Source organism: Ochotona princeps, chromosome 20 (genome assembly GCF_030435755.1).
Source record: "Ochotona princeps isolate mOchPri1 chromosome 20, mOchPri1.hap1, whole genome shotgun sequence".
Classification (NCBI taxonomy): Eukaryota; Metazoa; Chordata; class Mammalia; order Lagomorpha; family Ochotonidae; genus Ochotona; species Ochotona princeps.
In genome coordinates, this window is record NC_080851.1 from 2,706,275 (window position 1) to 2,984,962 (window position 278,688).

The 278,688-nt window shown below is 58.6% G+C and overlaps 2 protein-coding genes across 5 annotated transcripts; both read left to right on the forward strand.

Moving 5' to 3' along the window:
- The first annotated feature begins 3,555 nt into the window (after positions 1-3,555).
- Positions 3,556-63,001, forward strand: PKD1L1 (polycystin 1 like 1, transient receptor potential channel interacting). The gene is made up of 49 exons (XM_058677952.1): positions 3,556-3,842; positions 5,263-5,433; positions 7,531-7,650; positions 8,030-8,198; positions 8,512-8,751; positions 10,876-11,008; positions 12,326-12,532; positions 13,253-13,434; positions 14,272-14,493; positions 15,925-16,085; positions 17,430-17,774; positions 18,157-18,216; positions 19,413-19,586; positions 20,104-20,181; positions 22,673-22,815; positions 23,550-23,670; positions 26,426-26,537; positions 28,443-28,638; positions 29,993-30,049; positions 31,928-32,143; positions 32,921-33,166; positions 34,714-34,824; positions 34,937-35,097; positions 36,022-36,122; positions 37,052-37,244; positions 37,646-37,729; positions 38,948-39,155; positions 39,519-39,625; positions 40,826-41,042; positions 42,654-42,827; positions 44,225-44,338; positions 44,424-44,490; positions 45,302-45,339; positions 45,960-46,068; positions 46,886-46,982; positions 47,729-47,813; positions 48,644-48,820; positions 51,024-51,142; positions 51,649-51,759; positions 55,445-55,556; positions 56,463-56,546; positions 57,055-57,185; positions 57,798-58,032; positions 58,463-58,567; positions 58,669-58,809; positions 59,376-59,516; positions 60,375-60,632; positions 62,149-62,319; positions 62,717-63,001. Exons 1-49 carry the CDS (start codon positions 3,590-3,592, stop codon positions 62,732-62,734), a joined length of 7,275 nt encoding a protein of 2,424 aa, XP_058533935.1. The 5' UTR covers positions 3,556-3,589; the 3' UTR covers positions 62,735-63,001.
- A 41,306-nt stretch (positions 63,002-104,307) lies between these two features.
- TNS3 (tensin 3) lies at positions 104,308-234,626 on the forward strand. 4 transcript variants are annotated; one of them, XM_058678365.1, is made up of 31 exons: positions 104,308-104,437; positions 129,845-129,956; positions 138,023-138,060; positions 145,941-145,979; positions 163,863-163,915; positions 164,871-165,042; positions 166,515-166,565; positions 168,753-168,875; positions 173,211-173,275; positions 175,326-175,409; positions 176,431-176,543; positions 177,037-177,097; positions 177,571-177,646; positions 180,224-180,353; positions 180,554-180,619; positions 181,498-181,602; positions 189,672-190,859; positions 195,513-195,682; positions 198,588-198,699; positions 198,932-199,015; positions 219,963-220,128; positions 222,772-223,412; positions 224,320-224,406; positions 225,555-225,686; positions 227,144-227,239; positions 228,086-228,163; positions 228,761-228,838; positions 231,286-231,454; positions 233,141-233,209; positions 233,302-233,328; positions 234,425-234,626. In XM_058678365.1, exons 6-31 carry the CDS (start codon positions 164,893-164,895, stop codon positions 234,567-234,569), a joined length of 4,266 nt encoding a protein of 1,421 aa, XP_058534348.1. In that variant the 5' UTR covers positions 104,308-104,437; positions 129,845-129,956; positions 138,023-138,060; positions 145,941-145,979; positions 163,863-163,915; positions 164,871-164,892; the 3' UTR covers positions 234,570-234,626. The 4 variants fall into 4 exon arrangements, with proteins under 4 accessions (XP_058534348.1, XP_058534349.1, XP_058534351.1 ...); XM_058678366.1 differs by lacking the exons at positions 104,308-104,437; positions 129,845-129,956; positions 138,023-138,060; positions 145,941-145,979 and adding an exon at positions 155,738-156,128; XM_058678368.1 differs by lacking the exons at positions 104,308-104,437; positions 129,845-129,956; positions 138,023-138,060; positions 145,941-145,979 and adding an exon at positions 159,828-159,971.
- Positions 234,627-278,688: the final 44,062 nt, after the last annotated feature.

Below are 278,688 nucleotides of genomic sequence, written 5' to 3' on the forward strand. Positions count from 1 at the left end.
GCCTCTGCCAGGCTGCTGCAACAGAGCACAGCGCCTGCCTTCCGCTCTGCTGCCAGTGCCCCTTGGGTGCAGAGGCCAGGCAATGGTGCCCAGACACAGGTCACACAGGGCCGTGTGTGCTCAGACACCCTGTGCGGAGCGAGGCCGCAGGGCCTGGCCTCCACTGAATCCCTGGGCCACCCGGCCTCTCCAGGCTGCTGGCCCAGTCCCGGGTCCTCTTCCTCAGATCTGCTCCTGCGTCTCCATTTCCAAGCCACCTGCTAGTGCCCTGAACAGAAACCCCCCACGCCCAGCCCTGCTCCCTGGCACCGGGCCTGCCTCGGGAATGTGAGGTTCTGGGGATTGGGGCCACACTGCCCAGGACATTGTGTCAGCAGGCCCAGCTGTGCCCGGCTGCGGCAACAGCTCCTCCAGTGCCCTGTTTTCCTTGCAGGACGTTTGGAAGACCAAGAGCCCAGCGGCATCTGCCACTGGCAACGGGGGAGTGCCCTCTCTGTGGCCCTGGGACACTGGCTCCGACAGGTGTGTTGGGCACAGCCGGGTCCTGGGTGCTTGAGTGTGGAAGTCAAGGCTTGTTTTTGCGTTGCCCGGGGTGTGGTGTCAGAAAATGCAGCGTCTCGTGGGATTCGGACAAAGAAAGCACATTGCGGAACTGGAGCAGGGAAGGTGACGTCACAGCCACACGACCCTGCCTCCGTGTGCTGGAGTCTGGGAGGGCGGAGCCGGGCCGCAGGTGCCGTGATGAGGTGAGAGGCCTGCAGACAGAGCCCAGCTCTCAGGGTCGTCGGTGCAGTAGGCCAGTCACAGAGAGAAGACTGTGGGGCCTTCGTTCACTTGTTTTAAATGTTCTCCAGGAAGCAGTAGCTACTTATTTAATCACAGTTGCAAAAATATCAAAAGGCAAATACAAACAGCTCCATAGCTGGAGGAGAAAAACTCCCTAGGTCCTGTAAACAGTTTCTCGAAGCACTAGGAGTGGTTATGATATGCCCAAGCCTTCTCGGGGCGTCAGCACAGCAGCAGAGGGGTAGCGGTGGGGGCGCGTGGGGGAAGGGGACTCAGCAACACCAAATGCTGTGGTGGAAGGCTTCCATGGGGGAGTTCTTTCAAAACCCTAGTTAAGACTGGGAAATGTGTGGGTGTGACTCAGAGCTGCCTGGCTGGCTGGGCCAGAGGCCTGTGGTCACACCCCTCCCGCTGGAAGTCAAGTATTGGGACACATACACCCCATAGCGAGCATGGCTTTCTTCAAGGTCAGCAGGCTGGGCACAGGCAGTGCCTTTGCTCTTTCTGGTCATTGGTGTGGTCTCCTCACTCTCCCTGGGAGGGCTCAGTCATCCCTCCTGGTCGCTGCTCACAGTTCCTCACCACTGGCTGTCCCAGCAGTGCCCAGCACTGCCCAGCACTGCCCAGCACAGCGGTGTTGGCTGTGGCGCTCTCTGGTAGGAACAGGGCCAGATTCACACACCCCGCCAGGACCACTTTGACAGCAAACCAGAATTCTCAGTAGACCCTCAGGTCCTTGTGCCCCTTGTAACCTGGCCCCTGGGACCCTGCTTCTCCTTACCTCCTAGGGTGCCCAGCACAGGGGGCGATGGTGCGCTGGTAGATGAGGCACCCCCCGGCGTGGGGTGGGGGCGAGGGGATTTGCATCTAGGAAGAGTCACTGAGGGTTAGGACTTGGCGGTGGCAGTGAGCAGCGTGTGCTGGCTGGCTGGCCAGCAAAGAGCACCGAGAAGGGATGTGGGGGTCAGGTGGAGAACCCCGTCCTTGCCCACAGTGGTCATGTTGCCAGGCTATGCCGCGGAAACAGGCCACTCCCTGTGGGCAGGTTAAGAGCTGCACCGCTGGTTGTCCTGTGGGCCCTGGGCAGCCCCTTCCCGGGCAGAGGCCGCAGCAGCACTGGCCAGAAGCCCTGTACCATATGTGGCAGCAGGGCGGGGCGGGACCTGGGGGTCTTCCGAGACTCCGTCTTGTTTGCTGTCAAAGTGGTCCTGGCGGGTGTGTGAATCTGGCCCTGCTCCCAGGAACTGGCCTCCGTGCACGCGCCGGGACGGTGACAATGGACTGGGACCACGGTGTTCTCTTCTTTCCTTTAGGAGCCCCCACCCGTCTCCTGTGCCGATCACCAGCACCTGGAGCAAAGGCGGCCTTGGCTCCTGCCGCAGGCAGCCGTGCGCCGCTGGGAATGAGGCAGGGGGCTACTTCTCAGGACTCCTCAAGGTGGGTCCTTGCAACTGAGTCCCACATAAATGCTGCAGAAGAGCCTGGGTGTTGGAGCCCCCGTGTTGCTGCCTGGCTGAGTCCTGCGACCCCGTGTAAGGTGCTTGGCTGAGTCCTCTGACCATTGCTTGGCCAGTCTGTCCCAGCAACACGGCCACGTAGGCTCTACTGACTTCAGCCTGGAGTTGCGGAAGCCACGGGAAGTAGCTGACTCCCGTGAGCCTTAGCCAGGTGGGCAGCGGGAGTCTCTGATAGTGGGCAGTTCCTGGGATGAGTGTGCCCATAGCAGTTCTCTGGGGGCAAGCCCGTATTGCAAGGTCTGAACCTCCTCATCTCAGCGGTACACCGTCGCATAGGCTGAGTTGCTACGGCAGCAGCAGAGACCCCAGCCACCCCAGGTCCTTGCCCACAGACAGCAGCAAGTGGCGGGGCGAGGCCAGGCCCCTCAGCTGTGCCCGCTCTCTTTCCAGGGCACCGCTTGTGAGGAGGCACACTGTGGACCGAATGTGACTGCATCCTGCCTTGCTCCAGGAGGCCAGAGTCCCGTAGGGGACATAGCCAAGGGGACCCCAGTGGCTGGGTTCACGGGAGCACCATTGGGGTGAGTGGAGCCCAGACCTGCAGCTGCCCAGCCAAAAGCTGGCCCTGAAAGCTGCGGCTCACAGGCCAGTGCTCCTCAGGTCCCCACGCTCTGTGTGCTCACCATCCACTCTGTGCTGTGCCCACCTGTGGCACTGGGTTTCCTTTGCTTTCAGGCTGGTCTGTGTGAGCGGGGCTGGGGGAGCCGCCTCCCTGCCTGTGCAGGGCTCTCGTGTGCAGGTACAGCCTGTCGCTCACAAGCCAAGCCCCCGCCTCCCTGATCCTGTGCCTTACTTGTGGTCAGCAAAGGACCCTGTAGTCCCAGACCTGGGGGTCCAGTTGACCCGATGGACCCCAGCTTGCAGCATGTTTGTGGCATGAGGAGCCACAGGGGGGACTTAGAATGATGGCTTGCATGGAGCATTTTCACAAAAGTGTGGGAGGCTGTAAGTGTGGGGAACCTGTTTTTACATTATGCAGTTGGTGACTGACGAAAGTCCTGGCTCAAGGCTGTGGCTCCTGTGACTGGAGTTGGGCGCTCGAGTCCCTGCTGACCTCCTAGTGCCCTGAAGCCTGCCGACCCCACCCCGGAGTTTCCGATTCCATGGGGTGGGGATGGGCCCAAGTACTGAGTGCTGAGCTCTGCTTCCTAGGGCACCCTACTTTGCGACCCTAGAAAACTGAACCTTTAACCTGGAATTGTGGTGTGTGATGGCCGCTTCTCTCCCGCAGCTCGCCTGGTGCTCCCAGCACCCCTGGCCTCTCCGTGTCCTGGGCTGGACCCCAGATGCTCTGTTCCCTCACGTGTCCTGCTGGTACCGTTCCCACACGGGGCACTGGTGAGGCCATGAACTCCTCCACCTGTTGTTTCCTGGAAACAGACGCTCCAGCCTCTCCAGTTCTGGGGCTTCGTGTCCACACACCATCTGGAGCAGCTCTGTGCCTGCTGGTGGCTTTCGGGGCTGCTGCTGGCTGTGGCACGAGGCCCCACAAAGTGACAGAGGCAGCCTCGGTGACTGCTCACCACCAAGATGCCAGAGGTAGGCCAGTGCCCCCAGGAGCCACAGAAGGAGTCTGGGCTTGGGATGCCGGGCATAGGGAAGCCATCTGTGTGCCCTTGGACCCTGGGATGTCTGAGCTCAGATGCCAGGCATAGGGAAACCAGCTGTGTGCCCCTGGACCCTAGGCTGTCTGAGCTCGGGATGCCAGGCAGGAGGGAAACCAGCTGTGTGCCCCTGGACTCTGGGCTGTCTGAGCTCGGGATGCCAGGCATAGGGAAACCAGCTATGTGCCCCTGGACCCTGGGTTGTCTGAACTCAGGATGCCAGGCAGGAGGGAAGCTAGCTGTGTGCTCCTGGACCCTGGGCTGTCTGAGCTCAGGATGCCATGCAGGAGGGAAACCAGCTGTGTGCCCCTGGACCCTGGGATGTCTGAGCTCAGGATGCCATGCAGGAGGGAAAACAGCTGTGTGCCCCTGGACCCTGGACTGACTATGTTTGCATCACCTCCTGTGACCAGGCACATTCTTCTGTTGCGTTCCCAGCAGCCCCGGGCCTGGGCAGGAGCAAATTAGTCCCTGGTCACCCGCCATTGGCCAGGGACTCTTGCCTGCACAGGGTGGACCTCTGGGAACAGTGGCTGTCACATACGTATTGTGTTGCTCACCCTTTTTCTGTACCAACATTTGCAACACCGTGTTTTCTCTGAAGTAAAAAAGAAAAGGTCTCCAGCCATGGCAGGGATGGGCACTGTCTCCTCAGTCAGCCGCTGAGTTGCTGATCTGACCAGGCAGAGCTGAGTGGGGAAGCCGGACAGCTGCCTGTTCAGCAGCGCCTAACTTCTTCCCTCCCTTCAGGTTAGTTTTTGAACATTCTCATGGCACAAACACCTATATCCTAAGAAGATGGGTGGTGAGCATGCTTGGGCAACAGCTGTCCCTCTGCCCTCGGCATGGGCACCCAGGCTGCCTTGCCTGTGGCAGTGACCGTGTCCCCAGACAAGCCAGAGAGAACAAAGCCAAACACACTCATACACCCTGCAGAGCCATTGGTGCAAAGAGCAGCACCGAGTCCTGGGCTGAAGAAATACACGGCCACACTCAACGAGGGGCCAGAGGCTGTGGTGGGGGCACTGTGGGGGGAAGGGGCCACCGGGGTGACTGCCGGACAGTCCCTTGCAGCTGCTGCTGAGCGCCGCTTTCCTGCCCAGCTGCAGGTGACCCAAATGTCCCTGACTGCACACAGGCCGCTGGCTCACAGCAAGGAATCAGAATTTCTCTGCTGCAGAGCCTGAAGCCACAGAGCATGGGCTCAGTGGAGGTGTGACCCAGCTACCGTGGAAGAGGGCAAACTTGTCTGCTGACGGTGCCCATTCCTGCACCAGCCACCCCCGCGTGGCCCAGCTGTAGGTGTTAGCCGTTCTGCCTGCCTTAGGAGCTCACCACACCCCTTCTCTTCCCAGGAGTCTACTCGCTCAGGGCTCTTGTTGCCAATGACTTCCGGGGAGCAGAGGTGGCGTTTGGACCTTATTTCGTGGAAGTTGGCAGTGAGGCTGTGACTGTGTTTGTGAATGCCAGCAGCGTCCGTGCGGAGGAGGCTCTGGCCTCTGCTGGCTCATACATGGACAGAGAGGGTAAGCACTGGTCCAGAGACCGAGCAGGAGAGCGGCAGGTGTCCTGCACCGCTGGCACAGCCCAGTGGCAACAGCCCTGGCTCTGCGCTGACCTGCCATCTGCCAGCCCCTGTCCAGAGAGTGCTGTGGCCGAGTGCCTGCTCTGGGGACATGAAGATGCGGTCAGACGGGCCTGCGTCCTGGTGAAGGCAATTACAAAGGGTTGTTTTTATCTTGTGTTTGAGGCAGAGTGCTCTGCTGTCCAGGTCACTCCGCAGACGCCAGCAGCAGCCAAAGCTGGGAGCTGGGGGTTCAGTCCTGGCTCCCAGGAGGGACCCAGGGGGCCAACACTTGGACCAGCATGTACCTTGGCAGGAAGCTGAAGCTCAGAGTCCAGGTGTCCTTGGAGGAGCAGCACCCCAGGAAAGGCATGGAGCTGCTGCGTAGAAAGACAGGAAGGGGCAGTGCCCTGGAAAGGGCTACAGTCTTTGCAGTGGGGACGCCTGAGGTGGGCGTGGCCCCGTGAGGAGGGAGGGAAGGCACTAAGGACAGACGGGGGCTCCCAGGGCAGCACTGAGGGTGTAAGGGCCTCCCTGTGTCACTCGCGAGGCCACCTTCTCAACCACCCTCCAAAGGATGGGTCTGTGATCCCCACAGGAGAGGTCCAAAGCTTGCAGGGATTCAGGGACCCCAGCTGAGTCCCATAGAGGAAGAGCCCCAGCCCGTGGGGGCAGAGCAGAGTCGGGGTGTGGACTGTGGTGTGGCCTCACCTGTCAAGGAGGCCCCTGGAAGGTGTGTCCCAGGGAGCCTGCTCTCGCAGGAGGCCGTATGACTGTCCCATGTGGTCAGCCAAGGGGGATGCTCCCCAGCAGAACTGAGCCTGTGCGTGGGATATTCGGACTCATCACGTTGAGCCACTGGCTGCCCGTGTCCACCTTCCTGCTCAACCCTGTGGGAGCGCAGCCCTTGGAAGCCTTGGACTCGATGCCGGGATGAGCGGCAGGCGCCTGAATTTGACCCCAGCCCCTAGGCCACACTGTGTCACGTGGCCATGCGGTGTCTTTCCATCTGTGCTTTGTGCTGCTGGTTTGTTGTTTTAAGGAAGGATTTTATTCATTCAGAAGAGAGAGAGATCTTGCGTGTACCCGCCCATTCCCCAGCAGGCTGTGATGGCTGGGGCTGGACTGGGTGGAAGTCGGGAGTTGGAACTTCTTCCACGTCTCCCATGTGGGTGCAGGGCCAGGCAGGTGGTCCATCTCCACTGTTTTCCCAGCTGCTTTAGCACGGAGCTGGATGGGAAGTGGAGCATCCGAGAGAGAGGAACCAGCGTCTACATTGATACTGGTGTTGCAGTGGTGGTTTCCTTGCTACGCCATGGATTGTTGCCCAGAACTGTGCCCGTAACTGCCAGGCTATGGTCAGATTGGCTGCAGATCCTGTTAGTACCATCATGTCCTTATTTTACAAACATCTGAATGTTTTGTGGAGGACAAAATATCTACTTTGCATTTTCTTTCTTATAAGAGAGAATCCCTTCCGGCACAGACGTGGTAACAGTCCTTATTGCCTTGCTTAACACCGCATTGTGGCACGTGGCTCACTCCAGGTCTCCCCAGCTGGCACAGGCCTCGGCAAGGACCCAGCATGGCAAGGTGGCTGCCTGCCGGTACACGTGTGCATCTGCACATTATTGCATGCACACGTGTAACACACATGACACACACATGTGTGGTGTCTCCTGTGTACATGTGTGCATATTTCCAGAACCCTGCTGCACATCTGAGAGGGTTGAGATGCATGGGGCTTGTCCTTGAACCCCACTGAGAACACACTTGAGCCAGCTTGGTGCGACAGGCCGTGCGGCCAGCTGTCACTGTCCCAAGGGAGCTGATGTGTTTCCTGTGCTGTAGGGAGCTCTCCCAGCAAGGAGAAAACACGCGGGGAAAATGTTCATGGGCGGGATCCTTGCCTCATGTTCCCCAGGTCTGTATGAACTCAGAGCCAGAGCTCTGAGTTGGAAGTGTGTGGAGTTCTGGGAGGGAAAGCAGAAAGTGCCTAGAGCACGTGGTGGTCCTCGCGTGGGCTGGTCTAAGACCTCCTGCTCTCCCCTTCGCCTAGGCGCCGGCGTGACGCACCGTCTGCCATTTGCCTCTGCCTACAGTGTGTCCTTCGTCTCCTGGGCACGGACAGGGGGTTGCCTGGCATGGCACAGCATTCCTGTGGGCTACAGGATAGCATGTAGGTCCTACCAGAGCACCTGGCTGGGCTGGGCGGTTGAGTTTGGAAAGCCACAGAGGGGATGGTGCTGCTGTCCACTCTGGCCCGAGCCCCACTGCCCTCAGTGGGGGCTCTGTTCTCTGCTGTCTTAGCTGGGCCTTCTCAAAGAGTGTAGACACAGAGCTGGGCCTCCAGGTGCCCAGGAGATCAGCCACGCGTGTTCCCACTCTCTCCAGCAGTCCCCAAAGCAGCCAAGCAGCTGTGGTCTTTGCCTTGGCATGACTGCCAGGCCCTGCACACACCCTGCGACTCATGCCCTTGCTCCCAGCCCTAGAGTGAAGAGGTTAAGAGGCTGGTCTCTGCCTTCCCACGCTGATGTGTCTGCCCCCTGTCACCCTAGCCGTCTCTGTCCACACAAATGGAACTGTATTTGCCACGGACATGGAAGTCACCTTTGAGGCTGTTACCACAGAGCCCACACCCCTGGAGTTTATGTGGCTTTTTGGCAATGACCCACCAGTGCGGACAGCTTCCAGAAGCATCAAGAGGCGGCTGCGCAAGCCCCAGGGGTCGGTAAAGTTGGTCACGGGATATTGGCAGCTTGCAAGGCTATGTTGAGCCGTTGTGGTCGTGCGCGACAAGCCACTGGACACTCAGTGGACACTCAGTGAATGTACTTGTAGCTTTAGAGAAAGAGAGTTCTCCTCCCCAGTGTGCGTGGACAGCACGTGCAGGCTCTGACTGCGCAGTGCTGGCTTCCCTGTGGCTGTGAGAGGGACCCAGGTCACGTTGGGACCCTGTGGTAGGGGCCCTGGGTGCCAGCCCACCTCTCTGTGGGAGCAAGCTTGCTCCATGCTCTGACCTTGCTGCCCACCCCGGCAGGTACCAGGTGACAGTCGAGGCTTCCAGCAGGTTTGGCAGTGTGGTTTCTGAGGCCCACCTCATCAAGGTGCAGGAGAGAATTGTGGCCAATCGGCTCCTGTCCACCACCTCGGCTCTGGTCAACACCAGTGTGGCCTTTGAGTGCAGAATCAGCTTTGGCACAGAGGTGAGCTACCACTGGGACTTCGGCGATGGCACCGTCAGCCTGGGGAGCAGCAGCTGCAGCCACGTCTACCACAGGTGAGCTGCAGGCTGCATGCCAAACGTCACCCCTCGGGTGCCCACAGCCATAGCCTTGCAGTCAGTCCAGGTGTTGGCTAGGTCAGCAGTCACGGGTTAAACCCGCAAGCTTGAGGAGGTCACAGTTCTGGGGAAAGAGAAGCAGGAGGTGTGGGGGAGATATCACCTTGTGCCCTGGAAGCTGCTAAGCGGCACACGGGGGCCTTGCCCAGAGCTGGAGGAGTCCTGAACAGGGGAAGGGCCTCCAGCAGGGCAAGGAGGGAATTCCAGGCAAGGGCTGGGCTGGTGCCAGCAGGACAGAGGCAGAGGCCAGGGGGTGGAAGTGGAGTCCTCAACATCAGGCCAGGGGCCGTGAGAGCTTTGCTCTGTTCGTGTGCTGAGCCTGGAGCCAGGTGCCGTGGTAGGATTGTGGCGGTTCAGAGAACTGCAGAGTCAGGCGACTTTGTGGTCAGATGAGCATTCCAGAGGCATGGGCCTGGACACTGAGGGTCAGTCTCAGCGTGGCCTCCAGCTGCCCCCAGGTGGCATGGCAACCCCGAGGTGCAGGGGCTGCTGCCAGCCTCCACAACAGGGTTTCTGAGGAACCTTCCTTCCTCAGTGGATGGAGTCAGATCTGAATGCTGACCAGAGTACCGTGCAGGGACTTGTGAGCCCGTCCAAGGCTGCTTGGCATCCCGATCGAGCACTGGGTGGCACATGCTACTGTAGCTGCCATGCTTCCATGCCTCAGGCAGCACCTGGGCACACAGCCATTGCATGCAGCACACAGGAGAGACGTGATGTGCTGTGAAGTCACTGTGACTGAGGCTTCCCTGGGCTGTAGGGCTTCCCAGCCCTGTGGTGTAGACACTCCCATGGTTGACCAGAACTTTACATGGCATATGGCTTCATAGGAAAAGAAGGTGACTGCCTCTGTCCAGCCTAAATGTGACCTTTCTGGACAAGGCACACACCATGGACCTGCACCCCTCGAGGTCAGGCCACAAAGCATGGAGTGTCCATCCAGTGTGAGTCTAGGACACGGGTGTGGATGCCTGAGTTGAGCCCATGCTGAGAGTCAGGGCCGCAGAGCTGCAGGTGGGCAGGAGCTGCAGGGGAGTATGGGAACAGGCCCAGGCTCAAGAAAACAAGCCATGTGGGAGCCATTTGGACATTCCAGTAAGCAGAGTGTCTGAGAGCCTGCCCCCAAGGCCACCACACTTGGGACTCCTCGTTAGCACTGCTAGCTGTGAAGGAGGGCCGTCTGTGTTGGGGTGGAGCCTCGCAGGAGGAGGAATTGAGCAGCAGGGTGGTGGCCTGGGTGCCCGTGTCCTGTGCGGTTACCAGGAACTGGGTGCCTGTGTCCTGTGTGTCCCCAGTGGCTTGTGGGCACTGGGTGTCTCATGTCCCCTACCCTCCTGGGACCCTCTCTTTCCTGTGGAAATGGTGGGGCATGCTCAGTGCCGTGCCCAGCACTTGCCCTGGACTTACCACAGGCTGAAATGACCAGGAAGCCTTCCCCCTCCCCGGAGCCCCAGGAACCATGGCCATGCCACCTTCTCTGGGGGCCCAAGAACCATAGCTGTGCCACCTTCTCTGGGGGCCCAGGAACCATGGCCTTGCCATCTTCTACTCCAGAGGCCCAGGAACCATGGTCTGTGGTTTAGCAGCTGTCAACTCCCACGTTCCAGGCCTGGGAACCTCCACCTCCCCAGGCTGGACACGGATCCATGACTGAGTTCTCTCCTAGGTCTGAGTCCCTCCTGAGAGATCAGCCTCCAGGCAGCGATGAGCACAGGAAGTGGGTGCCCAGGGATGCCCAGAAATGGGACCGGGGTGCTGGTCCCACCCCTTGGGTCATGGAAGGGCGTGCTTGGCCGGGCCTGGGCCATGGATGCTTAGAGCAGTGAGGCCCTCACCCGCTGTGTGTGACGTGGCACCAGCTTGGTACAGCTACCCCACGCTGAGGGGCAGTCGGCCTGAGTGGGACTGTGAACAGGGTCTGGACTCAGCCCTCGCCCAGTCTCTTCCACCCTTGCCCGTACTGCCCGTCTTGCTGTGGAAGCCACAGTTCCACGTGATCCGCCTGGTTATGGGAACTGGGCGAGGCCCGAGGCACAGCAGCTCGTGCCCTTGCCTCTCCAGGGAGGGGGAGTTCACCGTGGAGGTCCTCGCCGTCAACATGGTCAGCACAGCCACCCTGCGGAAGCAGCTTTTCATCGTGCGCCGGCCCTGCCGGCCACCCCCCGTGAAGAACCTGGGGCCCCCGAAGGTGCAGGTAGGGCTGGGCCTCGCCTCTGGGGGCTCAGGGCAGGCCTGGGAGGCCTCCAGCCGGGAGGGAGGAGGGCTGCAGAGCCAGCTTGGCTCACTGTGACAGCTGCAGGCTCTGGCTGGGAGAGCCTTGGTCGTGTGAGGAGGAGTGGCGGAGAGATGGCTGTTCACAGGACACTTCCTGTGGTTAGGGAAACAGCAGCTTTTTATTTCTCTCATTGTTTTGAAGTCCTGATTGGAGCAAGTCTCCCTGTCCTGGACATGGGTGCCCACATGACACTCGGGACTGAGCTGCGCTGGCATGGTGCCCACCTCTGCGGTCTAGGTCCCAGCTGTGGTCTAAGCCCCCTTGCTGGGCCCCAAGAGGCACAGGCCTGGGCACTCCCCCAGGTCGGTGACATCGGTTGGGGGGCAGCCTCTCTGAGCCCACGGCGTCCAGCCAGGGCCCTGCTCAGGCCGGCTGCATGGTCAGGTCCAGATTCTTCTACCTAAATGTCTTTGGTTTTGTGTTTTCTCATCTGTGGGCTGAACAGAGCAGCACAGATCACTCTGTTGTTTCTCTTTCCCTTGATGCTTGTACAGCTCCTAAAAGTATCAAGCAGTGAGTGCAGTCACCGGGAGAGAGCCTCCGTCAGCCAGGTGCCAGGTCTGTGTTCAGTGTCCGGCACCTGTCACTGGAGTGATCGCTGCCTTGTGCGGCTGCTCCTGGAAGTCACACAGCACGTGCGACATTCGCACTGCCACACGCATGTGCCCATCTTGTATCACGTCAACGCTGTGGCAGTGACTGCCAGGTTGCAGGTCTCCCTGTGCCCCCAAGACCAGTTCCTCCACACTGTCTCCCTGGGACTGAGCCAAGCCTGGCCAATCCTGCCATGAACCCCAGGGAGCAGTCCCCCCACTGCACACTGTATTGCCAACATCCGTGACCGCTGGTGGGCTCCAGATGGGCATCTCTTGGTGCAGTTGTGGCAGCCCTGGGGAGTCTGGGTGGCTTTGTGACAAATCCCAGAAGGGCAGCACTCAGAGCAGAGGTGATAAAGTGGATTTCCATCGAGGCCAAGCCACTGTAAGGATGGCTCTGCTGTCTCCTGCTGGAGTGTCAGCACCAGGATGCAGTCATTCTTCATTCTGTGCTTCTCTGCCCTCGGTTCCTTCTGTGATGCAGATGCGGTCTCTGGCGGCTCCAGGCCCGGGGGCCTCCTGCAGCAATCATGTGGGGACCTCAGGGTGGCCGTGAGGGTCAAGGCAGGTTGTTTTTTCCTAAGTTGAGCTGTTTAGGGCTGACTGTAAAGACGAGGCGTCTTCTCTCTCCGTCACCTAGGTTTGGCGGTCCCAGCCCCTGCGACTGGGAGTCACCTTTGAAGCTGCCGTCCTCTGTGACATTTCCCGAGGCCTCGCCTATACCTGGATCTTCCTGGACGCTGAGGGCTCGCGTGTGCGGCTCCCAGCTGCTGTCGACACCCACAGACAGACGATTGAGCTGCCAGGCTACACGCTCCTCAGTGGGAACTACACGGCCTTGGCCAAGGTCTGCTCCTGCACCATGCTCCTCTGGGTCTGTCCTCGCTGAGGGAAGGGTCTATGTTAAGAAAAAACTTGATTGTTCCTGGAGAACAGCTGACGTCGCAAGGCTGGCCACGCGTTCAGCGGGCAGCTCCTCCCAGCATGCTGGTCTCAGGATGTGGACATGCTTGCTGTGCTGTGCAGGAGGCAGCCGTGTAGAATGCCACGTGCCCATCAGGGGTGGGCATGCGCAGGGTGCTCGGCGTGCTTGGGTTAGGTTGTGATGAGAACACAGGGGAAACTTCTGGAGAGTGGGCTTCATGAAGGAGGGTCCGAAGGAGTTAACTCATAGGCCAATGAAGGGGTGTGGGAGGCGAAAGCAAGGAGGAGCTGGACCAGTGGACCCCACCTGGAGGGTGTGGGCTCTGACGGCCACAGCAGCTGGGAGCCGCACGCGAGCCCTCGGCGTCCAGGCTGAGAGCAGACGGGATGCCCAGGGTGTGTGCCGTAAGGGCTGGTTTCCCTGTACTCTGGGCCATGTGCTCACACTCTCCTAGGCCCCTCCACTGGGCGCGTGATATGCAATGGGTCAGTCAGAGCCAGATGGTGCGTTCGGATTCGCCATTTCCATTCTAGTTGGGTGGAGTGTGCATTTCTGACAGGTGCCAATTCATCTGTGTGACGCCCATGCCCTTGGCCTGGGCTCCAGCTCATCCGTGTGACACCTGTGTCTTTGGCCTGCCAGGTGCAGATCCAGGGCAGTGTGGTGTACAGCAACTACTGTGTGGGTGTGGAGGTGCGGCCCCGGGCACCCGTCAGTGTCATCGCAGAGGGCACACACCTGTTCGTCCCCAGGGCTGCCTCAGCCCCCCTCGTCCTCAGGGGGTCCCAGTCCTATGACCCTGACCATCCTGGGGCCGTTCTCAGGTGAGGATCACAGAAAGGTCCAGGGCCCAGATCTGCCTTCCAAGCTTGGCCTTGGGTTGTTTTTTCCTAAGTTGAGCTTTTTAGGGCTGACTGTAAAGGAAGTTTGGGAAGGGCTAGAAGCAAAGATGGCACTGGGAGTATGGTTTTGGAACGTGAGCTTTGCACATGTAACATTGAAATCCCTGGTTGGCAAGCTGCCCCGGGCCCACTGAGGGTTACCCGTCCCTTTGGGCGAATCTCGTGTTGCTGGGGGCCAGGCTCAAGCCACATCCTTCGTAGGCGCCTCTCTTGGACTGACATGGATACACTCATGTCCCAGCCTAGCCTCTTTGGCAAGGCAGCAGCAGCAGCCTCTTGCCTTGGCCTCTTCCTGGCTCTCTCCTTTGTTGCAATCAGGCAGCTCCCCGATGCCCAGCCCTGCCTCAGGGTTGAGGGGGGTTATCACATGCCTTTGTGGGTGCTCCGTGCTGGCTCTGGGGACAGAGCTCTAGAGCGAGGCACCTGCACACCTTCAGGGCCACACACCTCTCTAAGCTCAAGAGCAGTGCTGACCTAGGTTAGCACCTGCAGGCAAAGCTTGTTTCGGGGGCCCTGCCCTTGCCTTTGATCCTGAGAGCTGAGCTCCCACAGCCTGGCTGACTGTGCTGGCCCAAGCCGTGTCTCAAGGCTGGAAGGAGTGCACTGTGTGCCTGGGTGGGGCAGAGAGGGAAGCAGGGGCCGTGGTCCTGCCCTGTGTCTGCTGTCACCGTGTCGCTCAGCCTCCTCTACCATGTGTCCCTGGACACAGGTTGATCCTGGCCCCGACCGTGCTCAGCCCTGCCGTGACTTCCTCTGCAGGTTCCACTGGTCGTGCACTGCCGCCAGCTCCCCTGGGCAGCCCTGCTTGGAGGACTCTGCCCGCAGCCAAGTGGACATGGCATCTCCCACCCTTGCTTTCTCAGCAAGGTGGCTCAGCACCTGCTGTGACCAGTTCCTTGTGACACTGGTGGTCTCCAGCGGTGGCCAGAACTCTTTGAAGGCCCAGGTGTTCCTGTCTACCCGCCAGGACCCCAGCTTCAGGTATGTGTGTCCCGGCCCCCGCACATCCCAGCTCCACTGTGAGCAGCCAGGGCAGGAAGCCACCGTGCAGTGCAGGGTGTGCTCCTTGCACTCGGCACCAAACGGGATGGGGCACTACACGTAGCCTGCTCTAGGACTCAACTCTGGGCTGTCTCACACTGCCAGCACCTTCCTCAGAGGGGGCTCCCATAGGGCCTGCCCCAGGCCCACCAGGAGGCAAAGCCATTTGGCATCTCAGCCAGGTACTTGGGGAATGTATCTGGGAGATGGGGCATGGCAGGGCTACAGGGACACCCAAGTGGGACTCGTGTGGCACCTAGTCTTCTAGGTGTGGCAGGAGCTGGGACATGCTGGACCCAAGTCCAAAGCCCTGTGGCTCCGAGGCTGGAGCAGCATCCATGGGCCCCAGGCGGCCTCAGGCTGCTGGAGCTGGCAAGCGACAGGCCGGGTGGAGCTGTGCCTGGAGCACGGAGAGGGGCAAGTGAACAGAAGGAGGGAGCCACTTCCTCCATGGGTGTGGAAAGCTGGCAGTCCCCGGTGGACGGTGCTGGCCCTGACCATGCCCACAGCTCTGTGGCAGTCAGGGGGACTCTGGGCAGTAGGGCTGCTTCCCCCACATGTCTGGGTGAGTTCCAAGGCTTTCTGGAGGACCTGCTGACCTCGCAGGGCAGGAAGGCTCTGCCCACCTCCAAAGACCCTACACCTCACAGTTTTGGGATGGAGGCAGTGGGAATGAGCTCCGCAGGAAAGGCCACTCTGCCGTCAGCATCCCTGGATGTGCTTTAGAAGTGCAGAGATGCCAGCACAGAGATGCCACCACGATAGCCTTTAAATGGAGCAGATTTGGTATTTGGCCCAAACATGCAGTGCACAGTCTAAAGCAAGAACAGTATTTAACTAAAAACATTCACCACCACTGAAATGGCCAGGTGTGAATTTCTCAGGCCTGAGTGAATCACATCCCTGGTTGGTGTGGAGCCAGGGGACCTCTCCTTGTCTCAGACCATCTCTACGCCCCCGCCACTCACACCCGCACGCATATGATGTGTACACACAGTGTCACGGTCACAGGCCGTGAGCAGAGAGGATGGGCACACACACAGATGCACTCACACACCGATATGCACTTCCACATCATCCAGACACACGGATGCATGCTCTTACTCTCCCCTGCCATGCACTGGATGGAGGCTGCTGGCTACTGTGTTGGAAAGCTCGGCTGGTGCCCAGGCTGGGGCCCAAAACTGTGCACCTGCAGGCAGTCACATAGCCAGCCTGTTTGCCTGTATGTTAGCTCTGATCACGTGGGGCTAAGCGTGGTGCACATGGGAGCTGTACACAACACTGACCCAAGGTGGGCATTGCCACACTCCCGACACCCTTGCCCAAAGGCTTGATACGCTTTTGCTAAAATCCGTCGTCATGTCCCAGGTTTGTGCACCTCTCCTGGGTCAGCTTCAAGGCCTCTGCTGTCAACCAGAACACAGAGCTGTCTCTGCAGGCTGCGTGCGAAGGCTGCGGGGACCTGCAGGACCTCACCTTCTCTTGGGAGCTCTTTCTGGTCAACGCCACGGAGGACCGCAGGCTGGCAGGTGAAGCCACAGGTCCTCTTGTTGCCACCGAGGGGAGCAGTCGGGGTGAGGTTGCTTGGGGTCAGTACTGTGTGGTTGGTCTGCCCCGTGTGTCCATCAGCAGCTGGTGGCGTGCACCCACCCTACCTGTTCCTCTCATGCTGGTGCGGACAGTAGTGATACAGCCGGGGGAGACAGGAAGCCCTCAGTGTCACCCTCACCCCGGGCAGCTTGTAGGGATTGTATCCTGGTCTGAAGCCACGATGGGTGTGACGAAAGCACTGCGTGGTGACTCGCTGTCCATACGCTGTGTCCTTGGGGTGCACGGACTGCGTACTTGGTGTCATTGGGGTTCCCCATCCTGCAGCTTCTGAAACTCTTGCCCAGCTGGAAGGCCACACGGTTGGGGGAGTTGGGACCCTGCGCGTTGGCCTCAGGGCAGGCAGTGAGTGGGTCCCTAGTGTCTCACAGTGTTGTCAGGAGCTTCAGTCTGTCCTGCCTGCAAGACAGAGCCCACGTGATGGAGCCACACAACAAAACCTATGTGATAGAGCCCACGGGATGGAGCCCATGTGAAACCCCAGAAGAGTGGGGTCCAGGAAGCTTCCCCTAGCCACGTGATAGGGGTTCCTAAGGGTGGCAGCTGTGGCAGCTCTGTGTCCTCCCCATGCTTCACTCTGGGCTCACCCGTGCCCTCTGCACTGTCCTTCAGAACAAGCTTATTCATTGAGTCTTTCCTGAGTCCATGAGTACTTGAGCTGACTGGTCAGCCCTGAAGTTGGGGTGATAGGGACCCCAATCCTAGAGCCTCAGTCCAGGCAGTGTGTGTGCTGGGGGAGCTTGTAAGGAAGACACCTACGATGCACACGGTGCCCCTTGTGTGGCCCCAAGACGCTGAGACTGTTGCACCTGAAAGGCCAGCCTGCTGTCAGGTGGCTTGTCTATGCACGCTGCTTTCTCTTTGCTGCTGACCCTCTGTCACTGACTCTGAATGGCTCTTAGAACGGTGGTCCTGTGCGATGGACAGGGAGTGGCGATAAGGAAAAACACAGTGTGCCCCAGGATGTTGGAGAGGACACAGGGGAGACCCTAGGCGTTGCCTAGGGTTCTGCAGACTCCCACTCAAGTCTGCAGGGCTGGGGCAGGCAGTTGGTGGAGTGGCCATGAACACAGGCCTCACCACAGACACTGGGTCCCTCCTGCATGTTACCCCTTGCTGCTGGCCAGCATGGCTGCAGGTGAGAGCCGGCTCCCACGGGCAGGGTTTTGAACACATGTGGGATCTGTCTGGAGCTGAGTGCGTGGGCTGTGGGCTGTTTGGTGGTCCTAGTGCAGACGGTCGGTACTGCCTCGCATGTCTTGTAGTGCCCGCCTGCAGCGCTGTGGGGATGCTTGGTGTCTCAGCACTCGGGGCCTCCTGGGAGTCATCAGAGCCCAGCTCGCTGTCCACAGAGCCCAGTGCGGCAGGTCCTGATTCAGGGACATCAGTGCATCTGCCGTGGGCACCTTCACCCCTGCCCCAGGGCCCGCCTGCCCTCTCTGCAACGTGGAGCACCTCCCTGGAGTCCACAGTGGGGACCCACCAGACTCCAGCTGCTGTCCCTGGGGAGGATCTGGACGAGGGGCCACTAGGCCTTGAGGTGGACTCCTGGGATGGGGGAATCCCGACAAGGAGCCCCGACGAGAGAAGCTGGTCCTCTCCCTATCCTGGTAAGCGCCACCATTCCTGGGCACATCCCTGTCTATGTCCCTCTCTTCTGGACCCCTAAGTTGCTTTGGGAAGGAGTGAGTCAGGGGTCAGGTGTGAGATCCCCTGCCTTGGGACTTTAGCTGGGTGTGTGCCCACTGCCCACAGGCTGCTGTGCCCATTACCTGTCCGCCACTGTGCCATGCAGCCAGGGTCACTCTTAGAGAGCCTGCACCTGCTCAGAGCTCTGGTTTCTCCCATCTGCCATGTGGGGGGAGGACGGATGCCACTGGTAACATGCAGGCTCACAGAGACTAGGGCCATGGGGCCTCCCATGGAGTTGGTACTGGCTCGCGGGGAGCATCTGGCTGGGAGGCCGACATCTGACTTTGGCCCCTGCTGTAGATTTTGAAGCCTATTACGGAGACATTGAAGAAGCAGAGCCATCCCGAGGAAGACAGCCAGGTGGGTGGCTTGGGGCTGGCATCTGGCGCCTGTCTCCGAGCCTGCTTGTCTCCCAGCCCTCCCTCCTTGAGGTCCAGACCCTCCTAGCTGCCCTTCCAGCATGCCCGATGGTGGCACCTGGGGTGGGGGTTGAGGGCAGAAGCAAGTGTAGACACCTCTGTGTGCTACTACCTTGCCCCCACCTCCTGTCCCCTCGACCCCTGTGCACACACCTTGAGAGGAGCCCCAGGCCCCGCTGGGGGCGTTCTGGCTGCTTGGTGCCTGGTGCTGAGGGTGTCTGCTGGGAACTCCGCCCTCAGCCCTGCACGGCTGGCTCCCTGGGCCCCCTCTGGCTTCCCCTCACCTGTGTGTAAAGCAGTCGGCTTCTGGTGCCCAGTAGTGCCTGCCTGCTCTGTGCCGAGGCTCCACGGGGCTTTTGTGGCCAGGTCAGTACCCCCAGAGCAGTCATCTGGTGACCCTGTTGCTGAGTGATGGCTGCCTGGGGCATGACTTATCAATCAGATGGACAGATGATGGACGATGACCAGTAGGCTGCTTATGCATCTAGTGAATAAACAGCCGGCTGACAAACTTGTCGAGTGGACAGGTGGACACTGAGCAGGGAGCGCTGGGCTCCCTAGGGCATCACAGACGAGCGGCCATCCTATGCCTCCGGCTTGCCACGCTTGCCCTGTCGGCTTCCTTCCCACTTGTCCCTCTTCCTGGGATCAACATGGGGGACAGGATGCATGGAAGTCCCAGGTCCTTGAAATACAGGCTAGGAGGCCACACAGGGAGTCTCAGGGTGGCCAGGAGACAAGACCCAACCAGGGGCCTGCGTGGGCGTCTCTGAACCGTACTTGTAGTCCCCAGTCCCCTGGGGTTAACCAGCAGAACGTGGCCTGCTGGGGCCCTGTCCCAGGTGAGCGCCCGCCACCACCTGCACCTGCCACAAGCCCTGCTTCGCTTGCCCTGCTGGGACGCGCTTCTGGCCTTCTTGTTCAGTTCCTACTCCAAGTCTGGGCACTCCTGGGTCTGGGCCTGGGGTCTGGAGACCACAGCAACGGATGGACCATGGGGAGGGCTTCAAGGGAGGCTCTCCCACCCGGGGGGAGTAGAGACCCCTATGGATACTTGTCCCGAGTGGGAGTAGAGACCCCTGTGGATTCTTGCCCCGAGTGGGTTTCTTTTCCACCTGAGCATGTCTGTCTTCGCAGGAAGCGCCAGCCCCCCGGAATCAGGAGCTAGCCTGGATGAAGAGGGGAGCCCCGGCGAGGGGGACAGCCTTGTGGACCCCTTCCTCTCTTCCAGCCGAGCGCAGCCTACCCTCCTGGTTGACTGGCCCAAGACCCCGGTCAGCAGAGCTGTCTTCCAAGGCTACACCTCGTCAGGTGTGGACGATGAACTGCCATTCTGGGGGTCGAGCCTTGGCCCCAGGTTCCTCCTGGGATCTTGCCCTGCAGTCACGGCTGCTTTGACCACTTGTCCTTGTCCCCCTTGGGGACCTAGCCTTTGACAGACTGAGGTCGGAGCCGTGCAGGTCAGCTGCCTGCAGAGGGAGCAAGGTGGTGCCCTAGCCCCAGACGTCCTCCTCCGGGTGGGAGCCAGCCACGGCCACATCCTGCGAGGACGTGTTGCATTAGTGTGTTCTCATTACTTGGGCACTTGACCTTCATGAGCTGAGGTGCCAGGGCCACTCCTGGCCCTGCTCCTGCATGGTGAGGCCCGTGAGCACTCTGTCCTGGAGAGCTGCGAGCCTGGGTGTGTCCCAGGAGAAGGCATGTGTGACGAGCACCTGTTTCACCTTCTCCCTGGAGTGAGGGTGGAACCTGCTCCCAGGACCCCATCTGCCCTCCTACCTGGCACCCACTGACCGTCCCTTGTCCACGGCCACCTCCTCCTCTGCAGGGATCACAGGCCCAGCCGTGACCATCAAGCCATACTCACTCAGCAGTGGGGAGACCTACGTGCTACAGGCCTCCGTGGGTAAGTGGCTGTTTGCCAAGTTTGGTACAGGGAGAACCACAGGGTGGTGGGCCTATTCCGCCGTGTCCCTGGGCTTTTGCTCCTGGTTCTAGCTCCTCTCAAGCGTGATGCTTCAGGCAGAGGTGTTGTCCTGTTCGTGCAGCTGATCCCCCTTCTGCTTGGGCCAGTGCTGGCTGAGCCAGGAGCCTTTTCCCTGTGTGTTCATGGTAGGGGTTGGTGGGGTGACGGTGGGGGTAGGGGCCATGGGTTCTGCACAACGAAGGGTCAAAAGGAATGGTTTAACTGCATCTGCTCTGAGCACATACAGACTTCTTTTGCTCACAATGATTTGCATAGTGTTTACATCTCAGCAGGAGCTGAGACTGCACAGCTGCTGTGCGGGCTCAGTGCAAACGCCACCCTGTAGACTGGAAGGGACTCTAGCAGCAAAGAGGCGCTCTTGAATGTGGCTTCTCTCATGGGAGTTTTCCTGGTCTGGACGAAACTCACCACCTTTGCCCTCTTGGGTTTTGTGTCATGCCGTGGGATCTGTCCCCCAGGGCTGGTGTGGCTGCGGTGGGCAGCAGGACAGGTCTGGCAGAGGTTTTGGCAATAGCAGTGACCGTTGTCATCAAGTCTTCACAGTGTAGCACAGGAATCTCCTATAATTCATCTCAAGGGAAATGTAATTTATTTATTTATGTATTTATTAGTTAACTATTTTTTTTAAAGATTTATTGATTTTATTACAAAGTCAGATATACATAGAGGAGGAGAGACAGAGAGGAAGATCTTCCATCCGATGATTCACTCCCCAAGTGAGCCACAACGGCCGGTGCGCGCCGATCCGAAGCCGGGAACCTGGAACCTCCTCCAAGTCTCCCACACGGGTGCAGGGTCCCAATGCATTGGGCCGTCCTCGACTGCTTTCCCAGGCCACAAGCAGGGAGCTGGACGGGAAGTGGAGCTGCCGGGATTAGAACCGGCGCCCATATGGGATCCCGGCATGTTCAAGGCGAGGACTTTAGCCGCTAGGCCATGCCGCCGGGCCCTTAGTTAACTATTTTAATATGTAATTTAACATTCTTATTTTAATCTCTTCAATTAATTTTCAATCACGGCACTTTTTAAAATTTTTATTATTATCATTTTATGCTACAGTTCCATAGGCTGCTGGTTTTTCCCTTATCCCAGCCCCAATTTCTCCCCAAAACCTAGTTCCTCTATATCATTACTAAAGTATAATTCTCCATTCACAGTCATATGTCCATCATTGCGGGCATGGACAATGGCAGAGAGTCCAGAATCCTATTGTCAAGATATAGTAAACAGTTTCATTGTAAGTCCATCTTTGGAAGTAGAAATGCATACTGCATTGAATCCTCACATCTGGATATGTTAGTCTCCATTTCACAGCTACTGTACATCCCCTCAAATGAAAAGTCATAATACAAAATCAACAATAGAAAGAAAAATAGGAATTTACAATGCCATGAATTTAAATTACATGTTACTAGATATGATAGTCTCCATTACACAGCTACTAAACATCCAAATGCAATTTAAACGTCTTAGAACTTTGAGTCACTTTGAAGTTATTGGTAGTAGCAGAAGGTAGAAAAGAGACACGTGGATCCCTGTGGAAGACTCTGTGCCTGGGAGGGCATTTCCGCTCAGCAGGGTCTTACACGGCTGCTCACCGGGAGCTTCGCACCCGGTGCCGTGACACGGGGAGCGTTTCCGGTGCTGATGCCGTGTGCACACGCAATCCAGAGAGACCTGTCAGTGCTGGAGGTGCAGCCCAGCTGTCCCGGGTGGGGTCTTCAGAAACTCCGGGGACAAACTGCATGGATTTCAAAGTTATTTTCGCACCCAAATAAACTGATGTTTGAAAAATTATTTATTCAGTAAGAGGTGGAGGGGAGGAGTAATGGGTCGAGAGAGCAATGTAGAGCACCTGAGGTAGAGGGTTGGAACCAGGAGCCAGCAACTCAATCCAGGTCCCTGCACAGGTGGCAGGCATGCAGTGCTGCCTCCCGGGGCCACAGTAGCATCAGGAGTTGGCACCAAGGAGACCTGGGTTCTCCGAGATAGAACACGGGCATCCTGACTGGCACCTTAGCTCGAGGCTCAGTGCCTGCCCCAGAGTGAGCTTACTTGGGAATTCCTCTTTCCCACTAACGTTTGGAAGTCCGCTTGTGTGGCTGAGGCACTTAGAGAGTCCAGGTAGCCAGGGAGGTATGTTGGTAGGCCATGCGCCTGCCTGTCTTCTCTCATTGCTACTGTGCGGGGGTGTCCTCTGTCTTTCAGCGCCTGGGACTGAACCCCACAATGTGCCTGAGGTTCCCCAGGCACGGCAGAGGGCCAGGAGAACCAGGAAGTCACTGGGGGCCCAGCAGTGCTGCCACTGCTGGTCCAGGAGTGCAGGTCTGAGGACCCTGCCGTGTGGTCTTGGCCCTCCATCCAGTGGTCTTCCATCATGCGTGAGGTACCTCTCTCTCCACTTCTTTAGCCACCAAGCACGGCCTCCTCGGCAAAGCCCAGCTGTACTTGACGGTGAACCAAGCTCCCCAGCACGTGACCTGCCAGGTGCAGCCACACCAAGGTCTGGAAGCCCACACCCTCTTCAGTGTATTCTGCATGTCAGGAGAGCCGGTACGTGGCGGCCCCGCAAGCCTGAGGGAGGCAGCTGCATTGGCTCCGACTGCAGTGCCCTTCCCTGGCCATGGAAGGACTTTGGCCTACGGTGGCATGTTGGGGTCCCCCAGAGTAGTCCCCAGTTCAGAGGAGTCCGGGACCTGCTCAGCAGGAGCCATGCAGGGTACTGAGGGCCTCTGGCCAGGGCAGGACACTGTGGTTGAGCCTGCTCTGAGAAGCTGGCAGGTGATGGAGAGAGGGGTGCACCCAGTTGTTGTATGGGTGTGTGGAAGGTCACTGTGGGGCTGACACAACAGTGCATCATGAGGGTTACACTGCTTCCTCCAGGGCAGGTGGCAGGCAGCTAGTGGCCCTGGGCTTCCTCCAGACCTAGCTGTGATGGCCTCTGCTCCTGACACCCAGCATTGTATCCCTGTAACCACTCCTGCCCTGCCCCTCTGCACTGTGCCCAGTTGGGGGCCATGACAACTGGATGGGTGGTGTCAGGAGGGGCAAGGAGAGCCAGCAGCTCCCGAGGAGAGACCCCAGTGCACTGGGGAGGCCATGGGAACTCAGGAGAGAATGCCCACAGGCTGGGAGGCCACACCCCTGGGCTAGGCTGCTGGAGTTGTTCACCCATCCTGCCAGAGAGTACGGCCTTGGGGTCCACGCTGGTGGCAAGTGCTCCTCAGGGCTGCCACTCACGGTCCGTTCATCTCCCTGGCCCTTTGCTCCCCACAATTGGTTCCCAGGACTTTGAATACGAGTTCAGCTACCAGATAGGTGACACGCCGAGACACATTCTGTACCATGGGAGGGACACCCAGTACTACTTTGCACTGCCAGCTGGAGAGCCCATGGACAGTTACCAAGGTGGGTCACGGTGCCAGCTGGAGAGCCCATGGACGGTTACCAAGGTGGGTCACAGTACCTGTCGGGGTCACCAGCTGTGCAGTTACCAAGGTGGGTCACAGTACCTGTCGGGGTCACTGACTGTGCAGTTACCAAGGTGGGTCACGGTGCCTGTCGGGGTCACCAGCGTGCAGTTACCAAGGTGGGTCACAGTACCTGTCGGGGTCACTGACTGTGCAGTTACCAAGGTGGGTCACGGTGCCTGTCGGGGTCACCAGCTGTGCAGTTACCAAGGTGGGTCACAGTACCTGTCGGGGTCACTGACTGTGCAGTTACCAAGGTGGGTCACGGTACCTGTCGGGGTCACCAGCTGTGCAGTTACCAAGGTGGGTCACGGTGCCTGTCGGGGTCACTGACTGTGCAGTTACCAAGGTGGGTCACGGTGCCTGTCGGGGTCACCAGCTGTGCAGTCACCAAGGTGGGTCACGGTACCTGTCGGGGTCACTGACTGTGTAGTTACCAAGGTGGGTCACGGTGCCTGTCGGGGTCACTGACTGTGTAGTTACCAAGGTGGGTCACGGTACCTGTCGGGGTCACTGACTGTGCAGTTACCAAGGTGGGTCACGGTGCCTGTCGGGGTCACCAGCTGTGCAGTCACCAAGGTGGGTCACGGTACCTGTCGGGGTCACCAGCTGTGCAGTTACCAAGGTGGGTCACAGTACCTGTCGGGGTCACCAGCTGTGCAGTTACCAAGGTGGGTCACGGTACCTGTCGGGGTCACTGACTGTGTAGTTACCAAGGTGGGTCACAGTACCTGTCGGGGTCACTGACTGTGCAGTTACCAAGGTGGGTCCTTTGGGTTCTGAACATTTTCTTCTTGGTTTCCAAAGACTAGAGATTGTCAAAATGATGTGTGTAGAAATCAAAATCTTTCATTTACCATTGCTCATTTCTTCTACTATTTAGTCAATTAAGAACATTCATAATCATTAAGCTAGCTTTTTATACTTTGAATATTAATTTCGTTATCATGTAAGTGATCAAATGTTGGAGGAAATCTTTTAATGTATGAGTTCAACGTTTAGACCACCCAGTCGCTGACTTACCAGTGAGGGATGCCATATGCAGTAGAGGGGACAGCCGAGGCACCTGCCGTGGGGAGCATGCAGTGCTGGCCTGCTGAGTGGGAGCCTCGTGACCCCAGACCAAGTGAGGTTAGCAGTGGCAGCAGCTTTGTGACCTGGCCCCTGTCTCCAGGGTCCTGGGCTGCCCTGGGCAGTGGCATCCGCTGGGCCATCTGACTGGTGTGCAGAAGCAGAGGCCCAAGAATGGACTTGGACAGACATGCCCTTACCCTGCGGAGGCCCAGAGGCTATGGCCACTGGGGTGTGAGTATTCGGAAGTCGTCCCCGCAGTAAGTCCCCGGATGCCAGCACTGGGGCCTTCTCCGGGAGGACTGCCTTGTGCTCATGTCAAGGATACACCCGTGTGTGATCACAAGACCGAACCTGTGACTCTTGCCATGTGACCACCTGCAGGTCTCCTAGCCTCACCCGGGCCCTGGTCACAGGAGGGACTCCTTGGGTCCCCCGGGTTGCCATTTCCTGCTGCACTCCCCGGAGTTCCTGCAAACCTGCCCTAAGCGCTCTTGGCCTGTAGCTGCCAGAGCTGCACACATCATTCAGGACTCACTTCAAAGACTGCTCAGCCCTTGTGGAGGTCACGCTGTGTCCCCCAGACACTCCCCTGGCCTGAACTCCACGGAGAAGTGAGTTCTGGAGCTTGGGGAGATCTCTTGGGGAATGGGAGCCCTGTTCCCATGCCCTGCTGTGCTGTGCCGCCCCAGCAGCGCCCACTGGTCCCTGGGCACATGCCCTGCTGTGCTGTGCCACTCCAGCAGCGCCCACTGGTCCTGGGCACATGCCCTGCTGTGCTGTGCCGCCCCTGCAGCGCCCACTGGTCCCTGTTCCCATGCCCTCCTGTGCTGTGCCGCCCCAGCAGCGCCCACTAGTCCTGGGCACATGCCCTGCTGTGCTGTGCCACCCCAGCAGCGCCCACTGGTCCCTGGGCACATGCCCTGCTGTGCTGTGCCGCCCCTGCAGCGCCCACTGGTCCCTGGGCACATGCCCTGCTGTGCTGTGCCGCCCCAGCAGCGCCCACTGGTCCCTGGGCACATGCCCTGCTGTGCTGTGCCGCCCCAGCAGCGCCCACTGGTCCCTGGGCACATGCCCTGCTGTGCTGTGCCGCCCCTGCAGCGCCCACTGGTCCCTGGGCACATGCCCTGCTGTGCTGTGCCGCCCCAGCAGCGCCCACTGGTCCCTGGGCACATACCCTGCTGTGCTGTGCCACCCCAGCAGCGCCCACTAGTCCCTGGGCACATGCCCTGCTGTGCTGTGCCGCCCCTGCAGCGCCCACTGGTCCCTGGGCACATGCCCTGCTGTGCTGTGCCGCCCCAGCAGCGCCCACTGGTCCCTGGGCACATACCCTGCTGTGCTGTGCCACCCCAGCAGCGCCCACTAGTCCCTGGGCACATGCCCTGCTGTGCTGTGCCGCCCCAGCAGCGCCCACTGGTCCCTGGGCACATGCCCTGCTGTGCTGTGCCGCCCCTGCAGCGCCCACTGGTCCCTGGGCACATGCCCTGCTCTGCCGAGGTGCCCCTGTAGCTGTTGACGTCCTTGGCACAGGCCTGGGGAAGGGTTGGTGTCCCCGTTCTATCCCCACACGCCTCGGTGGCTGGCCACATGTGCAGAATACATGTCTCCTGTGTTCCCTATAGTCATGGTTTCTGCTGAGATCACAGATGGCCGAGGCTCCAAGGCACAGCCATGTGCTGTGGCCGTCACCGTGCTGCCCCAGTACCGAGGGATGGACTGCCCTGGCGAGGACCTGTGAGTATCAAAGCCTGCATCACACACGTGTCCCAGAGCAGGGCAGCCGGGCGGTGTGGGCATGGCAGGAGAGACCAGCCAAAGTGCAGCAGCCTGTGTGCTCCTCTGCCATGGTGTCTGTACACACACTTCAGGCCCTCCAACACTTGCTGTTTCACAGTAGCCTCAGCAGTCCTAAGTCCCTCATTCCTTTAAGTCTACCATGGCATTGTATGTGTAGACATCGATAGAAAGTCCAGCATCCTATTGTCAGGACATAGTTCACAGTTCCACTTGGAGTGGAAATGCGTACTGCAATGTATCTTCACTTCACAGTACGCCAATCTCTTTAAAATATTCCTCTAGATGAATAATGGGTAAATGTGTTTATATATCTATTGATCTTGTATTTTGCATGAAGGCTGCCTTATATCAAAGAACAGATTATATTTGTCCTTTTGAGATTGATATTTCACCGAGCTTCATGGTCTCTAGTTGGGACCTTTTGTTGCAAATGGTAGAATTTCATTCTTATTAATGGCTGAGTAATATTCCATGGAGTAGATGTACCACAGTTTCTTTAACCACTCTTCTTTTGATGGGTATTTGTTTATTTTTTTTCTTTTATTGGTCATCTGGGTTGTTTCCATGTCTTTGCTATTGTAGATTTTATTGCTGTAAATATGGGATTACAGGTCACTTTCTCATATGCAGAGTTCATTTCCTTTGGATATATCCCTACAAGTGTGCCCTGTTTTTAATTGGGCTGCAAGTTCTTCAGATGTCCTGATTGAAGTCTGTAGGGTTTGTAGATAGTTCTCCCGAGGTTCTGGGTTTTCTTCCCACACTCGTCTGCTGAAGAAAAGCTTCTGGTTTCGGTTCAGTATGATGTGTTTGTCCTCTACGCTTTGTGTTTTTGGCATCTTTAAAGAAACTGCTGCCTATGCCCAGATCACGTGCGCTCAGGAAGCGTGTGGGCGCGGCTCTTGCTGTTGAAGGAGGCCTGGCAGGTCCACCCTCGGTTACTGGTTCCGTTATTGACAGCGTCTTATTTTAAGGAAAGGTATGCATGCGAAAGGCGGAGTCTCACACATGTGTACAGAGAGATTGTTTACTCCCCAAGTGCCCACGACAGCAAGGGCTGGGCCGAGCGGGAGCCTGGCACTGCCAAGCGGGGTCCGCCTGGCTCAGCAGGCGCTGCAGTGAGGGACAGGTTACTCCCCAAGTGCCCACGACAGCAAGGGCTGGGCCGAGCGGGAGCCTGGCACTGCCAAGCGGGGTCCGCCTGGCTCAGCAGGCGCTGCAGTGAGGGACAGGTTACTCCCCAAGTGCCCACGACAGCAAGGGCTGGGCCGAGCGGGAGCCTGGCACTGCCAAGCGGGGTCCGCTTGGCTCAGCAGGCGCTGCAGTGAGGGACAGGATGTCCGAGAGCCGACTTCTCCGATGTGTCTGTGCTGCTACCGTGACTTTTGAATTCTCTGTTCCTTTAATTCCAGCCAGTTTTGCTTCACACACGGGACCTTGATTAGATCCCTCTGTGCTGGTAATTATTTTGTCTTCCTCCTGCACAGACCTGTTTCATCGCCAGGTATTGTTGCCTGAATGGGCTGTCATTGGCATCTAAAGGTATGGACTTGTGAGGTGAGGTGACTTGCCAGCACAGGGCACAGCCACATCCCTTCACTTGTCATGGCGCCTCTGTGGAGTGGCGGTGTGGCTTCCTGCACCTGTCCCCATCCTGCTCTCGGGGCTCCCGAGGATCAGGGATAGTGCCTTGCTTTGCCTCGTCAGCATCTGCTCTGCCAAGGTCTTCCTGTGCCGATTCACCAACAGGCAGTTACAACATCGCTCCCCTTCTGCTCTGGCGGGCAGGCTGAAAGGTTTTGAGTGTGAGGGAACACTCACGCCATGCACTGTCCCCTTCAGGTACAATTCCAGCCTGAAAAGCCTGTCCACTCTCCAGCTGATGGGGAGCCACATGGAAGCCAGGAACTACATCACCATGTTCACCCGGATCCTGAGCCGTCTGACCACGGAAGACAGAAATGCCTCGTGCGGCCAGTGGTCATTGATACAGGATGCGCTTATCTCCTCGCTGTGTGCCTTCACCTCTTCAGACCAGGTGCGGCCCGGGTCGGGCAGCTGCACTGGCTGGAGGCATGTGCCAGGCAGCAGGCCCAACAAGTGGTTGTATGCACACGGCACAGGCAAGTGAGAGCCCGTGGGGCCGGCTTGGCTCCATGCCCGGCTATGGTTGCTCTCACCTGCCAATGTTTCAGACAGATGAGTGGTACTCGTTTATTATCTTTTTTTTTTTTTAAGATTTATTTTTATTGGGAAGTCAGATTTACAGAGAGGAGGAGAGACAGAGAGGAAGATCTTCCATCCATTGATTCACTCCCCAACTGCCAGCAATGGCCGGAGCTGTGCTGATCTGAAGCCAGGAGCCTGGAGCATCTTCCAGATCTCCCACTCAGGTGCAAGGTCCCAAGGCCTTGGGCTGTCCTCGACTGCTTTCCCAGGCCACAGGCAGGGAGCTGGATGGGAAGTGGAGCTGCCGGGATAAGAACCGGTGCCCATATGGGATCCTAGCGCATTCAAGGCGAGGACTTTAGCCACTGGGCCAGGCCCCGTTTATTATCTTTTAAAGATTCATTTTTTTTTTTTAAAGTTGAAAGTCAGAGTTACAGAGAGAGGGGAGAGACAGGGAGAAATTGATCTTCTGTTTGCTAGTTCACTCCTCAAACAGCCAGAATTGAGCTCGTCCAAAGCCAGGAGCCAGGAGCCTCTTCCAGGTCTCCCACATGGGTGCAGGGGTCGAAGGGCATGGGCTGTTCTCTGCTGCTTGTCCAGGTGCATAGACAGGGAACTGGATGAGAAGTGGAGCAACGGGGACCCAACAGGATATCCATACGGCATGCCGGCACCACAGGTGAAGGCTTAGCTTGCTGCGCCATGGCCCCGGCCCTGGTGCTGCTGGTTCATGGAGAGTGGTCCAAGTCGGTGCCCACCGCAGCTAGTTATACACTAACACTTCAGGAAGCAAAAGCTCCCTAAATCCAGCTTGGTTTCTTCTGTGGCCGGGCTGCAGGCTCCAGTTCTGTGCCCACTCTTAAGGACTGGTGACTGGTTGCTGAGGCCCCTCCCGGCTGTGCCTGGTACCGGCACCGGGGCACACTCACAGCTCCCAAAGCAGCTCGTGTCGTCACCATCGTCGGACGCCACCCTGGAGCTCTGCCCCTCCCCACCTGTGTCCCTCTCTGACTGTCCGCAAGTCTGTCTCCTGATGGGGTTCTGTGGGGCTGGGCAGGGGGATGTAGGAGGAGCAAGACTGGGAGGAAAGCTTGAGCCAAGGTCATGGTCCCGTAAGAGATCTGGCCTCTCGGCCAGAAGGCAAGGGGCCGGCTCTGCTCCCGTGTAAGCTGAGGTCTGAGACTAACGCATGCTGTCCCTTCCTGCCTGGTCTGCTGCTTCAGGAGGAGTTGATGGCTTCAGTCCTGATGCTGAGGGACCTCGTGGGCCTCCCCAGAAGGGTGAGTGGCCTTTCTTCCCAAGGGCGTTTGCCTGCCTGTCGCGTAATAGGAGGATCATAGTCGGATGCTTTGGGGTTTACACACAGTGAAAAGCAGGGCTTATTCCTAAGAATTGCCCTCTGGCTGGGTGGCCCAGCTCGGCTCTCAGGTGAAGAACTAACTGCCCACTGGCTGGGTGGCCCAGCTCGGCTCTGGGGTGAAGAACTAACTGCCCGCTGGCTGGGTGGCCCAGCTCGGCTCTGGGGTGAAGAACTAACTGCCCACTGGCTGGGTGGCCCAGCTCGGCTCTCAGGTGAAGAACTAACTGCCCGCTGGCTGGGTGGCCCAGCTCAGCTCTCAGGTGAAGAACTAACTGCCCGCTGGCTGGGTGGCCCAGCTCGGCTCTGGGGTGAAGAACTAACTGCCCGCTGGCTGGGTGGCCCAGCTCGGCTCTCAGGTGAAGAACTAACTGCCCGCTGGCTGGGTGGCCCAGCTCGGCTCTCAGGTGAAGAACTAACTGCCCGCTGGCTGGGTGGCCCAGCTCGGCTCTGGGGTGAAGAACTAACTGCCCGCTGGCTGGGTGGCCCAGCTCAGCTCTGGGGTGAAGAACTAACTGCCCGCTGGCTGGGTGGCCCAGCTCGGCTCTCAGGTGAAGAACTAACTGCCCGCTGGCTGGGTGGCCCAGCTCGGCTCTGGGGTGAAGAACTAACTGCCCGCTGGCTGGGTGGCCCAGCTCGGCTCTCAGGTGAAGAACTAACTGCCCGCTGGCTGGGTGGCCCAGCTCGGCTCTGGGGTGAAGAACTAACTGCCCGCTGGCTGGGTGGCCCAGCTCGGCTCTGGGGTGAAGAACTAACTGCCCGCTGGCTGGGTGGCCCAGCTCGGCTCTGGGGTGAAGAACTAACTGCCCGCTGGCTGGGTGGCCCAGCTCGGCTCTGGGGTGAAGAACTAACTGCCCGCTGGCTGGGTGGCCCAGCTCGGCTCTCAGGTGAAGAACTAACTGCCCGCTGGCTGGGTGGCCCAGCTCAGCTCTGGGGTGAAGAACTAACTGCCCGCTGGCTGGGTGGCCCAGCTCGGCTCTGGGGTGAAGAACTAACTGCCCGCTGGCTGGGTGGCCCAGCTCGGCTCTCAGGTGAAGAACTAACTGCCCGCTGGCTGGGTGGCCCAGCTCGGCTCTCAGGTGAAGAACTAACTGCCCGCTGGCTGGGTGGCCCAGCTCGGCTCTGGGGTGAAGAACTAACTGCCCGCTGGCTGGGTGGCCCAGCTCGGCTCTCAGGTGAAGAACTAACTGCCCGCTGGCTGGGTGGCCCAGCTCGGCTCTGGGGTGAAGAACTAACTGCCCGCTGGCTGGGTGGCCCAGCTCGGCTCTGGGGTGAAGAACTAACTGCCCGCTGGCTGGGTGGCCCAGCTCGGCTCTGGGGTGAAGAACTAACTGCCCGCTGGCTGGGTGGCCCAGCTCAGCTCTCAGGTGAAGAACTAACTGCCCGCTGGCTGGGTGGCCCAGCTCGGCTCTGGGGTGAATATCTTCCCTTAGTGCAGGAAGAACAAGTCAAGGCCAGTGCTGACAGTGCTGTATACCTCGGGCACAGCCCTGGACTCTCCCATCACACTGCTTCCTTCTCTTCAGCTCTCTGACCCCCAGCTGAACCCTGACATGGTGCGGGAGGAGGCAGGGCCTGGCAAGAAGGGGTTTTCATGCCAGTGGGCAGTCCCAATCACCTGTTAGCACCTAAAGGGCTGGAGACACCTCTGTTTCTCCTGGTGAGACTGGGTGGGTGAAACTCCCCTGGAGCCTGCTCCTGCACCTGGGCACAGTCACTCAGTTCCTCATCATGAGGAATAGTGGCTGTGTGCCCGCTGTGTGCCAGCAGCCCCCGACCCACGTCTCCTTTCCCCCGGCAGCTGAGCTCCACCAGCATGCTGCTCATCCTCAGGTACGCCCAAGGGCTCCTAGCTCGCAGCCGGCTTCCCGCGGGGCTGGTGGTCAGCCGAGGCCTACGGCTGGAGCTCGTCCAGCTCCTGTCCACAGTCTGGGATGCCTCGGGGCAAGAAGGAGCAATGGTGGCCCAGGCACACGTCCAGGAGGAGGGAATGGAGTTGGCGTCAGCCTTGTTGCTGGTGAGTCCTCATCCTCTCATGCAACGTGGACACCCCATTTGGGAGGGCCGGGGCTGGAGTCGCCTCACAGAGCCCAGCCCTATGATTCTGGGGGACACCTGGGGGGCCAGTGTTTCCTGTTTGGGAGGATTTCCATTTGGCACATGCGTAGGAGTCCGTGGAAACTGATAGGAAGTGATGCCAGCGGTCCCACGTGTGTGCTACGAAAAGGTGATTGTGCCGCCATGCTGTTGCTGGAAAACCCACAGAGCCACACTTCGCTTTCGTCTGCGGAACACTGGGAAGTTCTCGGAGATGCCAGCTTCTGTCTGTCCTTGCACTACTCTCCTCCCACCTGCCCAGACCTGCTGCTTTTATTTCACGGGTGGGAAGTTAGAACACGAGTTAATGTCCACGTGAGTCGAGCAGCAGCAAACCTGCTGAGCTAAGGACATGTAGAAGCCTTGCCTGCACACCTGCCTGGAGCACACTCGGATGCGGTCTCCCCTGCTTTAAGAACCACACTGCTATTGAACTCCACTCTGCTGAGCTAAGACTTGCAAGAAGCACAGCTGGTGTTCAGGAAAGAAGCAAAGCCTCACAGACAGATGTGGCACAGCCGAAGACCCCCGTTTGTGCTCTGCTGTTGCCTGTCACCCACATGTCCATGTGGGAGCCTTTCTCGGCACCCAGACTAGAGACGAGCTGACGTTGTAGCTTCCCGCTCTGCCCTGCTTTGCCCCTGGCAGGGTCTGCTGGCTGTGTCACCAACACGGGGCACCCCTCTTTGTGTTTCAGGGCTGCCTCTCTCTGCCACAAGAGCGTGAGCTCCGGGTCAGTGCCAGGCAGGTGGAGTTCCTGACCATGCTACATTACAGCCTGCAGCGCTCTGTCCACAGCCTGGGCCCCATCCGGGTGTACCTGCCTGGTGACCTTGCCGGGCCCAGAGCCACCTGGGAGGAAACGCGGAGCCCATGCTACATCAGCCAGCTTGTGCTGTTCAGGAAGAACCCACACCCATGGGGAGGACACGCTCCAGGGCAGGTACAAGCATTGCGGGAACTTGGCTGTCTCCAAGCTCTGGGCCCCAGGCTCTGAGGGTGAGAGGAAACAGGTGTCGGGTCTTCACCTGTGTGTTGGTTTTAGGAGAGGACTGGCTTGGGACGTGTTGCTATCACCACAGGTGTTGCTACTCCTTGATGGCTGGGCCCCTCCTTTCATTGTTTGCTGTTGGGGTTGGTGCGTGTGGGACCATGATGGTGCCTGGCCTGGGGCTCAGCCTGAGTGATGCTATCAAGGGGGCTGTGAGGTCCTCCTGGTTGTCCTGCATCCCCCTATACCCTGCAACAAGCACAGTTCAGCCAAAACAGCAGTGTGCTCCCTGGGTCCCGGGGGGAAGACCAGAGAGGAAGTGTTGAGGTGGGGACAGCAGCGTGGGTGGTCCCAGTCACTTGGTGGTTTTGTGAACATCCACCTCACTTCTGTACCCAGAACTGCACACAGGACATCCTGGGCCCCCGTGGCTTTGGCAGGTTGAACAGAGTGAGACCTCTGGCTGCTGTGCCCCAGCCCCTCAGTCCTGGCTCACACTCCAGGCTCCACTGGGCGCTGGGGAAATGAATATGCAAGAGAGTGATGAATGCTTGTTTTGTTCAAAGATAAATGATTTTAGAATGTACTTAGTTTTTTTTTAAGATTTATCCTATTTTTATTGGAAAGTCAGATATACAGAGAGACGGTAGACAGAGAGGAAGATCTTGCATTTGATGGTTCATTCCCCAAGTGGCCACAACAGCTGGAGCTGAGCTGATCCAAAGCCAGGAGCCAGGAGCTTCTTCCGGGTTTCCCACTGGGGTACAGGGTCCCAAAGCTTTGGGCCAGCCTCTACTGCTTTCCCAGGCCACAAGCAGGGAGCTGGATGGGAAGTGGAGCAGCCAGGTCCTGAGCATGTATCCATATGGGATGCCGGCACTGCAAGCAGAGCCCCAGACTACTATACCACAGTGTTGGGTAGTGTGATACTTTTAATTATGCAGGAGTTGGAATGTAGTGAGTCTGCTAAGATGTCTGTTGCAAGGCAACAGGGCCTTCGGGCCCCTGGACCTCAGCCACGCTTCTAGGAATGCATGCTGCGGAAGGAAGGGGAGATTGCTGGAGGAAAAACTGCTGGTTGTGATCACCCAAGTGGAAATATACGCAAATGTGCAAATGGGGTGCAGTTCACTCATCATTTCAATGAATTAAAATCCTTCCTCAAGAGCCAGTTAAAATGACACCAGTCAGGGAAAGTTACTGATTCAGGAAGTTTCAGCAACAGTGCTGAGGGCCGAGTTGTCTACATGACGTTGTAGTGAGTGTGTGCACACCCCAGCCCGCCCGCTCTGAGGAGAGATTGGGAGTGAGAGCCACTGCACGCCGTCACCTTCCTGAGCGGAGACGTGACGCCCATGAGCTCTTCCAGGGGTGGATGGAAAGCGCCCTGGATGCTTGGAGTGTCCACCTTTCAGCACACAGCAGCGAGTACACCCGGCTGCTGCCCGTCCAGCCTCCGGGGGCTGCCGCCTTGACGCCAGGCTGGCCTTTCCCCCCAGGTCGGTGAAGCTGTGGGCCTGACCCTGCATGCCTGCTCTGGCAGAAGGCCCATCCGCCGCCATCGGCTGGCGAGCCCTGTGACTGTAGAGTTTGGGGAGGACGGCGGCTCGGTAAGGGGTGCCCCTTGTGGTCTGCGCCTCCGTGGGCCTTGCAAGCAGTTCGGTCCCACGCTGCCTGTCCCAGGGGCAGGCCGTACTTTGCTGTTTTCTGTTGTGGCGGCAGGATGGCCAGGGAAACAGAATGCCCTTTGTGTTGCTTCGGGATGAAGTGAACGTCCATGAGTTTGCCTTGGGGCTTTCTGGAGACGCCCGGGAGACCCTGCAGATGCGTGTGGAGTTCTCCAAGCCGGCGTCACGGGCCTTTCCGGTCCTCCTGCTTGTGAGGTGGGCATGGTGGGGAGATTGGGGTCCTGAGAACCTTGGCCGAGGAGCCTCATTTTATAACTATGGCACACACAAAGGATAGACACGTGACATCAGAGCCTGGCAGTCGCACCACACGGATGCTGCCAGCCTGTGGGGCTGGAGGGACCTCCGCTTCCCCAAGGGATGTTGCCCCACTCACTCTGCCCTCTGAGCTCTTGCCTCTGGTGCAGGTGTTGCCCACACAGCCCTTAGCACAAACCCATTGTCCCTCCTGGCTCAACTTGCAATCGACCGAATGACCTGAGCCACTAGACTTAGAGCCTCTTGCTTACAGAGTTTGGAGTTTGGATGGAAATCTGTTCTGGAAGTCTCATTCTCAGGGTGCTTGCCGTTGGTCAGCACCAGCCACCTGCTGCCCACAGAGGGCACCATGCCAAGGCCACCATGTGTCTGTACGCAGGGCAGCTGTGCCCTCCCACCATCGGCAGCCATGCCCTCTCTGCTCCAAGCAGTCATACCCTCCCCATCCCTGGCAGCTGTGCCCTCCGCACTCTAAGCAGTCATGCCCTCCCCACCCCAGGCAGCTGTGCCCTCCGCACTCTAAGCAGTCATGCCCTCCCCACCCCAGGCAGCTGTGCCCTCTCTGCTCCAAGCAGTCATGCCCTCCCCACCCCGGGCAGCTGTGCCCTCTCTGCTCCGAGCAGTCATGCCCTTCCCGCCCCGGGCAGCTGTGCCCTCTCTGTGCTCATTCTGAAGTGTGCAGATTCTAAGTGAAGTTCAGGGCGACCGGGTTATGTAGACAGCTTTATGTAGACCGATGGGGCTGGGGCAGGCCTGGTGGCCTGTGTGTCGTCCCGGGGAGAAGGGACGTGTGGTGCCAATGTCAGGGTGAACGGCTTTGGGGGAGGGAACCTGGACGCCCGAGTACACACTGTCTCCTAGGTTCTCCGAGAGACCCACACCCTCGGCTTTCCTTGTGAAACAGACCCACCTCTGGGAGGAGCGAACACTGCAGATTTACATCCCAGCTGCTGCCTGGAAAGGTCAGAGGGCAGCATGGCCGGGGTTGCAGCTCCTGGGATGTGAGGAAGCCTGCACTTGTGTGTGTGTGTGTGTGTGTGTGTGGCCCTGGTCTCGGCCCTGGTGTGGCCCACTGTCCCATGTGAATGCTTGGCATCCATGCGTGCGGTGGGCAGTACAGCCTAAGTGCCTGGGCCCCTGCACCTGCGTGGGAGACCTGGCTGAAGTTCCTGGCTTCAGCCTGGTCCAGCCCTGGCTCTTGTGGCCATGTGGGGAGTGGGCCAGCAGCCAGGCCCTCCCTCCAGAGGTCTCCTCACCCCTCTCTGTCTCTTTCAAGTAAACAAACAAAAAGTGTATGTATTTTAAGTGGGTAAATCTGCCAGCCTTTCCTCATACATTTTGAGGTGTATTGGTAAGGCATTCCTCACCCCGGGAAGCCTTGCACGGGCTCTGTGGGTGCCCGGCCACCTGCTGTCTGAGCTCTGGCCTGTGCCTGTTTATTGCTGTGAATGCTAAGAAGAATGGATCTGATCCTGTATTTTTATAATTGGCTGATATGCAGTTATCCCAAAAAATGATTTTATTGAAAAGAGATCTTAGAACATTAAGTGCTTCTGCTTTTAAATATGAAAATTACCCCAAAATGGTGAGCCAAGACCACATTGGGCCCCCAGGCAAGTTGGGACAGGGACATGCTGGTGGCTGGCCAGTGGCGCTGAGCAGGCAGGGGTGGGTGTAGACGGTGGCAGGCCAGCAGGAAGTCTGTCCCCTGGGCTGAGGGTAACCCCTTCTGGCAGGCGGGTGTGGATGTTGTCAGCCCTGGGGACACTGCACTTCCGCCCATTCTCAAATGAAAGGCCTCATCCCGGGGGCCCTCAGCCTTCCCTGCCTGTGTAGGGAGCGGGGTCTCCTGCAGACCCCAGCATGTGTCCTTGCTGGTCTTTCTCTGTAGAGTCCCAAGTGGGCTTCTTGTCCTTGCTGGATGCTGACTATGACAAAAGAACCCCGAACAAGCATCTGGCTGAGGCGGTGCACTACACGGTCCGCTTCCAGTGGCTCCGATGCCTGCTTTGGGATGAAGGAGAGTGGGAGTCGTCCCGTTCCTCCCCAGAGCCAGGGACTTCTCCAGACACAGTGAGCTGCAGGTACAGGAGTTGTGTTACCAGCTGACTTCGCCATCATTTCCGTCCTGGGTCCGGGCCCCGGAGCCTCTCCTGGGACAAGCTGGAACCGTCTCCGTGGGACAGCCCCAGCCCTACTAGCCCATGTTGCCACATCTACCTGCCAGCCACAGGCCTCCCACTTGCATGGCACCAGAGGGGTGGGGGTCTAAGGCTGCGGCTACCCTGGCCCATCACTGGGGATGGGCACGTGGGGGCCGCACTGGGATCTGGATGCGCGTCTGGCGCAGGCCTCAGTCCCAGGGCAGCTCTGTGGTACCCTGTGTCCTTCATCCCTGTGGGCTTCGGCCCTCACCCCATGTCTGTGTGTCTGTGCACGTCTGTGTACATCCGTGCTGCCTCCTAACCCTGTGGTTTTCTCCCAGCTATGACCGCCTCGCTCTCTTCTCTCTCCTGAGACGGACATTGAGCGCCAGCCTGGGAGTGAGCCGTGTTTCCGAGTTACGAAGGTCGGCTCTCGGTTCTCCATCCTGACTTGGTTCCATTCATGCCTCTGCCTGCTCTGCCTTCTGTTCTGTTCTGTATGTTGGAGGGGAATTGGCTGTCAACAGTTGCAGGTGTGACACTCGCCCATCTGCGCATTCCCGAGAGCGGGAAGGCACACTCACTGGCGCTGGTACCATGTGCATTTGGTCACCTCACACCAGTTGGTTTGAAGCCTGTGGTGAGAGCAGTGCCTGGCTTGCTTGTCCTGGCCTACACCACGGGCATAGCCTAATTTCACCTCTTGCTCTCGCAAAAGTGTCCTGTTTCGGATAATGATGTAAGAGCCACGCTGTTTTTGCGGCCGGTGTTTGATATGGACCCCTGACATTCACTGTGGAATATGGGTGGGTGGACGTGTGGACGGGAGCTTCCCTGTCTGCCATCAGCGTCACGCATTGCCATCATCAGTGCAGTGCCCGGCCTGCAGGTGCCTGGGGTGTCTGCTGAGTGTCCAGGGCAGATGTCTCCTAGTGTCTGTGTGCTCAGAAGCTCTGCCCGGCTTGGTTGTTTACTCGCCCACATCAGATACCTAGGAAATAGGAATCGCTACTGAAGAAGCAGGTGGTGGCCGTAGTGGTCACGGTCATCCCAGCAACCAGGGCCCGAGCACAGTGGCCACAGCCAAGGCTTCTGTGGCACCGACAGTGCTGGGGAACCAGCATGGGGAACAGCCCGGAGACAGGTGCAGCCCCACAGGCAGGTGGGGTGTCAAGAATTCGTGCCCAGGATCTGGGAGGCTCAGGCCTCCCAGCCGGGCGAGCGGGGGACACCTGCCAGCCAATGGCCTGTGACGCAGAACAGGCTTCCCCAGACAGGTGGAAGAGGAGAGACAGAGCCCAGAGCTGAGGCCAGTCCTCAGATGGGTACCTCCCCACGGCCTGGGCTTCGGGGCCGGCCCAGCAGAGTCCCCCCCCCCCCCCCCCCCGAGCTAGAGGAGCCTAGTGCAGGCAGAGCACCTTGTCAGGGCAAGGCTCCCAGTGGAGTGGTGCCAGGTGCCTGGGGACAGATAAGCAACACCTATAGGACTGGGGGTGGGACAGGGGTTGGGTGGCGAGCAGAAAATGTGACTCACCTACGAGGGCCCTCGGGGGCCCCTGGCCAACGTGGGAAGGGCTGGGGCCAGGGCTGTGGGTCGTTGCCTGGCCGTCTGTGAGTGAATACCAGGCTTCCTCTCCTTGCAGTCATCCACAGAACTTGGTACCCGGGGTGTGCGTGGCAGTGCTTGTGGTCTTGTACGGACTTCTGGCTGTGAAAAGCCGGCTAGTGGACTGCCGCGAGAAGAAGAAAGCGGGCTGTGTTTTCCTGCAGGGAAGTGTCCCTCCTGGCCACCAGCTCTATGCCATCGTCGTGGACACAGGCTTCCGCTCACCCGCAAGGTTTTCTTCAAAGGTAGCAGGAAGCTCCACGGCTGGCATGGGAGGGCACTAAGGGCTTTAGAGGCAACCAGGCAGCAGCCAAGCGGGCAACTATGCACCTGCCGCCTGTCTCAGCTGCTCCTTCCTAGTCAGCACAGCCCCTCCCCTCTTGCTGTCTTCGCTGAGGCAAGCTGCCTGGGAGATGCTTGTTGTCCCCAGTGTTGGGGAATCCCTCTGGAGGCCGAGACTGGGGCTGTGCTCCTGGGAGCCTCGACGACTCCGCTGCCCACCATCAGGGGCCCTCTCGTCCCCTCAGTCCACACTGATCCCGGCCTGTGGCAGGAGTACTGGTGGCAGGTGTTGGCTGTCCCGAGCTGTCCTCCGTGTCTGTCTCAAGGTCTACATCATCCTGTGCTTTGAGGACGGCTGCTCACCGACCAGAGAGCTGCACTGTCCCGAGAGGCCCCTGTTTGAGAGGAATTCCAGACACACCTTCATGCTGAGGTATGCAGAGGCACCAGAACCCTAAAACAGCAGCTGACAGCCATGGGTGTCCACTGTGCACCTCTGGGTCTGGGGCGGTGGCTCAGAGGGGTGCTCTGAGCAGCATCTGACAGCCATGGGTGTCCACTGTGCGCCTGCAGGTCTGGGGCGGTGGCTCAGAGGGGTGCTCTGAGCAGCATCTGACAGCCATGGGTGTCCACTGTGCGCCTGCAGGTCTGGGGTGGTGGCTCAGAGGGGTGCTCTGAGCAGCATCTGACAGCCATGGGTGTCCACTGTGCACCTCTGGGTCTGGGGCGGTGGCTCAGAGGGGTGCTCTGAGCAGCATCTGACAGCCATGGGTGTCCACTGTGCACCTGCGGGTCTGGGGCGGTGGCTCAGAGGGGTGCTCTGAGCAGTTTACTGCTTGGAAGTAAGCAGCACGTGTATGTAGTGGGGGGAGGGGAGAGGAAGGCCTGTGTGCTACTGAAGTTCAAGTTCATGGTCCCTGGGGTCCCGGGCAGACCAAATATGTAAGAGCCAGGCTGCAACTCTCGGAGACCACGGGGCTGGAGAGCAGGTGGGAGCACAGAGGCCCCATTCCGCGGAGGTGGAACGTGCTGGGGCTTTCTCCTGGGAAACTTGATTTATAGCAGTTGCTGGGTTGGAGTATCGGTGGCTTTGTAAAGGGAAAAACTGCTAGCTTGAGACTAACTCAGGACAAACACCAAGATGTGGAGATTCGAGTGACTGATTTAGGGACGCCTCCTCAGTCCCCCATATCCACGGGGTATGGAGTCGATTCCCAGCCCCCCAGGTGGGTAGCTCACACCAGGGCTGCCCTGGGCATGCCAGGATCTTTATTTTATGTGCACCCATCCATACCAAAGATAAAAAGTTCTACTTATCAGTTAGGCACAGCAAGAGATGAACAGTGTAGTAATAGACCAGTGTAACAACAGACTGAAAGAAAAGTCATGGAAAACTAAGGAATCATTTCTGGAACTTTCCAACCGGAACCGTGGAAAGCGGAGCCTGGATGGGGAAGGGCAGTGTGGCTGTCCTGATGAGCTGCGGGCAGGGTCCCTGCTCACGGCACCCACTTGCCTGCCCCTCTACCTGCTGGCAGCAGCTGGCATGCCTGCCCGCCCCTGGGGGCCACGGGCCCCTGAGGCCGGACGCTGGCATGGGCAGGGGCTGAGGAGATGTTGCCTGTGTCACCAGTGCCCCTGCCCGGCTGGGCACACTCCAGAGGGTCCGCCTGTGGCACGACAGCCGGGGGCCTGCCCCAAGCTGGTTTCTCAGCCACATGATGGTGAAGGAGCTGCAATCTGGACGGGCCTGGTTCTTCCCTGCCCAGTGCTGGCTGGCTGCAGACCGGGGCAATGGCCGTGTGGACCGGGAGCTCACCTGCCTGCACCAGGGGTTTGGCGTCTGCAAGGTGGGTCCTGGGCCGTGACACAGGGAGGGGGTCCTGGGGACATGACACAGAGAGGGGGTCCCGGGGCCGGGACACAGGGAGGGGATCCTGGGCCATGACACAGGGAGGGGGTCCTGGGCCGTGACACAGGGAGGGGGTCCTGGGCCGTGACACAGGGAGGGGGTCCTGGGCCGTGACACAGGGAGGGGGTCCTGGGCTGTGACACAGGGAGGGGGTCCTGGGCTGTGACACAGGGAGGGAGTCCTGGGCTGTGATGCAGGGAGGGGGTCCTGGGCTGTGACACAGGGAGGGGGTCCTGGGCTGTGACACAGGTAGGGGAGGTGGTAGAATGGGACAAAGCCTCCCACCATCTCACGAGCTGCTGGGAAGATCATTCATTCATTTGAAGAGTTGCAGAGAAGGGACATTCAGAATCGCACCGTTGCCTCACTCCCCACAACAGCCAGGCTGGGGCAGGCTGCCGTCAGGAGCTTCACCTGGGTCTCCCGTGTGGGCGCAGGGGCCAAGCACTAGGGCGGTCTCTGCTGCTCCCCCAGGTGTGTTGGCAGGGAGCTGGATCAGAAGAACAGCTGGGGCAAGATGTGGGGTGCTGGCATGGCGGGAGGTGTCGTAAGCAGCATGCTGGGAAAGTTTGATTTTTTCTTACATAGTTTATGCAGTGCACTAAGAACATGCATTTAATGCTCGTGTGCCTTTGGTGCCCACCTCTGTTTTGGGGTGCTGACTCCCGGCTGGGTCTCAGACAGACCCAGCAGCTCTGTGAACACTGATGCCCACTGCTTGTCCCTGGGACACCCCAGTTCACAGGCGTTCTTCCTGACCCATCCTGTTGCTACATGCCCCTCGGCCGCTGCATGTGCAGGCCTGATGCTGCCAAGATAGTAAGTTGGAAACCAGAGTCCCAGCACCTGCACCCACGGCATCAGGCTGGATGCTGCGGGTACCAGGATGCTGCGGGCAGAGCGGGCGGGGTTGCCAGCTGTGGCTGCACGTGGCTGATTTCAAACCCTGATGACTTAGCTATGCGAGTGTGGCCTCGGAAGTCTCCCCCTGCGGCCCAGCCTCACCTGGGGGTCCATTCACAGAGGAGGTGCTTCTCATTCTGCCACTCCCATGAAAGCACAAAGCATTAGCTGATGCAATTGCACCAACGGATGGCCTGTGGCAGTGGAGCCTGTGTGGCTCCTGTGTGGCTCCTGTGTGGCTCTCAGAGCCCAGTAAAGACACACAGTGTGCCGTGGGAGAGAGCACTGTGCACACGGCATAGGGCAGCAGGCCAAGGCCCTGGAGAGGGGAGGGCGCCACCAGGGCTGCTGTGAGGCAGGGAGCCAGAGGGTGACGCGGGGCAATTCACGCTAAGTCTTCAGAGGCCCCGCAGAGGCTGGGTCAGAGTGTAGGTTGAGGAGAGTGACAGGATAAAGCAAGGTGCCATGCGGGGCATCTGCCTGCCCCCAAATCCCTTGCAGTGTCTGGGGAAGGAGCTGCGGGAGATAAGCCGTGACCCCATGAGCCCTCACCAGTAGGCAGTGCAGCTGCCAGCAGGATTTCACCTTGCTCCCAGGATGTGTGCTCCAAGCTGCATTTCCCCAACCCCCATGTTCCCTGTTGCAGCTTTTCTATGCCACGTGCACGGAGTACCTGGAAGACTTCCATGTGTGGCTCTCCGTGTACAGCCGGCCCTCCAGCAGTGGCCTCCTGCACACGCCACGACTGGCCGTCTGCTTCTGCCTGTTGTGTATGCACATGTGCCTCACTGCCCTGGCCACTACCCACGGAGGCTCACAGGTGGGCATAGACTCATGTCCTCGGGGAACAGTGTGTAGCTGTGACCTGTGCATCTTGAGGGGCCCGCAGGAACTGCTAGCCCAGATGGTGTGGGCAGAGTCTGCAGGGGGATATGCTGCATGGCTTCCCTGGAGGCGCTGACTGCTTGGGGTGCCGGAAAGGGGTGCTCCTGTATCTATTTAAAAGACCGACAGATCTCTGTCTGCTGGTTCCCTCCAGTGCCATGCCACAGCTAGGGTTTCCTTCCACTCTCCTCTCAAGAGAGTCCAGCAGAAGTGGAAGAGCCGGGACTTGAACCTGGAGTCCCGAGTGGTGGCTTAGTCCACCACGCCACAGTACACGCCCCGCTCCCTGATGTTTCTGAGGTTGCCCACATATTTGGACAGTAACACAAATTGTCCCAGGTTAAGCAACAGAGAGTGGCTCTGATGGCCACTCCTGCCCCAGGTGACCTAGAGAGTGTGCCTGGAGAAGACGGGCACCTGGCTTTCCCAGGCTTCGGGGAGCGAGGGACACAGCACATGGCCACTCAGGGGCATGGCTCATGGGGCACAGGGCGGCTGCAGGGTCTCTCTGCAGGCTCAGTGAACCGGCCACAGGACGGTGGTCCTGGCAGCTGCTGTACGATATGCGGCGAGGGGGCTGCGGAAGAGTGCCTGGGGTAGGTTTGTTAGAGGATCAGGACACGCCACCTAGTGGCAGGAAGGGAACAGCAGCATCCACCTGGGAAAGCTCAGGGCTGCTGTGGGAGTTTGAAGGTCATCTGGGGCAGACAGGCTGTCACCGGGCCCTGACCTCAACAGTGGCCTTGTGGCTCCTGGCCCTGGCGGAACCTGCTCAGTGCGTGCTTATTGCCACTTGCCTGGCCACAGAGCCTGTGGTTTGCGGGGAGTTCTTGTGCAGGGGTGGAAGCACAGAGACACGCAGGGAGAGCACACTCCCCCGAGCTCACGTACTGTCCGACCTCAGACGTCGTGGGCTCAGGGCCCACAGTGCCAGCGGGTGATGTCACTGCTGTGGGTTCTTTTTTTTTTTTTAAGATTTATTCATTTTATTACAAAGTCAGATATACAGAGAGGAGGAGAGACAGAGAGGAACATCTTCCATCTGATGATTCACTCCCCAAGTGAGCCGCAATGGCCAGTGCACGCCGATCCGAAGCCGGGAACCAGGAACCTCCTCCAGGTCTCCCATGCAGGTTGCAGGATCCCAAAGCATTGGGCCGTCCTCGACTGCTTTCCCAGGCCACAAGCAGGGAGCTGGATGGAAAGTGGAGCTGCCGGGATTAGAACCGGCGCCCATGTGGGATCCTGGGGCGTTCAAGGCGAGGACTTTAGCCGCTAGGCCACGCCGCCGGGCCCAACTGCTGTGGGTCCAACTGCTGTGGGTTCTTGCAGCTGTCTGCTGGCCCCACCGACCTCACCTTCCGAGCCTTTCGGCTGGGTCTCCTGTGCAGCCTGCTTGCCTCCCCCGGGGCGCAGCTCTTGTCTCTGCTCTTCAGGCTGAGCAAGGTACGGCACCTGTCCGAGTGGTTCTGCCCCTCCGGGGCAACCCCCCGCTCTGGAAGCCCTCATAGCCTTCCCTTCACCTCTGCAGGAGCCCCTGGGGCCGCCCGAGGCTGCAGCACACACCCCCCTGGGAGCGCAGATGGAGGGAGCACAGGGTAAATGCACTTGGAAAGGCTGAAACCCACCGCCCTCTCCCCTGGCTCCAGGCTGCTGCTTTGGGGCCAGCTTCCGGGTGCCGGGCTGCTGGGAGCAGGTCAGGCGTCAGGTGGGCTCCACCCGCTCTGCTTCCTCTGTCCGTGTTGAGCTCCACCGTGCGAGGTGTTCCTCACCCATCAGGTGGCTGCATCAGACCCCTGCATCCCCACCCCCATGGCTTTGGTAGTTTGGTTTTTATTTTTTATAAGACGTGTTCATTGGAAAGTCAGAGTTGCAGAGAGAGGCAAAGCAGAGCTCTCCCACCCACTGCTTCAGATGGCTGCAACAGCCAGGGCTGGGCCAGGCTGGAGCCAGGTCTTCCACGTGGGTGTGGGCCCAAGCACTTGGCTCACCTCTGCCTACCCAGCTGCGCCAGCAAGCAGCTGAATGGGAAGTGGAGCAGCTGTGACACAAACTGGCACTCAGATGGCATGTTGGCGCTATAATCCATGTCACAATACCAGCCATGCATCCATTACTTTCAGGAAAATTGTACCTGCCCCATTTATAGTCATGTTCTCCTTTTTGCTTTTCCCATGAGCTGTTTTTCTCAGCTGCTGTCTCCCCAGGGTGGCCCCTGGTGGGTGCAATGGTGTCTGAGGCCATGGCGACCCAGCCAAGCCCCCAGGCTCTGAGCCAGCCTGGTCCTGCCCTCAACAAGGCTGCTGCCTGAGGAGGGAGGACCAGGGTGGTCCCAGGGCGATCCCAGAGCGATCCCAGGGGACTGCAGGATGCTTGGCCTCAGTCTGGCTTGACTTTTCTTCAACTCAGGCCCTGGAGAGACGCCTGGCGACCCAGAGCTGCACCAGGTAAGCAGGCAGACCACAGGCGGGGGCTCGTGCCTGACTCGGCCACTGGCTGTCTCTGGCGCTCCCCAGGCTAGGTTCTGGCCATGAGAGAAAGCAAAGACCACAGGGCCTAGCCATTCCCCAGGGCACCCGGGCAGGGGGCGGTGAAGGAGTCCCTGTGGGCGCTGCTGGGAGCGGAAGTCCTGACCAAGCTCACACGAGGCACTGAGACCTGCTCAGGCAGCCGTGGTCCTTCAAAAGGCGCAGGAGTGGGGAGCGGCTGCCCAGCAGGGCCCATCCCATGTCCCAGGTGTGTCTGGAGCGAGTGGGGGCTGAGTGTAGGATCCCAGCAGCAGCCCCTGGCCCTTGGCTCCCCGGATGGCTCCGAGGGCTCTCTGGTCTCCGGCACCTGCTCCTGGGTGCCCTGCCCAGAGCACAGGACATTGCATTTATCACCACCTGCGGGCCCAGCCAGCCTCCCACGCTGCTGGCTGAATGACCGGTGCTGGAGGCAGGGCCTGATCACCTTCACCCTGACCCCACACTCCCCTTCTGCCCCTCACCCACCCGTGCCACACCTGCGGGGGTCACCACTGTCGAGGGCACAGCCCTCCGTAGTGACTCTGCCCTTGCCATTGCAGCATCCTGCCTCGGCCATTCTTGAGAGGGATGGGGCCCGGAGGAAGGCCACGAGCAGACCTGGCACAGCCCGTCCACCGTGGGAGCCGGAGGCCTTGGGGGCTGCCCAGGGTGAGCCAGTCCTGAGGGAGCAGAGCCACCGCTGCCCTTCCCATCCTCCAGGTGACAGCATGTGCCATCCAGTTGGCCCAGTGTGGCCTGCAGCCCAGGGGAGAGGCCCGGCCGGGGTCCTCAGTTGGGTCACAGTTGGGTCCAATGGGTCTCATGTGAAACCAGACTTGGGCCCATCTAAAGCTGAGATGTCATTTGAGCTACACTGGCTGGGGAGCCCGGGCTGCAGGGTGTTGTGCCCCCTGAGACACTGGCCCCTAGGGCGTGTCGGAGCATGGCTCAGGAGGACCTGACCATCCTGGCCAGGGCTGTGTGGTCCTTGCTCCATGCTGGCCCTGGCTGCACTTCAGGGCAAGCACATTCCATATCTGCTGAAGCCTTGGGTCGCTGCTGCTTCAGCCTGTGGGCTGCACGGGGCGCAGGGCAGTCGCTGGGCAGCAGGCAGGCACAGAAACCCTGCAGACCATGGAGACCTGATGCAGCCAGGTAGGTGCCGCCCCTCAGGCCAGCCTGCTCTGTCAGGCGTGAGCTGGACGCTGCTCCCTCCGCCTCTCGGGGAACTTTCAGTTCAGGAGCAGAGTTCTCCAAGGGCCCACTGGCCGGGGCCCTCAGTCCCAGCTCTCAGGCCACCTGGCAGGGGCAATGCCCAGCCCTGCTGGTCTGCAGCCCACCTGTGTGGTCCCTAAGCAACACCAGGCCTGACGTGGACACCCCAGGGCCCTGCTGGGGGCCACACAGCATGCTGTCCTGTCTGCTGGGGAGCACGGGGCCTACTCACCACTCCTTGTCGGCCTGTCCTCCCCGGCTCCCATTCCAGGTCCAGGAGGATCCTGGAGGCCAAGTTGGACTGCATGGGCCATCTGCAGTGTGGCTTCCCTGGCCTGTGCTCTGGCGACAGCGATCCTGGGCTACAGGTAAGCCATGGGCCCTTAGTGGGCAGGCCAATGCATGGTGACCTCTGCAGCCCAGGGTCACAAACACGGATGCCCGTGGCCGTGTGTGGTGGTTTTCTCCTTCCTCCCCTTGACCTCCTGGGGGTGAGCATGGCCACAGCCTCACCTGGCCTGCACCTGTTCTGTGGGCTGTGGCTGGCTCTGGATGCGCTCCCAGGTGCTGCAGGAGAGGCCTCAGGGCTCCTCCAGGAAGTCAGGGCAGGCCCCAGGCCAGGCGCACCTGCCATTCAGGAGCGAGGGACCAGGCCTTGCAGGCCAGGCGCACCTGCCATTCAGGAGCGAGGGCCCAGGCCTTGCAGGCTCCAGCCATACTCAACGTGTGCTGCTGGGCTCTGGTTCCATGCTGCTCGGCAGCCGTGAGACAGCTGGGCTGACACAGGGCCCTGTTGTCCCCTGCATGGCCAGGTGTTCTGCATAGCTGTGGTTGCGGCATCTCTGTGGATAGGAGTGGGGGTATTAGGGCAGCCGGTGCAGTGTTAACTGTGGGCCTGGTGCACCTGCATGCGTGCGCCCACCCATGGGCGTGGCTGTGGCTGTTATTGATGCTTGTCCTCTCCCTTCTCCTCCCTGTCGCTGGCCCTGGGCCCCCCACGTGTCAGGCTTTCCTTTCTCTCCCCAGTGGGTGGTCCCTCTGGTCAGGACAGGACTCCCGGCCCTCCCCTCCCTGTGCCCCTGTCCAGCAGCCCCTGCCCGGCTGTCTCTGCCAGGTTCGAGCCTGCCCAGTGTGTGTGGTGGCTGCACCTGCTGTTCCTCTCCGTGGTCTGCTGCTGCTTTATCACGCAGCCACTCATGGTGAGAAGTCCCCCACCTCATCAGGGTACTTGGGAGGAGTGGGAGTCAGGGGCTTTGCTCCACAGCCTGGCCTGGCCGTCATCCTAGCGGTACTCCCAACCCCCCGTTCACATGAGGGTGCTGAGACTCAGGGACCACCCCAGGCACTTACAGCATTTGAGGAAAGTAGAATTAAAAGGCATCTCCCCCCTGAAACCCACCATGTGAAAGGCCATCAAAAGCTTCTGGGGGCCTGGCATGATAGCACAGCGGTTAAAGTCCTCACCTTGAACGCACTGGAATCTGACATGGGCGCCAGTTCTAGTCCCAGCGGCCCCACTTCCCATCCAGCTCCCTGCTTGTAGCCTGGGAAAAAGCAGTCGAGGATGGCCCAAACCCTTGGGATCCTGCAGCCACGTGGGAGACCTAGAAGAGCTCCTGGCTCCTGGCTCCTGGCTTCGGATTGGCTCAGCTCCAGCTGTTGTGGCCACTTGGGGAGTAAACTATCAGATGGAAGATCTTCCTCTCTGTCTCTCCTCTATATCTGCCTTCCAATTAAAATAAATAAATCTTTAAAAAAAATAATAAAGGCTTCTGGGACCTGCATGTTATAAAAACCATACATGGGCTTCAAAATTGTTTGACCTCAAAATAAACCCAAACCTTTTCACTCCATTTCTTCAGGAGTTTGAAGCTCACCTGTGGCTTGGGTAGGGCCACACCTGGGGAGCAGGTGGCCGGGGTCAGGAGGCAGTGGTTCCTCATGACTGTTCGGAAAGTGGGGACACAGGCCCACAGGAGACACAGACACACCCCGTCAGCTGCCCTGACCACTGTGTCCTTCCTTCTAGATCTGCGTGGTTGCGCTGAGTCATGCTTGGAAAAGAAGAGACGACAGCCACTTCTTTGCTGAGTCATTACACAAGGCCACTAGGAACCTAGACTCGGGACTCAAGGGGTGTTCCAGGACCCACGACTCACTTCCCGGCAGCCCCTGCTGCGCTGGCAGTGCAGGGCACATTGCAGAGGTGAGGAAGAACTGACCCCTCGTCTCCTGTCGTGCTAAGCACCATGCAGCCCCCACAGCACATGGGGCAGCTCCCCGGGGTCCCCAGGACACACCCCGGGTTCCTGTGCCTCTGTGTCCACCCGTGGGCTCTGACCAGGACACACCCCGGGTTCCTGTGCCTCTGTATCCACCCGTGGGCTCTGACCAGGACACACCCCGGGTTCCTGTGCCTCTGTATCCACCCGTGGGCTCTGACCAGGACACACCCTGGGTTCCCGTGCCTCTGTATCCACCCGTGGGCTCTGACCAGGACACGCCCTGGGTTCCCGTGCCTCTGTATCCACCCGTGGGCTCTGACCAGGACACGCCTGGGTTCCCATGCCTCTGTATCCACCCGTGGGCTCTGACCAGGACACGCCTGGGTTCCCATGCCTCTGCATCCACCCGTGGGCTCTGACCAGGACACGCCTGGGTTCCCATGCCTCTGTATCCACCCGTGGGCTCTGACCAGGACACGCCTGGGTTCCCATGCCTCTGTATCCACCCGTGGGCTCTGACCAGGACACGCCTGGGTTCCCATGCCTCTGTATCCACCCGTGGGCTCTGACCAGGACACGCCTGGGTTCCCATGCCTCTGTATCCACCCGTGGGCTCTGACCAGGACACACCTGGGCTCCCATGCCTCTGTATCCACCCGTGGGCACTGATGTCTCGGTCACTGCCTTGCATTTACGCCAAGCCCAGCACACAGCAGCACCTCAAGAAAAAGGAATTTGTCTTAAGATAGGAAGCAAATGAAAAAGTCTTTCTTGGCCGTGACCTTGGCCATTCACTTTTAGTGGGCCTGCTAACTTACAGCCTTCCTTCTGTCTCGCACCACCCCTTCGCCACAGTCAGTTCTGAGGGTTGTGTGTGTGAAAGGCGCTGCCAGCAGCCGGGTGTGCTCACAGCTGCCACGAATGGCTGAGCCTGGGTCAGTGTAGCCGTCACTTAGGGCCTGGGAAGCAGCTGCTCGCATGGTTAGAGCCTGTCCTTGCCTCCGCTGCTCCCTTGGGGCCCCGTGAGGGCTCCCTGCCCTTCCCCCACCTCTCGGCTGTGCTCGGGTCGTAGCTCTGCGGGAGGCAACGTGCTGTGCCACCCCATGCCATGCTGCACTCATCGTGCCATGTCACTGCATGTCACATGACACAGTGGCACACTGGCTACGTTTGTCATATAATTTGTTCTTGATAACTTAGGGAGCAGGCTGCCTTGCTGTGTCCTCTAGGAAGAGATGGGAGCTGAGAGGGACAGCAGGACCCGGGCCACACAGCACAGAGGGCCGGCTGCCCAGAGCAGCTCCCGTAGTCCGGCCCTGTAGCCCCAGGCTCCCCTGGCCCTTCTCCCACCTGGGGTGTCTGCTTTCCCCTTCGCCCCCGTGGCCACTGGCGCCTCCCATCCCTGTAGGCAGTGTGTTCACCTGGGTGCCAGTCTTTTTTCTGTTGTGGTCTTGGCCTCCAGTGGGCAGGGGGGAGGGGAGTCTTTCAGATTGCGCAGGTGCGTTGCTGCAGCCTTGGCTGGCAACTCCCGCCTGGGCAGGGCCCATGGGCAGCTGCAGTGGGGGCATCTCAGCCGCCACATGGCAGTCAGCCCCAGCTTTGCACCCATCCCTGCCTTCTGCTTCCTAGAAGCCCCGAGGTCTGGGACAAGGGCTGCCTCTGAGCTCTCAGGTCCCTGAGCCCGAGCCGGGTTTTGCCCAGTGTGTGTAAGAGAGAGAGAGAGAGAAATCAACGAAGGATACTGCCAGTGAATGGCTCATTGGCTACCATTGTGCCCTGGCTATGAACAGACACATGAGAAAGAAAATGCTTTATAAACCACAGAGCAAAAGCGGGGCATTTCTTACCAAAACTGTTCCTGGCAGCAGCATCTGTGGGCTTGCCCTGTCTGCAGGAGAAGCCCTGGGCCGAGGCCAGAGCTGATGGCTGCTCACAGAAAGCAGCCCTTTGTGGTGGCTCAGCAGCAGCCCTGCCACGAACACCGTCCTGGCCGGGAGCTCAGGGTGTCAGCTGCGGCTGCATGCCCCCTGCCAGCCCACACTGGCAGCCTGGTGCCCCTGGTCCACACAAAGCACCTCTTTGTTCCCAAACACCCACTGCAGTGCACGTCACGGCAATGCTGTGGGCGCCTCGGGCTTGGCAGGAGCCCCGGGGCAGCCTGCTTATGCACTCTGGCCCCAACAGGTCCTGGCTGCCCGGCAACGAGCCCGCCGCCTGCGCTGGGTCCGGCCCCCATCCCGGGCCCAGCTCAAGGTCACCAGGGAGAGGACGAAGAGGGAGAGTCGCACCTGGGCAGCCCTGAGGTGTGTGCAGTGTCCATGGCGAGGGGCTCTCTGCTCCAGGGTCCGCGTCCTCATCACGAGTGGGGAGACCTCGTCCATGTCACAGCCCATGTCCCCAGCACAGAATGCCAAGAAGCTAAGTGGTAGAGAACACGATTTTGCAGCCGATCCACGATGGCAGCCTGGCTCTGGTGCCCTCTGCCCACACCTGGCCTCACACCTTGAGCGCATGCCATCCCCCCAGATCTTCATTAGCCCTGTCCTAGAACTTCTGTCACTATGGGGACATCTTGGAAAAAGCACAGCAGGGCATCAAGTTAGCCCGGTGACTTGGGCTCAATATGGCAGTGTATGCCCCGGGTTATGGTGCGCAACAGGAAGGCCACTCGAGATCGTTTAGGGGTGGGCGCTGTAGGTAAAGCCTGTGAGGTCTGGGATGGAATCCTGGGTGCAGACATGGGGGCTGAGGGTGGAACCAACTGGCCACACAATGTCCAGGGGCAGCTGACCTCCCATCTCCCCCGCAGGGATGTCACTGTGCTTGCCCTCAGGCTGCTGCTGCTTCTGTGTGTGATGAGTGGACGGTCCTCCTGGGATGCAGGCTCTCTCAATCAAGCTGTGCGGAAGTGGTTCACCAGGTTGGAGGTTTGGGGAACTGCTCAAAGCCCAGTAGTCACTGGCCACATCCAGGGCCCAGAGAGCCCAGGGCAGGGGAGTAGGGGGGCAGGGGGCAGGGAGGGCTTCCGTTTGTTCGCCCTCCCCTGCCATGCAGGCCCTGGGTGAGTGCACCGTGGGGATCAGAAAAGGCTCTCCATAGAGCCTGCATGCAGCCCTGGGTGGGGCTGTGCAGTGGGCACAGGAGCCACAGGCTCTGGGCCCCTTGCCCAGGGCCTCTCCATGGGGTGAATGGACAGACAAGGACGGTGCAGGCCACTCCTGGGCTCGGGTCGGAGGCAGGGTCTTGCTGCTGAGAGATGCCCGGTTCTACAGCCACGGGCGATGGGAGCGTCTCCCGGCGCACCGCGCTCACCTCCACCCCTTCGGTGCCTTCCACTGCAGCCTCCACCTCCCGCCCCCACCACAGAGCAGGGACCAGCAAAGCAGCAGTGCTAGCCAGCTGCTCCGGGGTCTGCTGTTGCTCCTGACCCAGGGGCCATGACCAAGATGTCCATCCCAGCATAAGCAGCTTTCCCTTTGCTGCTGAAAGTCTCTGCTAGGGCCATGGCCAGACTTCCTCCCACCCGGGTCAGGCTGACACTTCTCCCCAAGTTGGCTGGTCTTGAAGTCTAACGTGCACGGCTGAGACCATGTGGGTTCTTCACCAGGGTGTCAGTGACCACCTGTGGACTAGCCCGTGTTTCCGGGGTTGGTTGAAGGCGACGTCTGTGCAGCCCCTTTCCTCGAACCCGCAGCCTCCGACCAGCTGGTTCAGGTTGACACGAATTACCTGTTCCTTGAATAGCCTAGCCAGGAATGAGCAGCTTGAAATCCGAACAGAATGTCCTGCTTTAAAGCACATTTTCTCTTCTTTCCTTTTGAAGATGATTTGTTACTGAGAGAAGGGGCTGTGGATATGAAGTGACCTTCCATTGTCCACTCCCCACGATGGCCACAGTGGGCAGGGCTGGGCCTGGAGAAGTCAGGCGCTTCTTCCAGGTCTCCCCCATGGGTGCACATTATCAGGGAGCTGGATGAGAAATAGAGTAACGAGGACTCGAACTGGCACCCATGTGGGAGGCTTTGTCAGCTGCACCACAGTGCTAGCCTACAGAAGAATTTAGTGATGCCAGCCAGATGCTGGGCAGTGAACGGCATCGTGCTAGCTTGGTCACACCTGAAAGTTTCGGGTTGCTGAGTCTGGGGTCCAGCAGTGAGGCTGTTTGCCTTCTGTCCTGCCAGGCACGAAGCAGCCATCACTGCCATCACTGCCCCTTCTCCTAGACGTGTACAGTGCACACACTGTGCCAGGAGGGGGCGCTGCCGGCAAAGCAAAGTGAGAATTTGGATCTTTATGGACCAGAAATCTAAAAACAGTCTTAGCTTTTTGTTGTTGTTTTGTTTTGTTTGCTTCCCATTTCATAAGTCGGCAGGTCTGGAATACTTGCTATGTGGATTTTTGCCCCTTGCTTTCAGATCCACAGTATCTGTGCTAACACCTGCCACCGTGGAGCTTGTGGCAGGCTGTCAGTCCTGTGGGTCCACAAGACCTCTGTGCTCCTGCCACTAGACGGCCACGCTGTGTGAGTTCACAGGACCTCTGTGTGCTCCTGCCACTAGACAGCCATGCTGTGTGGGTCCCAGTTGGCCGTGGAAGATTCAAAGTGCCTAAGCGTCCCCCCATCACCTGGTCCTTCCAGCCCAAACCCTATCCCCCACCTAACCCAGAAGGAGCGACAGCTCCCCAGGGATTGGCGTTGTGGGCAGAGGAGCTACTGGGCAGTCAGGGAAACAAAGAGGGTTCAGGAGCCCGGATGAGCTGGGCGACAACACCAGCCAGGGCAGCAGGTGCCCGAGAGAACCAAGCACTGATCTTCGGTGTGCTGAGCTAGCATGTGGGCCTGTGCATGGAACTGCTCCAATTAGCACGGACAGAGCCTGGTGCTCCTTGGCGGTTGGGAGCACGGCCCGCAGGTCAGGGTGGCAGGAAGGAGGCAGAGACATGCCCAGCCTGGGTATGGGAACTGGCCGTGCTGGGTCACGCTGGGTCCCGGTTGACGTCGTTGAGACATACTTTCTTTACTGCTAGCCCAACAGTGAGCAGGTGGCAGGAAGGGAAATGATGCTTGTGCCAACTCAGCAAGACAATAAAACCAACACTGCTGATTTTAAATACACAGAACATGGGGCCTCTGGGTCTGTCCGTGTGGCTTGTTCACAGAGAAACCTCATTTCCCCAGCAGGTGATCAACACCTCACCTCCTCACACACCGCCCCCGGTGCCTCTCCCGGCACGTGCACCCAGGCCAGCCCTGGCTGCCGAGTCCATGGTGCCTGCCTCCCCTCTGTGCTCCTGCACACTGCTGCTTGCTCTGCACGTGGTGGCCACGTTGACAGAGGGTTCTGAGCTGTGTGAGTTGAGAGCGAGCACACAGGAAAAGCCTGCCAACAGGAGGCTCCAAGATGTGTAAGCTAACCGAGGTCAGGTGCTTACCTGGCCAGCACGGAACCCTCCAAAGGGAAAGCGAACAAGCCAGGGGCAGGAACGCTACTTCTCAGCTGCCATGGCCAGGGCCGGACGCGCCGCTGGGTCCCAGACAGCTGCTGGAGGCCGTGTGTGAATCCATAGCGCGTGCCTCCTCTGCACTGGGGACTGTCCTCACACGTGACCCGGCATTGCTTGACTCTCAGGTCTCCAACATGTTTTCTAAGCTTGGCAGGGTGGACAGTGTGCCCCATGCCTGGGCTGCAGCACTGTCTCCTCGGGGGTGGACGGCTCTACAGCTCACAGCGACCCAGCTCAGGCCTCTGCCTGCCCGTTCCCAAGGTGTGGATGCTCGCGTGGGGTCTGTGTCAAGCCGCCAGTGTTGGCTGCAGGACCCCACTACCCAGGGGCCACTATCTGCATTCAGGTCTCTCTTTTCACTGCCTCAGTCACAACGTGAAGCCACGTGGTCAGGCTCATCTGGGCGGAGCAGGGTGGTTAGAATTGCATGGCCAGGGTGACCCAAGCTCGTGTCCCTTCTGACTTCTCATCACTTTGCAACACCAAAGTGTTGGTCTCTCTGGTCTCTTTCCACGCCACGAAACACGAGTGAAGCCGCCACCCCAGGCACAGTTTTGTTTGCCAGGGAACCTACATTTGCTTGGTCAGAAGTGTACTTGATTCCCCTGTACTGCCAAACAGCACGACCTCCAAGTGCTCAGAACGCTTGCCAGAGCTCACGCTGGGCGGCATCGCCTCACCCTGGAGTCCAGTTTACTGCAGACGCTGGGTATCTCCTGTCCAACGCTGCCTGCTACCCCGAGCATGCGGGCACGGTGGCTGTGTGCTGTGAATAGGGTGGTCCCGGCGCGGGGTGACTCCTGACTCGGCTGTTGCTGCTTAGCTGCGAGTGCATGGGGGCAGGATCAGTTCTGTGTTTCTGAGACTGAGCAGAGTGCCGGACACACCTGGCTGCTCTGTAACGCTGAGCGCATGAGTATGTGAGCGGGTGTTCGTCTCCTGCGACTGGGGGCCAGTGGTTGCCACGTTCCCATGCCCTGTGCCGTGTGTGGCTTTGAGTGCCTAGTGAGAGAGAAGCAGGTGGGGAAAATCCCTTTAGTCCTTGCCCTGCACGGTCACTGTGGCTGCAGAGCACTGTTCATGTCTGTCTTCCCACACAGAAGCCCGGTGCATGCCTGGGACAGCCTGCAGAGCGTTGACGGCTGGTGGGACTGGAGCCTGGCCGTGCTGCTGGATGGCCTGCACACGGCGGGGCCCTCGATGGCAGCTCAGGTGCGTCCCTCTTCCCGTGGCAACCCTGCTCTCGGGCATGCCTCGTGGCAGTGGCCATGCTTGCAGGCTGAGGCAGGTGTGCAGCCCCTGGCTCTCTACTGCTTTCCCTGGTCAGAGCCCAGTGCCAGGACGCCCTCCTTGCCCAGGAGTCTCCGAGCCATCTGCTTCCCAGCCTAGAGCACGGCAGGTCCCAGGAGGGTGTGCAAGGCGGGCAGGGGGCAGGGGCAGTTTAGTGTGCCAAGTTCCCCAACCCAAGGGGCACTCAAGCTGATAAGAGGAGCAGCTGGGAAGCTTCTAGAAACAGGACAGGCTGCTTCCATGTTCAGAAGAAAAAGTAAAGCGCATTTTCAAATATTTGTTACTTCAAAAGCAGTGTGTCGGAGTGAGGGGGAGATCAAATGAGCACTCTGCCATCTATGGCCTACTCCCCAGAGGCCACAACACCTGGGGCTGGTCCAGACAGAAAGCAGGAGCCTGGACTTCGGCCAGGGCACAAGTGGGTGCAGGGGCCCCATTGCTTTGCCAGGCACTTTAGCAGGGAGCTGGGTGGGACTGCAGGCAGGGTGCCCCAAGATGTGGGAGTCCCCTGCTGTACCCCCACACCAGCCCGTGCGCACGGTGTGTGATCCCAGCTCTTCCCACCACACTCCTCCGTGCACCTGGAGTCTCGTGGGTGGCAGTCCTTGGGGCAGAAGTGGAAAGGGATCGTTCCCAGTGGCGCAGATGAGGCAGATGTCACAGGCATGGGGGTCTTGTTTCTGGTCTAGGCCGCCTTTCCTGCTGGGTTCCATCCCTGGAGTGGTTCTGGAATTGGCATCCAATTCCACAGGTGAACTGCCCCATCCACCGTGCCACTGTGGCACCAGTTCGTGGCATTGTTCCTTCTGAGTCTGCTCTCTTCTCCAGCCTGGTGCTCTGGGAGGGACATGCCACCTGCTGGGCACTCCGGTCATCAGGCAGCGGTCAGCCGCTCCTCATGGTCTCTGCAAGGTAGGACACTCTCGTTTCTTTTACGAATAAATGGAATCTGACAGATGGGGGAGCCACTGGGCAGGTGGTGGTGTCTCTTCATCTCCTGGGGACCAGACTAGGATGGTGGGCACTGTCAGCTGCCCCCTGGGCAGGCCTGCGCCATGCCCTCCTGGCCCCTCCCAGCCCAGGTGGGCTTGCTGAACTGTCGCGGGGGTAAGTGGAAGCCAGGACCTTGTCTAGGAGCCCTGCGCATGCTCGCTCCCAAGCGCTGCTCGTGGGTACAAGGTCAGTCAGCACCTGCTTCCTGGGTTGGGAGACACCTCCCCTCTGCCTCCTCACTCCCAGGCCACAGGGCACACCTGCCCGATGTGGGGCTGGGTGCCAAGCTTTCCTCACATCGTGGAAGCCTGCAGAGTGCATGCTGCAGAGCAGGGGACGCTGTGGCTGGAGGCCACGGGCCGGGCAACAGGGGTCAGGAGCACTACGGACAGGGCTACGCCTCTGCTAAGCAGAGTTTGTGCTGCAGCCTCTGAGACTATCAGCAGCCATGTTTGAAGACACTCCATCTACTCAGAACCCTCAAGTTGAAGGCCCGCAGAGTGGAAATGGGAGCCACGGTGGTCTTGTGGGCTGCGTGCACAGCCTGGGCAGAACAAGGTCAGTGAGAACCCAGAGCCAGCGGCCAGCGGGGTCTGCTGCTTGCTGCTCCCGCTTAGGGGGCCGCTCAACACCCCAGGGCTGGCACTCCTGTCGGGTGTGCTGTGAAACCACGGAAGGGCAGTGCAGGAGGGATGATGGCAGGAAACACACAAGGCCCCAGTCCCAGCTGGGCCTGTGCTGAGCAGCCCGCCCTGTCCAACTAGCGCACACTGGACAGCACTCCTGTGAACACTGGCCTGGGCGTGCTGACCCAGGCAGTGACGTGGAGGGGTTGCCAGGCAACTGTTGTGGATGCCAGGGAGGAGCAGGAGGAGGAAGTGTGCGGTTATGTGGAACCACATATCAAAGGCCATCAGTGTGGAACCAGGCTGTCCACTGCAAAGACAGGGAGCCCTGAATCCCTGGGCGAGGGCCTGTGACCCTTACCCCTGCCTACACCAGCACAAGGATATGGCCTCCTTCTCCAGCATCCCAGGCCCCTGCGCCCCACCCCCTTCCACTGCCCATCTTCCACAGGCCAGGTGAAGGCGTGTATGAGGCGTTTGGGTCGGGGGAGCTGGCCGAGGGCCTTCCCCGCCGCTCCCAGCCCTGCCCTGTGCTGTTCCACAGGGGAGAAGTCCAGGCAGCCCTCAGCGGCCTCAGAGCCAGCAGGTGGATCGACCACAGCACACGCTCCGTGTCTGTGTGCTTCACCCTCTTCCACACCCCCAGCCGCCTCTTCACCAGCGTCTCCCTGGGCGTGGAGATCCTGCCCTCAGGGGCTCTGGTCCCCTCATCTCAGGTGGACTCGGTCAGCATCCTCCGCGGTGACTCAGTGTTGGGTCACTGCCTCATGCTGTCCGAGGTGAGTGTCCTGTGGCTCAGGCCTCCTGGGGTCCCTGGGGCTCGGGGTCCTGCATATGCCTAGACCTCTGCTTGTAGCCTCTCCGTGCCACCTTCACACAGCAGGCCAAGAGCGTGGGTGGCACTCTCCCCGCGTGACTGGGCTCTGCAGCTAGAGTCCCTGTGGGTCTCCATGGGCTTTGCCTCCAAAGCCAAGTTCAGCTGTCCACCCTTACATGGGGGCTCAAGGCTCCCCCCGGGCTCAGGCCCAGCCACAGCGGGGTTTCTGTCAGTGTCCTGGGTGGCTGTCAAGGTGACATTCTTGATCAAACTGTAGAGCCAGCCTGTGGCTCACACTGTACATGCTGGGAAGGTGACCAATGGCCGCTCAGCTGCGTGGCGGGAGTACAGAGGGCATCTTCATGGCCTCCTGTCCGTGTTTTTGTCCTCAGCTGGCCTCCCTGGCGCTCAGCCTGGCCCATCTCTGCTTCCAACTCTGTGCTATGGTGGACAAGGGTGTCCTCAACTACTGGCGCAAACCAAGAAACTGGCTAGAGGTAGGTAGGCATCCCTGCCTCCTGTCTATGACAAATGGTAGCGTGTATCTTTGTCTAAAAGAAGACATCTTTTCAATGAGAAAGTAGTTGTGTCCTTGCAGCTCGCTGTGACTGGGACGGGCTTTGCCTGCCACCTGGCCACTGGCCACCTCGCCACCCTTGCTGGGGAGGCCGCCGACCAGTTCCATAAAGGATTTTACCGGGAGTTCGTGGACCTTGGCTCCGTGGTGTGGTGGGATCAGGTATGGCTGAGGGCTCTGGGTGAGGAGCAATGGTGGCTTCGTTCCATGTCGACCCACGCAAGCACTCTGTGGTCACGGGTGGGGCTGGCTGGCCAGGGCCTGCTGCCTCCCGGGGGTGAGCTTCACCAGCCACGCACGTGGGTTCAGGGCTTCAGGTGTGGCTGAGCTGTGGGAATGCGACACTGGGAGGCCAGGCCACACCCACTCGCTGCTGACAGCCTCTGTGGGGCACCTGTGGGTCTGAGCCGAGGGTCCCCAAGCTGCCAGACGTGAGGACTTGTAGTTTTAGAAGCATTGTAAACAGGTGTCAGCCACCCCGTGCATTCTGCACGTGGACGTGGAGGGGAGGCTGGCCTGGGCATGGGCTTCCCTTGTACTAACCACCCCCGAGGGGACACTGGCAGAGGGAGGCTCAGGCAAGAAATGGCCAAAGCTACTTCTGAAGATGTGTCCTTGGGCCCCAGTGCCAACCCCTCATCCTCAGGGGACCCTGAGCCTCGTGCACACTGGCCGCACGCAGGTGCAGCCCCTGCAGTGACATCTCCCCACCTGCCCTTCTGTCCCAGAGGGTGCGGTGGATGCAGGGGGCCCTCTCCTTCCTGCTGCTGTGGACAAGCCTGGCTCTCCTGGGTCGTCTCGTCCTGCCGGCCTCCCTCTCCCTCGTGCTGGGCCACACCCTCTCCCGCGCCCGTGCCCACGCCCCATTGGTAAGAATCCCCTCTCCCCAGGGATTTCCCAGTTGGCCTCAAGTCAGCATACATCAGTCAAGGAGAAGCACCGCCCACCAGTCCTGTCCTGGCGTGGTTCTGTTTTGGTCCCGCCCACTGGCTCAGTCGCTAAGTGGCTGCCGGCCAGGCTGGGCCAGGCTGAAGCCAGGAGCTGGGAATCCGATCAGGGTCTCCCGTGTGTTGGAGCTGTCCCATGGCATTCCCGGGGTGATGTTAGCAGGAAGCTGGCCCTGGGACTCAGAAGCAAGTGCTCTGCTGTGGGCTGTGCATGTACCATGGGGCATCCGGCCTGCCACTCCAGACACCTGTCTGGTGGTGTGGTTTCAGGTAGTGTCAGTAGTCACGTGTAATTACAGTCTGAGACCTTCAGTTAGTTCTGTCCCCAACCCAGCTCCTTGTCACGCTTCCCCACAGCTGGTGTCATTTTATTGCTCTGATCTAAGTAGTTATGCGTGGTAGCAAGGTTCTCCACGTGCCAGCAAGGATATCGGGGGAGGGGGACTCGTAGAATTACCATAACTAAGCTGTGGGCAGAAGCAGGACCAGGGATCAAAGGAGGGGGCAGGGCTTCCCTTGGGGACCAGTGTGACAGTCACATACCTCATCCCACACAGACTCCGACACTGGGCTCTCTTTCCTTTAACTGCTAACCTGCTCCAAAAATCTCTCTCAGGCACTGGAACTCAGGGGAAGGGTCGGACAGGGAGCACAAGGTGCAGTGGAGACCTTGGGAGGGTGGAGGGGCCAGAGGTGGCCCTGTGTTCACTCAGAACACTCCTTCTGATTTGAGTAGCTAGAGCGTCCCTCCTAAGAAAACCCTCAATTCTCTCCCGACAGCTGGCAGGGATCCTGCTGCTGGCTGCCCATGCTGGCATCACACGCCGATGGCAGCTGCTCTCCACCTGGGCACCGGCCTCCAGCGCCTGGGCAGGGGCTTTGCCCGGCCTGCTCTTCCGCTTCCCGGGGAGAAGCCGAGCACACTTGCCCCCTGCTCTTTCCCAGTCCAACCCACAGGCCACAGCTTGTTCCTGCCTGGTTCTTTTCACGGTGCTGGCCACGCTGTGCTTTGGGGTGGTAAGTACACATCCCCACACCGTGAGGTTCAAGTTTAAGAGTTCTGTCCACTGACTGGGGGAATGTTCCAGGCTGCACTGGCCGGATCAGGCCAGTCATCCCCAAGGCCCATCTTACCGGCCTGAGCTGGTCTGATCCAGCCAGACCACAGCCCCACCAGGTGCGGCTTGCTCTGAGAAGCCTAGCCAGCCCGCATTGCCTCGCACTTGTCTTTGGTCTGGGCTTCACTTCTCGCCTGCCCTGTTATCTCAGTAACAATCTGCCAGCCCGTGTATGAGATAGTCTCCACTGCTAACGTCCTCTCCCGTCGTTAGCCCTTCAGCACACACATTGGCTTGATAGTTTTCTACCACGCGATGCCCGTCTTGCTGAGTGGTCGTGAACAGTACCGTCAGATGGGCTCTGCAGTTCATGAGTTCTCGGATGAAGCTGGCTTTCCATTTGCTCACGGGAAGCTTCTCCTCTTCCCCAGCTGAGGGGAGCCCTCTTGATCGCCCCCCGAAGAAGAGCCTCTCCTCGGCGTCAGGCTCTCAGGAGGCTTGAGCATGGCCGTGCGTGCACCTGGAGGAAGGCCCTGGTCTGGCTGGGCCTGGGAACGCCGCAGTCAGAGGAGACGGAGGTGGCTGAGGACCACGTGAGCTGTGGACTGTGGGATCTGGGCACAAGAGCAGGTTCAGCAGCTGCTCTTAGTTCTAGAGCAGGATGGACTCCTGCCCCAAGTGTCGCCACACTGAGTCTGTTCTTACTCCTCAGTGAACCCGGAATGCTCCCTGGACTCCCCAAGTACCTCCTCCCCCACTGACTCACCGTGGCCTTGGCCCAGCCCTGTCTGCCTGGAAAGAGCAAGCTTGCGGTCCTGGCCGGGCACACGCACGCTGTACTCTGTCCCCTTTAGAACTGGTCACTCCATTTCTGCCCAGAGCACGGAGTCCTGGGTGCGTGCTTTGAGATCTGGCACTGGCAGCACTGCTCACCGAGCTCCCAGACGACTCCCCTGCCAGACCAGGGCCTCCCCGGGGCAGTTCCACAGGAAGTCACAGGGAGCGGTGCTGGTGTGGGCGTCACTGTGTATCCTCTGCTCCCCCCACACCTGTCACAGCCCTCAGGTCTGCCCAGCAACCTGCATGCTGCATTACAGTCCAAGTATGTGTGTGTCTGCGTGGATGCATTCTAGCAGGGCGTGAAGCACAGCCCGTGTGTGTCCGTGTAAGCACTGTAACAGGGCACAAACCACTGCCCTAGTGTGTCTCCCTGTACACACTGGGATGGTGTTAAGCCTCTGTGTGTGTGTCTGCAGCGTGTTGCACACTACAGGGAGCTGACGGTCAACTCTGGTTGTGTGTCTGCATGTGCCCATTACAATGGCCTGAATCGCGGTGAGGAGTCTGTAAGAGGCCCTTCATTCGGGTCTTGTGGCAGCAAATCCAGCACATCTCCATTATGGCTCAAAGCCGTTGAGAGCAGCGCCCCCGTGTGTCAGAGAGTGAAGAGAGCCGTCAGATGCTGACTGCATTCACTGATCTGCTCCTCCCTTCAGCGTTACCACCTGGACGAGTTTGCGAATCTGGTAGATGAACTTCTGATGAAGGTTGAAGGTTTGTCCAGCAGCCTCCACCTCCCTCCTCTAGAACGACCCAGGCCTTCAGCAGAGTCAAGGGCAGAAGACAGGCCCCTGGGCGGGGGCCCATCCCCTTACCAGATGGCTGGGGTAAGACTAGGAGACATTGCTTGGTCACTTTTCTGTAGTAAATGTCTCCAACTCTAAAGTCGGGCTGATGTAATGTTTGGTTTTTTTTTTTTATTAATTATTTTGCATTGTGTGACAGTTTCATAGGCTCTGGGAATCCCCCCACCCCTCCCCACGCCCCTCCCCCCTGGTGGATTCCTCCACCGTGATGCAGTATTACAGTTCAAATTCCATCAAGATTCTTTCCTTGCAAACATATACCAAGCATAGAGTCCAGCTACTTATTGTCCAGATGGGTTGGACAGTTTCTTGGGGAGACCATTTCTGGTCCAAAGTTAGAGCTGGTAGAATATCATCCCAGTCAATTAAGAGTCCCAATATAACATCAACAGCAATTTGTAATGTTTTAAATCATCAGGCCCATTTGCGTCAGTGATCTCTGAGCATCGTTGGAGCGAGACGCACTCCAGCCATGCCTGAAGAAGCGTCCTGCTGACTCAGAAGATGCGACTCGCAGCTTAACCTGCCGACAAAGTGCCCTGCCCCCTGCTAGCCTCTGAGGACACTGGACTCCACCAAGAGCCTGAGAAGCAAGAATGGAAGCTAGGAAGCGCCTGGCACCTGGAGAGGGCGAGGGATGCCTGGTGGCTCATAGGCATCCCGAGAGCAGCTGCCAACAACCCTGAGCACCAGGTTAAGAGTTAGAGTTAGAGTTGCTGCCCCACTTCCCATCCAGCTCCCTGCTTGTGGCCTGGGAATGCAGTTGAGAATGGCCCAAAGCTTTGGGACCCTGCACTCCTATGAGCAACCTGGAAGAAGCTCCTGGCTCCTGGCTTCGGATCAGCTCAGCTCTAGCCCTTGCAGCCACTTGAGGAGTGAACCAGTGGATGGAAGACCTTTCTCTCTGTGTCTCTTTCTCTCTGTAGATTTGCCTTTCCAGTGCATAAATTAAAATAAATAAATAAATAAATTTTTAAAATGATGCTCTGTTTTCCTAGTTTGAAACCAAATTAATCTCCATAAACTCTCCCTGAGTAGAACCCAGCAGCACACTGAAACAGCGCTGTTCCTGATTCGTGAGTTTTAAATCAGGAACAGAAAGGTTTAATAACAGAAACACTTGCACCCTTCACTGGAAGGGAGAGCTGTTTTCTCCCTGGCTGCCCCGGATCTGTTTGAACATGCATTTCTGATTTTTAAAACATGTGAAGGGTTTTGCTAAGGGTCAGAGAGTGTCGTGAACAGCCTCCCACTGGGATCGGAGGTCCTCCATCTAAACAGGGTTGTCCGTGAACCCCCTTTTCCTGTGACCTCTTCGAAGCAGCCCCCTGCACCGAACGGGAAGGCAGTGCCGGCAGTTTTGAGAAAACCTGCATCTGTCCCAGGGTGCGGTGTGGGGTGCGGGCCGTGGGTGCCGTCGGGAGGCAAGGGCCACGGTGCAGGGTGGGGCTTGGCCGACTGTGCGGGCTCTGGTCTGCTTCTTGTCTTGGGTCAGCATGGGAACCTGGAATTCTGTATGGGAGGTGGTTATGCACACCACGCACACTGTTCAGGGCTGTGTGTGCTCAGGACCCGGGGTCCCACACACATGCTCCCTGCACCTGCAGGGGCTCAGAGTGGAGCCTGGCCCTCAGAGTGTGCTCAGGACCCGGGGTCCCACACACATGCTCCCTGCACCTGCAGGGGCTCAGAGCATGCTGTCCTCATGCCTGCAGGGGACGCTGTGGCAGAAATGCTACCTCCTCTGCAGACCAGCACTGCTGGTCATGGGCAATGGCACGAAAGGAGGCCTAGGTGCTGGGTTGTGCAGGGCAGCGGCTTGGCGTCATAACTGCTAATATTGGAGATCTGTATCTTTGTGAACCACAGGTGCTGAATGCCCGCAGCCAGCAGGAGCCAGCTACCCAACATCCTTGGTGCTTCTGCGGTGACTCACGGTAGCAGCATGCCGAGGGCCACTGGCCCCCCAGCCCCTCGTCTGCCATGAGGTTCAGAGGCCCCCACCTGTTCTCTGGGGGACTCCTTTGTTAATCTGCTTTCCTGAATACAGTTGAGATGGGTGGGGGTGTGGGGGGACAGGCAGGAGCCCAGCTGCGTCGGTGCTCGGCAGGCTGCCTCTCCACCTCGGGGTTCTGAGGGACAGAAGGGGGGGCTCTTCAGGGGCTCCAGAGGAGGTGCGGGACCACAGACCACACCGGGCCCCTCCCTGGGCAGAGAATGCAAGGGAAAGGGACCATCCAGGGAGACAGCAGCCCAGCCAGAGTGCACACGGAGCCCACCCCCCAAGACTCCTGCTCCTAGCTGGCCCTGACAGCAGGCAGCTGCTACTCATGGTCCACTTTCCACGCGGCCGTGGACGGGAAACCTAACACTCTTCAAAGTGTCTGTGCCCCACCCTCCATGGCTGCATCAGCGTAGCAGACGCTGGGCACTTCATACATGGAAGGGGGCTACGTGCCTCACAGATGTGGCTTAAGAGCGTAATGCTGGCACCTGCTGGATGTGAGTGAGGGCCTCGTGGCATCACAGTGGCAGGCAAGCAGGAAGCAGGAGTGACAGCCTCAGTGGCTTCATACCCGCCTGTTCCCCAAGAGAATAAATCTCGCCAGCTCGCTGATTCCCGCACCCGGGATCACCCCTGCCAGCTGCTTCCACGCTGGGGACCAAACTCCTAGCACAGCAGCCCCAACATGAGCCCCAGGGCCCTTGAGAGAGGTGAAAAGTTGGAGTGTGTGTTTTGGAGGTGCTCTCTGCACGGGGAGTGTTATAGGGGATTAAAGCTGTAAAAGCCTCGCCCAGGATCTGGGGACCCAGCCAGGAACGCCACTGACTTGAAAGTTAGCTCTCTTGGGCCCGGCACCGTGGCTCAGTGGCTAAATCCTCACCTCACATGCACTAAGATCCCCGGCAGCTCCACTTCCCATCCAGCTCCCTGCCTGAGGCCTGGGAAAGGAGTAGAGGCTGGCCCAAAGCCTTGGGTCTCTGCACCCATGTGGGAGACCTAGAAGAAGCTCCTGGCTCCAGGCTTCCAATCAGCTCAGCTTTAGCTGTTGTGGCCATTTCTGGAGTAAACCAGTGAATGGAAGATCTTTCTTTCTGTCTCTTCTTCTCTCTGTAAGTCTGCCTTTCCAATAAAAATAAGTAAATCATAAAAAAGGAGGGAGAGGGGAGAAAGTGAGCTCCTTCTACCACGAAGACTAGGAGAACACAAATATCAAACCACACAGCAGGGGCTGGGCAACCTGCACACCTGCTGGATCCAGTTTGGTTAATGACCCCGCACGGAAGGAGGTGGGCATGGCAAGAGGGTCCCACGACAGTCCCTGGGGCTCATTCATCACCTTAGGGACCACTCTCCTCCAGCACTGGGCCACTCAAGCCTGAGCCCTGCCCTCACTGGCTGAGGTCTCTCAGCTACTTCTCCACCACGGGGCTTGGAACTCAGCAAATACCCAGTCAGCTGACTACGGAGCGAGAGCGTGGGCAGACAGCGTGGGTGAGGAGGTGCAGAGGCCATGGCAGTGACCTGCACAGGACACGTGCCTGCTCTCGGAGGGTTCCAGAAGAGTAAAGTGATTTCCAGATGAAAAGCTCTTTATGAAGCGGCTTTGCACAGCTCAAGGAAAGCAACAAGCTAGCGGGGTCAGGGCTGTGCGGTCTAATTAGTTCTAATGGCTTCTGTCTTTTTTTTTCCCCAAGATTGCTGTATTTCCAAGTATGTCTTGAAATCTTTCCCTTGATGGACAACACAAGAAAAGCTGCTTAAAAGAATTATTTAGCTCTGATTTGCAGCCCTTTAATCCGTTCGGAGCGGGCCTGCCTCCGAGAGCAGCGTAAACCTGCAGCAGGAGGCTGCCCAGGGTCTGCTAAGCACCTGTTCGTGGCTTCCGCCCCCCCCCCCCGGGGCAGCTCACACGCAGGAACGCTTTCCCATCCTCTGCCTTGCTCGCTCCTGGCTGACAGAGCTCCAGCAGCACTGCGGTGTTGCCAGTCCCTTTTGTTTGGATAAACGGCGCGGCGCTCGAGTGGAAAGAGAAACCACCAGGCCTTCTGGGTTACCAGGAAGACGTGATTCACTTGTGTGAACCCAGTGAACTCGTCATGGGGGCCAAAAACATGGAGTCAGCTGGCTCCGCTCTCCAGAAACTTCTGTGTCAGCTTGGAGATTCACACGCCACAGTTATTTCCAAGACAACAGGTCAAACATTGCACTGGTTTGTTCAGGCTGCCATCACCAAGCAGCGTGCACAGAAATGTGCCTCTCCTCCCACTGAGGAGGTCAGGGGTCAAGGTGCTGGCAGGGCCAGGCCCCTCCGCCCCAGGCCGGGCAGGCTCTGGCGTCGGCGTCTCCAGGCCCCCGGCCTGACAGGCGTGTCGCTGGGTCTCCACATTTTCCCTTAGCATGTGGACACAGGCAGCAGCCTGCGGCCCACCGTGATGACGTCTTTGCCTGATGATCTTTGAAACAAGGCCCTGTTCGTTGGTGTCTGAAGACAAGTGTTCATTGCAGCGTCGGAGATGCAGGGATGCGGGGCTGGCAAGAGCAATGCGGGCTGTTCAAGACCCTGTGAGCTCTACTTTTCTGCAGCTGGAGACTTTAATGTAGGAGAGGCCCAGTCGCATCACGGCATCCCTGACAGTCTGGATTGTAAGGAACTGGCCTCTGGCCCACACAGGCTGCTCTGCCTCTTAGGCACAAGGTGGCTGCCACCAGGCCAGCAATCACTTCCACATATGTAGTGTCCCTGGATGCAGGCGGGCCTCTCCTGTTCTTTGTTACATCTAACAGATGCAAGGACATTTTGTCAGAGAGTCCCAAGAGAGCTTCCCTTGACACTCGTTCCTAAATTGACCTTGGGGAAATGAGCCTTTTGTCATTAATCTGGAGGAACCATTTGGAATGGGGAGCCTTTAGGCGTTGCACACCATGACCGCAAACACAGTTGCTGCCCCAGCCCTCCCTCCACAACCCTCCGGTGACTGGTAAAGTTGAACATTTCCTATCTTTTTGTTGACCTTCTATTTAACTCTCTGTGTCTGTTCTTGTCTTCTGGCTTATTCTCTCAATTAGATTAATTGTCCTTTTGCTGATTTTAAGGTAACTTTAGGAATATAAGCTTGTTAGGTACTGTCTCTAGTCCATTATTGTGCTGCTATGTTGATAGTGAGTCCTAACTGTGTGTGTGTGTTTACACGGATAAGAGCTTCAGACAAACCTTCCTCAAATGAAATTGAAAGATAAGTTTCTGTGGTACAAAAAATGTTTGAAATCTTTGCATAAAAAGGTCTTAAAAAAGTTTCTAAAAATGCATATTGTGAAACACCTGGGTGTGGATTTCAGGATGTTTTGCACCGAGATGCACATCTGTTAATTCCATTTCCCATGAACTTGTTAAAGGCCCTCGTATGTTGCCTTGTCCACTGACAGCCGGACAAGAAGTCCTTCATGAAGATGGGCTAGCTATGGCAACGCTGTGGGCTGGATTCCACTACTAGCTCATTTTAGGATTGAGCCAGAGAGGCATAGACAAGTGGCTTACTTTGTCCTAGGACACAGGAGTGTGCCATGGCAGCTGGCAGAAGCCAGGCCCCTGGCTCTGCCCAGCGCTTGAACCTTGAGCCACACCAGGAGGGAACCTCCACTCTAAGCCCACCCGGCCTGCTGCCTCCGTGGGCTAGCTCATGTCCGGAGTCAGTTCCTGCTGTGCCGTGAGCACCTGGAGTCTTTCTTGTTCCCAGAGCAAGGTTGAGGTTTCCCTCCTCCCTGGGGGCAGATGCGTTGGGAGTTCGTGTCCATACCGGCAGGCTCCAGGGTTTGAGGCACTCACATGTCCTTGTACACCCAGCGGCCAGGCTCAGAGGTGACAGCTGCTGGGGCAGACGCATGTCCCCAGGCTCACAGTTACTGGAAACCGGGGCGGAAGTCGGGCTAATCTGTCATGGGACTGCCACCCACCGTGAGCGCTCAGGGTTTAGCCAGGGGCCAGGGCTGCACTGTGGGGTTTCTCCCGGGGTGTACCTGCCGGCAGCCCAGACCTACTGTTTGCCCGCTGTGTTACTGTGTCTCAGCTCAGCTGAGGAAGCCTGGTTTACCCATTTCTGCTGTGTTGGTCGCTTGTGCTCAGTCACGTGGACCAACTGGCGCAGTGCAGGAGGCCGGGGTGGAACCTGCTACTGACAATGATTTTGAAAGAAAGCCTGCATTTCAGAAGGTCCAAAATTGAATCTCACCAGAAGAATAAGCCGTTTTGTCGGGCTTCCTAATTCAATAGGCCGTGGTTATTCAAATTTAACTTTCAAGTCCACTGGCTGCTGTTCTTGCGTCTCCTGAAAACCTGCACACTGAGAAGAGGTCTGCTCAGGTTATCGCATTAGGAGTACTCGCTCATCTTTTTTGTTTTCTAAGCCATTTCAACATGCCTGGCTGAGGACGCACATCGGTACAATGCACAGTGTGGCATTGGCCAGAACTCGCTGCCTGGCCACACTGGAAGCGTGAGACAGCGCAGACAACCAGAGCATAAATCCATGGAATCAACCCTTGCACCGAGGAGACAAGATCACTCCTGATTCACGCACGTGACCGCAGCCACAGTGCAGACTGGCCTACGTGGGGCGTCTTGAGCAGGAGTTAGAAGAACATTTATATTTTCAATACATTTGTTAAAAATAAGGAGATCCTAAAAGTAAATAATTTTAATGTGGAACTCAAGTAGAATAAACATGAACAACATGGGAATGCAGATATTAAAAAGATAAGCCCAGAAATTAATGAAACACAAAATAGTAGCTATATTGTGCAAAATCAAAAGATGGTTTTTTTGGAAGGACGATTAAGAAACAGGTCTCTGAGGGAGTTGACAAAGAACAGCAAGCCAGGAAATAGGAGCCGGGGAAGACAAATTCAGAGTAATACGTAATACTATGAGCAGCTTTATTTCATTACATTTGAATTAAACATTTTATAGAAAAATAGAATCAAGTTGATAAAAAAAAAACCAATATGAATTCTACATCATAAATATTCAATAAGAAATCTCGAGTTACTCATTTTCTGGAACACTTTTGCAATCAAGTCTTGTGAAACATCCGACAATATCCTTATTGCCACTGATTGTTTTAGGTCATTTTTTAAAGATTTATTTTATTTTCATTAGAAAATCAGGTATACAGAGAGAAGGAAAGACAGAAACAAAGATCTTCTGTCTAATAATTCACTCCTGAAGGAGCCCCAGTGGCCAGAGCCACGCCAATCTGAAGCCAGAAGCCAGGATCCTCCTCTGGGTCTCCCACGCGGGTGCAGAGTCCCAAGGCTTTGGGCCGTCCTGGACTGCTTTCCCAGGCCACAGGCGGGGAGCTGGATGGGAAGCAGGGCTGCCAGGATTAGAACTGCTGCAGGAAAAAAAAAAACCACTGCCCATATGGGATCCGAGCACGTGTGAAGTGAGGACTTTAGCTACGAGGCCACCACGCTGTGCCCCAGACATTTTAAAGAAAAACACCATGCAACTTGGTGTATAAAATTAACATAATCTAAATATCCTGGGCCCGGCGGTGTGGCCAGCGGCTAAAGTCCTTGCCTTGAACACGCCGGCATCCCATACGGGCACCGGTTTTAATCCCGGCAGCTCTGCTCCACATCCAGCTCCCTGCTTGTGGCCTGGGAAAGCAGTCGAGGACGGCCTAAGGCTTTGGGATCCTGCAACCTGCATGGGAGACCTGGAGGAGGTTCCTGGCTCCTGGCTCCAGATAGGCACAGCACTGGCCGTTGCGCTCAGTTGGGGAGTGAATCATCGGACGGAAGATCTTCCTCTCTTTCTCTCCTCCTCTCTGTATATCTGACTTTGTAATAAAAATAAATAAATCTTTAAAAAAAATGTCCTAAAAATTGGCTAAGAAGATTATAGTAAATGAAAATTATAATCAATTTTTTATTACAAGCATCATTTCAATATTTTATTACAAACATCGTTTCAAAAAATGAAATACTGACAAATTCAGCAGGGCCTGTAAATAACCTCATCATGGCTGAGATATTTCTCCCTCTGAACACAATGATTTAGTCCCCAAATGCTGAAGGCACAAGAAGGGGAGACTTGGTCCAACTGTGACATTTGGGAGTTGGTCCTAGGAGGGTAGACTAAGTCCTTGGGTCATGGTGACTCACAGGGGGAGAGGCACACAGACCTCCTCCCTGTCCCTTGCCATGTGACAGCCCAGCCACCTGCAGAGGCCCTGTGTGTGTTCCTTGCTCTGTAATCCCACCTTTCCAATGAATATGATGAAGTTTTTAAATAAAAATAAATGAAAGCAGCTACATCCGTTAATATGAAATTTGAAAAGTACAACGTTCAATACGAAAAACAAACTTCAATCCCTTGTTCTTACAGCTGCCTCTAACCACACCAGGAGACGTGGGGCAGGCATGTTCTGTGTGGCAGGGGCGGGAGAGGGGGCAGGAGTGGTCCTCCTGTGCCTTCTCCCTGCGGACAATATCAGCTCAGACGGCAGAGTGCTGCAGGCGGGCACGCAGACCGCTCTGCACCGCAGGCGGGCACGCAGACCGCTCTGCACCGCAGTCGGGCACGCAGACCGCTCTGCACCGCAGTCGGGCACACATACAGCTCTGCACCGCAGGCGGGCACACATACAGCTCTGCACCGGTGAGTCCCACTGCCTTCCCTGTGCACCTCCATCTTCTGGGCTCCAAGTGCCAGTGGTGGCAGTGATGGTGGCACTAGCTCACTGTCCAAACCCCTCTAACGTCTACGCGTTCTCTTCCAAGGCTGCCTGCTTGGCAGTTGCGAAACCTCCCAGAGCACAGCATTGCCAAGCAGCCTGGTGGGGAGGCTGGCAGAGACTCTGTCATTTAGAAAGAATCCATAAGTCCTCACCTGAGCCGTGCTGGCTACCCACACCTCGCCATCCCAGCGTTGTCCCCGGCCACCCATGGAGGGACCTCTGTTCCCAGCCACGCCTGTCACGTCAGGTCAGGGGCACAGCCTCCTCCAGTGAGGCCTCAGCTGAACTGGATTACATTTGCCAAACCCTCTTTTCACTGTGGTGTCGCAAGTTAAGCTACCGTTTCTGGCTTGCACCTGGACCAGCCTTGGAGAGCAAACCAGCAAATGTACCCCTCCCTGCCCCCTCTGGCTCTTACTGTCAAATAAAATCCTTTGAAAGCCCTATTTCCAAATTGGCCATTGTCTAAGATCTGAGGGTCTAACACATCACCACAGGTATCAGGGGAGGGGCACAATTTGACCCATGATATCAACCATGTCACTTTCAGAAAGTCAGTGGCCACCCTCACCCTCTGTCCTGGGACAATCCCACTACAGTTTCCTTGGTGCCCTGAGCCATCTGGTTTTAGTTACGGGTTGGCCTTTCAAACTGGTCATTCACTTTTAACTAAATTTACCAATGACGAATTGGCCACTTGTCCGACTGTCCTCTCTACTATGGCCGCCAGCAGAGCAGCCCAGGGAACGGCCAGTCCGGGGTGCTGGGGTCCCAGCGGGATTACCGGCTGCCATCTGTCCCCTGCAGCAGTGTCCTCTGGAAGGACACGGGCTGGCAGAGGCCACAGACAGGTTGGAGTATAGAGTGCAGCTCGGACACTTTCTTTTTGATTTTTTTTCAGCCTCTCTCTTAATGGACGCAGCATAGCTGTTGGTGGGGCCGAGTGTGGGCAGCTCATGGGATCGGGGTCACGAGTGTGCCTGCTGCCCAGGCACCTGCCTACTGCCTATCAGCCCAGCTCACCACCGTGCACTGTGCACATGGACGCCCCAGCTCCGTCTGCCTCAACTCCTGGCCTCCTCCTTCAGGGGCTGGAGACCAGGATGGGATGGTGACGTGCCACAATCTGGCCCAGTGTGGGCTCTTGGCCACATCCGGGCAGCCCAGAGCGGCTCCCTGAGGGCTGGTCTGGTGGTGGAAGAGCCAGGCGTGAGTTGCTGGGAGACCCGGATGGCCCGGAGCACTGGCTGATTTGTCTGGGCCAGCCTGCGTGGACGCAGAGCCTCAGGGCTGACCACTGGGCCGGCGTGCCAGAACTGAATCCCCCTGCCGCAGTCCAGCCCCGGGATTGAATTACTTGTCATGTTTTTTTACTTAGTCGTTTCCTCCTTTCCTTGGTAAATTTGATTTTCCCTCATTCTAATGAAGCTTCTTGGAAAATCGAATCATGATCTTATTCTAATCAGGGTAATTACAACTGATGGGCAAGGCCTGCGTAGGATGCAGATTTGGCCCTTGGAGGAGCCTCAGTTGACAAAACGACAGTGTGGAGGGCTTCACTGTCCAGGCCTTGCACCCCCAACACACCAAGGGCACTCCGCGGAGCACTGCTGGGCCAGGAAGGCCAGACTGTGAGATTAGAAACCAGCCCCTGTCTGTTCAGAAGCAGAAGACAGGACCTGGGGGAGCCTAGTGGCTAAGTCCTCACCGGGATCCCCAATGGGCGCCGGTTCATTACCAGCAGCTCCACGTCCAGCTCCCTGCTGTGGCCTGGGAGAGCAGTGGAGGACGGCCCAAGGCCTTGGGACCCTGCACCCGCGTGGGAGACCTGGAAAAAGCTCCTGGCTCCTGACTTTGGATCAGCTCAGCTCTGGCCATTATATCCACCTGGGGAGTGAACCAGCAGATGGAAGATCTTCCTCTCTGTCTCTCCATTCTGTAAGTCTGGCTTTCCCAAAAAAAAAAAAGCAGGTGAGAACTCTGACTCCATCACAACCCTCCATGGGTCTGTCTGGTTCAACATCAGGACAAAACTTACCCAAATGGGGCTTGGGGTGCAGCCTGCTGGGAGGCGAGTTCCCGCCAGTGCCAGAAACTTCCAAGTGTCTGTTTTCCTTGCAGGTAGTGGGAGCAGACTGGCTTTCATTAGTGAACGGCAGCGGCCAGTGCAGCCAGTGTGGCCCTGCTCAGAGGAGGAGCTGCCCGAGAGATCCTGCGAGGGCAGAGGGCAGTGATGGTGCCACACACAGGCTGCGAGGGCGGAGGGCAGTGATGGTGCCACACACAGGCTGCGAGGGCGGAGGGCAGTGATGGTGCCACACACAGGCTGCGAGGGCGGAGGGCAGTGATGGTGCCACACACAGGCTGCGAGGGCGGAGGGCAGTGATGGTGCCACACACAGGCTGCGAGGGCGGAGGGCAGTGATGTGCCACACACAGGCTGCGAGGGCGGAGGGCAGTGATGGTGCCACACACAGGCTGCGAGGGCGGAGGGCAGTGATGTGCCACACACAGGCTGCGAGGGCGGAGGGCAGTGATGGTGCCACACACAGGCTGCAGCTGGATATGCTTGGGGCACAGCCAGGAAACGTACACACAATCGAAAAGAAATTATAGCAAGTAAATACAGGCACGGCCTGTGAAAGAAAAACTGAAATAACACAGCACCTGCAGGGCGGCGCAGAGCGAAGATGCCGCTTGGGGTCCCGACCCCCTCAGCCCGGGGCGTGGAATCCGGACCCGGCTCTATTCCTGACTCCAGGTTCCGCTCACATACACCCCGGGAGGCAGCAGGTGGCAGCTCGAGAACTTGGGTGTCTGCCGCCCACACGGACGGATCTCAGCAAGTACATGGCTCAGTCCGAACTGGTGCAGGCAGTTGAGGAGTGAACCAGTGGATGGAAGGACTCTTAGTCTAGAATTACATAAACTAAAATCCAATAAAATCAAAACAAATAGGACCCGGCTCAATAGCCTAGCGGCTAAAGTCCTCACTTTGCACATGCTGGGATCTCATATGGGTGGCGGTTCTAATTCCAGCAGCCCCGATTCCCATCCAGCTCCCTGCTTGCGGCCTGGGAAAGCAGTCAAGCATGGCCCAAAGCCTTGGGACTCTGCACCCACGTGGGAGACCCAGAGGAGGATCCTGGCTCCTGGCTTCAGATTGGCTTAGTTCCAGCCGCTGTGGCCGCTTGGGGAGTGAGTCATCAGATGGAAGATCTTCCTCTCTGCCTCTCCTCCTCTCTGTATATCTGACTGTCCACTAAAAATAAATCTTTTTTGAAAATAAGTAAATAAAAATGACAAATTGCCTAAATCTGTTGCAATCAGGTAATCTCCTATGCTGATAGACTTCTGCATGGCAACAAGTATTTGCAAAAGCAGCTGGGTGATCTGTCTTCAGTCCCCAAAAGGGTCCAGCTCCTTTACCGGATCTGACACGTTTATCCTTCAACCAGCACCGTGCCAGCTAATCTCCAGCCTGTGCAAACGTAAACAGCTGTGCCCACCCTCCTCACTTGGCGATGTCACCAATATGCAAATACTTGCCTGTCCCCCCAGCTGTGACCCACCTGTCTGTCTGACTTACACAACTCGAGGGCCCTGGGCAAAGGAGCCTTGTTCGAAAACTCCATGGGGCTGGACACTGCCCCCACTAAGCCTGATTTTGAGAACTGAAACCTTTCTGGGTTATAAATAGGCTGACTGCTCACAGCTGTGACCACGTGGAGCCGACCACGAGCCCTTTGCTCAGGCCAGTCATTTTTAGGGTCTAAGTGCTTTAAAAACGTGGACTTGCGGATCTCCTCACTGCAAACGGCCCTTTGTTAAAATGCCCTTCTAAAGCCCTTTCTCCCCCAGCAGAGGAGCTGGCTGTCTATGTTCACAGGGGGGATGTGGAAGAGCACTGAGCGTGTCAAGCCTGCTGTACCCCTAAGCCTCCCCGTGATGCTTCCTGCCCCAGCACATGTTTGCCCAACGTCCACGAGAGGCGTCCGCGGGCCTGAGAGGGTACCTAGGTGATCTCATGTGTGTAGCAACCAAGACTCCTGGCTTCAGCCTGGCTCAGTCCTGGATGGATGCTCGCTGTCTCTTTCAAATAAATAGTATTTTTAAAAGAATATGGAAGGTGTCATTTAAAAGTCCTGCTCGTGCCTAGTATTCAGAAACTACAAACCCCTGAAAGGGTTAAGTACCAGGCCTGTGCCGGAAGTTCATGGACCTCCTGGGCCTTTGAGTGGACATCACACCAAAGCGTGGGCTGCCTGCGGGTGAATGCAGTCTTCAAGACCACAAGTGACCCTCGGTTATTCAGCAGAGCAACTCACACTGCCTGACTGCGAAGCCAGACAAGAATCCAGGAAGAGAGGCATAGTGACCTATTGCTAAGTAGGGGTCTTGCACTCAATTCCTGTTTGTGGTTAACATCTAATTTTAGTGTGAAGAGATGAGAAACTTCATGTGGAAGTTTTAGCCACCACACAGTCCTGTCACCTGCTCAAGCATGAAGCTAGGGTTCAGAGAGTCATCCTGGTGCCTGGCATCATGAAGTTGGGACGATGAGGAGCCAGGGAGTGGCGCCTCAGAGCCCTGAAAGGCAACTTTCCCAGTGAGCTCTGCGGCATGCCGCCACCCAAGGCCGCGTGTGCGAGCAGGCCTTTGCCCACACTGGTTTCTCCTACACTGCTGTGAGGGACAGGTCTACTGTTACCGCCATGACCTGGCGCTGGGCGCCTGGACCAAAAGCACGTCCTGCTGAACAGCTGGACCCTGGCGGAAGTGCCACTCAGAATCCATCCCAGCAGGTCTGAGCTCCACTCCAGGCACAGCCACCACCTCCTGCTGTGGGATAAGTGGCTCCCGCAGGCTTGTTCTCCAACTCCTTCCAGGCCTTCTTAGCCAGGCATTACTCCACAGAGGCGAGGACTGGGGACAGCCTGCTCTGCCTGTGGTGGGACATCAAGGACCTGGGAATACAGTTCCTTGACATCCAGCCCCAGACATTCAGCTGGTGCGATGCTCTGATCTGTAATGCAATCCATGGCGATCTTTAAAGGCCAGCGTAACTCAGGAAGTGGAAGCTGACCTGTTAAAGCACACAGTAGCTTCCTAAGCAGGACAACTGGTCGACACCACAAGGCCCCGTGCATTGCTGCCTGCGGGAGCAGATTTAGCACGTTGTAACCATCCAATCCTCCCTCAAGTTATGACCCCTTGGGGCTTACAGTAATTCAATCAAAATCACTTTCAAAACATGCTTCCTTAATCAAATTCACACAGCAGATGTGTTTACAAGGACAAGCTACGGGAGGGAACAGCAGGGGAGACAGGAAACGAGGGGACCGTCCCTGGGAGAGCCCTGGTCCCTGCCAGCGGTCCCCTCGGTCCTGCCTGCCCCGCCTGCATGGACTCGCCACCGGAGGCAGCAGGAGCGCACCACGTGACAGCAGTGCTGAGCCTGGCTCCTGCAGATCCTGTCAGCGAAGTCGGCACTGCAGGGTAAGGGAGCGGGACATCTCCTTCCACTTTCGTAATGAGATTTCCTATGTTAATCTCCAGCCAGCCCAGCACAGCTCTCATTTCCTCCTAATAGAACGTTTTCACATTTGCCAGGGTACAGAGAGTTCAGAGCGGCCATGCAGCCCATCAGCAGCTCCACTCCGATCCCCTCTCTGCAGCTGGGCACACTCAGAAGGGCTCTCGGAGCCTCCCCAGACCAGAACAGCCTGGTGCAGCGTAATTGGCTTAGCCCTTTGCCATCTGGCCCCACGCCTCCGGTTGGCTGAGGGCTGCAGCTGCACGTGCTAGCTGCTAACTTGTCCCATGGGAAACAGGCACCCCAGTAGGGCGTGCTGGTCTCCTGTTCCAGGGTGCTCCATGCAGAAGCTGCTAGGGTACCAGCCCTGCCCGCCCACCCTTCTCCAGGTACCCCCTGCGGGATCTCTGCCATCCACATGACGTGCATGGAAGGCTACCTGCCCTATGGGACTGGCATCACACCTTCTTCATTTCATTCCATCAACCCCACTTGACAGGTGGGGCACATATGTACGGTGTGGTGTGGAGAGGGGGACCCTGGGTTTGGTTTGACAGGTGAAGGGCCTGAGGCACGTATGTACGGTGTGGTGTGGAGAGGGGGTCCCTGGGTCTGGTTTGACAGGTGAAGGGCCTGAGGCACGTATGTACGGTGTGGTGTGGAGAGGGTCCCTGGGTTTGGTTTGACAGGTGAAGGGCCTGAGGCACATATGTACGGTGTGGTGTGGAGAGGGGGACCCTGGGTTTGGTTTGACAGGTGAAGGGCCTGAGGCACGTATGTACGGTGTGGTGTGGAGAGGGTCCCTGGGTTTGGTTTGACAGGTGAAGGGCCTGAGGCACATATGTACGGTGTGGTGTGGAGAGGGGGACCCTGGGTTTGGTTTGACAGGTGAAGGGCCTGAGGCACGTATGTACGGTGTGGTGTGGAGAGGGGGTCCCTGGGTTTGGTTTGACAGGTGAAGGGCCTGAGGCACGTATGTACGGTGTGGTGTGGAGAGGGTCCCTGGGTTTGGTTTGACAGGTGAAGGGCCTGAGGCACGTATGTACGGTGTGGTGTGGAGAGGGGGACCCTGGGTTTGGTTTGACAGGTGAAGGGCCTGAGGCACGTATGTACGGTGTGGTGTGGAGAGGGTCCCTGGGTTTGGTTTGACAGGTGAAGGGCCTGAGGCACATATGTACGGTGTGGTGTGGAGAGGGGGACCCTGGGTTTGGTTTGACAGGTGGGGCACGTATGTACGGTGTGGTATGGAGAGGGGGTCCCTGGGTTTGGTTTGACACCAGGACCCATCCTTTGGATCTTTTTTGACTGCTGGCCTCTTGTGCCCTGGACCTCTCTTTCTTGGGACCCATCTCTCGGTGTCAACTCTGGCCGTATGTCCGTGGGGATAGGAACTTCAGCAAGCTCAGCTGTTGATCTGGAAACAAAGTATTTTTGAATCGCATGGTTTTTTTCCATACTACACATTGCCCATGAACTTTTTGAAGATCTCCCAGATACACAATAACTATGTTTTTGGCACTAAAATAAACTTCTGCTTCAATCCCATCTGCGTGGATGTTTGGGAGGGCCCTGGTGTGCACCTGCTGGCTCAGTAAGAGGATGGACCTCTGTGGCTGCAGACAGTGGGTTAAGGCACATCCATGGCTCCTCGCCTGTACTGTGGGTTGGGAACTGCCACATCACTGCAGGGGCAGCAGGGGCCTGTCCCCACAGAATCAATGCATCCATTTCCTCCCTCAGTCAGATGCTCACAGACCCCACCTGGGATCAGGGCCTCTCAGATGCTCACTGGGTCCTTAAGGGTAACCTTGGGCCCACTGAGGTTGGTTTGTGGGCCTCACCAGGGCTGGGCGGGAACACTGGACAGGTCTGTCTTTGCAGAGGGCAAGGAGCGTGTCCCACTCACCTCTGCAGGTGAGACACACCTGTCAGTCAGTGGAAGTGGCTCTCCTATGGGGCTTGCCCACTCCTCCCTTCCAACTAACCTGCCTGATTCTCAGAGATACCATGTCCAGAGTCACTCAGCCATCTCCTGGCAGATGGAGGAGGCCAGGGGATGCCCACCATGACCCTGGCACTGCACTGAGCATCTGCCCTCCCCTCCGCCTCCCTCGGTGGGCCTCCTGCTCCCAGTGTCTTCCTGAGAATTCTCCAGCAGCCCTGCACAGGCCTGGTGCCCAGACCCCACGGCAGGAGCGGTCAGATGTGTCTTTTGTGTGTCACCAGATCAAAGCAAGGCGGGGGCCGGGGTTTGGGGTTTGTGAGTTTTGTTCCTGTGGCAGAGGCTTGCTGGTGGCCGTGTCGGGTTACGCACACCGCAGGCAGCCCTGGCAGCATCTTGATGACCTCATCTCTGAACGCTCTGAACTGAATGCATTCTTCTGCCAGGTCATGGCCGCCTGCCCGGGCAGCGGGACTGGCAGGCTTTGAACAAGATAGCTTGGCAGGGTCTGCGTGTTGCCAGCCATGCAGGGACGGGGGCTGGAGCCTGCACAGCTCTTGGTCAAGGCAGACAGATCACTCCTGCCAGCCCCAGCTGCCCCCCGTGCCAGGGTTCTTCCCCGTTCCTGTCTCCTGAGCAAGGTTGCGGTACAGCTCAGAGTGCCTGTCCACCTGGAGCTGCTCTGAGCTGGCACGGGGTGCCCCACATCTGGCTAGAAGCCCTCAGCCTCCTCCAGGGGTTACTGTCATCCTCACCCCGTCAGCCCAGGTTTGCCACGCTTTGGAATAGCTCATGTCCAGCTTACTGTGTCCTTCTCATGCCAACAAACCCAGGTAGATGGACACCAGATGGTCATCGCTGTGAGCTCTGGCAGTGGCCATGCAGCCGGCACACCCCTCCGTGACCGCCCCTCCCACAGCCCAGCCAGACACCAAAGGATAGGAGACCTGAGTCTGCTTGTGGAGAGCCAGGGAGCCAGGACTCCCTCCTGGGCTGTGGGTGTGAGGTGGCCAGAGGCGACACAGGAGCAGTGTCCCTAGTCTGAAAAGCTAAGGACAGCAGCAGTTTCAGATTTCTTTAGATGCTGAATATTTGCGTCTATGTAATGTGCCATCCTGGGGACAAGACCCAAGATTCATGGTTCATATGCCCCTCTGCCATCCAGCCTGCTGGCCGCCATGGAACAAGGGAACATTCTGGACTTAGAAGTTTCACATTGGGGATGCCCAGCTTGTAGCAGTGACATCCAACTCCATGATTGGAACCATGGGCATCTGGCTTAGCAGGGACACCCTTGCATCCTCAGCTTTGCCCAGATGAGACCCAGCCTCTCTGACACCTACAGCCCACAGCCCATCCCTGCACCACACCTGCGCCTCCCCCCGTTGCCCTCACCACTCACCCCAGACCTACATCCCCCACTTGGCGAATAAATCACCACCTCCACCCTCATCAGCACGTCCTCCTCCCTGCACAGCCAGGACCGGAGACACCTGTCCCCAGGGAGAGAAGCGCAGGAGTCACCCTTGTTCTCCCCTTGCCCCTGCCTCCTTAGAAACTTCAGAAAGTTCCCTCCCCAGGCCAGTCGGTCATCAGGGGTGTGGCAGCATGACCTCTCGCTCAGGGTAGGGACAGGGCAGACTGAGCTGGGCACTGGCCCTGCTGAGATGGGACTCAGGGCTGTGCACATGCTCACATACTCAAGACCTCGGGTGCCCTGGGGGCTGTTGCGAGCAGGCAGCTGAGCCCTCTTGTATCCAGGATGACCCCTGCAGCAAAGGGGGGTCCAGACCCAAAGGACAGCAGTAGCCATCGATGGGCATCAGGAAATTGAGGTTCATGGTGAGGGGGCTGGAGGCTCTGAGGGATGGGCAGCAGAGGCAGTGCCCCCACTCCTGCCATGGGATAAGGCAGGGTCCCCAGACAGAGCTGGGAGGCATGAGAGGAACTGCCTGCAGGCCTGACTCCCTTCCTGTGCCCAAGGGTGTGGCATGCCCCCAGCAGGGTTAATGCGTGCAGACAGTGTGGGGTGGCAGGCAGCACAGCCAGAGCAGGGCCGGTGGGGTTGGCAGCTGGGTCTCCAAGCCCCGGGCTCTGGGCACCACATATCCATGCGGCCACTCCCGGCCCCTGTGGGATTCTGTATGCAGGGAGCAGGGGGAGGATGGACGGAAGCCAGGCGGAGGCAGCCAGGCTGGGGCCCAAGAGCCAGGGCACCAGGGCGCCCATCCTAGGCCATCAGCAAGTATGAACTGGGAGCCCCCCCACCCGCCCTGACTCCATCTTCCTGCAATGCTGCGTGGAATGAGGGAAATGAATTTCAGGCATGTGGACACATATTTCATTATTATGATTTATCACCACCGAGGACATAAAACAGTCCCTGGCCGCGACATTCCTCATTGCCCAGCGCGCCTGGGAGTCTGCGGGGCCCCCACCGCCTCCTGCACGGTTCTCCTCGTTACCTTCATTGGGATTATTTACAGCAGCCCAGCTGCTGGCAGGCAGCAAAGTCACTGAGACGTTCGCAGCAAGTTCAAGGACTGGCCAGGGGCCTGGGGGCCTCAAGGGCAGCCACAAGCATCCAAGGCACCGCTGAGGGGAGGGGGCTGGGGAGGGAGCTGGGATGTGAGGGCCTGAGGGGTGCAGGGGCCCAGGCTGTGCGCTGTTGGTGGGGGGAGGGGCTGCTGCTACATCTGGACTTTCTTCTTCCCTTCCAGAAGTCGTGCTGAAATCCACACAGCATCGAATGCATACACCAGCCGTTTCAGAGTGCAGTGTACTTCCGTTTCAGAACAATCCAGCTAAGCAATTTTGCAGCCACCACCACCACCATCTCTTTCCATCTTGTTCCAACTAAACACAATGCCCACGCCCCCCTCAGCCCCCAAACCACTGACCTACCATCAGCAGTTCAGCCACTGCAGGTGCATCTGCCCTCCTTCATCCTGGTCTGTGTGCTCAGCAGGGTACCTCCCGGGTAGCATGTGCCACCAACTCCCTCCGCACGAGCCTGCATAATGCTCCGTGTGCACAGACTCCTGCTTGTTAATCAGCTGTTTAACCCTCAACACTGAGCCGTTTCCATCACTGGCTGTGGCAAGTAGAGTCGCCCAAGAGCCTGTAGGGGTCCCAGGCTCTGTGGGAACCCCAGCTTCCCATTCTGGAAATGGACTGTCCAGCTCCTAGGGCCAGATCCTGACACCTCCAGGCTGCTCTCCGCAGAGCTGCTCCGTTGCACACGTGCCTCAGCTGTGCACCATGCTGGCAGATTCCCATGGCTAACACACCTTGTGCCTAGCACGGCTTCTCCCTGTTAGCTCCAGGCTCCCCCCCCAAGGAGCACCTACAAACCAACAGAGCTGCCAAATCTTACATCCGTTCGCTTCCTGCCGGCACAGGGAAGGTCCTAGAGGTGGGAAATACCAGGGCTACCATCTCAGAGGCAGCCCCTGTGCCTCAGCTCCAGCAGGAGGCCATCACAGGAGCTGCCTGGGCACGAGCCTGGGCTTCTCTCTGTGAGCACCCCTGCAGATCTTCACACTCCAGCGCTTTGTCACATCTGGCAGGTAGTTGGCCTTCCTGATGGGTGGGGGCACTGGGGAGTCATCAGACAGTTCATGTTCTCTCCTGTACATTTTCCTTCCACTCTTTTTGATATTGCTGGTAGATAAAGACAAGTTTGTAATGTTAATGAAGACCAATTTATCTTATTTTTCTTTGCTTGTTTGTGTCTTGATGTCAAATCCAAGGTATCCTTGCTTCATCCAGTGTCGGAAGACTGCTTCCTAGTCACTCATTCATTTTTTAAAGACTGTTAACAGGGGCAAGCTCTATGCTTCAACGGGCTAATCCTCCACTCTCAAGCACTAGTATCCCATACGGATGCTGGTTCGTGACCCTGCTCCACTTCCCTTTTAGCGGCCTGCTTGGGGCCTGGGAAAGCAATGGAGGAAGGGCCAAGCCCTTGGGATCCTGCACTCAAGTGGAAGATAAAATAAACTCCTGGCTCCAGATTGGCTCAGCTCCAGCCATTGTGACCACTTGGGGAGTGAACCAGCAAATCAAAGTTTTTTCTCTGTATCTCTCTTTCTCTCTGTAAATCTGCCTTTCCAATAAAAATAAATAACTTTTTTTTGTTAGTTTTAAAGGCTGTTAGCAAGTGAAATGTAAACGGTACAGTCCGTTAATGGAGAAAGAACCCACCAGGCGGGTCTTGGGAGCAGCATTCCCTCAACAGCAGGTGCAGTGATTGGCCTCCCTGATTTGGGGTTTGCCTTCTAAGCCACGGGAAGACAAGACTGGCTAAGTTCCAGCAGAGAGTGCAGGGCCTGCCCAGGCCAAGCCCCAGGGTCACTGTAGTTTGTGTTGGGAGCGTTGCCTAGGTGGTGCTGGAGGGGGGCAAGGTGACTGCGCTGTGCCCTAACCTCCTGGCCACAGAGGCACTAGTTCTGCAGGTGGCATGGGAGGCCCTGGGCACTGTGGCATGCTAGGAGGCGCCACTGATGTCTTAGTCAAATGCATCATCAAAGGCTTCACAAAGTGCGTGCTGGTGTGCCGTCTGCCCACAGGGCCACACAAGGCAGTTGGGGATGAGGCTCCGCTCTCAGCAAGACCACTCCTGCCTGGGGGTGGGCTAGTGGGGGCTCAGCCATCCTCTGTCAAAGGAGGACTCAGTTGACCCCCAGTCCTGAGGTTGCGTTCACTCTGGCATTGTTGGTTGTTGTTGGTTTGCAGGTGGTAAGGAAAGTCACCTAAAAGAGAAAGCCCCCGAGCAGCCCACCCAGGACGGTCCCGTGGTGTCCTCATGGTGCCAGGTGGTATTGGCTGTGATCCCTGCTGCTTTGTGAGGGTTTGTTCCAGATTGTCTCTAAGTCGCAGCAACTCCCTGAGTTAGCCATGATGTCTGACGGCAGGTGAGATCCTGGAGAGCCGCTAGCATCATCGAGTCTGTTGACGACAGCCCCGTGACGTCACCGCCTTCCTTGGCGTGGTCACCTTCCAGAAGCACAGGCAACGTCATGTGGGCAGGAGCAGACTTCACACTGACCCCCACTGGCCACAGGAAGTCCAGGTCCACCCATGCTCTGCAGCTGTTGTCCGGGAAGGGCTTGATGAGGGCAGCAGCAAGCTTGTGCGTGGGGACTCTGGGGAGAGTGCAAGGCTCCTGGACCCGAGCAGCAGCATCGTGACCAGCACCCTGGAAGCTCCAGCTGACCTGCTGAACGAGAATGTGAAATGACCAGGGCTGGGAACAAGGGGGAAACTCTGTCTTAACTCTGCATAAACAGTGTCAGTGAACGGAGAGCAGTCGGCCTGATGGCAGAGTTCAGGAACGATCACACAACTCTCTGAATTCACCAGCGTCTCACGTAATTTTTTTGGTAACGCACGGCCACGTGTTGAACGCGGCTAAAGGGGTATGTGTAGCTCTTGGACGGAGCTGAGTTTGTAACTTGTCTCTAAAGGAAGCCAGCACACTTTCTGAACAGAAAAGCCGAAAGGACCGTATTTAATGGCCCCAAGTTACAGGCCAAGAATGTAAGTAAGTAATCATTTGTCCTAAAGCTATTTCTCCTTTGACAAAATCAGCTGAATCCAAAGAAAGCTGGCTGTTGTCCAGCACGTGCGGCGGGGTGTGGACACTCGGCACCCTGGGCGTCACCATGGGGTGTTTGCACGTCTACGAGTCAGCCTGTGCCAAGTGCAGCACAAGGTGTGATGGGTGCCTTGGGGTCCTTAGGTGGCACACAGAAAAGCAGAAAATGCCTTTGAAGACAAGCTAGCACAGAGCGATGAGCGCAGTCTCCTTAAACAACAGGTCTTGCATGAGATTTGGGGCCTCTAGCACCTGTTTGCTTGCTGACTTAATTTCTGCAACAATTTACAGGGACTTTATCCCCACTTTGTTATGGGGTGCAGCCAGTGATAGTCAGCACCCATTGACAGTGGGCAAATGAAATTTGGCTGTGTCCCCCAACCTCTGTCCTGAAGGTGGGTCCTACACAATGGAATAGTAATTGCATCCTCAACCACTTCCCCCATGTCCTAATTTAGCCAGGATATTGGATACAGATGAGCCCAATTAGCCCAGGTGTTTTTAGCTACAAGCCCTGTTCCTGTTCCTGACTATCCCAATAAGCACTAATCAACTCTAGCCCACAACACTTGGGTATTCGCTCCTGCCCACCTGTGACTCACCTATCAACTGAGAGGGGACGGTATTGTGTTGTGTGTAACCACTCCCCTCATAAGCCCCTTTAAAAAGGCCCATGAAACAGGGGCTCTCACTCTCTTTCTGGCCAGGTGCTTCTGTTACTCTGGCACCTCGACTCTTGGCTGACCCAGGGCAGGTAATCCCCTGAGCATGGTCCCTGTGTGCTGCTTAGATGGGACAATGGTTATAATAATGTTGTTACTGCTTTGTGTGCTATCAGGAGTTCCAGGAGGGGTGAGGCCTAGCAGTGGTGGAGTGTGGGCAGGGAAGCCAGGGAAGGGTGGGTGTCTGCAGGTTTGTAAGTGTGTCCAGGTTCTTTGTAAGTGTGTCCAGGTTCTTTGTGAGTGTGTCCCGGTTATTTGTTGCATGTCTCTTAGGATAACATATATTGTTGGGGAAGCTGGGACATAGGTCTTCAGCTTAATAGATGGACTTAAGGATGATGACCATTTGTTTCTTTTGGGATTATGATTGGTTGGACTATGATAGGTGGATTGCTGTATGGGCTTGTAATTTGCTATTGTGCTCTGTTGTTTTCAAGCTTGATTAATCAAGACTCCTTAATAAACCTTAGACATGTCTGGTGTGATCTCGCTCGCACCCTGCAACAACTTCCCAAATGAAAAAGCACAGAGGACCAGACTGGTTAGTACACTTTGTTACCCAAGTAGCTCGTTCCGTGGCTCGTGGCTGTCACCAGCCAGATGCTGTGTCCCAGGGGTTCTAGGTGGCTGTGTCTCCTGGTGACCTCATGCCATGCTCACCAGCGTGAGTGCACCTCAGGAAGTCAAAGCGGGTCCCTGTCGTCGGTCCCGGCACACCCGCCCCGACAAACATAAGCACATGTTGTTTCATGTAGCAGGTGCTCAAGCTCCATAGCGTGGGAGTAAGCGTCCAGCCAATCACACTCATGCAGAACCGAGGCCTGAGGCCCTTCAGCCTCTGTGCCCGCTGCCTCAGTGCACGCCTGTCCACCGGGTCAGCTGTCTGCACATAGCCCCGTGAGAGCCCTGGGGACGCTGCCCTGAAGTCGGACTGCACTGGAACCTGAGGGGAAGTTGGCACAAGCACTGGCAAAGTTGCTGGGTCACCTTCCTTGGACATTCTGTGCCCCATGACACACACGTCTCCGAGGCACGCCTGGCACACAGCCCCAGGAAGCACAACAGTAGCGCTGTGACCGAGGGTGCCATACGGCAGGAACCCCAATGCCACCTTCTATCGATGGAGGGATGAGAAGTGGCATGTGCAGGCACAGCCTTGAGAAGAAATGAGCCACGTTCAGTGAGCTGGAGGCTTCACCTTCAGACTAAACTCGGCGAAAGACACTAGGGACAGGTGAGTGCAAATGACGTGTTCCATTCCAACAGCAACTCACCCAGACAGCCCAAGGGCCCATGTGTGCAAAGGACACGGCGAAGGGCCGGAGGGTTATCGCAAGAGCTTGGTTGACGGGCGTTGGCTGTGAGAAACTGTTCCGCGAGGCGTGCAGAGCTGTCCCTGGTCCAGCTGCGGGGCCTGCGTACACACACAGGGGTGTGGTGTGTTCCGCTACAGAGGCACTCCGCCTCACACCGCCTCACACATATGCGTGCGTGTACGCAGATGGGCATGCATGGTACACAGTAATTTTGGAGATGGGTCACCCACGTGATTTTCCTTTCTGCTCTTTGATTTTTATGGTTTCCAAGTTTTGCAGAGTGACTTATGGCAGACAGGCTCATGGTCTCGGCTCTCAGGCTGGGGGAGGGGAACCAGGACTTACAGCCTTGCCTGGGCTAATAAAAGCACCCCAGTATACGCTTCTGACCGACTGGCCTTCGTCCCTGGGTTCCTAAGGAATGCTGCTTCTGTTTGGACAGCCCTGGGGCCCAGAAGGTGAAGGGGTGCCTGGGGAGTATAGGACAGAGCTCCTTTGTACCTCCCCAGCCCAGAGCCAGGGGGTCCTTGGCTTCCCCTGCCCTCTTCCTAGCTGCTTGCAATCCTGGGGTCCTGCCAGGGTTCCAGCCCATGCTTGCCATGCCCCTTGGCCTGGGTCCTTCCCTCTCCCAGCCCCGACAGCCTGAGATCACGCATGGATAAACCCTTTGCTGGCCCTAAAGCCGTGTGCCTGCCGCTCACGCTGGGAGGGCCAAGTCAGCTTCTCCCCACCTGGGGGGATGGGAGATGCTGGGACCACAGGTCTTGCCCCCACAGACCCAAGCTTTCCCAAGAGCAGCGTCCAGTCCTGGCTTCTGCCCCGCCTGGGCTCTGACGGAGTCGGGGTGCATGTCCCAAACGCATTTCTCAACTCATCCCAGTCCTAAGCTCCATGAAATCGCCACTAGTCTACCGGGATGGAAGCTGCGAGTTAAAACGTGCTGAATAGCGACCTCTGGGCAGGCCCGGCTCTTGTGCGGCAAATCAGAACCTCCCTTCCAGACTGGCTTTGGTTTCTATGAATAAACGCAGACTGCCGGAGTCCTGCATTCCTGTCCCACGCTGTTGACTTTAATCCCACTTTAAACACTCTCAGTCGACACACTCCGGAGCGGCCTGTCGGTAAGAGACGTGAACACTGGAGAGATATGGAGACCTGGCTCTCCTTCCCCGACAGAACCGCCTGAATACCCAGATAGTTGAGGGGGGATTCAGAATTCAGCTGAGTCACCCCACTGGGTGGGATTTCCCTGCAGAAGGGGAACTGGGGCCCAGCTTTGTTCACATCAGTGCTCCTGCTGAGCAGTTGAGCTCAGAGCTGGGTGGCCCCCTCATCCTGAGGCTCCCCTGCAGATTGGAAGGGGCTCTGGTGTGGACTCAGCTCCAGCGCTCCCCCAGGGAGGCCTCGGCAGAGCTTGGTCCTGGGCCCTGCTTTGTGTGGCTGGGAAAGGCGCAGGGCTGAGACTGGTCCTCCAGGAGGGCAGGAAGGAAGTGGGGCTGCCTGGTCCCCAGCCCAGCTCTTCGTTCCCTAGCCCTGCTTCAAATGCAGACAGCAAAACAGATCTTCAAAGACCATGAAGAATACAATCGAAGGAAGAACAAACCAACCCATAAAGCAAGAAGAAATGCAGACCTGTGAGTCCCCAAGAAAGAACTGCTGGGAGCCAGTGGCCTGGCCCCAGGAGCTGGGACCCCCACTGCCGTCATGGGCCAGGACTGCCAGGGTCAGCGTGTGGGAGCGGATGCAGCTGGCCCGCTGTGAACACGTGCCTTACAACATGCACGCACATTTGTGCTCAGGAAGACATGCATGCAGCTGTGGCACTGGAAGGGACTTAAGGTGTGTTTCTTGCTCTCCTAACATGTCTGTCGGCTGCTCTGGCTCTCTTAATGGGCTGCTGTAGTCTACCAGATGCTTGGAAGCACGGGCAGCTGCCGGTCGGTTCCCCCTCTCTGCTGGCCTGCGGATCCCCACGTCTCCCCGGGCTGCACCAAGGCCCTGGGAGTTTCCAACCCCCCATGATCAGAAACAGAAGCACCCTCCGTTACCATAGAGTAACCCAGCCCGTGCTACTGCCCAGCCTCAGGACCCCCACAGCCCTCCACACCTCCCAGGCTCCACCCCAGCGGCATCCCAGGCCAGCTCGGCCTTCTGCTGTGCCGGGCAGGGAGTCCTGAGGTCCCCAAGGCTCATCCCTGCATTCGCTCCACAGCACAAGGAGCTGTGCTTCCACGCCCACAGTGGCCCGTGGGTGAGGGTACCTGGGTGGGTTCCCACAATGGAATATTCCACCAGGCCTGGGCTGGGCGCCTGTGGCAGCCTTGGCAATCTTGTATTTGCTCTGGGGTCCTGTAATTTTCAGGCCTGTGTCTATTTTAGGGCCCTGCTGCTCAGAGCGTGGCCGTGCCAGTGCTGGCGCAGGGCTGCTGCTGTGGGCACAGGTTCCCAGCTCTCACTCCAAAGCGTTCGTGCCTAGAGGCTAGAGCACAAGGCAGAGGCTTCACACACAGCTCAGTGCCATCCTTAGATAGAGGGGAGAAGATATACATTCACATGGGAGTGGGCAGCCCACATAGACACCGATCACGAGTGGGCTAGAGCGTGGTCAGTGAGGAGAGAGCACGGGTGGGGGCCAGGCAAGGACCCAAACGCAAGGCCAAGGATCCAAAAAAAAGGGAGGGGCTGCCGTCTGCACTGCCAGCAGCCCACATGGGCTCCAGTTCTAGCCCCAGATGCTCCACTTCCAACCCAGCTCCCTGCTGACGCACCTGGCAAAACAGTGGAGGATGACCCAAGTGCTTGGGACCCTGCACCGACACGGGCAACCCGGAAGAGGCGCCTGGCTTCAGCCTAGGCCACCTGGGCAATGAACCAGCAGATGGAAGATCTTTCTCACTGCCTCTCTTCGCCTGCCTCCCTTCGCTGTAACTCTGACTTTCAAATAAATAAATGCATCTTTTCGAAAGGAAAAGGGAGTAGCAGTCATCTTTGCAGGCAGGGGGTGGAGTCCTAATCGGTAAACAGCAGGGTGTGAGGCTCCAGGTCCCCGCAAAGCGTAGCTTCCCCCGTGGGTTGGTGGGTCATCGCTGGGCTCCTCCTTCCAGGGCCCAGTGGAGACACAGGTGCAACATGCGCAAGTAGGCGCAGTGGGTTGACAAGTAGGGGGGCGGCGCCAGAGCGCAGGGCTTAGAGAGGCTGGGAGAGGACGCTACAGCTCCCACCTGGACTTGCCATCCAGCTCCTAGGGTCACGGCCCTCCTGGGCAGTGGCAGTGCAGACTGACAGCACACACTGGGCTTGGCTCTGGCCACTCTTCACTGTGCTGGGGCCTCCAGCTCGAGGATGAACATGCATGTGGGTGGGCTGGGATCGCATCGGCACCTGTGGTCCACAGCCTTCCTCTGCACTGCTGGGGGCTCTGCAGTTTGTGCCCACTGAGCTCCAGTGTGGACTGGCTGTGGCAGGCAGCAGTTCCCTATGAGGGAGCCACAGGGGGGAGCGTGAGGCCAGGGTTTGGAGCCAGGAAGCCTGGCATGTCCCAGCCTCACCCCCATCTTCTTAAGCTTGAGTTTGTTTCCCAAGCTTTTCCCATGGCGAACCTCTAGCTTTCTAGTGGCTGGGGCTGGGCTCGGGGACACCATTCAGATTGATTTAGACAACTCACAGTTTGTTATGAAATTCTTGTGGGATCTGAGCATTTAGTCCAACTCTCCTATGGGTTTATTTTGAGGTTTTGTGTTGAAACGATTGTTCAGTAACGAGTTCTCCTGGGAACGGCTCTGACCACAGAGTGGGACACCCAGGCGTGGAGAGGATTGTGGGGGTCACTGGAGGGTCCCTCATACCTCGCTGGTTGCAGTGATCTTGGCCTCAGTCCCAGGGAAGACAAGGGGGGATGACGTCTCGTTTGGGGGACGGGGTCCAGGCCCAGTGCAGGCTGAAAGTTGGCTGTCCCTGCGTGGCCGTGGAGCTTGCTCAGTGGTGCCCAGCCTGGCTGCCACTGTGTCCCCAGAGAGCACGGATCTTTTAGTTTTATTTGTCATCAGCATTTTAGAAACTGCCCATGTGTATTTAAACTTCGGGGAAACTTGCCTGGCAGGTACCCCACATCTGTGGTCAGTCTTAGGGGTCCCCACAGAAATGTGAGGCTCACGCACTCACCCCAGGAACTCCGGCCAGCCTGCCCCCGCCTCCCGCTGGGCTCCTGGGCCTGCATGGGAAAGTACGGGTTTGTCTTCAGTGGCTTCTCATTTTGGTGTGTGTTCTTTTTTATTTTTTCCTGCAATTACACAATTCAGACATTCGGCAGCTCCCCACATGTGGTGGTGTGGGCTGAGAAGGAGGACAGGCCGGCGGGGCCTCTAATTACCTAACTCAGCAGAATGTGTGGGATCCTAGGCACTCAAGTGGGCGGCCTCCCTCCCTGCCCTGACCCTGGCAGGGAACAGCTGCTCTCTCTCTCTCTCTCTCTCTCTCTCACACACACACACACACACACACACAATCACAAGGAAAGGACAGCTCCCTCACCCTCACGTTTCATCACTCTGTTGTTTCTGGTTTCTACTGTTGAGTTCCGATGCTGGGGCCAGCTTGGCTACCCAAGGGACACCCAGTCCCAGCTCAGTGTCCATCGCGGGCACCTGGGCAGGAGTTCTGGGGGCTGCCAATGTGTGCATCAGGAGCCAGGTGGGGAGAGCCTCTGTGTGGGCAGGCACCAGGCAGTTGCCTGGGGGCCAAGAGGAAATGAGAAGCATGAAGAAAACCGTATTTCCTCCTGTCTCCCTGCTGGAGCTGGGCCTCTCTCCTTGTCAGGCTTGAGGCTGCGGCTCTGCGCCTTTCCTGTGGGTGTTCCTGGGAAGGAGGATGCTGGGATGGGCAGGATTGTGCCCCCCTAAATCCATGAGTCGACGCCCCAAAGCCCCAGTGGGGTGGTGCTGGGAAGTGGAGCCCTGGGGGAGCTGGGTCAGAGGAGCTCAGAAGTGCTGGTCCCCCAGAGCCTCTAATGCCTTCCGGGAAGAGCAAGAAACTGTCCCTGAGTGCCACCTGTGTATGTCCTTCATCTGTCTGTACATGCCTGTCCTCTGCCACCCTCCCTCTGTCCATCTGTGTCTGCCCTCCTCCGATGCCTACCCAGGTCTACTGTCCTCCCTCTGTCCGTCTGTGTCTGCCCTCCTCCAATGCCTACCCAGGTCAACTGTCCTCCCTCTGTCCGTCTGTGTCTGCCCTCCTCCATTGCCTACCCAGGTCTACTATCCTCCCTTTGTCCATCTGTGTCTGCCCTCCTCCATTGCCTACCCAGGTCTACTGTCCTCCCTCTGTCCATCTGTGTCTGCCCTCCTCCGATGTCCACCTGTGTCCACATCTGCTGTCCTCCATCTGTCCACCCATGTCTCTTGTCCACATCTGTCCACCCGTGTCTGCCGCCCTGCCTCTAGCCTGCTGTCTTCCTTTCTGGACCTTTGTCTCCCTCCCAGCCACACAGAGTCAGTCATGGGAGACGAGAGCAGGAAGCTGGCTTTCTGCCAGCCAGGAGGACCAGCCCTGTGCATGTTGAGGGACTTTCCAGAGGTTTCTGGAAAGTGGAACTCAAAGTAAATTTATTATTGGTGCAGAATGTGTTTAACTCCAGGCATACAAGGTTTGGGGGAATGTGTATCGTAAAGAAACTGTGCAGGGATCAGGAAGTGCAGGGATCAGGAAGTGCAGGGCAGCAGGAACTGCATCCTTGGGAGAGGAGGGGGCGTGACGGGGCTGCAGAACCTGCTTCCAGTTCCGGCTGAGGCTCCTTGGGAGTGGCTCCCATGGAGCAGCCAGCTTCTTCCCACAGAGCCAGTGAGGGCATCCTAGCCCATTGGACCCAGTGTTCTACCACTCAGGCCAGCACTGCATTGAAGACAACACCCGCCCCCCACACACAAGCCAGGAACTGTGCACATGCACTGGCCAGGAATGACAGGGTCCACCTGCCAATCCTCTCCAATGACTCTGACACTCAGCCCGGCTTGGGAAAAGCACAGGGTGTGCGCACTGTGTCCTGCCCTGGTGCCCTTGACCCTCAGAGGTGCTTAGGGTATGGGCTGCAGACACACAATCTCTTGTCTGTGTCCATGGCTGGGGCAGACCAACGGCAGGGAGTCAGCGATGGGTGTGGTCCCCAGTGCTGGTGCCAGGCAATGCCAACCATGTTCAGCCTCTGCTTCCACTGCTTCAGCCCATCGCAGGAGCGTGCCAACACTCCCAGCCCAGGCTCTGAAGCAAGCCCTCCTGTACCTGCAGGGCTCCAGGGGCTGCTCCCAGCCCCGAATGTCACAGCACACCCGGCTTGGGAGGAGAGGGGAGTTCTTTGAAGGCTGAAGTCAGGGGCCAGGAGCGTCACTGGTTCTCCCACGTGGGTGAAAGGAGCTCAAATTCTTGGACCGTTTTCTGTTGCTTTCCTGGGAGGATTAGCCGGAGCTGGATTCGAAGCAGAGCTGGTCCCTGCTTCCAAACTCCTAATGGCTCTTTGTGAAGACATCAAGCCACTATGTGAACCCTCCTATACGCTGACCTTGCCTTCCCCTGTGTCCCTCTTTCGACCCAGGGGGCCCTGATAAGCCAAGGAAACTGACAAGGTTCCCAGGGACTCTAGTCTCCTGCAATGGGGACCTGCAGGTGGGTGGGGACAGTGGCCTGAGGTCTGCAAGAATCCTCCAAGCACTGCTCCTACACATGGAGTCACTCAGGGGAGGCCCCATAGTGCAGGCGGGTTGTAACAGAGAAGGATGGGGAGGGAGAGAGAGAAAGAGTGGGAGACAGGAAGACAGCTAGAGAGAGGAGAGAGAGGCAAGAAGGCAGAGAGGGAGAGAGGGAGGGAGAGAGGGAGGGAGAGAGACAGGGCCGGGGGAGTGCTGCACTGTACTTCATGCATGCATTGTGCATGTTTCAATGCATATCATGTGTGCGCGTGTGCAAGCATACACACACACGTGCACACAGACACTGCAGTGGAGGCTGGCTGGGCATTCAGGCATCAGAGTGGCCTCACCTGCAATGCCTGCACTGTCACTATAGGGCTCTGCTTCTCCAGCAAACACCAGTAAGTGAGCCTGGGCCCTCAGTTGCAACGCAAAGGCAGGTGGCCAGGCGTCCCAGGCACCTGGGTGTGGGGGGGTTGGTCCTGTCTTCTGAAGGCACTAGAGGGACTGCACTCCGCACCAAGCACCGAGGCCCAGTCTTCCTGCAGGGACTCTGCTGGGCTCTGCCGAAGGACAAGTGAGGTGGAACAGCTGCTTCCCATTGCGGGGCATTCTCTAGGCCCCGGCGCCCGCGAGAGCACAGCTATTTGTGAACGCTGCGGAGCTGGGCTGGATCCTGTCCAGAAACTGAGAGAGCTGGCTGAGGCTCCAACAGACCCCCTGCTCCCCCTCCCTCCCCCGTTTCCTGTTTCCTGCAAAGAGCGAAACCCCAGGTCATCCATGTTCTCAGGCGTTTCGCCTGCTGATTTGGGGAGAAAACCTGAGGTTTTTTTGAAGCCCTCAACATTTGGGAGAGAAAAAGATCTAAAAAGTCTGACAAACTCCTGGTTGTGAAAAATTGGCCCAGCAGAACATTGCTTCCTTGTTGATAGCTGGAGGCCTGGATGATGTTTGCACTGAAGGGGGGAGGCAGGGGGAGGGATAACGGATGGGGGGAGGCAGGGGAGAGGGAGGGAGAAGGAATGGGAGTTTGGAAGGAAGGAAGGAAGAGAGAGAAGGGAGACCCCTCCCTTGTTCTACTTTTTTCATTTTACACTATAAGTCCCCCTCCCTTTTGAAAATGAACACACACACACACAGAGCCCTCCGCCCTGAAGGGAAAGGAAGCCCAGGGACCCTGGGACCCTGAGATGGCACTAGACGAGTCCAGCAGGGGCCTCTGCTCACCTGCAGGAAGCAGGGTCAACTTTCTCGGGTGTGGCTGTTGGCTTTTGCGCTGCTGGGGATGTGATGGCTGGGAGCCAAGCTGCAGTGAAGACAGCTGTGGCCGTGGCGGCCGTGGCTGTGTGGCGATGCCACTGCTGAGGTATCCGGGCTGTGGCCGTGGCGGCGGCCGTGGCTGTGTGGAGATGCCACTGCTGAGGTATCCGGGTTAGGGGCAGGAGTTCCAGCAGCGAAGGTGCTGGAGGCCTGTATGAGTCCCAGCTCTGGCTTCCAGCTCGAACACAGACTTTGGGAGAGGGAGGTGATGGCTCAAAGTGGTTGAGTCCCTGCTGCCCACATGGGGAACATGGGCTGGGTGTCCAGCTCCTGACCCTGACCTGGCCCAACCCAGCTGTTGTGAGTATTTGGTAAGTGAGCCAGCAGCAGCCAGCGCTTATTCTCTCCTCCTCCACCCCCAGAGATGGAAATACTTTAGGAAAACATGTTTCCACATTGGTCCTCAGATGGCAAGGCCATAGCATCACTCACTGAGAAGGCCTGAGCTCTCCCAGCCCACAGCCTCTCCTGGGAGCTGCCAGGGCAGTGCACTTGTCAGTTTAGGAGAAGCCTGAGGTGCTGGAGTGTTCTTGGGGCCGTGGTGAAGGTGGCAGAGCCTCGCTGCTCCACCCCCTGGCTCAGCTCTGCTCTGAGTCAGGGGTGGGAGGGTGGTGGCGGGTGTTCTGCCGCACCGCTGTAGAGGAGTGGGGTGTTCAGACTAACCTGATTGTCCCCCACCCAGGGAATGGGGCGAGTGTGGGCTGAGGCGTCAAGAAACACTCTCCCCCTTCTCTGCAGGACAAGGACCCAGGGGGGGGTCCTCAGACTCACAAACCAGTTCCCTTCCCCCTGGGATGGCTACAACAGAGGAGCTGGGGAGGCTCCTGCTGCACCCACAACCTAAGCGAGAGGCAATAGCAGAGGGCCTGGGCAGGGGGCTGCTGCACCCACAACCCTAGCAAGAGGCAACAGCAGAGGGCCTGGGCAGGGGGCTCCTGCTGCACCCACAACCCCAGCAAGAGGCATCTTTAGAAGTCATAAGGATTGGGGCTCGGCAGCGTGGTCTAGTGGCTAGGGTCCTCGCCTTGATCCCATATGGCCGCTGGTTCTAATCCCGGCAGCTCCACTTTCTCTCTATCTCTCTTCCTCTCAGTATATATCTGACTTTGTAATAAAAATAAAATAAATCTAAAAAAAAAAAAAGTCATAAGGATTGGCACCTAATTAGCTATGGTCATCCCCTGTATGCCACTAACTGGGGTGACGAGCCTACACTCTGTGCCTGGCATCACCGCTGCCAGACAGAGGCTAGGGAACACCCACCACTCCTCTCCCTCGAGGGAGGCACTGAGCGCCCACTCTGCTTCCTGGGGAAAAGGCCGTCTTTTTTCAATCCCAAATGTCTGACTGTCAGCTTTTGGCAGCACTGTAAAACTCAAGCGTTGATCTCCTGACCCTAATGCAGCAAGTCACCATGTTCCAATCCTCAAAGCTAGGACCTTAGACATTCTTGCCATGTGCATTCCAGTCTTCTAGAAACTTCTGCTGTGCCAGAAGGTGCATCCCAGGTGGACAGCAGCTGCAAGGCCATATGTCCATGTCCACCACTGAGAGCGCATATGGCACTGGAGCCGTTCTAGCTGAGCTGCCTGGTGAATCTGTTTCCTGGTAAGGAAGAGGTCCATTTAGCCCATGGCTCTGGGGGCCTGGAGCCCAGTACCCGGGTGCTGGCCTCTGGCCAGGGCCTTCTTGCTTCCCGCCTAGGTCTGCTGTCCCCATTTTACAAGGCCCTTGTCACCACTGAGTCCAACCCTACTCAGCCCACGCCACCTCCAAATGCCACCAACACAGTCGTGGGTGGCAGCCTTGGGAAACACATTGGAACATGCTGGACCCAGAGACCCTGGCCTGTCCACTGAGCTCTCAGGAACAGAGCAAGTGGGAGTCCTCTCACTGCCAGCCAGGGCAGAACTTGCACCTGGTCCCACAAGGCACCATGTGCTGCAGCCTCGCTTTGACATCACAGGATCCTGTGTGCACCACAGGACCCTGTCAAGCACATGAGGCCGACCACTGCTCTCCCAGCAGGCCTGTAAGCAGGCAGCAGGGCCCAGCAGGGCTACTGTGGCCAATTACTGTGCCATCCCCACTGTCCCCAAGTAGGACGTTGGAGGTAGAAGGCAGGTGGCTTAGCCGCAAGGCTGTGTACCTGCTTTCTCTCTGTCCCTGCCATTTGCAGAGACTCGGCTGGCCCTCAGGTGGTGATCGTCACAGCAGCGGGCGGCTGAGGCCTGGCTGTGCCAGAGTGCAAAGGCCCAGCGGAAGGCAGCACTGGCCACCCCGTTGCCATGGGGCTCTTGGTGTCTCGCCTGCAGCCTCTGGGCGATGCCTTTTCCGACTGTGCTGACTGCACAGGAACAGCCCTTCTGCCCGGGGAAAGATGCCGCTCTGGCTCACCCAGTGGAAGAGTCAACCCCGAAGCCTTGGGAGGACTGGGGGTCCTTCAGCGTGAGGCTGCGGGAATCACAGCATCAGTGCTGGTTGGCTCTTTTCTGGGTGAGCCTCCCTCTCCGTCAGAGCTTACTGTTAGCCAGCAAGGGCGCTGGTCACACTCACAGCCTGGGCGTGTGTGGGGGTGTACAGTCCTCCTGCAGCCCCCGAGGCCAGCAGAGTTCACCATGAGGCACTTGGAGGCCTGGTCCAGGAGGAATTTTGGCAGAAGAGAGTGTTTACTTAGCGGTTGACATGCGGGCTGCTGGCCGGGACTTTCCACGCTGTCTGAAAGAATCTTGGCATCCCAGCTATGTGGCAAGAGCTGGCCAGGACGAAGAAGCTACTCTAGGTCACTTTTGCATGCAGGCATGAGATTGGCTTTGCTGTGGAGCAGCCACCACGTATGAGGTGTGTAGGGGCCTTGGTGGGTTTCCTGGGGGCTCGGGACACTGAGCAGCCCCTCTTGGTCTCCACTGGAAGCTGCCTTCCCATCTTGAAACCAAGGCCTGGGATGCTCACATAGCATGTCAGTCTCTGCTCTGCTTCAGATTCAGCTTCCTGCTGATTGCACCCTGGGAACGGCCAGCCACAGCACAAGCGTGGGGGACATGGGGGAAGTTCCGAATGCTGGCTTTGGTCCGCTCTGCCCTGGGGCTTGCAGACATTTCAGGATTGAACGAGTGGATAAAAGATCTGTCTCTTAAAAAAAAAAATTTATGTATTGTTTTTATTGGAAAGGAAGATTAGTTTTAGTTTTACAGAGAGGAGTGGGATGGACAGAAAGTTCTTCCATCTGTTGATTCACTCCCCAAATCTCTTTCTGGGTAAGTTGGTTGGTTGTTTGTTTTGCAGAATGTGGCAAACATCTGAGCTCCTACATCCACAGGGTGAGGGCCAGGCAGGCTGCAGTGGGCTGCCAGGCGAGGGGAGGTGTTCAGGAGCCGGTGGCCCCCTGCCCTGCCCGGGCTCCTACCAAGGCAGTGTTCTGGGACTTCCCTGATGGAGCTCCGGGCCCTTGGCTTCCTCGAGGATGCCACTTCTCCTGGGTGCCTTCCAATGCTTCCAGCTCATTAGCCCAGTGTTCCTGAGCACCCAGCTCGTCGCATACTGCCTCTGTCAGCTTGTGCTGTGACAGTGGAAATCCACAGAGGTCATCGACAAGGTTGATGTTCTCACAGTTCTGGGACTGGCTGGGGGTCCAGGAGCCGGCTGCTGGTCAGCTCTGTTGTTCAGAGGTGCCCTGCTCTGTAAGCCAAGATGGTAGCCTGCTGCTGTGTCCCTCATGTATTTGTTTGCTTATTTTAAAGATTTATTTGTTTTTATTGGAAAGCCAGATTTACACAGAGGAAACACAGAGAGAGAATCTTCCCTCTGTTGGTCTACTCCCCAAGTGACAGCAATGGCCAGGACTGGAGCAGACCGGTGCCAGGAGCCAGAAGCTCTTCCGGGTCTCCCATGCGGGTGCAGGGTCCCAAGGCCTTGGGCCGTCCTCGACTGCTTTTCCAGGCCACAGGCAGGGAGCTAGAAGGGAAGAGAGCAATTAGAACAAGTGCCCACATGGGATTCCAGCATATGCAAAGTAAGGATTTAGCACTGGGCTATTGCAGTAGGCCCTCTTGCCTTCTTTTCTGCCTGTCCCTGTGGTGGCTGGCACTCCGACTCCCCTCCTCCCGGAGCCCCATGTGACCAGTGTTCTCCAGCCAGGTTTCCCTGACTGCACTTTGCTCCTCTCTGCCCAGTTCTCAGCCGAGTTATGCCCGTTTCTCTGAAGGCTCATGGTGCCTGCCCCCACACCTCCCCAGGGTCAGGGCTGGACCAGGTGGCTGCTTGGCTCGGTCCTGTCCAGTAGGGTCTAGGTGTGTCCCCACAGCATCCTCCCAGGGTCTGAGTGTGTCCTCATAGCATCCTCCCAGGGTCGGAAGCTCCCGGGGGTTCTGAGCGGGCAGAAGTTGCACACACAGACATCTCTGCCTTGCCGTGGCTGCTGTGGCTGCCATGGGAATGGCCACAGCCCTTCTGTGACAGTCACTCCCCTCTGTGGGCTCCTGTGCTCACGCACGTGGGCTTCCGGACGGCAATTTTGTGGGTCGTTCCTCTAGGCTGGGGTGGACACTGCAGCTGGCTCGTGAGGGCAGAGCAGCCCACCCTGACCCATGTCAGCTGCGCTCCCCGGGGTTGGGCAGCCCTGAATTCAGAGCTCCATAAACTGCTTGCCAAGCTCACGTGGGAAGTGTTGAGGAGTTGCTGTTCCCTCCTGGCATTGCCCTATTGCTGCCATGCTCACTGGGTTCTTCTGGTCAACACTTGCAGGGTACAGCCAAGAGACACACAGCAGCGTCCTCCTGGCCGATTCCGCAAGACCTGGCACCCCATCCTTGGCAGTCGAACGTGCATGTTTATCAGCTCAGTCCTGGCTGCTCCATTTCTTGCTTAGCTCCCTGCTAATTCACCTGAGAAGGCAGCAGAGGATGGCCCAAGTGTTTGGGCCCATGCCACCTATGTGGGAGACCTGGAAGAAGCTCCTGGTTTCTAGTTTCAGACCAGCCCAGTTCCTGGGGAGTGATCCAGCAGATGAAAGGTCTTGTTCTTTCTCTGCAACTGTATCTTTCAAAGGAAGGGAGGAAGGGAGGGAAGAAGGCAGAGCCTGAGGTTGGGGGATGGCTTAGGACTTGCTACACCTGCATGCCACATTCAGCTGATGTGTTCGGTTGGGGCCGGTTTCTGTTCCATTTCCAGCTTGCTGTAAGTGCTCAGCCTGGGAGGCAGCAGACAATGGCTCAAGTCCTAGCGTCCTGGCCTCCCCAGGGAGACCTGGCCCGAGTGCCCAGCTGCTGCCGTCAGCCTGGCTCCGTCTCCGTTGCTGTAAGCATTTGCAGAGTGGACCAGAGGATAGGAGAACTCTGTCTTTCTGCCCCTAAAATCAATTGATTAAATTTTGAAAAAGATAGGAAGTGCATCAGACGAGAGCCTGGGCCCAGACCATAGACTTGTGGCTCCAGAGAACTTCAAAGCACGAGTGTAGGGGGCGGGGTGCACAGGGGGCGGGCTGCACAGAGGATGGGATCTGGCGTCTGCCAGGTCACCCCCAGGTGCTCACGCCGCCAGGGCTGGGAGGTGGGTTCCAATGCAGCTCCACACCAGAGGAGCCATCCCCCCAGCTGCTGGCGTTTTGCGAGGTGTGTGTGGAGCCAGGAGCGTGGGTTGGATTTAAAGAGTTGGGAAGATGCCCTGCTAAATTCCTGGGCCGGCGTGCGTGCTGCACCTCAGGGGCAGAGCCTCCTCAAGAGCACACACATTTCTTTCTTATGCGGTAATTACAACAACATGGAGACCTTTCTTTTCTCTCTTTCTTTTTTTTTTTAAGAGCACATTCCTGGCCCCCGTCCTGGAATTCAGGGGGAGGTTCAGATCTCCATGTTTCCCACTCCTCCCCTTCCCAGAGCTCCTCTATCAGGCTTGGAATCCTCACCTGAGGCAAGGAGTTGTGCCTTTGGTGTTTCACTCATTAGAGGCACTTCCTTGAGATCGAGCGCCCGACAGAGGGAACACTCAGTGCTTCCAATCACCGAATCTCTTTCATGCGCACGGGAGCTGGGAGCTGCATCCGGGTCTCCCACACGGCTGGCAGGGGCCTGAGGGTCTGAGCTCCTGCAGCTGCCTCCCAGGGAGCTGGGGTCCGGGTTCCAGAAGTCCCAGAGTGCCCACACCTTGGGCAGAAGGCGTTCTTCTGGTTCAGGGAGGAGTGGGGCACACAGCGCAGCTTCCCCTGCCGGGCACATCTCTGTGCTGCCTCCTGGGATTTGCAAAAATGCAAAGAAAAGGGCCCAGCACGGCAGCCTAGCAGTTAAAGTCCTTGTCTCGCATGCTCCAGGGCACTGGTTCTAGTCCCAGCAGCCCTGCTTCGCATCTAGATCCCTATTTCCAGTCTGGGAAAGCAGTCGAGGATGGCCCAAAGCCTTGGGACCCTGCACCCATGTGGGAGACCCAGAGGAGGTTCCTGGCTTCTAGCTTCGGATCAGCTCAGCTCCAGATGTTGCGGCCACTTGGGGAGTGCATCAGTGGATGGAAGATCTTCCTCTCTGTCTCTCCTCCTCTCTGTGTATCTGAGTTTCCAATAAAAATAGATAAATCTTAAAAAAAAATACATGCACAATGAAGAAATAGGCTTGTTCCATGTGGAAAAATTCTGACACCATGCCTGGCCCTTTCACAATGTGTGTGTCATGTGACCTCTTGGAAGGCTGCTCACTTCCATGGATTTCCCACTGAGCTTTACTGCCATTCACTGGCCACATGCTTTTCCAAGTACCTGGTGTATTCAGAGGGAATTTTACCTTCCCTAACTGTAAATCAGCATCATTTTATAATGACACCAGAACACATATGTATGTAAATTTATAGAAAATTCTGGAACATGCATGTGCATGTAAATTTATAAATGATCCTGGATCATGCATGAGTATGTAGGTTTATAAATAAACCTGGGACACGTGTGTGTAAACCTGTGTCCTGGGCACCTGAAAGCCAGGTACGCCTGCGCACCTGCTCCCACATCTCTCGGGACTCCCCTGGGCCTGCCGACCACTGGAGCAGGTTGGTTCACCCACTCCCTCCTCTGCCCCCTGCCTTTCCTTTCCCTTCCAGCTACATTCCACGAAGTCCTCCAGACCCTCCCCTCTGAAGGCACAGCGGGAACTGGCTGAGTTGGGGGCAGATGGGGAATGGTCTTGTGGGAAGCCACAGTCACGCAGCAGCCGCAGCACTGGCAGCCACAGCCAGTGGCGTGGCCTGGATGGTTGCCGACCGTTCTGTGGCTGGGCTGACTCCTCCTGCTGCCTGCACTTGCTCGGGGTCGCTGCCTGCTCCTTCCAGGTTCTAGGCCCCTGCGTCCTGTGGATGAGCAACAATTAGGAATCAGAAATAAAATGCGTGTGTGTCGGACTGCGTTGTGCTGACTCATGTCCCTGCTGCTCCACTTCCCATCCAGCTCCCTGCTGACAGCTTCGGAAAAGCAGCAGTGCTTGGGCCCCTGTGTCCACCTGGGAGACAGGGAGAAAGTTTCCAGCTCCTGGCTTGGGCCTGGCCCAGCATTGCGTTGCAGCCATCTGGGGAGCAAACCAGATCTTTCTGACTATTCCTCTCTCTGTAACTGACTTTCAAATAAATACATCTTTAAAAATAATAAGCAAAATGCACATAAATCCTGCAAAGAAACAGAACGAGAGGTCAGGCACGGGTGAAGGTGTGCGGTTGGCACAAGAGGAAGGCGGACACGAGGAAGAAGGACACAAGGCTAACTCAGTGTCCCCTGGCACAGCAGTGTCCCAGGCTCCCACTCATGGCAGGCCGACAGAGCCGTGGGTGTGCCGGGCCAGCCAATGCTTCCCACTGTCTCTGCCAGCAGGCAGGTCTATGGAAAACATTAATCCTGAGCAAAAGGGAACAAGCAGGCAGCCCAGGACCCAAGCTCTGCCGGCGCACTTCCTCACATCTGGGGGTGCACACTGATCAGCCTTCTCCCCTGCCTGGCCATGTCTGATTTGCAAACACCCTTCCAGAGCTCCCACTGGGGCGGGTGTGGGCCTGGGTGGGGGTGGGAGAGACCGAGAGCGGGCCTCTGGAGGAGAGACATGGCCGGGGTCTCCTGCCCAGGCCAGTCTGGCCCCACAAGGGTGTTGGGGGGGCCCTATTGACTTAAGAAGATGCTTTCTCCAGATAAATTGGTCTGAGACTTCTGTTTTCAAATAGGAGATATTTTTGGATGGCGAAGGATGGAAAAAATGCATGTTCTCTTTTTCAGATAATTGCTTGAGCTCCTGTTTCCATTTAACTTCTTGGAAACCCCAAGTTGAGCCTGTGAAGTGGGGAGGTCCTGAACCTGGGAGGGCGCTAGGAGCTGAGCTTGGACGCTGGGTGGGGAAGGCATGACCTCTGCGCAGGCTCCCATAGGGTGCACAGGAGTGCAACCTGCAGCTCTGCTCTCTGGGGACACAGCCCAGTGTGGACCAGGCAGACAGGCAGGAATGGGAAGCCGCGGGAGCCTCGCCCAAGCTGCCGCCGCGCTGGCATCCTGCATGGGGACTGTCTGGGTCCCAGGTGCTCCCCTTCTGCTCCTCTTCCCTTGATGCACCTGGGAGAGCAGCAGAGGGCGGCCCAGGTCCTTGGGTCCCCGTAACCACGTGGGGGAGCTGGAAGAAGTTCCTGGCTCTTGGCTTTGCCTTGGCTCTGCCTTGGCTACTGTGGCAATCGGTGGAGTGTGCGTGTGTGTATCCCTCTCTCACGAACTCTGCCTTTCAAATAAATTATTATTATTATTATTAAATGGGAGCCCAAGTCAACCTTTGTGCCAGGAGCCAGGACATTCCCCACTAACTTAGCTGGGGCTGTGGGTTGCCTGCTGAGCAGGAGTCCAGGGAGACCTTGCACAAAGCTGTCCTGTTTCCCAGTCCCTCGGGGACTTCAAAGTCATGGAGTTGCTCAGCTACTGCAGACACTGGCATCGGACGGTTTCTGGGAAAGTGTCAGGTCGCCCTGGTCAGTGGGAAGGACCGGGCACGATTGTGTGGATGGCAGGGGCTAAGCCCTGGCCAGGAAGGAGGAAGTCGAGAGGCCAGGTGGTCAAGTCCTTATCATGTTCTGACCCTGACTAGCCCAATGTCCTTGGGCATGACTCCAAGGACTCCAGGCCTCCCGCGCAGCTCTGGGAGTCCAGGGCCCAGGGCGGCCTTGCCTCCAGCTCTGGACCTGCTGGCCGGAGATGACTTCTTTCCTGCCCCCCATCTCACCTCCCTCTAGGGCTGGGGTCTCCTGAAGAGTACAAAAGCATGCCAGCCTCCCAGGTGCTCAGAGTTCACTGAGTTTGCCCAGGGACAAGAGAGGTGCCTGGCTGCTGGGTTCCACTTCCCTGGACTTGCTCTCCAGGAGCGCTCTGGCTGCACCTGGACACACTGGGCAGTGCACAGCACTGGGCCGGGGGCTGGGCGTCCTCAGCCAGGGAGGTCGGCTTGGCAGCAGGGCCCCTGCAGGCCTGGCTGGCGTTGGGTGTCCAGCAGCTGCTCTCTGGACAGTCCTTCCCAAGAGGCTTTTCGTGTTGTGTTTCTGCACCAGCTCTGACCAGTACGGCTCTGGTCAGGCGCAGTGGGGCAGAGGGAACCCCAAGAGCCGGCAATGTGGTGCGGAGGGCTGTCAGCTCCTGGTATCTGCACTTGAAGCCTGTGTCCAGTGTGGCAGGTGCCGGGGTTGCCCCTTCTGTAGGCTGTAAGTGAGGAGTTTGCTGATCACCCCCTTCAGGTGGCTGGGGCTGCCGGTGTCCACAGGACCCTGCCCACCCACTCGGCTGCCATGATTCCTGGCCTCTGATTTCACAGAGGGGAAGACAGGTTGGGACCATCAGATCTCGGAGTGGACAACCTGCAAGCTGCGTGGACAACAGCACAGACCCGACTCCCCATGAGCTGAGTCAGAGAGTGCCGCCTTACTGGACCCAGGTGCCTTGCCTCCCCAGGGTGTTCTTGCACAGCAGGGACTTCAAGGGACATGGAGATCCTGAGGCACACTCTGGGGGGTCTAGGGGCTCTTTGGAGACAGGTCCCAGCCCCCCCCCGCACCCCCCCCCCCCGTCAGGGCAGGGGCGCGGGTGGCCAGCGGGTGGAGACGTGCGGCTTTGTTAGGGTGATGAGGCCAGGTGACCGGCCCGGGCGCGGGCCGCGGCGATTGCCCGCTCCGCCTCGAGGGGGCCCTGCCGCCGCGGGCGCGGGCCGCCAGCCAGAAGGACGGGCCCGCCCGCGCGCTGCTTGGCGCCCAGCTTCGCTGCCGGCCATCGCCTCGCCGGACCGCGCCGGGGGCTCACCCAGGTACTAGGGGCCGGGAGGGAGCGGGGTGCGCGGTCACGCTCCTCTACCTTCTTTGTTTTGGCCCGAAGCGCGGGTGTTTGCGCCCTGGGCGCGCGGGGAGCAGCAGCTGGGGGCGCCGAGACGCGGGCTGGACGCGTGGGGCAACAGGGGTTCCGTGGGCGCGAGGGGGAGGACAGAGGGAGGACGAAGACTCGGGGTGCCGGGACAGGGGCGCGGACGGACTGAGGCAGAGGCGCGCGAGCTCCGGGTCTGGGACGTGCGGGGCGCGGGCCGGCTCGGCCCGGGTCTGGGGACGGGACTCACGGCGCCCGGGTGCCTCGGACGGCGGGCGGAGGCCGGAGCCGCCGGGCGGACTTCGCTCCCTGGGAGCGTCCGGGACTTGGCGCCTCAGAGCCGAGCCAGGGGCCGCCAGCCACGGGCAAAGTCCCTTTTTTGCCCGGTGGGAGGCAGGGGGTCCCTCACTCCTCCTTTCCGCCTTGGGAAGGAGAGGGGCCCTGCAGGGTGGTCTGAGCAGGAGCCACCTGTGGCACGTGCAGCCTGGCACGCCGGCGTGCCCTGACAAGCGGAGGAGGAGGAGCAGGAGGAGGAGGGTCTTGCGCTTAGGGGGTCTCTGCCCTGCCTGCCCAGCGGTTTCCTGGCTGTGGTTGGAGACTGTGGGGCAGGAAGAGAAGTGTGAGTTCCGTGTACTCCTGGGGGGTGCCAGCAGGTGACCCAGACAGAGTTGAAAACGTGGTCACCACTGCCAGGACAACCTCTGCCTGTGCCCTGATGCCTGTCTGCATTTGGGGACTTGAGCGGGGTGGCGGGGTTCTCTTACAACAGGAGATGTGGATTGGAGACATCCCTGCGGGGACAGGCGACAGGGCCGGCTGTCAGAGCTGTCCTGTCCATCTGGGCAGCCCTACTGGCTGGACGCCTTCCCTTCACAAGGAGACTGCGTCCTTGTGAGTTGGTTCCTCTCTGGGGCCTGCCAGGCTGTGTTTGCAAATCAATCAACAAGTATTAAGAAAGGGTTTTCTGTGTGGAGGCCTTGAGAAGTGGGAAGGGTTGGGGGAGTCGCCGCAGCTGGAGGGTGGCGGGGCATGGTGGAGCCTAGGGAACACTGTGCAGGCCTTGGGAGCTGACTGCTGGCGGCTGGCCAGGCACCCAGATTCGAGGACAGCTGGAGGCGGGCGGCCAGAGCCCACGGAGGAGCCCAGTGTTCTGCAGAGGCCTGGTTGCTTTCACCCGAATATGGGCCTTCCGGGGAGTTAGGATTACTGACCCATTTTGCAGATGTGCAAACACAAGCAGAGGAAGCCTGTGTGAGCTGCTCAGGGAGATGAAATGCGCGGTGGAGGTGCGGCCAGGGAGCTGGTGGGATTGGGCTGGCATGTGTGATTGTGGGGGCTGGGCGTCCTGAGGTGTCTGACTGTGGGGGACCCTGACGTGTGTCTGACAGGGCCTGGATCCTAAGGCGTGTCCGGGCAGCGGTCCCTCAGCTGAGGTTGCTGAAGCTATCGGCAGCTGTACTTGAATTATTGCTCGGAAAACCACCAGGAAAGGAGCCGCCTTTGGAAACGCAGCCCCTGAGTGCGAGTTGCGAACCTCTGCCAAGTGTCCACTGGCATCCCGTGTGGTAGAGATGCGCTGCTCACCGAGGTGAGCCCAGCTGCAGAGTCCTCTCCTTCTTTGGTTGGTGCCACAGCCTGGTAAAGGGCCACCTGGCTAGGAGGTGGGAGGCAGCTGACTGCCAGCTAACGCAGCTCCCGCCTACACGGTCCCATGCTGCAGGCGACAACGGGCCAGGAGACTTGCCACAGTCCTGGCTCAGTGTCCAGTTCCTCCTGTTGCTGCTCCTGGGGACTCAGCACTCATTCAGTCCCCTGCCCTCAGCCACTGCAGAAGGTGGGCTTGGCAGTGCCAGCTGTCCCCCAGGGAGGCAGAGCCCTCTGTCCAGCCGCCTTCTGCGGGACAGAAGCTCTCTCCAACCAAGTGTGAATCCAGGTTTCCGGGTGTTTTTGCCATGGCTCCTGTGTTGTGGTAGAGTCTGGGGATCTTCCCTAGGCTGACCCCTTCTCACCGGGCCTGGTGAGCTGTGCATCCAAGCCAGGGACCCTCGCGGCCATGCCACTTAAGCTGAAGCAGAGGCTGCACTTCCTTGGTTAATGTGAAGCCGCCCTTTGCTCCTCAGTCAGCAGCAGAGCTGCTGGCAAAATAAGGGCTCCTCTAGGCCTCGTTGAGCTTCAAACACTGAGTCAGTTCTCCCTGACCGCCAGCTGCTCATTGCCAGCAGAGCGAGCCCTGCCTTGCGTGCCCAGCGTGCCAGCTCCTGGACATGGGCACAACCCCTGCATGGCTGCACTGGTCCTGGGGTGCAGTGTGGGGTGGGACTTCAGTCCCTGGTGCCTGGCACATCCCTTGAGGCAGGATCCCAGGCTGGCCAGCTCTCAGCACCCTTGCTAGGTGTGTGGTCATTGACCTTGGACATGACACTGAGTTTGGAGGCCTCGCATCTTTGATGTCTGTGTGGCCGTCCTCTGAGGGACATTGAGAACTGTGTGTTTTCAGGGGCCCTTGAGCTCCACAGTCTAACTGGCCCCACCACAGCCCTGCCTAGGGCCTCTCAGCTGGTGTCGGGGCCCCGCCGGGGGCTGCCCCTGCAGACGGGAGAGCAGGAGTGTGGCTGGTGGGGCAGGATGAGCACAGTTGGGGCCCTGCTGTATCATCAGAGACACTTGACAAGGATTCTTTTTGTTTTTTGAAGAAGTCACTGATGTGCTGTTGATATGTTTTGTTCTAAATGGGCAGAATCCACCAAAGATTATGCCAGCAGAGGTGATGGCCTTGAACAAGAGTTCCATTGTGGCGGAGCAGCCCCTGGCCCTATCTACTGTCCCTGCTCCCCCGCCCCAGCCTCTGTCCCCAGCCCACTGCAAGCAGCCTGCCTTGAACTCTGCCACCTGCCACAGGAGGGCGTGGAGATCCGGCCAGCTTGGGCCCCTTCTGGCACCGTGGGGTGGAGCCCAGGTTGGCGTGGGTCCTGGAGCTGTCGTCCTGCGCGGGTGTCCACAGCCATGGCTGTACTTGGAGTGGGCAAGGCCAGCTCTGCAGCCCAGCTGCTTCCTCCGACAGGCCAGTGTCCTGTGCTGCCCTTCCTTCCTCCTCCAGGTCTAATTATGGCCCTTCCTCTTCCTCCTCCCCCGGGGAGAGCAGGACCCGCGTGCCTCTGCAGCTGCTTCTCTCTGTTCTGCCCCCGTTGCTGACCGTGGCTGGGAGGGGGCACACAGTCCGCATTGACCCCTTCCCTGGGTCGGCACCGTCAGCTGCACAGCTCACCTCTGGCCCCGTGCTGGCCAGGTGTGTGCACTCCTCCAGGAACCAAGGCCTCTCCCACGCTGCACTGCACCTTCCACACTTTGCCTCACCTGTAGCATCCCATTGCCCCCCGGGGTGCGGGGCTGCCCTTCCAGCCAAGGAGGACTCACCCCTCTCTGCAGGCTGGCTCCAGATCCCGGCTGTGTTTGGCTCCAGCTGGACTCCCTGGCCCTGGGGGCCTGAGAAGCAGGTTGCCTCTTCCCTGTCCACTTCCCTGTTCTTGGCGGCGGTCCCTGGTCCCTGCCTGGGCTGAGTGTAGGAGCCTGTGTGCTGTCTTGGGTGAGACATGCAGGGGAAGCTGGCATCATAGATGACTTTGGGGGCAGCTGTGTTCCTCTGCAGTGCAGCTCTGGGAAGTTCTACATAGTCCAGAACAGGGACTGAAGGGAGGGGTCAGGTCCTGGGGGTGCTGGAGTCTTGAGGGTCGGGGTGGGAGTAGCTGTTTAGCTAATGTGTTACTTGGGGCCTAGCCTAAGACTGTCATGCAGGGAGCAGTCTTTGCTGCCTAATATGCCGTTAAATTTGATTTATTTATTTCATAGTGAGAGCAAGAGATCACATCTACTGGTTACCTCCTGGCAGCCCTCGGGTTTGGCTCAGTGGAAGCTGGGGGCTAGGGACGAGGACTCGGTGCAGATCCCTCCCCTGGTGGCAGCAGGTATGTCTGCCCTGGGCCGTCCTCTCTGCAGAGTCAGACCCTGGGCACTCCGCGCTGCTGGCTCAAGCGCCCAGTCCCCAGCTGGGAACTGACCCCGGGCACTCCGCACTGCTGGCTCAAGCGCCCAGTCCCCAGCTGGGAACTGACCCAGGGCACTCCGCACTGCTGGCTCAAGCGCCCAGTCCCCAGCTGGGAACTGACCCCGGGTACTCCACACTGCTGGCTCAAGCGCCTAGTTCCTGGCTAGGTGTTTTGGAGCCATCCCTCCCTTTTTTAAATTTTAAAGACTTTTGTTTTAATTGGAAAGGCAGATTTACAAAGGGGAAAAGAGATGGAGAGAAAGATCTGCTGGTTCGCTCCCCAAATAGCCGCAGTGGCTGGAGCTGAGCCTATCCAAAGCCAGGAGCCAGGAGCTTCTTGTAGGTCTCCAATGTGGGTACAGGGTCCTAAGGCTTTGGCCCATTCTCTGCTGCTTTCCCAGGCCATGAGCAAGCTGCTGGGTGGGAAATGGAGCAGCCAGGCTGTGAACTGGTGCCCATGTGGGATGCTGGTACTTGAAGGTGGAGGATTAGCCTTTTCCTATAAGACAGGGACCAGGGGTGGCCTCCACGAGTGGGGAGATCCACAGGGAAAGACAGCTTTTACGTAACAAACGCTCATCGTAGTCTGGGGCAAGGAAGACTGAGGAAGTAGAAGACTTGTTTCGCCTATTACTGTGCTGGAAGCTTCCATTGCCGTGAGATTTCTGAGTTCCTGGGCGGCTCTGTGAGACTCTCCAAAGGAAGTTTGTGGCTGCTCCTCCGGGCTTCGATTGCGGGCTTGCTGCATGCGTCCCCGGGTGCAGGTGCCTGGGCCAGCCCGGCGGCTATATCCCGGGAGCATGCTAGCCGCCACTCTGGGTCAGAAGACACAGCTTTCTTGCTGTGACAGAACACATGCTGAGGAAGCATGCTTATTTATGTGGGCAGGTCCGCACAGATATGGCCCCACTGGTGCCCGCCACGCCCATCTCCAGAACTCTGTCTGCTCTGGACCCCTTGCGTCTGACTGAGCGTCATGTCTGTGGCATCCTGCGTGCAGGGCCTGTCCTGCGTAACTGGCTCGCTTTGCTGAGCATGATGCTTCCTGGTTCATGTCAGAACTTCAGGCTTTTGCAAGGCCAAATAGCATTCTATTGTTTGGCTAGAGAGACACGAACACAGGTGCTCACCCATCAGAGTGCCTCGGGAAGTTCCTGGAGAAATAGAATTACAGCGCAAGTTTGTTTTGGTGTAAAAAAAAAAAAAAAAATTGAGGGCCTGACACGATGGCTCAGTTTGCTAATCCTTCACTAACAAGCACTAGGATCCCATCAGAATGCTGGTTCATATCCTGGCTGCTGCTCTTCCCACCCAGTTCCCTGGCTGTGGCCTGGGAGAGCAGTCAAGGACGGTCCAAAACTTTGGGACCCTGCACCCACGTGGGAGACCCGAGAGAAGATCCTGGTTTATGACTTTGGATGGGCTCAGCTCAAGCCATTGCAGTCGCTTGAGGAATGAACCAGTAGACAGAAGATCTTTGTCTCTCCTTCTTTCTGCAAATCTGCCTTTCCAATAAAAAGAAATGAATCTTTTAGAAAGAAATTTTGAAATCTACACATTTTTTCCATGGTACGTTTCCTGTGAGGTTTCTCAGGATCTGTGTGTGTGTGTGTGTGTCTGTACCTGAGTGTAACTGACATGTTCTCGGGATCTGTGTGTGTGTGTGTGTGTCTGTACCTGAGTGTAACTGACATGTTCTCGGGATCTGTGTGTGTGTGTGTGTGTCTGTACCTGAGTGTAACTGACATGTTCTCGGGATCTGTGTGTGTGTGTGTGTGTCTGTACCTGAGTGTAACTGACATGTTCTCGGGATCTGTGTGTGTGTGTGTCTGTACCTGAGTGTAACTGACGTGTTCTCGGGATCTGTGTGTGTGTGTGTCTGTACCTGAGTGTAACTGACATGTTCTCGGGATCTGTGTGTCTGTGTGTGTGTCTGTACCTGAGTGTAACTGACATGTTCTCGGGATCTGTGTGTATGTGTGTGTGTGTGTCTGTACCTGAGTGTAACTGACATGTTCTCGGGATCTCTCTGTGTGTGTGTCTGTACCTGAGTGTAACTGACATGTTCTCGGGATCTGTGTGTGTGTGTCTGTACCTGAGTGTAACTGACATGTTCTCGGGATCTGTGTGTGTGTGTGTGTGTCTGTACCTGAGTGTAACTGACATGTTCTCGGGATCTGTGTGTGTGTGTGTGTGTACCTGAGTATAACTGACATGTTCTCGGGATCTGTGTGTGTGTGTGCACACCTACATATGTGTGTCTGCATGCATATTCATGTATGTGCTCATTTGTATGTGCGTGGATACCCAGTTTTTCTTGTTTTAAAAATTTATTAGTTTATAGGAAGAACAGAGAGAGAGAGAGAGAGTCTCTGTGTCTGCTGGTTCACCTCTCAAGGAGCCGCATAGTTGGGGCTGGGCCAGGTTGGAGCCAGCAGGCTGCAAGTCCAGCGTGGTCTCCCACGTGGGCAGCAGGGGCCTGAGCGCTGCTCTCCCAGGCACATTTGCAGGGAGCTGGATGGGAAGCGGAGAAGCTGGGGCTTGAACTGGTTTTCCTGTGGGACGCCAGTGTTGCAGGGGTGCGTTAAGCCTCTGCACCGCACCCCTGCCCTGCCTTTCTCTTCATCTAGTGCTCTCTGACAAACAGCCTCTCCCGCCTCTGGCTTTGGGGTGTCCGGTAGGGTCGCCTGGCAGCTGGGCCACAGCAGGCTCCCTGGATCTACGTGGACATGGCCGGGTTCATGCCCCCTGGGTGGGACGCAGACCTGCGGGACAGGGGAAGGCTTCTGGCCGCGCGCTTTTGACAGATCGTGTAAACTTGGTGATTAATGGGATGAGAAAGCAGGAAGAATGTCTTTCATTTAAAAAAAGAGAGCGAGCGAGCCTCTGGGGCCGCATGGTTTATTTTCAGTGAGAAGGGTCTGATTCTGTTTCTGGGAGTGGTTTTAATTTGGGTAAATGGTTCAGTCTGGGAGCCACATGCCAGAGCCTGTGATCGACGAGAGCAATTATGCGGGGGTTCCTTGCTGCCTTGCAGTGGGACCCACAGACACACACACACACTTCCACACACAAGCACACAGACACATGCACACAAACACACTGACACACACGCTTATACACAGATGCACAAACACATACTTATACACACATACACAAACACACTTAAACACACTTACACAGAGGCACACACAAATACATACACACAAACATGCATATATACACACATACGCACTGCTTGCGGAGGGAGACACACACACACACACACACACACACACACACACACATCCTGCCTCGCTCTGTGGATGGTGCTGTGGCCGGAGCTCCCTGTCAGGACAGTCAGCTGCACAGCTGGACTGCGCAGGTTCCTCTTTGCCCTCCGAGGTCCCATTCCCAATGCCCAAGCACGAATGTCAACAGGTAGGCCCTCTGCTTTCTCCTGCCGCAGGACTCACTGGATGGAGGCAGGGATGAGGGGGCATTGTCCCTGCATTTGCTGGACCCAGCAGGACTGCAAGCCCCGGAGGACACTGGGAGGCCAGTGGGGCTTCTCTCTAATGGGAGGGTCGACAATGCCACTGCTGGTGTGTTCTCCCCAAGGGGGTTCAGAGCTCCCAAGAACCCAGCCTGCTGTGGACAGAGCATACTCTCCCACCTGGGACTGGCGGCAGTCTCTGGGGCAGAATTGTGGGATCTGATTCAGGGACTGTTGCCCCCTGGCCTGGAAGCAGTGGCTATCCTGCTGGATGACTGCTGGAAGCCAGTGGGAAATAGCAAGAAAGCCACTGAGCCAGAGGGCGCAGGACCTGGGGCACCCCTTGGAGGGTGCACGGCCTGGGGTACCCCCTTGGAGGGTTCAGGGCCTGGGGTACCCCTTAGAGGGTGCAGGGCCTGGGGTACCTCCTTAGATGGTACAGGGCCTGGGGTACCCCCTTAGAGGGTGCAGGGCCTGGGGTACCCCCTTGGAGGGCGCAGGACCATGAGGCACCACCTTAGAGGGCACAGGGCCTGGGGTACTCCCTTAGAGGGTTCAGGGCCTGGGGACACCCCTTGGAGGGTGCAGGGCCTGGGGCATCCCCTTGGAGGATGCAGGGCCTGGGGTCTCCTTGGAGGGTGCAGGGCCTGGGGGTATCCCTTAGAGGGTGCAGGGCTTAGGGTACCCCCTTAGAGGGCACAGGGCCTGGGGTACCCCTTAGAAGGCGCAGGGCCTGGGGTACCCCCTTGGAGGGTGCAGGGCCTGGGGTACCCCCCTCCTGAGACAGGGCAGATGGGTAGGCCGTGGATCTGCAAGTCCGGCCCATCTTGGGACCTCATGTCAGCTTTGTGTCCCCAAAGCCTAGGACACATCCTGATTTCTTGGGCAGCCCTGGGGGTCCCTGTCTGCATCCTGGAGAATGTGCCCGTTTCCCACAGATAGGCAAGGCTGCTGGGTGGCCAGATAACGAGGATGGCCGCTCTGTGTGAAAGAGCCAGTGGCAGGGCACAGAACAGCTGGCCTTCTGGTTGACCCGTCCGCTCCCTGCTCTGTTAAGTAAGGAAAATGCAGGGCAGGCATCGGTGAGCACCCCGACCCCTGGCAGTCAGCCTTGGAACACCATGTGACACGGCGAGTGGCGTGATTCGGATCCTGGGCTCAGTGCTGGCCACCCAGTCTGGGGCTTGGCAGGAGACCCCTGCCCTGTGTCCCCTCGCTGGAATTTCTTGGGATGTGGAGCTGACTCTGTGGGGAGACAATTCTTGGCAGTGCTGCTTCCAGAAAGTTCTAGCTGAATGCCAGCAAGGGCTGGCTGGGCTTGAGGCTGTAGACTTGGGGTTACATGCTGTCCGTGGGGGGCCTGGGCAGCTGGCACTGGCCGGAAGGCTGACCCTGTGCCTGAGGGCCAGTGCAGAATCTGTGCCCTGGGGCCTCTTGATGCTGACCTTGGCTCTGAGAGGGAGGGTTGGTGAGTGTCCAGCTGGGTCCTGTGGGTGCTGAGTTCAGCGCTGTGCTCAGCCATGTTCCGGCTGAGTCCCAGAGCTATTTCTGTTTCTGTGCCAAGAGGCACAGGCCCATGACTGCAGCAGACAAAACCTTGGCTCACCCATGATCCCTTTGTCCTGGGTTCCTGTGACCCACGGGCCCCTGGCCCGGCCTTGTGCCTGGACGCACACACACAGGCCCTCTGAATGTATCCAGCCTTCCATCTCCCACGCCCCTGAGCAGTGAGGAGCGGCGCTGGCCAGGTGCTGCTGGGAGGGTGCTGACCCTTCCTGCTTGTAGCCACCCTCGCCTGTGCTGCCTGCTGTCACATGACCCTGGAACCTTGCCCTGGGGAGCTGGCTTGCCCCTGCCTCCTGCTTTCTGTGACCCTGGGGCGGTCTCCTGGCTGCTCCTAGAGGCTGCCGCCAGCTGGCCATGCCAGAAGGGACCTTGCTAAGCTGTGGCTGCTCTGCAGTCTGGGGCTGCTGAATCCAGAATGCTCAGCCCATCTCCTCCCTGCACACCAGGAACTGAGAGGAGCTGCAGGGGTCTTCCAGATGCTCCCAGCCCTCCCCACCCCCACTTCCTGTCCTAAGGCTCCGTGAGCTGCATTCTTGGCCCTCAATGCATGTGTGTGTCTCTGTCCTCCTTGGAGTCCTGGCCCCAGGACCAGTGCCAAGACTACTGCGTCTTTCTTCCCAGGATGAGGGCTCTGGGAGGGGTGGGAGGGAGCTGCATGTCCCCAGGCAAGATGTCTGCATTGTCCTTGCCTACCAGGCTAATGCAAGAGAAGGGAGCACCCCTGCTTCCCCCAGGGAACCATTCTAGAAGCTCTGCTTGTTCCCAAGGGTTTTGTGCATGTTTTCATGGCCACCATTTTCTTCTATAAAATGATTTGATTGAGAGACAGACTCAGAGAGAAGGGATTCTGCTGGGTTCATTCCCCAGATGCCCCTAGCCAGGGACTGAAGCCAGGCGCCAGTCCTGTAATCCAGGTTTCCTGTGTGGGTGGCAGGACCGAACCCCTGAAGCCCTCCCTGGGGACCCTCAGGCGCGTGTTAGCCAGGATCTGGAGCTGGAAGCTGGAGCCGCAGGCCTTGAGCAGGCAGAGGAAGCAGCTGCGTCTTCATTGCTGCCCATGCGTCTGTCCCAGGGCCTCTGTTTTTCTGTATGGTGACCTTGGCTTGCGGGAAGCATCGTGTGCCCCTTCTTGCAGACATGGGACTCTGGGTTCCTCAGCTGATGTTTGGGGGGGGCCCTGAGGGCTGCTGGGGCTGGGCTAGGTGATGTTAGGAGAATGCTCTTCCTGGACAGCACCTGCTGGGGGCGCTGCTTGTAAGCCTGGTGACTCCCCACTTGGTGACAGGAAGCCTTGTGCTCATATTCAGAGTGTCCCGGGGCTTCTAGGATCATGACTTCTGTGCCGAGAGAACAGCGGCCAGGGTCAGGAGCCATGTCCAGGCCTGGCTCAGACCAGCATCCACAAAGCTAGCTGGTTGCCATCTGTGGCCAGTCCTGGGGGACAGTGTGTCCGGCCTGAGATGAGGCCCCAATGACTGAACCGTCTTAGCCTCTTGGACAGCTGAGTGTCGGCCTTGGCCTGGGTCCCGGGTGCAGCTCACACCTCCCTGCCTTGGCCTGGGTTTCTACTGATGGCCCTCTGCTCCTGTTGAGGTTGTGTGCGTGGCACAGAGTGGCTCAGGCTGCACCCAGGATGGAGGACAGGGCAAGTGGCCTCTGACTGCCCTCAGCGTGGGCTTGCAGACATGAGGCTTCCAACCTCTGGATACCCTGTTTGCTCTGGGGCTGCAGAATGCTGGCTGCACTGTGTAAGGCCAGGGTCACAGGGCTGCCTGTTAGTCACTTGCTTTCCTACTTCTGAGAAGCGACCTGGCGGGGACTGCGACCAGCAAGGTCTGATTCAGGGCAGTGCTGGGGAGGGCCCAGGGGGTGTGGCCAGGAAGCACTTGCCCTTGGCGCCCATGGGCGCAGGTGGCAGTGACCGGAGGCTTGTGTGCATGTTGACTGCTGCGTGTGGCTGGTGGACGCGCCATGCTCGGCCTGTGTCCTGTGTCAGGCCACACAGGGTCATGGTCGCAGGTGTGTGTGTTGAGTCTTCCCAGCCACGCTCATGGTCTTCTCCACTTGTGACATCTGTCTGATTTCTGTGATCGGCACGGTGCAGGTCCCGGCACCTCCAGGTCTTGGGCCTGTTTGTAAATATTTCCACACCAACGTCTCATTTCTTGGTGTGTGTGTTTGTGGTAGATGGAAGGGTGCTGTCGGCTTTGTGTCGCTGTAGGCACCACTGGTAACCAGGGGCACACCCAACTTCTCTGGGTTCCCCGCGCTTCCTGGGGCCCTGCTGGCATCTCTGGGTCTCTGCTTGACTGGAAGGGGCTGCTTTTCTTCTCCCTCCACACTGGCTGTGTGAGAGCTCGGGGCCACGTCCTGGTTGGCGGTCACACAGACTGGGATGTCAGTTCCTGTCTTGTCGTCCACGTCCTCTGGATAACGTGCGTTTGTGCCGGCTCCTCCAGCCAGCAGGTGGAATGTGCCTCTGGCCAGCTCCATGTGGTCGCCTGGGTAGAGTTCCCACATCTGTCAGGTTGTTCACCGCCGTCCATGCCTTTGAGATGGTGAGCGTCCCACTTGCTAACACCTTCTGCTGGGGCATGGGCTGATTCTGCCTGCCCCTGAGGGACATAGGGACATGCCCAGGCTGTGTGTGGGGCCGCAGGCGGGCACATCTGTCCAGCCCCCGCTGCACCCCACGGTGTTTGCAGTGCACTCCATCCTTGTACTGTGATCCTGGGCAAGTGAAGTCCCAGCGAAAGGCCTTGGGTGAATAGTCATGGGGCTGACACTGTGAATCAGGGCTCAGAGGTCGGCAGTGCCACACGGGGTCCCATGGGAGCTCACTGGGTGGGTGTTGCTAAGCCTGTCCCTTGGAGAAGGTGCCTGTCCCCGTTATTACAACACCTGACAGCACATCCCTGGATCTGTGTATTCAAGCATGCCTTGGGATTTGAGAGTGTTAAGTCAGGTATACGTGGGAGTGGCCGTGTTCGGGCTGCCTCCTGGGGGCCCTGGCTGGGACTCTGCTTGTGAGCTCCACACGCTGGGAGCTTTGCAGCTGATCTTCGCACACACAGGCTCTCAGGATGTGTGGAGGCTGTGCTCCAACTGCTCGTGGCTCCCTGCTCAGGGACACGGCGTCCTGCACCGTGCGGTGCCCAGAGCTGAGTTGCCCTATAGGTGTGCACGGGGTGGAGGGTGAGAAATTTGGGCCGTGGGCTGGGAGGGGTCACTGCTGGGCCCTCCTCCATGTGGTCCCCCTCCCCTTCCTGTCCCCATGTGTGCATGTGTGTGTAAGGCACCTGTTCAGGGAGGCCAGTCAAAATTGGCAGGCAGGGCTTGGCGCGGCGTGGCCTAGTGGCTAAGGTCCTCGCCTTAATCCCATATGGCCGCTGGTTCTAATCCCGGCAGCTCCACTTCCTCTCTATCTCTCCTCCTCTCAGTATATCTGACTTTGTAATAAAAATAAAATAAAAATCTTTAAAAAAAAAATCGGCAGGCAGATGAAGCGGAAGTGGGCTGGAGCCCAGGTCCTTGGAGTGGCGCTGGCGTCCTTTCTGTGCCCCTCAGGGCCTTTGGCTGTGGGCGCCTGAGGTCTGGGGACCGAGGCGGGTGTGTATCATCCTCCCTTCGCCAGCGCCAGCTCCTCCTTACGGGGTGGGGGCTTTGCTTCTCGCTGCCGGTGAGCAAGCAAACAGTACCTCAGGGGAAGCATTCTTGGCTGGGATTACTGGGGAGGTGCCTGCCTGGCTTTGATCCTGCGGCACCTGGCTTGCTGCGGCTCGTCCCTATCGGGACTGCAAATTCCCTTTGCTTTCATGCAGGGAACACACCCCAGGTTCTGACGCCACAGGCTGCAGCCAGGGAGAACTCTGGAGGGTCTGCCCAGCCCAGTTCTGGTTGCATGGTCCTCGCTGAGGATGCTGGGAGTGTTCCTGAGGCTACAGGCGGAGGCCCAGGGTTCCTGGGCTTATGCCCTGCAGGGTAGCATCCCTGGCTGTGGAGTGCCGCTGGAGAATTCCATGCTGTGGACGCTGGAGTGTGGCTCACAGCATCCCAGCTGGAGAAGTCTGTTGGAGGATTTGTCCGGGAATTGTGGTGTCTCCACCTCCTGCCATTGAACGCTGGGGGCCACCCCGTCCATTGCCTTCCCAATGACCAGAGAAACCAGCCGTGCTTGAAAAAATGAACAGGAATGAAAAAAATCCCAGGAAGTGCTTTCAGTAAAAAGCCTTGAGTTAATGATGAACGCGTGCTGGGTGCTCTTTAGCGCGTGCTTCTGTGCGCATTGGCCGTGAGAGATGTAAGACCTGTTTGCAAGTTGGGGCCGCATAGGGGGGTGCTTTGTGAGTGTGTGGTGCGGGAAGTGATGACCACACCTTGTCATCCTGCGTGTTCTCCCCTCGCAGGGGAGGACACATGCGCCCAGCCCCTGCACAGTGCCCGTGGACTTGCTCAGGCTCCATGGTGGAAGCCTGCAGGGCTTGGCTCAGGTGGGGGTGCCTCCCGGTCAGTTCGTGGTTCAGGGCTTGCACACTGATTGGGTGGCCTGGGCTCTGCCCTCCCCCACCCACTCTCTGTGTCCTTAAGACCCACGGCCCAGGGCAGGGGTGGGCTGCCCAGCTATGGGCCGCACCAATGCCAAGTGGGGGGTATCCGTGCTACAGAGCTGGGGAGCTGGGTGTCTGTTTCCCATGGGCTGGGCAGGAGGTGGATGTGGTTGGGCCTGTACCCACACTGCTGTTCTGGGGCTCTGCCTGCCCACCTGGCTGGGTGTGCAGGTGCTTTGGGGCAGCTCCCGCAGCCTTACTCCCTTGCTCTGTTTCAGGGTTGGGCAGAGATGCTGTGCTGAGCAGAACCGGCCACTGCCTGCGATGTGGTGAGAACCTGAACGTGGGTCCAGAGCTGCTCACCGCCATCTGTGTGAGTGCTGTGTCTGGCGGGCACAGGTGTGCTCCGTGCACACTCATGCACACGTGTGTGTGTGCATGTGTCCTGTGATTCTGGGTTGCTGTCTTTTTGTGGCTCCTCCAGGCACGCCGTTTCCCGCCCTTACCCACTCACGTGCCGGCCTCCAGACAGCTCTCCAGCTTGGCAAGGCGACTGGGAACATATCCCTGGGCATTCCGTTCATTGCCAAATCCCTGTTATTTTGTTAGAGCCTGTCTTGCAGCCAAAACAGCCTGAGGACAAGAGTCCTGAACAAAGGAGCAGATCAGGTGTTGGAAGAATGTGCAGGCAAGAGTGTGTGCAGGTGTCTGGGCAGGGGCAGGGCGGGGGCGGCGCTGCGCCTGCTCAGGTCTGCCCATGTTTCCGGTTCTTCACCATGGCCACGTGCAGGTGTAGGGCGGCTCCCTGCATCTGGTGTGCGGGCCTGCAGGCTTCTCTGGGAAGCCACTTCCCCATCAGGGATGCATCCTGCCCCACGCACCCTGCAGAAGACAGATCTACCCCTTCACTCTCATCCTAGCCCCTCCCTCCAGTCATCTGACACATGTGTGTACATGTGTACGTATCTGTAGATGTGTGAGTGCACTCACACAACTGTGTGCACGTGAGTGTATGTGTGTAAGGGCACATGGGTACCTGACACACTGTGTATGACTATGCACATTTGCACATGTGTACGTGTGTGTGCGAGACCTGCATCTCTGTTGGCTTGCTGCTTCCCTGTGGTGCAGTGAGCAGGGCACGCGTCTGCACGTAGTGTGTGTGCATGGATATGTGGATGGCGTGTGCGGTTCTTCCTGTGCGTGGTCCAGCGAGACACTCCCAGAGCTTCCCGTGCCTGCGTCATCTTCCACAGATCAGCTTCTAGCCCCCGGCCTGGCCCGAGACTGACCTGTGTCTGGCTCTGGCCGAGTTCCAGGGTCCCCACCCCTAGGTCCCTGCACCCAGGGGCTCCCAGGCCCCTGCACCCTGTCCCCGGGGCTCATCCACCTCCTTTGTGGGTCCCCATCTGGGGTGAGATCTAGCCCTCCAGACCCTTACCCAGCCCCTCAGCCTGCACCCAGCCCTGGCCTGGGTGGCTGGGCCCCTTGCCTGGGCCCCGCGAGCTCATGTGCTCTCCCTGCCTTCGGCTTCTCTTGCCAGCCGCATCTCACACTTCCTCATGCCACACTTCGTGGGTACTTCCATTTCTGTTCCAGAGCCTGTCCCCTTGTCCACCAAGAAGCCCCCGAGGAGCTGCCCCTGCCCCGTGTCTCCCTGCTGCTGTTTGTCATCCCACCTGGCTAGGGGGATGGGGCCCTGTAGCCTAGCCACCCCTCAACTGGTCTGCATGTTTCAACTTCACAAAGGCCCAGGGAGTCCCCCAAGCTCCCTGCTGTCTGCACAGCCCTAGCCAGGGGCTCTTGCATGCCACAGAGCCATAGGCACCGGCTGAGTCTTCTTCTACCTCTCTTGTCCATCAGCCTGGGCACCCCAGGCCCACAGCCTCCCCAGCCTCAGGCCTGGGACCAGTGTGGGGACGCAGGTGTGGAGGATCGGGCTGGGGGTCATTGGTATGGCCTGTTCTCCATTCGGGATGGCGCACAGGCAGCCTGGAAGAGGTGGCCTCTGGTGGAAATCTGAAGAAAGATAGGCTAGTGGGGCAGGAGCTGGGAGAGTGAGGTGTGTGTGGAGGCCCAGCATGGCAAATGTCTGAGGCGGCTGTTGGCTGAGCAGGTTGGAGCACCCGGCCAACGTGGCTGGAGTTGTTCTGTGGACGTGGAAATGACATTGGATGAATTGAAGGCAGAGGTGGGTTCTGAGCCGGGAAGTAGCCCTTAGCAGACTTGAGCAAGCGCCATTTGGCTGGTCTGAGTGGGTGGACTGTGTCTGTTTCCTCGCGGATAGCCCAGGCTGAGGGACGGGATACCCAGGAACCTGTGTGCCCTGCTGCCCTCACTCCTGGCTCACGCTCCACCCCCTGAGCCTTCCCTCTCCCCTGCTCCTCCCACAGGGTCCCTCCTGTGAACAGCCGGCTGAGCTGGGGGGCTGGGCAGCATAGTCATAGTAAATGGGCTAATCAGAGATTCAAAGGGCAGCAGATACCCGTCCAACATTCCAGAGGCCCAGCCCAGGGTGTGACCTTGGGTGTGGTTGGGACACAGGCACCTGAAGCCCCGCCTGTCTGCAGAGGACACACTTTCCACGAGGCCCGGGGCACCTGGCCATGGGTGCTTTATGGGCTGGGCGGGCCTCCTCAGGCCAACAGCCGTGGGTCAAGTCCAGCTCACCTTGGGGCAGGCGATGGCAGTGGGGCTCCTCCTCCACTGACCCAGTTGTGTGGCGCTCTCCCTGGAAACGTAGGAAAGTGAGAATGTGCGGGTACAGCTCTCCCTCGTGGGTGGCCTGGTGCAGGAGTGACCCTCTGGTGAGCTGCAGCCCTCCCTCGTGGGTGGCCTGGTGCAGGAGTGACCCTTTGGTGAGCTGCAGGACAGTGGCTGCTCTGTGCCGTGGCCAGCTGGGTCAGGAGGTGCCCAGCATGATGGCCACTCCAGGCAGGGACTCAGGTAAAGTGCTTCAGGCCTGAGCCCTAGCCTGTCGGCTGTGATGGGCAAAGCCACACACGCTACTTGGGGTTGCATCCCAGATTCCGTGAGCCCAGTATAGGTGTGCCTGGTGCACCCTGGGTGCTCAGCTCTTACCTGTGTTCAGGTGTGCAGGCTGAACAGCACGCAGTAAGGCGGGTCCTCCTTTCCCACTGTGCCATGGCCAGGCTATGTCCCGGGGAGGCCTGGCCCGTGGGTGCCTGGCTGCCTCCATATCCAGCACCTCCACACACCCATGCCACTGTCCCCTGCATTCTGACGGAGGACTGTGGCTTCTGGCCAGAGGGCTGCCTCGCCGCTGCTGTCTGGGAGTGGATGGGGGCTGTGGTTTCCTCCTGTCCAGTGCTGGCCAGGGGCGTGCTTTTCACATCCTGCAAATCTCTCAACTGTGAGATCTGGGTGTGAGGTAGGAGTTGCTGGGGAGGGGGCGCTGGGAATCACTTGGGGTTGGGAGGGGCTCAACAGCAGGCTAGTTCCCCTGGCTCCTGAGTCTGACTGCAAGGCTGGAGTGGTGGTGTGCTGGGACCAGGGCCGATGAGGTGCTCCCAGCGGGGAGCTGGTCAGTGCCAGGGCAGGTGGCCCCAGAGTGCTGTCTGCTCATGACCCCCAGCCCCACCACCCTCCGTCCCAGGAGCAGAGGGACTTAGGAGCAGAGGGACTTAGGAGTACACCTACATAGGCCTTTCATTATAAAAGATTGATTTATTTATTGGAACAGCAGAGAGAGAGAGAGATCTGTCTACTGGTTCATTCCACAGATGGCCACATGGGCCGACGCTGGGAGCCAGGAGGCCCATCTGGGTCCCCCACGTGGATGGCAGAGTCCAGAGGCTTGGACCATTGTCTGCTGCAGGGGCATTCACAGGACGCTGCATGAACCCCGACCCCATTGCTCCAGGAAGCGACACTGCTTCAACAGTGTCAACATCCCGGAAGCGTCACTGCTGCGTCACAGCGCCAGCTCCAGCCTGGGGCGTTCTGTGGAGCTGCGGGGCCAGCAGTCATGCTCTCAGGAGGCGGCAGCAGCTGGTGTGACTGCTGGGGGCCAGCCCATGCTGGTCAGGTGCCTGATGCTGTCCCCCTTGTCAGTGAGGGCCTGGCTTCCGGCGCACAGGGCAAGGCTGGGGAGACTGGGTGATGTCAGGAAAGGTGTCTGTACCTCCTGGCAGCATGCTTGGCGCTTTGCCGTGGACGCTGCCATGGCCTGGGTTAGACAGGGGCTCTCTGGCATGAGTGCGACACAGGGACCCCTCAGTGACTCAGGGGGCAGGAATGGGAGACATTTGCAAAACCTCAGGCCTCAGTCAGCTGTAGAAGCCACATCAAAGTATGCCTGAGGATGCGTGGATGCAGAGAAAGCTGGTTCACTCGCCGGGTGGCAGGAAAGAAGAGGCAGACGACATGCCACAGAACTGCTGGTGCTCACTGGGCAGGGAGCTGGGCCCCGGAGAGGCAGAGAGGTGCAAAGTCGGAGGGCAGGATCCGATGGACGGACGCAGGGAACTGGGACCTGAGGGGGCCCGCGGCTGGAAAGCACATGCGTCAGCCCTCAAGGCCTGGCCCTCCCAGGTGCCCTTCACCTGTCAGGCGTTTAGCCCTGAGCGTGGAGCTGCAGCTCTGAGGGTGGCGGCATGGGTCCTACAGAGGCTGAGCTCTGGACACTAGGCCTGCGGGATACTGCTGCTGGGGCCACAGACGCTGCAGGGTTCCTGCTGGCGGGGCTGTGACTTGGCTGTGTTTGAAGTGGCTTCTTTATTTTTCTAAGAAATTGGATTTTATTGTCATAGAGTTATCTTGTTTATCTATGGAAAAGGTAGAGTGACGAGGTGGGGAGAGACCTTCCATCTACTGGTTCACTCCCTGCACTAGCCAGCGCTGGGCCAGGCTGGACCCAGGACCTGGGCACTCCATCCTGGTGTCCTGCACGGGCAGTGGGGCCATCCTCTGCCACCTTTCCAAGGATATCTGCTTTGGAAGTAGAATAACCACTTATCTCAAACAAAGAGGGAGTGGCAGCTTAACCCGCTGTGCCACAACACTAACTTAACTGTTATTTGAAGATTCACTTACTGATTTGAAAGAGTTAGAGAGAGAGAGAGAGAAACAGCTCTTCCAGCTGCTGGTTCTCTCTCCAAATGGCTGTGACGGCCAGAGCTGGGTCAGTCCAAGACCAGGAACCAGGAGCTTCTTGTGGGTCCCCCACGTGGCTGCAGGGGTCCCAGCATGAGCCATTTTCCACTGCTTTCCCAGATACATCAGCAGGGACCTAGATCGAAAGTGGAGCAGCCGGGACTCGAACTGGTACCCATGTGGTTTCCCCTGCTTTGCAGGTATCAGCTGAACATGCCACACCACAGCACCAGCTCCATGGGGCTTTCCCTGCAGTCCCAGACACTGGACGGGGTTGCGACCCCTCCACTGTGCAGGTTCCCACTCGCCCCTCACCCCTTCCCGGCAGGTTTCTAACCTCTCCCAGCATCCAGAGTTGGGTTGGCGTTTAGTCCAGCGCTCTGGGGCCCCTGCTGCCCCCATGCAGGCGTTTGGTTCTGGTATCTCTCCTCCCTGGCTTTCTGATCCAGCTCCCCGTGGACCTACTGGGGCTCAAGAACGTGGGTCCGGCCCAGTCCGTTTGAGGAGTGAAATCAGCAGACAGAAGATCTCTCAGGTAAAATGAGAGAGTGAAAAATAAAAAGTAAGGCCCAGAGTGGGAACCGGGGCTGGAGCTGCTGCTGCTTCCCAGTGATGCTTGGCCAGCCCTTGCACAGGGCTTTGGTCGGCTCTGGCAGCAGCCTCTGGTCGCCCTGCGGCCCGGGAGATTCTGCCTGGAACAGCAGCTGCAGGATGCTATTCAGGACCCGAAGCCTTGCAGCCTGCAGGGCTCTGATTCGTGCAGGCCCCAGGGCCTGAAACCCTAGCACGGCCGCGCCGCCGCGCCCAGCCCGGTAATTCCAGTCAGCTGGGGCTGCAGGCGCTGCCCCCTGCCTGGCAGGCGGCTCCGGCGCGCCCGCCCTTGGCCCGCCAGCTTCCCCGGGGCTCCGCGGCGCTGCGGGCGGGGCGGGGACCGGGCTAATTCGTGTCAGATGCCGGAGCGCCGCGCGCGGATGCAGCGCGGGGCTTTTGTTCCCGGCGCCTGCCTGCCCGTGCCTTCCGGGCCGGACCGGTTCTAGGGCCTTGCGAGCGTGCGGCGGGGGCGGCCATGAGACTGCGCGCCCTGATCCCCGAGCGCCCGGTGGCGTTCGCGCGCGGGTCCGGAGCGCGCCGGCGCGAGGGCCAGGTGAGTGCGGCGCGGGCGGGGGCGCGGGGCCGAGGCGCGCGTGGGCTGCGCCGGCCGCTCGCCCACGCGTGTGTCCAGCGAGCGAGCGTCCGTGTGAGCGCGAGGCCCGTGGGGCTGCGCCCCGAGCGGGGTGGCCCCTGCAGAGCCCGTGGCGCGCGGGATTCGGGCTTTACTCCTTCCGCTCCTGCTGCCTCTTGGAAGCGCTTCCTCGGACTCCTTCCCCCGGCATGGAAGTGGGGCGCGGGCCCTGGCGCAGACTCGCCGCTTCGCGCGTGTTCCCCGCGAAGGTAAAGCGCGGCTCGCCGTGCTCCCGCGTGGGTCTGGACGAGCTGGCCGGTTGCCTCAGGGCCCAGGGGACAGCCCTCCGCGGTGCTGGAACGCTTGTGGGTTCACTGCTGGGTTCAGCGGCAGCCGCTTCGCCCACAGAAAGTCCGGCGTTGGCTGCGTTCGTTGGGAAACTTTTGTAGGGCTCTGAGGAGCGCAGGCTGTCAGAGTGGCAGCCGGGATTGCCTGGAGGCCACAGGCCGGCGCTCCGCGTGTGGCGCCGGCGCAGGGGCGGGCCGGGCTCTGGGCTCACCGCTGCAGGCTTCCCTGGGGCCCCAAGGCACCCTGGTGCCCCCTTCCTACATCTGCGCAGTGCTGCTGGGGTTGTGCGCCCGGGCCTGGCCCGGCCTGGCCCTGCGGGGCCGCCTGCTCTGCTGCCTCCGCTTTTGGGGAGGGGATACTGAGGTGAGGGAGTCTGCGTTTTCCTCTTTTGCTGGAGTGGAGCTCGCCCTCCCGCCCCACTTGGCAGCTTTTTCTTCTGGAGAGAAACCTCGCCATGTAGAGCAGCACTAATTAGGGCTCCTGCTCAGGGAGTCCGGGGGAACCCACAGCCCGCGGGCTCCTCTTCCAAGCCCTTAGCTGTGAACAATTACGCACAATTTAGATTCCTGCCGGGAGCATGCTCGCTGCTCACAGAGTAGGAGGACTGGGAGTCCTGGTTGGCGACCCCGCCCCTCCAGCCCAGATGTGTGGTCCAGCTGAGGTAGGGTAGCTGTCACTCGTGTCACTGGCTTCAGTGGACCCAGCCCCACTGCCTCCGCTGCTGCCTTCAGTGGGCGCCTGGCTGCGGACAGTGGGCACAGGACCTGTAAGAAACAGTGTCTCTTTCTCCTTGGGTAGATTAAAGGTGCTTGTCAGGAATAAGAGGTCGTAGTGTCCCTCCTTGGCCCACAGACTGTGGTCAATTCATTTGGTCAACAAGCATCGATTGAAGGGCCCGGGCCCCTGTCTGCCAGGCACCATGGACAAAGAGGGCCGGGCGGGTATCTTGTCTCTGGGAGGCTGCGGATGGGCACAGGGAGGAGGTGAGATGACACAGCCGTGCGCAGTACTGGAGGAACAAACTGCTGGACAGGGCGGTGTTTGAGGCGTGAATGGCTGCTCCTGTATGGATGTGACACTGGGGGAGAGGCTGGCCCTCGTGCAGGGCTTGCTGTCCCCACTGGTGCGAGACGCTGTTGCTGGGACCCCGCTGGCCCCCCAGGACCTTGGATGCCCCGGCTTTGCTCTCAGAGACCCTGCAGTCTCCTTCAAAACGGCGTGCTGCTGGGTGCTCTGGGAAAGTGAAACAGGCCGAGAGGTGACTTTTGGTACAGACTGTTTTGAAACTTGAGCAGTGGGGCTCCCTGGCCGCTAATTGGAATCACCTGGGGGAGCTTTGGCCCCCAGCCAGGGTTCTGGCTCCACCTCCATGTAATCTCATTTAATTGGCCTGGGACTGAGCTGAGGCTGAGCTCTTTAAAAAGCTGTGCCCAGGGGCTGGCATAGTGGCACAGTGAGTTAAGCCACCACCTACTGTGGTCTCCCACGTGGGAGTGCCAGTGGAGCTCACGCTGTGCTGCCTGTGATCCAGCAACATGCCCCTGGGAAGATGGCAGATGAGGTTCCTAGTGTGTGGACCCTTGCTACCCATGTGGGAAACCAGGGTGAATTTCTGGGTTCCTGGTTTCTGCCTGGCCTAGCCCTGGCTGCTGTGAGTTTTGGAGTGGTGATCCAACAGGTGGGACAGGTCTTTCACTGCCTGTCTTTCTGCCTTTAAAACAAACAACAGAACCAGTAGCTGCCCAAGTGGAGTTTGTGGACTGGTGTTGGGCCCTTGCAGCAGCTGTGCCAGGAGTCAGGAGGAAAGGGCGTCCCTTGCTTTTGAGAGAGGTTATGACTTGCCCAGGGCCACCAGGCTCGAGCTGCAGGGGCAGGGATGACCTGACGGTGTCTGCTTGCTTAGGGGCCCTCTCTGTGGTTTGACAGTCTTGACGGAAGCCCAGAGGCTCGAGCGAGCAGGGTTGACTTGGCAGAGGTTGGGATTAGAAGTGGTGATGACAGCAAGCTGTATGTTAACCGCGTGCCGGACGGCTTGAGTGGCAGGGGAGACCAGGGCCATCCCAAGGCAGGCTTTCAGCTTCCAGCTGACTCCCAGCTGATGGCCTGGAAAAGCAGGGAGGGTAACCCCAGTGCTTGGGCTGCCTGCACCCCCATGGGTGCTCCAGGCCCCTGCCTCCGGCAGTTCCAGCCAGCCTGGGGAGTGAGCCAGTGAATGGAAGATTTCTCTCTTTCTGTACCCTCTTGCAACTGTGCCTTTGAAATAAAAAATAATAGTAAACCACAGTCTGACAACCCTTGACCTTTAATTGAATTATGTACATGAATGATTGTGGATAAGATGAGCTTTAACGCATCCTCTCGCTGCTAGTTTTGCTTTTCTCCCACATGTTCTTTGTTGTGCTTTTCCTTTTTCTGTTTGCCTTGTCAGAGTTGTTATCACGCTCGCTGCCACTCATTATTTTAGTGGCACTGTAGGATTTAGCAGACACCTCCCAGCTCATCCCAGCGACTCTGAGAGTGTCACAGTAATGTATTTCCTATGCTTTCCGGAGGAGTCAGTGCTGAGCTGCCATCAACCTTGCTAATTTCTCCTGGTTGAATGCCGCATCTCCTTGGAGCAGTGGATTGTGTGAGTTGCAGATCCTAAGAAGAAATCTTCGTGTCAGGCACTGGTACTCTGTTCTGGGTAAAGCTGTGTTCCGCTGAGCGCTGCCCTTTTGCCCAGGAACCGGTCCCAGCAGTCCTTACAGATACGTCACCTGGTGATGTGTTCTTTCGGCCTTTGTCTGACCAAGTGCTTGGCTCACGGTCACGTTTTGCAGATCCCCGTGCTGGATATAGGACGTTGCCTTGCTGGAGTTCCTGATGCTCCTTGCCTGCCTTCCCTCGTGCACGTGTGCCGTGCTCGCTGCTCCGCGCCCAGCGCTGCTGTGTGCAGATTACTGATTTGGCTGTCTCATGGCCTCGCTTGCTGTGACCCACCGGCATAGTCTTCAGCTCCAACCTTTGCTGCTCTCTCCTGCAGGTGTGTGACTTGGCTTTGCTCTGTCTTCCAGGTCTCTGCCTGCCCTTTGCAGTCTTTGGAGAGTGGTTAGGCTCTCCTTGGAGGTCCTGGTCAGCTGGCCCTGCCGTCTGTCTCAGCACCTCTGTCAGACCTTGTGAATGTGCCCCTGCTGGGTGTTGGAAATGTTCACTCTGCCGATGGTTGCCTTGAGTTTTATGGAGGCTGCAGAGTGAAGCTGCGGGGTTGCTTTTTGGATGGAGTGGGCAGAGAGCAGCTGCAGTCGGCTCACGGGTCGCCATTCTGCAGGGTGTTTTGGTGAGAGGCTGTGAAGTCTGAGGCTTCTGTCTGGCTGTGGGATAAGGCCTTGTTCCCTGCACCGTTCCAGCGCTGGGTCTCCTGGTCTCTCATCCTGCCTGGCGATTTCTTTCCCCAGCCCAGGGGAGCAAGCTCTCATGTGTGCATGTGGGTACACATGCGTGCACACATGTGTGCTCAAGACTGAGTGTACAGTGTACGCAGCTCCTGCTGCTGCTGCTCGACGCAGGCTGGGCTCTCGCTTGGAGCGGACTGCCCGTCCTTCTCCGCCACCTTGGGGTGGTCCGAGCAGTCGCCTCGTTCTCCATGTCTCCGACAAGGAAACTTCACCATGCTTCGTTTCCAGTGCTGTGTCTTTAAGAACCATCTTTATATTCAAATCTCTTGTTTTTCTTTTTGATTATTTTAGGTGTGGTATTTCATCTGGGTCAGAAGTAGAAGTTCCTGTAGATACTTTCTAAGAAATAAAAAATCAAGGTGTTATCACCATGGTTGACTTGTCCAGAGGAGAGGGGAGAGAGAGAGAGAACTTCTATTTGCTGGCTCACTCTCCAGAAGGCTGTAACAGCCAGTTCTGGGCCGGTCCGAAGCTGGGAGCCAGGAGCTTCTTCCTGGTCTCCCCATGAGTGCAGGGTCCCAAGGACTTGAACCGCCCTCTGCTACTTTCCCATTCTGTTAGCAGGGAGCTGGAATGGACTGGAGGAGTAGGGACTAGGACCAGTGCCCATGTGGGTTGCCGGTGCTGCAGACGGAGGATTTGCTGGCTGTGTCACTGCGCTGGCCCCAGCCTCGTCTTCAGAGCCGTGCTGCGAGCATCCTTCCAGCACAGTTGATTGACAGGCCCGTTCCTACCCTTGTGATGGCTCTGCCAATAGTAACCTGCTCACATCTCAGGGCCTGAGATGGCCTGTGTAGCCACCTGCTCCAGGGTGATGCATGGAGCACATTACTGCGCCTCCCGTGATGGCCAGCATTTTGCGTGGCCACAGCTGCTTTTAGTTCTGTTGGCACAGGTGAGCTGGCTGTCCATGATCATGGTCTGCCCTGCACTGGGCGTCTGTGTGCCCGTGGGATGCCTTCCTTGTCTGTATAGGTTCTAGTATATGGTTGCACCTGAGGAGTACTTTTTAAAATTCCATTCTCCTTCTGATGGATGCTGGCTGATTTTTGTCTTGGGCGTTTTTAAATAAGGCTGCTGTAACTGTTCACGCACAGTCTTTCATGACTGTAAGTAGGTATTTCCTTCTTATGTGAGGGTGGAATTCCAGGTAGCGGAAGAGTGAAGTTTGTAGGAAGTTGTCAGACTGTTTCCGGAGCACTTGCACCACTTGCTCCGTGTTCCCCGTGGTGCCCCATCCTCTCAGCACGTTTTAATTGCTGCGGTGAGCAGGAGATGAGGTCAGTGACTCCGAGTGTGGATGAACACAGACGCTTGTCGGCAGTAAGCAGCTGTGGCTGCTGTTCTGTCCCCAAGGGGAACCGGGCTTGTGAAGGTCTGCTCCAGCTGGGAGTCGTGACTGCAAGCATGTCACGTGTGGCTCCCTGGGCTCAGGGAGAACAAGAGCTGGGCACCCTGGGCGGGGGAGCTGGCCAACTTCTGCCTGACACTGGTGTTGCGCCCCTTGCCATGGAGGCCTGGGCCCAGCCAGCCATGTGGCCATCACGTGACTGCTGTTGGCAGCAGGCTGTGTGTTGGGAGCTGGCTGTTTCCTGTGATGGAAGGGGGAAGTGACCCAAACCCTGAACTGAAGGTTGACGCTCTCCCTTTTTGCTTTTCCAGGTAGAAGAATTCGCCCCAAGGCGGCACGGCTTCAAGAGCAAGGCCTTTAAGAAACCCAGGGCCTGTGGGGTCTGCAGGCAGATCATCGCGGGCCGGGGCAGCTCATGCCGAGGTGGGTCCTTGCCCTTGTGTCTTGCGCATCGGCCAGCACCATAGTGAGCAGAGGCGCTGTTGGGAGTTTGCCCGGAATTCCCTGTCTCAGTCCCTGGCTGGACACGGCCGGGACCAGCTGGGCTCTCCCAGAGAGGGGATGCGCATGCTCCCATGGGAGAGGAACAGACAGCCCTTCTCAGTCCTCCTTCTCTGACCTGGAGCTTCCGTAACTCGTGGGTGTCTGAGCAGACATGGCCACTCAGGTTCTGCTGGTCTTGGTTTCCACACAACCCTTGCCAGGGCCCTGCTGCTGTCCCTGGGTACAGCAGCTGATGCCTCTTGCCAGCTAACCAGTGGGACTTACCTGCTGATGCTTTGGTGCCCTGGTGATGAACCTGTTGGTAGACATAGGGCTGTCTCTGTGCCGTCCTGCCATCCCTGAATGCCAGTGTCAGTCTGCAGAGAGTGGAAGGCTGCCTCTTGGTCCTTTCTCCTTCAGAGAGGAGGGGGAGGAGAGGGACTTGTGGAAGGGTGCCTGGTGTGCCCGAGTGTGAGTGCCTGTGAGCGTGTGCAGGTGACCCGCACAGGCATGGCCGAGCATGCGTGCACGATGTATGTTCATGTGCATGGGCGCATGTCTGGGAATGCGTTCCTTGGCCACACAGGTGCCCCATGGGTTGTGAGCCTCCTTCCAGCTCCTGCAGCGTTTGCCACTGTCCTCTGTGTTGCCCATTATCTCGAGCGGGACTGAGGTAGAGCCACTGTGCAGACCCTGCCTGAGCTGCTTCTGCTTTGAGAGAGAAGCGAGGGAGCGCACGGTGCTGTGCACACACAGGCTCTTGGCTGTCCCCGTGCGGCCCTTCCAAAGGCTGCAGTTGGCCATGCCAGCTCTGTCGCCTTCCGTGACCTGGTCCCCAGCAGCCTCCATAGCCCCTCCACTGGCATCAGTGGGTGTGGCTGCTGCCCCACTTCTCTCATAGCCCCCAGCAGAGTGGACAGCCAGGCAGGTGGGTCTCACAGCCCCCAGCAGAGCGGACAGCCGGCAGGTGGGTCTCACAGCCCCCAGCAGAGCGGACAGCCGGCAGGTGGGTCTCACAGCCCCCAGCAGAGTGGACAGCCAGGCAGGTGGGTCTCACAGCCCCCAGCAGAGTGGACAGCCCGCGGGTGGGTCTCACAGATCTCGCCATCAAGCTGTAGGCATGGCAGTCATCTGCCCTGGCAGCGTTGGCTCCTGACTGGCCCACTCCTGCGTGTGGCCCTGTCCTTGCCCGTGGGGGTCACTCTCTTTTACCCACCTCCCGGGCTGACACGGCCCTCTGAGTTGCAGCCAGTGTGGGCAGTAGGAAGAGTCAGAACTTGGTGGGAACCTACAACCCGCCATCCCCCCGGGCCACCCTGGATATACAGCAATGACAAGAGCCCCTGTGTTGCACTGTAGAGCGGCCGTGAGGGCTCCCGTGAGGTATGCAGGAAGCAGGCTGGGGCCCCGCCCAGAGGTGGGTTGGATGCCCAGTTCACCTTGCTGCCCTCACCGCTCTGTACCTCAACTCTGTGAGCCGCCTTGGGTATGCCATTAGGAGTGGCCCTGAGCCAGCTGGTGCAGCCCTGTGGTGGAGCAAGTGCAGCTCTGCCCCCACCCCGGTGCCCGCATGCCCAGCTTGGCCCACACAGCACCTCTACACACAGACCCTCCTCATTCTCACCTGCCCTCCCGTGTCTGCCTCGTGAGGTGACATTCCTGGCCCTGGGGCCCTCCAGGTTGCTGGGCCCCACTGTGGGTTTTACCTGGAGGCTCTGGGGTGGCAGCGGTGTGGAGACCCTAAAGCAGTGACACAGCTGTGATCTGGCAGGCCTAGGATAGCCACAGGGCCCATCAGGAGGGGAGCGGGGCCGGGGACAGCGAGGGCAGGCAGGCAGGGCTGTCAGGAGGGGAGCGGGCCGGGGACAGCGAGGGCAGGCAGGGCTGTCAGGAGGGGAGTGGGGCCAGGGACAGCGAGGGCAGGCAGGGCTGTCAGGAGGGGAGCGGGGCCAGGGACAACGAGGGCAGGCAGGCAGGGCTGTCAGGAGGGGAGCGGGCCGGGGACAGCGAGGGCAGGCAGGGCTGTCAGGAGGGGAGTGGGGCCAGGGACAGCGAGGGCAGGCAGGGCTGTCAGGAGGGGAGCGGGGCTGGGGACAGCAAGGGGCTTTGTTAGCCCTGTGGACTTTAGTGGGGGAGCACTGCATGTTCATTGTGAGTTCTAGGAGACCCGGGCTTGCAGGAAGGTGGGGTGGGGGGACCTTGGGCCAGACAGATGCTCCCTGGAGAGCCAGTTGGCCTGGGGCCAGCAGAGGGACTGGAGAGACCAGCATGGCATGCGGGGAGCAGTGCAGAAGAGTGAATTGGTGCTTGGGAGAGAGAACTACAGAGCAGAAGTGGTGCTGTGAGAGCTGCCAGGAGGGAGATGCCATGGGCCAGGGGGAGGTGGGCAGAGCAGGCTGCTGCCAGATTTGATGGTGGCTGGTGCGTTCACTCCACCCGGCAGCATCAGCACCTGCTGGCACAGAAGATGGGAACTGTACGCCAGAGGCCCTCACTGTCTCCCCTACACCAAGTGATGGTAGTTGGAGTACAGGTGGGTGCGGAGGCTGCTCTTGGCCGGAACCAGGTGACAGCTCTCAGACATGGTGGTCAGCATAGGCCATAATGGGTCAAGCCACCGGCCATAACACTGGTCCCACTTCTGCAGCTCCGTGCCTCTGGCCTGGGAAAGCAACATTAGATGACCCCAGTGTGAGACCTGAATGTGTGTCCTGGCTCCTGGCTTGAGCCTGGCCCAGCCCTGGCTGTTACAGCCATCTGGGGAGGGAGCCAGTAGGTGGGAGAGCTCTTTCTGTCTCTCTGTCATTCTGCCTTCCAGAATAAGTTAAAAAAAAAAAAATTTAAAGGCTAGCAAGGCCATAGTGGATGGTGTGGATAGTGGCGACTTGGGGTTAGGGAGGCCTGGCCTGTTGGTCATTCCCGCCTCCGGGGACACAGAGAAGCACAGGGTGGCTCTTGGGCTTGTGTGGACGTGAGCACATGGTGAGTGTCCTTGAGAAGGTTCTGGTGGCCTGGCAGGTGGCGGTCTGGCTTCCCCAGGCCTCTGGAGCCGTGGGGGAGGAGTGGCCGTTTCAGGGAAATGCTGGGTAGAGTGTGCTGGTGGCCTTGGGTGGGGGGACACCGTGGGAGTGGCTCGGCCGCACTGGGAGCCAGGGCACTGATCACCTTGGAGTAGGGGGACACTCACGGAGACGTGTTGGCTGCGCACCCTCGGTGCACCTGCAGCACCTCTGCATCCTCCCCTGAGACTCCTCAGCATGCGGGAAGTGGCATCTGTGTGGTTGGATTTCTTGTGGTTCTCATGTGACATTGCGCCTCTGAGCAGGCGTCTGCAGCCGCCTGGCCTTTCTGCGCTTGTTAAATCCTATGCTTTTCTTCTGCAGTTCTGAGTAGCTTGTATTAGGAATGCTGAATCTTTCTGTGTCAGTTTTGTTTTTCGGCAAAAGTTTTACCATTTTTGCGTGGCCCTTGCTTCCCCGTCTCTTGCCTCTCCAGTTCGCGCTGGAGCTCTGCAGCGGCAGCCTGTCGGGGTGTGCGTGGGGCCTGGGAGAGTTGGCTGTGGGCAGGCCTGCCTTTGTTCATGTTCCCGATTTTAGGTCATCTGCCCTTCCCAGCCAAGGTGGTGATGATGTCCTCCAGTCTCTTGTTCTGAATTCCTTCCTGCTCCTCCGGTTCTGCTCCAGCATTGTGCTGCATGCTTCCGGAGGTTGTGGGGTCTGGTGGTTGGACTTCCCATGGAGCAGCGGGTTCTCCCAGCTTTCCCACGTGGCCGTCCTGGGTGGTTGAGCATGCGTGTGCCTTGTGTGAAGCATGCTTCTTGGGGCACACAGAGCTGTAGTTAGCCGTGTCCGTCGGGGATATTTCTGCCTGTTGTTTAGGGATGGTGATTTTAACGTTACTTGGCATGGGTGTTGATAACTTTCTCCGCACCAGTGAAGGAAGGGGGCTGGTTGGGTTCTGTGCTGTGCCTCTGCTCTGCCCCTCATGGCGGAAGCAGACCTGGCTGCAGAGGACCTATGAGTGGAGCCTGGCTCCTGGGGAAGGTAGGGCAGGTCTGGCCTGTCCAGCGGCCCAGCTTCCTGGACTCTTTGGCCCCAGGTGGCTGATGCTGGATGTTTGCTGTACTTGCTCAGCCAGCCCAGTGGAGCCCAGGTGCCGCGCCGGGCACAGAAGGGCCTTTGTGCTCGGCTCTCCAGGTGTGCACTGCCCACGCAGAGCCAGGCTCGTGGCCAGCTCCGGCTTCCTGAGTCACGCGCCACTGGGTGCCCGCTTTGTCGCCAGGGCGGGCAGCTTCCGCACGGTTAGTGAAATGGAGCAAGAAAGCAATGCAGCCTCTATGCTGCTGCTAGTGGGGGCAAGTGGGACACATGTGTGACGCAGGAGCCACCCTGGGGCTGTGGGACACGGGTGTCGCAGGAGCCACCCTGGGGCTGTGGGACATGGGTGTGATGCAGGAGCCACCCTGGGGCTGTGGGACATGGGTGTGACGCAGGAGCCACCCTGGGGCTGTGGGACACGGGTGTGACGCAGGAGCCACCTTGGGGCTGTGGGGCTGTGGGGCGGAGGGCTAGCTCCTCCCACACCAGAGGGCATGGACAGGGAGCCCAGGGGTGGGGCCTTTGGCACCTCCTTTGAGCGACTGGGTCACTCCCTCACTCTGGGAGCCTCAGGCAAGGAGGATGAGTGGGGCTGCCACTGCAGTGTGAGCCAGCTGTCCCACCCTGCGATCTCAGGACCGCCTGTTCCTGAGTTCTCAAAAGACCCTAAGCAGGGGCTCCGGGCTGTGGGCTGTACGTCACTGTTGGAAGTGGGACTTGCAGTTTTAAATCACTTGAAAGAAACCTGAATAAATGAATGTACTTGTATTTTGAAGCTATTTGTTTTTACTTATTTGAGAAGGAGACCAAGTGAGAGAGTGCTCCCATGCGTTGGCTTGGTCCAAGCTGAGGGCTTGGAACCCAGCCCCGGTCTCCCGTGTGGGGACCCAGGCATCTCGCAGAGTATGTGAGGAGGAAGCTGGAGCTTAAGTGGAGCCAGGACTCGGCCCAGGCAGGCTGAGATGGGCTCTGGGGATCCCCAGGCAGGGTTCCCACAGGTGCCAAGTACCTGCCCCCGATTATTTTCATGAAAGTGGCTGCCGTGGTTGTCTGCACAGAGTAGAGGTGAGAGAGGCGTGTGGTGTGCTGTCCTGCAGCTGTGGTGTGGTGTGCCGTCCTGCAGCTGTGGTGTGGTGTGGTGTGGTGTGCCGTCCTGCAGCTGTGGTGTGGTGTGGTATGCCGTCCTGCAGCTGTGGTGTGGTGTGCCGTCCTGCAGCTGTGGTGTGGTGTGGTGTGCCGTCCTGCAGCTGTGGTGTGGTGTGGTGTGCCGTCCTGCAACTGTGGTGTGGTGTGGTGTGCCGTCCTGCAACTGTGGTGTGGTGTGGTGTGCCGTCCTGCAGCTGTGGTGTGGTGTGGTGTGCCGTCCTGCAGCTGTGTTGGGCGGTCGTTGCACTTCTGGCCCTTGTCCATCGGCTTCTGCATTGCTGCCAGCAGGTCAGCCTTCAGGCGGGAGCAGAAGTGCTGTGAGAGCTCTCCAGGGGCCTGTGGCTGTTCTGTCATGGCTCTGCTCCAGAACTCACGTGAGGTGTCATGAAGTTGTGTTTCCCTGTAGACCTGGGGACTGTGTTCCTGAGCTTTCCCTACTCTGCTTCTTTAGGATCCTGTCTTGCTCATTTTTGTTCATTGGAGCGAGTGAGGGAGAGATCTGGACAGTTCAGTCTTCAGTGTGCGCAGACGCCACAGGCTGAGCTGAAGCCTCCAGCCAGAACCAGGGGTCACTGGAGCCATCACTGCTGCCTCCAGGGTCTGCACGAGCAGGTGGCCGGAGCCGGAAGTGGAGTGCTGCCACATGCGTCTTTGTCAACGTCTTAGCTGCTAGGCCATCTGTTCCCATCTCACACTTTGCACCCTCCACGTGGCACGCAGTGTCACACAGCAGCCATTTGGGAATGAGCTGTCCCACTTTGCTAGGTGGGTCGTAGTCTTAACAAAACCCTCATGGGTTGTCTGTATCAGTGTTGACTTGATTAGAACTTCTGAATAGTCGTTAGGTCCTGGTGACGGGCTCATCCTCTGGTGTCCCCTGGGAATCTCAAGCCAGTCGTCTGTGTGTGTTGTGACAGACTGGCCTGGTTCATTTCGGAGGGAATGACAAGACTCAGGTTGGAACAGCTGCATCCTGGCCGCCAGGAGCTCTCTCAGACAGGGACCGTGTACCCCGAGGAGCCAGCGAGGTCTGCTGCCAGCCAGCTCTCCGGCACGGGTGTGTCTCATCATGCGTGCTTCCTGCAGGCTCTGCCTTGGGACTGAGTGGCGCTTTGCCAGAGTTTGAGGTTCAGTGAAATGAGCCGTTTCTGCTGCTGCGTCGGAACATCAGCAAGAGGAGCCGGCCTTTGTTGGCAGTGGAGAGTGGACAGCTCCACGGAGGGCTGGAGTCACTGTCGTCCTGCCCGCAGAGGTCAGAGCCAGGGAAGAAGCGCCTCAGTGCAGCTTCGGCCCCTGAAGCTGTTGGCCACCCTGCAGGGCCCCTGGAGGAACCCCTGGCCGGGTCCACCCTGTGCATCGGCCAGGCATGGAGGAGAGAACCAAGTGGGATATGTGGGCAGGCAGGAGCAGGCACATGGACAGCCGACAGTGACCGTGAGGCCCCCATGCCTAGAAGTGGGATTCCCAAGATCTTTCTCGCCATGGCAAGTGGGCGTGGTCTCCAAAGCTGCTGGGCCTTTCCTCTGAGCACAGTGTCTGCGTTGCTGTGTGTAGGGTTGGCTGGGGGAACCGCAGAGGCAGTGACCTGGGCCAGCCAGGGCAGTGCAGGGCAGAGGGCTCTGGCTGCGTGTGTATAGGTGGCCGAGGCTGTTGTGGGAGCAGAGCCCAGGACCAGGTCTGGGAAGCTGGGACAGATGTTCTGGAAACCTGTGATCCTGGCTTTGGTTGGGAGATCCTGGACTACAAGGGTTCTGGTGGATGTGGGTCCCAGGAACAGGAGCTGTGGGGAAGGAGGTGGGTCCAGGGCACCTGCGGGGCCCTGGTGGTGCGTGTGTCTGCCCTGCTCTGTGTCCGTGGCGTGGGTTAGCTGTGCCGCTGGTCCACTCTGTGATACACTCTCCACTGAGAACTCAGCGCCCTGTCCTCCAGTTTGGAGGATGGTGTGAACTTGCCCAGGACCCGAGGAGACCATGGGACTTGGGTGGCTGGGCAGCCTGGCTTGTGGTTCCGGAGTGGCCATGCCATTAGCAGGGCTACAGCCCCCTCTCGAAGGGGCGTGCTGGCTGGCACTAGGGATTGCAGACCTCTCCACCAGGGCTCTCTGTCACTCACTAGGATCAGGGCAGAAGTCACCCCATCCCCTGTCACATACGTAGGTCCCTCTGGGGGAGTCCATGGCAGCTAGGACCAGTGAAGCTGACTGCCTGAGACACCAGCGTGGCCAGTGAGGCTCTGCAGGCACCCCTGCCGACTCTGTCTCAGAGGCCTGAAGACCACAACCGCACCCCTGCCTACCTGCTGGCCCCTGGCGTCTTTGGTGCCTTGTGTGTCCTCCCCAACCTGACGTGACTTTTGTGGCCTCTGTGTTTCCCGGAAGGCGGGGGCAGAGTGGGGAGATGGGGATGAAGGCTCTCAGTGGCCTTGGGACCCGTACCCCTCACGTGGACATGGCTGCAGGGCTCCCATGCAGTGGCAGCTGCCCTAGGGAGGGGAGAGTGCCCTGGGGTGGAGTCCCCTGGATCCTTCGCCAAGGCCACTTGGGGGCACAGAGGGTCCTTTCCTCCCTGGGGTCCAGCAGGGCTGGTCATACTCCTGGTGAAATCTCTGCCGCCCCCACAAATGCCCCAGGCCGTTCTAGCCGCTGCCACCTCGGGCTGGACACAGCCACCTCCTGTCCACGCTGCATCGGGGCGGCCTTCCAGGGCCTTGGAGAACGGAGCGCTCGCTGGCTGCCACACACATTCTTTCTTTCTTCTTTTGCAGCCTGCAAGCTTTCCTGCCACAAGAAATGTGAAGCCGAGGTAAGCACTCCGCTGCCGTCCCGCGGGACTCTTTATGGCTGAGTTGGCTCCGCTGAGCGAGCGAGCGTGGGGAAGGGGCCCCCTTGGACGGCGGCCACGGGAAGGAGCGGCGGGCGGGTCCCTTGCTTCTCGGCGGCCTTTTCATCTCCAGGATAAACCCAGTAGCCTTGGCTCCGTGTTTCTCTTCATGGGAAAGAATTCCAGAGGGTTTGGTTTCGGATAAGAGCTCTGTTGCTTTCTCCGGGCTGTGGCAGCCGCTCTTTCTTGGGGTCAGGCGGGCCTCTGTGTCCTCTCCTGCCCAGCCCTAAGGACCTTCTGGGCCTTGTTTGCAGGGGAGTCCTGCAGAGGCAGTGGGGTCTTGAGCTGCCATGTAGATCTGGGAGCCCTGGAGGAGGGACAGCTTCTCAGTCAAGCTGGCCCTGTGGGGGCATGGCTGCTCTCGGGCCTTGGGACTCCTGTTTGTTGTGGCTGCCCTCTCCCCAGCTCCCTAGATGCAGCGTGTGTTCAGGTGGCTGGAGCCCGAGACTGAGCCCTGAATGGGGCTGAAGGAAGCCAGGGTGGCTGGTCTGGGCTTCCAGTGCCTGCTGAGAGCGTGGGTGGGCCTGTCTTGAGCAGCTGGGTGCTGGGTCATCAGTCGGGGCTTAGCAGAGACTGAGCCATGAGCTGGTTGCCGCAGAGCCCTGTGGAGGAGGTCACTGCCTTGCAGAGTCTTGGCTCCTCTGCCCCTTGGGGACAGGCTGTGGGACACAGACCTGGGCTTTGATTCCAGGAGACCCTGGAAACCCACCCACGTTCCTCCCCACAGTCATCCATCTTTGGGAAGTGACCCCATGGTAATGGTGGTAAGAGGGGGTATTTTAGGGTGATTGGGTCATGAGGGCGGGTCCCTGGGGAGGGCTTTAGTGCCCCTAAGAGCTTACTCACCCCTCTGCCCTGGGGAGGCACTGGGGGACAGTTTCCGGGGACAGGAAGGCTCTGCTGGACCCCAGATCTACTGGCACCTTGCTCTTGTTCTTATAGCTTTTCGAACTGGGAGAGACTGGTAAGGGGTCAGCCTGGCCTCCCGGGGTGAGGTGTTGGCAGCCTGGTGAGCACAGGGCGATGGGCCAGGAACCTGAGTCCCGTGTGGACAGGTGGGAGGGGCAGGCGAACCCTCGCTTAGCTGTCTAGACTGCTGAGTGTGACTTGCAGGGGACCCAGCGCGGTGGGACGTGGACTTGCAACTCGGATGCACACAGCTGCTTCCTGCCTGTGGGCTTTGTCTGCAGCTGCACAAGCTGTGTGGCCATGTGACTTGGTGTGTCCCTGGTCCAGAGCTGACTCATGGGCAAGAAAGGAGGAAGGAAGAGAAACCAGGCGTTTTACGGAAGGCACGTGGGGACGTGTTGCAGGGGTGGGATTGGTGGGGCACCGGAGTCGTCACTACCCATGGTGTCGGCAGGAGCGTCCTGTCCCTTGTTACAGAGAGCTTTGCTTGGGGTAGGATGTGCGGTCTCCTAGGATGCCCAGCGTGTAGTCTTTTGGACAGGTAGTGCTGGCCCGCAGTCTGGGACTGTGCATAGGGGTCTTCCAGAGGGTTCTGGCTCAGCGCCTGCCCTCTTCCAAACAGCCGCCTCCTGCCTTCACTCAGCCTCCTGCCCTCACTCAGCCTCCTGCCCCGGCTCAGCCTCCTGCCCTCGCTCAGCCTCCTGCCTTCACTCAGCCTCCTGCCCTCACTCAGCCTCCTGCCCCGGCTCAGCCTCCTGCCCTTGCTCAGCCTCCTGCCTTCACTCAGCCTCCTGCCCCGGCTCAGCCTCCTGCCTTCACTCAGCCTCCTGCCCTCGCTCAGCCTCCTGCCCCGGCTCAGCCTCCTGCCCTCGCTCAGCCTCCTGCCCCGGCTCAGCCTCCTGCCCTCGCTCAGCCTCCTGCCCCGGCTCAGCCTCCTGCCCTCGCTCAGCCTCCTGCCTTCACTCAGCCTCCTGCCCCGGCTCAGCCTCCTGCCCTCGCTCAGCCTCCTGCCCGCGCTCAGCCTCCTGCCCTCGCTCAGCCTCCTGCCTTCACTCAGCCTCTTGCCTTCACTCAGCCTCCTGCCCCGGCTCAGCCTCCTGCCCTCGCTCAGCCTCCTGCCTTCACTCAGCCTCTTGCCTTCACTCAGCCTCCTGCCCCGGCTCAGCCTCCTGCCCTCGCTCAGCCTCCTGCCCCGGCTCAGCCTCCTGCCCTCGCTCAGCCTCCTGCCCCGGCTCAGCCTCCTGCCCTCGCTCAGCCTCCTGCCCCGGCTCAGCCTCCTGCCCTCGCTCAGCCTCCTGCCCCGGCTCAGCCTCCTGCCCTCGCTCAGCCTCCTGCCCCGGCTCAGCCTCCTGCCCTCGCTCAGCCTCCTGCCCTCGCTCAGCCTCCTGCCCTCGCTCAGCCTCCTGCCCTCGCTCAGCCTCTTGCCTTCACTCAGCCTCCTGCCCCGGCTCAGCCTCCTGCCCCGGCTCAGCCTCCTGCCCCGGCTCAGCCTCCTGCCCCGGCTCAGCCTCCTGCTCCCCTCCGGCCTCCTGCCCTCTGGGCTCACCCTCAGTCTCTGCTTCACTTGAGCAGGGTAGTAGCTGGTGCTGCTGCTTACAGGATCAGACCACATTCAGGCCTTGCAGAAGGAGGTGCAGGGAGAGGAGAGGAGCCCTGGCCCAGCCCAGCCTCCTGTGCCGACCGTCCCCTCCCCCGCAGTCCATGCCTCTGGTTGGTGTCCCACCCAGGGTGTGCCCACCCCAGGAGAGATGGTACCATTGCAGCTGCTGTATCGTGGGTGTGCTGCCCTTCTCCCAGCAGCAGGGAGGGAGATCAGGGACCCCCCCCACCAATGTTGAGCAGAGCCCCTTATCCCACTCCGGCCTCTGGGCACTGTGGCGTCTCCTTTTCTGATGCCTTGGGCCTCCCATCTGTGGTCCCCTTGTCCTGACCGGGTTCCTACCTCCTGCCGCACAGGCCTTGGGTGAGGATGGGCCTTCCGGTGGTTCTGCCACGACTCCTGGGCTCCGTTCTGGGGGTGTTTGTCCCAGCAGCTCTCACTGGCAAGGCTACCCCCTCGTTTGAGCATCTGGAGAGAGTGCCTCTGTGTGGCAAGGAGCTACCCTTCCTCTGTGTGGGTGTGAGAAGCAGGCCTAGAAGTGATGTCACCCGTCGGGGGTCAGCAGCCTCTGAAGTCCCGAGTCCTGGGCGGGGGTCCTAGTCCAGACACTTGCTCATCAGCGAGTTCTTGGTGCTTTGCTGTCAGGCACAGGCCTATGGCCCCAGATGTCCTGCCCCAGTGTCTCGGTCTGACCATTCCACACCTCCGCATGTGCCGGCTGGCGGACAGTCCTCGCTGCTCTTCCCCAGCCTCCTTCATCCTGCTACAGGTGCACTGGCAGCTGTCCTCCTGAGGTGGGCTCTGGGGGACTCCCCACCCCCAGTGACGCCCTGGCAGGACAGCTGTAGCTAGGACTGGGGCTCAGGGTTAGGAGGGCTTGTGTGGCTTCTTGTGTGTGCACAGTCACCTCGTGGGCTAGGGTCAATGGCTTAACGCTGAGTAGGGTCATCTCGTGGGCTAGGGTCAATGGCTTAACGCTGAGTAGGGTCATCTCGTGGGCTAGGGTCAATGGCTTAATGCCGACTGTGTCTGCAGGTTTCTCCAACTCGGAGGTGGCCTGTGGGGAGGTCCAGGAGCCAGGGGGCCCTAGCCACAGCCCCATCTCTGATTCTCTCAGATGGGATCGTCCTCACACTGCCCTGGGGGGACCTTGAGGAGACCTGGCCAGGAACCACTTGGGAGGAAACTGCTGGGATGTGTGGTCCCCATGGACAGGACTCTGGTGGCCCAGCCGCAGACTGGCCTTCTGGTGGGGCTCCAGTGTCAGCTACGCTTGGGTGGGAGGTACTAGTCCTGCCCACAAGCCTGCAGGCAGTTGTTTGGACATCACATTTATTTTATGGCACCATCCCAAGGTCACATGGGGGTCAGAGACTTGCAGTGTGATCACACTGTAACTACAAATGTTTGTTGATGGCTTGGGCCTTGACCGAACCTTTAGGTGTCCCGGAGGCTCCAGGCTGACTCTGTGCCCCCACCCCCCCCTCGTGTCTACAGTGTGGAGCAGCAGGTGCAGAGAACACACATGTTCCATGCCCCTGCCTCCAGGAGATGCTGACGGGGCAGGGAGGAGAGGTTGCACCTGCCAGGGCAGAGAGAGGCCCTCGAGCTGCAGCCAGACGTCACTGATGTGCTCAGAGCACCATGCAGGTGCCTGTCCTGACACGGTCGGGCAGCACGTAGCACGCGTGCCTCACACGTGTGCCCTCCATTGGCACGGGAGACGCTGGCTGTTGATGGTCCCCTCCTGGGCAGACAGAGCACAGGTGACTGTCCTTGGAGCAGCTGTTGGAAGTGGCTCCTGAGGTGTGATTGACAGATCTGGGTCTGGGCCCAGGCTCTGTTTGGGCCTCAGATTCCCCTTCTGGACACCGGGACGCATCACATGGACACACCAACACACGTGTGCACATGGACACAGGGAAACATCATCACATGGACACCACTCTCACATAATGCTCCATTGTATACACACATGCCCTTATGTAGACACACGTGGGCACAAGGACACACTGTCACACAGTTGTACACAGAAGGGCCTCGTGCACACAGGTTCACACACTACACAAACGCACAATTCAGATACCTCATCCATGCCCGCACAGGCACCCCACATCCACACCCGCACCCACACTCCTGCCACACGGCAGAGCTGGGCCTCACCCAGGTGACCTGTTGGCCTAGAGATGCCGTCATCCATCCCAGCAGGCTCTTGGCTCCCATGTTGCCAGGTGTGGGCTGGGCCAGGCTTTGTTTGTTTGTGGTTGTCCATGGTAACAGTGGGCTGGGCCCCAGACAGCAGGAAAGGGCTGTAAAGTGACTCTCAGGCAGGCCTGTCAGAGGGGCCGCCCTAGAGCACCACGAACCCTCATTCCCTGGCCCTTGGCACTGTACCCTCTGCTGCCAGCAGGAGCCGCTGTGTTCACTCCAACCTGCTGCCACTGCTCTTGAGGGAGCTCCTCACAGGACCAGGGGTGGTAGGCCTATGGGAGGCGCAGCTGTGCACCTGTGAGGGTCCCTGTGTATCGCCGGGTGTCCCACAGCCCCGCGGTGTGGGTGGCTGCCCCTGGGTTGCTAGCCTTGTGAGTGGTGACACGCAGGCCCACCCATGTGTCAATGTCAGTATCGAACTGGCCATTGCACGGTAGATTGAGCTGCCACTTGCCCTGTTGGCATCCCACACAGGCTGTAGTTCAAGTCCTAGCTGCTCCTCTTCCAACCCAGCTCCCTGCTAATGCTCCTGGGAAAGCAGTGGAGCTTGGCCCAAGGGCTTGGCCCCTGCACCAGCGTGGCACCCATGGGAGTACTGGCTGGGAACTGACTTGCCTGGTTAATGCTCAGCTGATGTGGCCATTTGGGAAGTGAACCAGCAGGTCGGAGAGCGCCCTGGACTTCTCTTTCAAATAAATCAATGAGGAAAAAAGGAGCCAGAGGCCACGTGTCCTGGTGTCCAGAAAAGGGCCCGTGAGTGAGCGTTTGCCCTCCTGTGGCCTTCCTGCTCCTCACACGATGCCCCTCCCTGATGTGGGGTTTGGGGGCTGCCAGTGCTGAGCTGGGGTGGCGATCACATGGCCGCTCCATGCCCACGTGCTGCTTGGTGTCCAGCAGGAATGTGCCCTGGAGGGCAGCCTGCTCCTGCTTGTGAGGTGGTCATCCCTCGCAGAGCTGTCCTGTCTCCTTGCAGGCACCCTGAGGAGTGAGGGCCCGAGGCAGTGCCTGGTGGACGCTGCCTTCCTCGTAGGAGTCCATTTCTGTTCCCCAGCAGGTGGCTCCATACTGGGTGGCTCTGTGTCCTGGAGGCTGCCTTTGCACAGGTGGGTCCCGTCACCTCCCTGTTGCGTTTCCCCACTCAGTGGGGGTGCGGTGGGTCAGGAGAGGTGCCAGCTGGGCTGGGTGTAGGTGATTGCAGAGCGCTGCTGTGTCCGTGTGCTGGTGACCGGTGAGCGCTGGCAGGAGAAAGTGCTCAGTGGAAGGGGTTCTGACTGCGGGGCTCATGTGAAGCCCCCAGACCTCCCGTGCCCCCGAGTGGCTGCAGGGGTGCCTGGCACACACCCGGCTTCAGGGATGACTACTTCCACAGGCCCCAGGGGCTTGTGCTTTGGGACACTTTGGGGTCGCTGGCGGGTTCACTGTACGCTGTGTTCGTGCGTGTTGATGCGTGCGTCATGCTGTGTAGCCAGGACTGCCCGTCACTGCTAGCCGAGCCCTTCCTTGTGTTGGATGCTGTGTGCACCCCTGGGGTGTGGCCTGTCGTTTTACCGCCCTGGAAATCCCCCGCGCTTTGGCCCAGTCCCACGCCAGCCCTGGCCAGTGTTGTCTTTACCCTCGAGGCGGAAGTGCAGCAGCCTGCAGCGCTGAGTCCCAGCTCACTGCTTGTGGGACCCTCAGTGACCTTCACAGACAGCAGTTCGACTGTCAACACACATGGGACGGGCCAGGATCCTGGTTTGTGGCATGGAAAGTGGCCATGGGACGAGGTCTGTCACGGTGTCCCTAGAACTGCAGGCTGTCACCAGTGTCCCCCGGGGTTCCCTCTGCCCGTCACCATATTGCAAAGCTGTGTGCCACTTGCTAGCTTCGTGTTTGCTCATTCTCACCTCTCCCCAGGGCAATGTGGAAGAGGTGTGTCCTGCTTGCTCTATGTGTGGGCAGGTGGGCTTGGGTGGGGGTGGAGCCACGAGAGTGATCACACACACACAGCGCCAGACAGGAGCTTGAGTCATGGCCTGTCCCAGACGCGCGATGACCGTGTGTCACTGCTGCCTGGAGGAACTTGACTGAGTCAGATGGGCGGAGCGACTGCTGCCCATGAGGCAGTCAGGTCTCTGCAGGCTCCCAACAAGTCCCCCTGAGGGTGGAGGTGGGTGGGGGTCCTGGAAGCAGAGCGCCTGTGGGGAGTGGGGTCCCGTTCCCAGGAGCCAGCGTGGCGGCAAACAGGCCAGACCCTCTGTGCCAGCCCCCTCTGAGCCTCCCTCTCCCTGCTGAGCCCTATGGGTGCCCTGCGAAGGGGTCACTGCTGCTGCCTGCTTTTAAGGCTGGTGTGTGTGTGGACAGGTGGGCTAGGGTTGGGTCAGAGCCACGAGATCCCAACCCTGTGGCCTGGGTCAGCTCTTGGGCAGGCACCTCCCATCTCTTCCTGCCAAGCCCCGTAGATGCCCTGCATGGGGCCCTGATGCTGCCCACGGCTTTCAGAGGAGGAGGCAGAGCCCAAGTTGGGGGCTTAGCTGGTGGCAGCAGGATCCCAGCCCTGTGTCCTGGGGAGGCCTGGGCAGGTGCCTCCGGTCCCTCCCATATTGTGTGTGTCCTGTCCTCAGACCCCTGTGATGGACTCAAAGCACACTCCTTTCTTCTGTCAACTGGATATCCCTGACCGCCATGTTTAGACTCTGTGCAGCTGCACCTGTAGAGAGTTCTAGAAGGGGCAGTCCCCTTTGCAAGGAGCAGGGGACCCTGGGAGTGGGTGTGCTGGGGCAGCCTATAAAGCCAAGGGTGGAGGCCCCCCCTCCACCTCTGGACCTGGCTCTTCTGCCCCCTGCAGGGAGGGCCTGTGCCTGGCCCAGGTCCGTGTCCTGTGGGTCAGGTGCCTCGTTCCTGAGAGGCAGGTGCAGGGTTTCTGTGAAATGCTGCCAAGGGCCCGAGCCTTTCCGCAAATGGACGGAGACTCGATGCTGCCCTCTGGCCCTGGGTCTCAGTCTCGACGCCACTTTGTGGCTAAGCATGTGGTCAGTGAGGGCCCAGCCTCGTGCCTTTACGGAAGCTTCCTTCCTTCCTGGCTCACCTCTTTCTCTTTCAGGTGCTGACGCCCTGCTGTGTGCACACGGACCTGCACCAGGTAAGGCCCTTGCCTTTGTCCGGGCTGTCCGACTGTGGAGTGGGCAGTGCTCCCGGCCCCGCCCCTTCCATCACCGGAGCCGCTGTTGCTCTAGACCGTGCTGAGGACTGCCCTGTCCACTCAGCTACTGTAGGGTTCACCTCCTGGAGCCCTAGTTTGCTGGACTGGACGTTGGCTGTGTCACTTGTGGCAGTGTGTAGTGGCTGCTGAACAGTCAGCTGGATGAGTGCCTTGTGTGTGTGTGTGCATGAGTGTGCGTGTGTGCATGAGTGTGCATGTGTGTATGAGTGTGTGTGCATGACTGAGTGTGCGTGTGTGTGCATGAGTGTGTGCGTGCATGAGTGTGCATGCATGAGTGAGTGTGCGTGTGTGTGCATATGTGCATGAGTGTGCGTGTGTGCATGAGTGTGCATGAGTGAGTGTGCGTGTGTGCATGAGTGCGTGTGTGCACGAGTGTGTGTGTGCATGAGTGTGCATGAGTATGTGTTAATGGTTGATTCATCTGTTAGAAAGGCAGAGCTGCAGAGCAAGGGAGAGACACAGAAAGGGCTCTGCTGCCTGCTGGTTCACTCCCCAAACGACCCAAGCCTGGAGCCTGGAACTCCAGCAGGGCCATTAGCTGGGAGCTGGTTGTGAAGTAGAGCAGCTGGGGCTGGGCTAGGCTCCCATATGAGATGCCGGCACGGCAGGCAGTGGCTTACTGTGCTACTCTACAACGCTGAACCCACCATGTGTTTTTACCAGATGGAAGTCACATGGGTAACGGTTTGTCTTTGCTTGTTGTTTGGGCAGTTGCTCTGTGGTCTATTTATTTATTTAAGATTTATTTTACTTTTATTGGAAAGTCAGAGAGGAGGAAAGACAGAGAGGAAGATCTTCCATCTGTTGATTCACTCCTCAAGCGGCTGCAATGGCCAGAACTGAGCTGATCCAAAGCCAGGAGCCCGTAGCCTCTTCCAGGTCTCCCACACGGGTGCAGGGTCCCGAGGCTTTGGGCCGTCCTCTCCTGCTTTCCCAGGCTACAGGCAGGGAGCTGGATGGGAAGTGGGGCTGCCGGGATTAGAACTGGCGCCCATATGGGATCCCAACATGTGCAAGGCAAGGACTTTAGCCACTAGGCCACACCGCCGGGCCCATGCATATGTAGTTGTTACATGCGTGTGCAATCCACCTGTGCAGTTTGTCATTGCATGTGCATGTATGCACACATGGGATTATTGCATGTACTTGAATATATTTGTGCACATCACATAATTGTTATAGCGTGTGAATGTCTTTTTAACTTTATAGGTTTTTTAAAAAAAAAATCCATTCATTTCAAAGGCAGAATCACAGAGAGCCCTCATGTGTTTGTTCACTCCATGTACCGCCGCCATGGCCAGGGCTGGGCCCGGGAAAAGCCAGGAGCTCTGCCTGGGTCCCCGGGGGCCCCCTGTGGGTGCAGGAGCGTGGGAATTGGTGCCATCTCCGCTGTTCCCCACGAGTACTGGCAGTTACATGGCTGTTGTGCAAGTGGAAACAGCGAGAGGTGTGTGATGTGTGATTCTCATTGGCATAGAGACTTGTGTTTGTGCGGCCTCTGTGCACGTGTGTGGACGCTGTGCCTGAGGAGTTGCCCTGGCTACCTGGATGCTGAGTGGCCACTGCCACAGCTGGGCACCTGCTACCCTTTGTGGGAAAGATAGGCCTGTTGGTGCTGAGTTGGATGTTCTGACATGCCCAGTTTTGAAATCAGAGGTCTATTGCACAGAAAACAATCTAACTTCAGTTAGTGGAGTTTTGGGGGCTATGTGAGCTATGTGCTCTGTTGTAGGCCCGCCATGGTATCCTGGGGTCTCAGTGACTCTCAGGCCTGTGAGGTGTGTGGCAGGTTGTGTTTTTGGGGGTGCAATGTCCAGTGGGGACCATGTTCTCTCACCTTGGTGGGGGGAGTCCCTTGGGCTGTGCTCCCATGTGTTGGTCTCGCTCCCTCGCTTTGGTGGGGGGAGTCCCTTGGGCTGTGCTCCCATGTGTTGGTCTCGCTCCCTCGCTTTGGTGGGGGGAGTCCCTTGGGCTGTGCTCCCGTGTGTTTGTCTTGCTGCCTCACCTTGGTGGGGGGAGTCCCTTGGGCTGTGCTCCCGTGTGTTGGTCACGCTGCCTTGCTTTGGTGGGGGGAGTCCCTTGGGCTGTGCTCCCATGTGTTGGTCTCGCTCCCTCCCTTTGGTGGGGGGAGTCCCTTGGGCTGTGCTCCCGTGTGTTTGTCTTGCTGCCTCACCTTGGTGGGGGGAGTCCCTTGGGCTGTGCTCCCGTGTGTTGGTCACGCTGCCTCACCTTGGTGGGGGGAGTACCTTGGGGTGTAGTCCCATGCTGTTGGGGTGGTGGGTGTTCGGTCCTGCTCACTCCCTGCCTTGCTGACTCTGGGTTTGGGCACAGGTAGCTATGGCTGGTGGTGTACCCAAACCCACCCTGCCATCCCCTGGGGTGCCAGTGTCCCTGCCTGAGCCTCCAGGCCTGGCACTCCACTGTTGGCGACACACTGCATTCCTGCTCCATCCAGTGCTGGTTTCGCCTTGTCCCCCTGCCACCCTCAGTGACCCCCTCAGCGACTCCCTGACCGGGCTGTGCCTGAGCCCTTGCAACAACTTCCCACAGGTGTGTCCTAACATGTCTCAGTGTCAGGAGCAGCTAGGCTGCCAGGAGCCTGGGCACAAAGCTGCCCTGAGAGTCCAGGTGCCATTCGTTGGACCCAGCTAGGGGTTGTGCCAACAGACATAGTGCATCCATGAGCTGCCTTTGGGACCCTGTTCATGACACCACAGTCTCAGGGTTATGTTGTTTTTGTCTGGCGCAAGCCATGGCTGCCAGACTTGAGGGATGTCTGCCTCCTGACATGGAGCTCCAGGCCTATCCATGCATTTCTTGCTTTCTTTAACCACAACGTGGCGCATCCCTGCTTGGCTGGAGTGGCAGAGGCAGTTAGTCCTCTGGGCCCCTGAGCCTAACACACCCGGATGTTAGAGACCTTTCCCGGTGCTGGGCTGTCTGCTGGGCTGTCTGCCTGTGGGCCTGTGTTTCCCTTGTGAGTCTGGTGTTTGCCCTGGCCATACAGTGAAGTGTGAGGTTACCACATGGTGTGCGGCCTCCACGTGGGAGGCAGAGTCCTCCTTGTCAGAGCTCCCAGCTGGTGTGTCACATGTAGGCTCTGAGGTCCTGTGGAACCAGCGTGGGACGGAGTCCCAGGAACAGACAGCAGTGTGCAGGGAGACAGATGGGTGGCAGGAGAGAGGTCATGCGAGTGCTGGGACCTGTGCTGCGCCACGGCAGGTGCAGGGGGACGGTCGTTCCCAGGTGTCATCCGAGCTGTGGTTCTGGGAGCAGAGGCCCTGTGCTCTGCTTGTCATTGTCATCAGCTGGCATCACGCCATGCTGCATTGGGCATGGTAGGCTCGGTGGCCCCTCAAGTCAGAGGCAGGCTGTGATTCCACTGTCGTGTGTGTGTGTGTATACACATCAACACAGAATGCTGTAGCAGTTATCAGGGTGTCCCCTGCCAGAGCAGGTACCTGGGAGAGGTGTCTGCCCCAAGCTGAGTCCTTTTAGCCTGTTCTTCTGGGGGTTGGGGTTTGCTGCCTGCTCTGGGCGCTGTGAGGACAGGAGGAACGAGACTTGCACCCGGGACACGCACTGGGATCCCAGCAGCTCCGAGGCTGCCTGCCTGCAGGGTGGGCTTAGTGTTTCCTCCTGTACTCTCTGCTGGCAGCAGGGACACTGTGAGGGCTGGCAGCTGGTGGCAGGGAAAGTGTGGCGTCAGGTGGTCTGCAGGGCTGTTTCTCGGTGTGTCCCCGAGTGGGGCCGTGCTTTCCCCTTCCTCTCCCTCGGAAGCCACTGGGTCCCTGTGCACCCCAGAATCCTGGCAAACTCAGGGGCAGGGTTGGCTTCTGCAGGGAGAACATGATGGAACCCTTGTGCACAACTCCTGCCCCAGCCAGGCCAACCCTCCCAGCGGCTCATGCCCGCCATGTCCCCACCCCAGACAGCCCTGCAGAAGCCTGTGCCATTTACAGAGTACCTGTTGCCCTTGAGAGGCCTGTGCCCCTGCCTTCCGGTGGCCTTTGTGTGTGGGAGCAGGTGCTGGCCCATGGGCGGGGGCGCTGAGAGGCTGAGCTGTGACACTGCCCGCTTCTTTGTTAATCAGAGTGGGTACCCATCAGAGGTGACCCCAGGTATTGGTGACTGTTGGAGACTACAGCCCTCAGCCTGGTGTTTCAGACGACGCCTGTGTGTGCACATGTGTGGACGTACACACCACGAGACAGCAGGGAAGGCAGGGAGCACCTGGATCTGCCCCGGGTCCAGCAGGGAATACACGCCTGTGGGGAGGCCTCCCTAGTCTAGGGTGTGGGCAGGCTCAATTGAAGCCCACAGAATCCTCCTGCACATCCCCTCTCTGGAGGGCCCAGCACCTCCCCAGGCGTGTCTGGCCCTTCCTTGGCCCCCAGCATGTAGAGGAGGAGGAAGACAGCCAGGACTGGCTTGCAGCAGCTGCTGGGCCTGCATTATCCCGAACAGGAGGAGGGCACCTGTGTGGATGTGTGCGAGAGGGGCTCCTGGCCAACTGGGCTGATTGTGGAGTTACTAGGACGCCCTAGGCCTGTGTTGCCTGGTTTTGGAACCAGGGTTGGCCTGAAGCCTCTGCCTTTTCCTTGTGAAGGGCTCCTGGGTGGGCAGGGCTCGGGCTGGCCGGTGCGGGCCAGTCCAGGGCTCAGAGCAGTCCTGGTCTTTGCCTGCCAGCCCGTTTGCAGCTGCCCCCCAGACACCCCAGAACTGCAGCTAGGGCCTACCAGTGCCACTCCCTCTGACTGTGGGCTGCAGTTTGATACTCAACGGCCTGTAATACTACCGTCCCTTGCCACACCTGAAGCAGTGGACATGCCTTGGGATCTCTCCAGCTCGGGGTGACTTTGGAACAGGTGTCTGCAAGGAGGGTTCCCCGCAAGGACCTCTCATCCACATCCGGGGCTCGCAGAGGTTGACCGGGACACTGGGATGAAGCCCCTGCTGTGTGTGCTGCCTTGTAGCTGGGATTTGGGAGCAGGGTTGGCTCTGTGTGCAGCCCTTGTCCGCCTTTGCAGGTGCAGAGAACACATTAACCCTGGTGTCAGCTTACAGCCTGGGAGTACAAAGCCTTGGCTAATGATTAAAGACACATAGGTCCATGGCTGGAGGCTCCCCCAGGCTACAGCCCGTGCCCCCATCCCCACCCCCACCCCCACCTCCCCTGGGCACTTGCACTGCCAGGTGTGTCGCACCGGGAGGTGCTGAATTCCCACGCTCTGACCACTGACTGCATCTGTATGCTTAGAGTTGCTGTGTTTCTCTGGGCCTTGGGACCCTCAACCTAAAGTGAGAGCTGGGGTTTGGGATCAGGGCTGGGGGACCCTGGTTCCTGCACACCAAGCCCCTACCTTTAGCTGAATGTAGGCCTCCTGGGCACCCACCATCTGCAATGTTGTGAATGAATGATGTCAAGTGTGGCGGCTTCATCGTTGCACTGTATGTGGGAGACCTGGCGGAGTGTGGCCTTCCTCTCCTGAAGGTTTCAGATTCAGTAGCAGGTGCACATTTGAAGCCTGCAGGGGCTGTTGGGTCACATGTGATCTGAGCAAGGCAGCAGTGACTGCTGAAGGGAGAAATACTTGTGTTTGTGATGACACAAGTTGGGGGAGTGTGTGAGTGTGACTGCCTGGCAGTGCTGGGAGGCGTTCTGCGTACACAGCATGTTACTTTACCTGCAGGGGGAATGGGACTTTCCTCACCAAGGAAGCTGCATACGGCACGTCCCCTTGCTCCCAAGTCTGCATCCCAGGACAGACACGCAACATGGGAGGGAGACCATGGCCAGCCTGGGAGGAGGCCTGGCCTCATCTGGTCCCATCTTGTTTACCTGCCGGGGTATAGTCTCACCAGCCAGTAAAGGCTGTGCAGGAAATCAGGTTCCTGGGGCGCTATGCTCCAGGGGTGAGAGCATCTCTGCGTGGGAGGGAGGCCTGCTCACATGTTGGGGTGCCCAGCACCCCCGTCCTTGAGGGCAGGAGTCCTGGGTACTCTCCCCTGCACGGGCTGCAGGCCTGTTTCGATGCAGTGCCCGGGGAGGGTGTGGCAGCATTTGCCATGTGGAAAGGAAGTGCTCTTCTCTCTGAGATCCGGGTCTCACTTGGCGGCTCTGTCCCAGAGGAAAGGGGACCGGTGTGGGATACATGGATGCTTTCCCTGTTAGGGGAGGGATGCCTCTGCAGGCTGGCTCCTGAGCTCCCAGGGTGAGGACCTTGACGTTCCTGACCCAGCCTTCTAGGCCTGGGCCCGTCTGTGCACCAGAGTGACCTGGGGAAGCGGCCGGAGTGGCGAGGGCAGCGGCTTGGAGGGGGGGGGGGGGCGGAAGCATGGGGTGTGGCTGGTGAGGAGTCGGGCCTGGGGGAAGGAGTTGCATCGCCACCACGGGATCTGGCTGGGGAAATCCTCTCAGCCACTGTGGAGTGGGGAGGGAGCTGGCTTGTGAGGGAACTGAAAACGAGCCCGGAAGTGCACCCAGGGAAGAGCCGCTGGTGACACGTGGGGTGACTGACAGCAGTCTTGGCTCTGTCCTATGGCTGGTTCCATCTCAAAACTTTTTTCGTTGTTTGGCCTTACACAGATCAATGTAGTTAATAACCGATAAAATTCTAGCAGTGTGATTGTTCCCTTTCCCCATAATCCCTCTGACTTTTATAGTTTTTGAGAGAACATTTAATTTACATTACAGACAAGGGCTGGTTGTCTACCAGATGAAGGTTCAACATACACAAAGCAGCAAGGTCCTGGCTCAGGGGGCACAGGCAGGGGCCGTGGGCGAAGCCACAGCACGTGGGGTGTGGGAGGGGTTACACAGGCGTGCACTGCTGGCCACGATGCTGGTGCTGTTGCCTGGGATCCCAGATTGGAGCTCAGGCCTGTTGTTGGCCGCACACTGGTGGCTGCATGGACAGTGCAGCCTGGGCCCCTGTCCTGTGCCCCTCGCCCAGTCGTGGTCCATTGTCTCCAGGCTAGACATGGGACTTCAAGCTACAGGGCCTGGAAAGCCTTCCATCCACAGCTCTGCAGTCTCAGAGCATGCTGGCAGCTGCCCAGGCAGGCAGCACAGGACACAAGACCTGCCGGTGTGGAGAGGTCAGCTTTAGCAAGCCTTACGGAAAGCACAGAGCAGCAAGAACACTGGCTGAGGGACTGCCTCCAACCAGCCAAGCAGTCTTCTGAAGCGTAACCAGTGAAAGGCCAGGACACGGAGACAGGTCTTCCATCTGCTGGTTCGCTGCCATGTGCCTGCCATGGCCGAGGTCAGGGCAAGTTGAAGCGAGGCTCTTGATCTGGGTCTCCCACACGGGGCCGGACTCAGCATCTGAAGCTGTCACTGTCTACGCAGGGGTGAGGAATAGAGCCAGGATTTGAACTCAGGCCCCACCCCGCTTTTCGCTGGGAGGTTGGCACATGTGTACTGCCAGAGATGACCTTGTCTGAGTTGTTAGGACAAAGAAGCCCTGAGGCCCAGGCGCGCAGAGAGCTGGTGTGGGGCCCGGGCGTCCCGGGACTTGGAGAGTTGGTGTGGGGCCCGGGCGTCCCGGAGCCTGGGCACTCGGAGAGCTGGTGTGGGGCCCGGGCGTCCCGGGACTCGGAGAGCTGGTATGGGGTCCGGGTGACCCGGGACTCGGAGAGCTGGTGTGGGGTCTGGGCACGCGGAGAGTTGGTGGGGTCCTGATGCTATCAGTTCCCTGGGCAGCCCCCGCTTGGGCCTGTCCTACTTAGCTGCCTGCCTGAGGTCCACCGCCATTCTCTAGCTGCCAGCAGGCCTCCTCCCGTCAGGCTTCAACCCCACCTGCCCGGGGTCCCCTGTGAGAGCCACTCCTAAGGAGGCTCTTCCTAGGCCCTTTGGCGTCACACACTCCTGCCCCTCCTGGTCTCCCCAAGAGCCAACCCTGTCACCCCAGCTCTGGAGGTGGCTCTGCTCCTGGGCACTGTCCCCATTAGGGGTCTGTATATTCATGCATTGGTTCCATTCCTCCTGGCATTCCAACCTCCTTCTGTCTACCTCCCTGTGCTGCCCCTGCAAGCTCCTTTGTACCCACCAACCTGAGCCACCCGTGGGTGGACATCTGTGCTGGTGGCCAGTGTGCGAGGGCCTGCCAAAGGGCAGCTGGCTGCATGCGGTGTCCTTGTCACCTGGGACTTGGGCTGTCACGGGCATCCCTGTGTTTGTAGGACAGCTTTCCGTGGACAGAGTTAGCCGGTGGCGGCCAGGCCCCAGCATGGAGTGAGTGAGGGTGGCCTGCATGGTGAGCTGCAAGCAGGGCTTTTGGGAAGTCTCTCCCTGGGCTCCCCCATTGCCTTGCTTGCCCAGGATTGGGTTACTAACGGTCGCTGCCGCTCTTGGGGTCAGAAGTTGGCATTGTTTTTTAAAGACTTTTTAGAAAAAAAAAATATTTCCAAGGCAGAGTTAGAGAGAGAGAGAGAAATCTTCCATCTACTGGTTCACAAGGGCCACCGTGGCGGAAGCTTTGTCAGGAGCTTCTCCCACTTGGGTGCACTTGGGTGCACTGTGCTGGGGCCTGCCCACACCTGTGGATCTCAGGTCCTGGACAAACTTGCTGTTCTGTTGGCCCTTGACCGGCCATACAGGTGAGACCTAGTGTGTGCCTGCTTGGGGGACTCCCCTGGGGTGGCTCCTGCTGCCCCCCAGTGTCTGTGTTGAGGGGACCAGGTGGCCACCCTATGGGGCATGCTGGGACGTGTGCCGGAGCAGACAGGTCCGACTGGGGGCCACCCACAGTGTCACATGGCAGGTGTTGTCCAGCTGCAAAGGAATGTGGTCGCCTCTGGCCATCTGTGCACTGTTCAGGACTGGGCCGTGACTCCCCTGTGGGTTATGCCTGGGTACCTGTGTGCTGTTCGTGCCTGTGTCTGGCCACTCCTCCAGGGGCTGGGTGTCTGAGGGCACTGTTTTAGGGTTTCCAGCTTTCCTGTGAGGCAGCTGTTGTCACCCATTTCCAGAGGCAGACACTGAGGCTCAGGAATTACAGCTAAGTCCTGTGGGTGCCTCCAGTCTGAGCAGCGTGGCTTTGGCCTGCGGTCCCCCAGGCTTTCTCGGGCACCTGGCTCCTGGCCAGGGGGGTGGGCAGGCACCCTCTTCTGGTCGTGAGCTTCTGGACTGGGAGCCCCGTGGCCCCCCGTGGAGTGGGTCCCTGCCTGGCCTGCCCGCTCTAGGTGAAGAAGTTCTGTCTGTGGTGTAGCACCTCACTGGGAGGGAAGCCAGGCGCATGCAGGGCGTGACTGTACAGCCAGTACGTGCCTTCCGGCCAGCCTGGGAGGTGGCCAACCAGCACAGTGAAGTCGGTCAGGTGCGGCCCCTGCTGGCGGTGCCACCCACCACTGGCACCCTTCCGTATGTTGAGCCTCGGGCAGGCTGGGTGAACTGTGCAGGGTCTGTCCACGGCCAGTGTCTCTGGGAGACTGAGCCCACTGGGCTCACGATGCTGTAACCTGGGAGCCTCTGCCACGGCTCCCTGTCCTCCATGGTTCAGTGTGCAGGCTGTGTTCCCAGCTACTGCCTGAGTGTCTTGGTTTTGTTTTTACTTGGATGTGTTATTGAGGCAGAGTGAGGTCTCTTATGAGTCATCACAGATGAGGTGGAGCGATTGGGAGCTAAGGCAGGAAGTGGAGGAGAGAGCGGGAGGGAGGAGAGAGGGGAAGGGAGGCAGCTGCTGAGATCTCCAGAGATTTGGGGTGAGGGTCCCAAAGGAGACTTCTGGAAGCCACCACCTGTGCCTGCTGTTCTGTGTACCTCGCGGAGGGCGGAGTTCCCTGGAGACCCAGGCTGGGATGGTCCTGGGAGTGCACGGCTGGCTGGTCAGCTTCCTGGTCCCATGGATTCTCGGCAGGCTGGCAGTGTCCTGTGCCTGTGTACAAGCATGGGTGCTCTGTGCGAGGCCTGGTGCACCTGCCAGCGGCTCTTGGCGCTGGGCCCTCCCACCTGCTGAGCAGTGCTGGGCTCCCCACCCCTCCTGCTGAGGCCAGGAGCCAGGACATTAGCATGAAGCCTTGGAGTGGGAGGAGCTGCCTGTGGAAGGAAGGAGCCCCAGCACAGTAAGTTCATGACTCCCCGGCCTCCTGGGACTGTCCGAGGACCCCTCCCCTGCCACCCCCACCCCGTAGGCCTCTGGGGGGCACAGGGGGTACATGTGGCTTTTTGGTGAACACTTGTGCCTGTCTGCTCCCCTCCCTGCCTGTCCATCCCCCAGCCACTCCGTTCCATATGGGATGGGCCCAGCCAGGGCTCCTGGCTAGGGACACAGGACTCCGTGCACCTGTATTTGTAAACAAGCCTATCTGAACCCCACACTGCTGCCTGTGGCTGAGCGTGGTGGCAGAGCAGCTGTTCCAGCATCGCGGCCTGGGTCAGGGGCCCTGGAGGGCAGCGTCTACACCTTGAGACGGGTCTCTGGTGTTCTCGTGTGGAAGGGGAGTGTCTCGTGGGGTGTGTGGCCTGGGGGTGTCACTCACCTCCTCTGAGTGTCCCCCACCCAGCCCCTCTCCGTGGGGCCGCCGTTGTGAGCTGGTTGTAGGGTCCCGTGTGAACCCGGCACCTGCAGTGAAAGTGCGTTTCAGGTGCCCGTCACCTGCCTGGCACTCACACAGAACAATTGGGTAAGTGACTCATATTTGTTCAGCACTTAATGCTGCCAGGTGTGGTTCTGAGCCCAGCTGCGCTTCCTTATTGGATCCTGCCCATGCCCCTGAGGTTATCGCCCTGTGCAGGGGAGGAAACTGAGGCTGAGGGAGCAGGTGGGCTTCCGGGGATGGCACAGTGGGAGAAGGGGTGGGCAGAGGGACCGGCCTTGGTTGCGCTGACCGCATGCTGCTGGTGACCCCTGCCAAGGGCTCCCCCTCGCCATGGGTAGCCCAGCCTGTAGCCAGCCCCACCCCATGCACAGCCTCTGCCCTAGGCTGGGGGCCACTGTCCCGCTTCCCTGCACACGTAGCCAGGGCCTTCATTCCTGGGTATGCAGGAATCGGGGCCAGTGGCAGCTACTGTGGGGAGCACACAGGTGGCTCCGGTGAAGCCATACTCCCTGCCCATGTGGGGTGTGGGGTACCAGCTCCGGAAAGAGGGCATGGAGGCAGGGTGGGCAGCAGGGGACATGCTCTGTCTGCTCTGGGTCCTTGCCTTTGTCCTGCCCAGGGCACCCCATTAGTCCCATGAAAGCTGGAGGCAGCGCTGCTGCTGGCTCATGTGTCTTTGGCCATTCTTGGGGGAGTGGACCTCTGCTCCCCTTGGGTGTCCAGGGTGTCCTGGTGGAGGACGCCCTCCATAGGGCAGTTTTGGGAGCTGGTGTGAGAAGACGCTATCAGAAGCAGGTGTGTCTTGGTTTTGGTAGACTCCAGATGCTGAACTCAGCTCAGTGAGTGGGAAACTCCACAGCTTGTGGCTGTGTGTGGCCGTGCCGCACCAGTGGCGTTTGCCCCGCTGGCCTGAGTCGATGCCAAACCACGCCTGCTCCGTGGGCCCCACCTCCCCATGTTGGTCCTTCCTGCATCACTTCCATTCGCTGCATCCTTTGGGGAGGGGCCAGGGGCTCATACTGCGTGGCCTGTCCTCTGCATGGAGCTTTATGAAGCTGACTGAGGTCTGTTGTAAGACTGAAATCCGTGTCTCCCTGCCTCTGCAGTGGCCTCACGGCTCCTGAGTCACTTTGGGGCCCGTGGCTCCCCCTGACCCTTCCCACCTCCTTGAATGCCTGCTTCCCCCCTCCTTCCCTTCGCTCTGCACCTGGAGGCAGCCAGCCAGTGCCCTTGCCAGTGTATGGTGACCGAGCTCGGCTGACAGTGCGTATAATGAGTAGCCTCCTTGCAGTAAAGGAGACCAAGGTTGGGGGAAGCTGCCACCAACTCACATGGGCAGAGAGCTGGGCAATACAAGGCCCTGGGCTGGGACATTCTGTCGTAACCAAAACCTTGTTTAGTCACACGAGATAATAGACGTGGCCCAGGCATGTGGGCTCCAGTCCTCTGAGCTGTGCCAAGGCCCTGTGTATGGCAATGCAGTGTGTGAGGCCAGGAACTGGGCATGAGGGATGCACTTGGAAGGGCAAGGGTGCCGATGTCTGTGCAAGGTGTTCCTTTGGGGGTCCAGTGTTGGGGTGAGCTGCGCAATGTAGAGGCTGCAGGTGAGCCTTTCCCTGCAGGCTGCCATGCTGTGTGCCTGCAGGGCCTGCCCTGGCTTGAGGTGCTCATCCTGGCTGCATGTCCCCAGGCCTGGGGGCAGCGGGGTGTCCTCCCTGGCTAGGGGCAGCAGGGTGTCCGCCCTGGCTTGAGGCACTCATCCTGGCTGTCCCCAGGCCTGGGGACAGCGGGGTGGGTCCGCACAGCTGGCCTGCTTCAGGCCCTCCTGCAGATGTTTTACTGTGCTCTGTAGTAGCACTGGCCACAGCCAGGTCGTGTCCAGTGTCACTCTTGGGCGTGGGCACTTTGGGCCACCCTCTCCACAGAGCCACCCACTGGGGGTTCCTGGCAACTTGGACTACCCTCCGGAATACAGACTGAAGACTCTCGTGTGATCTTGGGTATGAGGACAATACCCTGGTCTCTGTGACACAGCTGTCTGCTGGGCACGAAGGGGGAGCCGTCCTGTGTCGGTGGGGAAGTCATCCAGTTGGGGCTTGTGTCCCCTTAAGTGGCCAGCAATCCTCATCCCTGAAAAGTGAGACAGCTGCCACTCATGACCCTGAGTGGCAGTGTGGGAAACATTGTCTCCACGGGACGGAGGTGGGGCCTTGGGCAGGTGGTCAGGGTCAGGTGTGGCTGTGGGTGGAGTCTTTAGGAAGCAAAATAACCGTGCATCCAGAACTCGGAGAGGAGTTACCCGCTGCGGTCTGGGGCAGCAGCAGGAGGACTTGCCATGGTTGGTTGTGTTCCTGTCACCACCCTCAGCCGCTCCTCTGTGGGGGCACTGGGCTGCTGGCATCTTGATGTGGCACGTGTGTGGTGTGTGTGTGCTCTGGCAGGAGAGCTCCTCTGGGGACTTTCAGTGGGTCCAGGGACCCTGGCCCCGCTGCCCTCCCTCTCTTGAGCTGTGTGCCTGGCTCGCTCTTGTGCCGTCTGAGCCCCAGGTCTGTCCTCCCGCCAAGGCGGCTGCCGTTCCCTGGTGTGAGCACTGTTCTGATGGTGATGTTTGTATTACTGTCACCAGATATCCCCGGGGGTGGGCGGGGGACCATGGTGGTGCTTTGAGGGATGCCATGGTAGTGTCCCTGGGGGACAGCAGGGCTCCCTAACCCCACATTACTGGGAGGTGGAAGCACAAGGTGGCCACCCCTGCAGCGGGCAGGGGGCATTTCCTCTGCTCACAGGTGCATAGTGACCAGGCCTGCCCTGACAGAGGCCAGCCTAGCTCCTCCCAGGGAAGCTGCCTTCAACTTCCTGTCATCCTCCGAATGGCCCTGTCTCATATGGAACAGCTGTAGACTGTATGTGTCTCGTGACTGAGAGGTGGCCACAGGCACTGATGTCCCTCTGGCTCCAGGGTTGCCATTACTGTGTTTGTTTCCACAAATAGGTGACAAGCTGCTTTGGGAAAGAAGGGAGTTGGCAGCTCCAGAAAGTGTGGCATGTGGGGGTTGCTCTGGCACCTGCCCCTCCATGATGCTGCTTGGTCCACAGCTGCTGTATGTGCAGGAGGCTGGCAACTGGGGTGATCAGAGACCTCCTGTTGTGCCCAGGGACCTGGCCTTATGGCCAGGATAAGCAGCCGGCTGCTGCAGAGGTGGCTGCTGCGTCAGGCGGGAACCCTGGGCTGGCAGTCTCGCAGGCTTGCCTCTCGTGGCTTTCACCTTAACCCCAGATTCCGGCGATGCTGGCCCCTCCTCCCCTGAGCTCTCAGCGCCTCTGGAAACTGAAAGCTGTGATAATTCTGTGCCAGCGGGGGCACAGGTGAGGGTGGTGTGGGCTGGCACAGGCTGGGCGGGAGACTTGTTGCTTGTCGTTTCCACCTGGAGAGCAGAGGAGGACAAAGGAAGTCTGTGTTACTGCCTCGTGGAGCTCCCTGCACAGCTAGGGCCCAGCCCTGCTGGCCACACGGACGGACGGGGCCGGAGGGCCCTGGGGCCAGCCTGGACGGCCGTCTGCACAGCCCCAAGAGACACTGGCACACAGACCTGGAGGATCTGCTGGGCTCCAGCACCAGGGTAGGACCCCGCGTCTTTGGGGAGCTCTCACTCCTCAGTCCTCCCCTGGGAACACCTGAGGGTGATGCGTGCCCTGGGGCACCCTCGTGCAGGGGTGAAGCCACTCCTCCACGTGGCATCCCGTCACCTGGTGACTAGTGTCTTGGCTCTTGCCATCCATCGTGGGACTTGTCTCCGTCCCCATCGGGGCATCTCGAGGAGCTGGGGGGCCAGCCCCGGCAATTGGGGGCTGTTATCTCAGGCTCGTCCTCTGTTGAACTCCTTGTGTAATCCCAGGGAGGGGGAGCAGAACAGAGTGGTGGGCCGGCTACACCTTCCCTTTCCTCCTGGCTTGGGGCTGGAGCAGCCCCCACCCCATCCAAGGTGTCTCCTCCCCTTATCCACCAGGGGTCATGGGTTGAAGAGAACTTGGGGTTCTGTGCAGTGTAGTGGCCCCAGCCTCACTGTGAGGGTGCAGAACCTTAGGCCCCACTCATGAGGCAGGAGTGGGGCTGCCTGCCATGGACATGCCCTATAACGTGCAGGTGGCCACCGGTCCTGTACCTGTGTAGGGAAGAAGAGTATGGGGGACTGCTGTGGGCCGGGGATGCAGTGAAACCTCAGGTGTCCTGTGACCTTGGACCAGGCAACCTTGTGACCAGGTGCAGACTGATGAGTTCCTGCTTCATGCCTCACGAGGCATCCCTGTGGGTGGTGGGAGGTCTGAACCCGGAACACCGGCAGCAGTGTGCCTCTTGGCACAGCCTCACTTCTTACCTGCTCAGGTGCCTGGCCCTGTGGTCGGGATGGTGAGTTGATAGCTTCCTGCCGTTGGAATTGACCTTGGCGTCCGTGAGGCCAGACGCCAGAATCCTGGCCGCGGCTGAGATGTGTGTGGCTCCATGCCCTGAGCGCTGTGTGCTGAACTCGGGGTGCTGGGGAGATGCGTCTCTGTGCAGCTCAGGAGGCAGGAGACCCTCCCTGCCTCTGGGACCCTGCCCGCCCTGGTGGTCACACGCTGCTGTGTGTCTGTGATCTTGGGATGTGCTATGAGAACCGGGAGGAAGCCCTTGCAGCATGGTGTGTGTATCCACCCCCGTGAGGGTGTGATTTGCAATAAGGTGAGCAGCATGGTGGGGTCTGCAGCAAAGTACACCTGAGGATGCTGGGTGAGTGGGTGTGTCCCACGTCTGTCGCTGTAGTGGAAAACCAGTGGCTGAGCAGTTGCTGCAGGATGGGGGTCCAAGAAGGGCGGGGGTCCGTGTAGCTGCTGGCTCTCAATGTGGCCAAGCCCCAGGGCTGACAGCCATGTGTACCAAGCACCTGTGTGAGCTGGTGAGAGAGTCTGCAGAGGCCATGGCTCGGGGTGAAGGATTCAGGCACGGCAGCTGAGGTGCCTGGAGGCAGTGCTGGTGTAGCTGGACCACAGCCCTGGGCCGACGTTAGCCTGTTAGCCCCTCTAACATCACCATTCGGCAGGGAAGCGTGGGGCTCCCAGCTGTCCCTCGAGCCTCCTGGGGGCGTCCCACCTCCTCCTCGGGTGCCTGCCCCTTTGGATACTGGAGGAGATGCCCAGTTGATCTTGTGATGGACTCAGTTGTCCTGGGGCTGGGGACTGCGGTGTGTGCCACACTGAACCTGTGTCTGAGCTAAAAATCCAGAGGGTTCTCGCTCATTACGCAGTGCTCCAGCTGCCCATTTCACAGAGGGGAAACTGAGGTTCGCAGTGACTCTGGGCTGACCTCAGGTTTTGTATGTTGGTGCCGCAGCAGAGAAACGAGACCCCGGTTCTCCTGCAAGCACAGCTCTGAGGGTAGTGAGGTCAGGGGCTGGTGCTGTGCCGAGGCTAAGGGAGAAGCCCCCAGAAACCTCTGGGAGGAAGGAGGCGGGGTGTCCCTGAGCCAGCAGGTCCAGGGCCGCGGTCGGCCTGCTGTAGCCCCCATGTCTGCGCTGGCCAGGAATGGCTTTTGAGGAACCGCGGATGGGCCGGTGACTGTCCAGGCCCCACTCCCTAGGCCTGTAGCTGCGGGGCTTCTGACCTGCCTTGCCTTGCCTGAGAAGGACAGAGGGCAGGAAGCAGCCCCCGGGTGGGGAGGACAAGGCCTGAACGCCACCCTGAAGTCATCGGTGTTTTTAGTAGAGAAAGGAAACATACGGGCCAGAAAAACAAGAAAGACCACCGTGATGGCGCACAGCGGAAGCCGGGTAGGGCTCGGCCAGCTGCGCCTGACCACACGGGTGGCCACACACACGGGGGTGTGACTGTGACCATGTTCCGTGGCTCTGGGAGGGTGTACAGCTAAGTTTGCTGCAGGCTTGTCCCCCAGCCCCGTGAACATTGTCTCTGCCCTCGAGGACTCTGCTCCTTGCTGGGGCTGTGGGGCAGGGAGCCCCTCAGAGAGCTGCTGGTGGTCTGTCCCTGGTCATTTCTACAGGACTGCCCCCTCTGGTGGCTGCCCACATCCCCCTGGCATGCGCCACCCCCTCTGGTGGCCGCCCACATCCCCCTGGCATGCGCCACCCCCTCTGGTGGCCGCCCACATCCCCCTGGCATGCGCCACCCCCTCTGGTGGCCGCCCACATCCCCCTGGCATGCGCCACCCCCTCTGGTGGCCGCCCACATCCCCCTGGCATGCGCCACCCCCTCTGGTGGCCGCCCACATCCCCCTGGCATGTGCCACCCCTCTGGTGGCCCCGGCCGTTCTCAGGTGGAGGCCGCCCGCATCCCGCCTGTGCATGCCTTTCTGCTTCCTTCCTTCCTGCACTCTCTCCGCTGTTTATTGGACAAGTGGAGTTTAAGGGAGAAGCAGAAATCTTCCATCTGCTGTTTCACTCCCGAAAAGACTGGAGCAGGTTGAATCCAGAAGCCTGGAACTCCACTCAGGCCTCCCACGTGGGTGCAGGGACCCAAGACCCTGGGCTGTCTGCTCTGCCTTCCCAAGCACAACAGGAAGCAGCATTGAAAGTGGAGCAGTCAGGACTTGAACAGGTGCCTGTGAAGGATGTCAACATTGCAGGCTGTGGTCTCACCACTGCCCCGTGGGCTCAGGGCTCCTGCAGCCCTTGGAGACGTGGCACAGAGGAGGAGGCAGCGGGCTCAGAGGCCAGCCGCATGTGCAGTGAGGCTGTCACCCTCCAGTGCTGGCAGGGCAGTTGCACTGAGCCACGGACGGCCCTGGGAGGCTGCCTGGGCATTAGCCTCTTCCAAAGGCGAGGAGCAGCCAGGCACCTGCCGGGGGAGGGGCTTATGTATGGTCCAGCCCTGGCTCCCCACGCCGTCCTGGCACCTGCTGGGAAAGCAAGAGCCTGCTCTGTGGTTCTGCCTCCATAGGAAGCCAGTCCCAGGACGTCCACAGACACTAAGCCACACATGCTCAGGGCCCTTCCATGGGATGCCATGGTGGGTGCCTGCTGCCCGTGGTTGGATGCTCCCTGGGTGACTTGCAGCCCCTAATGCTGTGGATTGCTGTATGGATGGCTGCTGTGCCATCTGTGGCATGTAAGGGGCACTGACGGCGAGAGGTCTGTGCCCGTGTGGTGTGGACCAACTGCGGAGTGCATGTCTGCCGCAGCCTAGCACTTCTGCAGCCTCCTCCGTCCCCAGCCGGAAGCTGTGTGAAGGGGACCTCTGTGTGACTTGTGCATGCTGTCTTTCCAGGCCCCAGGGAGTGCCCCACTGCCCGCCTCTCTCTCCAGTGACCGGCCATCGCGGTGAGTGTTCCCTGTCTCCTCGTGGCTTTTCTGACTTAAATACTGACTCCCTAGAAGTGACACACAGGTGGTTTGTACGGTCCTTTTCTGAGCTGTTGCTGAGCCTGACCATGTAGGTGGCCTAGGGGAAGTTCCAGCAGACATCCGCAGAGGGGAGCTGGAGCCACTGCTGGTGGCTGGAGAGCTACACCCCAAATCCTGCAGGGTTCCCCTCGGAGCACTGTGGTGGCTATAGAAGCCGCATTACTGTTGCTTTTTTTTTTTTTATTTTTTTTATTTTTTATTTATTATTATTTTTTTTTATATATATACTGTTGCTTTAAAAGCAACAGAAGGCAAGGCCCAGCAGAGGCTACAGAGCCCTGAAGTGTGGAGACCGCCTCCTCCCAGGGGGTGGAGGCCCCCTCCTCCCAGGGGGTGGAGATCCCCTCCTCCCAGGGGGTGGAGGCCCCCTCCTCCCAGGGGGTGGAGATCCCCTCCTCCCAGGGGGTGGAGGCCCCCTGCCTCGTGCCCTCCCCTCCTGGGATGCCAGGGTTCCCCATGCCCGTCTCCTTCCTCTTCCTCCCTCACTGCACCTCCTTTGGGAGGCCGCGCCCTGGGGAGTGGCCGCTTGCTGTTGACTGGCAGCTATGGCTTCTGTTGCCCTGTGTCTCGTGCTCATCCTGATGCCTGGCACAGGGGTGATGCCCCCTCTGCCATCCAGGGAGCCCAACCTTTGAACCCCCGTACCCCCTGCAGCCACAGAGGCTGGGGCCCCATGTCTGAGCCCAGTGTCGCTGCTGCCTCCCGCTGGCCCCTTGTACCGCTGGCCTGTTGGTGACCTGAGGGAGCAGGCGGGTCCTGTGCCCTGTAGGGGTGCCAGGCAGCCTTCTGCAAGGCCATGGGGTGAGTGGCTGGCCCTGCCTGTTTCCACCATCCCTCCCTGTGAGTTGACCAACTGGCCCTTTTCTCGCAGGCCTGAGGCCCCCAGCCCCGCCATGGAGGACGGACACGAGTTAGATCTCACCTACATCACGGAGCGCATCATCGCCGTGTCCTTCCCCGCTGGTGGCTGCGAGGAGTCCTACCTGCGCCACCTGCAGGAGGTCACGCGTATGCTCAAGTCCAAGCACGGTGACAACTACCTGGTGAGCCCTGTGGCCATGCAGGAGCTGAGCCTCAGTGCCCGGTGTGGGGTGGACCCAGAGCCCTGCCCCCTCTCCCCCTGCCGGTCTCCTGTATCAGCCCCAGGAGCCCCCACAGGCCTGTGGCCACGCAGGAGCTGAGCCTCAGTGCCCGGTGTGGGGTGGGCCCAGAGCCCTGCCCCCTCCCCCCCGCCACCACCCCTGCTGGTCTCCTGTAGCAGCCCTGCTAATCAGAGGGTAAACTTGACCCTGCTCCCAAGCAAACAGTGAGTCGGCAAGACCAAGGGGTGCGGTGGCCAGAAGGCCAAGTGCCGCCGCAGGTGGGCGGGTGGCTGGATTTGCCAGACACGCCTGACCCTGGCCAGGTGTCCATGTTTGGGAGAGCAGGAGTTGGTCTCTCATGCCCTGTGTGGGTTGTTGTTTCTGTCCCCAGGTGCTAGCTGGGTGTCTCCTCTAGCACCCTGCTGGCACCTTTTCCTTCCTCCCTCCACCTTATCCACAGGCCTGCGCCAACAAGGAGGCCATTGTCACCCTTATCAGCTTCTCCCACACTGGGCGGGGGAGCTCCCTAGACTTGGCCCCTCACCACCCCTGCCTAAGGTGGCTCCCACCCCACCCCGTGGGGCTCGTGGGGTTCCCTCCTCTAGGAGCGCCTTCCCTGGCAAGGCCAGGTCCAGCATAGGCACTGCGCCCAGCTGCCTGCCCCAGAGACCACCCTGAGGGCCTGGCACCTAGAAGGGCACTCCTGACACTGGGTAGGCCTTGTTAGAGCCCCATGCCCCATGCAAGGATGCTTAGGGCAAGGGTCCCTTCCTGGTGTGGGGACAGGCCCTCTGGAAACCCGCAAGAGACCTGGCACACCCTGGTGTGTTAACCCTAATTGTTTAAGTCCTGTGTGTGGCTTTCAAAGTTTTCATAGCAGCATAAATTTGTCTTTACGTCTATCTCCCTCAGACTTTTTGAAGTATTTTATCCTCTATGATTTATTTGAGAGATGGAGGTGGAGGGGGAGGAAGGTAGCTTCTGCTATTTGGCTCACACTCCAAATGCTTGCAGCAGGCAAGGCCAGGCCAGCCTGAAGCTAGGACCCCAGAGCCAGAACACCATCCTGGCCTCCCCTGTGGGTGGCAGGGTCCCAGACACTTGGTCCATCGTCTGTCGCCTTCCCTGGTGCGCTAGGGGGAAGTGAGGTTGGAAGTGGGGCAGCCAGGACTGAAAGCAGCACTCTAGTGACCTACGTTGGCGTTTCAAGTGGCAGCTCAGACTGGCCACTTCACAGCACTGGCCCATGTCCACGTGTTCTGCAGGTGTCTTGGCTGAGTAAGCGTGTCAGTTAATGGAGTGGCATGTGGGCGTATGTCGAGTTGGTGCCGCCCTAGCTGCAATCCTGTGGAGGCAAACGGTGCCAAACGGATCATGTTTCCTTCCCTCTCTGGGTCAACATGTAGTCCAACAGCCCTCTGCCTCCCCCGCAGGTGATTAACCTTTCAGAGAGGAGCTACGACCTCACGAAGCTGAACCCCAAGGTATGCACTTGATGCCTGCGTGCTCCGAGTTCTGTGAAAAGTGTGTGAGTTCTGCTTCAGGCATGCTGGAGTGGGGCTGGATCAGCGATGCTGGGAGCTGTTCCTGTCTGTGTTTGTTTGTTTGTTTGTTGTTTCTTTAATCGAAAGTTTGAAGTAATTCTAGCTTCATGGAAAAATCATGAAGCGCAGGTATCCCAGGCACCCTTCTGCTGTCCCCCATGGCAGCCTTTTGCAACATTAAGACAAGTTGAGCCTCCCTAAATGTGCAAATCCAGAATTCCAGATGGTTCCAGGGTCAGAGTTACACAGAGCGAGAGAAGAGCGAGACTCTTGCTCCTGCTGGCTCACTCTGGAGACAACCCTGTGGCCAGCACTGGGCCTGATTGAAGCCAGGAGCCAGAAGCTTCTCCTGGGGGTCTCCCATGTGAGTGGCAGGGAGCTAAACACTTGGGTCATCTGCTGCTGCTTTTCCTAAGCTTTGTTTAGGCTGGAAGTAGAGCAGCTGGGCCCCAAACCGGTCCCCATACAGAATGTTGCCATTGCTTGTGGTGGCTTAAGTTGCTATGCCACAAGGCCGGCCCCAACACGTGAGATTTTTTAAGCATTGCACATTTATTTGAATGGAACTATTTCATTCATAAAATTATAAGTAGTACTGTTCCCATTGCTTTCAGGCTGTGTGTGTGAGATGTACATGCCACACAAATAAACTACGTGAGCTGTGGCTTGTGGGATGTATACACATATTCTAAAATCTGAAAATGTTTGACATCCCAAGCACATGTGGTCCTGAGCGTTTTGGATCTGGAACACTCAGCCTGCAGTGAAATACCCAAGCCAGGCGCCCAGCACTGCTGGATCCTGCCAACCTCGTTCCCGAGTCAGTGGATTGCACGTGCTGCAGGTGTGAGGGTGTGCTCCACAGCTTCCTCTCGTGCCTCAGCTGGTACAACCAGCATGAACACCACCCACTCCATCATGTGTGTGGACTGCTGATGTGTGTGTGACTTCATGTGTGTGGATTGGTATAACCACCACTGACACGTGTGTGCCTGTCACTTTATCACGTATGTTGGTTGGTTGGTATAACCACCACTGACACGTTTTTGTCACTTCATCACGTATGTTGGTTGTTTGGTATAACCACCACTGACACATGTGTGCCTATCACTTTATCACGTATGTTGGTTGGTATAACCCCCACTGACACATGTATCTGTCACTTCATCACATGTGTGGATGTGTGTCGCCACCACAACCTGGACACAGCCTTCCCATCACAGGGGCGTCTGTCCTGTCACCTCTTCGTGGTCCCCCAGCCCCAGCCAGTGCTCACCATCAGTAGCCGAAGCTCTAAGGCTGTGAGTGCTGGCCCACACGACTTCTGTCTCACAGCCTTTAGAATAAAGAAGTAGAGGCCAAGCATCCTTAACCTCATAACCCCAGACCCCAAGTGCTGCACACTGCAGGACTCTGTGTGCCAGAATGCCCCAGGTTGGGAGCGTTTCAGATTAGGAATGCTCAGCTGGTCATGTTGGTGCCAGATTCCTGCCGTGTCTGGAACACTGCCACTCCCCGGCGTTTCCCACTGGGACGCGAGACCTGTGGTTGTGCCGCTAGCTGCCCGTGCTTCGCCAGAGGATGGAATGTGTGTGGTGATGGCGGCTCCTCTGGCTGCACTTGGACAGAGACCAGTGCTGGTCGCTGGTCGCTGAGCGCTGGTCGCTGGTCGCTGGTCGCTGAGCGCTGGGCAGTGGGACTGCTTTCAGGCAGTCTCCTGAATTTCCCATCCATGCTACACCACTTCTCTCCCTGTTCATACCGAGACAGAGCTCTGCCTCCGTCCACCCTTAACAAGGAGGTGCATGGGGAGATGACACCACCGTGTGGCCACTGTGACTTTAGGATTGGGGTGAATGTGAGGCCACCTCGAGCTCTGGTTCTTATGTGCGGACATCCTGTGCCCGTCACGGGGTTCTTGGGAGGGCTCTTTATTTGTGCACCTGGCTCCTGGGGCATGGCGCTGAACATGCCTGTGGCAGAGCTGTCCGACCTGGCCCCACACAGTCCTGCACCCTTCTTGCCCCAGAAAGTCCGCCCAGACCCTGGGCTTCAGGGATGTTATAGTGGACACAGGACAGCAGCCTGGCCACCGCAGCCGTTCCAGGAAGCCCCCTCTCATTGCAGATCATGGACGTGGGCTGGCCAGAGCTGCACGCACCGCCCCTGGACAAGATGTGCACCATATGCAAGGCCCAGGAGTCCTGGCTCAACAGCGACCCTCAGCACGTGGTTGTCATCCACTGCAGGGTGAGCTCTGCCCTCCGCACACTGGGGCCTGCCAGGGTGTCGGTGGTCTGAGAGGGGTCACGTGGGGTGCCCGATGGCTTTGTGGGGCCTGAGAGCCTGAGAACAGTGGATGGAGGGGGTCAGTCCCATAGCCTGCTGAGTTGGGCCTTGGCAGTGAGGACTGAGGGCAGGATGAGGTGAGTCCTTTCACTTTTACCCAGACTTGATTTTCTCGGAGAATCGCTTGTTCAGAGAGGGATGCTGGGCCGGCGCGCTGGACGTCTGTGTGCTTGGAGCTGCAGTGGCCCGTGGGTGCTAGGTGTGCTGTGCGGGGGGAGCTGATGCTCTTGCAGAGCCCTGGGCCGAGCTCGCTGCCAGACGGCTGGTGCTGGCTGAGGGCTCGGTGCCTGGCAGCCTCAGCAGGTGCCGGTGGCGTCATCCTCCAGCCGCCTGGCATTCATCCCTCTGAATTCCGGTCTCCCAGCTACCGGGGAGTTGTTTTTAGCCTCTTCCTGTGCTACCTTGGATTCTTGGATTGGGTTGGAATGAAAAGGACTGGAGAGAGAGATCGTGGGTTTACCCATCCCACAAGGCACATCACTTGGAAGAGGAAAGCTGTCTTCCCAGACTCTTCGGTAGGATGGGATCCTAGGCGTGGGCAGCTGCCCAAGGAGAGGGGTCGCTGTCACTGTAGGTGGTGGCCCCTGTTCTGTGTGCTGTGCACTTGCCCTGCCTTCCCAGGCCCTCCACAGTGTCTGGGGAATGTGGAATGCAGATCTGCTGGCTCGGGGCACAGCAGGGTGCAGCCAGCTTAGGGCCCCTCACCCCACCCTGCCGCAGCCTCCTGGGACTCACAGAGACACGCCTGGGGCACTCGAGTCCTCACTTGCTCCTCTCTGATCACGTCTGTTTTCCCAAATCCGGCTGGTCACATCCCCCTGGAAATATCCCTGCTGGTGTCTCCCTGCTTCTCCATCCACAACAGCTGCTTCTCGTGTGCCATGAGGGTCAGGAGCCCCTGCCTGCACTAGTACTTTCCTGTAGCATGCAGGTCTTGTCAGCTAGTGGGAGCCGTGGTCCTGGGCTCAGCCTGGAGGTTTTCACCCCAGTCCTGCTGCTGTCCATTCTGAACTCCTGCAGGCTGGACAGCCCCTGGTCCAGCTGCAGCTCGGAGCTCGGCAGCCCCGCCTCCCTCGGCTGGCTGCCCTGGCTGTTTTATGAGGTTGCGTGTGTGGGTCCCTGTTCACCCTGGGCTGTCTGTTTTGTTGGGAACACACTGAAGCTTTTCCACCATGATCTGCTCACGATGTGTCCCGGAAACCGCTCTGAAACACTTAAATACATGCCAGGAGAGATAAGCCCCCTATAGTCTGAGGCTGCTCATGTGGACATTAACAGAAGTTCATCATCGCTGTCGCTGTGGGGTGGAAACTGCTGACACTGATCTAAACCCGCCTGCTCAGCAGGATGTGCCTCTTGCCCACGTGCCAGGAGCTGCCCCCAGATCCGGGCAGGAACAGGAGCAGGGCGGGCCCGGTGCTGCCATGTCCCCTGGCGGTCCTGCACTTCTGGACAGAGCAGCAGTGGACTGGAATCCTTTGGGGGTTGGGTGCACAAGGCAGCCCTAGTTGCGGAGTCACTGTGAGGGCGTTGGCAGCTCTGTGGCTGGTGTTCAGAGCAGACGGGAACTGGTGTCCCCAGAGCCTTGCTTGCTCTGAGCTCTCCTACATCTAAGAAGCTTCCAGTCCTGCTGTCGAAGGTCGGTGAGCTCAAATGCCAGTCCTGCCCATCAGGTCTGATTGGGACAGGGACAGCTCCTGCATGTGTGGACACCCATGGCCGTGCCAGCCACACTGCCCTGCCAGGACCCCGTGTCTGCAGCCTGCGGGGGGCCCTCTGCTCCCTGGAGTCTGGCTCTTGTAAGAGACTCCAGCCTTTAGCACCATGCTAGCCCCGAGTGTCTGGGGCTGGGGCGGCTGAAGCATGTTCATTCTTGTTCTCCTTTGGTCCGGTACAGCGATGGAGCCCTCTGGCCTGGGCTTGTCGTATCCTCAGCCTTGGCTACACCTGCGTCCCCTCGCACGCTGTCGGGCCGTGTGCAGGTTGTCGTGCCTAGGGTGTTGGCCACTGCTTTCTGCTTCTCAGGTCGGTTGTTGTGCACCTGTCTGTGATGGTCCTCCTGGGTCCTCCGCGTGTCGGCGGCGTGCCTCGTGCTCTGTCCCTTGTCACCTCTGACTTGGTTCGAGTTTTCTCTGCTTTAGTCTTTGCTGGTTCAGCTAAAGTCCGGCTAAGTTTGCTGATTTTGTTCATCTGTAAACTTTTAAAATTATTATTATTACTGTGTGCTGTAGGCGGAGGAACAGAGGTCTCTGTCTGATGTCCATAGCAGCTCAGGCCGGCCCAGGCCAGAGCCGAGAGCTGTGAGCTCAGCCCTCGGCCCCCCACATGGGTGAAGCTGTGATGTCTGCCTCTGGCCTTGCAGTAGCAGGGAGCCGGTGTCAGGAGCCGAGCTGGGATTTGAACCTAGGGACCCTGGTTTGGGACGTGGATATCCCTCTTGGCTTCTCAACTGCCAGGCTAAATGTCTACCCCTCGTTCGGTCTTTTCGTGAAGCAAGTCTTAATTTTCTGTCCCTGCTCTGATGTTGTCTCCTTCAGCGGGCCTTGGTCCCGGGTTATTCTGTTGTTCTGGTCTCCCCAGGTGTGACACACGTGGTTCGAGGTCCCTGTGTTTCGATGTAGGCAAGTGTTACTAGAAACTTCCCTCTCAGAACTGCTTTTGCTGCATCCTTAATATTTTGGTATGTTGTGCTTCCATTTTAATTTTTCTCAAGTGTTTAAAAAATTGTTTTAAAAAATTCATTTATTTTTTTATTTGGAACACACACACAGAAGTCTTCTATCCACTGGTTCATTCCCCAAATGGCCTCAATGGCCAAAGCTGTGCTCGTCTGAAGCCAGCAGCCAGGAGTTCCATCTGGGCCTCCCACATGGGTGCAGGGGCCCAAAGAGCTAGACCACCGCCCGCTGCCTTCCTAGGGCACTAGGAGGGAACTGGAGTGGCCGGGACTCCAGCCGGTGCCCGTGTGGGATGCCAGTGTGCAGGTGGAGGGTTAGCTTGCTACGCCTCGATGGGGTTTTTGAGTTTCACTGTGTTGAGAGTCATGTTGCTGGATTTTCAGGTCTGTGACCTTCCTGGGCCCCTGCTGTTACCGATGGCCTCTTGGCGCTGTGGCTTGAGCAGACAGGCCAGTGCCAGCTGTCCCGGACCTGTTGAGACTCATTCTGAAGCTGCTGTGAGGTCAGAGTGTGTCTGGGGTCCCCTGGCATCCCACGGAGCTCGAGTCCGTGATGGTGTCCTGGCCAGACTTAGCAGGTGGCCACAGACACGTGGGCTTCATAGGACTTCTTAGGCCATGGATCTGGCTCTTCTGTGGTTTCTCTTTGTTGCTTTAAAAATGTGGAAGCCAAGCCCAGCACGGCAGCTTAGTCCTCAACTTGCATGTTCCAGGATCCCATGTGGGTGCTGGTTCTAATCCCGGCAGCCCTGCTTCCGATCCAACTCCCTGCTTGTAGCTTGGGAAGCAGTCAAGGATGGCCCAAAGCCTTGGGACCCTGCTCCTGCGTGGGAGACCCAGAAGAGGCTTCGGATTGGCTCAGCTCTGGCTGTTACGGTCACTTCGGGAGTGAATCATCGGACAGAAGATCTTCCTCTCTGTCTCCTCCTCTCTGTATATCTGACTTTTTAAAAATCTTAAAAAAAAAAAAATGTAGAAGTCACCTTTGGTTCTCAGGTAGAGGGCAGTGCACCACTGCTGTGGACTGGGACAGAATGTTCCGGAAGGCCATTGTCTGTGGCTCTGGCCAGGGTGGCCTGCCGCGGAGCTGCCGCTGCCCTGTGGGTGGTGCTGTCGGTCGGAGATGGGGCTGTGCATAGCTGTGGTTTAGAACGATTCCTTTTCCAATGGAACTGCCTGGGATGTGGGCCTCATGCTGTGTGCTGGGGAGACCTGGGGGCGGGGGAGGCAAGGCCATGCCGTGGCTGGGAAGGGCCTTCATGCCTGTCTCAGTGGGTCACTGGGTCACGCGATGGCTGCAGTGCTCAGCCCTGTGTCTTCTGGCCTGATCGGCAGGTGGGAAATGCTGGTTGCCTTGCATGTGTCTGCCCCAGGGGCTCCCACAGGTTATCCCTGTTAGCAGCTGAGGGGCCGAGATCACACTGGTTCCTCCACAGCAGCTCTGGAATATGGGGTGGCAGAGGTGTGACCTGCACTGTGGAGTGTGCCCTTGCGGCCCCGGCTATGACAGCACTCCCTCCTGAGGTCCCAGGGACCCTGAGTTCTTCTGTCTTCTGCAGGGTGGCAGAGGCCGCATAGGAGTGGTCATCTCGTCCTACATGCACTTCACCCACGTCTCAGCCAGGTAGGACGGGGAGGGGCTGCCGGGGTCCACCAGGAGCCTTCCTGGATGCCAAGGCCTCAGCCGGCCCATGTCCTTGTCCCTGGGGCTCTGTGCCTAGACACTAACTTCTACTCCCTCTTCCTGGTGAGCAGGCTGCACATGGTGGGTGTGGGCCCCACGGAGGTGGAGAGCGGAGCTCGTTGGTGGAGTGGTGGCTGTCAGTGTTGTCAGGAGCCAAACCGAGCCGTCCTGCACCTACAGAGTCCCTGGGATCCCTGTGTGGGGTCTTCCTTCTCCCAGAGCCCTGCCTGCCGCCCTGCGGTGCACAGTGCTTTGGGAACTGGGCAGCTTGCCTGCAGTCTGCTGGCTGGGACCAGCTTAGAAAGAAATGCTGGGGACTTGAGAGGCTCCAGAGACCCCCTCAGCCAGATCCCACCGGCCCAGCACCGGAAGGCCACGGCAGCCCCCTGGTGTTAGACACCCTGCTCTTTCCCGAGCATAGAGCCCCTGCTCTGGAAGCCAGCTCAGAGAACAGCATGCTCTGTGGGCTTGCTGTTGGCACCCACCCCATGCCTTCAATGGGTGCTTTGTGAGGCCGGCGCCTCCCCGCCTGGAGCAGAGAGAGGCCCATTCACAGTGGCCGAGGTGCCCCGCCTCTGGTACCCATGGAGCGGGCTGTGCTCCCTGCCTGTGTTTTCTCTGGAAACAAAGTGGGCTGGTGCCGGCCGGGGAGGAAACCCAGGCTCCGAGAAACAGCCTGTACGTGCCTGACATGGCGCTTGGCTGCCCTGGTCCCCGTGAGCAGCCAAGGGGATGGCCAGGCCTCGTGTCTCCTGGCTGGCTCTGCCCTGGTGTTCCAGGAGCGCACAAGGAGCAGGGGCTTCAGGCACTCACCCGCCACCCTGCCGTCTGTGGTCAGTGTCACCCTGGCCACTGTCTCTCAGGAGGGGCCCATCCCTCCCCAGTCTCACCTTGTCCTAGGTGGCTCCCGGTGGCTTCTTGGTGCTGGTAAGGTGCTGCAAATCCAGCACACATGGATGTCACTTGTCTGGGTCTCTGGCAGCCTTTCTGCTGGTTGCCTCCAGTGCATCCCCCACTTTTAAGCTGGCCTCAAAGCTCACACACTTGTGTCCCCAAAAAGTAGCCACTGAGTGGCCTTGGTCACCAACTGCAGCGTGAGGCCATATGGGAAGAGGAGCACGCTGCAGCCACTCCGAACATGCGAGAGTTGATAGAGAAGGAGCCGGGACTGTTGGTGTGGTGGCTGTGCGTGCCACCAGAGTGTCCCAGGCTTGGGCATGCCTCTGCCTCGCTGGCCGGAAACGCAGCTGCCCTTGCCAATGGGGAATCCCCTGCTGTGGGGTCTGCTCCCCCGACAGCTTCCCTCTGCAGATGCGTCTGCCTGGTTAACGTACCTGCTTCTATATTCCATGATGTACACCCAAGTCAGAGTAGGAGACCCCCAGATAGGCACTGGGGCTTCCAGAAGGTTCTGTTAGATGTCACGAGTGAGTGTCATGCAGGGAGGGCAGCCTGCTACACTCACCCTGTGGAACTGACTGTTGTCCTGCAGCACTGGGGGGTCAACATCTTGCCCACCCTGCCTGCTCCCAGAAACTGCTCACGGGAGTCCAGAACCTGCCCTGCCCCAACCCCGTGGGCCTGAGGCTTGGGTCTACCACGTATCTCATTCAGAGCCCATTGCTGGTCCCTGGTTGGGAACCCGGAGTGGCCATGGGGCAGTTTGGGCATCGACAACCATAGCTCGCTGCCTGCTGGAGCCTCACGGAACCAGTTTTTCTCTGAGAACCAAGCTGTGGCACATCTGTGTGTCCTGCCTGTACGTGGATGTGGTGCCTGTGGCTCTGCAAGCTCGACCTGCAGGGGTGGCTAGTACAGTGGCCCAAATGGCGACTGCAGGGTGACGAAGCGTAAGACCTGGCAGCGCAGGTGCAGTGAGGATGTCCCTCAATGGCCCCTGGCGACCTCTGGACATGCAGCCTGGGCCACAGAGCCACGGGCCACATCCCACCAGGCTGACACACACTCTTTCACTCTCTCTGTCCCCTAGTGCTGACCAGGCCCTCGACAGGTTTGCCATGAAGAAGTTTTATGATGACAAAGTCGCAGCCCTCATCCAGCCGTCTCAGAAGCGGTATGTCGCCTTCCCCGGGGCCAGGGTGGACAGCAGATGGGACACGGAAGGGTCCCTGGTCGAGACCTGTCCCAGAGCATGTCCCGCAGGTCAGGGAAGATTCCAGAAAGTTCCTTTTACTCAGTTTGCTTTTACCTAATTTGAGCTGCTGAAACCGTGTACTGCTCCGAGCTGCTGCCGTGATGAGGGAGCTGGTCCTGTGTGTGCAGGTGTCTGGCCGTGGGACGGCTGGAGCGGGAGGCCCTGTGCTGGCCATACTCACTGTCTCCTGGTGGCTACTGGCCTGGGGGTCGGAGATGTGCTGAGGTGGCCCAGGCCTGGGGTTCGCTTGCTTAATTCCTCTCCTTGTGGAAAAGGTCTCAGCACTTTGGTGGAGACCGGGAGGCATATGGCAGGTGTGTGAGATGTGTTGCTGCTGCAGAAGCTGTGTGGCACAGCAGGTGCAGGGAGGGATAGGGCCAGGCGTGCGGGAAGGCGAGGCTGTGGACAGAGCTTGCATCCGTGTCGAGGCTGGGTCCATTCTGCAGCTCACACGTTGCCCTGGTGAGTTTGGGACAAGCTACGTGGTGTTAGGGGCAGCTGCAAAAGAGAGAACATTGCAAGACCAGGAGACCAGACAGCCTGCTTTGTTCTGGTTTTCACTACTTTGTTGGAGAGGGTAACGGAGGATAGGTCTCCCATGTGCCGGTTCACTCCCAGATGTCTGCAGGTGGCAGGCCTGAGCCTGGAGGCCGGGGCTCCATCCAGGTCCCTGAGTGGCAGGGACTCCGACACCTGCTGCTTCCCCGCTGTGTCGGCAGGGAGCTGGGGAGCAGAGTGGAGCCAGGAGGCAGGCTTTGCTGCGGCCCTGGGGGCCAGGGGTCTCAGGAGGCAGGCCCTGCTGCAGGTCGGGGGTCTGAGGAGGCAGGCCTGCTGTGGCTCGGGGGTCTCAGGAGGCAGGCCCTGCTGTGGGCTCGGGGGTCTCAGGAGGCAGGCCCTGCTGTGGCTCAGGGGTCTCAGACAGCAGCGGCTGTCCTTGCAGGTACGTGCAGTTCCTCAGCGGACTCCTGTCGGGCGCCGTGAAGATGAACACCTCACCCGTTTTCCTGCACTGTGTGGTCCTGCATGGCACCCCCAGCTTCGATGCCGGGGGAGGTGAGTGTCCCCAGGGCTCTGTCTAGTCCCTCCGTTTCAACAAGCTGTGTTCTCTGCTGTGGTAACCAGAAGCTGTCCCTTGGCCGCCTAGGTGTGGTGGGGCTCAGGGGTGCACAGAGCGTGTCAGCCTCAGAGGAGAGCTGGGGTCCCCGATCCATCCTGGCTCTCAGCCCCGTGTGTCAGCCATGCGTTCGGGAGTGGCAGCAGAGGGCTGTGTCCCCCTGTTCTGCCCGTGCTTGGTGCCATGACCCTGGCAGACAGGCCTGAGCACAGCACTGCCTTGGGGTCCTGTGTTCATGCCAGTGTGGCCTCACTGGGTTGCTGCTGCTCTGTGACGGGCAGCCGGCTTGCAGGAGGGCCTATGGCTCCCACAGGGGCAGGGCAGACCCCTGGGCCTTGGGCAGGCTGTGGGCTCCACTGCTCTCTGACCTTGCCCGCCCAGCCCCCGTGCCTTTTCTGACCGCGTCTTCCCCTCACCTTTCCTATCTTGCAGCCTGCCGGCCCTTTGTGAAGCTCTACCAGGCCATGCAGCCCGTGTATACGTCGGCCATCTAGTAAGTGTCACTTCCCGATAGCTGTAATGGCTGGGGCTGGACAAAGCTGGGGCCACGGGATTCATCCAGATCTCCCCCACGGGTGGCAGGGCCCGAATCGTGGGGGCCGTCAGCACGGTTACTCAGTCTGTGGGCAGGAAGCAAGTCGGGAACTGGAGCGTCCTGCCTGGCTGCTGAACTGCTAGGGCAGGCACGGTCCACCTCCTTGTTGCAGATAGATGGAGGGTCCCTGGGCTTTGGTTGTTTGCCTTGCTGTGTGGATGGGCACACATGCTGTTGGGGACCGAGGAAGGCTGACATTCTGTCCATGCAAGTGGCCCGTTGGACATTGGGTTGTGTGGGGTTTGCCTTGGACCCGCACCCCACCCCCTTTTGCAGGGGTCTCTGCCTGTGCAGGTCCCAGGGGAGACATAGTTGGCACAGCATGTGTTTGCAATGAGGCCTGATGCTGACTGTTCTTGTGTATCTCAAAGCAACGTGGGCCCAGAAAGCCCCAGCAAGATCTGCCTCCTGGTGGAACCGGCGCAGCTGCTGAAGGGGGACATCATGGTGAGTGTCCCGCGGCTGCGGTCTCTGTGTGCCCGGGAGTCGGGACTAGCAGCAATGTGATTCCCTGTGCCTGACACACCGTAGGAAGGAAGAGTGCAAAGCAGCCTTGAGGGCGTTGGCTCTCTGAGCGAAACTGTGGGAGGGACCCACCCTGGACTGCCCTGCGCTGTGGACTCATTTGAACTTGAACGTCCTTTCACCACCACACTGGCTCCCTGACCAGTTTGTAGGTCACAGTGTCAGCGTGACCAGGGGCCTCCCAGGGCACGGTTGGAGCTACACGTGCATATATGTGTATGAATATTGGTCATCAGTAGCCAGAGCCCAACACGTGTGTGTAGTCATTGCCGCATGGGGACTGTGGCTCGTAGAGACCAGCCGCGACCTGGTTGCCTGTTACCTGCCTGGCTTTAAAGTCATTCTTTCTGAAGAGCGGGACATGCTTTTCTGCCTGGCTCACTTTGCTCTGCTGCCCTGCCTGGGCAGACCCGCGGCTGCCAGTCCTCTTGTCTTTGTGGTGGCTGCTGTGTGACCTCCCTCCCTCCCCCCAGGCCCAGATCGCACCCTCCTTGATGAAGTGTAAGATGAAAGTGCCCCCCAGGGAAGGACTCCGCCACTGCCCTGACCCTGCTGGTCACTCTGTTGCCTGCTGCCGCTCTCATGAGTCCTCCGGGCCTTGCATAACAGTCAGATCTGCTTGAATGCTCAGCCAGTCTGCCCACTTTCTGTGGCTTTAGGTCAGGAATTTGAGTATGGGACCGTTAGACATCACGGTCAGCCCTGGGAGGTCATGGCTGTTGCTGGCCCCCTGGGAGGGAGCACTTTGGCCATGAGCCCAATAGTTCTGACACCTTCACACGAGTGATTCTAGCGCTTTCCGAGGGTGGAGTCGTGGCGGCCTGGTGAGACAGGTGTTAACGGGTGTCATGTCTGGGGTAGGATGCTCTAGAGTTGCTTTCTTGGCTTAGGTAACTTGGTGAAGGTTGGAGGTGAAGTGTGACTGTCTGCTCTGCCCCCCATGATGGCTGGTGCAGGGGATGAGAGCATGAGGGCAGGTGCTTCTGGGGCCCACCTCAGCTGAGCCTCCCGGGGTCTAGTCTGCTTATCCTCTTGCTGAGTCTTTGGCCTGTGAGCAGATTTCACTCTTTAAACACAGATCCCTGAGTGTCCTCTTGGCATGAGAATCCTGTAGGCCTGCCTGGTGGGCGCTTAAGGGGCAGCAGGGGTCACAGTGGGCCTGGAGCCCAGTCAGCTCCAACTGGAGTTCAGCTAAGAGTACACTTTCCTGCTACTATTGGGACTTCTGGGCCAAGGTCTCTGAATTGCTTCATCACTCTGCGAGGGTGTGCTGGCGCTTGCAGACCCTGCTACTGGGGTCCCTGCTCCCCCAGTGCCACACCTTCTGCATAGACCCTCACTGCCTCTGAGTGACAGGTGCAGGCTGCTGGTAGGCCTGTGGCCACCTGCAGTGCCAACACTCCATATGGGCAGTGCTTGGAGTCTCGGCTGTTTGGCTTCTATTCCAGCTTCGTGCTGGTGGTCTGGGAGAGCAGCAGAGGACAGCCCAAGTGCTTGGGCTCCTGCCCCCAGCTGGGGAGAAGCTCCTGGCTCCTGGCTTATGGCTCCTGGCTTATGGCTCCTGGCTTATGGCTCCTGGCTCATGGCTCATGGCTCCTGGCTCCTGGCTCCTGGCTGTGACTTGGCCCAGCACTGATTATTGCAGCCTTATGGGGAGTGAGCCAGCAGATGGAGGAGCTGTGTCTCCCAACTCCCTGTAACTCTGTGTTTCAAATAAATGCACATTAGTTACTCAGAAACCTTCAGTGCTTTGTTCTGGGATTCCAACATGGCGCTGCTTCATTGTCGGATAAAGGAAGCGTTCCGTGGGCCGCACAAGCTGCATGTGGCTCGCTCGTCCTCGCATGGGACACAAAGCTAGGTGAGAACAAGAGCTGAGGCATTAGCACCAAGCTCCTGCAGGCGAATTTGACTTTTTAAAGGTGTTTTTCTTTTTTGAGAGGCAGAGCATCAGAGAGGGAGAGAGGTCTTCCTTCTGCTGGTTCACTCCCCAAGTGTCTTAACACAGCCAGGTCTCTGCCGGGCCAAAGCCAGGAGACAGAAATGCAATCTGGTCTCCCACATGGATGCTAGCCAAAGCGTTTGAGCTATCCTCTGCTGGTTCCCAGGGCAGTGGTAGGGAGTTGGATCCGAAGCAGAGTAGCTGGAGCTCAGACTTGTGCCTGTGTGGGTTGCCTGTGTCGTAGTGGTGATGTAGTGCCCTCCCCGCCACCCCGTCCCGATCACTCTCTGTGGGGATTAAAGTGGAGGAAGCCTGGCTTGGGAGTTGGGCCATCTGCTCGGCTTCTTCTGGTTTCTGGCCCAGACAGCAGTCTCACCCTCCCTGGTTTCGGACTTTGATGGCTGAGACCCAGCTGGCTAGCTTAGTCCTAAGCTGTGACCTCCAGCAGTGGGCTCCTGTAGGCTTTATGTTAGATAAAGTGTCCAGCCCCCTCCTCCTCAGGCCTGTGCCCCGTCCCCCTGGCAGTGGCTCAGCCCTTGTGCCATGCCTCTCCCCAGGTGAAATGCTACCACAAGAAGCACCACACGGCCACACGCGACACCGTCTTCCGCCTGCAGTTCCACACGGGGGCCGTGCAGGGTTACCGGCTTCTGTTTGTAAAGGAGGAGCTGGATGGCGCCTGCACAGGTGAGGAGGCCCTGCCTACTTCATGGGCCCCTCCCCCGGATGATGCTAGGCTTGGGGACACCCATGCCGGGATCCTCCAAGGGAAAATCACCCAGATCCATGGCCCATACTGGGCACCAGGCAGGGCGGGACCTGCAGATGGTCCCTTGCTCTGGGCTCTGTCACTGTCACAGGTGCTCACAGGCAGCTTCTTTTCTCAGATGACCGTTTCCCTGGCTACGGGAAGGTGGAGTTGGTGTTTTCAGCCTCACCTGAGAAGATGCAAGGTGGGTGCTCGCCCAGGCGGGGTGGGCCCTGGTGTGCGCTGGCCCAGGCAGGGTGGGCCCAGGCGAGGTGGGCCCCGGTGGGCGCTGGCCCAGGCAGGGTGGGTCCAGGCGAGGTGGGCCCCGGTGGGCGTTGGCCCAGGCAGGGTGGGCCCAGGCGGGGTGGGCCCCGGTGGGCTCTGGCCCAGGCGGGGTGGGCCCCGGCGAGGTGGGCCCCGGTGGGCGCTGGCCCAGGCTGGGTGGGCCCAGGCGGGGTGGGCCCAGGCGAGGTGGGCCCCGGTGGGCGCTGGCCCAGGCGGGCGTTGGCCCAGGCGAGGTGGGCCCCGGTGGACGCTGGCCCAGGCGGGGTGGGCCCAGGCGAGGTGGGCCCCGGTGGGCGCTGGCCCAGGCGGGGTGGGCCCAGGCGAGGTGGGCCCCGGTGGGCGCTGGCCCAGGCGGGATGGGCCCAGGCGGGGTGGGCCCCGGTGGGTGCTCGCCCAGGCGGGGTGGGCACCAGTGGGCACTGGCCCAGGCGGGGTGGGCCCCGGTGGGCGCTGGCCCAGGCGGGGTGGGCCCAGGCGGGGTGGGCCCCGGTGGGTGCTCGCCCAGGCGGGGTGGGCACCGGTGGGCACTGGCCCAGGCGGGGTGGGCCCCGGTGGGCGCTGGCCCAGGCGGAGTGGGCACCGGTGGGCACTGGCCCAGGTGGGGTAAGACCTCCAGGCTCCCATATAGTCTCTCATCTTTGCACATAGCTTGTAATTGAGGTCTTAAGCTTGGCAGGGTGGACGCTGGGCAGAGGTGCTATGGAGACTCAAAGTGCCTCTGTCCTGCTGTGACTGACGCCAGAGCCGGTGGGCAGAGATGCTCATGGCACTGACTGGCATGCCCCTGTGTCCTCACAGGGTCTGAGCATCTGCACAGTGACCACGGAGTGACCGTGGACTACAACACGACCGACCCACTGATCCGCTGGGACTCATACGAGAACCTGAGCATGGACGGAGAAGGTGTGGTGGGTGTGGCTATGAGGGGAAGGGGGAGGAGGAAGCCAGCTGGGTCAGTTGCACTGTGGGCTGCACCCACGCAGGAGGCCCCCAGGGGACACACTGGTGGCTTTTGAAGGCATGCGTGAGAATTGGGCTTGGAGAACTTGGCGATCGGGGGGGTCATGGGGTGCGGGCTGGGCACGGCGTGCCGCGACTGGAGCAGGGTCACCAAGAGCCACTGCGCTGTGTCAGAGCCGTTCTGCACCTGGTCTGCTCCCTCTCTTGGAAGTTTTTTGGATTCTGTTGACTGATTGGTTATTTGATTGGCATACTGTAGGCTGACAGATGGAGACCTCTCTGCTGATTCATTGTCCAAATGGCAGCACCAGAGCCAGGCCCAAGACAGGTGCCCTGGGCTCCATCCATCTGGGTCTCGCGTGGGTGACAGACCCGAGTCCTCAGGTCATCTGCTGCCTTCCAGGGTGTGCATTAGTCAGAAGTGGCATCAGACACGCTACTGGGGACTCAGGTGGTGTCCTAAAGGCCATGGTGCCGGCTGTGGCCCTCAGGGTGGGAGAGAGAGTCGTGTCATTGTGCCACTCAGCTTTTTATGGCTGCGTCAGCAAGCCCAAGGCAGGCTGAATGAGTGGTTCTGGCCCAGGACTGTGGGTCCATGTCGGTTGTCAGGGGAGCTCCTGGGCTGTGCGGGGTGCGCTCGGTGAGGTGCAGAGCAGGTGCCTCTGCCTCCTTCCAAGGCCCCCAGACCCTGATGGCCCGCAGTGCTGCCCTTGTCACCCTGTGGCCATGTGGTCTCCATCTTCTGAGAACCTCAGCTCAGCCTGAGCTGCTCGGCGATGGTCACCTGCCAATCCCCCTGCCTGGTTCAGCCTGAGTGGAGAAGGTGCCGTGGTTGCTTGGTAGGGTGGGGGCATATAGATTTGGAGAAGAGCCTGGAAGCTCCCGGAGTGATCTGGGTGTCCATTCCCAAGGGTCAGCAAGACGTAAGGGCCCGGTGTTCCAGATGCTGCTGTCTCTGGCCATGCCTAGATGGCAGTCCTGGCCTGGAGCTCCCCACCCCTGCCCCCGCCTGCCTTTCCCAAGGAGGACCCGTGTATCCCTGGGGAGAATAGGGGGTCCGCGTCAGCCCCTTCAGGGAACCCCCTGCCCTGTCAGCTTCCCGCAGGCTAGAGCCCCTGCCTGTCACCATGAGCCCCTGCCTGTCAGGCAGAGCAGAGCCCTCGGCAGGGAGGAGGCGGTGAAGACCCCGTTTCCTTCCCAGCTCTGTTACAAGGTGGTGCCAGGGCGGCGCCCCTCTGCCCGTTGATGCCCACCAGCTTCTCCTTGTCGTGCGGGGTGCCCTGGGGGCTCCTGCTCCCCCACCGGACAGTGTGAGGCCCCTGGTTCAGCTGTGTGAATGTAACTCAGCTCATGTGTCTGGCAGTGTCTTTGAACATGCAGAGTTGTGGATCAGGAAAGAAAAAAGGAGAAATTGCCTGTCTCACCTGTGGCAGCCAAACACCTGCTGTTGGTTGTCGGGACGTGACGCCTGCGACTGTAGCCGACCTCGTGCTGGGGCGGTGGCCCAGGCCCCTCCCCTGCTCCAGCTCCTTGTACCCTGCATGCTGGGGTCTGGGGTGCATGTGTTGCAGATCAAGTTGTGCCACTGGAGGCTGGCAGCCCAGGCCCATGCATGGTCTCTGGCAGGGTGGGTCACTGGGAGTGTTTTCACCTGGACAGATGAGACCTTTGACACCAGGCGTGTGCATGCGCAGACACGTGCACAGCCGACACACACGCACACACACGGGATTTGTTTGTAGAGTGCATTGTGCTCACCCTGCGTGCAGGGTGGGGCGGGGACTGTCACTCCTGTGCCTGTTCCCACAGCAGCCTGGAGGACCAGGAGGCAGAGGTTGAAGACTGGCGAGACTGTTCCTTCCTGCACTGTCGCATTGCTCGGTTCAGTCTGCCGAGTGACCCGGATTGAAGGAGGAGCCTGGGGAACGCTGTTGGTCTCAGGAGACAGGGGAGGGTGTTCTGGTCCCGTCCAGGGGAGGTGGTTGTCGGGGCTCTGTCCGTATGAGGGCCCGCGGGTCGGGTGGGCACCAGTCCCGGGGAGTTGTCTTGCACGTGTGTTGGCATCGCTGAGCGTCTGCAGGGCAGCGCCTGTACACGAGGGCCCTGTGCCCAGGCGTGTTGTGCTCCGAACGCGTGTGGGGCTGGGCTGTCTTCGCCAGCTTCTGTGTCTGGTTCTGGCCACCTAGGTCAGCAGGTGCGGCCTGCCGTGAGCATCCTTAGCTCAGGGTGTTTGCCTCTGCCATTTCGTGCTGCTTCTGAAAGTTCCATGTCGCTTTTTTTGTTTGTTTTAATGAATTCATTTCTTTTTTTTTAAAGATTTATTTATTTTTATTACAATGTCAGATACACAGAGAGGAGGAGAGACAGAGAGGAAGGTCTTCTGTCTGATGATTCACTCCCCAAGTGAGCGCAACGGCCGGTTCTGTGCCGATCCGGAGCCAGGAGCCAGGAACTTCCTCCAGGTCTCCCACACGGGTGCAGGGTCCCAAGGTTTGGGGCCGTCCTCGACTGCTTTCCCAGGCCACAAGCAGGGAGCTGGATGGGAAGTGGAGCTGCCAGGATTAGAATCGGCGCCCATATGGGATCCCGGTGTGTGCAAGGCAAGGACTTTAGCCGTAAGGCCACCACGCTGGACCCAAATGAATTCATTTCTAAGACAGTGTTTTAGAGAGAAACAACTGTGGCAGGGAGGGAGTTCTCCCATCCATCCTTTCACTCCCCAGGCAGCCTCAGCGTGAGCCCTTGGCCTGGGTCTCCCACCGGGAGTCCCTTGGGTGTCTCCTGATTGCTTTCCCAGATCCTCAGCAGATCCATAGGAGAGCGCTCTGTGTCTGAGACGTGAATCCTCACAGCCGGAGCAGGAGCAAGCGGAGGCTGGCTGGGCTGGGCACCTGCAGCGGTGTCGTCCAGCTCAGCTGTTGTCCCTACAGGAGTTGCTGATGGGCAGACCCGCTCCCTGGAGCCCTGTCCATGGACAGCCATGTCCCGGGCTGTGTCTGGGGTGCGCTGCTGGATGAGGCCGTGGGCTCACCCCAGAGGCTCTGGCCTACTTCCAGCCTACTGGCCTCCTCTGGCCATGCCTTCTGGTGGGGGGGCTCCTAGGAGGAACAGTGCCAGGGTATGAGTCATTAGGACCTTTGCTGCAGCCTTGGGCGCCCTCACCCCTGTGGAGCAGCAGCCCTAACAGAGAGGCCCTTATCTGGGAGCATTTGACCTCCCTCTGGGACTGGTCCTGGGTGTCGTGCCATGCCCAGGGGGCGCTGGCTTCAGCCACTTGGACTGGCTGTCAGGTTCTTTGCTGGGAGATGGAACTGACCCCTGCCAGCTGTACCTGCAGCCCAGGGCTTCCCTGCCGATGAAAGGCTCTGCAGAAGCTGGGGGCTCCGAGGGTCAGAGATGCCTGTCTGCTGGAAAAGCAGAAGCTTCCAGGCTGGCATGAGCACTGCTCAGTCCACGCTGAGGGGCAGGCCTCTGGAGCCCCCTCATGGAGTGCAGTGTGGCAGATTTGGAGGTGTGGGGCATGTGTGTAGCCATGCCTGGCAGTCGGAGACATGGGCTGTGTGCGTGGCGCGGCCTGGCAGTGTAGGCAGATGGCCCTGAGAGGGAGGCGCCACAGGGAGGTTTCCCAGCACTGTACAGGGTAGTACCAGCTCCCATGACCATGCCCAGGGCTCCTGGGACAAGGCCAGAGTGGTCAGGGACTCTCCCAGGAGCCCTGTCCCCGCCTCCTTGGAAGCCCACAGAGTTCAAATTTCACTAAACCTGCTGCACCAGGCTCCGCCTCCGTGTTTACATTGCACCAGCCTGTTTGTTGGAACCAAAGTCCCTGAGTCAAAAGCACAGAGCTTTTCATCTCCTGTGCCCTGTGAGGGTGGCGGCATGCCCTCCCGGCTCCTGGGTGTAATGGTGACAGAGTGGCCCGACTGGCGTGCGTCTTGGAAGGTGAGTGGGGAGCGGGTGGGCGATGTGCAAGCGTATGTCTGCTGGACACCCACAGCCTCTGTCTGGGACTCTGGAGGGGTGCATAAGCAGCTGCTGGAAGGCACGGGGTCGAGGGTAAGGCACGAATGGTGCTTCGGCTGCAGCCTGGACCAGGCTGGCCCTGGTAGGCACCAAAGCCAGAGGAGGCTGATAATTTGTCTCCATGGGTGCAGGCCCTAGGTGAGCTGGTGTGGGGCGTGGGGACTGCCTGTTTGCCTGGGCTGGAGCTGTGTGGGTCAGGAAGCGGCCAGCACTGGCGCCAGGGTGCCCTGGCCCGCCTCGGGGTGTGAGTGTATGTGTGTGTACCGTGGAGCGCAGTGGCTGCTAGCCACCCGCCTGTCACTGGCTGGGAAGCCCAGCATGGCTTTAATCACCGCATTCCTGAGCCTCACCCAGGAATCCTGCCCTCCCAGGGTGGTGTGTGGCTGGAAGGGTGGGCGTGTCTGTTGGGAAGGGCGGCCCCCCGGCCCGGCTCCAAGAATGCACAGCCTGCTGCTTTTGGAGGCCTGAGGCCTGAGCCCAGAGCTCAGCTGTGTGCCATGCTGAGGGGTTTTCCGGCATCCTTTCTGACTGGCCTTGCCTGGTGTCGTGTGTGCTACCTGATGGTGCCCCACCTACCCTGGGGGCTGTTTACACCTTGGGACCCTGGCTGGGAGCAGGGGCCCTGGCTGGGAGCAGGGCTACCCTAGGGAGGTGGAAATTTGTTTCCATCTTGGGGTTTCAGTGTTGAAAAGAGGAGGAGGCCACACGTTGAGTCATGGTTTTGTTTATTTGTTTTCATCTACTCGGAAAAACACAGAAAGAGAAAGTTCCAGCCACTGATTCACGCCCCAAATGCCTGGCATGCCCAGGCCGTGGAAGGCCAAGGCCAGGATCCTGGGACTGCATCCGGGTCTCCCAGGCAGTGGCCAGGGCTCAAGCACTTGGGCTGCCCTCCGTTGCCTCTTAGCAGGGAGCTGGGTGGGAATCAGGGCAGCTGGGACTTGGCTGTAGGTGTCCCACACGGGATGGTGGCAGTACGTAGGAGCAGTGCAGCCTGCAGCTCCACGGTGCCCATCAGGAGCGATCATCTTAGCTGTTGATTTTCTCTGAAGTGGAAAGCAGCGCTGTGCAGAACTGGCGGGGGGAGCACAGTGGCAAGCCTCCATTGCAGAAGTAGAGCAACCCTGTTCAGCTGGAAAGTGAAGGGGCTCCTTAAGAGTGTCCTCACGGCACAAGAGCGGGCAGTCTGCCTTGGGGTGGGCGAGCCCTCAGGCTGTCCTGGTGTGCCAGTCACCTGCAGCTCCCTGGGGACCCTGCCAGAGTCACTTGGCCCTCAGTGCTGGCTTGTGAACCCTGCCGATCCCTGTTCCTAGCTGTCATTCCCAGCCCTCTGCTACGTGCAGAGGGTGAGATTGGCTACCCTGTCCAGCAGGCCACACTGAGCACGAGGGTCCAGTGGCCAGTGGGCCGTGTTCCAGCAGTGTTGGGCAAGCCACCGGCTGCTGGACTGCCTGCAGCCCGGGCCCAGAGCTATGTGCGCTGGGAGCGTGCGGGTCCAGGAGAGAAGGCCTCTCACTGCAGGGATGTGCCCCAGGCTGCGTGGGCACCCTGCTCACAGTACTGCCACCGTGTCCGTGGGCACCATCCCTGCTCACCGTACTGCCACTGTGTCTGTGGGCACCATCCCTGCTCACAGCATTGCCACCGTGTCCGTGGGCACCATCCCTGCTCCTTAGTTCCTGGCCTGCACAGTCCAGTCTGCAGTGAGCATCCTGTGTCCCACTGGGCTGGTGAGCCTCCACAGAGGCTGTCATGCGTGGTCTTGGCTGCACAGTGACCGCCCTGCTGCCTCTCTGACTGTGCCTGGTCCTTGGCCTGGTCATACCTGGGAACTGGAGAAGGGCCGACCAGACAAGATTTTACTGGCTGTGAAGCCAGCTCGTGTGTACCGCAGGAAAGCTGGCTGCTCCAGGCTAGTGAGAAAACATCCACTCTGCTCTAGAGGGATCACCCGTGTGGTTCCAGAGCCCGAGGCCAGCGAGCAGGCACTGTGTGTGCTCGGTGTTAGATGCCACTGGGATGCTGCGATTGCCCAGCTCTGGACACAGCATGCCTCCTGGGAATCCTGGGAACTGTTCCCTGTATCACGTGGGGACAGTGAAGCATCGTGGCCCCGGTCACCGTGTTCTCTACAGAAGAGGGAGGGGTGAGGGCAAACCAGGACCCCTGCTCAGCCACAGGGAATAAGCTGTGCACCCTAGTCTGCGGCCGCACTGGGCAGGCCCCATGCCTAGCACTGGGCCAAGGCCCAAGGGTCTCCTGGAGAAAGCAGTCCCATCCCGTGAGGGACCTGAGGAGCAGAGAGGAGGACTGTGGGGTTGGGTGGGGGCTTCCCTGCTGGCCACACGCTTCTGCCTGCGGTCTGGGAAGCCAAGCAGCAGCAGGAAGTGCTTGGCCCAGGTGGCCCAGGTGCACAGCAGTAGGGTCACCACCAGGGGGCAGGCACGCACAGGCGAGTAGGCCGGCGCCAGGAACACAAAGCCCTGGGCTTGCAGGAGGCAGGTGGGGGGGAGAAGCGGCAAACAGCAGGTGGCGCGGCACCATTGACGGGCACCTGCTGCTTGCCAGGGCTGCCTTCTCATCCTCTGCCCTGGCCCTCCTGCCGCCTGCTCCCTGGGTGTCGGCTGACCTCCACAGACATGGCTTTGGTCTTCCTGGATCACAGAGCTCTGGGTCTGGTGAACTTTACTGCTTCTGCTCTGAGTCTGAGGACCAGCTGGGTGAGGGCATGAGGCCAGCCCTGCCCCATTCACACGCTGCTGGCCTGCTCTGGCCGCCTGGAGGGGATGGTTTGGAGGCCCAGGAGTCGGGACCTGGGGCCACAGGCACTTCTGCCTTCACTGTGGCCTGGTGTCATGTGGTCTGGTGGTCGGTGTGGCTCAGTTACACTGCCCAGCCCTCATGGTGGCCCTGGTCCCCTCGCACACATTCTGGCTCACATGGCCCTGCCTCCAGGAGACTCTGTTGAATATGCCGGGTTTCTGGCTCTGTGGGATCTGAAGCCTGGCCGAGATCATGCGTGGCTCCCTGGTCACAGCATGTGACTCACTGCCGCTCCCCGTGTGGGATCCCACAGGCGGATGTGAGGGTCAGCCCCCGGGTTCAGGGCCTCCATCTGCCTCCCGTCCTTGGGCAAGATGCTGTCGGGGTCCCAGGAGAGGCTGGGCTGGGAAGGGGCTGTGCCCCACCACACACTGTGTGTGCTCAGTATACTGCCGCCAGTTATCCCCTGGCACGGTGTGTGCTGTGCCTCCCACACCAGCCTGGCAGGCAGAGGGCTTGGCTGGCGTGTTGGCGTCTTCCAGCCTGGCCCTCCGTCCCCGATCCTGGATGTGGGCTGAGGGGTTGGCCATTCCTGCTGGGATCTCCCCAACCCCACATCATGTTCGACCCCCTGGAGCAGCTGTGACGGGACGGAAGCTGGGGCTCTCAAGGTGGCACCTGGCCACTCTCGGGACCCTGTCCCGACACGGCTGGCATCCCTGTGTCATCCAGAGCTGCAGCCTCCAACCACAGCAGAGCCTCTGTCTGCAGAGTGGGGGTCTCGCTCAGGGCAGAGCCAAGCTGAGTACTTGCAGCTGGACTGGTGTGGAATGCTGGCAATTTCACAGGTCAGAGTCAGGCTGGGGAGGCTGGAGCCTGCTGCTGGGACACGCCTTGCCCTACCCATGGCCTGAGATTCATGGATGTGGGCCTCCGGTGGCAGCGCAGCGTGGGAGTCCTCAGGGTAGATGGATACATGTATTAACAGAATAGATACAAATACACACATAGATACATGCATGTATATATACAAATGGGCTAGAAGGACAGAACAGACCGGTGGGATCAGTAGGATAGATAAACAGCACGGACATAGTGGACAGGCAGGAGGGAGGACTTGGTCCCGGGAGGAACCCATGTCCCTCGTGCCGCTGGCTGGCCCTGAACACCCTGGTGGCAATGGGCGCTCTGTGTCCCTGCTGACTGCCTCTCTGCTGTGCCCGCAGTGCTGCACACCCAGGGCCCCGTGGATGGCAGTCTGTACGCCAAAGTGAGGAAGAAGAGTGCCTCAGACCCTGGCATCCCCAGCGGCACCCAGGCAGACGCGGCCACTGGCAGCCCAGACCATGGCGGACACACACTGTCCCTGAGCAGCGACTCGGGCCACTCCACGGCCTCCGTCAGGACCGACCGGACAGAGGAGCGGCCGGCCCCGGGCAGCAGCAGGGGCCTGAGCCCCCAGGAGAAGGCGGAGCTGGACCAGCTGCTCAGTGGCTTCGGCCTCGAGGACCCAGGGCACCCGCTGAAGGCCATGGCAGAGCCGCACGGCCCGCCCAGCGGCACGCGGCACGTGGTGCCAGCCCAGGTGCATGTGAACGGGGACAGCATGCTGAAGGAGACGGACATCCTGGACGACGAGATGCCGCAGCACGACCTGCACAGCGTGGACAGCCTGGGCACCCTGTCCTCCTCGGAAGGGCCGCCCTCCGCCCCGCTGGGCCCCTTCCCCTGCCACAAGAGCAGCCAGAACTCGCTCCTGTCTGACAGCTTCGGCAACCACGTGGGCGAGGAGCTGCCCTGCACGCTGGCCCCCGAGCTGGGCCTGGGCACGGTGGACAGCCTATACGAGCGGGAGCGGCTGTGCAGGGGCCAGGAGGCCAGGCAGCAGCAGCTGTCTCTGCGGAAGCCCTCGGTAGCAGCCCCAATGCAGGCCTACGGGCCTGAAGGCTACTCCACGCAGACGTGGGTGCGGCAGCAGCAGATGGTGGCTGCGCACCAGCACGGCTTCGCTCCTGCTGCAGATGGCCCCGGCCTCGGGCAGGCCCTGCCCAGTGTCCTGGTCATCCCCGCCTGTGGGGCTGGCCACAAAGTAACTGTCCAGAGGACCTCCTGCAGTGCAGGGCTGCCTCTGCGCGACGCCCAGCCGCTGGTGCCCGGCCAAGCCTTCCCGAGCAGAGGCACGGGGGACAGGGTCGTGAATGGAACCAGCCAGGAGCTGGCTGCCAGCCCCTCCCCGGGCTCCCCTACCCTGGACATAGACCAGTCCATTGAGCAGCTCAACCGGCTCATCCTGGAGCTGGACCCCACTTTCGAGCCCATCCCTACCCACATGAATGCCCTGGGCAGCCCAGCCAATGGCTCCGTGTGTGTGGACGGCGTGGGAGGCGCACTGCGGCCAAGCAGCAGGCTGCAAGGTAAGCCTCCATCCCTCAGGACACCTGCCCCTACGCTGGGAACCGAGCTGTCTGCAGAATAGTTGGGAGGACCAAGTCAGGGGGAGGGCAGGCCCTGTGCTCAGTAGGCACTGACCACACTATATAACCCATGGGGATCTTGGTGGGTCAGGCCTGTGTAGGGTCTGCTTATGAGTTAGGGCTCTGGGGGGGTTGGGATTAGCAGGTGCCTTGTGGATCAGGGCAGTGGATCAGCGTCAGGATGTATCAAGGATGCCAATGACACATTGTCAGGTGCAGGCTGGTTACTCGGTGTTGGGAGGTCCTGGCCAAGGTCTGGGGCATTGCTGGGGAGGTTCCCCGGGCTTCCCCACGATCAGAGGCCAGAGTGGGTATGTGTGAGGGACAGAGGTGCGAGCCTGGGAGGGAATGGGAGGGCTCTGGAGGAGACAGGCTCGTGCCTCCCCGCAGGGGGAGTGGCACGCCTGGCCCAGGACTACAGGAGCGTTTAGAGTGAGGACTCGGTGGAGCCGATTGCTGTCCAAGGCTCTGGTCTCTGACTGGGATGCCCAGAGGCCAAGGGGCCCAGAGGGAGGCGCAGGGAGGCTGCCACACAGGACCTCCCTGGAAGGAGTCGGGCCAGGCCAGGGCCTCTGCCGTGGGGCATCTGTGCCCTGGGAGCCTGTGTGCGATCAGAGGAGCCTGAGACTGTGGGTCAGCACGGCTGGTGCATGTGCTGCAGGTGGCAGCGGGTGGTACCTGCTGGTGCTGGGTGGAGGGGTGTGTGATTCCCTCAGCTGTCAGGGCTCCTGGGCCCTGGTCTGCGGTCCTTACAGTGGTGGGACTTCAGGGATGTCAGAAGAGAAGGTGTGAGCACGTTGGATCCACCTGGACGCAGCTGGGCGGCTGCCCTGTGGGTGTCTGGCCTCGGAGCCAGCCCCACCAGCACCCTGCAGGCACAAGGAGCAAGCGTAATGTTGCTGCTGGCCCAAGGAGGCTGGACGGGGGCAGTGGCCACTGGGTGGCCTGCTTGGCCAGCCTTGGGTTCATTGCTCTCGACTCAGTAGCGATCCCATTTAAGAATGTGACACTGGGGCCTGGTGAAGGGGACAGGACCTTCCTCCTCCTCGGCAGGTGGGGCTTTAAGTTCCTTTGGTCTAGGAATTTAAGGTTTATTTTTATTTTCATTTATTTGGAAGGCTGAATGAGTGAGAGAGGTTCTTCTGGGTCTCCCACATGGGTGGCAGGGGCCCAAGCACTTGGGTCATCTTCCACTGCTTTCCCAGGCACATTAGCAGAGAGCCAAGTAGGAAGCAGAGCAGCTGGGACTTGAGCTGGCACCCGTATGGGATGTTGGTGTGGCAGGCAGTCGCTTGATTGGCTGTGCCACAGCAGCAGCCCAGCCGGTGGTGATTGTGGGGATGGTGGTCATGGGGATGCTGAAGGTGGTGATGGTGGCAGTGGTGCTGAGGGGATCATGGGGGCCACAGTGACGTTGGTGATTGTAGGAACTGTCCCTTGCTGGTGCCTGCCTACCCTCACTCCACACAGCTCCTGCCCTTGTGCCGCGTAGAGCCCATGACTTAACTCTGTCCCTGGCTTGCAGCAGCTCAGTTAATGTTTGTAAACAGAGGGTGGGACAGGCAGCAGCAGGGCAGCCCCTCTGAAGAAGGGTGAGCCTCGCTGCTGGATGGCTCGGCCACCCAGGGTGGTCTTCTGGGAACCCTGGAGAGCTGGGACCTGGTGCTCTGCGTGTCCACACCGCTGTCCCACACCTCCATCCCTCCTCCCCCACTCCCCCAGTACATGTGGCTTGAATCCCAGGAGATTTCAGCCCATGACACTGAGTGACAGAGGCCCGGGGTCAAGCTGTGCAGTTGATGGCTGCCCACGCGTGGCAGGACGCCGGCCATTCTCTCTGTCCCTGGAGGGCTCCTGGTTGCATGCCTCTGTCCATGTTCCCCGTGCCCCTGCCTGCATCGGACAACAGCCCGGCGGGCACCTGTGTCCTTGCAGGAGGCACCGGGGGTGGCTGCTGGTGCTCACATCCTTCCTCACACAGGCGGTGCTCCCACTTGGTGCTGCCCTGGAGGATTCAGAGCATGGCAGGGCCCACGTGTCCTCGTGCCCAGTGATGGCAGAGGCCAACCACAGGCCCCCTGCTGGAGAGTCCATGGACTTCAGGCTCACGGGTGTGGGGACATGGAGGACAGGCAAAGCCACGTGACTCCAATGTGCTGGAGACACCCCTCCCACAGCAAGGCAGGGACGCATGGGGATGTCCGGTAGGAGCCTCACAGCTGGGTCCAGCTAGGCAGGGGAGAGGCAGGGTGGGAGCCCCAAGCAGAGGTGGGGAGAGAGGGCAGCATTGCAGATGCATTCAGTGCTTGGCACCCTGCACTGGATGGGCACACTGGGTACGGGGCTGACAGGTGCTGCTTGCACAGGCATAAGAATGGAGGAGAGCCTGGGGCCTGTGCGGGGCATGTGCAGGGCTGTGGCCTCTACTGTGTCTGTGGTCACTCCTCATGAGTAGAGGTGGTGGCGAGTGAAAGATCACTTGGCTTTTTTTATTAATTTATTGAAAAGGCAGAGTAACATCGCTCCCTTTGCTGATTCAGCCCACACCACCAAATAGCTGCACTGGCTAGCTGGGGCTGGTCCAGGCCAAAGCCAAGGCCATTTCCCCCATATGGCGGCAGGCCCAGGCGCTTGGGCGTCTGCTGCTGCATTCCCAGGAGCATTGGCAGGGAGCTGGATTGGAAGTGGAGCCGCCTGGACTGGACCTGCCCTTCTGATGTGGGATGCTGTTGTCCGAGGCAGCAGCTTGGCCACTGTGCCCTAAAGCTGTATCTTTTCCTTACGGCTGTGTGACATGCATGTAACGTAAAACGTAAAGTTCGTGTACAGTGGAGTACCATTAAGCACATTTATATTGTTGTGATCATCACACTATCCAGAATCTTCTAACCCCCAGCCCGCCAGGGCAGTTGCTGCGCTCCATGGCTGCTGGGACACAGTGCTTTCCGTTGTGGACATGCTCAGTCCAGCTCCTGGCGAGACAGCCCCGCGGTGCGACCGCCACCCTCCTGAGGAAGCAGACACACACAGCTTTCCAGCAGGGTGTGTTGCTGTTGCCAGAAGTGCCTCGTCACATCCACACCACCACCACTGGGGGGTGCTGTGAGTACTGGGGCACACCTGCGCCTCTGTGGTCCGTGCAAGGTTTCCGTGGAGACAATCCTGTGTGGCCCTGTTTAGCCGGCTTCAGGGAGTCACCTTGGGCTGCAGCCGGGTCTTCCTCTAGTGCTCGGTTTGTCGCTGCAGCCTCTGTGGGTGAGTTTATGGAAACATGGGAATGAGAGCTGGGTGTATTTTGGTGTGAACATTTCTGAGGTTATGTGTGTATGGAAGCTTCAGGATGCTGCTGGAAGATGCTGGTTATGAAAGGCTGATGCCTTCGGGATGTGTTGGCAGTTTGAGCTGTCTTTCTAGGCACGTTTTGAAGACACGCCACCCGCACTGCACTTCCCCTGGGGAGTTAATGCTGTCGAGACGCGTGGTCCGCGTGCTCCGTGTGGTCCTGGGAGCCGGAGGCAGCTCTGAGGGGGAGGGCAGAGGGACGGGAGGGGCAGCAGGTGAAGTGACCTCCCTATGGGGCTGCTCCTGGGCTGAGCCCTGGCTCGGGAGCCCTGTTTGTACATGTGTGTGCCTCTGCGTGTGCCTGTGTGTGTGCTTTGCTTGAGTGTGTGTACCCGTGTGTGCCTGTGAAAGTGTGTATTGTGTATGCACGTATGGGAGCATATATTGTGTCTGTATGTGTCTGGTGGGAGGTGAGCCTGTGACAGGGAGAGTCCTGGGCTGGCGTAGGCACGCTGGCCACAGGGGCACTGGACGTCCTCCGTGGCTCCCAGGCCCTGTGCTGCCGGGCTGCGGGGCTCCCACAGGGGCACTGGACGTCCTCCGTGGCTCCCAGGCCCTGTGCTGCTGGGCTCCCTCTGTCTGTGCCCCCGCCATGCCCACCTATGGGCAGACCTGGTGCACGGCCTGATGTGACCTTGCTCTTGCTGGCACTTCTCATTTCTTGCGGTGTAGACTGTGCTGCTAGAGCAGTGTGGATGGACGTCAGGGCCACCCATGAGTCCCAGGTATGGCTCATGTGTGCTGTAGGTGTGGTACTACTGGAGCTCAGGCCTGGAGTGCAAGGGAGGCCCCACAGGGCCTGGGGTTCTGGAAGGCACTGTCACACGAATGTCACCCCCTCATGCAATCTTAAGACTCCCTCGGAGGAGGACGAATGTAACTCCTGGCCCCCGCCCTGGCCCCGTGCCCCCAGCGTGGGGAGGTGACTTCAGGCCAGCGGTCAGTGGCTGGACAGCTGTGGGGGCAGGTGGCTGGTGCTGGAGCCTGCCTGATGACCACGCTGCACACAGGAGTTGCTGCTGACCGTGTGAGGTTGTCAGGCCCCCGCCCTGTCCCTGCTCCCTGCTCCATGGGGTGTGTCCCCTTGCTGGGCCCACCCCATGGCATGTTCTGCAAGGAGGTCCCTGGCCCCTGAGGACCTGGGGCAGTGCTGAGCAGTGCTGAGCTGTTGAGTGCCCCCGGGAGCCCTGCCAGTGGGTTTGCGTGGGAGCTTTTCCCGCTCTGCCATGCTCACCGCCTCTCTCCTGGCAGGTGCCTCCAGTGACCAGCCCCTGGGTGGAAGACTCCGGAAGCTGAGCCTGGGTCAGTATGACAATGATGGCGGGGCGCAGCTGTCCTTCTGCAAGCATGCATGGGGGAAGCCTGGTGTGGATGTGGCCTCTGGCCTGGTGCCTTTCTCATCTCCCACAGATGCCAAAGAGGTATGTGTGGCGCTCTCCCTGTCTGGGCCCCCACCTCTTCCCCCACTTCTCCTGGGGTGTGGGGTGTGGTGCAGGTGTGTGGGACGGAGAAAGGCTGCCTGGCCCTCCGAGTTCTGGTCTGTAAAATGGGCATGCAAGTGGACTCTGAAGGTTGGAGGTAGCACAGCACCAAGCCCCACCTTAGCAGGACTCCCTGGGTGGAAGGCACAGCTGAGAATGGGCGTACCGTTTTTCCTGAGCCATCCCCCAGCCCCAGGAGACGTAGCCTCAGCTTTTAATCCTAGTCAGAGGCGGGTCAGGTATGCAGTGGGATCCATCCCTGAAGCCTGGAAAGCAGAACCTACAGAGCACATGCATCAGCAGTGCTGGTGGTGCAGCCCAGGCTCCAAGTAGGATTTCCTCCCAAACTTCTGTTCAGCTGTGTGTGTGTGTGTTTAAGATTTTTATTGTTTATCTGAAATGCAGAGTTCCATCCACTGGTTCACTCCACTCCCCAAACGACCACAAGAGTCAAGGCTGAGCCGGGGTGAAGCCAGGAACCAGGAGCTGCTTCTGTGTCTCCCTCATGAGTGCAGGGGTCAAAGGACTTGGGCCGTCTTCCGCTTTCCCAGGCACAGTAGTAGGGAGCTGGATTGAGGGTGGAGCAGCCCGGACTCGAACAGCATCCTTGTGGGTTGCTGATGCTGCGGGGAGCAGCTTCGTCTGCTGTGTCACTGTGCCAGCCTTCTGACCTGTGGTGCACCTTCGTGTGTCTCTGGACATACCACACTCTTCCCTCCACATCTGGGGAGGGGTCCAGGACCCTATGTCTACCTGCAGCGGCTACAACATGTACAGATACTCCAGTCTGTGATGTCAGAGGGCTGAGGATGCACAGAGAACCTGTGTGTGTCTCCCGTGTGCCCCCATCATCTGAGGTTACACTCCCTGACACTGTGTGTGTCTCCCCGTGTGCCCCCATCATCTGAGGTTACGCTCCCTGACACTGTGTGTGTCTCCCGTGTGCCCCCATCATCTGAGGTTACACTCCCTGACACTGTGTGTGTCTCCCCGTGTGCCCCCATCATCTGAGGTTACACTCCCTGACACTGTGTGTGTCTCCCCGTGTGCCCCCATCATCTGAGGTTACACTCCCTGACACTGTGTGTGTCTCCCCGTGTGCCCCCATCATCTGAGGTTACACTCCCTGACACTGTGTGTCTCCCGTGTGCCCCCATCATCTGAGGTTATACTCCCTGACACTGTGTGTGTCTCCCCGTGTGTCCCCCATCATCTGAGGTTACACTCCCTGACACTGTGTGTGTCTCCCGTGTGCCCCCCATCATCTGAGGTTACACTCCCTGACACTGTGTCTCCCCATGTGCCCCCATCATCTGAGGTTACACTCCCTGACACTGTGTGTGTCTCCCCGTGTGCCCCCATCATCTGAGGTTACACTCCCTGACACTGTGTCTCCCCATGTGCCCCCATCATCTGAGGTTACACTCCCTGACACTGTGTGTGTCTCCCCGTGTGCCCCCATCATCTGAGGTTACACTCTCTGACACTGTGTGTCTCCCCGTGTGCCCCCATCATCTGAGGTTATACTCCCTGACACTGTGTGTGTCTCCCGTGTGCCCCCATCATCTGAGGTTACACTCCCTGACACTGTGTGTCTCCCGTGTGCCCCCATCATCTGAGGTTACACTCCCTGACACTGTGTGTCTCCCGTGTGTCCCCCATCATCTGAGGTTACACTCCCTGATCACTGCCTGTGTGTGTCTCCCCGTGTGTCCCCCATCATCTGAGGTTACACTCCCTGGTCACTGCCTGTGTGTGTCTCCCGTGTGCCCCCATCATCTGAGGTTACACTCCCTGACACTGTGTGTCTCCCGTGTGCCCCCATCATCTGAGGTTACACTCCCTGACACTGTGTGTCTCCCGTGTGTCCGCCATCATCTGAGGTTACACTCCCTGATCACTGCCTGTGTGTGTCTCCCCGTGCGTCCCCCATCATCTGAGGTTACACTCCCTGATCACTGCCTGTGTGTGTCTCCCGTGTGCCCCCATCATCTGAGGTTACACTCCCTGACACTGTGTGTCTCCGCGTGTGCCCCCATCATCTGAGATTACACTCCCTGATCACTGCCTGTGTGTGTCTCCCTGTGTGCCCCGCTGTGTGAGGTTACACTGCCTGACTTACTCTCATTGTTCCGGGGAGGTCATGCTTACAGCAGTGGTGCCAAGGAAAGTGCTTGCTCAGTACGCATGCAGCTTTTCTGTTCTGAACATTTTCTTTTCTAATAATTAATAACTTAATTAACTTGCAAGGCAAGGGGAAGTTGAGGGGAGGAGAAAGCAAGAGAGTTTGAATCATCCCCGAATGGCTGCAACAGCCAGAGTCTAGAACCCCAACCAGGAATCCCATGTAGGTAACAGGGATCCACCACTTGGGCCATGCTTTGCTGCCTTCCCAGGCACATCAGCAGAGACCTGGATCAGCAGTGAAGCAGCCAGGACTTGAACCAGCATCCACATGGGATGCTGGCGTCTCAGGAGACAGCTTAACCCTCTGTGCCACATAGCAGCCCCATCTTGTCTAAATGTTTTCCATCCATGGTTGGTTGACTCGCTGGGTCCTAAGCTGGTAGATAGAGGCCGGCTGTGTGCAACGCTCTCCTCATGCTTTGATTGCTGAAGGTAGGAATGCTGAGTGCTAGGTGCTGGCAGGGACTCCCTGGACCCTGGAGTGTCCATCAACTGTGTGACGCCACACTGCGAGACAGACATGAGCTAGCCCATGGTGGGAACCCTGCCTCCTGGTCCCTCTCAGATGAGGCTGCCCTTCATGACCAGCGTGGGTGCCAGTGCCGGGAGAGGACCACCCCAGCTCCTGCCTCACATGTGCTCTTCATGCCCATTTCAGACGGTGAGCTCTGCGTACCCACCGGACCTGGACATGCATGATGGCAGGGTGCTCGGCACGGAGCCTGTGTGTACAACCCCAGCATTTGCCATGTCTCCAGAAACACCATATAGTAAGAAGGGTGGAGTGGGCCGTGTGCACCAGTAAGGAGGGAGGGGTGGGCTGTGTGCACCAGTAAGGAAAGTGGAGTGGGCCGTGTGCACCCCTGTAAGGAAAGTGGAGTGGGCCGTGTGCACCAGTAGGGAAGGTGGAGTGGGCCGTGTGCACCCCTGTAAGGAAAGTGGAGTGGGCCGTGTGCAGCACCTGCCAGGGAGGCTAACCGAGCCTATTGTGCTGTCTTGCAGGGAAGAATCCCCTGAGATACCCTCTGTTCAGCTCACCCGAGCCCCTGCGGAACAACCCAGCCACACTGCACCAAGGAGGGCCTGGTAAGTCCCTTGTGTGACCACTGCACCAGGCCACCACCCTCCTGTGCCAAGGGGCTGAGGACAGTCTGGCCTGGCAGGTGCTTGGGGCAAGGCCATAGAGCCTGCTTCGGGTGTGGGGCAGTGAAAGGCCTGAGGTGCTCTCTGCTGTAGCTGGTACCACCCGGATGTGTGCTCGTAGGAGCAGGTCAGCCTGGATGCTTCTGCCTTCCTCCCTGTATGTGTCACTGCTGTGGGTGCGGTGCTAAGAACCAGCACCCTCCCAGCCGCTTTCTACGTGACGGATGGCCTGGGACCCTGCACCTGCGGGGTCCTCCGCTAGCCTGCCCAAAGGTGTCCCTTGTGCCCCAGTGGAGCTCTGGGGCACCCTGCATGCTGTGCACCTCGCTCTGTGCGCAGTCGGGAGGGAGTCAGTGATGATGCCAAGACTGAGGTGTGAGTTGTGTTCCCAGCTGGCCTCTGGCGCCAGAGCAGGTGCCGTGAGACGCAAACCCAGGGTCACCTAGAAACATGCAGGCGACATGCGGTGGGGCGAGCTACCTGCGAACAGAGAGGATCAGCAGGCCTCAGGTGAGCGCGCCAAGCGTGTGCTCAACTCCACCAAGGCCTGGGCGGTCAGGCCATGTGCACGCCTGGCGGTGCGATGGTCGCGGCCTGGGTCCTGTGTGCGGAGGGCAGCCCTGCTCCCAGCACGTCCACCCCCGTGTGTGCTGCACTCGCCTCTGCAGCGTGGGGAGGATGCAGGGAATCTCCAGCCTTGCATTGCTGCAGCGTCCGGCAAGGTCAGCGTCCAGGACTCGGGGTGCGCCTAAGCTCTGTGACCTCCTCTTACGACGACTGTGGGCCTGTGAGTAGACTTCTAGAAGAAATAGGACAGACCTTGGGGATCCAGGGCGAAGTGCAATTCTTAGAATCAGAAGTGAGAAAAAGAAATTGATAAATCAGACCTCATCTTCTTACACTCTGCAAAACGTCTGTGAAGAGGATACAGTGTGGGACTGGGGGAAGACATTTGTGCACCACATATCTGGAAAAAACCAGAGTGTCGCATGGAATATTCCAGAACTCTCCACACACAACTGTAAAGAACCCAATGGTCCTCTTAGAAATCACACTGCAGACATGGAGGGTATCCAGGTGGCAAGGGACGAGGGGCTGGCGCTCAGCATTGTGGGCCATGAGGGTAGTGCAAGGCTGAGCCGCTGTGAGCATGAGTGGTCACAACACACCCACAGCAGGGCCAGGACAAAGGTGCTGCAGCCCAGGCCAGAGATAATGATGGAAGACCCGTCCTCACGTGCGGCTGGTGGGAAGGCCGGGGACAATGACGGGAGACCCCATCCTCACTCAGGGCTGGTGGGAAGGGAAACCTGGCTGCAGTTTCTTTAAGAAACAGCAAAACATGCATGATTGCCTTTTGTCCTGGGCCTTGATTCTCGCGTACACCTGTACACCGTTGTCAGTGGCTGCCTAGGAGCTGCAGTCCGGAAAGGGGCCTTCCTACACGGGCGTGGCCAGGCCAGTGTGGCTCCTCCATGTCAGGCAGTGCAGCTGGGCGGGGGGCTGTGAGGAGTCACCCCCGACGTGTGTGTCATGCAGTCTACCTGGCAGTTACCGATGCGAAAGGAAGCAGCAAGTGTTGAGGGTCCAGAGGGGTCAGGGTGGGAAACAGGGAAGCCCCTCTGTGTCGACCGAATCGGGGTCTCAGGCCCAGGGTAGTGGGGACCATGCTGCAGCAGGATGAAGTGCATGGTACCTCTGCGAATGTCTAGGGTCTGCGAGCGTAGCTGGTCTCAGAATTGGAAGCATAATTAATTCCCGTCATTGGGGGTGTGGCTGAGACAGCCTCAAGTGTGGATTGACAGGAGTTGAAGTTGGGTGGGGTCCACGGGATGAGCTAGACTGCTGCCTACTTGTGCAATTGCTTGGAATTTTCTGTAACTCAAAGCACACAAGGTAATGACTCCTTGGCGTTGAAGGCTGCCCACTGCCATCCACAACTGTCAGCTTGGTGTCTCCACTGTCCAGGACCTGTGAGGCCAGCAGGAGCTGGAAAATACTGATACTGCCACCTGCCCTGCCCAAGTGTAGACAGCAGAGCAGGGAGTAGAGGCCAGGGGAGCGCCCGGGTGCCCGGCGAGGACATGAGAGGTTTGGAGGACAAGCAGGAGTGAGTAGGTATTGCCGAGGCAGGCGGAGGGTGTTGGTCTCGGGGAAGTGGCAGGTGCAGAGGCCTTGGCAGGTGCAGCCAGACCGTGCTCGGGATCTGCAGAGACCGGGGAACCTAGCCCCGGGAAGCAGGGCAAGGCCAGGACATTTCACTGCAGGCCCTGGAGGTGGAAGGTGGTGGTGTGGCTCAGCTGGTGCCACGTCACAAGCAGCCATGCGTTGCAGAGGTAACAGCTCAGCCTGGTGTTTGCTGTCACTGTTGCTGCTGTGCAGATGGGCTGTGCCTTGGGGCTCCAGTGAGGATTCTGCAGCCTCACTAAGGTGGGCGTGAAAGCCAGGTGTGGATGGGGGGAGTCTTCAAAGTCTGTCTTCCTGGGGGTTAGGGATGCTGCACTGGGTAGTAACAGAAACTCCAGGACTGTGTTAGGGGTTTGGGAGGCAGGGCTGGCTGGCGCACCGCAGGGTAAGTATAGCTGAGCTGCAGTAGGGCCAGGATGGCCCAGCAGTGGGTGTCCCCAGTGCGCAACGGCTTCAACTAGGGGCAAGAGGGTGGGTGTGACCCGGTCTGAGCACCAGCATGCAGGGGCCAGCATGGCTGTCCCATTCCAGAAGATCCCTGTTGTCTGTTGTGTCTGGCTCCTCATGCTATGGCCAGATCACTCCCCTCAGTTGCCATGAGTCCCCAGACACCAGCACGCCTGGGGTAGGAGAGAAACAGCTGTTGTGTGGGTGGAGTTCGCACAGTGCTACTACGAAAGCCACATTCAGCGGCAAGTGCAGCAGACAGCTGGGTGAGAGGATCTGTTGGGTAGATGCTTATGGATGGCTAGGAGCGGCTCCTTGCCAAGCTGGCCCAGCGGGATTTCTGCTCAGGGTAGGGAAGAGAGGTAGCAAGGAACAGGCAGAGGAGTTGGCTGACATAAAATGTAGGTGACAACTGAGGATTTACCCAAGGCGGTCATGGGAGAGTCTGTGGCCCAGGGTGGGAACAAAGCTGGTGGGCACTGTAGCCCACAGGACTCTGAATGTATCCAATGCCTCCACGCTGTTCCTGTGTCTGTTTCCTGGGTCCTCTGGGTGCTGGGCTCAGGCCCTGGAGCCCATGCTCTTGAGGCCTGCCCGGTCTTCCCCGTGCCAGGGCACCCTGCACCCACTCTTCCCACCTGGAGCCCATGCTCTTGAAGCCTGCCTGGTCCTCCCCGTGCCAGGGCACCCTGCACCCACTCTTCCCACCTGGAGCCCATGCTCTTGAGGCCTGCCCAATCCTCCCCCACCAGGGCACCCTGCACCCACTCTTCCCACAAGTAAGCAGCTGTGGTAAACAACGCAGCAAAGTTAACACGAAGCACACCCCAGGCTGCTCTCAATGCAGTGGTTGCTGGGCCAGGTCCAGCATTCTTTCCCAAGGGGTGATGTCCGAGGCCCAGGCCTGCCTAAGCCTGCTCGGGCCCGAGGCGGCCTGCGAGCCGGCTGGCCTCACGCCGCGGTGTGGGGCGGGTGCCATGCCTTGCCCCCCCATCCCACATTCTCGCCCTAGCTTCTCCGCCAGCCAGAACAGTAGGCGCTCCCGCAACCCACTCCATGTGCTTATCAGCCAGCTAGGAACAGAGCCTGAAGTTACCAAACAGATCTGCCTGCCTTTCGACATCTAAATATTTGGAAAGCTTTCCAGCATCCGGCCTCTGGACGCTAGCCCCCACGCAGCGACATCCTGCTCTCCGGGATTTCAGCTGCCTGCACAGCAAGGCCTGGGTGCCGGCGTGCACGGGCAGTGGCCTCTGGGCCATGCCTGATGTCTGGACATACGCTCTCATTGCTGACCCTTCCTAACCAGCTGACTCCGGCAGGGCCTGGTCTCTGCTATGGAGGTGTAAATCCCAGAATCCCTGGGGCTCGTGAGAATCTAAGGTGAACGCAGCGCTCGAGCCTGGGCCTGTGAACACCCAGCTAGGAGTGTTGGCGAAAGCCTAATGTGGGCAACGAAACAAATCAGGAGGCTGGGGGTGGCTAGGAGCCTGGTGGGATCCTGGTTCTGGAAGCTTGAGATTGGGGCTGGGGGCACATCTGGTGAGGGTGCCTGGTTGTGTCTTGCCATGGTGAGGGCACAGAGAGGGACAGAGGCCCAGAGCCTTGGATAACAAACCCGCTCTGGACGACAGCATTGATCCCCCTGTTGCCCGGGAGAATGAGTTTCCCCCGCGTGGCCTTGGGCCGCACACACTGGGGGTGAAGAGGCTCCCTGTGCACCCAGTGTGCGGGGCCCTAGCCGGGGGCTCTGTCCTTGCCTCACCTGCTTCAGGAGTGTGGTGGCTGTGCAGACGGCCACTGAAGGAGCAGTTTCAAGTGCTGTCTAGTTCTGCCAAGAGGATGCCGTGATTGGGTTAATAATTCGTGAGCTATGTTCGTGTGATCTGTCCACTGGTTCGCTTTCCCCAGACACCCCAACAGCTGAGCCAGAGCCAGGTATGAGCCAGAGTTCTGGAATTCAGCCTGGGTCTTTCTCATGGGTAAGCTGTCACCTTCCAGGGTGCACATTAACAGTTGGGAGTGGAGGAGGACTCGGACCAGGCACCGTGATGGGAGATGTTGCTGCTGGAATCTACATGACGCCGTGGCAGGGCACTGTCCCGGCTTGGGTGGAGCAGCTACAGGCAGCAGGGAGCCGGTGGAGTCTGAGGTTGCTTCCTGCAGGATATGTACCTTAAGCTTTGTGGAAGGGGGCCTTTCCTGTGGCATTCACCCAGGACCCTCAGGATGGCCTGTGTACTTCAACTTTGTGTTAACTACAGCAGAGCTCATGGGCGCTTGCAGATCTTGGGAGGAATGGAAGTGATAGGTCAGTGTATCATGGTGCTCCCAGATTTTAAAATCCCTGCTTCTGGGGGCTTCCTCCTGGAGCCTGTTACAGCCCACTAGGTAGGTAGTTAAGCATAATGGTGGTCACTTGTCGGCCAGGGTCTGGTGGGCAGCGGGGAGCTGCACCTGGGGCAGGCAAGACAGGAAATGGCAGCTGTGAGGCTAGCTGGCTCACCACGGCCAGTGGGGTCACTGCCACTGCTCATGTCCTGAGCAGTCTCACCTCCCAAGGTTCTCCACTGGCCCTGGAGACTGATCCTGGGTCCATGAGTGTGGGGCACACAAGCTGCTTGGGGAGCACAGCCTCACCGTCTCCTGAAGCTGATGGAATGTTCTGGAACTGCTGTGTCCTGCCCCAGAGCCATGTGTGATGCCAGCAGCGCCCCTTGGCCTCTCAGTGTCCCAGGTGAGGACATGCAGAAAGGGAGACTGCACACCCCACCTGTGGGGTGGAAGGCTACGGGCAGCAGGTGCCTCTGTCTCTGCCGAGCCCGGGAGGTGCTGTTAGGCATTGCTGGCCGGAAGCCCATGGAATGTTTCATTGGCATAGTCTTCTGTTTCTGATACATCTCGGCTTCCAGACAGTTCTCAAATAGTTGTGGTGTTCTCAGTGGAGGTGAATGCACTGGCATTCAACGTATTCACAGTGTCTGCAGAGCCGCACCCCAGGGCGGTTCCAGAACATTCCGCTGGCTTCAGGAGACAGGCTTCTTGTGTTTTGCAACTTGGCTTCCTGCTCCAGGGTCCAGAAGGGCAGGGTGGGCCTCTGAGGGCTGCTTGCGCGCACACACACACACCCCTGATGCTTTGGGCAAGCCGGGAGGGCAGCCCAGCTCTGCAGTCGGGGGGCTGGGGAGAAACAGAGTGGTTCTGCAGGGACTGTGGACTTGGTAGGTGCGCGAGGGCCAGAAGGGGGAAGAAGAGAGGTCCCTGCAGTGAGAGTCGGAGGCGGGGATGGAAGGGAGAGCTGACACAGGGATGAGAGGATCTCGGGGTGAGCACGACTGGCCTGGGTAGCTGACTCGCTGTGCTCTGAACCCTGGCAGCCTTAAGTGAGAGCGTTTACGTGTCCCGTGCTGATGTTGGCTCCAGAGGGGCAGTGTGTCTGTGTCCAGCTGAGCACGTCCCTGCAGCGGGCTCTGCGGTCACCTTTGTGCCTGGGAACCTGCACTGAGGAAGGGTTGTGCACAGCCAGTGTCACTACCCCCCTCCCAGGGAACCTGGGCTGACGCGCCACATCAAGGCTGCATGCTGAGGTCAGAGTTCAGCACGGGCTTGTGACTGAGGGGCTGTGGGCCTGAGAGTGTCAATTCACTGGCGTGGGGTGAAGTTCAGACGCGTGGCGCTGGCTTGCCGGCTGCCACCCCACGGGCAAGGATGCACATCTCGGAGCGCTTCTCACACTCCACTCTGAGCTCTGTGGAGGCGTGCCCTTGCTTGCTTTGGCTTTGAGGACGGTGAGTGAGTATGCATGTCTTGATCTGCTCCCTGTTGACCCTCAGCGAACGGAAGCTGTGCTGAGAGGACCTCGGGGGTTTTGTTCTCACCTTTGTCTTCAGCAACACGGGGTGACTCTGGACGGGGTGGTGGAGGGCCTCCAGCGCTGTGACCTTGCGCATGCTGCATGACCCAGAACATCTCTGAAATGCACACACCAGGTGAAGAATGCGTGGATTCTGGGTAGTGTTCGGTTTGTGAATATGACTGTATAGCAAAAATGTGTCTCTAAGTTTAGGTTTTTAATGCAAAATGTACCTGCTCGCCCAGGAATTTGCACACACTGCCGCCTGCCAGGCCCGCACTCTGGGAACAGAGGAGTGGATCAGCCCGGGGCCTGGTGCAGGTTGCAGGCGAGGGCCCATCCCGTGGTGGCCGGGGGCCAGTGTGTGGAATCTGCAGCCCACTGTCACCCTGAAGGCCGTGCAGGCCTGAGCTTGTTGGCTCCTCACAGCTCTGAATGGGGAAGGGCAGCAGAGTGCCCCAGTGACCCCTGTGGAGGCACCTTTGGAGGCTGTCACCTGGCCCCGCTACCTTGCTGCTCACCTTCCCCGACGCCCCGCAGCTTCTCCCGGAGCTGCACCCGCTGTGGGATTGTGTTCTGCAGCTCTGTCTTGCGCTACTGCCCCGTGGTGCTGGGTGCACCTGAAGGATGTGGACTCTGCAGCGCTGAGAAGCGCTCTGAGACGTGCGTCCTTCACCATGGAGCTGGCCTTGCCCTCCTTATTGTGGCTGGGCAGAGCCTTGGGGTGCCCCCTGGGGGGAGCCTCCTCCCAGAGCCAGGCACCGACCCCACCATCCTGGCAAGCTGAAGGACCATCTGCCTCTGTTTAGGCCTGTGACGTTGCCGTGTGCCAAGCTATCCCTCAGTGTCCCTGCAGCATGAAGCCTGGCTCTGCCACCATGGTGCTACCCTGCTGAGGGTGTCCCTGTGGGAAGCATCCCTGCCCGTTCATGGTGACCCCCTTTCTGAGTGTCCTCTGCTGTTCCTGGGAACGTGAGACCTAGCCCGCACTGGGGTCGTCATATGCACGCACCTGCTTCGTGCCTGGATGTGCACACCTGTTGCTTCCTGAGCTGTGCACTTACATGGGTGGGGAAGGAAAACCACCCCTGGGTAGCTGCAGATCTCATCATCGATAAACTGCCTGCGCCCTGACACCTGGGGGGCTCCCTGACAGGCGGACCTGTACTAGGTGTGGGGCCGCCTTGAAGGCGAAGCCCCATCCGAGCCCGTCCCTGCAGCAGCGAGAGTGGTCCTCCCGTGGGGATACCCCCTGCCCTGGGCACTGGGCATCAGGTAACCCTCAGGGACTGAGAAGGGTGCCAGCACCTCCAAGGGCCTTGCTGTGCTGTGCCTGGTCCTGTGGGGGCATCCTGAGACCCCTGCTCGTCAGCTTGGCGGGGTCAGAAGCTGCTGCTACAGGCAGAACTTGCAGGTCATCCCAGGGCTGCTCTGCCTCGCCCCAGGGCCTGCTTGCGCAGGAGCAGGAGCCAGGGCCAGCAGCTTCCTGTGCTGGCCTCCCCTGCTAAGCCCTGAGAGGGCCCTGCACATGTCCTGCCTGGGGGGACCTGCTCACCTGGGTGCACATAGGGCCTGCGAGCCTGTGGGTAGCAGGTGGCTGGCTAGAAGCCCTGGTCCAGTGAGCATTCCCTCAAACAGACCCTGTGTTAGGGAGGGATCCCTTCCCAGAATGCGGGAAGGGCTCCCAGTCTCGCAGCCCTTGAGTTCCCTTTCCGGGATCCTCCCCCAAGAATGTGACATCCTCAATGCCCCCGTCCCTCACATCCGCTGACAAGGACATCTTCCGGCTTCCTGCCCAAGCTTCCGTTGCTCCTCCCCATTCCCCTCTCTTCCTGCCTTTGCTCCTAGATAGGTTCCAGATGTGGCCAGGCCACACCTTGTTCCCTCTTGCCCGTGGGTGCTGTTCTACAGGCCGACCAGTTGTGCGCCATGTTTTGGGGTTCACTGCTGGAGTCTGGGGCTCTGGAAGACAGCACGTCCCAGGGAGGGGGCACTGTCCTTTGTCGCTCACCTGCACCGAGGCCAACGCCCGGCCTCCCTGTGGGCCCTGGCGACTCCCCGGTTGCCTGCAGCGTCCAACACAGATCCGGTTCTGGGCTCAGGGTTATTTTCTGATGTGCACTGTCAGGGGTGAGTGGCCTTTCCACTCCAGGGCTCCAGGGTCAGCCTTGCCAGCTCCTGAGTCTGAGATGTGAGGAGAGTTCCAGGTGACCTGGCAGCCTCAGACAGGTAACCATTCACCCAAGGTACATGGGGCTATTGCCCCCATCACCTGTCTGTTGCCTGCTCAGGGTCTTACGACTTCAGCCTGGTGGATGGGTCACTGGTGGTCCAGGTTGGGACAGAGCCCTAGGCAGGGAGAGTTTCTTTACCCTCCCTCTCTCCAGAAGGGACAGATCCTGGGTTTGAGGGTGGGAAGGGCTCCACAGTTTTGGGGAAGGAACCGCCTGTGCACCCTGGGCCGTTACCTTGCCATCATCATGGCCCCTGGGGCTGTGACAAGCAGAGAGAAGAGGGAAAAGGAGGGGTCTCAGGTGTCCGTGGAGCCCCCTGAGACTCGCCCAAGTTGTTGCCTGTATCCTGTGCCCCATGACGTTACAGAGAGAACTCTGCCGGTGCGTGCAGGACCAGGCTTTCCTGGCAGTGTCCTGACCTTGCTCTGCCCTTGGAGAAGGGTCCTAGGGTCTCCCTGGGCCCTGGCTGCAACTCTCCTACAGGGCTGCTCCGACAGCCTGTGTTCATGGTATCCTCGAGGCCATCCTGCAAGGTGCCAGACCAGGGCAACAGGGCGTGTGCCAGGATGAGAGAGGCTGGCCAGGGGCACATCCCTGTACGTGTGCTGGCTCTCGGTGAGTGACCTTGGGGAACCCAGCACTGCCTCGTGCCCCAGGTCTCCTGCCACACTGGGGCTGTCAGAAGTTTTGTACATCCAGGGAGTGCCTGAGAGAGGGGGAAGGGGAGGACACAGCCCTGTGGGAGGCCAGGCTGCTGCAGGGGGGCCAGGGTAGGGAGTCACAGCCCGCTGCAGCCTCTACTGCATGGGATTTGCTGCTGGAGGCTCCCTGGGCTGCCCCACTAGGGGTTGGTGGTCAGACTGGGAGGCGTAAGAGCCCCTGGAGCTTGCTGCGGTGGGCTCAGCAGGGAGGGTGGAGCGATGAGGGGCTAGGGGAGGAAAGCCGGGGCAGAGGAGTGGAACGGAAGCAGGCGGCAGTGGAGCAAGGCGGGGCTGTCTGCAGGCACTGGCTGGGCAGGCTGCCCACAGCAGCTCCACAATCCCGGGATTCTTTTCCGCGGACCAGCTCTCGCAGCCGCTGAATGGGCCTCTTTGGGGGTGGCGCCCCGCCTCCCGCCTGCTCCCAGGGGACAGGCCGGACACAGAGCCCCGCCCGGGTGGGTGGGGGCGGCCACGGGGACTGGGACCCGACTCCCCTGGGACAGGCTGGACACAGGGCTGGGTGGCCAGGGGTGGCTGCGGGGAGCTGGGACTCCACTCATCTCCCGGGTCCGTCGGGAACAGACCTGCTGAGCGACTTTGAGCCAGCCCACAGCTTTCTGGACCCTGCCATGGACTGACCGGGTCCCCAGGTATCCAGGTAAGAAGGACGCAGGGGACCTGGAACTTTTTCCCGCCCAGCCCTAAGCTACGCCGGGGCTCCCCAGGCCTCTGGCCAGCCCCAGGGCTGAAATCTGATCCGTTGCCTGGTGGGGGAGGGCTGGGTGGCCTGGGGTGGGGAGGGGGTGCTGAGGGACCAGGAAGCAGGGGCGGGGCTGAGAGCCTGGAGTCCCTTTGTGATTCCAATGAGTTCCCTGGGCTTGGGGACAAAAGGCCCCAGCCCTTGAGCCTGAGAGCTTTTCCCCCAGGCCTGCCCTTGGTCTTCCTAACAAAAGCCTGGTTTACAGATGTGTGGCTCTGCGGGGCTGCTTCCCACAGCACATTCCTCCCCGCCCAGCGCCCGCCCGCTGCCACTGGGCTCCAGGCTGGGGTCGCCCTCCCCGGCACGGGAGTCAGGGCGGCCCCAGCCTCTCAGTCCAGCCGTGCTTGGGAACTTGGGGCGTGTGGCTTGCCGCCGTGGTCCTTGGGATTGTTCCTGCCTGTGGCTAGCTCTCGAGCACTGTGCAGGTGTCAGAGGGAGTGAGGGGACCCCCCCACAGGGCCTTCCCTCCCTGGAGGGGGCGTGGGCTCCCAGGTGGGGGTTCTGTGTGTTGCTCTTGGCAGTGAGCGAGACTTCTCCGAGGTTTCTCGCACATTCTGTGTGGAGCACACACAGCAGTAATTTTCCATGCATTCCATCCGTAGGTCAGTGTCTCTGAGACCGTATGGTTTGGTTGGAAATGACTTTTCTAACGCTAGAGGTGAAACGAAAGAGCTGGGCTGCTCTGTCTGTCCCTGCCCTGTCCATGGGGGTGGCCAGTGGGCGCTGGAGCCCGCCTCTGCCGGGCACTGGAAACAGACCCTTTGGACCAGGGAGTAAGTGTCCTGCAAAGGAGCAGGTGTGTGTCAGGGTCCCTGTCCTCCACAAGCTGCAGGTGTGTGTCAGGGTCCCTGTCCTCCACAAGCTGACAGGTGTGTGTCAGGGTCCCTGTCCTCCACAAGCTGACAGGTGTGCCGTGCTGGGCTGAGGGAGCAGGTGTGTGTCAGGGTCCCTGTCCTCCACAAGCTGCAGGTGTGCCGTGCGGGCTGAGGGAGCAGGTGTGTGTCAGGGTCCCTGTCCTCCACAAGCTGACAGGTGTGCCGTGCGGGCTGAGGGAGCAGGTGTGTGTCAGGGTCCCTGTCCTCCACAAGCTGACAGGTGTGCCGTGCGGGCTGAGGGAGCAGGTGTGTGTCAGGGTCCCTGTCCTCCACAAGCTGCAGGTGTGTCGTGCGGGCTGAGGGGGTGGCTCCCGCAGGGACAGCCACTTCGCTGCTGGGTTGAGATGTCGCTGACCGAGATGGGGATACCCCTGTTTCCTCCCTTCACCTTGCCTTCCAGAATCTGTTTCCTGCGTGCAGGGTGAGCCCTACGCTCTGGCAGGGTTTATTCTGGTCTCCTTGGTGATGTTCCTTCTGGAAGCTGGACCTGCAGGGTGTAACCCGGGACTGGGGGGGTGGTCAGCGGACAGTGCCCCTCCTCCTCCAGCCCTTCTGCTTTACAAAGTAGCGGCATGCATGGGTGGGGACCAGGCAGTTGTACTGGCGGTGGGGGTTGCCTTAGGCTGGTACAGCGATTTTCCTTGAGGGCAAGGCCATAACCTTGGCCCACCTGAGGGTGGCTGCAAGGCATTCTGGGCCTTGGGACTTCATGGCAATAGGGTCACCGTTCCTGGCGGGTCACAATCTCTCCCTGGTCGTCCCACCACCTCCTGCCTGGGTTTTGCCTGGAACTCACTTAAGAAAGCAGGGAGCTGCCCAGCATGGCCTTGCCCGCCCCAGGAGCAGGGGGTGCTGTACCTTGGGCAGTGTGCTGCATCTCTGTGATGCTTGGGCAGAGGAGGGGGGCCCCCTGGTCAGCCTGGGCAACAGCTGCCGGCTCCAGGGCTGCTGGGTCTGGGGAGACAGCTGCTGAGAGGCTGGGGCTCCCACCCCAGGTGGTGTCCACTTCTGGGCATCGAGGCTCCTGCAGACCTGGGCATATGGACGCACACCAGGGCCACCCAGTCATCATGCCACAGTCATGCCTCACAGTGCACCCAGGGGACATGGGCTCCTGTGGCGTGGCCCCCGGACATCTCTGCCATCAGTACTGCCTGGGTAGCTCCTTCACTTGGCCTGGCAGTGTGCTGTGGCAGTGAAATGCAGCTGCTCCCAGAATGTTCCAGAAGTAACACTTTTCCTGCCCAGGGAGGTTTGTGTGAGGCATTGAGAGGGCCGAGTTAAATGGGAAGGAAGGTTTGCAGGAAGAAGTGTGCTGTGAACACGTGTTTAATTCACTTCTCGCAAGAGCAAGCAACAATTTTTATTTCATAAAACATGACCCATAAGTTAAAAAAATAATACAGTAATGATCTTGGGTTCCTAGGACACAATTTCCATTTGTGAGGATGAAGCTAGAACGTTCCGTGAATGTACACTGATACACTGTGAAGCTAGAACATTCCGTGAATGCGGGCTGGTGCACCTGTCGCTGGGCCAGTGACGGTTAGCTGAAGGAGCCGTCAGTCCCCGTGTGGTGGGGCATTGTGAGAGGGCAGCACATGGTGGCGGTCAGCAGGAGTGGGAGGCAACCCCATAAAACGGGGGAGCACTTCCCATCAGCAACAGTGTAACAGGTGCCCCCAGGCCTCCCGGTAGCCGGATGCAATGTGAGATGCATGTGTGAGCCGGAAGTGTCGGCGGTGCACAGGTTTTTCTGTGTCACTGGGCTTTCTGGGTGTGGGTCTTGGGGGTTCCCTCCCTGCAGTGAGCTCCGCATCTCTCCTGCTTTGCTGAGTGCGCTGCCTGCTGCACCTTGCCAGCGTGCCGGGGACCCCGGAAGTCTCGTTTCCATCATTGGCTCTTTCACAGTGCCCTTGGTCTCCTTTCTGCCAGGGATCCTGCTGCCCTGTGCTGCGGCTTTCTCCCTTTGCATGTTCGGAGCCTTTGCTTGCTTTCTGTCGGGAACGGTTCTTTCAGCTGTTCCTGGTGAGAGGTTGGCAAAGGACAGATTCTTGCTCATTTTCCTTCCCTGAGGGTATTTGCCCCTCTTCCAGGAGGAATTTGACCTCAACCTGGGCCTCTGCCCTCCCACAGCCCACTTTTCTGGCCTGCTTGGCTCGAAGTCAACCTACCCTCCCAAGAGACCCTGGTCGCTGGAGCACCCCACCTGGGTCAGTGTGCGAGGAAACAGCAGCCAGAAAACCTGGGCGTGCCATGGGCAGTGAGCTGCACACAGCTTTCAGAAGTGGAGCCCTGTGACAGCCAGGCTTCTGAGGAGCGTGGGAGGCCACTCAACCAGCCCTGTACCCACCCCCTGCTCCCTGGGGATGTCCAGCACCCCTACACGGGGAGCCCTCTGCAACTAACTCCTCCCAGCTGGGCCTGCGTGGCCTTCATGATGTGGTAGAGGGAGACAGCCTCGCTGGGGGCTCCCCGCAATTGCCGTGTGCTGGGCCTCGCTGGGGGCCCCCCGCAATTGCCGTGTGCTGGGCCTCGCTGGGGGCCCCCCGCCGTCGCTGTGTGCTGGGCCTCGCTGAGGGCCCCCCGCCATTGCCATGTGCTGGGCCTCACTGGGGCCTCAGCCATCACTGTGTGCTGGGCCCCCTTGGTGTCCCTTGCCTTGACCATGTGCTGGGCCTCGCTGGACCCGCCCCCTCCCCCCCCCCCCCCCCCCCGCCGCCATGGCCACATGCCAGGCCTAGCAAGGATGGGAAGGGCAGGCTTCTCTGTAGGGCTGCAGGGCTTATGCCCAGAGGACAAGCTCTTATGGTAGCCCTCCAGGGCAACCGGCCCAGACACTTGACAGCTGTAAATATTTTCTGCAGCTTATTTAGAGTATTTAACCACTGCTCCCAGTTCTATGTCAAGGCCAGACCTGAACAGGCCATCTCCTTTGTGTTATAATACGTTTGTGCTTTTCATCGTTTTAGTTATTTGCTGTTAACTGAAGTCGGCCGGGTACGACAGGGTGTTTAGAGAGCGAGTGAGCACACACCCACGCCACTTTGCTTGTAGGATATCGATAGGAGCGTCGCGCTGTGTCATCAGCACTGCCAGCCTCTCTGCCTGATTTGTAAAGTAAGCTTTATCCTCAGAGTGCACGCGGCGGGAGAAGCAAACGCCCGGAGTCTCAGAAAATGTCCTGACAATAGTCAGGACACAGCCAGCTGTGCCAGGGTATTTTTGCACCAAAATAATCTTTCACTTTTGTCTTCTCTGAATTTTTTAAAACCCTTTTGCGTGTATGTATATGCGTGTGTATATACATGAGTGCATGGGCACCGTGCGCGCACTCCAGTCCTAATAATCTCCACATAGCAATGCTGAACTGGCAATATACGCAAGCAGGGAAGGCCTGGAAGCCCTGGCCTTCTCCCAAGTATAGATGGACAATGGGCATACACTTTGAGCTGCCCATTCAGCTCCACATTGATGGCAACAGCTGGTTTGTGAAGTGTCTGGTGTTTCCTGCCAGCAGGCCCCCACATCCACTGAGGAGGTAAGGGGACTGACTCTGGTCTTCAGCCACAAGAACCACTGGAGGCAGTCTGATGGAGCTTGTGGGTTTATCGTAATGCAAGTACAAGCTTACATAGACTAAGAATAAGGAAGGCAGGGGTGTCTCCTGACGTCCTCCCCCCAACAATGGCCTATAATTAGCTAGAAGGCACATCTCTCTCTCTCTAGACCCTGCAGTCATGGCACAGGTCACATACAGCACTCAGGGTTGGCAGGTAGGCTACAGGTAACGTGGACTGCACCTGACTACCTGACTCGTCAGAGTTGCCCACCAGGGAAGTCCCAGCACAGTTTGTCCAAGGACAGAGAAGAGAGACTGGGGTTCAACCCACTGCTCGCGCCTGTATGGCCAGTGAACAGGCCAGGCTGAGGTCTCAGCTGAAGCCATCATCAGGGTGTTCTTCCAGAACATGATGTGCCACATGGCCATGACCTCCCCAAAGGCAAAGCAAGCAGATATCCAGGGGCCAGTCCCCGCAGCAAAGGAGGACAAGGTCATGTCTTGGCTGCTGCCTTCGTATGGGCCACGTGTGATGTGGGCTGCACATGTGGGTCCTCCCTGTGTGTCCGCTGCTGCTGCTCCTGCCAGACAGCTGGGTCCAGGTGTGGTAAAGAGAAAGACTGTCCCTTGGCTCCCAGGAGGATGCCACCAGTACCTGGGGCGTTGTGTGTGCTACATCGTAGCATGGTGGGAGTCAGAAGGACAGGACTCAGGGCCCTGCTGAGGTAGGTCACCCACATCCTCTCAGCAGGACACCCAGTGTCCACTGCTGCCCAGCCCCATCAAATGGCCACTCCATGTCAGCAGGAGTTGGCAGAGGCGCACACAGCCTCGCTTGCCATCACCACTGGCTGCCTGATTTGGTGAATTTGCCCTCTGCTGTGGTTTCCCCAGCTGTCCTGCCATGGGGTCTCACCATGAACACCTGCTGTGGGGCATGGGGCCTGCTTTCTGCTCTGTGGCACCAAGGCATGGCGCCCTCCACTATAGTATCCTTGCTGTTGGTGGAGAGCTACTCAGCCTCTTGTCTTTGTGCCTGCTGAGGGTTCTTAGAGGCCTGAGGTGGCTGCCACCCAGGTATCCCTAGACAGGTAGACAGCTCCACATACATGGGCTATCTGCACCTGGGACACTGCTCTGTGAACTCAGCCAGGAGCACGGGGCTTGCTTGAGGAGGTCCTGAGGAGGTCAGGTGCTCAGAGGGGGTGCAAGGTAGAGCCTCGGGGGCGTATTCATGGGGCAGGATGCAGGTGGCTGGCGTTGACACTGCACTGCCCTGTGATTGTGTGTCATGCCACAGGGCTCACCAGTCTTGCACTATGTGTGTTCCATCTTGATTTTGAAAAATGGAGCTATAACTGGGCAGCCAAGAGTGGCGATGGCTCAGACTGGTTTGCAAGGACTCTGAGGTCACCAGGCAGGTTGTCGTATGTCTGTCTCCCCCATCCCACCGTGTCCGGTGTCTCAGCTGTGTGTGGTCTCCAGGGGCCTCAGGAAACCAACGCCAGGGTCATCCTTCCTGAGCACCCAGCAGGAAGGAAGCCTGTGTTTGCTGGTTGGCTGGAAGGGCGCCCTTGGCAGTTGGTTACCAGCAGGAATTGGTCTCACGTTGCCTGGCTGTGGGCACAAGGATTCCTGCCCAGCTGGGGCTGAGAGCCCTGCTGGCTGGGAGACAGAGCCCTGACCTGGGGAAGACCACCCTGCGGTCACTGCCCCGGTGCTTCAGGCTGGGCAGAACCCATCAATCATGTGACATCTGGCTCGCCACCAAGAACCTATGTGTGTTTGTCGCTTGGGCTCACTGTTTCTGCCGTGTCAGAGTGTGACCCTAGGGCCTGAGGTGCGGGTGTGATGCCTTTGGAATTTTCATGATTGAGTCTCATTATACCTTACTGCTTGCTTTTTCTTTGCATTCTCAAAGGTTGCTCCTAAGCCATTTTGCACGGACCAATCCTAGGACCCCCTTCCACCCCCGCAACTGCCGAACCTCCTGTATGAACTCTTGCTCCTTTAAAGTGGGGTGTTCAGCTCTGAGCTAACCTGATCCCAGCTGGCAGCTGATCTGGCCTCAGGTGCGGCTCTGGATGGGTAGAGCGCTGACCACATGCTCCGTCCTCGAGGACTCGTGCTGCCCACCACCCCAGCAGCCACCATTTTTATACCTGGAAAGACAGAGAAAGAGGGACACAGATTTACATGTGTTCTGTTGCTCAGAATCCCTCCAAGTGATGGAAACTGTTTGTGTGATGGTCCCAGGGTGTGCCAAGCTGAGAGGAGAGAAGGGATGTGGGTGAATGGATGGATGGGTGGGTGGGTGGGCGGGCAGATGATGGATGATGGATGGATGGGTAGATGAATGGGTGGGTGGGTGGATGGATGGATGATACATTACATGGATGGATGGATAAATAGGTGGGTAGATGGGTGGAAGGGTGGCTGGATGAGTGGTTCGGTGGGTATGACTGGGTGAATGGTGAGTGAGTAGGTAGATGGATAGGTTAGCAGAGGTGGCTACTATAGAAACAGAGCAATGGTAGCAAGGTTTAATGGGAGTAGAACACCCATAAGAACAGACAAGCAGCTCTCCAAATGGAATCTGAGAGCAAGCCAAGTCATTCTATTTGGGGTAATCAAAGTGACAGTTTAGTGGAGAGCATACATCGGGTGAGCCAGGCAGGAAGGCGCTGGAGCTGGGCACGCAGTACTGACGGGAGCCGTAAGGTAACAGTCTTCTAGATCCTCTGCTTCTCCTTCTCCTCTCCCACTTCCCCTGTACAAAGGGTTTTCTGGTTGTGAAATTGGGCTTTTGTTGTTACCAGGCTGGGTGGCTCACTTGGAAGTGGGCAAAGAGAACTTCCCGGGGAAAAACTGGGGCCACTCTTGAAGCCACCGGGGTGCAGACAGGAGGGTGTGTGGAATGTTGCTTAAAGGCAGAGTTACAGAGAGGAGAGACAGAAATTTCCCATTTTCTGGTTTACTTCCCAAATGGCCACAGCAGCCAGAACTGGGCCAGTCCGAAGCCAGGAGCCAGGAGCTTCTTCCAGGTCTACGGTGTGAATGCTGGGACTTGGGCAGTTTGCTGCCTTCCTAGGCACACTGGCAGGGAGCTGGATCAGAGATAGAGCCGTACCCAAGCCAGGGCCCACATGGGGTGTGGTGCTGCAGGTGGCGGCTTTACTTGTCACACCACACTGTTGGCCCTGACACATATTTTATTTGCTCAGAAGAGATGTATTGTGGCTATACCTGTATTTATGATCCAGAAATTGAGGCTGTCTTGTCAAGTAGTTAAATCACAAAATCAAACTTCTCCACCTAGAGCCTAGAATATACTGACCTCAGCTAAATTTAGTTTATTTTCCACTAAAGGCGATATGCAAAGTTTAAGGGGGCTTTGTAATTATTATTGCATTTAAATAATGTAATTATTAATACATAATGGATGATTTTAGTGTCTGTAATAACAGTGTCATGCAATTAAGACAGGAAAACATTGGGTCCAAAAAAAATTTAGTCACATGTCCTAGAGTTTGCCCTGCACGTTACAGTTCCCGCAGCTCAGATAAGACTCCCCCCGCACCCCATTGACCTCGGTTTTGGCTCCCTCGTGAGTTTTAATCTGCCTCCCCATTCCTTCCCACAGTCAGTGGCCGGCAGCGAGACATAGGGGGCACGGGCCGTGCCTGTAAGCTGGTGGACCTCCTTTCTTCCTGTTGACCAACTTGTCCTGTAAATAGTGGCCGTGGAGAGGCCGTGGTCTCCAGCTTCCCACGGAACCCTCTGCAGCAGCTTGAACAGGCACATAAAAATAGATGGCTTGGGAAATGGCTGGTGACCCTCCACCCTTTCTCTGAGCAGAGGAAGTGGAAGCCAAAGGGAGACCTCGGGTGACATTCCTGAGCTCCCAGGAGGGTGCAGCAGCCCCCGCCAGGAGCCTCGCCCTGTGCCGACAGACCCTGTGAGGGTCAGGGCTGTGTGGCCTTTAGAAGGTCTGGCCCTGTCGCTGGCCTTGCAGAGCACCCATCGCCCTCAACTGTGGTCCCCATCTTGCCTCCTGCTGCAGTCTGGGTGCTGGTCCCCAACTCCTGTAGGAGTTTCATCTCCCAGATTACAGGTGCTACGAGGGAGAAAGGTTAACTGCATGCTGGCGTGTCAGGCAGGGAGGTTAACTCCACCTTGTGTGTAGGGCAGTGAGGTTCACTCTGCTGGCGTGTAGGACCGGGCCTTTGTGAAAATGATTCAGTTATGATTGATCCTAAGGGTAAGGCCTGGTGATTGGAGGGGAGAGCCATGCAGCCACACACATATTCTCACCTCAATGTGACACAGCCAGGGACCCTAGCCAGAGCCTGCCCTGTGCTGTTTGGGCTTGGAACCTGCGGAATTATAAGCTAAGTAGGCGTCGGCTGCTTTCCTGTAAATCCAGCAAGCCAACAAGTGGATCTGCCTGGCAGAGGTGGCGGTTGCTAGCGGCCCCTGGGCGCCTGCTGGGTGCAGAGCTCCAGTCTTAGCCCCCGTACCCCTCCCTGGGTTTGACACCATTTTTTTAAAGCTCTTTTATTTGAAAAATCAGAGTTACAGCACACTCTTCCATCTGCTGGTTCACTCCCCAGACGGCACAGAGATTAGGACCCTGGTCAGGAGCCAGGAGTTTCCTCTAGGTCTCCCACATGGGTAGCAGGAGCACAAATACGTGGGGCATGTCCCAAACCATTAGCAGGGAGCTGGGCCGGAAGTGGAGCAGCCCAGGACTCTAGTCAGGCTGTATATAGGATACCCCAGGCAGCGGCTTCATGTGCAATGCCACAGCAGGTTAGGTGGGGCATTCTTACCTGTACCTGAACCAGGAGTACCAGGTACACCTCATCCACCCAGGTGACAGCTTCATGGGCTCTGCAGGTCGCTGTTTCTAGAGGGGCTGTGACCCTAGGCAGAGGTTTAACATTCTCAGTCTTTGTCCCTTACTCTTCTGGCCCTGCAGGATCCTGTCTTAACACCATCTGGATTCCCGGTAGGGACAATGGGCAGGGATACTTGGGTGACCCAAGCTGGACGTCCTGATCCCCTGTACTGCAAAGCAGGGCTCAGCACCCCATGAGATTGCACAGCCCAACGAACGGGGACGCAGTGGGTCCAGACTGCAGCCTGAAGCGATGGGGTCAGGGATGACTCCTCTGACTGGGAGAGTGGCCCTGTGCCCTCTGACCTGCAGATTTCTCCTGGTGAGCTCCGTGCTGTGGGCCTGAGCGCATGCTTTGCTGATGGCTGCCAACTGGTGACCGGCAGTTACCACGCCGTCAGTACGTATCTGCCCTGCTTCGGGCTTTTAAAAGACATTGGCTCGGGCTTGGCAGCGTGGCCTAGTGGCTAAGGCCCTCGCCTTGATCCCATATGGCCGCTGGTTCTAATCCCAGCAGCTCCACTTCCTCTCTGTCTCTCCTCCTCTCAGTATATCCGACTTTGTAATAAAAATAAAATAAATCTTTAAAAAAAAAAAAAAAAGACATTGGCTCAACAAGAGAATGAAGTGGGCAGAAGGCTGCTCCTGCAGAGGGCACTAAAGCGCGGGGCCGCCTGACACTCTGCCCGCCCCATGCTCCAGGATGCATGCTGAGCACACCTGAGGTTCAAGTCCACCTTGATGTGACGGGAGAGAGGATACCACCTTTTCTCAAAATGATACTGCCACGACTACACACCTCTTGGATGTGAGAGGCCAGGAAACCTGAGGGGGTGATCAGCAGAAGTGGGCGCTGACTCAGGTGCCCATGGTCCCTCAGATCAGGGCGGCCACACCACACCATGGACTGACGGCATGGGAATTGCTGGTCACCTCAGGTGGTAGCCATCAGCAAAGTATGCGCTGTCACTTGACCGTCCACCGACAGCAGGACAGAGGGGAGACCACACTCCACCCACGGAAGAGCAGCACTGGTCCTTACCATTGCAGGGGCTCCTGTGGTTTGCAGAGAAAGCTGCCACTTTCTGGGTGCCCTGACAGCCCGGCTCGTGAATCGGTAGTGCCCCCCAGCGTCTGTCAGCTGCCAGTTGGCATCAGTCTGGTCAGCCCAGCTCATGCCCCCCATATGGCCAGCAGCTCAGGAGCTATGGCGGTCACTGAGCTGGAGTCTTCCCTGAGGCCACCTACCCCTCCCACCCATCGTAGCTGGAGAAGACATCTTGGTGTGGCCCGTGGCAGCAGGAGCTGATACTTGGGGCCCAGGTGTGGCTGTTCAGGTCCCTGAGTGAAGTCTCTGTGTTTGCCCTGCAGAGCCCCGAGGCTGCCCCCAGAGCCTGGGTCACACTGTGGGGATGTCAGAGAGACCCCTGGGTCCTGTGCCCACCATGCTGGGGGCTGATGCCCCTGGAGCACCCAGCTTCCAGCAGACGTTTGCATCTTCCTGCAAGATCTCAAGCAATGGCCCCAGGAGAGAGAGGTGAGAGAGCATGGCTGGGGGAAGGGTGCCAGGCTGGGTCACTGGGAGGCCACTCAGCAGCCAGGAGACTCCCGCGGGCACACCTAGGTGCCAGGCTGGGTCACTGGGAGGCCACTCAGCAGCCAGGAGACTCCCGCGGGCACACCTAGATGGCAGGCTGGGTCACTGGGAGGCCACTCAGCAGCCAGGAGACTCCCGCGGGCACACCTAGGTGCCAGGCTGGGTCACTGGGAGGCCACTCAGCAGCCAGGAGACTCCCGCGGGCACACCTAGGTGCCAGGCTGGGTCACTGGGAGGCCACTCAGCAGCCAGGAGACTCCCGCGGGCACACCTAGGTGCCAGGCTGGGTCACTGGGAGGCCACTCAGCAGCCAGGAGACTCCCGCGGGCACACCTAGATGGCAGGCTGGGTCACTGGGAGGCCACTCAGCAGCCAGGAGACTCCCGCGGGCACACCTAGGTGCCAGGCTGGGTCACTGGGAGGCCACTCAGCAGCCAGGAGACTCCCGCGGGCACACCTAGATGGCAGGCTGGGTCACTGGGAGGCCACTCAGCAGCCAGGAGACTCCCGCGGGCACACCTAGATGGCAGGCTGGGTCACTGGGAGGCCACTCAGCAGCCAGGAGACTCCCGCGGGCACACCTAGGTGCCAGGCTGGGTCACTGGGAGGCCACTCAGCAGCCAGGAGACTCCCGCGGGCACACCTAGATGGCAGGCTGGGTCACTGGGAGGCCACTCAGCAGCCAGGAGACTCCCGCGGGCACACCTAGATGGCAGGCTGGGTCACTGGGAGGCCACTCAGCAGCCAGGAGACTCCCGCGGGCACACCTAGGTGCCAGGCTGGGTCACTGGGAGGCCACTCAGCAGCCAGGAGACTCCCGCGGGCACACCTAGATGGCAGGCTGGGTCACTGGGAGGCCACTCAGCAGCCAGGAGACTCCCGCGGGCACACCTAGATGGCAGGCTGGGTCACTGGGAGGCCACTCAGCAGCCAGGAGACTCCCGCGGGCACACCTAGGTGCCAGGCTGGGTCACTGGGAGGCCACTCAGCAGCCAGGAGACTCCCGCGGGCACACCTAGATGGCAGGCTGGGTCACTGGGAGGCCACTCAGCAGCCAGGAGACTCCCGCGGGCACACCTAGATGGCAGGCTGGGTCACTGGGAGGCCACTCAGCAGCCAGGAGACTCCCGCGGGCACACCTAGATGGCAGGCTGGGTCACTGGGAGGCCACTCAGCAGCCAGGAGACTCCCGCGGGCACACCTAGATGGCAGGCTGGGTCACTGGGAGGCCACTCAGCAGCCAGGAGACTCCCGCGGGCACACCTAGATGGCAGGCTGGGTCACTGGGAGGCCACTCAGCAGCCAGGAGACTCCCGCGGGCACACCTAGATGGCAGGCTGAGTCACTGGGAGGCCACTCAGCAGCCAGGAGACTCCCGCGGGCACACCTAGATGGCAGGCTGGGTCACTGGGAGGCCACTCAGCAGCCAGGAGACTCCCGCGGGCACACCTAGATGGCAGGCTGGGTCACTGGGAGGCCACTCAGCAGCCAGGAGACTCCCGCGGGCACACCTAGATGGCAGGCTGGGTCACTGGGAGGCCACTCAGCAGCCAGGAGACTCCCGCGGGCACACCTAGATGGCAGGCTGGGTCACTGGGAGGCCACTCAGCAGCCAGGAGACTCCCGCGGGCACGCCTAGATGGCAGGCTGGGTCACTGGGAGGCCACTCAGCAGCCAGGAGACTCCCGCGGGCACGCCTAGATGGCAGGCTGGGTCACTGGGAGGCCACTCAGCAGCCAGGAGACTCCCGTGGGCACACCTAGATGGCAGGCTGGGTCACTGGGAGGCCACTCAGCAGCCAGGAGACTCCCGTGGGCACACCTAGATGGCAGGCTGGGTCACTGGGAGGCCACTCAGCAGCCAGGAGACTCCCGCGGGCACGCCTAGATGGCAGGCTGGGTCATTGGGAGGCCACTCAGCAGCCAGGAGACTCCCACGGGCATGCCTAGATGCTGGGGCCTTCCTCCATTCATGGTGACAGCCTTGAGACCAGTAAGGACTCAGGGTGGGGAGCTGGCTGTCGCCGTGCACGGGCTGGGATAGGCTGAGAGGACAGCAGACAACAGTCGCCAGTGCTGTCCTTGTGAGGGTTGGGTTGAGTTTTTCTTTTTCTCCCTCCTGCCTGCTTCCTTTGATTGGAAAGTCGGAATTACAGAGGGAAGGAGGGTGCAGCTCAGAGATCTTCACCCACTGATTGCTCTCCAGGGCCGGGCCGGGCAGTAGGCAGGGGCTTCCTGCAGGTCTCCCGTGTGGGTGCGGAGGCTCCAACACTTGGGCCATCCTCTGCTGCTTTCCCAGCTCATAAGCAGGGAGCTGGGTAGGAAGTGGAGCCACCGGGACACAAGCCCGTGCCCACATGGGATGCTGGCACTGCAGAGAGCAGCTTTATTTGCTACACAATGCCCATTAGCTAAGGTTTTCACATGGCAGTCGGCTGTGGGGGTTGTGGGGGATGTGGATGAGGGGCCGGCCCTGCTTCCCCGGCTGCTCGGGATCCCAGGCCTCCATGTGGGTGACAGTGGCAACTTTTGAAGTGTCTCCTGGTGCCTTATATTCTCTTGTGGTTCCTTTGTCTTGGAACAGCCCGTCTTCTGCAGACCGTCCGTGGCTGGAGAGCAGCCCCAAGGCCAGCCTTGCCCTGCTGGGAAACAGCCGGCCTGTAGGAGGCCCCCTAGGCGCCCACACATTCCCCGGTTCCAGCCAGGACCCCACGGGAATGTCCTGCGTCCCGCCCTCAGAGCTCCAGGCCTCTTTCCACAGCCACGAGCTGCCCCTGGTGGAGCCACCCGATGCCCTGTGCACCCCTAGTGGCCAGGCCTTCCTAGGCTTCGGTGCTGTCCCCGGGGGTAGTGGTCTTTCATCCAGGGAGGACCTGGATACCTCACGGGCCAGTTCCCTCGGAGCATCCCCCATGCCTGGCACCCCGCTGACTGCAGCAAGCACCACTGACCACAGCTTCCTGACCCACAACTTCCTCACTGCGGCCTCGGGACACGGCCACCACAGTCCCGGACTGCCAGGCCAGGGGCTGAGCCTACCTGGGCAGCCACCCCTCCCAGAGAAGAAGCGGGCCTCAGAAGGGGACCGCTCCTTGGGCTCTGTGTCCCCCTCATCCAGCGGCTTCTCCAGCCCGCACAGTGGCAGCACTGTGAGCATCCCCTTCCCCAGCACCCTGCCCGACTTCTCCAAGCCGTCGCCGCCGGACGGGACCCCGCTGCTGCCAGGTAAGGGTGTGGCCCCCCTCTGTCCACTTGCTCAGGCAGTCGGGGGTTGAGAGCTGCAGGTGGGAGCTGAGTTGCTCGGGTGTGCCCTCTGCCAGCAGGATCAAGGGCGACAGCGAGTTGGGCACCAGCGTGTCTGTGTGCGGAGTCGCTGGCGTCTGCACTGGTCGACTTGAGACCCGCACCCGTGCAGTGTGCTGGCACCAGCGGGGATTGTGTTGCAAATACCTTTCCTTTTTCATGTCACATGAATTCATCCAAAAATTGATGCTGAATTATTCCAAATGCCTCTAGGAAATGAGACCAGCCTTGTTGTGGCTTTTTCCTGTAAGGTATTTATTATTTACAAGGTGGAGTTAGAGCGAGCTTCCATCCCCTGGTTTGTTCGCAGATAGCTGCATAGTTTGTCCCTAGATAGTTTCTTCCCCAGCCAGGGCTGGGACAGACTGAAGCCTGGAGCGTCATCCAGATCTCCTACCTGGGTGCGGCGGCCCCAGCCCGTGAGCCCACCTCTGCTGCTTTCCCAGGCACATTCCAAATCTCCTGCCTGGGTGCAGTGGCCCCGGCCTGTGAGCCCACCTCTGCTGCTTTCCCAGGCACATTAGCGGGGAGCTGGATGGGAAGTGGAGCAGCTGGGTCTGAGATGAGACCCATAGGAATGCTGGCATTGCAGGTGGCAGCTTATCCCAGATGCCTCATCACCGGCTCCTCTCTGCTTTCACACACGGGTCACCAGGTCCTTGTCACAGTGTCCGCTGCCATGTCCCAGGGTGTGGAACAGCTGTTTCCTCCACCTTGGGCAGGGCAGACAACCTTTCCTTGGGACAGTCCCATCCCCAGGGCCCTAGACAGAGAGGGCCATTCCAGGGGAGAGGTTGTCCTTCACTCATTTCCTGTCATGGTTTTACAGATGGTCCAGGGGACAAGATGGTGATCGTGAAATTTGTCCAGGACACGTCCAAGTTCTGGTACAAGGCGGACATCTCCAGAGAACAAGGTGTGTGCTGTAGGTCACCGTCAGGCCACGTGACCAGAGAGTGAGGCGGCAGGCAGGGAGGACCAGTGCCTGCTGCTGTGTCCTGGGACTGGTGGCTTGGAGATGGTGTGGGGAGGCAGGGGCGGGATCCCCAGGAAGTGAGAGGGTCGGGAGCTTCAGCGTGGCTGGTGGTGGAGAGAGGAGGCCACTGGGCTGTGTCCTGACCTCAGCTCCACTTCAGAGGCAGTCTTCCCGGGACTGCCTCTGAGGCGCCCAGGTGCCTGCTGGGCTTTCTCACTGGAATCCCGCCTCTGGCCATGTAGTCAACAGAGAGGGTCAGAATGAGGGGCTCTTCCTGGCAACCCAAAGAGCCTACTGTGCTTGTGACTGGCAGAGAGCGGAGGACGCCCGCCCGTGGCCTGCAAAGACAGAGCTCACCCTGAATCGGCCTTTGTGCGAGGCTCGGCCCCAGGCCAAGGCCTGTGTGCTGCGAGGCGCCGTGTCCCCGGGGCTGTGACCTCCCACGCAGCAGCATGGCTGGCCAGCAGGAGCTCCATGTTCTGGGACAGCCCTGGGAACCAGTTCTCCATCCAGGGCCATTTAGATATCGCTGACGGAATTTGCAGGCCATACAAGATTATCAGCTTAGACATGACACTGCTGTAGACTTTACTGTGAGGCCGCCTGTGGTTTTCTTGGTAGGCCTAGACCAAGTGATGTCACTGGCCTTGTAAGACGCATGGACCATATGTCCCCCATCTCCCTGTTCTAGAAGATTCTGTGCCTGTCCTACTCCAGGTTCCAGCCTGAGGTGGTGTGCGGGGCAGGGCTGCCCCTTCTTCCAGTGCAATGGACAGAGGGCTCACACCTGTGGGATTTCTAGGCTGGGCAGACGTGATGTTTACTTCTCCCAGGCTGCCGGAGGCACTGTTGGGGTCCGGGCTTTTGCTGTAACTGAGTGCCTGGAACCAGGAGTTTGTGGAGGACAGTGTGGCTGTGACATGCAGTGCCATGGGCTAGGAAACCCCAATTGGGTCTGGGTACCTCTTTCTGCTGTGGCCACTAGAGGCAGCAAGCAGACAGAGAGGCAGGGTGGCCAAGCTCTGGGGCAGTGGTGGTCACCTGTTGTTCACACCACAGTGGACACTCAGACCTGTCCCCTCTCGCAGCTATCGCCATGCTAAAGGACAAGGAGCCTGGGTCGTTCATCGTGCGTGACAGCCACTCCTTCCGTGGTGCCTACGGCTTGGCCATGAAGGTGGCCACACCACCCCCATCCGTCCTGCAGCTGAACAAGAAAGGTGGGTGCTGCACGGGGTCCCCCTGCTCCCCTGCTCCCACAGCCAGGAGCTTGTGGCTTCTCATTCATGGTTCTTTCTCCAGGAGTGCCTTGTGAAAGTCCCTCTGGGGTCAGCTCCTGGCCCCATTCGTACTCTGCCATAGCCTCTGTCTCGGGTCAGCCTGCTCGCTGGGGTGGCTGTGGGGCACCCACTGTCCTTGCTCTCTTGTACTGTTAGCTGCTGTGCCAGTGGACAAACCCTCCCAAGGCACTGTGTGGTGGTGTGGTTGTTTTCTGTATCTGGTGGGCATGTCGGTTGATTGGAGGTGACACTTGTGTAGCCCTTGAGGACCGCCCTGCCCCAGCACAGCCTGGATAGAGCTTTGGGGTATGAGTGCAGTGGCAGCAGGTGGAGGTGTTTGTGCCCCTGCCCCCATTCCAGCCCACCCGGGAGACGGCATCCTCCAAACGCTTGGCTGCGACTGATGCTGCAGCCCTCCCGACCTCCCGGGGCAGCGGGAGGAAGAGCTGGACCCGTGGGCTTTTTCTGTCAGAGTTTCTATAGATTTGTTTTCACAATAGCCAGGATGGGCCAGGTGCCTCAGTGGCAGGTGGCAGGGAGCGTCGCAGCTCGATAACCCAGCACCTGTTGCCTCCTCTGGGTATGCATCGGCAAGAAGCCGGGTTGGAAGCTGAGGAGCCAGGACTCAGAGCAGACACTCCCAGTGAGGACGTGGGCGTTCCGAGTGGCGTCTGCAGCCGTGCCAAACATCCGCTCCCTGGAGTCCTCTCTGAGCAAGTCCCCTGGGGAGGACTCCTTGTCACTGCATTGTCACTGCAGGGTGCTACCATGCCCCTGCCCATGCACACCCACCTGTCCCACCCATGCACACACAGCTGCCCCGTCCACACACACCCACCTGTCCCACCCATGCACACACAGCTGCCCTGTCCACACACACCCAGCTGGCCCTGCCCATGCACACCCACCTGTCCCACCCATGCACACACAGCTGCCCCGTCCACACACACCCAGTTGCTCTGCCCATGCACACCTACCTGTCTCACCCATGCACACACAGCTGCCCTGTCCACACACACCCAGCTGGCCCCACCTGTGCATATCCAGCTGTCCCTAATTGCACATTCACCTGCCCCCCACACACCCACCCACCAGTCCCCATTCGTGCACACCCAGCTGTCCCATTTTACACACCTGTCCCACCCATGAATACCCACCCACCTGCCATACCCAGGGACACCCACTTGACCCCACTCAAGCACACACAGCTGCCCTCCCACACACACCCAGCCAGCCTGGGTGACTTGAGACGCCCCAGGACGTGACCGCCCTCCACTCACCAGCGCCGTGGCAAACGCCACTCTTGGCTGCAGGGCTGCTCGCTCCCACAACCTCCTCTCTTCCCAGTCCTGAGCAGTCTTCATTTTGTCCTTCTTTTCTCCGATTTCTGATCCCAGGTGGAGACTTGGCCAATGAGCTTGTCCGGCACTTCCTGATCGAGTGCACCCCAAAAGGAGTTCGGTTGAAAGGCTGTTCCAACGAGCCCTACTTCGGTGAGCAGCCAGGCCTGGGCAACGTGGCTCTCTGCTCACTCACCTGCCATTGGGTCATGGTGCCTTGCTCGTCCTGTGGTCCCCATTCTGAGATGCCTCTAAGCTGGTTTGTGATCTTTAAGTTAAACTGGATATGAAAATGTTCCTAGAAGCTTTGTTAAAACCTAAGAAAAAGCCCCAGGCTAGGACCGGAAGTCCCAGACAGGCCTGGTGCTGTGGTGTAGATGGTCAAGCCACCCCTGCAGGGCTGGCATCCCATATGGGCACCAGTTCAAGTCCTGGCTTCTCCACTTCTGATATAGCTCCCTGCTACTGTGCCTGGGACAGCAGTGGAAGACGGCCCAAGTGCTTGGATCCTTGCAACCACTTGGGAGACCTGGATGAAACGCCTGGCTTGGGCCTGGCCCAGCCACACTCGGCCATTGCAGTTATTTGGGGAAGTGACCCAGCGCATGGAGGTTCTTTCCCTCTTTCTGTAACTCTACTTTCAAATAAATAAAAATTAAAAAGTCATGGATACGTGCAGGGTGCCCTCGTGGTTAGGTACCCTTCCTCACGGCACGTGGGCCGCAGGGGCTCTCAGCAGCGGGACCCCCTCCCCCTGCCGTGTCCCAGGCTTGCACACCCCGTGTCCTCATTCCCTTTGGGACCACAGTGTGGTAAGAGCTGGGCTTCCCTGGGAGCTGTCTGTAGTTGTCTCTGCCCGCTGCTCCCCGTGTTGTGCGGTTTGTGCGTCCCACAGTGTGCAGGGCTGGGCTGCGAGCAGAAGGGCTCGCCCCGGGCAGCAGGGGCGGTTGGAGTTCACCTGCCCTGGTGTTGACTCTCAGTTGCTTCTGTCTTCCGCAGGGAGCCTGACAGCCCTCGTGTGCCAACATTCCATCACGCCCTTGGCCTTGCCCTGCAAGCTGCTCATTCCTGAGAGAGGTACTGGGCCAGGTCCTTGGGGACCGTCTGCTCTGGGTGGTCTTGGGAGGTCACTGTTTTACAAGTGTCTCCTGGCATGTGCTCTGGGGGTCACCATGAGAGGCTAGAGCCTTCGGGGCAGTGCTCTTAGGAGCCTAGAGCCCGATGCTTCGAAATGTAAACCCCTGGATATGAGGCTGTCAGCATCCCTGCCCCTGAACTTCTGAGATCTGACACCAACATGGCCGTGCTGCCTGCAGGTGACGAGCCAACTGCTCCCCTGCTTTTAGCTGCATCACCAAAGGCTCCTGTGAAAGGAGGAGCTTAGAAAGCATGCCGGGCACTTTCACATGTGGTCCAGCTTTGCTGAGCCGTCTCTGGCTCCCAGGAGGTAAGACACAGAGCCAGTGGACCTCTTGAAACTGACCCGTGCAGCTAAATTCATGCCAAGTTGAGACTCGGCTGAGCCACGTCACCCCATTTTCTGTTCCAAATAGGGTCACAGTGTCCACATACTAGGGGTTTCTGTCCCCAGGGGAGAGTTTCCAAGAGCCAGGCCTGGCTGGCTGCAAGGATTCAAAAGAGTGGGGTTTACATCTGCCTTTTCTTTGCCTGCAGACCCGCTGGAGGAAATCGCTGAGAGTTCTCCCCCGACGGCAGCCAACTCGGCGGCCGAGCTGTTAAAGCAAGGCGCAGGTTGGTGCAGTGCGGGGTGCCCGTGACTATCGGGGTGCCTTCTTGCCCATGGCAGCCAGGATGCGTCCTCTTGTGGCTCACACGGGGCGGTGGGCTGAGCCTTCGGGAGCCGTGTGCAGAGCTCTACAGCTGCAACAGGGTCTGGGTGGAGCGAGGCTGGCACTGGTGTCAAGTTTGGTGCTCAGTCAGATGCGCAGGAGGACGGGATGTGGGTGGCCTGTCCTGCCAGCTGCAAATGCTAAAGCCTTCCAGAAAACTGAGTCAGCCACCAGTCACACTGCCATCTGCCCTGTGAGGAAGTGAGTCAGCTACCAGCCACGCTGCCACGCGCCCAGTGAGGACGTGAGTCAGCCGCTGGTCACTCTGTCATCTGTCCAGGGAGGCGGCCACACCCCTGACTTTTCTTGAGAAGCCAAGCTGCCCAATTTTAAGAAAAATCTCACCACTAGGTTTTACTTCTGGAGCTGGTGCAGTTTCATAGAACACCAAGAGGCAGGTGCCCACCAACAACGTGCCCCGCCAGGGTGACCCATTGGTGGCTCCTGACAGTGCATGTGCTACGAGTTTGAACAAGTGTGCATGCACGCTGGCCTATGTCTGCTGCTGAGTCCTGCTGAAGGCTGTCATTGCCCTGTAACATCCCCTGTGCTGGGCCCACACGCCTCTGTCCCGCCCAGCCCTGGGCAGCCACTACTCCCTCGCTGCTCACTGCCTTGCAGGCTTTGCTCTGTAATCACTGGGCTTGGAGTTGGAGTCAGGCAGTGTGTGACCTTGGCTGTGTGGTTTCTTCACTCAGCGCCGTGTGTGTGTTAGTCACTAGCGCCTTCGTTGGAATGGAGTCACGTGTGGTTTGTGTATCCGTGCACCTGCGCCAGGCCTCCTGGCTGTTTCCGAGGCTTGGCAGACACGGTAGAGCTGCGTGAGCATCCGTGTGTGGCTGGCTGTGCGGATAATTACCAGGGACTTGGGGACTCCATGTAAGGGCCTGACATGGCAAGAAACTTCAGAACCATTTTGCAGAGCGGCTGTGTGACGCTGCCTCCGGCCAGCTGGGCCTCGAGCCCCTGTCACTGCAGGTCCTCACCAGCGTTTGGCTGTTGTGAGTGAGACAGAATGATGCCACTGCTGTGCCTGTGTGTCTCCCTGAGATGGAAGGGCTGTGGCCCACAGCACACTGGGGTTTCCCTCTTGTTACGGTCGAGCTTTGAGAGTGCCTTGTCCTGGAGTGGAGCCCTTTACCAGGCATGTCATCTGGGAGGCTGTCCCTTCCTCTGTGGCTTGCCATGTTGGACAGAGCAGAAGTGCCGGTTCTGAGGTGGCCCAGCTAGTCAGTGCCGTCTGCTTGAACTACTAGCCAATGATGGAGTGAGTTGTCCTGCTGCCGGGCCGGGCGGGCCTGCTGCTAGAGCTGGGCTGGGCCGGGCGGGCCTGCTCCGAGAGCTGAGCTGGGCCATACTGCTCCTAGAGATGAAAGAGCTGTCTCTTCTGTCTGGCTGTGTCACCTTTAACTATGTATTTGTTTAAAGTGATGTATGAATCTGGATCCAGTTCTTTATTTTATTTGAAAGTAAGAGGGAGATACACACATCCAGGTACACACATCCAGGTGCACGCCTCCAGGTACACACATGCAGGTACCTGCGTGAGAGAATTCTCCCTCTTTTTGTCCATTCTTCAAGTGGCCCCAGTGGCCAGGGCTGGGCCATACAGGAGCCAGATGCCTAAGCACTTGGGCTGTCCTCTGCTGCTTTCACGGCTGTTTTAGCAGGGAGCTAGATTGGAAGTGGAGCAACCAGGACACAAACTGGTGTCCATGTAGGAGGCTGACGCTTTGAGGTGGGAGGATGAGCCTGTTGAGCCATAGCATGTCATTCAGACCCGGAGGTCTCCTTTAATCGCCCAAGTTGGGAATGTATAGGGGAGTTTGGAAATACCGCTGTCCTGAGCTTTGATCCTTTATGACACGCTCTGTCACGCACTGGGTGCATTTCTGTTTGGTGTAGCTGCGCCGAGGCTCTGTGGGAGGAGTGAGGCTGTGGTTGCAATGGCCCTGAGCAGGTGCCAGCAACACAGGGGTGGGGAGGGGGCAGAGGGCATCAGGCTGCATGCAGGAACAACATGGCTCCCGCAAGTGCATGGGTGGGTGGGTTTTCTACACCCTTCTCTATGCTGTCCTCATAGCCACTCCTTGGCAGTGCCGAGGCCACAGCTGGGACACAGCAGCTCTGAGACCTCATCAGGCCAGATGGAGCACCCCCCTTAGCAGGGAGGACAGAGCCAGGCTTGTCGCTTGGTGTTGGAGCGAGCATGTCTCAAGTCCTTCCCTTTCCACAGCTTCAGGTCAGAGGGCGAAGGTTATTGGCCTGTAAAGGGACAGGCACGAGTGCACAGTGTCACCCGTCAGCCTCACGTGGGTTCACATGTGGCGCCCTCTTGCTGTCTTGCAGCCTGCAACGTGTGGTACTTGAACTCGGTGGAGATGGAGTCTCTGACCGGGCACCAGGCTGTGCAGAAGGCCCTGAGCCTCACTCTGGTGCAGGAGCCGCCACCCGTGTCCACGGTCGTGCACTTCAAGGTGTCAGCCCAGGGCATCACCCTGACCGACAACCAGCGGAAGTGAGTGCGGGCTGGGGCCGGCATGGGGCCGCCTCCTGGCTCTGCCCGGGGGAGCGTCACTGGGGAATCCTCAACATCCTGGGTCCCACTAGGGACCGTCTCTGTCACGCCTTGCCTTTAGGTTACATAAGCCCAACAAATGCTGACATGCCCCAAGGCTGTTGTCCTAGGAATCTGTGAAGTACCAGGCATCCCATGCTTTGAGGCTGGCTCTCTCTCTCTGTCTCTCTCTGTCTCTCTCACATACACACACACAGAGTTCTTCATGAATGCTCCGAGTCTGTGACCAGCATCCATAGATTGAACGCTCCGAGTCTGTGACCAGCATCCATAGATTGAACGCTCCGAGTCTGTGACCAGCATCCATAGATTGAACGCTCCGAGTCTGTGACCAGCATCCATAGATTGAACGCTCCGAGTCTGTGACCAGCATCCATAGATTGAACGCTCCGAGTCTGTGACCAGCATCCATAGATTGAACGCTCCGAGTCTGTGACCAGCATCCATAGATTGAACGCTCCGAGTCTGTGACCAGCATCCATAGATTGAACGCTCCGAGTCTGTGACCAGCATCCATAGATTGAACGCTCCGAGTCTGTGACCAGCATCCATAGATTGAACGCTCCGAGTCTGTGACCAGCATCCATAGATTGAACGCTCCGAGTCTGTGACCAGCATCCATAGATTGAACGCTCCGAGTCTGTGACCAGCATCCATAGATTGAACGCTCCGAGTCTGTGACCAGCATCCATAGATGATTGAACGCTCCGAGTCTGTGACCAGCATCCATAGATTGAACGCTCCGAGTCTGTGACCAGCATCCATAGATTGAACGCTCCGAGTCTGTGACCAGCATCCATAGATTGAACGCTCCGAGTCTGTGACCAGCATCCATAGATTGAACGCTCCGAGTCTGTGACCAGCATCCATAGATTGAACGCTCCGAGTCTGTGACCAGCATCCATAGATTGAACGCTCCGAGTCTGTGACCAGCATCCATAGATTGAACGCTCCGAGTCTGTGACCAGCATCCATAGATTGAACGCTCCGAGTCTGTGACCAGCATCCATAGATATCAATTTCTGTGTTGTTACTTTTGAACTGTGGACCATTTCACCTAGGGGGACACAGCTGTGTCCTTTGTGTACGTGAATGAGGACTCTGGTCAGCCTCGGGGGCCTGGACCCCCACCTACCCTCGGCTCCTCCTTCTAGAGCAGAGTTCAGGGTTGTAGGTGTGGGCGCAGCCTGACGCCGCTGCCCAGAGCCTGAGACACAACCTAGCCTTGGGTGACGGGAGGTGGGCAGGTTTTGCTCATAGCTCTTCACCTGCCGCGCAGGAGGGCTGGGGAAGGCCATGGGTTGTGCCGCCCAGGTCTGAGCTCGGGGTGCTGTGCCCCTGCCCGGCTGGAAGGGCCCTGCTCACGTCCCTCTTCTAAGGGCTCCCCCAGGAGTTGTGGCAGAGAGTCAGTGCGAGGAGAGCTTCACATTCTGCAGGTTACCTACCGCTTGCTTGCCCTGCACTGCCCAGGATGGACAGAACTGGTCCCAGTCAATCGTGTCCCCGTGGCTACCAGGCCAGGAGAGTCCATCTCACCCCGTCCCAGTCTGGTCCACCACAGCCCACTTTGTCCTTGCTGGGGGTCCTTACTGGAGCCGCAGTCACACTGGCCTGCTGTCCCCACAGGCTGTTCTTCCGGCGCCACTACCCTGTGAGCAGCGTCATCTTCTGCGCTCTGGACCCACAGGACAGGAAGTAAGCCATGGGTGGCCCCGGGACCATGACAGCGCTTCATGGTACCGTGGACCCTGCATGCTAACATGGTTTTTCTCTCTTTCATTTGCAAGGTGGATCAAAGACAACCCCTCCTCCAAGTGAGTGCCCCAACTACTTTGTCCTCTCCAGGGGCTCCTCCTCAGAAAGCCACCGGATCACGGCCATGGGCGGGTATCCATGGGCACAGCTGGTGGCATGGATACACATACACTGGGGCTGGTGCCAGCCTCAGCATGAACACCCTTTGTGGTGCCAGGATGTGGAGAGCAGTTTGATCCCCGACAGGATCGTGGGCTGATGTGGCACTGGGGTCCCTGCGGGCAGCCTTGCAGTGGGGTTCAGCATGCCACCATGCAGCAGTGGGCAGTCCTACCGGCAGCAGCCAGAGCCTTGGTAGGGGGCATCCCTCAAGAGGTGGAGGGTCTTCCAGGTGCTCCGTGTGCCTGTGCCCTGCTCAGCCCGGCCCCCTTCAAGTCGGCATTGCCATTGAGGCTCTGTACCCCACTGGGCTGGCTTAGCCTGGTCTGGGGGTTGTAGCCACAAGTGTGCAGCATCGCCCCTCTTCCCTGGCACTACTTCCATGGCTCCTGGTGGGGCTCGTGGGCTGGGTACAGCCCCCTCTGCCCTGCAGTGGGGACCCTGGAGCCCTCGGGCAGTTATAGTTGGCTGCGCTGCGTGGCCCTTCCCTCCCTGTGGAACACAGACGAGACAAGAAGGCCTTCACGCTGGCCAGGGCTTGGGCGTGGACAATGGACATGATTGTGTTGTGTGGAAGATGGCGGCTCTGGGTCTTACAGCAACTTCCTTGCCTGTGCCCACTTGTAAGCCACTGCAGTGAGCCCTCTGTGGCTGCCCCCTGGCCGTGTGGGGATGCACGTGCTGAAGTGGGCACTCAGAGAGCAAGGAGCCCTGTCTCCACAGCGATGACTGGTTTGCCCTCCGGGATCTGGGGATCCTGCCCTGTGGAGGGCTACCTGGGGGCAGCCACACCTGTCATCGCCGCCAGCTCCCTGGCTGTATTGGGACTCAGGCGTGGCTGCAGGTCTGAAGGCTGGAGGTGCCAGACTGGTGCTTAGCAGGAAGTGGGCCCTTGGTGTGGGGAGGTTGCCACCCTCCCTGTGGCGCTGCTGCGGGGAGAGGAGGCCTGGGCTCCCGTGCCCAGTGGAAATCCTGACCTGCAGCTTCTTTTCGCAGAGTCTTCGGATTCGTGGCTCGGAAACAGGGCAGTGCCACAGACAACGTGTGCCACCTGTTCGCAGAGCATGACCCTGAGCAGCCAGCCAGCGCCATCGTCAACTTTGTGTCAAAGGTCATGATTGGCTCCCCAAAGAAGATCTGAGAGCCCCCTCGAAAGCAGCCCCACTGGCCGCCGCCCAGAGCCCGGGGCCAGCTGGTGCTACCGAGGCATGGCCCTCACCTTGTACCAGACTGATCATAACAACTTTCTTGGCCCTGGCAGGAGGGCCTTGTGGCTCCACAGACACAGTAAGTGTCCCCAGATTGGCCCTTCCCGCGAGTGGCTGCTCGACAGTACCTGCCTGTACTGGACCAAGTGCTTCTGGGTAGCAGGAGCCAGGCCCGCCTGCCCAGGGTCCACATGGAGGAGGGACATGCAAAGTGATGGTATGGAAGGCATGCCAGCCTGGGGTTCCTGGCACCCGGGCCTGTGAGGTGAGGTGTGTCCAGCCCCCGTGGCAGGTGCCGGGTGACTGTCAGACCTGGTCGTGCCCAGGCACACACACGCCCTCCTGTGTCTGGGCCTTGGATCTTCCAGGACAGAACTGGTGAAAGTGACGGGCGGATGCAGGTGTGAAGAAGGCTTGCGCAGGTCAGACCCTTCCGGAGCACGGCAGGGGGCACATGAGGGCCCGTTGTCATGGGCTGTGTGGCCCCTGGGCTGTGCAGGACTGTGTGATGTCGGAGCCCTGCTCCGTTCTGTGTGTAGGAACAGGGCCAGGGAGGGCCCAGAGAACTCTGAGAAGAAGGACAGGAGGGATACGACAATGGCGTTTCTGTGTAATTTATATTCTACTCATGCCAAATTATTTATGCTGATGGTTTGCCTCTGCTACACTGTACCAGTGTCAGCTGCTGCAGCCCGCCCAGCTGCGGGCAGAAGCTTGTCCCTGTGTGGGACACAGCCACGTGGTTCCAACACAGAGGGCAGTGCCTTACGGTCCTTCCATGGGCGGTGCCCCAGTTCTCGCCCCCACCTTGCCTGATGATGTCCTTTTGTGCACAACCAGCATCACCTGGGTGACGTCATGGCTCAGCTTTGGCTTCATGGCAAATCCTGAGTGTACACTGGCTACACCTGCGGGGCCTCTGTCACTGCTGGGACTGAAGGACCATGGCGAGGCCGAGGAGGAGCAGCAGGAATCTCGGGATGGACAGGCCATTTCCCATGCCCCAGTCCTGATCATGCTGGCCCCAGAGCCAGCTGTGTCACTTTCTGCTCAGATGCATGACCCAGGGCCAGGGTTTTCTCGCCTGGTGGTCTGTGGTCCAGGGTGTGAGAGAAGCCAGGGTCCCTAGAACTTTACCCAAGTGACAGGTAAGCTGGGGCCCGTGGAAGCCAAGCCCTGATCTCCCATGCCGGGTGCTCTGGGGCGCACGCACCGGCCCATCGCAGTCGTCCTAAACACTGTCCCCTGCATCCTCGCAGAGCTCAGGCCGGCTTCCTGGTGACAGGAGCCAAGCCGGCTTTGCACGTGGTTTTGTGAGTTCTGCGGTCTGCCACGAGGGCAGGTGGAGGAGCAGACCCAGTCACGGTGGGCTTGTCTGTGTGTGAGAGCGGGTGGGCCATTCTACTTTGTAGCTCCTATCAATTCACCAAACGCAAGTGCCTCATTTCTGTGCCAAATGTTTGCCTTGTTCCCAGACACAGCCAGACCCTCGGAGGCCCCAAGGCCTTCTGCAGTGGCGTCCGATGGGGACAAGGGTACAGGGGTCTGGGCTGTCCCCGAGGTGTCTCAACCTTGCTGGGTCCCAGAGCGCTGCAGGTCAGGCCCCCCTCGCCCCGCTGCTGCTCATGAGAGTGCAGCCGTGGTATGCAGCCGTCAGGGCCTCCAAGGAGGTCATCTTACATCCCCAGGAACTGGCTGCGTGCGAGCTCCCCAGGGAGCCCATCTCAGAGGAACTGCTACTTGTGTGTCATGTGCACAGTGAGCAGGAGAGGAGCCTGCTGCCCGACCGTACTTGTGCAGGTGACACACGACAGGCACGTTTCCAGGGCCTTTCTGTGGCTCCTTGGGCTGAGCCCGGAGCCAGGGCTGCGGGGCCCACTACCCCACACATGCGGTGTGTACTCCGTGTTAGGCTGTAACCGTAGTCAAGCCGCGCAGCATGGTGAGAGCCTCGCCATGGCTCCTGACCTGCCTGACCTGTCGGCGCGTGTTTTTACCTTTCTGGTACTGTAAAGAGTATAACCAGTATGTAAATGGTCTATAAAGCCTTTGTATAGTCATTTTCTCTGCTCCTTCAATGTCACCTCTAGGCGGAGTGTAATAAAACAATGAAATTGGTATGGCTCTGAGAGACAGGCGATGCGTCTGTGTGCCTGCTGTGTGGCTGTGTGCGTGGACACCTGTGCACTCCGTGGGGTGGAGACATGGCTGTGTGTGCGTGGACACCTGTGCACTCCGTGGGGTGGAGACGTGGCTGTGTGCGTGGACACCTGTGCACTCCGTGGGGTGGAGACGTGGCTGTGTGTGCGTGGACACCTGTGCACTCCGTGGGGTGGAGATGTGGCTGTGTGTGCATGTGCCTGAGTGTCTGGATTGTTACAAACTCACATACCTTTGACCCGAAGAATATTTTTACAGTTCTTTCCTAAGATCTTTGAAAAACTGTATTCACAGAACTAGAAATGTTGCTTAGTGGGCTCGGTGTGGGTAGACACTGATGCTCTGACTGTTATAAACACTGCTGACACACGTGTCCCTGCACACGCAAGCTGCAGAAGAGCCCACATGTGTGTAGTGGAGTATCAGAAGAAACACGGCAGGGGGCTCCCCACACCGAGCACACGGCTGGGGGCTCCCCACACCGAGCACACGGCTGGGGACGGACAGCAGCCAGATCCAAGCTAAGAAGTGTGAGGACTTGACTGGTTCAGCCAGGAGTCAGGTGGACAGAAACACACCTGGGCCTGGGAAGCGACACTGCGTTACTCTGAGCACTATGAGGAAGTGACAGTATTTTTCACACGACAGCATTTCTCAAGGGAGGTGAACTCTGACCTCAGTGCGAACACCTGTCAGGAATGAAGGTAGAGACAGCCTTGGGTGCGGGGCAAGAACCCTGGAGCCTGCGTTTCCGGAGAACCGGGCATGGCAGGAGACACAGGGCACGGCCAGCCTACCTTCCCCACGTGCTGGGCAAATCGCTGTGCCTGGTGGGCGCAAGAGCTGCCCCCTGCTGCTCTGACAGTGCTGTCCGCCAGAGAGTAAGAAGCTACACTGAAGTGAGAATGCCACACTCCCCCCAAGGAGTAAAACGGCACAAGCAGACAGGGTAGGTGTAGGGTTAAGTGCCGCAGACGGCACCAGCACCCACATGGTCACCGGTTTGAGTCCCGGATGCTCCACTTCAGAACCAACTCCCTGCTAGTGGCCTGGGAAAGGGTAGAGGAGGTTGAGTGCCTAGGCCCCTGCATCCATGAGAGACTGAGAAGAAGCTCCTGGCTCCTAGCTTCTGGCTGGCCCAGCTCTGGCTGTTTGGGACATTTGGGGAGTGAGTCAGTGGGCAGGTCTCTGTAACTCCGCCTTTCACATACGTAATTTTTTTTTAAAGCACACTAAAAGTCATGCTTTATTGCAATAGTGAGATTAACCGCATCAACCATTCAGAAGGTATTCCCAACAGACAGACACGGGAGACACAAGGAAACAGGACACGGCCCCCAGAAATGAAACCATAGTCTTCAGCCAAGTGTGGACTGTCGCCCTCGATGCAAACAGGCAATGGCAAGCAAGAGGCAGACAGCGGCAGGCAGTGGGGAGGGGATGGTTGTCTGCAAGGGCCTGCCCTTCACCGACGGATTTGAAAGAAAAGCATGTGTAAAGGCACAGCCTGCAAACACGCGTCAGAACAGCAGGTGTCGCTCTGGTAACGTCAAAGAGTTTCCTGGAGTGAATGGGTGACGTGGGCACAGAAGGGCTGGGGGAGTGGCCCAGTCACAGCCGAGACTGGACACTCCCCCGCTCTGTTCTGGACATCTGCTGGACAGCATGAAGACACTGTCTCCATTGTGGCTTTCTAGGCTGTAGAACTGTCCCAGTGGCTTACCGATGGAATTGTTTGTCACAAGAGGTGCAGACTGTAACACTTTGGAGTGTTCTGATCACGGCTGTGTACAAAAAGCACATTCAGGTGCGTGCCTCCGCGGCCCGCTGACAGATGGCAGATGTGGGGGCTGGCCGGAGCCGGGGTGGTCAGAGAGGAAAGCATGTGAGAGGAGGAGAGAGAGACCACCCATCCTCTGATTCACTCCCCCAGTGCCCACATCCTAAGTCAGCGGCCAGATAGAAGGGTGACCAGGCTGATGCTGGAGGCAGGGACTCAGTCCACCTCTCCCATGTGGGTAGCAGGAAGCCAGCTGCTGGAATCACCCCCCACTATCTCCCAGCAGAGTCGGGAATGGTGGCTGGGGAGGGAACCCAGGCCCTGGCCTTGGAGTGCAGGCATGCCAACCAGTGGGTTACAAAGCCTCCCTGGGTTCTGGATCCAACACGGAGGGTCGTGGTTGTAAGTGGGGCAGGCTTGTGCACGCCCCTGTGCAGTTGGGAACCAGGAGACAATGTCCCTGGCCGTTCTGTGTCGGTGGCTGCCCATTCCTTGTGTAGGGCAGGGCAGCGGCAGCTGGTGCTGGCCCCACTGAGGCACACGCCAGCTGCATGTTGCATGGCCCTATCCCAGCAAGCGCTGAGGGCTAGGGGAGGGGCTGCCCACAGGCTGGCTTCTGTTCTTCCCTCTGCCCTGAGGGGAACTTGCCTGTCCAGGGGAGCCCTGGGTCCACCGCCTAACAAGCAGGCCTTCCCAGATACAGCCGTGTTCTGGGGTTGGGTATGGCCCAGGCAGCACCTGGTCACTGCCTTCCTACCCCTGGGTGCGCATGTCTTCACCAAGCAGTGGGCATTGGGCTGGGAAGTATTGCATGCCATCTCTGCAGGTTAAGTCTCATTTTCATTCCTCATTGAGCCTTAAACAGACCTCTGCCCTTCGCTCAGCTCCACTGCAGTGGTGGTCCCATCTCAGCCGCCTGCAGGAGATGCGAGTGCCACTTCCCTCACGCCCATAGCCTTGGGAGTTGTTGGGGTCTTCACCCCCCAGGGAAGGGCAGCAGACCTCAGCACCTTTGCTTGCTGTCTGTTCGTCATCCTCTTCGTTAGGCATCTGCTTGGACCCTCGGCCCACCCTAGGCTTTCGCTGTTGTTGTCAGTATTGCTAGACCACAGGACACATCACTTGGAATTAGGAATTCCTCATCAGTGGCTTCAGTGAGAATTGGTGGTATCATGTGCCCAACCATTTTTGTTAACTTTTATAAAGTTCAGTATGTCATTTTTTTTTTAAAGATTTTATTATTATTGGAAAGCCGGATATACAGAGAGGAGGAGAGACAGAGAGGAAGATCTTCCATCCGATGTTTCATTCCCCAAGTGAGCCGCAACGGGCCGGTACGCGCCGATCCGAAGCCAGGAACCAGGAACCTCTTCCGGGTCTCCCACGCGGGTGCAGTGTCCCAAAGCTTTGGGCCGTCCTCGACTGCTTTCCCAGGCCACAAGCAGGGAGCTGGATGGGAAGTGGAGCTGCCGGGATTAGAACCGGCACCCATATGGGATCCCGGGGCTTTCAAGGCGAGGACTTTAGCCGCTAGGCCATGCCGCCGGGCCCAGTATGTCATTTTTTAAAAGAAGACACAGTTATTTGAAAGTCAGAGCTGGAGGAGGGAGAGAGATCCATCTTCCATCTGCTAGGTCACTCCCCCAAGTCACCACAGTAGCCAGAGATGAGTCACACAGGAGGCAGGAGCTTCATCCGTGTCTCCCATGCAGGTGCAGGGGTCTAAGCACTCTGTCCATCTTCTACTGCTTTCCCAGGCCATAAGCAGGGAGCTGGATCAAAAGTGGAGTGGCCGGGACATGAAGTGACACCTGTATGGGATGCTGGCTCCCTAGGTGGAGGCTTGGCACACTTCACTGGCGCTGGCCCCAGCTTTCCCTTTAAGTCTGTGAAGTCGGTGACTCACCGGGGTCATACAGATCCCGTCCCCTGTCCTCCTGGCACAGCGTGTCCAAGGCCTCTGACGGCTCGTGTGGTCGGACCCTGCCCTCTTGCACCCATCAGCTTCACTGCACATGCAGATTTCATTGCAAGGCCAGATGCCAGCAGGGACATGATACAGAGAAAGGAGTAGAACCCATGGCCCCGGAAACAGAGCGAAAACCCAGAGGACCGTGAGTGCCACAGGGCGAGAACCCAGGGGACCGTGAGTGCCACAGGGCGAGAACCCAGGGGACCGTGAGTGCCACAGGGCGAGAACCCAGGGGACCGTGAGTGCCACAGGGCGAGAACCCAGGGGACCGTGAGTGCCACAGGGCGAGAACCCAGGGGACCGTGAGTGCCACAGGGCGAGAACCCAGGGGACCGTGAGTGCCACAGGGCGAGAACCCAGGGGACCGTGAGTGCCACAGGGCGAGAACCCCAGCTCTGGGGGCTGGAGGAGAGGGCAGGGCTCTCCAGCCTCCAGCCTGCCTTGGCCTGTGAGCTGCTGCGGCCGCTTCATAGGACTTCACAGTCTGCAAGCACCCCCGCCCCCCGGGCTGTCCCTCAGCCACATCTAATTCTTATAGGTTCTGATTGGGTCTCCCGGTCCTGGACCTGTATGTGGTCCAAGGAATCCAGAACTGAGAATGGGGTGGTCACCGCTCACAGGAGCCTGGAGAAGGGCAGCGGGCATCAAGGCAGACCCACAGGGTCTCGTGGTCCCTGAAGGCAGCTGCCCTGTCGGAGGCGATCCCTGGAGGTTTACACCCTGCCGCTGTTCTTTCCCCAGGATGGTCACTATCAGCTGTCTAGTGGGCATCCTCTGAGGACTTCTGGAAGCTCGGCCATCTCCTTGCTTCAGCCAGGCGGTGCCCCAGAGCTGTCCCAGCGCAGGCCCAGCATGGACCCAGAGCCGGGCAGTGAGGACTCAAGGCTGCACCTTCGAGGGGTGCTGGAAACTGGGAGTGGGGAGCAGAACCCTGGCTCCCGGCAGCCTTGCACGGAGGTTGCAAAACACAAGGGCGTCCCTGGGAACACGGCCCCTCCACCTTCCCTCTTCTGTCAACAGAGAAGGCCAGTGTGGAGGCCACCCTGCCTGCTCTGTCCAGCGGGCAGGACCGGCCGATCGCTCACCCCCGCTTCGTGGGGGCGCAGCCCAGAAAGATGAGCCCCCCTCCCTCCTGGCCCTGCCCTGTTGTCCCCGTACACAGTTGGAGCTGGCCTCCGCGCGTGTTTATGCAACCTCATAATTAAAGAGGAATGTTAAGTGTGCTGCTCAGCTCTCTGCCAAACGCTCCAAGCTGGAACAGTGCAGCCCCGGGAGAGAATCTGCAAAGAACATGTTCGGAAAGAACGGGGCCTCTTAGCAGTGGATGCGTGTGTGCTTGCTAGGCTGTTTTTTCAAAGGAGACTGAAAATCAACCCAGAGGTCACCTGAGCTTGCAGGATAGCACGTGATGGCCTGAGAGTGGGTCCTGGCCCGGGTGCTCCTTTCCATCAAGGGAGGATACTCAGAAGCATGGCTGCCTGGAGGCCTGCAGGTGCCAGAGCGGGTGGGAACAGGTGTGTGCTGCTGTGTTCCGCGAGCTCAGAAGCAGCACTGTAGCTGGGATGAGGTGCTGTGTGGGGCTGCTGGGCTCACACATGCCTGTGAAGCGCCTGCTGACTGCTCCACAGGGCCTCTGGGACCGCCACAGCAGTGGGCAGAACTTTAGTCTCGGAGAGTTTTCTGTGAGCGAGTCACGTGTCTCTATTTAGCTATTGCGTTTCTTGTGATATTGTTTGACATTCGCAGCCTGCCCTGTGAAATTCACTGCTAAGCACATGAGTCCTTGGGTGCTAAATGCAAATCTAACTCACTGTGTATTTTTCAAATTAATATGGCTTTTTCTTAATTTCATATTTGTGGATAGAAAGGAAACTGAATTTTGCCTCTGGGTCTTACACCCACAGCCTTAGGAAGCTAGTTAGCTGTCCTTTCCCTTCTGTGGAGTTCTTAGGGATTTCATCTGCTTGGAATGCAAGGGGGTTAACTAAAGAATGGCTTTCATTAATAAACACAGAACCCCAAGAGTGGTTTTCCTCCGGGGTGGGCTTTGGTGGGTTTCATGGAAATGTCCCTCTCGTGGAAGTCACTGGCTGGCCAGGCAGCATGGACCCGGTGTCTGCCCGCCCTCTGCGTCATGCGCTGCTGATTCTGCTCATGGTCATTTGTGTCTTTCTTCTCTGTTGATCTGGATTTTACCGATAATCCAAAAAACTGGCTTTCAATCGATTTTCTCAATTGTTTCAACATTTTAATTGCATCAATTGTTCCTCTTATTTTATTATTTTCTTCCTTCTGCTTGATAAGGGGCCATTTGGCTCTTTTGCTTTTCCAGATTCTTCGGCTCGCCGTTGGGAGGACTGATACGGCGTTTGTGGTTTCCAGCGTCAGCATTTACTGCTTGAATTCTCCCTCTGAGGCATGCTGTCGCTGCATACAGCAAATATTTAGATGTTGCATTTTCATTTTTATTCAGTTTAAAGCGCTTTCTAATTCCCTCTGGCGACGTCTGAATTTTATTTAGAAGTGTGTTGTTTAATTTCTAAGAATTTGGGGATTTTTTTTTTTCATTTTAAATTTCCTGTTTCGAATTTCTAGCTACTCCCATCTTTGCTGGAGGGCATAACTTGGGCGATTCCAGCTTGTCGCAGTTATTGGCGATTGCACTGTGGGGTTGGCACTGCTGTGCTGTATGGGTACCGCCTATGCTCAGTGTGGCGAGGCACAGAGACCCGGGCAAGTCTGTCAGGTGCCTGTACAGAGTGCTGCACCTGCCCTGAGCCTCGGTGCTGCCTCAACGCAGACGAGAGCCAGGTGTTCACCAAGCTCAGGCGTGGGTTCCGGCGGTGCCTCCTGCTGGTGTTTGGAGCCCGCTGACAGGTGCAGATGCAATTAAGGATGCTGGATCTGGACCCATCCTTTCCGGATAAGCTCTGTCCCCGTTCACCCCGGTCCTCCTTGCTCTGAAATCTGCCTTTGCTAACCCTAACCAGGTCTGGAGAGCCGTCAGGTTCTTAGATGGAACCCTCTTGTTTGGAGTAACTGGAGGCCCGCTGGAGAGTTAAGTGTTGGAGTTTCACTGGCTTGACTGTGGACACGCTGTGGTCATTGTGTGCCACGAGCCCTTGGAGGTCATCTCTGCCTGGTGCCTGGATCCTGGCAACTTTTCAATCCGCCCCCTTCTTCCTCAGGCTGTGGCAGTGCAGGGCACTGACTGGGAGTTCTGGGCCTGCCCCTCAGGTGGAGTGTGGCATCTCCCTCATGAGCTGTGCAGCGCCAGGTCCCAATTTTCTTGTATTTTCTTTGTGTGGCCATGGACAGATGCTTGGTCCTTTCTAGAAGGGGGGTCCTGGGCATACATCGAGCTCCCGCAGGTTCACAGCCTGGGCATTGCCGCTGGCATGGCCTGTGCTTCGGCTAGCCTGCTCCCTCACTGTCCACTGCCAAGTGCAGGTGGCCAGCCTGGGTGGGGCCCTCTCTGCCTCACAGTTGGGGAGGCGAAGGCTTCCCTGCAATGCAGGGTCTGGATACACTGTGAGCCCTGCTCTCTGGGAGTGCCTGCGGGCTGGAGCACGGGACCCGGCCATGTTTGAATTCTGTCTGGCCTCCCAGGAGCCTGGCTATCTGGCATGCTGGTTTTGAAGCATGGCCCAACAGGCAGCAGGAACGGCCTCTTCTGGGGCTCATACCCTGAATTGGGTCTGGAGCTGTCCGGTGCACGAACCTCTATCTGCCTGCACCTGCCTTTTCACATCACACACAGGCACTTTGCACACACATCTGTGGGGACTGCAGTGCTGTGCAACCCCCGTGGAAGGTTGCAGTGGGGTTGGGCCCATCTACACCTGCCTAGGACCTGGAGGCCAAAATGATGTGGTAGGGGGAGAATGACTGCTCTGGCCTGTCCTCTGCACCCCTACTTCCTGCTGTGTCAGACAGTAGGCACGTCCTCACCTCGCCGGGCGTCGCCAGCCACGTTAACCGCTGTGTACAGAGCGCTTGGCATCCTTGCACAAAGACGCGCTTGGCACCTTTCCTCTGAGCACCTGCCTGGCCTGTTTGTTTCTCGGGAGACACACAGTTGCAGTCTGCACATTCAGTTCTCATTTTCAGGTCCTTTATCCTGGAGATAAAGGCCTCTCTTTGATGGGAAATCTCACGGGGGAATTTCTGGACCAAAGTTTAGGACGAGCTTGGACAAGTGGCTGCTGGCCACAGGGAGAAGGGCTCTAGCTCACTTGCTCCAGGACACGCCCTGGATGGCTCAGCAGAGGCTGGCGTGCGCCCAGAGCTCACTCTTTCTCAAAAGCTTGGCGCTGCCTGCTCCAAGCGTCAACACCTCCGACGATGGTCATCACGGGCCTTGTGCAAAAATACATCTCGCTGATTCCCTGGACAGTCCTTGCTTTGTTCTTTGGCCTCTCGGAGAAGTTTATCCATTCAGCTGGGAACAAAAGTCAGGTGGCTGTGCCAGTCCTTTCCCACTGGTGCCACTGGTGCCAGCAACTGAGTGCTGGGCCTGCTGAACCAGGTTAACAGAGAGAGGACCCGGCTCCCTCCCCGGGCTCTGCTGTTGCCCCTCTGGGCACAGGGGGCTGCCTGCTGAGCGCCCTGCTCTGTGGAGCATCACCAGCCCAGGGTAAATGTGATGTTTTGCCTCGTGGCTAAGAATGTTGCCAAGGAACCAGAATACATGTATAAAGATCCTAAGAATGGCATGTTCTCCATGAACATACAAAGCTTATTCATGCATGAATCAATAGCAGGCCTGTTTGCAGGTCGTTCATTTGGTTTAAACTTTTGGAGACTTTTTTTTTTTCAAAAGATGAACTATATTGATTTGAAAGCCATACATAATTAGAGAGAGAGAGAGAGAGAGAGTCCTCCAGCCACTAGTTCACTCCCCAAATGACCTCAATGGTCAGGGCTGGGCCAAGCTACAGCCAGGACGCAGGAGTTCTTCAGGTCTCCCTTACGGGTCCAGGACCATCTTCTGCTTTCCGAGGTATAGCAGCAGGGTACTAGATCGGAAGTGGATCAGCTGGGACTTGAACCAGTGCCCTTACGGGATGAGGGCACTACAGTTGGCAGCTCAACTGGCCATACCACAAGCCCGTTTTGTAGACTTGAATATCTGAGCCGTTGCCATCTGCACCTGCCAGCTGCTGCCACGGACAGAAGAGACGTTCACCGGCAGGCAGAAGCTTTCTCTGCCTCCTGACATCTGGGAGAGGCTGGCACATCCTGGCCCATGCGGGCCCTGGGGCAGGAGCAGCTGTGTGTCGCAGATGTGGCGGGAGTGGTGGCCTGAGCCCAAGCCTTTGGCAGGAAGGCTCCTGCACCTTCCACTCGGAGGGCCTTCGCACAGCTCGGCCTGGAGCGAGGTGTGGAGGCCAGGCAGGAAGCTGCAGGCCTCCCAGGACGATGTCCTGCTGAACTTTCCCGGAGAGACTGCCTGCATTTGTGCCCAGGCAAGCCAAGCAGATAAGGGCGCAGTGATGGGGCCCACACAGCATCCCAGTGTGTTTGTCACGGTCACTATTGACATGTTGCCAGGCCCTCTGCAGGGGAAGTTGTAGTGACCCGACTCTGCCCATCACTCTGGGGTGCCCTGAAGTAGGTTACGGTCCTTGGACCTGCATGCTGTGACTAAGCCCGGGCTCCCCCAGTCCTAGCGGTAAGGCCTGGTGGAGGTGGCGCCTTGGGCAGGCAGATACAAGAGCATCCTCTCTCCCTGTCGTCACAATCCTGAGTGGACACACAGACCAACGCGGGGTGGGGAGGGGGGAGGCAGTATGCGAGCCGAGAAGAAGCCCCCACCAGACCCTGACCTTGCCTGCCGGGGTGGGGGTGGAAAGATGGGTTTCGGAGGTTTAAGCTCCTGTCCACAGTGCCTGCCAACGCAGCTCATGCTGTCTGATACAAGGCTGGGTGACACAGTGGGACGGGCTGGGAGAACGGGCCAGTAGACGGGGTGCCCGGGGGAAGCAGGCAGTGACAGTGTCGCTGGCGTGGCCTCCTTCTTCCCGTGACCTGCAGGTGGAGCCCCCAGGCCAAGCGTCTGTGGGGCAAGCAGCCCCTTCCAAGCCCTCCTCTCCTTGGCTTGTAAACGTCGGACCCTTGAAGAATAAGCACCCCTCTCCCCGGCGATCCTGCAGGCGCGTCCACCGGAGCGCAGCTTCTTATCTTCCAGCTCCTGGAAATCCTCACAAGCCTGCAGGAGTGCGGCAGTGCTTCCCTGGCAGCTCTCCAGCGATTGCGGTTTGGCTTTCTCTTTTTTTTATATACATATTTATTAAAAATTTAAATACAGAAATAAAAGCACAATATCCCACCCAGTATACAGACAGCCCAAGAGGACTGATAATCAGATTTGTTGTGAATTTTCTGAATATTGAATGAATGAAGATAGAAATTGAAGATTAATATGTACATTTACATGATTTCATTTTTGTAAAAGGCAAAAGTGCATTTATGTGTGTTTATATATACTTGTATGTACAAAGGAAAATGTTTCAAAGGATATACTTTAACTTGTTCACAGTGATAACCTCTGGGGAATGGGATTAGAGGGAAGGGGATTTATGTGGCTGTCTGTGGTTTTCTCTTTACTGGAGATCTGTGCTAATGAAAGTGGGCAGGGCTCCACACCCTCCTGGAGCGGGTTAGGCCACCGCCTGCAGCGCCAGCGTCCCACATGAGTGCTCCACTTGCAGTCCAACTCCCTGCCCATGTGCCCGGGAAGCAGTGAGGACAGCCCTAATGCGTCACCTGGCTGAAGCTGCAGGCGCCTGGCGTGGCCTAACCCAGCCCTGGCTGCTCTCGCTCTCTGTAACTCTGCTTTTAGGTATATGATAGAAATCTCAAAAACAAACAAACAAACAAACAAACAAACAGAAAAAGCAGACACCATGGTGATCCAGTCTGAAGCTTTGAGTTCTCAGGTTCTAAATGTTGACCGTCTGCTGCGGCTTACACAGGACCCAGCTTCCCTGTCCGTGTTGGTGCTTAAACCCTGGAGTTCGGTGGCACCAAGAGGGTGGGAGTTGGCCCAGACACGTGTCTGGGGCCTGGGCTGTAGAGGAAAGAGGTGGGTTGGATGAGCTCCCTGCATGGAGTGCCATGGTCAATCCTGATGTGAAGACAGCCACCTCAGGGAGCATGCCCCTGCCCGTGTCCCCGTGGTGAGGGGACACAGAGCAGAAGGCGGGAGCAGGGGCGACATGGGGAGCTGCGGCCGTACTGCTGTGTCCAGGAACCTGCCCTCTGCCGCCTGACTCCAGCTGCTGACAGCTGCTCTTGGTGCCCCATTTTATGTCCCCTGGGTGAGGCCAGCAGGGATGAGTCAGTGGCCCCGAGGACCCTGGAAACACCCTCCTCCACGGTCTCCTGGGAGACGCCTCTTGTGGCGCCTCGTGTCCCTCCCAGGAATGTGAGTGTCTGGCCGGGACGGTTGTGGCCGGTTTATTTACTGCTGTGTGCTGCCAGGCGCCAGGCTCTGGCCAGCTGCCACCAGGGGCTGCATGGCTGGAGGATGGGCTGTCCTGGTGTGGCCCGGGCTTGTTGGGGGCAAGTGCTGGGTCTGCACATGGGGATTTTTGCATATGCTGATCGCTGCGTCTTGCGAGAGTGAGGGGGCCGATGGACTGGCCTTCCGGAGGAGCAGGGTGCTGCCATGGGGCAGCGTGTCCTGCCCAGCCCTGCCCAGCCCTGCCCAGCCCTGCTCAGCCCTGCCCAGCCCTGCTCAGCCCTGCTCAGCCCTGCTCAGCCCTGCCCTGCTCAGCCCTGCCCTGCTCAGCCCTGCCCAGCCCTGCTCAGCCCTGCTCAGCCCTGCCCAGCCCTGCTCAGTCCTGCTCAGCCTTGCCCAGCCCTGCTCAGCCCTGCTCAGCCCTGCCCAGCCCTGCCCAGCCCTGCCCAGCCCTGCTCAGCCCTGCTCAGCCCTGCTCAGCACTGGTCATAGGAAGACCTGGGAGGGAAATAGACAGGGCATTGGCCGTAACACCCAAAGGGGAGCAACTAGAATATCCATCAGCTGTCAAATGGATTGTACAAAGAGTGGCACATGCTCGAAGTGGATTGCTATCCAGGCAGGCAAAGGGTGGGACACTGGCATGTGGTCTGATATAAACGAACAGGAAAGCCTTGAGCCAACCCCTGCTCGGCCACTGGCAGGGAGCTGGACTGGAAGTGGGGCAGCCAGTGAGCTGCTGGAACTTGGACTGGCACCCATGTGGGAGGCTGGTTCCTTAGGTGGAGGCTTCACCTGGCACACCACAGTGCCCTCTCCTCACCCAGCAATGGCATTTTCTACACATGTAAAAGAGAAGCTTTTGTTCAAGAAGCCACAGACTGCTTGGTGGCTGCGTTGTTCTGATTGGCTGTCACTCATGAGTCTCCTGAAAAGCAGGCTTCAGAGAAGAGCCACGACATGAGGGCTTGGTGCAGGGCTGCCCGTCCAGGGTGGGCCCTCGCTTGACGGCTGTCACACGGCAGTCCAGGTGGCAGCTGATGCTGTCACCCTCCGAAGCCTCACCTGGGCCGGGGGCCTGTCAGGCATGGTACCTGTGCAGGAGTGGGCGGGACAGCTGAGGGCTGGCCTGGCTCCTCTCCTGTGGGGTGCTCACTGCCTTGTGTACATTCCTCCTTGGATGGTCTGGCGTCCACTGTGGCAGCTGGGCCTCCCCCTGGAGCCCACACTGCAGGAGAAGGGGCCAGAACGGCCATGTCAACTTGCTCCCATGGTCTGATGCTTGCGAATGTGCCGAGTGAAGGGCGGCGACCTCGCCGTGTATTAAAGCAGCAGACACTCCTACCTGCTGTGTTCCGGGGTACACTGGGCAGTGGGGATCCTGGGGTCCCTGGATGAGGATGTGTCAGGTCTTTAGAGGGAGCCAACCACACAGGCGCCTGTGCACCCACTGGGCAATGCCCTCTGTGCCACGTGGGAGCACCATACCCATTGTGCCTCAGCAGGGGCGGACCCACTCAATGTGTCATCGTGGCCAAGGGCTGAGGCCTCCGCAGAGAGAGCACAGCCAGGAAGGGGGTGCGTGTGTGTGTGTGTGTGTGTGTGTGTGTTACTCTTGAACGTCAGGGTGTACCACATTTTAAGATTTCTCTATGTGTGTAATGCCTTCTTGATATATAGCTAGCAAATATTTCTCAAAATTGGTTGGCCTGGTAGTGGCGATGTGTTCCAGTCCTAACGACAGATCGAGCTGTCCTTTGGTCCCCTTGGGATGTGTTCCATTGCTTCCTGCTTAGCAGCCCCTTTGCCACCAGAAAACTATCACCTCTGTCACAATTGCTGATTGAATCCTTGGACCTATTGGAAATTCATCTTGGAAAATGATAGAACTTACTGTTTTGGAGGTTACAAATTACTAATCATTTTCTAAGCTGCATGTCTTTGGGGTGGCCCTTTATCACATAGGATGCAGAAAACATACAGGAAAACCTTACACACCCACTGGGATCTGCTCTGGCCCGTGGCTCAGCTCCAGCCTGCCAGCACAAACAGGCTCCGCAACTTATGTTATTTTTAGAATTTTTATTGCTGCATGATAATTGTAAGTATTTAAACTTTCTTTATGAGAAACCTCCAAAACTGGGATGTGCTCTGTGCTTCTCAGAAAGCCTCAGATCTGAGAGCTGGGGGACTGCCCTCCTGCAGGCCAGGCGGACTCCGGGCGTCTGCCTGAAGGTGGCCATGGGACCGATGTCTCAGCTGAGCTGCAGGCCTGCACTGCAGGGGATGCAGAATCTCACGCCCAACTTGAACTTGCAGGGCGTTCAGGGGGCGGGGGAGGGGTGGGGGAGGGGTGGGGGACGCTTACAGAGCTGGGCCCTGCCAGGGCACACTGCCCACGGCAGGGTGGCATCATCCCGGATCCCCTACACAGTTCTGTGGAATCCAGAAGGTGGTTCCTACAAGTCTGAGGTGTGGGGCCACTACACTTCTCGCTGCAGGTGGCTGTGGTGAAGCTGCCGTGAGGGTGTCAGGCAGAGGGACCTGCAGGGCTGGTAGGCTCAAGTCTAAAGGGCTGGTGCCGTGCCTGGAGCCCATGGGGTAAAGGCAGGCTCTGTACCCTGCCTGAATCTGTCTGTGGCTCCCTGCTCTGAGACATGGGCACCCAGAGGAGCAAGGGACCAACTGGAACAGGGGAAGGAGGGAGCATGCCGAACCCGTGAGAGCCAGCTCCTACTTGGGGACACAGCTGTGCCTCTTGTGGGGTGGGCAATGAGACAAGGGGTTCTTGAACAAGCAGAATACAGAGCTGGTCAGGGCCAGAGGTGTGCGTGCCTCCTCCCCACTCTGCTAGAACCTGGGAGGCATGGGCACCTCCGGGAGGTATGGGCACCATTCTCTCTGCGACTGAGGCAGCTGAGTCAGGGAGACTGCAGCCAGGGCCCTTGGACAGGGGTGGGGGAACCACCTCTGCAGGCCTGGGTTGCTCCAACCCTGGCAGCTGTCAGTGCCTGTCTTTGACCTGGGGCTTTGCTGTGGGATACAGGATTGACACCTGGGCTTGGCTGCGTGGTCTAGTCCTCACTGCTTTTCCACGGTGAGGTGTCCTTAGCATCCTCTGTGCCCGCCTGTGCAGGTGGGGTGGGCAGGGCCTGTAGCTAGGGGCTGCCAGCCAGAGAGCTCAGGCTTTCCACAGGCACACAGTACCCAAGAAAATCTCAGAGGATTCCATGGGGCTGCAGGAATAAGGCTGTCCCGCAGCCTTCCAGAGGAGCCCTGGCCAGGCCACTCTCGACCTGGTCCCTTCGACCGGCAGGGCCTTTATCCTCCTGCCCCAGGATTTAAGGAAAGTACAAGACACGAAATTCAAACCAATAAAATCCAGAACTAGAATGCTGCTGAGCTCCGTGCCCATGCCGGCATCCCCTCCTGGCTCTACTTGCGTTCAGGCCCTGGCTTGCACCAGTAGGAGGGGAAAATGGACCAGTGAAAATAAGTAGTCAGAAATTGCTGATGAAATCGTGAAGGCAAGAAAAGCCACTGAGCAAAAAGTGCCCTAAAACTGGGTGGAGAAAATGGAATCACTATCAAATGGTTCCCGGGAGGCAAAAGCAAAGGCAGCTTAGGGAGTAACTACTGCGGACCTGCCTGGAGGCAGGGAGCTGAGCGAGCAGGGCTGGGCGCCCAAGGGGAAGCACAGACAGGGCCGGTCAGAGCGTCCTTAAAACATCACAGAGGCAGCCTGGAGGTTAGGAAACAGAACAGAGAAGTTTGAGGAAAAACCCCTGAGTTGAGCGCCAGCAATGCCCGGGTGTCCTGGGCCGCTGCCCTGGGCTGGGGGGTTGTGCCCGAGTGCCTGGTGACCCTGCCTCAGGGAAGGAGGAGCCACCTGTCTGGGGACCGAGGGTTGGTGCTGGCTGCCCGATGCCTGCCCACCCTCTGGGCCTCAGTGGGGCTGTGATGAGCGGTTCCGTGCAGCTGACCGGCAGGGAGGTGGGTGGCTCATGAGGCTTGCACAGCGACTGCAGAACTGGGGGCTTTCCTCCTCTCTCCTGGGATGTGAACTGCATCCGGATTGGTGCTCCTCTTGGACAACTGGCTTCCGACATGGAGATTCAGCTGGGGGTTGAATACTTCCGGCATGTGGGCATGAGGTCAGGGCAGCCTGCAGTGGACGCTGGGCTGGGCTTCTCGGCGGCAGGTGGCTCCACCCTGGCCCAGGGAGCCCCACACGGGGAGAGCCCAAGTACCGCCTTTGCGGGTCCGCTCTGGCTGCAGAACCAAAGGTGTTGTCTGTGTGCTGCTGGCGGGAGTGCAGATAGCCACAGCCAAAGCAAGATTGTTTCTAGAACATCCACCAGCATTGGCTACTAAATCAACGCAATTAGTATTGTAAAATATCCCTGTTCTTCCTGGGGAATATTCAACAAAGATGCTCTGTAACCTAATTCCTTCAGTTGCAAAATCCATGAAAAGCATGATTTGTTCTGAAACAAGGGCCACAAATTAGACTTACAAGGGAAGAAGTGTTAGAGAACTGCTTGACCAGGAGAACCTAACTCCTTCTCGGTAGGGACCGACACCCGGGACACCCTGTCTGCAGCCCTCCCTGCCCTGGGGGAGGCAGGCAGTGCCCACCAGGTGTGGGTGGGGCCACCGGCATGACACAGCCTGTGTCAGGAAGAGCTGTCCCTACCTGGTGGGTGTGATAGACCAGGACTTGGGGAGCCACCTGGGCCTCTAAGCTGGTGCTCGGGATCCCCCTGGTACAGGTGCGAGTGCTGGCTGGAGCTCCACCGTGTCGGGCCCCAGAGGCCTGGGACCTGCGCCATGCAGCACAGGCTGGTCCACCTGAGCCAAGTGTGTGGTGATGCAGGCCACAGGTGCTCATCCCCCCGAGGGCTCAGTGCTCATAGACCTCATCCATCCTCTCCCCCACTGCTGGCTCCTCGGAGCTCGGCAAGCTCCTGACCCCAGCTCCTTCACCTGGCCCATCCATCTGCTGCTTTCTGGGCGTTGTCCCTGTCTTCCCCTCCCTGGCCAGTCTTCTGTGCAGGCTATCCCAAGTGTGGGGCTCTGGGACAACATGCTGTGTCCAGCCGGGGCTGTGCTCACTGCAAACACAGGCCTGTTCATCGCCTAGCTTAAAGGGGCACATGGAGGCTCCTGCTGTCCCAGCTTGGTGCTCCGCGAGCGCTGGGCCCCTGCTGACCCGGGGCTGGGCTCGTTACAAGCAAACAGAGTGAATCTATCTCATTGCTTCACAGCTTAACGGCTCAGGACTGGGCAAGCCCGTGCGCCTGGGCTGTGGTGAGAGCCAAGACTCGCCTGCTGAGACAGGTGGCCCCAGGGATCCAGGGCCAGGAAAGTTCTCTTCCAGGATTGCGGCCAGTCATGCCCCAGCCCAGAGCAGGTCAGTGCGGTTCTGTGGCTGGCTGTGACCTGGAGGTGGCCTGGGGTTAGAGCTTCTCTTTCCTTGAGTTCTTGGCAAGCTGGAGAAAAGTGACAGTCCTGGTTGTCAGTTATTTTCAGGCGTTACCCCTGTGCTCCAAGACCTGGAGCTGAAGCTCAGGCTGGGTGAGCTCCGAGCAGGCCGGCGACCATGAGCCTCAGCGGTGCAGACTCAGCAGGTAGCTAGCACTGCCCTCTGGGAGCTCAGGCTCAGGGTGGAGCAGACACGAGCACCAGGGGTGTGCTGAAACACGGTGCCTGCACCTGACCCTGAGCATTCTGCCTGAAGGCGTCTCGCCAGGGATCCCTGTGCTGGGTCGTGGGTGGCGAGGCTCCTTCAGCAGTGTCTCTGAGCAGCATTTGCATCCCAGCATCCCCATTCATCGTTACTTGGCTTAACGGAAGATGAGAGGCATCATGGTGCCCCCTCCGAGCCTCTCCCCAGGAGTTAGGGCCAAGCACGTCATGAAGACAGTGGAGAAATGGAACAGGTATGCTTGGTGGAGCTAGGACAGAACAGCAGTGTACCCCGACAGAGCCACGGCTGCCTGGGCCACACAGGCCTTTCCAGAGACCTGGTTGAGCGGAGGCAGGCATGCCCTGGCAGACAGAGCTCCTCCAACTGCCACCCTCCCAGTCACAGGTTGTGGGCTCCCATCCCAGGACTCCAAGAGGGCAGGTGGGAGGGTAAGGAGATGGACAGATGGCAAGAGGAGTGTTGGGTCGCTGGTGGTGACGTATTCCAGAAGTCGCACTTTCTCAGGATGTGTAGGCCACGTGTGTCCTCTGAGACTCACATGGGAGACCCCCGCCCATGTGGGAGAATCGGCGGTGGGGAGAGCCTCTGGCAGGGGCTTGTCTGAGATGAGGTCACGGGGCATGGAGCAGGACCTCCATGGTGGGATGACTGTCCTTGCCGGAAGGGAGGACAGACCAGAGTTCGTCCTCCGCCACGCGAGGTGCTGTGGGAAGGCAGCCACTTGTGCACAGTGGAAGTGTTGGCAGGAGGTGGCAGCTGCTGGCCCCAGGGAACCTCAGTGCTTATCTATGGGGTTCTGCTTCCGCAGCTTGCATTGACCGAGGAAGAAGCTTCCAGAATAGTAACAATGTGTGCTCAAATGTCAGTAAAGGGCGTTTGTGGAGCCCCCGGGCAGCAGATTTGTGGACAAGCACTTTGTGGGCTCACTCCTAGAGCCTTGGGGCACCATGGTTTGGTGGGTCTGGGCAGCAGCCCCAGACCTGCGACTCCCATGGGAGCAGCTGGCCGTCATGTCCTGCTTTGCTCCCGACCTCAGCTTCCTGTGAGCGTGCCTGCAGGGTGGCAGCAGCATGGCTCAGCAGTTAAATGCTGGCCACACACATGGAGACCCAGGATGAGTACCTAGCTTCCGGCTTTGCTGTGCCCAGCCCTGGCTCCTGTGGGTATCTGAGGAGTGACCAGCAGCGGGTACTCCCTCTGCCCGTCAGACAGATACAATAACAAACAGCAATGACAAACGGGCTCCCTAAGCCGACGCTGGGGGCGGGCTGCAGCTGCAGGCAGGTGGACGGCGACTTCTGGAAGATACCTGGGTTGGCTGGAGGGAAGCCGGGCCAGGCTGGGCCAGTTGGTGGGAAGGAGGGCAGAAGAATGTGGAAACCAAAAGCCACGGGGAGGAAGAATGCTACCCTGGGCGACAGCCAGTGTGATGGGAGGAGCCAGGGCCAGGGCCGCAGGACTAGGGGTCATCAGGATCCTGAGTCTGGGGGCGTGGTCCTGTGCTGGGCAGCGACAGTCTAACTGTATGTATGGGGGAAGGCACTACAGCAGAGGGGCACCCGACAGGAGCGATGGCCGCAGCCCCGGGGTGGGCACTGGACAGCATCAACAAAGATGTTTCAGCAGCCCCAGGTCTGGGTGCTCGCAACAGGCTGACTCTCCAGAGGCGTGGAGATGCTGAGGTTGTGTGGCCAGCCCTCCAAGGGGGCGGAGACTGAAGCTTCGCTCTGGATACAGGAGTTTCCCTGAAGGAGACGGTAGTTACTGGTGATTCTGGGGTCTCTTTCCCTCCTTCTGAAACCCCTGTCCCTGAGGGCCACCAGGCTGCCCTCCCTGCGGCTCCTCTGCCTCCAGCACGAGCCTGTTAGAGCAGACCAAGGGTCATGGCCCACCTGTCGTCATCCACTGTCCCTCTCGGCACTGGGCTCAGTCAGTGGCTGGGGGCAATGACACCTGCGCAGGTGCGTGAGGGCTCCCCCTCGCTCCGGGACAGGAGGGGAGACAGGAAGTGCATGCAGTAGGGGCAGGGATGTCAGCGGCAGCCACATGACGGTGGTTTCCTCCACGTGGGGGAGTTTTGCAAAGCGAATTGCCTCAGTACTGGGTGGACATCCCCTCCGTGGCCTGCTGCCACAGGCCCATAATCATGCATCATGCGTCCCCTGAGACGGGCTTCGAGGCGGGACATACCTGCCATGGACACGTTCTCTGCCCAGATTCCTCAGTAGGGGCTCGGAGCCAGCGCTGCTTGCCACCCGATGCCACAGGCCTCCGGGTCAGGTGCCTTCGGGAAGCACTGTGAGCGACGGCCTGGGTCTCCCACCAAAGCCCTGGGCCACAGTTCTCACAGCTGCTTCCTGCCCGTGCCTGACCTCAGGGTTAAGCTGGGCAGCTGGGCATGCGTGGGCACTTGCGCTGAGCTCCCCCGCTCCCTGCTGCACGGGTGGGAGGCCACTCCGCTCTCAGATCTGGAGACCTGTCTGTCATTGCAGCCACATCACTGAAGGCAGCAGGCTGCAGGTTGCTGGTCATCGGGGCTTGCTGCTGCTTGCTCTGGAAATTCACCAAGAGTCACTTCAGCTGCCTTGTGTGACTCCCGGAGGCTTTCGGATGCCACCTGCCAATGACGTCTCCCAAGACCAGGGCAGCTCCACATGTCCCCGGAAGACACAGGCTGCCTGTGAGAGACGCAGGCCTTGGTGCCCTGTTTCCTTAGGAGACGGCCTGGCTGAGCTTGCAAGCGGGCCTGGTGCTGCTCCGTCTGGCCAGAAGTGAGCGGACCCTGTGCCAAGGCCCAGGGTGTCAGTGGACACACGTGGGGTAGAGCAAGCTCATGCCGTATGTGGCATACCGTGCAAACTGATGGACATTCCCAGTTTCAGAGACACGAAGTTCTGGTGTCCCACAGGTGGCTCAGCCCTAGGGGGAGACAAGCGCCCTTTCGGAAGCTTGGGGGCGAAGCATATACTGGCGGGTGGTGACCAGTTCGCCAAAAAGGATGAGGAGAGCGGTGATGGAGCCAAACATGGCAGGAGCTGAGCCATGCGCCATGGCAACACCGGGAAGGGGTGTCTGGCCAAGAGGTGCCCACGCACTGGGAGGAGCCTGCATCTGGGTTGGGGCTGAGGCTGGGAGCTGCCAGATGCGTGAGCCCCACTGGCCTGCAGCAGCTCTGGGCGGGGACACACACAGACAACTGTCTTGCCTGCACCAGCACTTTGTGGTGGGTGCACAGCTAACGCTCTCCCTGCCCCAGGCATCCACACACAGGTGCTGAGACCCACATCCACCACAGGGCATCGCGTCCATCTCAGTGCACCCCACCTGCCAGCCCTAGGTCCTGTTTACACCTCACCTGGGGGTTCTGGGGTAACTGTGGCCATTGCTGCCCTGGGCCCTGGTGCTTGCAGAGCTTACCCACGGTGCCACGGGTGCCTGGTGGAAAGAAGCTGAGTTCTCTTTGGTTTTCGGTCTTTGGACAGGATCCCGACACCTGTGTGAGATGGGAATGTTCTCACTGCATGGTGGGCTGTGAAGGGGACAGAAACAGAACACTCATCCCAGATCAGACTCTCCAAGGATGGGACTGTGGAAGGACTTTGGGTACTGCAGTGGGGTGCAGCTGGCTCGGTGTGACTGGTCACTGAAGGGGCTGAAGGAGAGGAGGGATGGCTGGAGCAGGTGGCAGGAGGAAGCAGCCAGCCCTGGAGGGCTGATGCTCACAGCTAGAAAGAGGATCCCCTGGGTTTGGTTCTGGGGAAGGCAGTGTAGGTGTGGGCTGATTTCTACAGCATGCTGCCCTCCATCTACGGAGGGTGTGGGTGCCAGGAGGGATTTGGCAGGAGAAGGCAGAGGCTCCCATGGGGTTCCTTTCTGCCTGCCTCAGGGGGCTCCTCCCTGGGTGCTTCTCCAGCATCTTACGGTAGGTAGCACGCCCCATATTGGTCACATCTGCCATGGGAAGTTGTAGCCTGGACACTTCATTTTGTCCTGGGATGGAGCCGCATGGTGGGCTCAAGGGACCACATGGCTTTCCCGCCTCACGGTCCTTTCCCAACACCCTGAGCTGCAGGTGAACACTGCCTGGTCCTTAGTCTCTGGAGCCAGGCCCAGGGAGGAGCCTCTCTGATGTCACATCTGAGTCATGGCCCACCTTATGCCCTCTTGGTGGCAGCTGCCCTGTCACAGGGCTTCTGCAGACACCCTGAGCTGAGCTCCACGCTTTGGACCCAGAGCAGAAGCTAAAGCAGACAGTGCTGGCCTCTGCCCAGCAGGTGGCAGGCTTGGACCAGGAATCCCCAAGGCTGCACCTGGGCAGGAGGCTGCTGGATAGAAACACCCCAAGGAAGAGGCACCCGGTCTGTAGCCATAGCATCCAAGCCGTAGCCCCAGGATTGCTCTGCCGCCTCGCCCGGTCCCTACTCTGATGCAAGTCCACGTCTGGGGAGCACCCCACCAGAGGTCCCTCAGCGGTGTCCTCTGCCCTTCAGCCGCATCCTCATCTTGCCAGTTCTGCACAAGCACAGTCATAGAGCGGACCCTATCTTGTTATGGTGGCGACTGTGGTGAGGTCGGGCAGTGGGGGCTGAGTTGGCTCAGTTTCCACAGAAAGTACAGGAAATCCCGGGAGCATGCGCTCCTACCCTTGGTGCTCCTGCCTTCAGCTGATAGACAGGTGTGGGAGGGCAGGGGGCGGGGACTCCGTTGGAGCTGGAACGGGGAGAGAAAGGCCAAGCAAGGGGCTCGGCCTCTTGGGCCCTTCTGCTTCCTTCTCGACCGTGCGGCCATGGCCTGAGACAAGGGCTGCACTGTGCACGAGGCCCCATGCTGAGTGCTCTGTGGAGCCGCAGGCACCTGCTGGACAGCTACAGATCTTGACTCCGACAATGCTGTCACCTTGTTGAAGGACTGCCTCCCCCCAAAACCAGACCACCAAATGCCTGAGGGACCCAAATCTGAGATGTTCTCGGGAGACTGAAGCTTCCTGCCGAGATGGGCCGCCTTGCTGGCTAAGCGTGCCTGGAGAGGTGGGAGGCGTCGTTTCTTTTTTTAGTGACAGCGGCCTAAATGTATTTGGATACAAAGTTCTTTTCGATTCCTTTTCTAGTTGAATCTGTTTGTTTACTGGTATTGGTTCCTGTAACTCATGTTTACTTATCCTGTTGCCTGAGTCCTGGTGATTGTCTTCCAAATCCCTCATGATCTATGGTTAGAGTAGCTTGAGCTATTGCTTAACGAGTGACTTTCATCTGCCTACTTGTCCTGCAAAAATCATGGTACAAGTTGCCCAGTAAAATTCAGTCAAGTGTGCATTGGTTCACCTTGCCTATGCATCCCCTGTGTTCCAAATTCTTCTCAGCATGGTGGTCCCTCCTTGAGTCCTGGTCCCCACTAGAGGGACCCCCGAGACCACCTGACATGAGCCCAGTCTCCTCTGTCGCTGGGCTGGTGCAGCTCCCACAGGGAGCGGGCCGAGTGCCACCCCAGCGTTCCTGGGGAGGATGCCACGGGGCCCACTCGGGCACAGCAGTCACAGGAGAAACCCCGCCCTGTCCACGAGGAGACTTCAGGTGGCTCCTGGACACGCAAAGTCCAAGCTGAGCAAAACTGGCTGCCGCAATTTTGAAATCCTGCATGGCTTTCATTTTAAATCAGTTTTTTTTTAAAGATTTAGTTTTTATTATTTTTATTTGAAAGTTAGATATACAGAGAGGAGGAGAGACAGAGAGGAAGATTTTCCACCCATTGATTCACTTCCCAAGTGGCCGCAATGGCTGGAGCTGAGCCGATCCCAAGCCAGGAGCCAGCAGCTTCTTCCAGGTCTCCCATGCTGGTGCAGGGTCCCAAGGCTTTGGGCCGTCCTGGACTGCCTTCCCAGGCCACAGGCAGGGAGCTGGATGGGAAGCGGAGCCACTGGGATTAGAACCGGCGACCATATCAGATCCTGACGCATGCAAGGTGAGGACTTTAGCCATTAGGCTACCACACCGGGCCCTTAAATCCATTTTTGAAGACTCCTCATATGCATGGTTTTAAATATCTTCTTTTAAAATTATTTTTATTATTGCTCTATGATACAGTTCTACAGGCTCTGGAATTTCCAGTCCCCCTCCCCAGGTTCCTCCTCCCCATTGACTTCCCCTCTAGTATTGCAATGGGTGGTCCTTCATGACCTATCCATCTTTTGATTCTATATTTTTTTATGTACATCTCATTGGCTCTGCTTCTCTGGGGAAGCTGACGGACACCAGGGGGCCCTGGTGAGTCCTGGCCCAGGCGGCCTCGCCCCTTCCCTCAGGGCCTATGGAGCTGTGCGTCTCTCTTGCATTCTCACGGGGCTCTCTCTGCATCTGGGTGTTATTCCGGGAGCTGGGATTCACGCAGGTGAAACAGACAGAACTGCCTGTGCATTGCAAGGCTGTGTGTGGGTGAGAACAGAGACGCCAGGACCAGGGCATGCATCTCCCCCTCAGCTCCCAGGGTCTGTCACACGCAGCCAGACATGGACAGGACAGGTGACAGAGAGGAGAGCGTCCAGAGGCTGGCGTTCAAGAGGTCAGAATCTAAGGGAGTTGTGGGAACCTACCACCTTGGATTTCAGGACCCCTGTGGCTGACTGGCGCTGGCCACATGCAGTTAAAGGTGGTCTCAGGGAGTTCAAAGTCCTGTCCTCTAGGTTTGGGACCTGCAGAGTGGGTCAGCGGCCCAAGGCCCTGAGCGTGCGGAACGAAGGCCAGGGCACTCCAGGTGGGACTTCTGAGATTTTAGGTGCTCGGGATGCTGTTGTGCCAGTGAATCATTTGCTCCCCCTGACTCCTCTGAGGTCTTACAGGCACTCGCTGTGTGCATGGGACCAGTTACACAGAAAATGGTGAGCCACTGATCCCAGCACCTGCACCTAAGACCCTACTGGGGGTGGTCTCTGCCACAGATCCAGGGTCACCAAGATCCCCAGGACAGGCGTGGTTCGTACACACGGATGTCCTCCCGAGGGCTCAGACGCCGCCCGAGAGGACGGGCACCAAGCAGCCCGGGAAGCAGCCTCAGCAAAGCCTTCCTCAGATGCTCCTGATCAGCTGCATCTGTGCTGGCCTCCAGGACGGGGACACCTGGATGTGCACAGAGCAGGCATGCTCCCGGCTGCCCAGTGGGCAGCGACATGACGTGGGCCCCTGTGCAGGTGGGCGAGACCTGTCCTGGGCAGCCCTGCTGGGGGCAGGCTCTGGCCTCCAGCTGCAGGTCACGTGCCCAGCCAGCCGCCTGCCTCAGTCCCGCAGTCACACCCTGCCCAGGGGTAGCTCAGCTCTGTCGCTTCCACAGGCTCCGCGTTGCCTCCATGCAAGCACCAGGCTGTTTTAGCCGGGAGTCCTTCAGGGGGCACCTTGAAGCCAGGTGGGCTGAAGCCCCTAGCTGCGTGCTTTTCCTTATGACTGTGCCGCTTAGTGGGTTGTGTGGGATTCCACACAAAATTCAGGATAGTTTTCGTATTTGTGTGTGGAATGCTGCTGGTATACCCACACTAATGTCTTGAATTTATAGATCCATTTGGATTTTGTGGGCATTTTGACGATATTAATCTTTGCAATCCATGACCATGGGATATGTTTCCATTGACCTGTATGCATTGCAGCTTCCCGTGCCAATGTTTTGCAGCTTTAACTGCAGAAATCTTTCACTTCTGGGTTAATTTGCTTCCAAGAATTCATTTTTATAGCTCTAGTTGGTGTTTATCTTCTTGATTTCTTTTTCATCTGCCGATTTTTACTGCTGATTTTGTACCCTGCAGCTTTGCTGAATTGGTTCATTGGTTTTGACACTTTCTTGGTGGAGCCTGCGGGTCCAGTACAAAAGGTCAGGCCACCAACGAGCAGGGTGAGCAGGGCGATCTGACTTCCTCTTTTCCAGCACACGGCTTTTATTTCTCTCTCGTCTGCTTGTTCCAGTACTGTGACAGGTGGAAGTGGTGCCCGTCGGTGGTGTCATCATGGTAGCAGCCTCCACTCTTTGCTCTGCCATGTCGTCAAGATGAAACACACACACACACACACACACACACACACACACACACACACCCCAGATGTAAAGTGCACATGTGCATGAGTGGGTCCAGACGTTCAGAAAATGCCTCATGCCATGGCTCCAGACGCACGTTTAGCCCGCGGCACAGCCCCGCAGGATCGGTATACTGGAACACTGTGGCATCCCACCCGGCAGAATGAGACAACAGCAAGGGCTTGGGAAGAATTCCACAAACACCGACCTTCAACAATACACTCAACAATGAAGAGAGTAGCAGGGAAATTGAGAAGTGTTCTCCAGGCACTGTGCACATGAAGGAAGTGGAGCCCCCTTGGGGAGGGAGCAGGTGCCACTTCCTGTGAGCTGCTGGGTGTCTTGTATCTACTGGTCCCAGGCACCTGTTGCAGTGCTGCCTTGCTAACCTAAGCAGGTAGTTAGCTTTAGACCTCTAGGAATAAGGGACATGAGTGCTCAGCATCGCCCCTGTGGGACGACCCAGGCACCTGGCGGGCTTGTGCCTGTGCGTGGAGACCTACCGTGGAGGGCAGCTTTGCCCACTGAATGCGCCACTTCCCTGGTCCAAGGGTGTCTTTATTCCTTGTCCCCTTTAAAAGAAAATCTCACCCAACTGTAGGTCAGTGGTTTTGTTATTAACACTTAAAATTGTTCATTCTCTTCTTGCTTGCTGGTTTCCCTGTAAGCAAGGGGCTCTCCCCAGCCCCGACTGCTGGTTTCCAGCAGCCTGCACAGGGTGCACTCGGGTGCAGGGCACGGCTGTCTGCTCTTGCTGGCTGAGCTCCATGTGGCTGCTGTTCGCTCTTGCTCTGCCCTCAACAGGAGAGAAGGTTAAGAAATTCCCAACTTGTTACCTCAACATTGCCTCTCAGTGCGTTCCTCTGCTGGAGTTCCGGTTGTGTGTGTGCTGTGTTTCCTGAAGTTGTCCCCAATTTCTTGAATGTTCTGTGTTCTTTAGGTTTTTGTTTTGTTTTGTTTCTGTTTGCCATTTTTTTAGGAGGATTCCCAAACTGCTGACTGACTCCTGGCTGTGTTTGATCCCCTGTGAGAACATCAAAGCATTCCTAATTTGTGATAACACCATTACCCACCCCAAACTGCAGGCTCACTTCCTGATAATCACAAGCAAATCACCCGGGTGGGCGTTTGGCACATCTACCGCGAAGCCGCTCTGGACACCTGCAAACCCACGGACAGCCTGGCCGTGACTTCTGCCTCTGCTTCTAGCTCTAGATCCTGGGCGTGCACACCCTCGGAGGCACAGGATGCATTCGGGTGCGGGGCTTGGCTGTGATGGGTCCCTGCCACTCATGTGGGAGACTTGGATGCAATCTGCTCTGCTGTCCCAGGCAGCTAACGGGGAGCCAGTAGGCGCTAATCAGACTCCTCCTGGCTTCTCTCTCTCTCAAATACACAAAGAAACACAAATAAAAATTTGAAGAACCCAGTATTGTGGCAAGGTGGGTTAAGAGGCTTCACGCATGCTCCAGATGGTACTGTCTGATAGAGTCCTGGCTGCTCCGCTTCCATCCCAGCTCCCTGCTGATGCATCGGAAGTGCAGGGGCACCTGCCACTAATGTAAGAGGCCCACGTGGGGTTTACTGGGGCACATAATTCCCAAGCATCCCCAAAGTCATGACTCTCCAGGAAATGAACATTGGGGTGCGTGTAGGATCCCCAGCATACCCGTAGTTGCCACCCTTGCACTAGGGGTGCGCCCCCCAACTCCCCCCCAACCCCGCACAGAAACAGGCGCCGTCTGGCAACGTGTTTATGTGATAGCTGCTCTCAATGAAGTGGAGGGCAGCCCTTGTATACCACATGACCCATCTCGGATGACACCACCGGAGCGGGGGCCTGGGACAGCTGAGACCCCAAGGACCCAGCCTGACGGACACCAGAGCCAAGCCAGAAGCTCCATCCAGGTCTCTCGCATGGGTGCAGTGGCCCAAGCCCTTGGGTTGTCCTCCTCTGCTCTCCCAGGTGCGTTAGTAGGGAGCTAGATCAGAAGTGGAGCAGCTGGGCCTGATTTGGAACTCATTTGGGGTGGTAGTGTCACAGGCGGCAGTCTAACTGGCTGTGCCACAGTACTGACCCTGTTAGTTACTTTAAAAAGTTAAAGTTCTAGTTTTACGTTATTACGATATTACCCGCAGCTAATTCCCGCAGCCTGGTTCTATACCGTGAGCCAAAAACACCGGACGCAAGGAGGTATCTTAGGAGGTTTATTCCAGCGGGGTAGGAAGGGGGTGGAGGTGGTGGAGAGGGAGGGGGAAGGAGAAGAGAGAGACGGAGCCTCAGGGTGTTTTGTCGCTCAGGTGAGCCTGCAAGGTGTGGGGCGGGGATTGGGAGGGATTGAGGGCAGGCCTGAGGGGATTGGCGCCTGAGACTGTCACAGGTGATTGCCTAAGAATGATTGGTCAGCAGGCGGAGTTGGGGAAGGGGCTGGGAGATTGGGGGTGGGAGTCTCAGGTGAAATAGCTGATTGGTGGGCGGCTGGACTGGCGCGAATTTTGTGAGCTGAGAGGAAGAGGAAATGGCGCTGGGTCGAGATTCCAGTAACTCCTCACAGACCCCAGATACATTTTCTTTACAAAAAAGAAAAAGTAGCATTGGTGATGTGCTATTGGTTGGATACATAGACGCGGAACCTGGGAGGTCAATTGTTACTTCTGAACTTTGGGGATTTACAAAGCAAGAACTTGCGTTTGCACCCTGTGCTATCATGAAAGCCCTTCTGAGAAGAAAGAAAACGTGCCGCCTTCTGCTGTGACAACAGACGGCCCCGGGGCATCCTCAGGACGCAAACACCGGCTTGAAGCACGGGCTTGGACCACGACAGAACCCTGCTCCTGTGCGTCCACCAGGGCGGCCTTGAGCTCTGCAGGACGAGGAAGTGAAACACCCAGCTGGGAGGACCAAGAAGGCTGGCGGCCCTTGGCAGGCATGGCCGGAGGCAGCCATGGTCACGGTTCTTCATTCTTCCGGCCATTTGCTGGGACGCAGTGAGTGTATGGGGAATGTGGTTGAGAGATGTCTACACGGGTGGACAGGGAGACGTGAGGAGCGCGCCCCCTGGGTGGTTCGAATGCGAAGTGGACTGCGCCTCTTGGGCACCGCAGGGGCCCAGCCCTCCTGGCCCCTAAGGGCGGAGATGAGGAAATAACCCGCTTGAGGCCTTGCCCTGTGCTGCTTCAGCCAGGCTTGTCTGGGCTCAGGGTTAGAGGTGTCCTGGGTAGGGTGTGTGTGCGCGCTGGGGTCTGGGTTTGGGGGAGCGCTGAGCAAGTCTGGGCGTGCAGGAGGCAGAGGGCCCAGTGCTGTGTTTAGACTGTCCAGCTCGAGTAAACACTGCCCAACATGCGTGCTCAGAACCCCAGCGGATTGGCATGCTAGCTTTCCTCGTTGACCTTGGGAGGTGTGCGTTCAAGCAGAGCTTTTACACACTCCGGGGATGGCTTCCTGGGGTGGGAGAGGGTGTCCCAGCCGCTGCCGGTCAGCGCGGTCAGTGCTAGCCTCTGCCCTTTCAGTTTCCTTCATGCAGGTTCCTTCATTTCACTATTGAACGGGAAGCTGTTCTCGGTTGTCTCGTAGCATCATGAGGCTTTTCTCTCCAATCAAAACCTATTATCATATGTGAAACAAATTATACTTAGAATATATGTATATGCAATATGTCACACACACAAGGGGGAGAGAGAAGGTAAAGTTGGCAGTGACCTAAGCCCAGGACCCTGGGTTCCAGGTCTGGCAGTGCCCAGCTGTGCCGCCTTCGCCTGTTTACCCGCACCCCATGCACCTGACCCGGAAAGCGCCCTCCAGAGCCAGCCCTGCTCCGGGAGGGAGCATTGTCAGCTGAGTCGGCGGAGCAGCCTGTGCTCTGTGTGGAGTGTCGCTTTTGGAGCCTCGCGGGGGACATGTGGGTGCTGCATAGTGGGTCTCAGAAATCCGGGGACCTTGGGCTGTGGTTCTGTCCGGTACCATCTTGCTTCTCTACCCGCACCCAGGGGAGAGCAGTGAAGCGTGCCTCAGTCTCGGATGAAGGGCTGAGAGGAGGTGTGTTTTGAGAGAAATCACAGCCTCCAGGATGGACTCAGTGCTGACCAGATAACATAGCCGTACTTTCAAAATCTAAAACTGTAATAGGACTACAAATACAACTACACAGAGGGAAAATCCTCGTAATGACTTACTCCAGGAAAGACACAAAGGCGTTCGGCATTCCCGCAGCCCCATCCTTTGCAGCTGAGGCAGGGAGGACTAAACCGGGCTGGACCCGAGCAAGCCACCTCGCCGCCGCTGCTGCTAGCCTTGCCTGTAACTTTGGCAGAGAAGTCTTTCTGGCAGTGGAAATGCCAGGGCCATCTTCTCAAGGACAGCTGTGAAACGTGCTTTCTTGCTCTGGACATGAAATCTTCATTAACTGACATCTCAGCTCTAGCCTGTATGAAGCGCTTGCGTGTGGCTCTCAAGCCCCTTACCAGCGAGGCAGAGAGCTTGTCCCAGGAGTCATCCTTGATCCTATGGGCCTCTCAGCCCAACCTGGTGTGGCAGGAGAGCTGGTCCCGGGCAAGCCCAAGTCCGGCTCTCGACACATGAGCACCAAGGTGATATTTGCAGGATATTCTTGGGAGCAGCAAAGGGACAAGCAAGCCAACAGGGATGAATTGCTCGTAGGTGAGCACATCCAACTCACCCTGGCTGACCTGACACGGACCACCAGGGCCCCAGCAACAACTGCTGCCCAGGACCACTGGCGGAGTCCCTCTGCTGTGCCGATTCAGGACCCTGGGCGATTTCTGGAGCTATGAAAGTCTTCCGTTGAGTACAACTCTTTCTTGACTTTTTCAGCTGCTCCTGTGGGGAGAGCAGGAACACTGTTGGACAGTGGAGACAGGACGGACAATGACAGTACAAAGCTCCTTAACAGGAACATGTGACCCTGTTGTCAGCCAGTGCAGGTGGACACACAGCTCGTGCTGTTGATAGGATTCTAAATAGAAATAATTAGAGCCAGTTCTCCAAAGACTTGTTTCCCAAGGAATTCCCATTACTGCCATCCAGGTTTAGAAATCACAGAACAGGTTGATGGGAAGACAGGAGGAGCTTATCTTCCTTACTGAACAACAGTATGGGGACATGTAAAAGCCGGCACTTTGGCAGGTGCGGTGGACAGCCCCAGAGGCGGAGGGAGGACATGCAGGGAGGGCGGGACCAGGAGTGATGCTCTGCGCGCTGGGCTCCTGCCGGTCACCCCTACTCCATCCCTGCGTTGCTCCTGGCCCCCCAGGCTGCTAGCTGGGAAACAAGTGATGCTGTCAGCTAACTCTAACTTCTTTCAGCACGTTTCTAACCATGGCATCTTTAAGAGCTGCGGTACTGACTTTGAGTGGAATTGGAGGTTCATGAGCCACAGTCCGGTCTGTGGAGCTTCCCATGGGCGCTGCACTGGGGAGAACCTAGCCTTCTGGGAGCAGCGCTCTGACAGGTTGAGGCCAGAGAAGTGGGACTAGCACCCAGGAATGTTAACTCCAGTGGCTGGGAAATGGCAGGACCAGAAGAGCAGCTAGGAACGCTTCTTGCTTCCCCAACAGGAGGCACAGAATCGCTGCTTGCTGTTGTCTGAGGCAGATGATGGAATTGGGACTAAGGGATAAGAAGCTAAATCATGGGGGTGACTTTGCTAATCAGAAGCAACTGGAATTTTGTCCGACTCTGGCTTTTTGGTCTTTTCTGCACAGTCTTTCCCACTCGTGGTGACTCAGTGCAGACCAGGGAGGACAATGAAACGATCCCCACTCGTGGCAGAGTTGTGTTTGACTCATGCCTGAGGAAGCAAACACGATTTGATTTGGAAAAAAGGGAGCTCTCTCTTTTTTTTTTAAAGGCCAGAGATTGTAATAACTCCCAGGTGTTATTTCATTTGGCTTTGCACTGTCTGCTAAAGAAAACATCCTACTCCACATGGAATTGTCAGGTGTTTTTGAATGCTAGTTTTACCATGGGGTATTTTGATTGAAATTTTTATGAGGATATTGAGAATCCATTTTTGAAATGCCCTGAGTAATTTTTCTGTTAATGTCATTCCCAGTTTTACTTCCTTTCTCCCTGCCATTCAAAAAACCCAACATGCACGTGTTTCTAAAGCGGCACGTTGGGCGGACCCGCAGCGGAGTTTCAGTGTTCACTGAGTCCTATCAAGGGCAGGAGCCTCTGAGTGAGGAGACAGTGAGGGTCAGGATGCTGAGCACAGCTTTGTGGGCTTGGCCTTTCCACTCTCGAAACAAAATAACAAAATACAAAACATTACTAGCCAAGAACTGGAGATGCAGGGATGAGCCAGATGGACATTTTAGGACTGGAAGACACGATTACTGGAGACAGCTGTGTGGCTAGAAGCCCCAGCAGGATGGAAAGTCAGAGCCCTGGAAGCTCAGAGCCGGGCAGTAACGGCCCCTGAACAGAGACCCCATGCTTCTGGGACTTGAAGACAAGAGAAGGGGCTGGCAGTGCGCAGGTCAAATGCTGCCTGTATGTAGGCATCCATCCCATGTGGCTGCCGGTTTAGTCCCCGCCGTTCCACTTCCGATCCAGCTTCCTGCTTAATGCGCCTAGGAAGGCTGTGAAAAGACACCCATGTGGGAGACCTGGCTGAAGCTCCTGGCTCCTGGTTTCAGCCTGGTGCAGGCCTGGTGTATGCTGTCTTGGGGAAATGAGTCAGCAGATGGAAGATCTGTCTGCGTCTTCCCTGCAAACCTTTTTAAAATCCATCTTAAAAAGAGAAAAGGCGGGCCGGCGGCGTGGCCTAGAGGCTAAAGTCCTCGCCTTGAACACGCCGGGATCCCATATGGGCGCCGGTTCTAATCCCGGCAGCTCCACTTCCCATCCAGCTCCCTGCTTGTGGCCTGGGAAAGCATTCGAGGACGGCCCAATGCATTGGGACACTGCACCCGCGTGGGAGACCCGGAAGAGGTTCCAGGTTCCCGGCTTCGGATCGGCGCGCATCGGCCCGTTGCGGCTCACTTGGGGAGTGAATCATTGGACTGAAGATCTTTCTCTCTGCCTCGCCTCCTCTGTGTATATCTGGCTGTAATAAAATGAATAAATCTTAAAAAAAAAAAAAAAAAGAGAAAAGGCAAGTTAAAACCTGGGAGAAGATTTCTTGATGAATACAACTAGAAAAGTATTGAGAATAGATTAAAAATTCCAGCTATCGCTAGGGAAAGGCAGACTACTGAATCAGATGCGGCCAGGTCCAGAGCAGGCAGCGCAAGTGGGGGCTTCCGGGGGCTCTAACACAGGACCCAGTGCAGACAACAAGCCAAGGGCATGAGGGCCAGCGGAGAGCCAACGCCTCTTGCAGCTCGGGGTCTTCTGGGCACACCAGCTCCTATGTAATCCCAGGGACAGCTGGGCTGGGCCTCCTGGTGACTTTAAAAGAGTTTGCTGTAATGACTCAGATTTAGCCTTAGCTCATAACTAGGGATTCAGACTTTTAAAAGGTCATTTCATTCACTGTGGAAAATGAGGGCAGGGTAAGTCAACCTCTGTGACCTTATCATGGATCCAGTGGGGAAGAAAAGCCTTTGACACCAGTACACAGCAAGTGAGCAAAACACGTAACAGCGGTCACCACATGGGAGAATGTGGTATTGACCTGTGTGATGTTGGAATACAAGTCGGTCCTCAAGAGGAAGGATGTCCCATCGTGTAGCAGTTCAGGCGGGGCGGATCAGTGTGTGATGGGCAGGGGGCATGGCTCAGATTAACGGTTTGCGTATGAACTCAGTCAGCCATGGAGGCTGCAGCAGTGGCTCTCACAGAAGCTCAGGGCAGCGAGGGGCTTGGGCAGGAGTAGATGGAGACTGGGCGACAGGCTCTGCAGCATCACACGGCACCCGGGGGCCACAGACACTGGACAGTGTTGTCTGCAGCATTACACGGTACCCATGTGGCCATGGCCACTGGACAAGGGCTTTGCAGCATTACACGACACCCCGGGTGGCCACAACCCACAGCCATTTACTATAGAAACAACTGGAAGTGGGGTGTGCACAGGCTCCCAACACGAAGAAGGAGTGTATCAGGAGATGAAAGTGATGTCACTTTGATGTTAGCAGTACATGTTGTCTACACGCATGTAACACAACCTGAACTGCGTTGATTTAAGACTTAAACTATATTGATGTAAGCAGAGCCTTAAAAGGAAACCCAGGAAGTTGTCACCAAGGTGAGAGTCCTCGCGGTGCTCACTCTCCCCAAGCAATGGGCTTGAAGTTGCCGACATAGGTACCGCACAGTGTGCCAGCCGTGGTCCCACTGGAAACACTCAACGCAAAACAAAGAGCTGGTGACATGGCTTCTCCCTATAGGCATGAAAGCCAACAAGAGGTTGATACGTTAGACGGGCACTTGACAGTTTCCCTGAGCTGTCTCCGTGAACATAGGCGCTGTCGCTCATATGATGCTGTGGTCCCAGGGGCATGGTGCATCTGACGGAGACAGCTGAGTGCTCTTTGCTTGGAAAAATCCTTTTGTACAAGAGAGCTCTGGTATTGGGATGTCTCTTGTTTGCTAACAGGCCAAGGGCGAAAATCTAATTGCCAGGGTGAGCGTTATCCAGTGAGTGTTACCAACCAAGGCAGGTTGTCATGCTCAGTATTTGGAGTTCACATCTGTGAGTCAGTGAAGAGCAGCAGCAGGGAGTCTGACGGCCATCCATCCCAGCCCGACCAGGTGCCGATTTCAGCCTGTGCGAAGGAGGTTATTGTTGGACGGCTGTTTCACGAATTGGCTGCAAGTCAGTCAGACCTGTGTGTGCAGACATACCAAGGCCACACGTGTCAAGCTCGGCTCAGTCTAAAGCACTCTTGGATGTGCCTGGGCTGGGTTTCACGGAGTGCGGGGCTGGGAGAGGCGGGGGGGACGGGAAAGGCCTGAAGGTCCATCACCGTGGGAGAAGTAGGGGTCTGATGCCCGCTCAGACACCTCCTAACAGAACTAGGGAGGGAGTTTGTGCCCCAGATGTAGTGCTTAATCCAAGCGCAAAAACTCCGTATGTACTTTGTTTTGAAATGCAGCTTTTGCACTCAGTAATACATGCCTGGTTGCATGCAAAAATATTCTAGCATTGATGCCAATTAAAGCAATTGTAGTCTTCTACATCATCCCATAATAGTCACAATCATGGCTTCATTCAGAACGCGGAGAGGAAAGCTTGGGGAGAAACAACGTTTAAGGAGTGGGGCTGGAGGCTGGTGCCTGGGAGGGTGCCAAGCCAGACGTAAAGTAGGAAAGCCCTGAGATGTGGAGTTCTAGGGGATGGGACAGCATCTGCCAAGGTGCCGCTCTGTCAGGGCACTCGTGTCTGGCTTGGGGTCTGCTGGGTGCAAGAACACGCCCTGTGTTGAAAGCCTCACTCCTAAGTGCATGGGCGAGGAGGGGGGCTTCCGGCACAGACCAGCCCCTCTCCCTTCACCACCTGAGGCCAAGGTCTGAGGAACACATCAGGGTAACACGTCCCGGAGGGCTGTTGGCAGCTGGCAGGTGACGGGCAAAGCCCAAGTCTCCCGGCTGGGACCAGGCTGGAGCCGGAAAGAGCTGCAGAGCGAGGGCAGTGGCTCAGCAGGCCTGCGCCCCAGTGAGGGGGCAGCCCTGGGAGGGGAAGCGGCCCCGGTGGCAGTGAAAGGGGACTCGGCACCATGAGCTAGCTCGGGCCCAGGCTTCCACAGACCCACTCCCAGCTGGGCCTTTCTCCCCTGGGCCGCGCTGGGATCCTCCCCTCGACACAGTGCGCAGGCTTGCCCCCGGCCCCGCACATGCGCACTCCTCACTGTGGCCCAGAGCTTGTGGTCTGCAGCTCGGGGTCCAGGGTGGCTGGGATGGGTGCCTGGGAGAGGGTAGGTGGGGTTCAAGAGCATCAAAGGACATTGCTGCTCTTGTCCGTGGAAAGGCAAATGTGTTACACAACTTACAATGTGCTCAAGTGACAACAAAGAAAAAACAAACAAATGTTCTGGCGATCAGTAACTCAATTGGCTGGTGGGGTCACCGTTTGCATAAACACAACAGTTGTTTTGTTCCTTTGGATTTTGGGTTAAAATGCATTTTTCCTCTTTTAGGGGTTTTTAGGGATTTTCCAAGCCATTGCTGCCTAAGCGCCAATCCCAAGGCCGGTCTCCTGAGCACTCTGGGCCATCGCTACACAGAGACCCAAGGAGCAGCCGGCGCTGTAAGACAGCCGGCTCCTGTCAGATGGTTGCACGTGTCTTAAACTGGAGCAGACAGCTTTCGAGAGAAGAATGGCTGCACTATTGTGTGTATCCAAATAGTGACTTGGCTACGAAAGTTTCTTTGGGAAATTCATGGAAATGTTTTCTGCTCCAAAATAAACTTACACTTCAGTTCTATCTTCCATGAATTTTCAAAGTGCCCCTGGAATGCTCATGGGAAATAGTTCGATTGTGAATGGAAACTACCAAGGCTTTAGGCCAAGGTAATGTGGGCGGCTTCTTAGCACTTGGCTGTGCGTGATCACTGCATCGGACCAGGATCGAGTGGACTTGGGGACATGGAGAAGGAGGTGCCTGTCGGTGCTGATGGCGGCGGCTCCCGAGGGCCCGACACAGCACCCGCTCGTCTGCAGTGGGCTGATGTTGGATCTCACCAGGCCACACCTGTGGGGTTGTCTAGCTCTGAAATTTTCCATTGCATATTTTGAATCCTGGTTGACCACTGGTAACTGAGACCACTGCGTGCGAATGTGTAGGTAGAGGGGCTGCGCTGAACTGTTTTCAACATTAGCTTTGGTTTAATCCAAGTTTTAGAATACATTTATTTTTTAAAAAGATGTATTTATTTGAAAGTCAGAGAGTGAGCGAGCGAGAGAGAGAGAGAGAGAGAGATCTTCCATCTACTAGCTCACTCCCCAGGTGGCTACAACATTGTCTAGGTGGAAGCCAGGAGCCAGGAGCTTCTTTTGGGTCTCCCATGCAGGTGCTGGGTCTCAAGGACTTGGGCAAGCCTCTGCTGCTTTCCCAGACAGGAAGCTGGGAGCTGGATCAGAAGTGGAACACCTGGGACGTGGTGTTATGGAATGCTGACAGAGCAGACAGAAGCTTCAGCCATTTCACCACACACCGGCCACTAGAATGAATTTCTGATGATACTTATCAACACGCTTGTTTCTGGTGGGGAGAGGGGTTAATTTGTCCCGATTCGGTGGTTCCAGAGATCACATAAGCATGATGGCCTTGGCTTGAGCTAGATGTGGTTCAGCAGGATTTGAACCCTGAGGCTAATGGCTTCCCTTGGGCAGTGTGGGTGCTGGCACGCCCATCGCAGGGTGCTGTGCTGGTGGAACTCCTGACTGGTGACCCGGTGCGTCTCTCAGCCTCCCCAGGAAAGGCCAGAGCCCCCCACCCCTGTGCTGCACACAGCACGTCTCAGCTGCCAGCAGCCGCAGCAGAGCCTTCTCCTGCTGCCCCATGTCCTTCCATCTGGGAGGCCTGTAATAGGGCAGGGGAGAGAGTGTGTGGCTGCCAGGAGAGGACCTCGGAATACAGTGCAAAGCTATCATATCCAAACAGCATGGCACTGACACATGAACAGCCCAGTGGAGGATACTGGTTGCTGAGGCCAGGCTCAAGCTGTGGGCAGGCCCTGAAGCTATGGGCAGTGGAGTAGGGTGGGAGGACTAGATGTTGGAGTGGAACCAGCCAGGACTTAATCATGTGCTTGTTTTTTAAAAGCCTGGCTTCATTCTGGTTGAGGGAAATAGAAGTGAGAAGCGAATTATTCTCTGCTTTTTCTTTTTTTCTTCCCAGAAAGTAAATAGCTAAGAATGAGTGACTGAGTAGCTAAGTCAGGGGTCGGGGTGTTGGCGTGGTTTCCCTTCCACACACCCACACAACAAGTTCAGATGTCAATCTTCGCCCTGTGGAGGGACACGAGTACTGCCTGCTAATCAAAAGCTAGAAAGCAAAAGAAGGAGAAAGCCCACAAAATACTTGGTTTACCCTTTTGGTGGGTGGCTCCCCGCACCTCGGCTGTGCAGCGGGGTTCTGTGTACACAGCTGTGCGCGAAGGGTGTCTTCATGTGTGTATGCGTGTGAGTGATGGGTCTGATGGGAAGCCACACGGAAGCTCTGGGTGTATGTGTTTTCTCACGTGTTTAGTTGGTGTCCTTCTAATGTACCCATTGCGCCTGTGGCAGGCTGCCTCTGCCCACGGTCATGGGTGCCTGACACTGTCTGTGGCGCTGAGCACAGCACTCCTCCAGCCCTTCTGCCAAGCATTGCCATGGGTGTGAACTGCGACTCTTGGCAGTTTCCCTGGGCCTGCGGCTCCATTCTCCCAGAACCTTGGCCCCTGCTTTTCCTGGGCTTCCCTCATGCCCACGGGCACCAAGCCAGGGGCGCCCTCTCCCTGGTCCCAGGAAAAGAGAAACTTGGCACAGTGGATGCCCAGCAGCACCTGTTCAGCTGTGATCTGACCCTGGCCCAGGTGTGTCTCACCATGTTGTGAGCACCCCACCTGCTGGCCTGGCCTGTGTCACTGGGTGTATGGGGGGAGAACCCAGTGGAGTCCCCCTGTCCCCAGGGGCTGCTGCCTGTAGCCCTGAGCCAGACTGCCCTGAACACATGTTGACATGACATGGAACATGGCACAGGTGTGGTGGACTGCCAGGGCAGAGCTGGTGCCCACCATGACATGGGACACGGCACGGGTGTGGAGGACTGCCAGGGCAGAGCTGGCGCCCACCATGACACAGAACACGGCACGGGTGTGGCGGAATGCCAGGGCAGAGCCGGGGCCCACCATGACGTGGGATACGGCACGGGTGTGGCAGAATGCCAGGGCAGAGCCGGCGCCCACCATGACACGGAATACGGCACGGGTGTGGCAGAATGCCAGGGCAGAGCTGGTGCCCACCATGACGTGGGACATGGCACGGGTGTGGCAGAATGCCAGGGCAGAGCTGGTGCCCACCATGACGTGGGACATAGCACGGGTGTGGCGGAATGCCAGGGCAGAGCCGGCGCCCACCATGACGTGGGACATGGCACAGCAGCAAGCTTTTTCTGTATGTAGAGGATAGATGGGGCGGTGGGCCGTCAGGCAGCATTTGCCTGAGAAGCAGAAGGGCTTCACGCTGTCTTGTCTTTACTGCACACGGGGTCAAGTTCAGCCTTCAGTGGCTGGTGCGTTCTTTGCAGCCACCTGGTCTGCATAATCATGCCTCAAAGTGACTTGGGTCGTGTTCTTGAACTGCTTCCACCATCAGCTATTGCATGATGGCTGCCTCTCCCAGTGAGGTTGTGACTGCACACCGCTGGGCATGTCCTCGGGCCCCGGAAGCTCACGCACACTGGTGTTATGGGAGAAGATGTGTAGATTTCAGGATCCTTCACACACACCGCGTAGACCACATTCCTTCCCCTTGAGTCTGCACGGGGCTCTGTCACGTTGGCCACGTCCGACCCGTCCTTGGGCAGAACTGCCTCCAGCCACTGCCGTCTTGCTGACCATCATGCCCCGGCCCACTCCCCAGCCCTGCCCACTGTGCCTCTCCAGCTCGCCTCCTTGGCTGGGACCACTTCCTTTGCAGAACTAAGCATAGACCTTGGTGGTACAGAAGGCCGTCATGAAAGTAAAATTTTCAGTTCGGTTCTTGGCCACCCGTCAAAGAAACCTGTATGTCTTCCGTTTTCTATAAACAATCCTGAGATGTTAGTTTTATTTCATGCCCTTTAATTATTACAGCAGATTCTGTTGTAATTGTCACCAGGCTTTATGCAAAATACAACTGACATTTGCTGACGTACTAATGTTTCAGAAGAAAAAATAACTTCAGGACAAAATCCAAGTAGGAATGTGGCACATGGAAGGTGAGCGAGGCATGTCCCTTGGAAAGCTTGGAATTGTTTCAGAAACTTTGGTTTCAAAGGTTGCTGCAGGGACTTTCTGGAACTGCCCTGACTCCCCTGGCTGCATGGTGCTCCCACACAGCACACACAGAAGTACCAACCCTGCTCACACAGCTGCTTGTGGGGTGATCTGGGCACCCTCGTCTCGGGGCGAGCGGCCGTGGGCTGCGTGTTTGAGTGGCAGGCAAGGAACTGGGGCACTCGTGGCAAGCACAGGGCCCCACGACCCAGCAGGACACGAAGAGGGACTGAGACGTCAGTATTAAGGACCAGCCTGTGTCTGGGAGGGCCACCTCAGGCTGTCTTGTCACCCCCAACTGTTTGTGGGCCCTGCGCCCTGCCCTCTGTCCCAGCCTCCCCCTGTGTCAGGGAGCCCAGATCCTTTAGGGCCCAAGGCCTGAGTCCCTGTTACGGCAGCACAGACTCTGCCCTGTCCCTCTGAGAGCTGACCAGTGTTGGCCATGGGACAGGGGCTCCCATGGGTCCCTGGAGGCCCCACAGGCAAAGCTGAGGGGGAAGTGTGCCCACTGAGGGGCGGAGAGGGGGTGTGTTAGAAGGGGAACTTTGGGAGGCGCAGGCCCAGGGCCTTGCCAGGCCAGAGATGGATGAGGCACCCAGAGCACTGTGTTTGTATGTGAGTGCCCAGGAGAAGAAAGAGGAAGCATTGTTGCTTTTTAGCAAAAATCCCTAAAAGAAAATAATCAAGTCCCCTGTCTCTGCTGAAATGCTTCTGGTCACGGGAGTCAGTTGGACTCACTGTGAGACTGTGGCTTCGTGTCCCCACAGGTGAGAGCCGTGTAGAGTGGGGCAGTCCATGGGGAGGATCACACGCACGTTGGCCCAGCAGTGTTTTTACGGCCGTGTGCTAACTGAGGGCTGCAGGATGACCGCCGCCACGGCTGCTTCAAGCCCCTGGGACAGACACGCATCCCGGCAGGAGGCAGCCCTCGCTGCAGAGACACGGGTGGGAATGTGCCTACCTGGGGAAGTGCTCCCTGGTACCCCCCGGTCCAAGCCCCCATGGCCCCTCACTGCTGGCTTCCTGCCTCTGGGGCTGCCCCATGGCCTCACCCCTGCGTCTTCTGATCCAGGCTCATCCACACTCCACTCTACCCCATGCTGGGTGTGAGGGGCAGGGTTGAAATGTCACCTACAGTCCCAACATTCCACCAGGCAATTTGTCCAACGCAGGACCAAATGTGGGAGCCACTGTGTCCCTTCGCTGGGTAGCTGGCTGTTTCCCTTTGCCCGGTGAAATGACAAGGCTGGTGGCCCCGCAGGGCAGGGAAGCCTGACGCTCTGTGCCTTGTGCACCCATTCTCCTTGCTGCCCTCTATGTCCCTCTGTGAAGAGGACCCTCGCTTGGCATTGTGGGGTCATCCTTCTGAGTCTCTTGGGTTGGAGGGGCAGGTCTGCACCATCGCAAAAGGAATTATCATGTTCTCCCTGACAACAAAGGCCTGATTGTCCACCAAGCATAGAGCAGGTGTCCGTGGGTGGAGGACATATTTGTCAAAGTGGGGGCTCAAGTGTAGGACCCAAGGACCCTGGCTGAGGCTGGAGCTCACAGGCTGTTTTGTGTTCTTTTTAAGATTTATATATTTGAAAGCAGAGTTACAGAGTGGGGTGGTGGGGAGTGCTGGGGAGGGAAGAGAGAGAGATCCTCCATCCACTGAGTCACTGTCCAAATGGCTGCAATGGCCAGAGCTGGGCCAGGCTGAGGCCAGGAGCCAGGAGCGTCATTCGTGTGGGTGCAAGGGTCCCAGCGAGTGGGCCCTCTGCTGCTGTTTTCCCAGGCGCGTTGGCAGGGAGCTGGATGGGAAGTGGAGCTCCATGTTACAGGTGGAGGCATCACCGTGCGGGCTTCCATTCTCCAGTGTCTGCCTTGAGAAGGTCTCAGACCCACCCGGGGAACAAGGCCCTAGCTTCATCCTGGACGTGTCAGCGTCAGGGCTGCCAGCAGGTGGCGAGAGCTGCACAACACAAGTACGTGCAACCACAGTGCCTTCTCGCCAGGCTCTGCTGGGATGCAGCTCTCACTACTTTCTGCTCTTGGCGTCCTAGGTCACCAGGAGGCTGGGCAGTAGGGGGGGAGCGTGGCCTGAATGCAGACCCCCTCTGTGTCTCCCAGGGTGATTTGCACATTGGTCACTTTGCTAGGTGGCTGTGTGTGTCTGTGAAAACCCACTCGAGCAGAAATGAACTAGAATAAAGGGGCTTGGTGTTGCTGAAGCTGAACAAAGCCCGCGTGGCTACAAGGCTGGGTCGTGTACCAGCTGGAGGCCGCCACACAGGCTGGCTGGGGAGTGGACACACGAGGCTGGGCCGTGTACCAGCTGGAGGCCGCCGCACAGGCTGGCTGGGGAGTGGACACACGAGGCTGGGCCGTGTACCAGCTGGAGGCCACCGCACAGGCTGGCTGGGGAGTGGACTGCGTCCTCTGAGGAGGATGCAGCACCTGGTGTCCAGGAAAATCCTGGGAGGTTCGAGGGATGCGAGTGATATCACAGGCAGCTACAGCCGATGGGTGGAAAGATCCTACACAAAGGAGCTGAGAAAACTGTGAAATCTAAATTCTGCTGTAAGCTTGCCGGAGGGAGGAATCAGCATTTAGCCTAAGGTCTGTGGGAAGTTCCCATCTTTTGTAACTTGGTGATTTTGTACTGTCCGATGCTTTTCCCACAGGGATCCAGTATAGAAGATAGCAATGGGAAATGTTTTCAGGCTTTTGTGTTTTGCATGCGAAATATGTTCCCAAGCTGATATGTGTCTTTTCTCTTCTAAAGATTTATTGATTTTCATTAGAAAGACAGATCTACAGAGAGAAGGAGAGACAGAATCTTGCATCTGCTGCTCACTCCTCAAGTGGCTGCAAGGGCTGGAGCTAGGCTGATCCGAAGCCAGGAGCCAGCAGCTTCTGGGTCTCCCACGCAGGTGCAGGGTCCCAGGGCTTTGGGCCGTCCTCCACTGTTTTCCCAGGCCACAGGCAGGGAGCTGGAAGGGAA

Excerpts from the sequence above, each read along its gene's own strand:
- PKD1L1 (XM_058677952.1), top strand. The coding sequence starts at position 3,590 with ATGCTCTGTTCCCTCACGTGTCCTGCTGGTACCGTTCCCACACGGGGC. Across the intron at positions 37,730-38,947 it reads CGTGTTTCCGAGTTACGAAG|TCATCCACAGAACTTGGTAC; the intron begins GTCGGCTCTCGG and ends CTCTCCTTGCAG. Across the intron at positions 57,186-57,797 it reads CACAGCCTGGGCAGAACAAG|GGGAGAAGTCCAGGCAGCCC; the intron begins GTCAGTGAGAAC and ends GCTGTTCCACAG.
- TNS3 (XM_058678365.1), top strand. The coding sequence starts at position 164,893 with ATGGAGGACGGACACGAGTTAGATCTCACCTACATCACGGAGCGCATC. Across the intron at positions 181,603-189,671 it reads CCTGAGCATGGACGGAGAAG|TGCTGCACACCCAGGGCCCC; the intron begins GTGTGGTGGGTG and ends CTGTGCCCGCAG. Across the intron at positions 199,016-219,962 it reads ACTGCACCAAGGAGGGCCTG|AGCCCCGAGGCTGCCCCCAG; the intron begins GTAAGTCCCTTG and ends TTTGCCCTGCAG.